Below are 288,358 nucleotides of genomic sequence, written 5' to 3' on the forward strand. Positions count from 1 at the left end.
TCCGAATGGACAGAAAGGGGGCAACACAGACCCCAGCTTCAAAACAAACCCTTATTGTGGGTTGTTGTGCTCAGTGGACTGATCAGCATTGGTGTGACATGACCAGATGTCGCATGACTGCCTATCATGACATCTTGCTGTTTCCCCTTTGCAACATTTGGCATGCTATCTGAGGTTTTCTTAGGTGGAGACATTATATGAGGCTAAGGTTTCCAGATGACTCCCTGTCATCAGAGTAACCATGGACTTTCCTTTTTTCCAATCATTTTTTCAGGTGTGTTAATTCATACTAACTCACAAAACGCCAGAAATCCATACATGGGATACCTGTACCTGATGATATGTAGCATTCTGGTAACCATGTTAGAGAGTACTTTTACCTGTTCCAAGATCTATTTCTGACATTCACTATTTAAGCAACCTCTGTCTGCATAGTCTCCAGCTCACACAAATGACATTGTGCAGAAGCCCGCTATAAGGGTAAGTCAGGAGATGGATGTTGGGCATTGCAATGTGCTGGTATTAGCTTCTTCACCAGCCGCAGTCACAGCGGTACCTGCGGAGTTGGCAACTCAGTGGGCAAATCCATCCAGTGCATCAATTTCAGGTTCATCCCATAGTGAAAGGTTTTGATACTAGGAGGCATAGTAGAAGTTTTTTGAGGGCCTCTGGTCAACAAATTGAAGTGGTACCCTTCAGAGGACAATCTCTTTCAAAAGTAAAAAAAATAGGCCCTGCTGAGGAGGAGATAATATGGTTTATCCAGCATTTAGGGCTATTTAGTGGTATTAACAATGTTATCTGCCTTGTCATTAATAAATAGGGAAGCTTTGCTTTAAAATCTAGAAATACATGCGAAGTGGCACTAGCATGGAACTCTCTAAGAATGGGAGACTTGTGACCCCGCCTGCCTCCCATTTGACAGGCCTCTACATCCATAAATGTATTGAATACCATTGATTTAGCTAACAAAAACATTCTTTAGCTGCAAATTGCATCAAGACCTATTCCTAAGGAACAGAAACACTACTAATAACCAAGATATAGAGTTGACCACTACTGTTAAAAGCTGTTATCTCTTCCAAGCAAAACAACAAATTTACTAAAAATGGTATTGGCTCTGGTCCCATAATTTGAAGGAAAGCTAAACATCTTCCCTCAGTGTTGGGTATTTAATTTTAATATCAGAGTCTATCTTACATAATATCTTCACTATACTGTAGGTATGTCCTTTCCTAGACTTTAAATTACATGTATTGTAAAGGAGTGGTGCAAGACACAACCCTCACACCCAGGCAAGCTTTTCCATATCTTTCTCAACAAGTCGACAGACACCTATTCCTAAAATGCTCTTCACTTGGTCCTAGTGAGCCAAGTATTCTCTTTAGCTCTGTAGCTATCACTGTTACAGCAGGTGAAGTGACTTCCAAGCCCATGAGTTTTAGTGGCCTATTACAGCCCAAATATGTTTGTCATGTACCACCCAAACAGGGGAAAGGAAGACTATTTTTCGAAATCCATTCTTCAGATATGGGATTAAATGAGCACTCAGGAGAGAACTAAGAAGCGTGATCTGAGGATAACCTCCACCCACCACCAGAAACAAATTTGGAAAAACAAAAGTCAAATTAGGAGGGCCGCAAGGAGAAAACTCCTGGTGTAGGCCAGTGTATTGCGTTTATTTACTATTGAGTAGCTGCAACCAAGTCAGGATCCCACCGCTAGATACCAATCTGTTGGAACCTGGGATGTCAGGTCACCTAGGCTAGCCTGGCCTAGGGTAAGACACAAATTCTAAAGGCACAAGTGTGAAGATTGCAAACCACCCAGCAGTAAATCCACGCAATAACACACACAAAAATGACACTACACCAAAGTATGGAAAAATATGAGCTGCTTTATAAAGATATATCTCTGCTCTCTAGCTCTTAGTATTCACAATTTAGACTTATACATTCGGACAGGAGAAATAAAATTACTCTTATGTCTTTGGAATAATTACAGCTCAGTACATACAGTTGTTATGAAATCAGTAATAACACTTTCAGATATGCTGACTTAAATCAGTAGTCAACATCAATAGTGCATTCAATTAGACTCCAGAATTAATTCAATTTGATTACTATGAAGTGCTCTAAACTTTTCTCCCACAGCACCTCTCACCCCCTCCTTCAGGTACACAGTCACTGAGGGATTTCAAATATACTGGAATCTACATAAACACCAGCAACCTCAATGAGGAACTTATGCCTTTACTTAACCAGCAGGCACCTTCAGCACTCCCTTTGCAGTTGGTTTCCTCAAGCTACTCCCCACCTTGTGTAACACAGTTGTGGAAAAACGACCAATGTCTAAGTTATTCCTTTGTAGGCTCTAGCGCCACTCTCCCCCTTCAAATCACCTCCTTACTTGTGGAAAAAAACTGGCGGTTGAAGACTTGCTGCGCCAGAGGGTGGGGGAATTCACTCGGCGGACAAAGGAGCCAGGCGCTGGCTAGGTTAACCAGCCTCCAGGGCCCCTCAGCTCTCCTCACCCCGCTCGAGCCTACTCCTCTGCGTGGCGCCCAAATGGAGAAGGCAATTACCGCAGTGCTCCCCAAGCCGCTATTGGGCTCCACAGTTCTCCCCTCCCGCTCACGCCAGCTTATCCATGTGGCGCTCGAGCAGGGGAGAGAAGTTACCACTCGCCACAGCCGCCGTAGGATTCCCGGCGTTCCTCTTCACCTCTCCCTCGCTCCGATCGAGGAAAACACTACTCCTCTCGACAGGCTCCGCCTCAGAGAGCCGAGCGCTCAACCGGGCATGCGCGAAGGGGAAGTGTCTCCCCGCTGAAGCCCGCGCTCTCCTGCCGGTGTTCTCTCCGCTACTCCGCCCACTCCAGAACTGACAAGGGCACATCCAGGACCGCTCCTCACCACATAAACAACCCTTCGCCGCGTCTCTCCCCACACTGACCCAGGGATGGACCAGGATGTCTTCGCTCCGCTTCTGCTCCCTCAGTGCTCGCCACTCTCCTCAACCAGCAATCGGCGATGGCAGGTAGGAGGAGGGACACTGTAGGGTTTTGTCACTAGGGGGGAACCCTGGCAGTCGGAGGCAGAGTTAAGTTGATGAACTGAGCAAGGGTTAGGCCACAAGGATTAACCCCTTTCGGTCTGGGCAATTCTCAATAATAGTCACCCTAAAGTCTCTTCACTGAGCAGAGGACTGCACCTCACAGCGCTGCAGTCTCCTTCTCCTGTTCACATCCCCCTTCTTCTAGTCTAGGGATTAGTCAGGCGCCTAGGGTCTCCAGTAACCATAAACAGCGGGGACAAGACAAGGATCCCAAAGGAGGGGTAGAGAAGTGGATCAATAAGTCCGTATCCCATTCCAGGAGGTCAACCCTTTGACTAGCCTTCCCCCACCTTCCGAGATAGCCTGTCCTCCAGCTAACTCTCTCTGGCAAGACAAAATGGCTGTCCAGCATTCCGCCTTTTATAGGCTGACCCTCAGAAGTCCAGAAGGGACCAGAAGGTTCTGGAACGCCCTATTCTACTCTATGGGACAGGTTCTGGGTTTGGCAGTTAGGGCAGTTGGTAGCCACCATTTTGTGACTCCAACTATATTCCTGTCAGAACAGGCCTCTAGGCCTGAGGTGAAAAACTATGAGGGGGGGAAAGAACACCTATCCCCTTGACCAACACCTAGAAAAAGCTAGTGGACACAAAAATTAATAAAGGTATGAGGGGCAAAAAGGGGATAAAATAAATAATAAATTGGAGGGACTACGCAAAAAGCCAGACAGGTCTAACACGCGTCCCCCCCAGCTGAAAGTGGGGAGAACTACCCAACCCCTTGAGAGTCCTCATCACTAAGGCGGAAATACCTGGAGAGACCGTCTGCATTGGCGTGGTCCACTCCAGGCCGATGTTCCACCCGGAAGTCCATTCCTTGTAGGGAGATGGACCACCTCAACAGCTTGGGATTCTCCCCCTTCATTTGCATCAGCCAACGAAGGGGTCGGTGGTCAGTCTGAACCAGGAAGTGCGAGCCAAACAGGTATGGCTGCAGCTTCTTCAGAGCCCACACCACCGCAAAAGCTTCCCTCTCAATTGCACTCCACTTCTGTTCCCGGGGAAGCAGTCTTCTGGATAAGAAGACCACAGGCTGATCCAGGCCCTCTTCATTCAGTTGCGATAACACTGCCCCAATGCCATGTTCTGATGCATCTGTCTGGACAACGAACTCCTTGGAGAAGTCTGGGGCCCTCAGGACCGGTGCTGCACACATTGCCTGCTTCAGTTTCTCGAAAGCTTGCTGACAAGCTCCCGTCCAAACTACCCGTCGAGGTTGTTTCTTTGAGGTGAGCTCTGTGAGGGGCGCTACAATAGTGCCATACCCCTTCACAAAGCGACAGTAGTAGCCTGTGAGGCCCAGGAAAGCTCGGACCTCAGTCTGTGTCTTGGGGGGTTCCCAGGCCATGATTGCCTCAATCTTTGCCTGCAGGGGATGCACTGATCCCCTACCCACCAAGTGTCCAAGGTACACAACCGACCCCTGCCCAATCTGGCATTTGCTGGCCTTGATTGTCAATCCTGCTTGTTTCAGGGCCTGGAGAACGGCTTGCAAATGTTGCAAATGGTCCTCCCAACTGCTACTGAAGACAGCAATGTCATCCAGGTAAGCAGCAGAGAAACTCTCCATTCCAGAGAGGACCTGGTTCACCAGTCGCTGAAATGTGGCAGGGGCATTTTTGAGCCCAAAGGGCATCACACAAAATTGGAAGTGTCCCTCAGGCGTGGAGAAGGCTGACCTTTCCTTTGCTCCATCTGTCAAGGAGATCTGCCAGTACCCTGAAGTGAGGTCAAAGGTACTTAGGTATTGGGCAGCTCCTAACCGGTCAATTAATTCATCCGCCCTAGGGATCGGATGAGCATCAGTCTTTGTAACTGAGTTCAGTCCCCGGTAATCCACACAGAAACTCAGTTCGGGTGTGGTGCCGGGTGGCGCGGCTTTTGGCACGAGCACCACCGGACTGGACCAAGGAATGTTGGAAGGTTCGATAACTCCCAGCTCTAGCATCTTGGCAACCTCTCCATGGATGCTAGCCTTCACCTTGTCGGACAGCCGGTAGGTCTTCGACTTCACTGGTGGGCTGTCCCCTGTGTCCACATCATGGGTACACAGGTGAGTCCTTCCAAGGACAAGGGAGAACAACGTAGAGTACTGCTCCAGTATCTGGCGGCAGTCCTCCCATTGCTCAGGAGTTAGAGTGGGAGAGAGAATCACTCCCTCCACTGACCCATCCTTCTCTTGAGACGAGAATAAGTCTGGGAGAGGTTCGCTTTCCGCTTTCTCTTCCCCATCAGTTACCATCATTAACATGACCTCGGGCCTCTCATGGTGGGGTTTGAGACGGTTGGCATGCAGCACCCGTAGGGGCTGTCAAGGGGTCTTAAGGTCCACCAGGTATGTGGCCTTACCCTTCTTCTCCAACACTTCAAATGGGCCTGTACAGCGATCCTGAAGGGCATTAAGCTCTCCAGGCTCCATCACCCACACTTTCTGGCCAGGCTCCAATTCCACCTGGTGAGCATTGTGGTCATACCACTCTTTCATGACTGCCTGGCTGGCCTCCAAGTTGTCAGAAGCTTGCTTCCGCAACTTTGCCATTTGGCTCCTGAAGGCCAGCACGTAGCTCACCACATCCTGGGGGGGTTTCCTGGGAGACTTCTCCCAACCATCCTTCACCAGGCTGAGAGGACCGCGTACAGGGTGCCCATACAGAAGTTCAAAGGGGCTGAAGCCCACTCCCTTCTGTGGCACTTCCCTGTAAGAAAAGAGTAAACAGGGGAGGAGGACGTCCCATTTCCTCCGCAGGCTTTCGGGCAGACTTCTGATCATGCCCTTCTAGGTCTTATTGAACCTCTCAACCAGTCCATTCGACTGGGGGTGATAAGGAGTGGTGAACCGGTAGGTCACTCCACACTCCTTCCACATCGCCCGCATGTAAGCTGACATGAAGTTGTTCCCCCTGTCAGACACAACTTCCTTGGGGAATCCCACTCGGGTAAAGATCCCCATTAGGGCTCTAGCCACCACAGGTGCAGTGACTGTCCTCAGAGTGTGGAAAAAGGTACGGCTATGACCTTTTCAGGATTTGCCCGGCGCTAACCGCCTTTGTACTATTCAAATTACCAAGCAATGAGGCAGGCGCCGGAGACCAGAAGGCAGGAAACAGAAGTTTTATTCCGACGGAGCAGAACACATCAGATCGGACAACAAGGTATCGTCTCGAGGTGCTCTAACAGCCTCTCTGAGGCCTGGCCTCTTATACACTGGTTTATGGCATGTGACCTTTCTTTATTACAATCATAACATTGTGAAGTAAGGGAAAAGACATCCCCATAATCCTCGTGTCAATCCCACCCCCATATACCTTCACAATAGAGGTCCTCAACCTGCTGATAAGAGGAGGGGGTCATCACGCAGCTGAGTGTTCTGCCAAGTCTTAGGATGTGTGCGCCTGATCATATCCCAGGGGGTGGGGAGGCCCTGATCAACAGTGTGTCCTTTGAAGAGGGGAGACTCCATACAATGAGGGGCAGTAAATGGTATCTCCCGGCTTAGGTGGTGGCCTCGGACCTGTGTGGACAGTCGGGCACTGGGTAAGGGGTCATCAAAGGAGTGGTATTCATGCCGCGTGGACAATTGAGCGCGGAGGGAAGGTTTATCAACAGAGGGGCATTCATGGGAGGAGAGGAGGTGCTGGTCAGACGCAGGCATGACTCCCAAGGACAGGGTCATGCAGAAGGGTTGGGCTCATGAGAGGGAGGGAGGGGGAGCCAGGATGCGCGGAGGATGCTTGCTGGGTCAGAGGGGCGCGCTGGCGATAGATCGCGGACAGGGGGACCATGATACCTAAAATGGCCGTTGTGCGCGCTGTACGTGGGTGACAAGCTGGCGCAGATGATGTTCAGCTCGAAAACTAAAATTCCACAGTCCTCCCTTTTAACATGTCTCGCCAACTTGTCAGTTCGGATTTATCCCCATAAGGCCACGTATTTCTACTTCATAAAGGGGACTCATGTGCTCATTTCGGAAGTCCAAAGTCTTTGGGCACATGTAGTTAGAAACTAAACTGCACAAAGATGGCAGACATTGGATACCTAAACAACACCCACATAGTATCACAACAGGTCTCAGTATGAAGGAAAACAACCTCCAACCCCAGTCCTTCAAAATGTCCCAAAACCAGCTCCCAAGCGACCATCCTTCTTGTTCTTGGTGAACCTCCGAGGAAAGTCTGTGGAGGTGCTCAATTGCTTTGTATACGGAAGGCGAGTTATCTGGCACGTAGGTGCAGCAGCTAGATCCGATGATGCGGCATGCTCCTCCTCGATCGGCTAGGACCACATCTAGAACAAGGCGGTTTTGAAGGGTCACAAGGCGGACCGCCTGAAGCTCCGCTGTGTTGTTAGCGAGGATGCCAGCCGTGATGTTGATCGTTGTTTCCACTGCCTGGGTCAGGTGTCGGATAGCGCGGCAGTTTGCCATTGGTCCCCACAGAGGAACAAGTCCCTTTGCTGCATCTAGGAACTGTGCTCCAGTGGAGTCGGCTTGTCCAATGTCATCTGCGCGCCTCTGCCGGTGATGGTTGGCAGGGGCTACATACGTGGGGGGAAGAACGAAGGCAATGTAACAGATACCCTTCCAACCTTTCGGGAGCCAGGTGTAAGCTTTGGTGCCACACACAAAGTACATATTTGGAGAAGCAACAAAGGAAGGGGGGTCAACTGAGTCCAATGTTCTGGTGATTCGGCAGGAACTGTGACCCACCAGCTGTGTTCCCTGGCCTTCGAGACACACAAGACCTGTGACATTGATAACAGACAGAGCCACAGTCAGAGTGGCGGTAGTTTGTTTTCGCAGATGAGAGAAGGTGGATCTAGCTGGATTGTGGAGTACCTGTACTTCGACTCGTTCTTTGGCTGGAATGTCTTTAAGGAAGGTGGCGCCTGTGAGCGCAGGACACAGGGCAGCAGTGGTCTTTCCGGTTTTGTTCAACCAGAACCCAGAGTAGAAGTGCGACACTGTCTGGCTGGAAGTGGCGTTGTCCTTGTGGCTCTCTTGCATGAGGATCAACCAGGCGAGGCAGGAGCCGTGCACTGAGAAAGGAGAAGGGATGAAGGGGATGGAGTGTCCAGTGGCATGCGGGAGCAACCCGCAGATCCAGCAGTTCGTAGCATTTGCAGCAAGGTTGTGTTGGTGCAACAGTTGCACAAAGGAATTGTTCCAAAATTCCCTGCGCCTTTCTCGGAGCTGAGGCGACAGGGAGATTAGGTGATGCTCTTTCAGGGGTGTTGGTTGTGCAGTAGGTAGCAATGCCTCATGAGCCGGTATGCTTTCCTCCAGAATCCAGAAGGAGGTCATGAGGAGGAGGCAGAAGAGGAAGACAATAAAGAGGGCGATTGTCTTTGATTTGTGCAAATTGTCAGTCTTTGGGTTTTTATAGTGGGTATTTCCTGTTGCTTCCATCATCTTCTTATCTGGCGCTTCCATCATCTTCTTATCTGGCGCTTCCATCATCTTCAAGGGGGCTCGGTAGCGGGCAGAACCACGGACTTCGTTTAGCTTCTCTCCCGGTAACCCTTGGTTGTGTTTAGGTCACCGTTCTGAGATTCACCTTAGTCCGTGGCCTACTTAGCCGAAGCTCCCTCCTTTCGACGCAGGAAATACCCTTCTCTGGTTGGCACAGTGGGGTCAGAGAATTTTGCAAGTTCAAGTGCCCCAGTATCGGGATAACAGTTCAATGTCGGTCGGTCTTTGATCAGGAGCTCTTCTTGGGTGTTGACGTTTTCGGTCGTGGTCAGGTTTGCAGAGACCTTCCGGCAGTGATGTGCGTGCAGCCAGTGCCTCTTCCCCTCCACTCGAAGCGCCGTCCGTGTGGTAATCAGCACTTGCCAGGGGCCCGTCTACCGGGGTTCCAGACTCTTGGTCCGTTGGAAGTTTCGTATTAGAACGAAATCTCCCGGTTGGATGTCGTGGTCGGGGCCCCTGGAAGCATCGGGGATGGCCTGCTGCACCTGTTGATGAATGACAGACAACGTCTTAGTTAATTTGCACAAATAATCAGACAGTAGGACGTCTGGGACGTCATGAATGGAGGTTGGTTTGGGAGCAGTCCAGAGGTTCAACGGTCGCCCGAATACAACCTCGTAGGGGGTCAAATGGTGTTTGGTGGGAGTAGAGTGCATCGATAGCAAGGCCAAAGGAAGAGCGTCTGGCCATTTAAGTCCGGTGGTTGCCACTATTTTTGACAATTTCAACTTCAGTGTGGCATTATGGCGTTCCACCAGGCCGGCGGATTGGGGGTGGAAGACTGCGTGAAATCTCTGTTTCACCCCCAATCCCTTTAGGATTAGTTGGATAACCTCAGCTATGTAGTGGGGGCCATTGTCGCTCCATAAAATTCGACAAAGGCCATAGCGAGGGAAGAATTCTTTCAGTAGTACTTTGGCAGTAGTCATGGCAGTGTTGTCACGGGTTGGATAGGCCTCTACCCATTTGCTGAAGGCACATACGATGACTAGTACATACTTCAAGCTTCGGCATCTCTCTAGTTGGATGTAGTCCATCTGAAGGACCTCAAAGGGGTGATTGGGGGTCCCAAACCCTCCCCGGGGTACCACAGTTCCTTTCCCGGGGTTGTGTTGCAGACAGATAAGGCACTGCTGGACTAGGCGTCTGGCTAAGTCGGGGATTTTGTCGTTGTGCCAGACTTTGGAAATGAGTTCGATCATGGGTGCAGATCCTATGTGTGCGGGGGAATGAGCCATTGTCAGTATGGGGATCAGGTATGAGTCGGGTAGCAACCATTTGTTTGCATCTTTTGTTCGCCAGCAGCCCTCATCATCCTTCAAACCCACCCCGGCCCACTTAGTCAGCTCGTGAGGGGTGCTGGCCGACTGGATGTCTCTGATCATTTCCCTTGCGTCAGTCCATTTCTCTGCTTGTGACCTGGTCACATACATGCGTGTCACCGTCCTATTCTCAGCTGTTGTTCGTGCAGTGATGTCGGCTAGTGCATTCCCTTGTCCGACTAAGTCTGTCACCTTCTTGTGTGCCTGGAATTTGATCACCGCTAGTCGTTTGGGGAGGAGAACCGCTTCAATCAAAGCAGAGACCAGATCTCCGTGAAGGATGGGGGTGCCGTGGGACGTCAGGAATCCCCTCTCCCTCCACAGGAGCCCAAAATGGTGAACCACCCCGAAGGCATACTGGCTGTCTGTATATACGTTCGCGGTGGTCCCTGTGGCTATGGTGCATGCTCGTGTGAGGGCTATCAGTTCTGCTGCCTGGGCAGATCGTTGTGTTATGCAGGCTGTCTCAACTATTGTTCGGGCTGTCGTTACTGCATAGGCAGCTGAAGTGGTGCCATCTGGGAGCTTGATGCATGAGCCGTCTACCCATAGCTCTCCATCCGGGTCTGTAAAGGCAGTGTCTCGGAGGTCGACTCTACTCCTAGTCTGTTCGTCCGTGAGGGTCACGCAGTCGTGTATGGGAGGCACGTCGGGGTCATTTTCAGGCAGGGGCAACAGGGTGGCAGGATTCAAAGTCGTGCATCTCTTTAGTGTGATGTGGGGTGCAAGTAGCGTCAGTTCGTACCCTGTCAGTCGTGCGCTAGTCAAATGTTGAGTCTTCGTTTGGTTCAGAAGGGTGTCGACAGCATGGGGTACTAACACGGTGAGGGAGTTTGAAAGTACGATTCCCTCGCTCTGACGGATAGAGACAGCAGCGGCAGCTACTGCTCGAAGGCAGGCAGGCAAAGCTCTGGCTACAGGATCAAGAGTGGCGGAGAAGTAGGCACAAGGGCGCTGCTTTGGACCTATAGACTGCGTCAGGACAGACAATGCACACCCCTCCCTTTCGTGGGTGAAGAGGGAGAAGGGTTTGGAGTAATCCGGGGTTCCCAGGACAGGCGCTGAACAGAGGGCATCTCGCAATTCCTTAAAGGATGCTTGACACTCAGGGGTCCAAGGGAACGGGAAGGGGGCATCTTTGGTTAATAGGGCAAGTAGGGGTTTCACAATGAGGCTGAAATTAGGTAGCCACTGTCTGCAAAAAGAGGTTAGGCCAACCAAAGAGCGGACTTGCTTTTGTGTTTTTGGGACGGGGGTATCTAGGATGGTTTGGATTCGGTCAGGTGTAAGTTTCCTCCCTGCTTTGGACAGGAGATGGCCTAGGTATGTCACTTGTGGCTGGCAGAACTGCAATTTCTTTTTGGAAACTTTATGGCCATTTTCTGCCAGAAAGTGTAGGAGTTGGACAGTGGCTGTGATTGCAAGTGGGGTGGTGTCGGCCGCCAAAAGGATATCATCGACATATTGGATCAACACCACTCCATCTGGTAGCTGGAAGGCATCCAGCTGTCTTTTGAGGGCCTGGCTGTAAATGCTCGGGCTTTCAGTGTACCCCTGGGGAGCTCTACAAAATCGGTACGAGCGGGATTTTAAAGTGAAGCCGAAGAGATAACGGCTGTCTGGATGGATGGGGATAGAGAAAAATGCATTCTTGAGGTCGACAACAGTGAAGGTGGTGGCAGTGGACGGGATGAGGGTCAGAATGGTGGTGATATCTGAGACTACAGGGTATTGGGGTACAACTACTTTGTTAATTTCTCGCAGGTCGATGATGAAGCGGTACGCTTTCTCATCTCCTTCGCCTTGCTTCTTAACAATAGGTAGGATTGGGCTGTTGCAGACGTTGCTAACCACTTCTTCAACCACTCCCGCATCCACCAGAGATTGAATGATTGCTACCAGTGCCTTCTCGCCCTCGGGAGATATCCGATATTGTGGGAGTTTCGGGAGCATAGCGTCCTGTCTTACAGTTATATGAATGGGGTCAATCATCATTCATCCCACATCAGAGTCATTTTTGGCCCATAGGTACGGAGGCAGGGTATCAAGCAAGGACAGGTCAGCATCAGTTATGGGGCACATGTGTCGTGCAGGGCAAGATTTGGGTATGTCTGGGTTGTCGTACAGGATGACTCGGATCCCATCTGGGGAAAACCTAATGGTAGCTCGAAAATGTTTCAGTAAGTCGATGCCCATGATGGCGTCAGGGGAGTTGGAGGAGAGCAGAAATGTTGTGTCAGTGATATTGTTTTCTAGGTCAAAGGTGATAGGTACGGACAGGGGGTTAGTGGAGGGCGTCCCATCGAAACCTATCGATGTAATGTGTGAGCCAGACAAGGGTGCCCTTGGAATCAGTCGTTTCGATAACACACTACGTGTCGCCCCAGTGTCTACCAAAAATGGAGACTCTGTACCCAGGACCTTAGCGGTGACATAAGGACCTTGCTGGTCAACACGGAGCTCGACTGGATCCCTCCCTTGCCCCTGGCAGTCCTATGCAAAATCGGGGGCATTCTCACCATCGGATAGTTGATATTGGTTCTGTCGGGGGCGGTCAAATGTGTTCAATCTCCCTGATCTGTCATTGTTGGTGTCGTTTGTGTGCCCTCGTCCTTGTCCTCTAGTTCTCGGACCACCTGCCACATCCCTGGGGTCCCTACTTCTATTCATCTCTAGCAGAACCGGACACTGGGATTTCCAATGGCCGAATCCTTTGCAGAAGGCGCATTGGTCATTGCTAATGTCTCTCCGTCCAGTGTGGGGTGTCGGGGTGTGATCTTTAGGAGGTAGGTTTCTGGGGGTGGTCGATTGGTAGTTCCCTCTTTGGGGGTCCCGTCCTACCGCTATACCTTGTATCTGGGCTATCATCACCCTTTCTTTCAAATCTTTCTTCTTTTTCTCGGACGCCCTATCATTCTCATTCTTTTGGTGCTCATAATACTGAGCCATCTGAAGGATAGCTGCAGGTTTGGAGGCCCCCCAACTACTCTCACTCATCTGCAGTTTTTGGGAGACCTCTTGTGATAGGCCCTTTACATAATTTTGTACAAACAGGTGTTGTCCGGTCGTGGTGGTCATGTCTTGGCCACTGTAGTCGGAGAACACTGTCTCGAATCGGGAGAAGTATTCTGACACATCTTCCTGGGGTTTCTGTCGACAGGCCGTGACTATCGACCAATCTACCTTTTTCTCTGGGATCAGTGTCTTTAACTTCTGAACTAATTTGTCTGGGAGTTCTAATATGTCCTTTACTGGTTTCCTTCCAGGCTCTCGCTGTCTATCTAGTTTACTGAGTTGGTCCCAGGTGTGTCCAAACAGATCCGTGTGGTCAGCCTTCCGGATTTGCTTCCACACATCAGCTGGCAGGCACAACCAGAAAAACAAGTCAATGTCCGCTAAAGTCATTATCGTCAAACCCAAGGCCGTGCCTAATTCGGTATAGAATGCTGTCGGGTTCTTTCTTAAATCGGGCAGAGTTTGTTTAAAGGTTAGGATATCTTGTCGGTCCCATGGTTGGTAAACCCAATTGTACACAACCCTCCCTTTTGCATCTGTGTGATTAATATCATCGCTTGTTCCCTGGCCACGTGGCGGGATCCAGTAAGGGGCCGCCTCTCTGATGGGCATCATAGTGTTGGCTACTTCTACTGAGGTTGTTTCAGGGACTGTAACCTTGGCTTCTGGTTTTTGTTCCGTGAGGTGGCGGAAGACCTCAAGCGTCTGCATGAAGAACTCCGTCGCCTCATGTTCAGTCCCATCTCCAACATCGATCTTCCTATACAGCGTTGTTAGTTTAGCGGGGCCCTTACTTTGATACCTATCCTCATATGAGTTCAGGGTGTGGTAGCTGAATCGCAAAATGAAATGCCGTCTGTGGCTGTCGGCATGCGAGTTATACATGCTCATTGTGTATTCTTCGCTTTCCCTTCGTTCTACTAGTGTCTTTGCTATTTTGTCGATCCCATCCCGTTCATCTTTGCTCAACCTATTTGGTCTGGCTGGTGGCTGCTTGCTAGCCTCGGGGCCATCTGGCGATGTTGTTAATGTGGCTGGTGCGGAGGCCGTGAGGGCTGGTGCACTAGCGCTAAGGTTGCTCTCGCTCGCACTCAGGGCTTGCAGGTGCTGTTGGCAGGGGGCATATGGAGGGGGCATGTAGATGATTGGGGGACCTAGTAGTAACTCATCGTTCGCCCGCTGTTTGGAGGGCAATTCAGGATAGAGCGCAGAGGGGGTCCTAACGGGACATTGACCTGTCGACCCTGATTCTTGGTTTTGTGCAGCTTCTTTTCTTTCTTTTCTTTCTTCTTCTAGTTGCTTAGCGGCTAGGTGGGCTGCCTTTCGTAATTCTTTCCCTATTTTTGCTTCTTCTCTTTTCTTTCGTTGTTCCGTTTCTTTGCGCCACATGCCTATACTATCGAGCATAGTGGGCGTGGTCTTATTTTTCTGGAGCGCTATTTCCAATGTTTTTATTTTATTTTCATCAAAGGAACCTATCAGTGGCCACTGACTTTCAGGGTTCTTCTTTGTATATTTATGCCATAGCTTAGTATAAGCTATAGCGACTAGTCCATGCTTAGTGAACATGTCCTTATTAGGGGTGCCCTCCAGCGGAGCTGGATGGTTCATCTCTAATAAGCGGTCCGGGCTGTACAGGCTACCAATCAGTGGGGAGAAGATAGGCATGACGGGTTACAACGGGGACAAAGGTCTGCACTACCTATCTTATCACGGCGGGCAAAGACTAGACAGAATATTTCTATTCTCCGTTGTTTGCCGGCGGTGAATACCTCAAAAGAACCAATACCGAACAATCAGTGTTCGGTCAATCAAACAATCAGTGGGGAGAATAAGTGGGTACGACGTGTTAAAGGTTCGCGTTACCCACTCTTTCTCTACCTGCAAAGAGAGACCTTGTTCTTCCCTGTTTGCAGACAAAGAATCTCCAGACAACAATCCACGAACGACAGTTCGGGAAAACAGTGGGGGAGGAAGATAGGCACGACGGATTACAATGGGGACAAAAGTCTGCGTTACCTATCCTTCACTGTTTGCAAAGAGAGAGCCTGTTGTTTCTCCGTTTGCAGACGGTGAATCTCCAGAGGGATCAACAAAGCGTAATACTAGTATTAACTAAATCAAACAATCATTTCTTAATTTGTCGTGTCTACACGACCTTAACCGGACCGCATGGACGGTTTCCTGTCTTCCGAATCCAGCGCCCGATTGTCCTCTCTTCTTCGTGATGTTCGTGGCACTCCTGATGGTTCCCAGTCAGGACCGTAGATCACTCGAGAGAGGTCTGTTCGGAACCAGTGAAGGTCGGATGATCGGCTGTCAGACGAGGGTCTATCGGACACGAGCTCTCCCGATCGTTGCAGTTGTTCACTCTGTCGTCGGGACCTCTCCCACTGGATCCACGTGTCACTGATGGGCCCCACGCTTTGGGACGCCAATTGTGGAAAAAGGTACGGCTATGACCTTTTTCAGGATTTGCCCGGCGCTAACCGCCTTTGTACCATTCAAATTACCAAGCAATGAGGCAGGCGCCGGAGACCAGAAGGCAGGAAACAGAAGTTTTATTCCGACGGAGCAGAACACATCAGATCGGACAACAAGGTATCGTCTCGAGGTGCTCTAACAGCCTCTCTGAGGCCTGGCCTCTTATACACTGGTTTATGGCATGTGACCTTTCTTTATTACAATCATAACATTGTGAAGTAAGGGAAAAGACATCCCCATAATCCTCGTGTCAATCCCACCCCCATATACCTTCACAATAGAGGTCCTCAACCTGCTGATAAGAGGAGGGGGTCATCACGCAGCTGAGTGTTCTGCCAAGTCTTAGGATGTGTGTGCCTGATCATATCCCAGGGGGTGGGGAGGCCCTGATCAACAGTGTGTCCTTTGAAGAGGGGAGACTCCATACAATGAGGGGCAGTAAATGGTATCTCCCGGCTTAGGTGGTGGCCTCGGACCTGTGTGGACAGTCGGGCACGGGGTAAGGGGTCATCAAAGGAGTGGTATTCATGCCGCGTGGACAATTGAGCGCGGAGGGAAGGTTTATCAACAGAGGGGCATTCATGGGAGGAGAGGAGGTGCTGGTCAGGCGCAGGCGTGACTCCCAAGGACAGGGTCATGCAGAAGGGTTAGGCTCATGAGAGGGAGGGAGGGGGAGCCAGGATGCGCGGAGGATGCTTGCTGGGTCAGAGGGGCGCGCTGGCGATAGATCGCGGACAGGGGGACCATGATACCTAAAATGGCCGTTGTGCACGCTGTACGTGGGTGACAAGCTGGCGCAGATGATGTTCAGCTCGAAAACTAAAATTCCACAAGAGGAATTGCCTCTGGGTACCGTGTGGCATGATCCACCAGAACCAGGATGAACCTGTGACCAGCTGTTGTTGGTGGATCTAAAGGCCCTACAATGTCGATGCCCACCCTCTCAAAGGGGGTGCTAACGACTGGAAGTGGTTCCAGGGGAGCCTTCAGCTTCACCCGTTTTCCCACTGGCCTGGCAGGATACACATGTCCGACAGTAAGTGTTGGACGCCACTTTCATCTGAGGCCAGTAAAAGTGGAGGACAAGCCGAGCAAAGGTCTTGTCCTGACCTAAGTGTCCTGCCAAGGGTATAGTATGAGCCAATTCCAGCAGAAAGGCTTGGTATTGTTGCGGGACTACCAAGGCCCTTGATGAACCAGGTAAGGGTACCTTGGGTTCACTGTAGAGGAGTCCATCCTCCCAGTAAATATGGTAGTGTCCCGTAACATCACCTGCTGCCTGGGCTTCAGCCTGTCGCCTCAGTCCCTCAAGGGTAGGGCACTCCCTCTGCCCCTTACAGAATTCCTCTCTGGTAGGACCTCCCTCCACATGCCACTCAGCAGGATGGGTAAATCCTCCAGAGAGTCTACTTCCCCCTCCACGGACTCCTGGTCCACCACCGCAGGTGGCCGATCTGTCACATGGGGTGTGGAAGCCGAAGCAGGCTCTTCCTGTCTAACGGTCTGTCCCTTTTTGGCAGCGGGTTGGGCCATTGTTCCAGGCTCCAACCCAGGCGAACTCCCTCTCCGGGCAGTCGCAGACCGTGTGCTCGCACAGGCCCAGTCAGGTGTACCCAGCATCGCAGAGTGCATCCGGTATTCCACCTCTCTCCAAGTGTTGTGCTCCATGTCATTCCCCAGCAGACAATCAACTGGCACGGCAGGGCTTACGGCAACTCGAAGTGAACCTGCAACCCCCTCCCACTCAAAGGGAACCTTAGCCACTGGATAGTGGCCCATTCTGCCGTCAGCCATCGCGGCGGGGTGGAGTACATTGGGAACCACCTGCTCTGGAGACACCAGTTGACTTCTCACCATAGTCATACTGGCTCCTGTATCTCTCAGAGCCTCCCCTCTCTGGCCATTCATGGTGACCCATTGCCCATACTTTGTAGTATTTGGGGGCACCTGGATCTTTGGAACCATCTCCCGCTCTCCCAGGGACACTAAGGTGATACCCGCCCACTCACCCCCCTTATCTAAGGGCAACTCCTCCCCGAGCGCTACACTAGCTACTCCCGGTGGTTTTCCTCCGGTGGGAGGGGGTGGTCTCTTTGGGCATCTGACATCTCCCTTATAATGTCCAACACCACCACACTCAAAACAGTGGAGAACCCTTGGCTGCTGGCTTTGGCCAGGATTAGGGTTTCTGGGCGGGTTTGCCTTAGGGGTGAAACCTGTTCCCTTCCCTTGGAAATTGTTTTGGGGACCTTTAGAGAACTCCCTCTTTTTATCTCCCCCCTCCTTCTTCTGGGGGGCGCCCTGCCCGGCCTTTTGGGAATCCCCTCCAGTCCCCTTTGAGGACACCCGGGTACTTGCCCAGATGTCCGCCTCCTCTGCAAGCTTCCAGGGATTGGTCAGCTTGCTGTCCACCAGGTGTTGGCGCAGCTCGGGAAAACATTTCTCGAGGAGGTGCTCTTTCAAAAATAGATCATACAGCCCCTCATAATCCTTCACCTCACTGCCCTTGACCCAACCCTCCAAGGCTTTCTTGGCGTAATCTAAGAAATCCACCCAATTCTGGGTACTCAGTTTGTGACTTCCCCTAAATCTTTGTCTGTACTTTTCAGGGGTAAGTCCAAACTTTTTCACCAGTGCCACTTTCATTGTAGGGTAATGGGTTTGCTCATCCTGCTCCAGAGCCAACAAGGTATCCCTGCCAGCAGGTGGCATATATTTATACAGCCCACCCCCCCAGTGAGTTTCTGAGATCCCGTGAGCCCTTAAAGAGACTTCATATGCAGCTAACCATTTAGCAATGTCATCGTCTGTGGTGTAACTAGCAATAACATCCTTGGGTAGATAGGGTCTGGGTTCCCTGGTATTTACTTTGTTTTCGATGCCACCATTGTTTGGATTAGGAGACCTTAGGGTTAAGGCTTGAAGGTCTAGCTCCTTTATGGTTCGTTCGTGGGCCAACCTCCTATCCTCCCTCTCCATTTCCATTCTAGCTAAATCCAATTTCAGTCTCCTCTCCTCCCTCCTGTCTTCCAACTCGGCGTCAGTTAAGCTCCTCACCGAGACGCTGCTGCCCTCCCTTGAAAGTGTCCTGGGACCTGTCAGCAGATTCCCCCTTTCAGCTTGGTACAGCATTGCAGTCTCAAGGACAGTGTCCCTATCACTCTCTTCTGTGTCCTGTTCCTCCTCTATATGAGCTTCCACCCATGCCCTTATGCTGGTCAGTAACTCGCCTTTCTTGGCACCTTTTTCGAAGAATACCCCCTTTCGTTGACACCACTCTTTAAGTTGGGTCACAGTGTAGGACTCTAGCTCTTCAAGGTTTAACTCCATTCTTCAGATATGGGATTAAATGAGCACTCAGGAGAGAACTAAGAAGCGTGATCTGAGGATAACCTCCACCCACCACCAGAAACAAATTTGGAAAAACAAAAGTCAAATTAGGAGGGCCGCAAGGAGAAAACTCCTGGTGTAGGCCAGTGTATTGCGTTTATTTGCTATTGAGTAGCTGCAACCAAGTCAGGATCCCACCGCTAGATACCAATCTGTTGGAACCTGGGATGTCAGGTCACCTAGGGTAGCCTGGCCTAGGGTAAGACACAAATTCTAAAGGCACAAGTGTGAAGGTTGCAAACCACCCAGCAGTAAATCCACGCAATAACACACAAAAAAATGACACTACACCAAAGTATGGAAAAATATGAGCTGCTTTATAAAAATATATCTCTGCTCTCTAGCTCTTAGTATTCACAATTTAGACTTATACATTCGGACAGGAGAAATAAAATTACTCTTATGTCTTTGGAATAATTACAGCTCAGTACATACAGTTGTTATGAAATCAGTAATAACACTTTCAGATATGCTGACTTAAATCAGTAGTCAACATCAATAGTGCATTCAATTAGACTCCAGAATTAATTCAATTTGATTACTATGAAGTGCTCTAAACTTTTCTCCCACAGCACCTCTCACCCCCTCCTTCAGGTACACAGTCACTGAGGGATTTCAAATATACTGGAATCTACATAAACACCAGCAACCTCAATGAGGAACTTATGCCTTTACTTAACCAGCAGGCACCTTCAGCACTCCCTTTGCAGTTGGTTTCCTCAAGCTACTCCCCACCTTGTGTAACACAGTTGTGGAAAAACGACGAATGTCTAAGTTATTCCTTTGTAGGCTCTAGCGCCACTCTCCCCCTTCAAATCACCTCCTTACTTGTGGAAAAAAACTGGCGGTTGAAGACTTGCTGCGCCAGAGGGCGGGGGAATTCACTCGGCGGACAAAGGAGCCAGGCGCTGGCTAGGTTAACCAGCCTCCAGGGCCCCTCAGCTCTCCTCACCCCGCTCGAGCCTACTCCTCTGCGTGGCGCCCAAACGGAGAAGGCAATTACCGCAGTGCTCCCCAAGCCGCTATTGGGCTCCACAGTTCTCCCCTCCCGCTCACGCCAGCTTATCCATGTGGCGCTCGAGCAGGGGAGAGAAGTTACCACTCGCCACAGCCGCCGTAGGATTCCCGGCGTTCCTCTTCACCTCTCCCTCGCTCCGATCGAGGAAAACACTACTCCTCTCGACAGGCTCCGCCTCAGAGAGCCGAGCGCTCAACCGGGCATGCGCGAAGGGGAAGTGTCTCCCCGCTGAAGCCCGCGCTCTCCTGCCGGTGTTCTCTCCGCTACTCCGCCCACTCCAGAACTGACAAGGGCAAATCCAGGACCGCTCCTCACCACATAAACAACCCTTCGCCGCGTCTCTCCCCACACTGACCCGGGGATGGACCAGGATGTCTTCGCTCCGCTTCTGCTCCCTCAGTGCTCGCCACTCTCCTCAACCAGCAATCGGCGATGGCGATAGGAGGAGGGACACTGTAGGGTTTTGTCACTAGGGGGGAACCCTGGCAGTCGGAGGCAGAGTTAAGTTGATGAACTGAGCAAGGGTTAGGCCACAAGGATTAACCCCTTTCTGTCTGGGCAATTCTCAATAATAGTCACCCTAAAGTCTCTTCACTGAGCAGAGGACTGCACCTCACAGCGCTGCAGTCTCCTTCTCCTGTTCACATCCCCCTTCTTCTAGTCTAGGGATTAGTCAGGCGCCCAGGGTCTCCAGTAACCATAAACAGCGGGGACAAGACAAGGATCCCAAAGGAGGGGTAGAGAAGTGGATCAATAAGGCCGTATCCCAGTCCAAGAGGTCAACCCTTTGACTAGCCTTCCCCCACCTTCCGAGATAGCCTGTCCTCCAGCTAACTCTCTCTGGCAAGACAAAATGGCTGTCCAGCATTCCGCCTTTTATAGGCTGACCCTCAGAAGTCCAGAAGGGACCAGAAGGTTCTGGAACGCCCTATTCTACTCTATGGGACAGGTTCTGGGTTTGGCAGTTAGGGCAGTTGGTAGCCACCATTTTGTGACTCCAACTATATTCCTGTCAGAACAGGCCTCTAGGCCTGAGGTGAAAAACTATGAGGGGGGAAAGAACATCTATCCCCTTGACCAACACCTAGAAAAAGCTAGTGGACACAAAAATTAATAAAGGTATGAGGGGCAAAATGGGGATAAAATAAATAATAAATTGGAGGGACTACGCAAAAAGCCAGACAGGTCTAACACCCCCCTAATGAAAAAAAACTCAGTGCACAGACCCGGAAGTGCGGTTGAGGCCAGGACATGTCTGTCAAAGTAGAGTGAACCAACATGAATGGCAAAACTTAATTTTATTTGCAAAGGGCAATGTGAGTATCAGCGTGCTGTAGTATAAACAGTAGAACTTCCAACTTACAGTAGAAATGAGTAAAGTCCCAAGGGAACCATTGAAGAGCAAAATATTTTATGATAATGAAGAAGCAGCTTCAACGTGAGGAGGGAGATATGAGAATTATGAAGAGCCATGGATTGTGGAGGGGAGTGATGTAGTTATGGGTAAAGCAGTGGAGTAACGTAAAATGATGCCCCCCACCCGCAGAATGTGTCACTCATGTTTCACAGACATTCATTGTACTTGGGTGGAGTGTTGGCCCCTGAAAGGCTGGGAGTCAGGGGGAGGCTGTACTGCAGAGGCCTCACTGGCCGGTGTTATGCCCCTGAACAGTCTGTAATTCTGGGCAAATGACTGAGGGCCTCATTATGAGGTTTTGCCATAGGGCAGCGCCCCAGGCCTTCCTGCACCGGCGCACAATGGGCTGCCGTGTGCCAACGCAGGCATCTTTGCACCATGGTGCGAGGGTGCCTGCGTTGTGGGGATGATTATTTTTGTGCCGGAAGGGAAACCTTCCAGCACAAAACCAATCATAATAGTTTGTGTCCTCTTTCTATGTGTGCTGCAGAATTCAGCACTCATAGATAAAAGAAAAACGTGGAGAAATAAATATATTTCTCCTCTTTGTGTTTCCCGTACACCTCCTCTGCGTAGGCATACGTTTTTGGTGCTGCCTCAAAGTTACGATTTCTCGTAAATCTGGGGCAGTGTCAAAAAGCTAGGGATGTTGCTGGGAACTACCCCAACAACACCCATTGCACTCCCCTTTAACACAGAAAACTGCATTAAAGGGAGCCATATTTGCAAGGCAGCATTAAGCCAAAAAAGGGGCTTAGTGCTGCCTCGTAAATATGGAGTTCCTGCTCCACAGAACGTCACCAATATTGATGTTCCAATGGTGCAAGGGTCTTGTGGCCTGGGGTCGGCAAACACGTGACACCACACTGATTGAGGTCAAAGTATGTAAGGATTTATTTTCCAAAGTATAAATGGAATTTGGAATGAAAGAAAATGTCCGGAGTGTCTGTGGTTCCCACAAAGTCGTCTGCAGGGGAATCCGTCTCCCTCCTTGGCGTCTTGTAGGGTACAGGCTGACTAGGGCTCCGGATGCAGTGGAACCAAAAGGCAGAGAGAAGCCCTCCGTTATTTCTCGGGCCTTAAATAATCATATAAGGGTGGGAAGTGATTGGAGGTTGCACCGCTACGATGGGGAAGTGAAGGGTCGGGCCGTCACCCGAGACTTAGGAGGATGGGTGGATCAATTACGCGCCACGTAGTCCCCATCCCACCCTTTTCCCGCTCAGGTTCCCCGCTTACTTCCACCTCCCGGTAGAGCAATTTCTGGTCTCCCCGAACGCAGGAGCCGAGCACGTACCTGCTCTAGCCACGTTCCTCCGGGACCGTGTTGGGGCGGAACATAGGGGTGTTGGTCTCCTGACAGGTCCTCCATACTCTAAGGTGACTCGACTGGCAGCGTTTTCTCCTCCGGTAAGGGTTCGTCCAGCTTGGCTCTGTCTCTTCGTCTTCCGCCTTCCGGGTCATTGACTCCTCTTCATTGGGCAGTGGCTCCTTTTCTTGTGCTGACGTCCCGGGATCCCACCTCCAAGGGGCGTGGCCAGCGTCACTGCACAGAGGATCATTAAAGGGCCAGTGTAACATGTCGCTGGTCGGGTCATTCCCGGGCAGGCATACCTCTGAATCTGGAAGCTGAGAAAGAGAAGAGGGATCCATAGCGTCAACCCAGTCAATACCGTCAGGAGAATCCTGACACATCCCTCCCCTAGAATCATCCTGATCGGGGATGCGGGAAGAGAAAGTCCGCGTTGGCGTTCAGGGTTCCTTTCCGATGATGTGTGTCAAAGCTGAAGGGTTGGAGGGAGAGGAACCAACGCAATACTCGGGGGTTACTCCCCTTGTTCCTGCTCATCCATATCAATGGAGCATGATCCGTATACAGGGTGAAGTGGCGGCCCTCTAAATAGTATCTCAGTATGTCAACGGCCCACTTAGTAGCCAGACACTTTTTTTCTACTACAGGGTAGTGTTGCTCCCGGGGAAAGAGTTTGCGACTGAAGAACAAAATGGGCTTCTCTGTTCCGTCCTTGGTGACCTGGGAAGGAACGGCACCCAGACCGGCTTCTGAAGTGTCAGTCTGGAGGAAAAAGGGCAGACTAAAATCAGGATAAACCAGGATGGGACTGCTTGTGATAAGGGTCTTGAGACAGTGGAAGCCTTCCCTGACAGACGAAGAGGGATGTGTTATGGCATGAACTGGGGTCTCATTCTTCAACAGGTTGGATAGAGGGGTGGCTAGCTCGGAGAAATTAGGTATGAATCTCCTGTAGTATCCCAATAACCCCAGGAAAGCCCTCACCTCTTTTTTTGTTTTGAGCAAAGGTGTGCGGGTTATGTCTTTGATTTTTTCTTCCTGGGGTTCTATACTGCCATTACCTAAGAGATAACCTAAATACTTGACCTTCTGAAACCCCATACAAGATTTTTTTGCGTTTACATGGAGCCCTGCCTTCCTCAGTTCTTAAAAACACTAGATGACAATGTTCCATATGTTTTTCCCACGAGGGGCTGAAGATGACAATGTCATCCAGGTATGCGGATGTGAAGGCCTGAAGGGATGTAATACCTGCTTCATCAGTCTTTGGAAGGTGGCGGGAGCTCCATGTAAGCCAAAGGGGAGGACAGTAAATTTGAAAAGACCATCAGGAGTGGAGAAGGCGGTCTTTTCTTGGTCAGAGTGCCAAAGGGGCACTTGCCAGTAGCCCTTGGTCAGGTCCTCGGCCTCAGCCACTTGTCTGCTGCCAGTATTAATTTAAAATAGAGGGTCTTAGGATTGTCGCCCGGGGCGCCTTTCTCCTTTCTAAATTGGAGCCGATAGGCTTCCGCGTCCATCCCAAGATGATCCAGAATCACTTTTTTTATTTCCTTGTAAGGAGTGATTCCGCTGGAATTGGCGACCTGATAGGCCGCCTGTGCTTCCCCTGTGAGCAAGGGGGCCAAGAAAATGGGCCTTTTAACTAGAAGCCAACCAGCAGCTCTAGCTGTCCTCTCAAAATTTAGAAAAAAGGCATCCGGATCCTCCCCGGGTGTATATTTTTGTAGAGATATGTTGGGAGCTGCTAAAGCGCCCTGAGAACCTCTCTGTCCAGTAACTTCTGCGGCAGGGTCGTCTGGAGCTCGTCGCATGGTCTCTATTTGGGTTTTCATGAGCTCCTTGAGGGTGTCTCTGTCGGCCTGGGCAGAGGTCATTTGCTGTTCTACGGCCCACTCAAGTTTTTTTTGTCCCTCGACTATATGCTGAATAATCACCTCCATTTTTTAGGCAAACAATTGGGCTTAAGCTGCCCGCATTCTCCACCACATGTGGCCTGGGGTCGGCAAAAACGTGACAGCACACTGATTGAGGTCAAAGTATGTAAGGATTTATTTTCCAAAGTATAAAGGGAATTTGGAATGAAAGAAAATGTCCGGAGTGTCTATGTTTCCCACGACGTTGTCTGCAGGGGGATCAGTCTCCCTCTGTGGCATCTTGTAGGGTACAGGCTGACCAGGGCTCCGGATGCAGGGGAAACAAAAGGTAGAGAGAAGCCCTCTGTTATTACTCGGGCATTAAATAATCATATAAGGGTGGGAAGTGATGGGAGGTTGCACCGCTAGGACGGGGAAGTGAAGGGTCGGGCCATCACCCAAGACATAGGGGGAAGGGTGGATCAATTTCGAGCTGCGTAGTCCCCAGCCCAACCTTTTCCCGCTCAGGTTCCCCGCTTACTCCCACCTCCCAGTAGAGCAGGTTCTGGTCTTCCCGAACGCAGGAACCGAGCACGTACCTGCTCTAGCCACTTTCCTCCGGGACCGTGGCGGGGCGGAACATGGGGGCGTTGTTCTCCTGACAGGTCCTCCCTACTCCACGGTGACTCAACTGGCAGTGTTTTCTCCTCTGGTAAGAGTTCGTCCGGCTTGGGGCTTGGCCCTGTCTCTTCGTCTTCCGCCTTCCGGGTCATTTACTCCTCTTCATTGGGCAGGGGCTGCTTTTCTTGTGCTGACGTCCCGGTTTCCCACCTCCAAAGGGCGTGGTCAGCATCGCTGCACAGAGGATTATTAAAGGGCCAGTTTAACATGTCACTGGTCGGGTAATTTCCGGGCAGGCATACCTCTGAATCTGGGAGCTGAGAAAAGAAGAGGGATCCATAGCGTCAACCCGGTCAAGACCGTCAGGAGAATCCTAACAGGTCTTTATAAATAAGCCCTTTAATCTGCAGGTGCCTATATACAGAATATGCAAAAGAAACGATTGTGGACGGAATGCTGGACAATGCAAACATTCACCCCCAGTCACAAGGATCTGGGTTAAATCCATCATTTTTATGCTTACCACACCACCCAAGTTTGGCCCCAGCCATATGCAAATCAGTCTTGATCCTGTTCTTTATGGGAACAGTCCAGCCCAAACTGCCAAGCCAAGTCCTCCATGGACCAGAAACAAGCATCCTGGGACAGGTTTCAGGGTATCAGTCTTGACCCTGTTCTTTATGGGAACAGTCCAGCCCAAACTGCCAAGCCAGGTCCTCACTGGACCGAAACAAGCATCCTGGGACCCGTTTCAGGGTATCACCCTTCTTCAGCCAGGCTACCTTGAATCCAGTGGTGTAGTGAGCATGGGACTCCCTAGTTGGACAATTAAAATCACCCAGTTTATACAGAAAAATTGGCTACCCCAGCACACGCTAATGTCAACATGTATTGCATAAATAACAGAAATCAACAATTTTTGTCTTTCTTTGTATATGTTAGGTTTATTCTCATATGTCCTTGTTTAGTTCTTTTTTTGGCCTCTTTTTAGCCAGCACGTGTTTCATCGCCCATGGCAGGTGGCCGCAACTTCCTCAGGGCTGTTTCGTCGGTATGGTTAGTGTTATCTTTTAACTGGTTGTAATTCTGTCCTGGTGTCCCCAAATAGTTTCTTGTCTTCATTAGTTTTTCTCTCCCAATTGTGTCAGTATTATCCCTTATTGTTTGTGTCCTCCGTTTTACCACCTTTCGAGTGTTTGCTCATGCAGCCTTCTGTCGTCCCAGCAAGTACCTTGTAGAACTTACTTTTCAAACTCAGCGCTGATTCATTCTATGTTAGCTGCTTGTCTGTCTGCTTTTTCTTCCGCTCTGGCAGCCATGAGTACCTGCTCCAAGCTGTGTGTCTCTTTAAACATTCGTCGTCTGAAGGAATTGGAGAGACAACCATCTATTACCCTGAGATGCATGGCCTCTTCATCATTGAACTCCTTGAACTTGTAATGCTTGATGTGACAATCAAGTCTTTCTACAAACTCATCCATTGATTCACCAGCTTTCTGACTGAAAATTTAACTTTTATAGTCGACATTCGGCATTGGATTGAACTTGGTGTGTAATGCCTCTTTGATTGGACGGTACATCACTTCATCACCTTGTGGTATTTTCTTCATCAATTCGTTTACTTCTTCACCTGCTGAATTCCTTAGTTATTTAATATTCTTTTTGGCATTTGCTTCTTCCAGAGCATCACTGAAATCATCAAAGGTTTTGATCTGGACAGTCCATCTGTCACCAATATTTTGCTTTTTCTTGCTATCGAAGGGAAGCTATGGTTTTAGGAATGCGGCAGCATCGTAACCGGTGGAACCACCTGCTACCGGGAGTGCAGTTTGCTCCGACAGCATATGCTGCCCACTTGGACCAACACCTTTGTCAATAACTATTTTCTTGCTGATATTTGGATCGTTTTGCCCGCTCTCTAGTTTTGAGGCACTGTCTTCTTCTTTGGTGGTGAGTAGCGGCTTTGTTTCTTGCCCGGGTTCTTCACCCTTCTCCTGTCTTTGCATTGTTATCGTCAGCGTTTGATACTATATCACATAACATCTTGATCGGACGCTTAGCAGAGATTGGGCTGAAAGAATATGGCACTGGCATGGCTGAGGAGCTTTCTTTCTGAACGCACACAATGTGTAAACATGGGGGAGTATCCATCAGCAGAGGTTAAGATCACCAAGGGGGTACCACAGGGCTCATGTCTGAGCCCTACCCTTTTTACCATCTATGTGGCCCCCTTGGCTAGGATCATGAGAGCTTTTGGTTTCAGTCCAGTGTCATATGCTGACGACACTCAGCTTCTTTTTCCGTTCAAATCTCTTACTTCGGAGGTTAAACAATCTTTCTCCGAAGGTATGAAGGCGGTCTCCCAGTGGATGTCCTCTAATTTTCTTCAATGCGATGTTGGTAAGACAGAGGTCATGATTTTTGGTGAGGCAAAGATGTTATGGGCACCAGATTGGTGGCCGTCAGATCTAGGTCCGGCTCCCGAACTAAAACAAGTGGTGAAGAATCTTTTGGTTCGCCTAGATCAGGAATTATCTTTAAAACAGCATGGAAATGTTATAGTAGGATCCTGTTTCCATGTGATAGGGCTACTCCGTAAGGTATTCCCACTACTCCCTGACTCCACCAGAAAAACATTGGTGCAGGACTTGTTGCTTAGTCGGCTTGACTATTGCAATGGACTATTGGCTTCAGCCAATAAAGAAGTATTGGACAAACTTCAAGTGGTGCAGAACACCGCTGCTAGATTGGTCCTCAATGCACCGCCCAGATCTCCCTCCAAACCCCTTTTGGGAAAACTCCATTGGCTGTCTGTCCGCCAAAGAGTGAAGTTTAAGATCTGTTGTGTGGTCCATAAGGGTCTACATGGACTCGGCCCTCTTATCTGGCAGATAAATTGGCCCTGCATGTTCCTGCCCGTACCCTTAGGTCAAGTAACCAGCTGCTCCTCCGTGTGCCCACGATCAGAAAGGTAAGGCAGGGAGGAGAAGCCCTGTCAGTGGTTGGCCCTGCACCATGGAATAAGCTCCCTCTTCTGCTGAGGCAGTGTTTAGATCATTTGACCTTTAGAAAAAGGTTGAAAACCTTCTTACTCCAGGTTTAGCCCTGTTCTGAATTCTACTGATTAGGATCTCTTTATTGGATTGGCAGCTTTCCCCTATTGCTACTGGTGTTTTTCTGGGCGCAGAGATACTCCTCCGGGAGTGGATTCAAGCGCGTTATAAACCCGCAAATAAATAAATAAATAAATTGTACCTGGTTCCTATTGTCTGCAGAGGTTCTTTATGTCAGAAATGTCTCTGCTTTTAGCACTATCTTGCATTCAGGTATTATTGCCTTAAGCGCTTCTCTGCCTTCAGCATTGTACTGTATGAATGTCGGCTCCATGTTAGGCTGTGGGGCAGTATCGCTTGTCTCAACTTTACTGGCAAATTTGTAGCGACTACAAAGAAGGCCTTCATTTTCTTCACAGGCCTTGCCCTGGCTGGATTGGCCTTTGACTCCACATACCCCAACTGCTGATTTCTCACTTTGACTGAGTCACAGTTGGCATGCACAAGCAGTTTGCTGGACCAAGGCAAACTCTTTGGGAGAGTACTCTTGGTTCTTCGGGTAGCGAGATTTACCTAATCCCCTATCTTTTTTGCCAGTTGTAGCATCCTTCCCAGCTTGGCATTACATGTATTTATTTCTTAGTGTGTAACTGTTAATTGAACATTCTACATCATGAATTCTATCCCCCACACCCAAGCACTTACATCACTGTTCTATGGAGTCCATCAGAAACCAAAAGAGTCCTGTCATTTCTAACTCACAGAACACTACATCATGCATAACCCATGGATTTGTATTTGGTTGCCTAAGAACTATAACTAATTGGAAATTTAGTCATCCCGCCCCTTAAAAATACAAATTAATAAAATATATAAATATATTTACTAGTAACACTGCAGTACAAAATCTCCAAATGTCAAAAATGGCACATGAATCTGGGGCCTTTTTATATTTTTACATTACAATTAATTCTGACCTAGAGCACCTGATCTTAGATGTGGTAGTAAATAGTACAAAACACTCTCTTTGGTCTCCTGAATTGTAGGACAGGAAATCCTGACAAATCAATCTCTTTCCAAGGCCCCCACCTTCCATGAGATGAAATTACATGAAGTACTGTTCACAACTCCCAGGTGCAATTTTCAAAGCCATTCTTCTAGTCGAATTTGTCAATTTCTCTACCTCACTCCCCTTCAAGGCCATTACTCCTCTCCTGGGTCAGATAAAGTGATAGGTCCCTGGAGAGATGCAATGCGGCTCAAAGGAATTAATTCATTTTTTCAGCAAGAGGTCTGGTTCAAGAGCATGCTTCAGCTTTTCATGCCCTCCTAGGAAACTTTTGACACCATCAATCTTTCCCAAGGTTCGAAATCTCTTGTCGCATTTCAAAATATCCACTGAGATGTTCGGTCAGAACTGCTTTATGGGCACGAATGTCTGCCTTTTATTAATGGCAGAGTGCAACTTGATGAATGGATGTATGAACATAGGTACTATTTAATGTTGCCAACTCAGCCTTGAGCTTTGGTAATGTGCAGTCTTAGCTAATATGGAAGAAACAAAGTAGAATATGTAATTCTTAATTAACATTTCATATAAACAGCTAAAACATTGTAAGTTTGCAGTAGAGAAAGTGGCCATGTTTTTGTAGATCTTATGCTACAGTATTCTAGCAGATCACCAGAAAAAGATGTATTGCTTTTCTTATTGTGGAATTTCATAAACATTTGGGCCCAACCACACATCCTTGCATCTCTATCAAACGAGAGTCTTAACTTGCAGGCGAGTGGATGTAGGGACTTAGCGGGACTCAGATACCTCTATGCTGTTGCTGAGATTGTCCGTGTTGTAAACACTGCCACAAAGACCACTGAACTACATTTACAATGGTGGGATTGCATCCTGTTGGTGAATCAACTAAAATGAATCTACTTATTACCGCAGCCAGATGAAGCATTGACTCAAAAATCTAGGAGACAGCTGAACACAGACAGAAAGGGGTACAGTCAAGAACCTAAAGGATATAAAGCACATCATTCCTAGCATTAACTGTATCCATAAGGGCACTTTGATTTTAACTCAGCTCTGTACCATTGATCCTAATCATGGAAGGTCATTCCTTTTGGTTTGGCCTCATTTTGTGCAATCTGCTTACTTTTGTGACTTGTTAGCCTCACCCCAGCACTCTCCTTTGATTGATCAAATCCTGAAGACTTATTTTGACTTCATGCACCTATCAATATAGTGCTTTGAAATAGCTTGCTCATCGTGGACTCATTTTACTTACTATGCCTGCCTGCTTTGATGCTCTCTACCACTAACTTTACCATTTTGGTGCTTACCAAGGAATTAGCATCCCCGTATTGTCCAGATACTCGTAGGAAATGTAAGAAGCCTGAGACTAGAGGTTGGAAGGATGAGGTGGTCGTGACCAAGCTTAAACGGTGAGAATTTGGTGTTTATGTGATCAAAGTAGGTTAGGCAAGCAGGTTGGGGGCAAGTTTATCATTGTTAGCACAAACCAGCGCGGCAAGACATTTTGCTGTGCTCCTTTGTGCTGGGGGAAGAGCATCACAGAGCCAAATCTATTAAGATGTAGCGTTGCTCCTCTTTTCCTCAGATTTTGCACGAAGCAGCTACCTAACGCCACAGAGACACCTTTGCACCATAGCGCGTAATGCCTTTGATGGAATTTTTGCTAGAAATGTATTCTTCCATTATAAAATTCCATGTGTAGACTAACTTTAAAACTTTGCACACATTGGAGGTGTGCTGTAAGGTGCAGCACACATGCAATTTGTGAAAGGTTTGGGGGAATTAAAACTTTCCTCCTTGTTAATGGCTATCTCAATGTGGCAGTATGGTTATTCCTCAAAAAGCATGCATGGTAGCGTGGATATGCCCATGTACCATTCCTGGGAAGTGCCTTTGATGTAAAGTATTCAAAGCAGTGCACATCACTATTTGTGTAACTTCTAGAGCTAGTGCATACAAAGTTTTATGCCAAAAAGTAAATACTTGGAAAATAATTTATACCAGTTTGTGTCACTAAGGGCCAGATGTAGGTGGGCAAATACCGGTCGGTAACGGTGAAATTCGTTAAATTTTTACCGTTACCGACCGGTATTTAGCCATGTGGGATGTAGGGAAGGAATCGGTAATAAGGAATCGGTAAATACGGATTCCTTAATACCGATTCCTTTTTGGCCTTGCATTTAAGGAATCGGTAATACCTATTCCTTGAATGCAATGTAGGTAGCACTTAAAATAGTGCACCTCAGCCTTAACGAATCGCTATTTACCACCAACTTCAAGTTGGTGGTAAGTCGCGATTTCCTTTCAAAAAGCACTTTTTTGGCACCCTTGAAATACCTCCCAATTCGGTTATACTGAATCAGTAAGACCGAATGTATTCACATTCATTCCTATGGGCCTCCAAGCCCATAGGAACGAATGGGTAGGTATTCGTTATTACCGAATCTCAATTTCCGATTCGGTAATAACGAATATTAAGAATTTGCTATTTTTACCGAATTCTTACCTACATCTGAAATACCGATTTCTAAATACCGAATCGGTAAAATTTGGTATTTAGGAATCGGTATTTCCCTATTACCTCTATCGGGCCCTGTCATGCTATATGGGTGCAAAGTTGTGATAAATCTGACCCTAGATCTATGCTTGATGCATTAGGTACATACGAAACCTGCATCAGTTCAGCAAATATGGTTTAGTTAACACTAAAAGATCTGCAGTGTTTCACAGTTGAAGTACAGAAATTGTATATAAGTGGGTTATTTTTAATACGTTTTTTTTAAAACAAAAGCACACCTAACTATAACGTTAATATAACCATTATATTTTTCAGTGAATTTCAAATAAAAAAACTGAAAAAAAGGCACTTTCCAGCACTATGCACTTTAATAGTTGGTATTGTTATTTATTCCTGGATTGTCAGTAGTGATATGTAAGCATTTAGGACTCGAAGAGTGTACTCTGGCAGAACAGAGTGTGTGTACAAAAACATGCATATTTATGCAACTATTTGTGAATGAATTGACATGGGGATCCTGTATTGTGATAGGAACAATCCAGTACAACTGTAACGTTTCAGACGAGCGGTTTTAATTACTCTGTTTCACTTTAAACACTTGAAATGCACTGTTACTTTAACATTTCTCTGAAACACATTTATGTGTATAAAAAAGTCAAAATGGCAACTTCCAATAAATAAACTATGCACTTACCTCCATCAAGGATTCAGATCGTTTTTCCCTGTGGAATTGTAACAAAAACACACTTGCCTTGCCTTTACCAAGTGCAAGAAGTTAGGATGTGTTGTATACAGAAGTGGAGCTTCAACCTAGGGTACCTGCTATGTTTCTTTATGTAAGTGCTTCCCTTTGAGGGTTAATTTCTGTAAAATGAGCATCAGGGCCAGAATGGAATCTTGACTGTGTATTTATCCAAGAAGAGTCCACAGTTTTGCATTAACCCTTTCGATGCTGATGACGAGCTCAGCTCGTCATGATGCACGGGTGAGCTGTGCTGATGACGAGCTGAGCTCGTCATGAACAATGGGAATAAATGAGTTCCAGCACAGGGGGGGAAAACACCTAGCAGCCAAGGTGTTAAATGTCTACCCAACTGCTGTAATTTCTACTGGGTAATTAGGGCTGCCTCGAGTGAATGTCTAGTGTATATTCTACACTACACCTGAATAAAGGACCATGAGGTAATGTCTTCAGCGACCTAGTGTACATGTAATTTTGTCAATGTGATTGTTCCTCAGTGTCTTCATACAGAAATAAGTGACAAAATGAATCCTCGTATAAAAAAGACGACATAAATTTAGACAGAGTTGAATCTCCATCAAACAATGGTACTTCCTCTTAATTATATGAAGTAGGTACTTCTTTGTTTGCTGGAGATGTTCTCATATTCCTCTGCATGAAGTTCGCGCCATCAAAATTGGCAGGAAATGCGCTTGGCTTTCTTTGGTAAGTTGAGCTGTCCATCAGCAAGTAAAATGGCAAGAACACAGTTTTTTTTATTTTAAAGCGACGGAGGTCAGCAACCCCTCTCACGAAGTCCATTATGGACTCGGGGACTCTATTGCCTGGGGCGGACATTTACATAAAAGGGGATGGGGCTGCAAGCCGCGTTGAGGGAAGGCAGGCGATAAGCCATTGCAGTAACCGTCATTTCTGAGCAGAAAGGAAGGATCCCCCAATATACGCATAGGCTCATGAGGTCTTATAGTTGAGAACTTTAAGTTCTATCGCCAATTGGGCGCAACTGCATTCACTAACATAAAAACATAGTTAGGAATATTACACATTGTGGTAATTATTTTTAAATACACTTTTACATTCTACATGTGAGTAAGGGGAGGGTAAGTGCATAACCCTTGTCCTGAAGAAGGGGGCTTTGACCTCCGAAACATGTTGACACTCTAAACAGTGGTTTTGATACCCTAACACGTATCTATCTAACCACGCCCTGCACTTCTTTTAACAATACCAGCCGGGGATTAAATTTTAAAAAAAAAATTCCTCCCACGTGCCAGGTATTTTTTAACTATTCACTCTTTTTTTCACCTCACCTCACTCACACTTTGGTAAAACACACACCCCCACACATAGTTCACTTCTAAGTGCTCCTGCGTATCCGCGAGTCGCAGCACGCCGCATCCCGTAGAGGGGTGCGAAGGCCCCGATGATGAAGCATGACACCAAGGGGCCTGTTGGTGTGTGAGGGGCATTTAAACAACACTGTGTGTTCCCCATCACCTTAGGGATCACTATCACTTTGAGTGGATTCTACTTTGTTTATTCATATAACTAGGGAGACTGAATCCACTGACTCTCTCTCTCCCCCCTCCTGTTAAAATCCCACCTCTGTGAGCCTCATTAGGCCTGGGAAACCACATCCCCATGGCCGTTTTTATTTTAAAAGGGAGAAGGAGCACGTGGGCTCCCTCCCCAACTCTCATTGGGCCCTGGGGACCACATCCCCTAAGGGTATTTTTTTTTAAAGCGGAGAGCTGCAGAACGACCTAATCCCCAAGCCCAATATGGCCCTAGAATCCCACCCCCCAAGGGCATAACTTATTTCAAGTAGGGGGGTGCAGAACCCCCCTCCCCAAAACCTTTTCGACCCGAGGACCTCATTTCCAGGGCCCTCACCAATTAACAATGGGTGCCCCGGTGACCATCCACCGTATCCACCAAGCACACATTGAGGGCCACCGGGGAGCTCCAGGGTTCCTGCAGCACCTTCCTGCACCCCCCACATTGGTGTGGGAGCCACCATTGCTCCCGCCTGCAGGGGGCAGCTATTTATGTTGCTCCCTCTGAGCAATATCTTGATCTGTTTTCCTGCATGCATCATTGTGGGCAGGTAAACAGATCACAAGTCTGCTCCCAGCTGAGCAGACTATGTGTTTGCTCCCATTTCACTGAAGATTCAAAAATGCTCCCACCAGGTGGGAGGAACTGCTGTATTCTGGGGCGGGATCTGGGGGACACAGCAATCAGCCAGCCTAGGGGATGGGGTCCCCAAGGCCATTAAAGGATCAGGGAAGGGAACTGCATGCTATGATGTCATAGGACATGTCATGAGTGATGTAATATCATAAGCAGTGCATGGCGGGGGCGCAAGTTATAGTTCACTCTGCTAACTATAACTGGTGAACTTCTTTGTTTTTTTAGTTCAAAACATTAATGTTCACCTAACTTAAACGTTGCTTTAACCTTTTATTTTTTCAGTAAATATATTTATGCATAATGGATTCAACTGAAAAATGTTGTAGAGAGGCTTAACATGAATGAACTGAGCCTATACTTTACATCTCACAATAACGAAGATGAGGTGCAATTTTTGACCTATCGGTATATGTTGAGAATGGTAATTTACACACAAAGACGTAGCAAAAAAATACAGCTGGGAATACTGTATTGAATGCCCGTAGCTTCGATCCCAACAAATTGTAAAATAGCATCTAATGTACGGAGAATCTACATGCAGAGAAACTGTAGCAATGAAGATCAGCTCCAAATAGCACAAGAGCTGCTCAGAGATAGATTTGTGTTACGTGGTTACAACCAACAAGTCTTAGATGGTGCAGAGATGAAAGCAAACAACACATCTAGAGAACAGTTATTGTTCTCAGATAAGAAGAAAAACAGCTTAGATATGCAACAGGAACAGAGATTACGCTTTTCACAAGCTATAACACGCAACATCGAAAGATAAGAGAACTTTTCCAAAAACATTGGCATTTACGTCAGAGTGATCCAGTGATTGGTTCGTAAATACGGAATAGACCGCTCATTGCATTCCATAAGGCAAGATCAATGAGAGAGGATCTTGTAATAAGCAGTCCAGAAATGCAACAACAAGGGACATTGTTGAGTGGGAGTGGAGGATTCAGAAAATGCCATAAGTGCTAAGCTTGCGATTATGGAGTAAATACTACAGACGTACCATTACCTTTTTTGGACAAGATGTGGAAAATCAAGAAATCACCCAATTGTAGGAGTGATTTTGCCATCTATGTCTTGAGGTGCACCTGTTTGAAGCTCTATATAAAAAGTATCATTTTGAGAGCACATCAGTATTTCTTGCAACATCTTAGAGCTATCAAAAATAAAGATAAAACATATCCAGTGGCTAGGCATTTTTCGAAGGAAAATAGAAAATCTTAGATACTTTGTATTGGATCAGAATGAGGGGTGGAGACAGGAATACATGTTTGAGACACATTCTCAAATTCTATTCTAAAACACTGAATGGATTAAATGTAGAATAAGATCTTCATGTAAATGTACATGTATTTATATAGCGCAAATCACTGACCGAGGTCGGTATCTAAGCGCTTGCTTAGGGAACCCGTCCTGGTATTCCCCTGTGAGATAACCCCGGCAGGGTATCCACAAGGTGAAAGCCAGGCATCCCGCCGCGAGGGGCCGTTGTGGAGATTAAGCAAGCTATTGCGCAGAGTGTGAACCCGTGAGTCGAGAAGGCACCGGAGCGAGAATTATCGAGTCCGTGGAATTTTTTAGCCCAAGACCTGCCGAGGCGGGGAATTGAACCCTGGTCCAGGGCCGATCTCAGCTTCCGGGTCTGCCGCCTCTAACCCCTGAGCCACACTTCTCCACTCATGTCCACTTATAAAATGTGATAACCAGTTTCCAGTTAATAGAAACAATTCAGACAGCCATTTTACGTACAATAGATTTTTGGAAAGTATTGGGTTTTTTGTAAGCACTTGTAGGCACTTTATGTTGAAGAGATATTGTCTGACTAATATATAAAGGGGTGCACCAAAAGGTTTGTGCAATTGGATACATATATGTATTGATGTTTAAATTGTTTTTGCTTGATTTGCACAATTTGATGAACAGCCCACAATTCTGAAATAGACATATGATGGGAGTAATATATTCCCACTGTTGCTGTCTTTGAACAAATGGGAAAATCTATGTAAATCATTGATGGAATATCTAATTTTCTATAATAATTATTTATAATTTTTATAATCTGCTATAAACGTTTTATAATTTTCAATGAAGTTGTTTTAACCCTTACAAATTTAATATTTTGGCAAAGTTTTCATGCCATAGTTTGCACATCTTGGTCTATGAAGAAACAGCACTTTCCAGCACTATGCACTTTAATAGTTGGTATTGTTATTTATTCCTGGATTGCCAATAGTGATATGTAAATTAAGTTAACATTTAGGACTCGAAGAGTCTACTCTGGCAGAACAGAGCGTGTGTACAAAAACATGCATATCTATCCAACTATTTGTGAATGAATTGACATGGGGTGCATGTATTGCGATGGGAACAATCCAGTACAACTGTAAAGTTTCAGACGAGTGGTTTTAATTGCACTGTTTCACTTTAAAAATTTGTAATGCACTGTCACTTAAAAATGTCTCTGAAACTCATTTATGTGTATGAAAAAGTCAAAATGGCAACTTACAATGGTTTTGAGAAAGACCGCGGAGGTGGTCGAAACGCGTCACCTGTAGCCACAATAAACTTGTTTTAAAAGTGAGCCCAAACATGCTGGAGCCTGTTTTGATATGTGTTGGACAGGCCACATGAAGGGCCGCTCTCCCCCGGCCCAACCAGGCCTGAGTCCAGTCACGCAAGTACCACACACCGCCATTGCACGTCCTCCGTCCCCTCAGGGACCCCTGCCCTCGAGCACGTTGACCTCGTGGGTCCGATCCACTGCCGGCCCACGCGCCCAGCCTGGGGCGCCATCTTGGACACTCCGCCACGAGGCCGCCTGGCCCCCGATCGACCTCAACCCTGGGCCTGGCCCGGCCTCAGACATTCCGGCACCACCCTCCACCCAGGAGGTGAGCGGGCTACTTGGCAAGTCAATGGGAGAAAGAGGTGCCGATGGCTCTCCCCCGCCAAGTGCCGCTCGCCCATCGCCTCCCCGGGCGCTGGCTCCACCCCCCTGCTGGGTGTCTGGACTCCCTCATCCCGGACCTCCCGACCTCCAAGTGCGAGGGTCCGGACATCAAAGCACGCCAGCCCTATAACTGGGGCCGCTCCAGAGCAGGAAGGCAGTTGTATCTTGGAGTCGAGAGACGTAAAGAGGAACTCATCCTTGACGGACTACTGGCGCTGCCGTAGCTCTGTCTTGTGCACCATCGTCCTGCCTGTTGGCGCTGCCACAGCCTTCGCAACCTTCAAATCCTTCATCGTCGTCGGGACCTGCTGGCGTGGCCGCGGACCGTTGTAACCATCATCTTCACCGGGACCTGCAGGCTCCGCCGCGGACCGTCGTCTTTCATTCGTCCATCTCGGGACCTGCCTGGCTCCGCCGCGGCCCGATCATCTAGAACGCCGAGCTCGAGGATTGAGAGCTAATTTCCACTCATTGGTAACAAAGACTGTCCCGCTACCCCTTTCCTAAGCCAGAGACTAGAACCGAGGGGACCCCTGAGTCCAGACCTCCTTGTATCATATCATCGTAACCTAAGAATTGCATATAAAGTCTCGTTAACCTTCAATCTTGTGTGGTGTCCGTCTGTGGGGGGGGAAGTTACTTGTCTGTACAGTCGTTGGAGACGGCTCTCCCCGGAGACCTCTCCCCGTAGTCTCGGCCGACCCTCCCGGTCCGTCTAACATTGGTGGCCAGCGGCGCGATTCGAATCACCGCATAACGTACAGAGAGTAGCTCACCCCACGACGAAATCACAATGACAACTAAAGAAAGCGGATCAACCGAGAAATTCCAAATGGAGAAACTAGAGGAGTACAGCCATCGTGAACTAAACCAATTCTGCATCGAACTGGGTATCGCTACCACCGGACTAAGCACCAAAGACGATTTCAAGCATGCCCTAGAATCTTGGGCAGAGACCGGGGCTGCCGGAACCCCCGATCAAAGCACCGCAGAAAAAACCACCACGGCCCCTGAAGGGCAAAGAACGTGTCTCTCGCAAGACGAGATCCAGGAAAGAGAAAGAACCCGACTACACGAGCTGGAAATGGCCCGACTCAAGATGGACATTGAACTCAAGCTGGCCGAACAAAAAATCAACTTAGAGCACCTGCGTCTCCGAGAAGAAAGAGAGGAGAAACAGAGACAAAGGGAGCTCGAGGAAAAGAAACTGGCGTACGAACACGAACGAAACCTAGCTGAGATCAACCTGCGCAAGCAGAATAAAGAAGCAGGGGTGCCCGAGCGACCCCACACCTCAGGGACCACAGAGAAAAAGGTACACATCCCCAAGGATGTTGTCCGAGAATATTTCCGAGAGGACGACATCCAGCAATGGTTTAAGGCCTATGAAATCGCTATGACTGCACACCGGATCGATAGAAGCGATTGGGGAGCCGGTCTATGGGGGAGATTCCTCAATGAGGGCCGCGATACCCTGCTACAACTCCCGGACCACCAGATGACCTCATATGACCATATGAAAGCGGCCCTCCTCACCCGCTATGGCCTCACACCCGAGATGTACCGTCAGAGGTTCCGAGACTGCACCCGCATCCCGGGTACAACTTGGGTGGACTACGTAACCTACTTTAGCCGAGCCTTCGAGGGCTGGATCAGAGGAAGCAACGTCACAACCTACGAACAACCGTTCAATCTGATGGTATGGGAGCATCTGTCGAACAATTGCTTCATTGAACTCCGCCAGCACCTCCTCGACAGCAAGTTAACAGATCCCCGGCAGCTCGCAGCGGAAGCTGACCGGTGGGAGATCACCAGAGTGGGCCGGAATGGGTTCTACGAACAGAACCGGAACAACAATGGTCAGCACCGACCCAGAGGAGGAGGAGGGGGCCAAGGACGAGGAAGAGACAACGCTCCGGCCGCCCCCGCAACCAGCACCACCCCCCCGGCCAACCGGGGCAGCACCCCGGCGCGACCGGGGTACAGAACCAATGTCACGTGTCACCGATGCCAACGAGTCGGCCACTACGCAAACGACCCAAACTGCCCGCAGTACCAGAGCCCAAGGCCCCGCCAAGTGGCCGCCGCGGCCCTAGGAGAAGAACAGATCTCCGAGGAGCAGGAAGAATACGAACAAGAGCATCAGGAGTGGGAGCCAGCCGCCATGGCTCTAGCATGCTTAGGGGGAAAAGACATGGTCCCGCGGGTCCCCCTACCCGCTAACACCCAGAAGTACAGCCAATGGGTGAGCATCAATGGACGCCGGGCCGAAGCCCTTCGTGACACCGGGGCCAGTGTAACAGCCGTCCGCTGTCACCTGGTGGCCCCAGAACAGTATCTACCGAACATTCTTTGCCCTGTACGATCAGCCGATAACTCGGAAAGTTTGTGTCGGATGGCCTGCGTCCCTTTCGAATGGGGAGGGGTCTCCGGCATGTTGAAAGTAACGGTCCGAGACGACGCCCCCGTAGACTGCCTCCTTGGAAATGACCTTGAAAGCTCTCCGTGGGCAGCCGTGGAGCGAAGAGAACACCTGGGGATGTTAGGCGTCCCAGACTGGGCGTGCGTCACCCCCCGGTCCATGGCCGCCCGTGCCAACCACTGCCCAGAAGAACCCGAATGGCCGGCGCCACCGCCTCCGGTCGCCCCAGCCGAAACCACCGACCATGACATCCCCCCCGAACCAGCTCAACCCTCCGACCTCGCTAACCTCGACCAGTGGCCTCAAGAGGGAGGGCCCACGCAAGAACAATTTCGCCAAGAACAGAAGACCTGTCCCTCCCTCGAGGGACTCCGCCAGCAAGCGCTCGCCCAAAGCGCAGGGGATACCTCCGGAACTCATTGGGTCTACTGGGACAATGATCTGCTGTACAGCGAGCAAAGAATCGCCGAGCTGGGGGCCAACAGAGTATTAGTGGTGCCCCTCCGTTTTAGAGACTTTCTGCTAAACCTGGCCCACGATGTCCCCCTGGCAGGGCACCTGGGACAGGATAAAACCTACAGTCGCCTAGTGACCCACTTCTTCTGGCCCAAAATGAGGAACGATGTGCACCAGCATTGCCGATCTTGCCCCACGTGCCAAGCCAGTGGAAAGAGCGGCCGCAAACTAAAGGCCCCCCTGCAACCTTTCCCTGTGGTCACTACCCCATTTGAGAGGGTCGGAATAGACATTGTGGGGCCCCTGGACCCGCGCACAAAACAAGGCCATCGATTCATCTTGGTGCTGGTGGACCACGCCACCCGCTACCCTGAGGCTGTCCCGCTGCGGACTGTGACAGCCCCGGTAGTCGGCCGGGCTCTGATGGGGATCTTCTCCCGTGTGGGCTTCCCCCGAGAAGTCGTCAGCGACAGAGGCACGAACTTTATCTCTAAATACATGAAATCCCTCTGGCAACAGTGCGGGGTCACCTACCGATTCACGACCCCCTATCACCCCCAAGGGAACGGACTTGTTGAGCGGTTCAACCGCACGCTAAAGGGGATGATCGGGGGGTTGGAAGAGCCCCTCCGTCGCCAGTGGGATGTGCTGCTGCCGTGCCTCCTCTTCGCCTACCGAGAGGTCCCTCAGAAATCCCTAGGCTTCAGCCCATTTGAACTGCTATATGGACACCCAGTGCGGGGGCCGCTCAGCCTAGTCAAAGAGGGCTGGGAGATGCCTCCGTTAAAGAACCCTCCAGATGTCTTCCGGTACCTCCTCACCCTCCGCAACCAGACCCGGCGGTTCAGAGAACTAGCGAAAGCCAACCTAGAGGCCAGTCAAGAGGACATGAAAAAATGGTATGACCAGAATGCCTCATCCATTGAATTCGAACCTGGCCAACAGGTATGGGTGATGTCCCCCACTGAGCCATGCGCCCTACAAGACAAATGGACGGGGCCCTTCAAAGTAATCGAGCGCAAGGGTCCTGCCACCTATCTCATCGACATGGAATCCTCCCGGAACCCTCTCCGGGTCCTCCACGCTAACAGACTAAAGCCCCACTTTGTGCGAACAGAGCTCAGCCTCCTGATGGCCACAGACAATGGGGTTGAAGAAGACTCCGAGCCTCTCCCTGACCTCCTAGGGACTCAGGAGCAAGATGGCTCCGTGGATGGGGTCCGGCTCTCGGAGACCCTCACCAGAGAACAACGCCAAGAGTGTCAAGCCCTCCTGTCACAGTTCGCCAGCCTGTTCTCCCTCACCCCAGGTGTCACTTCCTGGTGTGTGCACGATGTGGACACCGGGGACAGCCCCCCTATCCGCCACCGGGCCTACCGCGTGCCAGATCGGGTACGGGCCTGCATCCAGGAAGAGGTAGCCAAGATGCTCACGCTCGGGGTCATCGAGCCCTCAGACAGTCCCTGGGCCAGCCCTGTCGTACTGGTCCCCAAAGCAGCTGCCCCCGGCACCACACCAGAACTCCGGTTCTGCGTCGACTACCGGGGCTTGAATGCGGTCACCCGAACAGACGCACATCCCATCCCCCGGGCAGATGAACTAGTCGACCGAATGGGAGCTGCCCGCTACCTCAGCATCTTCGACCTGACAGCAGGCTATTGGCAGATCGGCCTCACACCCCGAGCCCAAGAACGTTCTGCCTTCTCCACTCCCGATGGCCATTACCATTTCACGGTCATGCCCTTCGGCATGAAGAATGCCCCAGCAACATTCCAACGGCTCGTCAATCAGGTCCTGGCGGGGCTCGAAGGATTCAGCGCCGCCTACCTAGACGACATCGCCGTATACAGCCACCAGTGGACCGAGCACCTCCACCACCTCCGAGCAGTGCTGCAAGCCCTTCAGCGAGCTGGCCTCACGATCAAGGCCAGCAAGTGTCAAATTGGGCAAGGGTCTGTAACCTACCTCGGACACCAGGTGGGAAGCGGCCTAGTGGCCCCTCTACAGCTGAAAATTGCCGCCATCCAGGACTGGCAGCCCCCCATCACCCAAACTGAGGTACGAGCCTTCCTGGGCCTCACGGGCTATTACCGAAGGTTCGTGAAAGACTATGGTACCATAGTGGGGCCCCTCACAGAACTCACGTCAAAGAATCAGCCCAAGAAAGTCAACTGGACCCCAGAGTGCCAAACTGCATTTGAACAATTGAAGGCCGCCATGTGTTCCGCTCCTGTGCTCCAGGCCCCAGACTACAGCCGGGAGTTCGTCGTCCAGACGGACGCCTCCGACCAGGGCATTGGGGCAGTCCTGTCTCAAGTGAACACCAAAGGCCTTGATCAACCGGTGGCCTTCATCAGCCGGAGACTCCTACCACGGGAGCAACGCTGGAGCACCATAGAGAGGGAAGCCTTCGCTGTGGTATGGGCCCTCAAGAAGCTCCGGCCCTACCTTTTTGGCACCCACTTTCGGGTGCAGACCGACCACCGACCCCTGCAGTGGCTGATGCATATGCGGGGGGAAAACCCAAAGTTGCTACGCTGGTCCATCTCCTTACAAGGTATGGACTTCACAGTCGAACACCGGCCTGGGCCAGATCACGCCAACGCGGATGGCCTGTCCCGGTTTTTCCGCCTCGACGAGGAGAGTCCCCAAGAGGATGGGTAACTCTCCCCGCCTTCAGCTGGGGGGGACGCATGTTGGACAGGCCACATGAAGGGCCGCTCTCCCCCGGCCCAACCAGGCCTGAGTCCAGTCACGCAAGTACCACACACCGCCATTGCACGTCCTCCGTCCCCTCAGGGACCCCTGCCCTCGAGCACGTTGACCTCGTGGGTCCGATCCACTGCCGGCCCACGCGCCCAGCCTGGGGCGCCATCTTGGACACTCCGCCACGAGGCCGCCTGGCCCCCGATCGACCTCAACCCTGGGCCTGGCCCGGCCTCAGACATTCCGGCACCACCCTCCACCCAGGAGGTGAGCGGGCTACTTGGCAAGTCAATGGGAGAAAGAGGTGCCGATGGCTCTCCCCCGCCAAGTGCCGCTCGCCCATCGCCTCCCCGGGCGCTGGCTCCACCCCCCTGCTGGGTGTCTGGACTCCCTCATCCCGGACCTCCCGACCTCCAAGTGCGAGGGTCCGGACATCAAAGCACGCCAGCCCTATAACTGGGGCCGCTCCAGAGCAGGAAGGCAGTTGTATCTTGGAGTCGAGAGACGTAAAGAGGAACTCATCCTTGACGGACTACTGGCGCTGCCGTAGCTCTGTCTTGTGCACCATCGTCCTGCCTGTTGGCGCTGCCACAGCCTTCGCAACCTTCAAATCCTTCATCGTCGTCGGGACCTGCTGGCGTGGCCGCGGACCGTTGTAACCATCATCTTCACCGGGACCTGCAGGCTCCGCCGCGGACCGTCGTCTTTCATTCGTCCATCTCGGGACCTGCCTGGCTCCGCCGCGGCCCGATCATCTAGAACGCCGAGCTCGAGGATTGAGAGCTAATTTCCACTCATTGGTAACAAAGACTGTCCCGCTACCCCTTTCCTAAGCCAGAGACTAGAACCGAGGGGACCCCTGAGTCCAGACCTCCTTGTATCATATCATCGTAACCTAAGAATTGCATATAAAGTCTCGTTAACCTTCAATCTTGTGTGGTGTCCGTCTGTGGGGGGGGAAGTTACTTGTCTGTACAGTCGTTGGAGACGGCTCTCCCCGGAGACCTCTCCCCGTAGTCTCGGCCGACCCTCCCGGTCCGTCTAACAATATGGAAGTATATATATATATACATATATATATATATATATATAAACAAGCAGACCCCTCCGGTAGGAAAAGGAAAGAGGCCACACAGGGAAACCTTCGGGAGCCGTTTTAATAGACACAGCATAGCATGATGCATTTCGGTATTGTAACCTTCCTCAGATGCTGCTGCTTCCATGATGAGGCTCCACCCACGCCTTTAAAGTGTCCTGACTTGCCCTCATTGGAAGGTAAGTTACACCCCTAGTCACCTGATGTTGATGAGAGAAATGTAGTTCATAATGGAACTTCATGTCCCAGCCAGCATTGCGCCCAAGTGGATGCTGCGTGGAGAGGGGGTCAAAGTTCAGGGTGAAGGCGCGCAAATATGAGTGGAGCATCGCGGAAAAATGACAGTCTGTGGCTCCCTTGGTTTCCCAACAGCTCCAACCTCGTGTGATGACGTCTGCTCGGCCATATATATCCATCTATACTAATATAATAAAGAGAGAGCCCAAACCTTTGAGGCGGGTAATCTCAGGAACCACAGCACCAAACGCAGCACCCAATACAGTGTTGGAAAGGGCAGTTGCAGCAGAAGGACATAGGCTATGAAGATGCCCACCATATACATTTAAAAGGTAAAAGAACCGTGCCAGCAAAGTAGTCCCTTGTGGGCGTGTCTGCGTTGCGCTGTGGGCGTGTGCTGGGGGCGTGACAAACGCTGGGGGCGTGTGGTACGTTCTGCCCTTCATGCTATGTCTCATATCGTGTCCTAATCCCACCCTCCTCCCTTTAAATACCCCTGCACCCCATAATCATAACCCACCCTTACTCCTTAATACTCCAACACCCTTAAACACTAATCCATCTTAACCCTATAAATATACCCTGTACCCCAAAACCCAAACCTATCCCTAAACCCTAAAAATACCCCTGTACCCCAAAACCCAAACCTAGCCCTGAACCCTATAAATACCCCTGTACCTCAAAACCCAAAGCTACCCCTGAACCCTACAATATCCCTGTACCCCAAAACCCAAACCTAGCCCTGAACCCTAAAAATACCCCTGTACCCCAAAACCCAAACCTACCCCTGACCCCTAAAATACCCCTGTACCCCAAAACCCAAACCTAGCCCTGAACCCTTAAAATACCCCTGTACCCCAAAACCCAAACCTACCCCTGAACCCTAAAAATACCCCTGTACCCCAAAACCCAAACCTAGCCCTGAACCCTAAAAATAACCCTGTACCCCAAAACCCAAACCTACCCCTGAACCCTAAAAATACCCCTATACCCCAAAACCCAAACCTAGCCCTGAACCCTAAAACTATCCCTGTACCCCATAACCCAAAACTATATCTGAACCCTTAAAAAAGCCAAACACCCCAAAACACATACCTCAGTACCCCAAAATATATACCCCTAAACCCATACTTACCTTATCCAAACATTAAAAAAAAACATGCATTTACCATTCATGCATTTACAACGAATTTGGTTGTAAATGTATGCGTGGTAAAAGCATATAAAATGTAATGCCATGCGTTATAATGGCATTGCGGAGTCATGGTACTTTCATAATGAAAGTATGCGAAGTGATGGTATGCGGAAAGAAAGTTGCGGAATAATGGGTGTTTACCCTCCCCCGGTAAGTACATTGGTGGCACGGGGGCCCACATCTCCAGCAACATACTCATATTTTTTCACCACCCATTTGAAAAATGCACAGGTCTCTCTCATTGATGGCCAGCACCGACATACACTTTTAAACACACCCCCTGCCACAAGTTCTAGAATTGCATACTTTAGAGCTGGGGAGCTACGTTCGAATCTCGGCATCAGCTCAACATCCTGTGATTCCAGGCAAATCGCTTTGTCTCCCTGTGCCTACCACAAATGAATGTGTATTTCTGTAATGTAAATTGTGCTCATACCATGTTGTCGAGTTCGCGTTATATAATATTGCAAGGAAAAATAAAGTAGGGAAACTCGAGTTCAGACACTACTGAACGCACACTCTTAAGTGCATCAGCAGTGCACTGTGAATCGGCGCGTTTCACAGGCCTGTCACACATAAGAAATGCTATCAAAACGAAATCCTACAAAACAATATACTACTGGCCGGCAGCAATTCATACCAGGACAACGTCAGGACGGGCTGCTAGTACTAATATAATAAAGAGAGAGCCCAAACCTTTGAGGCGGGTAATCTCAGGAACCACAGCATCAATCACAACACCCAACACAGCTTTGGAAAGGGCAGTTGCAGCAGAAGGACATAGGCTATGCAGACGCCGACCATATACATTTAAAAGGTAAAAGAACCGTGCCAGCAAAGTAGTCCCTTGTGGGCGTGTCTGCGTTGTGCTGTGGGCGTGTGCTGGGGGCGTGACAACTGCTGGGGGCGTGTGGTACGTTCCGCCCTTCATGCCATGTCTCATATCGTGTGCTAATCCCACCTTGCTCCCTTTAAATACCCCTGCACCCCATAATCATAACCCACCCTTACTCCTTAAAATACCCCAACACCCTTAAACACTAACCCATCTTAACCCTATAAATATACCCTGTACCCCAAAACCCAAATCTATCCCTAAACCCTAAAAATACCCCTGTACCCAAAACCCAAACCTAGCCCTGAATCCTATAAATACCCCTGTACCTCAAAACCCAAACCTACCCCTGAACCCTAAAAATACCCCTATACCCCAAAACCCAAACCTAGCCCTGAACCCTAAAAATACCCTTTTACCCCAAAACCCATACCTATCCCTAAACCCTAAAACTACCCCTGTACCCCATAACCCAAAACTATATCTGAACCCTTAAAATACCCAAACACCGTAAAACATATACCTCAGTACCCCAAAACATATACCCCTGTACCCATGCTTACCTTATCCAAACATTAAATAAAACATGCTTTTACCATTCATGCATTTACATCGAATTTCGTTGTAAATGTATGCGTGGTAAAAGCATATAAAATGTAATGCCATGCGTTATAATGGCATTGCGGAGTCATGGTACTTTCGTAATGAAAGTATGCGGAGTGATGGTATGGGGAAAGAAAGTTGCGGAGTAATGGGTGTTTACCCTCCCCCGGTAAGTACATTGGTGGCACGGCGGCCCACATCTCCAGCAACATACTCATATTTTTTCACCACCCATTTGAAAAATGCACAGGTCTCTCTCATTGATGGCCAGCACCAACATACACTTTTAAACACACCTCCCGCCACAAGTTCTAGAATTGCGAACTTTAGAGCTGGGGATCTACGTTCGAATCTCGGCATCAGCTCAACATTCTGTGATTCCAGGCAAATCGCTTTGTCTCCCCGTGCCTACCACAAATGAATGTGTATTTCTGTAATATAAATTGTGCTCATACCATGTTGTCGAGTTCGCGTTATATAATATTGCAAGGAAAAATAAAGTAGGGAAACTCGAGTTCACACACTACTGAACGCGCACTCTTAAGTGCATCAGCAGTGCACTGTGAATCAGAGCGTTTCACAGGCCTTTTTTTTTTTTTTTAAAACCTCATATTGCGGTAAGAATGTGAATAATAAGGTGTTCGGGGGAAATTGACTGTCTGTTCGAGTTGTATACCTTCACTGCCCCGGAATTCTGTTGAGTATCCTAGGGGGGAGTTTCCCAGATGTTTTTCAAGACCTGTCAAAATTCTCCTCTTTACCTTTATCCAACACAATAATTCCAGCGTTCTGTGGTGAGCTAGCCCTAGAGCTACTCGGCAGAAATCCAGATCTGCCAGGAAATTATTGTCTCTGCTTTAATCATTGGTAAACAAAAAAAAAGAAAAAAGAGAAAGAAAGAAAGAAAAAAAAAGAAAAAGAAAAGGTCTATATAATCATTCAGGAGTAAAATAATTTACCCATATCTCCCAGTACTGCATTCTTTTAGTACTATTCCCTTTCCTATCCAGCCTACACACCCTAATTACAGAATTTAAACAGTCCTCATAAGACGGGAGTGTCGGTTTTATCCAGTTTATACAAATCTCTCTACGTGCAAGTAATATCAGTGCAAACATTAATTTTTCCTGAGGTTTACTTAATCTAATGGTATTTGAGGCAATCCCAAAAATGATTAAAGAGGTACTTACAGTTATTGGGGTTCTCATTAGACCCGAGAGTGTCTTACCAATCTCCTGCCAAAAATGCGCAAGTGCCGGGCAATGGTGAAACATATGGGTGCCATCTGCTTTTTCTTCACCACATTTACTGCAAGATTTTATTGATGCGCCTTTGAAGCTTGATAATCTCTTTCGAGTCCAGTACGCTCTATGTATTGCGAACAAATGATTTCTTTTTAGAGCAGCTGGATTTACACACTCCCAGCATAGTTCCGAAGATTTTTTCCACATCATATTTAGATCAATTTCTTCGTTAGTAAACTCTCTTCTCCATATTTTTTCAGATATTGGTTGGTCTCCTTCTCCAGCTTCAATTAACGCCCAATACCATTTTGATATTTCTTTTGTTATTATGGATTCCTTTGTCATTTCCTTTTCGAAGTTTCCTGGGTCTGTTGTCTCTTTCGGAATGGTATTTGCCCAGCTCTTCAGTTGGTAATGCCCCGGTTACTTACCGGTAATCTTCATTACTCCGAGTATAGTCTTCCTCGCCACATGAGTTACAAAGTGAGCTTTAGCTACACAACAGAACCCTCCAAAGCAAAAAGAAACCACCGCCCACCCCCTCCCAACATGGCCGACCAGTCCCACCTGACCTCTATAAGAGGCGGACCAGCCCAACCAACAGCCTGATCTACCAAGCAAACAATGAAGCCGATAGCCAGACAGGGAGGGGGGGAGGGAACTCATGTGGCGAGGAAGACAATACTCGGAGTAATGAAGATTACCGGTAAGTAACCGGGGCATTACCTCCTCGTAAGTCTTCCCCGCCCCCTGAGTTACAAAGTGAGCAAATACCCAAGCCAACAAGGCTTCATTGACCACCAGAAGAACCACACCACACGGTGATGCAGAGAAACCAACACAAGGTTGATGTAGAAGAAATGAAAAGAAAACAGGGATCATAGGAAACCTGAAATCAAGACCTCCAGGAAAAGAAGGCCAACCAGGAGTCGCAGTTCCAGTACTCAGAACGGCCCCAGCGAAGTCCCCCCGGGACTGCTAGAGACCCACGAACAAGGCGGGGGACGACCACGCCGAAGCCCGATAAAACTCCACAGAGGAGACTTCCATGAAGGGGGCCCAGGGAACAGAGCCACACCCCGCGGACCGACCCTGGACCCCCGCCGGGCCCACCGAACCCAGTGAAGCCCAGGAAAGGGGGACAGCCCGTGTAAGCCAGCGACCCAAGCTGGGAAGAGAGTGTCCGAGGCCCGAACGAACCGGACCCCAAAGACACCAACAGGCCGACCCACCGGGAAAGGGAAGACGGGCGGCTTAAGAGAACCCAAAAACCGCTCACCGGACAACCAGCACGGACAAGAGAGGAACCTTGTCGGCAGGGAAAAGGCGGTGAAGACACTTCCCGATCCCGGGACACCAGGGAAGGAATCCCGGGAAGGAAAAAGGGGGACATGCCGGGGGAACAAACGGTCCGGCAACACCCGCAAGAAGGGAGGGGAGCGGAGGCACGACCCCCACATGCCCCTCCGCCCAGCAGCCACTGCCACCGGGCATAAAACCACCCAAAAGGTGAGGAACCGCAAAGCCACCGAGGCCAGGGGCACAAAGGGCGGACCCTGAAGAGCTCGTAGAACGAGAGAGAGAACTCATATGGAACGCCTCACGAATTTGCGTGTCACCCCTGCGCAGGGACCCTGCAAATCTCCTCCGTAACGTTCCAATATCAGTATACGTGCTGCCGAAGTGAGCACCCAAGGGGGAGACCGGCAGAGCGTCCGTGGGCGATGGAGAAACAACCCCGGATCCAAGCGAGCCACCAGGGAGACTAGCCCGTCGAACACCGGACTGTGGAAGGCCCGCAAGGCCGCCCACCGGGCCCACCGGGATCCACAGACCGGAAACCAAGACCCGCAAGGGGACCACGGAGGCGGGGACAGCACCAAGCCGACCGCGCCAACGCGAGAAGGACGCCCAGTGCCGGGCACAGGATCCGGCCTGCAGAAGGAGGCGGGCCAGCCGACAAGAGCCGGCCCAACACCGGCGCCGAGAGCGGGGGACCCAACCACGGTACGGGAAGCTCCGGGATCGGCCAGGAGGCTCGACCCGCCAGCTCGCCAAAGGAAAGGGTACCCGGGGCGGGGGACCCAGCCGGGAACTAAAAACCGGAACGCACCACGACTTGCGTGGTAACCACGCGCGGGTGCCAGGCAAAAGATCCACCTCGGGATACATCAACAGCATAGGCAGGAATCGAACCCTGGCCCGTGAGGGCTGTCTGCACCCAAGGTACAAGACTCACCTGTGAGCTATAGCTCCATAGTTATTCATCACAGCCATGTTCCAAAACAAGGCCACCCGCTGCCGAGGCGAGCACCCAGGAGCACCCCGGCCCTGCCCAAGCGAATCCAGCCGAGAGCCCGCGATAACAGAGGGCACGGGGGAAACGCGCACATCAGACCGAATGGCCTCGCAAAAGACCGGGCACCACAAGGACCCGGGCGGAAAAACCAGACTCCGGGCAGGAGGGCCGAGACCCCCTCCGTGAACAGTGTCACCGGAGGCAGACCGAGACGAGGCCCCAGGCGCTGTAACACCACCGGGGTCCGGGTGAGACCAGGCAACGAAGGAAGATCCGACTCAGTCGAACCGCCTCCACCTAGTCGGACCCCGTGGAAAAGACAGCCAGAAGGGCCAGGACCGGCTACTCCGCCCAAGAAAACAATCCCCGAGCAAGGAAACCAAAGGGAGCGAACCCAGCACCCCCACCGAAGGCTGACACTGCTCCACACCACCAGGTCGACCGTCCTGACCAAGACCAGGGGGCATCGAAGCACAGGTGCAAACGAAGGCAGGTCACCCCTTAGCCAGGAGGACCGCCAGCAACTTCCGTGTTGCGCGACTGTCGGAGAACCCATTGACCCCCAAACGACCCGGCGCCAAAGGGCACCCCCCCCTGAACGAACCAGAGGGGAGGACGGGGCCCAGGTACACGACCCCCGAAGGAGGACAAGCCCGAGACGGGCACCGAAGGGACCACCGCCCCTAGAGCAGGGAGCCGACGGAGGGGAGACACCGCAGAACAAGACGAGGCCAAAATCTAACACACGTCCAGACGGGGAACACCCAGATCCCCCCCCGGCGAAGATGAACCACCAGGCGGGCCAGGTGCACAGTCCCCCTAGCCTGCAGCCCCTGGGAACCCCAGGCAGTCTCCCCTCCCGGAACTAACCGGGCCCGACCCTGCAGAAATACTGAAATCAGACGAGATCAGGCGCAGGCAGGGTGGAATTGCCCTAGTCCCCACGGGCCAGAAGGCAAACCCATCGGAAGTATCCGCAACCGAGGGTGGGATCCACTCACAGGCCGTAGCCTACAGCACCTGGTAATCCCAGCTTAACTTCTGAGATCGGACGAGAGCAGGTGCTTTTAGGGTGGTATGGCCATAGGCTCCCGGAAAGCCCTTCAGGGTAGACCCTGGAAGGAGCAGGTACCCCAACCTGTTCGATAAGGAGGGACTCCGCGGAGAATCCGCAAGACCAGCAAGGCCAGCCAGCCCGAAGAGCCCAAGAACCGTGCCAGCCACGGCCCAAGATGGGACGAAATGGAGGCGACAGCCCCCCCCCCCCCCAGGGAACCCCCTGGAGCGGGACGGCCGAAGCCAGGAACTCGGGATGACAAACACGGGAGCGGCCGCACCAGTACCAGACCGGGAAACGCCGAAACAGGGGCCCGGAAGCCAACAAGAACGCACCTTGTGGAGACCGACATCCTGTATCCGGGAGGAATGGCCGAAGGGCCCCACCCCTGCCAGGGCGGGACGCCCCTCAAGGAGGACAGGCCGACAAGGACGCTGGAATGGACCCTGCACTTGCGCGACCTCCCAGTGCCAAACAACTCCCCAGCGGGAATTTAGACCAGAATAGCGCACCACACCCCCGCAAGGGTCTCAAGGCGTATGTGCGAATGCCTCCGCGGAACCCCTCCCGGCATTCCCCCCGAGGCGACCACTCCTGGACACCCCTAAGGAGGAGGCCAAGCATCCTATGGAGAGAAAGCAGGCCAACTAACGTCATCAGGTCCTTTTGAGCCCAAGACCTGCCGTGGCGGGGAATCGAACCCTGGTCCCGGGCTAGACCTCTGCATCAGAGACTGCTGCTCAAACCATTGGGCCACAATTCTCCACCTGGGCCATACACCCCCCCGGGGCCACCGAGAGGGCGACGAGGCGAGGAGGGGGCAGGGCAACCCGCCGCGCAAGGACCCCCCGATGGGACAGCGCGGTAACACCTGGAGAGCGCAGACGGTGACAGAAGAGGAGGCTGAACCCCCGCCACCTGAGGAGAGGCATCGCAGCACAGAAGAGCACCCCGCACACTAGTCCGGCGCTCAAGAAACTCGCCCACCCGACGGGTCAGGGCGAGTCCACACTGCATAGATCCAATACCCGCTGAGGCGGGGAAGTGCACCCTTGGACTCGGGTTAGATCGCCGCCTTTAACAAACCTCAGACCTACAGACAGTATGTTTGCTGTCAGTGTCTGCACGTGGCGAGTATAAGAAATGCATTTCCCCTCACATGTCATCATTAAGTAGGTAAAAATAAACATACATGACCTCAGCGAAGTGTGTAAAACGGACAAGCCCCATTGAAAATTTCCCACCTTGGGATATTTCTACAGCACTGGCAGGATTCGAACCCTGGCCTGTGAGGGCTGTCCCCACCAAAGGCACAAGCCTTACCTACGAGCCACGGCACCTTGGTCCACTCAAGCCGGATCCATACCGAGGATCGAACACAGGACCCACAGACCCCGAGCCTGACGCGTTGGCCGCTGCCCAAGATGGCAGTACAATTTGCTGCCTCCGCAGGGGAACCCCGGCGTGCACGGCTGACCAAAGCAACCTTTGGAAAACCCAACCCCGCCCACAAGAGGCGGGAGCCCGCCGGAGCCAACCCCAGCGCGGCAAGCAGCCGCGGGCCGTTGGGGAGGAGAGAGAAAAAAAACTCACGGACGCCGGCGCCGCGTTTACTGAGACCCAGGCCGGTCTGAAGGGAGCACCTCGAGGACCCGTGTACAATTGAGGGAGGACCGCGCCTGCCCCCGCCGAGTAAGTGCCGACCATAAACACACGGCCAGGCATCGCGCCAGCGCTACCAATAATGTACACGCAGTGGTCACCACAGATCTGCTGTGCCCTTTTTCCGCATGAGACAGATCAACACCTAAACATGCAGCGAAAAAGACGTTACCTGCATCAACGTGCAGAAGCGCTTGCAGCCCTGAAACCAAGTAACATGCTGTTCCAGGCAATGGCACAATGCGAAGCACGAGCACCCGTTCACAACTGAGGTGCATAAAATCATGGCAGGCAGAATCACCACCTGAAAGCTGTTACACTGCATGTGAAATGTGAGGCCACGCAGTGCTAAAACACACAGCCCAGGCATTCCCAGGAAAACACGACACCCACCGGGCAGCCCAGCCACCCGACGGGCGTAACATGCAAACTTCACAGATTCATTGCAAGCACCCCTAGGTGCATAAATGCCAAACGGAGCGCTGGACCCCAAAAGCCCACACAGTGGCCCGGGCCCTTCGGTAACGACCTGGGGATACACGGGGATGTCCAAACACCCCATATCCCCTGCCGCCCCCCCCCCCCTGTAAACCACTGGCACGCTATAGCAGCACCTAACCGGCCCCACAGGACCGGGGGAAGGAAGAGGGGGGGGGATTTCTAGGCATAAGGCACCAGAGACCGCTCGAGCAGGTCCACCACCTTAAAACCCCAGGGCCAGCTCACGCCGGCCCATCTTACCTGCTCTGGAGAGAATCGCGCAGAACAAAAAAAACAGGCTGTTGGTTGGGCCGGTCCGCCTCTTATAGAGGTCAGGTGGGACTGGTCGGCCATGTTGGGAGGGGGTGGGAGGTGGTTTCTTTTTGCTTTGGAGGGTTCTGTTGTGGAGCTAAAGCTCACTTTGTAACTCAGGGGGCGAGGAAGACTTACGAGGAGGTAATATTTAAACTTCGACACTTTCCCTTCCGATATTGTGTGCAGGTGTTCCCATGATATTAGTTCATTTTCACATAAAAGTTGTCCCCATTTTTCGAAGCCTAGTTGTCTAATTATACTGGATAATGCATCTTTAAGGCAATCTGGAGTTCCAGGAGAGTTCCAAATTGGGGCCATATTGCTATAGTAAGGGATCCTCAGAATACTTCTAATTTGTGTCCATAATTTGACCGCATTAGTTTTACTTTCTTAAAAAATTTGGGATGGCCAAATTTGAAAAGGAAATAGTCTTCTCCATTTGTGATATGTTGAAAGAAGTTCGAGAAATTATCGTGCTTCATTAGCAACTTTCTAAAGTTTTTAAACTGAAAAGCCCTACAATATTCAATAATGTCCAGGCTTGCGATGCCCCCTTGATTCTTCCTTCTCCTGAGTTTGTTCTACGCAATTCTTGTGCTCTTCTTTGACCAAATAAAACTGGATATTTCTCCCTGTATTTTTTGGGGGATAATTTGGGGATGATGGTCATTTTGACTGCGTTTGATTTTCCCAAAAAGTTTAATGGTAGACCAGACCATGCTTTAAGAAGTCTTCTCATTTCTTTTACAACTAGATATAAGTTTAGTTGGGGGATTTTATTCAGATCTTCGGTTAGCGTGATCCCTAAATATCTTATTTTTTCCTTTGAGAAAGCAGGTTTTGTCGTACAGTTCCAACTCATTGCTTCTGTCTTGTTAATGTTTATCAAATAGCCTGAGACCCTGCCAAAGTCATTCATTATTTCTTTAATTGCTGATTCTGAATTATTGTGATTATCTGTAAAAACCATAAGGTCATCTGCGTATAATGCTACTTTCTTTTCCCAGTTTTTGTATTTGAAAAGGTGTTATATGGGTATGATTTCTAATTGAACAAGCTAAAGGTTCAATATATAAATTAAAAAGTAATGGCGACAAGGGGCAGCCTTGCCTCGTACCCCTCTTGATAGTGATATTACTTGTCAAACTTCCGTTCACTAATATTTTTGCTCTGGGATTTGTGTAAACACACTACTGAACGCGCACTCTTAAGTGCATCAGCAGTGCACTGTGAATCGGAGCGTTTCACAGGCCTGTCACACATAAGAAATGCTATCAAAACGAAATCCTACAAAACAATATACTACTGGCCGGCAGCAATTCATACCCGGACAACGTCAGGACGGGCTGCTAGTACTAATATAATAAAGAGAGAGCCCAAACCTTTGAGGCGGGTAATCTCAGGAACCACAGCATCAATCACAACACCCAATACAGCTTTGGAAAGGGCAGTTGCAGCAGAAGGACATAGGCTATGCAGACGCCGACCATATACATTTAAAAGGTAAAAGAACCGTGCCAGCAAAGTAGTCCCTTGTGGGTGTGTCTGCGTTGTGCTGTGGGCGTGTGCTGGGGGCGTGACAAACGCTGGGGGCGTGTGGTACGTTTCGCCCTTCATGCCATGTCTCATATTGTGTGCTAATCCCACCCTGCTCCCTTTAAATACCCCTGCACCCCATAATCAAAACCCACCTTTACTCCTTAAAATACCCCAACACCCTTAAACACTAACCCATCTTAACCCTATAAATATACCCTGTACCCCAAAACCCAAATCTATCCCTAAACCCTAAAAATTCCCCTGTACCCAAAACCCAAACCTAGCCCTGAACCCTATAAATACCCCTGTACCTCAAAACCCAAACCTACCCCTGAACCCTAAAAATACCCCTGTACCCCAAAACCCAATCCTAGCCCTAACCTTTGAGGCGGGTAATCTCAGGAACCAAGCATCAATCACAACACCCAATACAGCGTTGGAAAGGGCAGTTGCAGCAGAAGGACATAGGCTATGCAGACGCCCACCATATACATTTAAAAGGAAAAAGAACCGTGCCAGCAAAGTAGTCCCTTGTGGGCGTGTCTGCGTTGTGCTGTGGGAGTGTGCTGGGGGCGTGACAAACGCTGGGGGCGTGTGGTACGTTCCGCCCTTCATGCCATGTCTCATATCATGTGCTAATCCCACCCTGCTCCCTTTAGGTTTAAAGTATTTTATTAAGGCATATAAAAAAAAAAAAAAACAAAAAAAAAAAAACACGGGGAGGGGAACAGGAAGTCAGGTAAACATACAGTACAAGAAGCAAAACATTGCAGCGAGTCAGAAGAAAAAGAGGGAGGCAGGATGCCCCAGAGGGTAACAAGGCAAAGACATAAGGCGATAAGGCATTGTGAACGACCCCCCTGTAGGCCACCACTCCCTAGGCAAGGCCAAGCCAGAATAGGACTCCGCGACACAGTAAAAGAGAAGCATACCGTTCCACCAGCCCCTTGACCCCAGAAAAGAAGGAGAAAGAAAAGCAAAGAAAGAGAGGAAAGAAAACAACACCCCAACATCCCCGTCCGAAAGTCAGCATTAGAAGCATATAACTCCACTGCCCACCCCGACCCTCGGCCCCCAATCCGCACATTCACTCCGCCGCTGGCGCCGGCGGCGTCAGCCTAAGGAGGCGCAAGTACCGTGGACACGTAAGCTCGCGAAATTCCGTGGACAGCAGTGCCAAAAAGGGATGCCAGAGCTCCTCAAACTGGTCAACATTCCCAGCCACCGTTAGCGACATCTTCTCCATACCCAGTACCTGCCAGAGCCTATGCAACCAACCAGTGATAGAGGGGGCAGTGGGGGTGCGCCAAAGTACAAGTATGTTCTGAACGGCGGAGCCTAGCGCAATCGCAATCTGCCTGCCCCTGCGGGATTTCAACGGGTACATCAGGTCATTGGGGAGGCCAAGCAAGACATACGCGGGGAAGCGCGGAAGCTCGATCTCAAAATGCCTATCCACCTCATCTAAGACTTCCTTCCAGTAGGCCGACAGCACCGGTCACTCCCAGAGAATGTGCGTGAGGGTGCCTTCCTGTCCGCAGCCGCGCCAGCAACCCTTATCGCCTATTTTGCGCATCTCGTAGAGCCGCTCCGGGGTGTAGTACCAGTAGGTGGATACTTTAGTGAAGGTTTCCGTCAGCCCAGTGTGGTACGCAGAGTGCCTCGCCCGATATGCAATCTTGTCCCACTCCTTGTGGCTCAGGGTCCTGCCCAGTTCCCTGTGCCAGCGCTCCCTCCCTGGGTTATGGTAATGAAACGGCGGGGGTTGGAGAAACTTATACAAATCAGTGATGAGTTTGGCGTCCGAGGCCCGGGTTACCAACCATCGCTCATAGGGCGTAATCGAACGGGCGGCGACGTCACGCACTGGGGGTTGAAGAGCCCAGTGGCGGACTTGCATGTAACGCAGTCTGTCCCCTTCCCTCAGGCCAAACTCCTGTCGGAGCTGCTGGAAGGGGAGCACGCCCTCCGGCCCGTAGATCTGGAAAAGCGCTCTGCATCCCGCACTCACCCAGTGGGAAAAGGCCCCCGGCTCCAGACCCGGAGTGAAGTCCGGGTTGCCAGCAATGGGAGTGAACGGCGATGGAAAAGTGGTGAGCTCCCGAAGCTCACACACCGCGTCCCACACTCTTAGCGGGACCCGGGTGATAAAGGAGGCGTAGAGATTAGGCGGGCGATGAATGCGCCGCAGGAACGGGACCTCCTGGAGGGTACGGCCTGCAACTGCCTGGTCTTGAAAGAGCCAGTGTTTGTCCGATTCCCACCGGCTCCACTCCACTAGGTACCGGAGCTGCGCCGCCTGAAAGTACTTCCGGAGGTCCGGGACTCCGAGACCTCCCGCCTCCGGGGCAAGCATGGAGAGGACCCGCTTCATCCGAGGCTTATGGCCCTGCCACACAAAGCGGGAGATGTCTGCCTGCGCCTGCCGTATCCAACCCACGGGGGGCTGAAGAGGTAGAGCGCGAAAAAGATACAGGATCTGTGGCAGTATCGTCATCTTCACCGCTGCGATACGGCCCAGCCACGAGAGCAGGCCCTTGTTCCATCGGCCGAGTTCCTCTTTGATCTTTTTGCCCAGAGAGGAATAGTTAGCTGCGACCATGGCAGGCAGGGAGGGAGCAAGCAAAATGCCCAGGTAAGGCACCGTGGAGGAGGACCACTGCAAAGGGAAGAGACTTTGAAGGTCCCGCTTGGCGTCGGCAGAGAGTGACACATCCAGTGCAGCCGACTTAGCCATGTTCATTTTAAAGCCCGCGACGCGGGCAAAAGCGTTCAGTTCCTGGACGCAGGCAGGGAGTGACCGCCTGGGGTCATCTAGGGTCAGCAAGACATCGTCCGCGTATAAGCTGACAGTATGTGTGTATTGCCCCATCTTCACCCCAATAGCGTCCGGGTTGTCGCGGATCCTCTGCGCAAACGGCTCCATATAAAGGGCAAAGAGGAGCGGCGAGAGGGGGCAACCCTGTCTCGTGCCGCGCTCAATGGCGAAGCTGCTGGAGCTGTGTCCATTGACACGTACTGACGCCGACGGTCTCCTATAGCAGTTAAAGACCATAGTGCGGAACTTCTCGCCGATCCCCAGTTTCCCAAGAACCAGCTCGAGGTAGGGCCAATGAACCCTATCAAAGGCCTTCTCCGCGTCGACCGATAGCAGCATCCGCTCCCCCGGGACGCGTGAGGCCTTTTCCAGCACGTGCGTCACCCTCTTCGTGTTGTCGACCGTCTGCCTACCGGGTACAAAACCGGCCTGATCCGCCTCCACCAAACCTGGTAGATGTAGACCCAGTCTGGCCGCCAAGATTCCGGTGTAAAGCTTGAGGTCCACATTTAGGAGCGAAATGGGCCGGTACGAGCCGCACAAGGTCCGGTCCTTCCCCGGCTTGGGGATAACCGACACAGTCGCCGAGAGGAGGTCCGGTGGGATGGCACCCGGTTCGGAGAAGGAATTGAACAAGCGAGCCAGGAGAGGAGCGACAGTGGGACAGAAGGTCTTGTAGAACAAGGCCGTGTAGCCATCCGGGCCCGGGGCTTTACCATGCTTCAGCCGTGCGATCGCGGAGATGACCTCCTCCACGTGAATGTCCCTCTCAAGGTGGTCCGCCTGGGAGGGGTCCAAGGCCGGGAGGGTCACGGATTCCAAATAGGCCTCAGCCTCTCCCGGTGGGGAAGGTTCTGAAGCGTACAGTGCCTCGTAAAAGGAACGAAAGGTATCTGCCACCTCCGCGTCACCGGAAACCGGGATCCCATCCACTCCCACCAGCTCCTTCACCACATTGCGTTGCTGCGCAGCCCTGAGCCTATGGGCCAGGAGCTTACCGCACCTGTCTCCGCCGGTGTAAAAGGCATGTTTCAGGCGCAGCGCTGCGTACTCCGCCCGGTCTAGATCCAACGCAGAGAGGAGTTTCCGTGCCGCCTTCAGTTGCTTCCAAACACGAGGAGCCCCCGTTCGGCGGTGGACCTGCTCAAGCTCCCTAACCTGCGCCGTCAGTTCCTCCCTCTTGCGCTGGCGTTCCTTGTTTTCCGCCGAGGAAATGGAGATAAACTCTCCCCTGACGACTGTTTTCAAAGCCGCCCACTGCGTAGCCAGGGACGTGTCAGAGTTGTTATTGTGGGTCAGGTAGTCCTGGATGACTTCCTCCACTCGCTTCACTACCGATTTCTTATGGAGAAGCGTGTCCCGAAGCCGCCACATCCCTCTGGAGGGGGGGGCCGCCGGCCAAGCAAAGACCCCGGAAACCGGCGCATGATCGGACAGGGACAAGACCCCGATGTCCGCCGCCGTGGCGGCCGAGCGAAGCGGGCCGCTCACCAAAAGATAATCCAACCGTGCGGTGTGCGTGGGAAAAATATGAGTAGTCCCTAACGGTGGGATGCATGGTGCGCCAGAGGTCATGCAGGTCCATCTCCGCAATCTGGTCCTGTACCGCCTTAGAAAGCTCCCCTGTCTGCGGAAAGCGCTGGGCAGACCTATCTAGAGTGGAGTCGAAGACCATATTCAGGTCTCCCCCCAAGATAATATGGCGATCGGGCGAGGCAGTAACGTCCACCAACACTGATTCCAGGAAACGATCCTGGTGGTCGTTGGGGCTGTAAACCGAACCAACCGTAAAGGCAACACCTCCGAAGCGCATGCGATACACCAAAAGCCTCCCCTTCTGCTCAGCATGTTTATACAACACCTCCCCCCTAAAGGAGCTGGCTAGAAGAATGGCCACCCCAGCGGTCTTAGTCGCAGCAGAGGAAAAGAGTTGCGTGGGGAACTTGGCAGAGCGCAACCTATGGCAATCTCTGGGAAGTAAATGGGTCTCCTGCAGGAGGCAGATATCCGCCTGCGACCCCTCCAACAGGGAGAGGATCGCCCTACGCTTCACGGGGTTATTCAGACCCTTAACATTAAGGGTCACTACTTTCAGGGGTGGCATCGCCTCCAGGGAAACAACGCGCTATGCAGGCGGGGGATCAGCGGAGGGGGCGCGCGGGGCAGGGGCGCAGGGAAGGCCAGAAGCGGCATCGTACACGTTCGGACAGTTTCGGACGGGACCCCCCCACAACAAACCAACAGTGAAACCCCCCCAAAACCCACTCGTGGCAACCAGCCAAAACAAAAAGCAGAAAACAACACCCCATAGTCTCAGTCTAGCCCAAATGGGCGAGTCTGCAGAAAACAGTCAAGTGGACGTCCAGCCACACACCACCCCCCTCGCCCCCCCAGCCCCCAGCCCAGCATCGTTAAAGCTAAGAGCCTCTCCCCCCGGAGAAAAGTTAGGCCGTTAAGGCCACACCAGTAGATTCAGGCAAGTTCCTGGCCGCAGTCCTCAGGGCCTCCGCCATTTCAGCTCTGATGGTGGGCGAGTCTGGACGACTCGCTGGCGCTGACGATGGGCGCCTTCTCGACCTCCGTCGGCCCCGCCGCTCGGGACGCCGCCATGCGGGTGTAGCCCCTTCCTCCTCCGTAGCAGTAAGGCCCAGCACTCCGCAGACATCTTGTAAGGAGCGCAGCTGATGCAGCACCCCATTCCATCGAAAGATAAGACGGAAGGGGTGACCCCAGGAATAGGCTGTCTCGTGCTCTCGCAGAAAGTCTGTAGCGATGCGGAAAGACCTGCGCTTCTGCAGCGTGATGGCGGACAGGTCCTGATAGAGCGCCACAGGTCTTTCTCGGAAGGTCAGTGGTTGCTTCCTGCGGGCCTCCGTCATGATGCGCTCCTTTAGGGGGAAATCCGGCAAGAATGCCAGGATATCAGGCGGGGGTGCCGATGACTGGCGTTGGCGGCCCACCCTGTGTGCTCTGTCAATGCGGATTGGGAAATCCGCTCCTTCCTCCAAGATGTCGCGGAACAGGTCCTGCAGATAAGCCACTAGGTCCGCACCTTCATCCGCGGATGGAACACCCCGCACCCGGATGTTGTTCCGCCTGGACCTGTTCTCGAGGTCCTCCGAGTGGGCCTGGAGCTCGACACATTGCTCCCGGAGGCGGAGGACGTCCTGCTGGAGATGGGTTATCTCCTCATCGCGACGTTGAGCCGCCGTCTCCACAACATCGACCCGCTCGCCCAGGCCCTCGACCTCCCTGCGCACCTCCCGGACCTCTCCAGCCACTTCGGTCTTAAGAGTTTGAAATTCCTCCTTGAGGGAGCTGAATAAGTCCTCCATGAAGGACCGCGTGACCGGCGGCTCGCCCACAGTTGCGTCCGTTGATGCCCGGGAGGCCCCCGGGGACGGCTGGGTCCTGTCGCGTAGTTGCTGGGTCCTGCCGAGCATTTCCGGCAAAGTGCGATCTCCTCGTGCCGCGCCACGTCTTCCAGTCATCTTGGGGCCCGGCAAAGCCCAGGGTCAGTTGCTGTAGGCGAGCGCCGCCGCTCGCGGGCACCAGATGTGAGGCCCTCGCCGAGGACAAGGGTAGTGCGTCACAGGCGACAAAATGGCGGTCCGAGCCTGGGCAAGACGGCCCCCGGGCCAGTAGGGCAGGCAGCAACGTCCGAAGTGTAGGCCTCCCGCCTTGTGCTCCCAGGGAGGGCAGCAGATGAGTTGGTGCCAGGACGAGCCGAGGCTCCCGTGTGAGAAGGGCACGGGTCGGGGTCACTGGGCTCAGCCACACAAAGACAAGATGGCGGGAGGGTGGGACCCAAGAAGGCAGCCCGGGCCAGCAAGTCCGTGGGCGACTCTCAAATGGTAACGAGTCCGGAAAGTACAAAACCGATGCCTCCCTCCACCACCAGTTGATTTGCCCGGCTCGGGCACTGCTCGAACTCTGCCATCCAGCGCCTCCAGGCGCGGAGTCCGCAAGTCGTCACCCTTCGAGACCCCGGGAGGGGGGAGACCGCCAGTGCAGGGCTAAGGTCCGTCACCCAGCAATGGTGCCCGCCACCAGGGCACCGGCCAGGAAGCCACCTCACTCCGCGGAGTCCGTCTAGTCCGCTCCCTCGGGATCTCCGGCTTTCGGCTTTTCAGCACTCGGGCCAGCCGAGGCGCGCGGACAGCGCCGCACTACGCTCCGCCTCCAGGCTCTTCTCCTCGGGGCGACCCGGGCTCTACTCTTCGGAGCGATCTCCGAATAAACTTTTCGGGAACTTCCCCCGGGGCCACAGAAGTCAAAGTGGCACCAAAATGTGCCCCTCGAGCTCCGGCACAGTCCTCTCACCCGCGGTGCAGCCGCGGTGGGAGAGAAGCGCAGAAATCAGGGCTCAGGCTGAGCTGGGCCGGAGGAGCTACGGGAGGAAGCGTCCGCTCACCCCGCCATCTTGGCCACGCCCCACCCTGCTCCCTTTAAATACCCCTGCACCCCATAATCATAACCCACCCTTACTCCTTAAAATACCCCAACACCCTTAAACACTAACCCATCTGAACCCTATAAATATACCCTGTACCCCAAAACCCAAACCGACCCCTGAACCCTAAAATACCCCTGTACCCCAAAACCTAGCCATGAACCCTTAAAATACCCCTGTACCCCAAAACCCAAACCTACCCCTGTACCCTAAAAATACCCCTGTACCCCAAACCTAGCCCTGAACCCTAAAAATAACCCTGTGCCCTAAAACCCAAACCCACCCCTAAACCCTAAAAAAACCCTGTACCCCAAAACCCAAACCTAGCCCTGAACCCTACAAATACCCCTGTACCCCAAAACCCAAAGCTACGCCTGAACCCTTAAAATACCCCTGTACCCCAAAACCCGAACCTACCGCTGAACCCTAAAAATACCCATATACCTCAAACCCCAAACCTAGCCCTGAACCCTTAAAATTCCCCTTTACCCCAAAACCCAAACCTACCCTTGAACCCTAAAAATACCACTGTACCCCAAAACCCAAACCTACCCCTGAACCCTAAAATACCCCTGTACCCCAAAACCCAAACCTAGCCCTGAACCCTTAAAATACCCCTGTACCCCAAAACCCAAACCTACCCCTGTACCCTAAAACTACCCCTGTACCCCAAAACCCAAACCTAGCTCTGAACCCTAACAATAACCCTGTACCCCAAAACCCAAACCTACCCCATAACCCTAAAATACCCCTGTACCCCAAAACCCAAACCTAGCCCTGAACCCTAAAAATACCCCTGTATCCCAAAACCCAAACTTAGCCCTGAAACCTTAAAATACCCCTGTACCCCAAACACCAAACCTACCCCTGAACCCTAAAAATACCCCTATACCCCAAAACCTAAACCTAGTCCTGAACCCTAAAAATACCCTTTTACCCCAAAACCCATACCTATCCCTAAACCCTAAAACTACCCCTGTACCCCATAACCCAAAACTATATCTGAACCCTTAAAATACCCAAACACCGCAAAACATATACCTCAGTACCCCAAAACATATACCCCTGTACCCATGCTTACCTTATCCAAACATTAAATAAAACATGCTTTTACCATTCATGCATTTACATCGAATTTCGTTGTAAATGTATGCGTGGTAAAAGCATATAAAATGTAATGCCATGTGTTATAATGGCATTGCGGAGTCATGGTACTTTCGTAATGAAAGTATGCAGAGTGATGGTATGCGGAAAGAAAGTTGCGGAATAATGGGTGTTTACCACTTCCCCTGGTAAGTACATTGGTGGCACGGCGGCCCACATCTCCAGCAACATACTCATATTTTTTCACCACCCATTTGATAAATGCACAGGTCTCTCTCATTGATGTAAACAACTTATAGGAGGTGGTCAGTCAGTATTTAAGGAACAGAGAAGTGCTGAATGCTACTAAGATGCAGGGACCCAATTCAAATAGTTTGCCCACCACCTGGCTAGAATACAGAGTCCATCGGCCCACCCTTATTGGTGGAGATTCGTCATCTTGAGCTCAAGGAGAACTAGATCTAGGACCACAGTACTGAGCCACCTTGCTCTACTGGGTACCTGTTCTCATGCTCCTGAAAGGCTCTTGCTAAGGTGGATGTATCAAACCATGTGAACTCAGGTAAAGTGCAGTGCTCAAGTGTGTGAAAAAAGGTAAAAATGGCTATTTGGACAAAAAATATGTTTATTGAAGATTGTCCAAATGTCATGTTTAAAATAACCTGATAGTGTAAGAAATATTCACTATCTCCTGGCTATGGCTAATGCGGTCGACATGTTTCAGCCATACTGGTCACCTGACCCGACTTTCTTCAGGACCTAAATATTAAATGATATAAGCTACTGCAGGAAAAACACACAACTAGTGCTTAAAAAACTATGTGAACTACAAAGAAAAAAGAACAAAAAAGATTTATAGGTGAAACTGTGGCATTTGCCACCCTACCAGACACGCATTGTACGTGCTTGCAGGTAAGAGCTACCTCTTCTTTCCTGAAAGTGAAAAATTAGAGTCAAACTATCAAAGGGATTAATACACAATGCAACATCAGCACTAATCGTTCAGTAGTGAAGTTCATGCACTGCTCATTTTTTAACCCAAATAGTCGTTTCATAAGAATGCAAATGTCATTGTTTATTAGAAGAGAAAATCCTTCACTTACCCAGCTTTATGTGGGAGAAAAACCTCACCTCACCCGGCTGACTGCTCGGAGAAGGAAGCCCCGCTCTGTTTTTGTGTAAAGTAAAACAAAGAGGTTGCATGTCGATACCACTCTGTAAATGTACTCTACATCAACATAAAACACTATAACCTTAAATCAAAAACCCAGGGACACTCAGCTCCTGACAGCATGAAATGTAAGCGGTCTGGCAAGCTTTGTCACATTCTCAGTTTAAGGAACCTCTAGAGTGGTGTAGTTCTATTAAATCTAGAAGGAACCTTGGTTTATGTCTGCCCTAGTGGTTTGCTCAAAGTGTGTAAAAAATAAGCAAAAGATGTCTAGGGAAAGTCTAAGTCATTAGGACTATAAGGTTGATGCCCCTTCTTTCTACACAGTCATTTGACCAGCCACATGCTAAGAAAAACGAGGGGAAGGAACATTATTAAACATTCAAAAATTAAGACCACAGCCCTTCTCCTCCTTACCTGTCCGTCGGTGCTCCAAACCAGACTGCGAGCAATCTGGGAGGTGACGACAGGGCAAGGGAGGGCAGTTTATATACTCGTGTTAATTGCTTCGACTCAGCTAATTGTTTACAGCTGAACATCGACGCGACCCGGTTTCCTGTTAAGCCATATACACATGCTCACTCCCGGAATGATATATTACGCGCATGCGCCTTGTCACTGATCCTTTCCAGGCGCTTAGCGCGAGACATGCTCGTGTAGGTGAAGCTATACGCTGCATATGCGCAGAGCGATCGCACGGACTTGATCTCAGAAGGAGCGGTATCCACCTCCGTCTGAGAGGCAGAGACAGCACAAGTCGCGGTTCGACGAGTGCACTAAATGAAGTTGCAGTTTATTATTTTAGTTAGGTAGAATGCCTCTCGCCACTGTATATAATCTGCATATATCGTATGGCGGAATGATGGCTATCTTGTGCCTATAGGGTGAGGACCCTATATCATCAGTCAAAATCACTATGGTCCATTCACTGATAACAAGTGTTGTAGAGATGATGCTGGTGTTCTGTTACTCGGGAATGTGTTACACTGTAATAGAGGGGGGATGTAGTGTATCTCTGGAGTTTATACTGTGCCCCAAACTTGGAATATGTGTAACTAGTTGGTTGCATCTCCTAAATACAAAAATAAAAGATATGAGCCCCAATTGGTGGTATATACTCAAAATGCATGCATATTATTGCCTACAAAGAGTTGTATATTAATTAATAAAGGATGCTACCACAGGTTAGTTGCAACTACGGAGTTTGTTCATAACGAGAGATACATCCACGCAGAGAGGTTAAGTTTAAACAGTGCCTCTATAGTATGTTTTACAGTGAAATAATATGGAAAAGGTGTTTATTCAGATCGAGACCCATGGTATATGGTCGTTGAGTCCTTCAATATCCGTTTTCAATCTGAAAATCCACCTCTGTTCCTTTGTAAACAGAAACCGTGAGATATCCGAAATATGTTGAGGGATAAACGGTCGTTCCAAAATGCACCATCTCAAATCGTCCGCCTAGTGTTGTTTGGACGATTTGCAGTTAGTGTGATTCTGGATTGCGTGATCTACATGATTACATGCCCCTGCTCCTTGAAATACATTGGCCATACTACACGGAAAGTGAAGTTACGCATCAGTGAGCACAAGAGCGCTATACGGTGTAGAAAACAATCCACCCGACTCACTGATCATTTTCTTTCTAGAGACTTGTTGTTACCCAAACACTGACTTGAAGAGTAAATCAACATTTTGTCCAGTTTGCCTCCTCAAAAACAGAATTGACACCTACAATGAATCAGTAATAGCAGACTTAGAAAAATTGGGAAACACAAGGAACATCCTGAAAGAAAATCTAACCGAAGGAGAAAGAAAAGCTTTGAAAAAACAAATGCAATGCGACACAATGGAAATAAATCCTGCCGATAAGGGATGTTATTATGGAGAAATTACAATATATAAAGGAAGCGAAGGGACAGCTAAATAATGAAAGCAAATATGAAAAAACTCACTAAAAATCCAATAAATGACTTAACCATCAGTCTACATGAAAATTCAAAACTTTGCTAGACAAAGGAATCATCAATGATGAGGAAGCAGGCTTCCTAAAGAATGAAAATCTAGTAATTCCTACGATATATTTCCTCCCATAAGTGCACAAAACACTGATCAACCCACCGTGCAGGCCCATCATATCAATCTGCGGATCACTATACAAAAATCTATCAGTATATAAAAACAGCATAATAGCACTAATAGTCACAAACCTGAATTCATATATCAAAGACTCAGGTGATTTTCTTAAACATCTAGCCAATATCACTTAGCATAATGGATTACTATTACCAACAATTAACATAGTTTCATTATATACGTCAATATATCAAAATGTATGACTAAAGGCTATGTGATACTTTACAATTCAAAGAAATGTACAATATCTTGAACAATCAGATACAATTCTAGAAATGTCTGAACTATGCTTACGGAATAAAAAATGTCTCTTCGATAAGCAAGTGTACCTACAAACTTGGCACAGCCATGGGAGTTTCCTTCTCCCTAAGCTACGTAAACCTCACTATGGGATCGTGGGAGAGGACCAAAGCTTGGGGAGAACATGATGAATATTTCAGTAAGAAAATACACCTATGGCTGCTATGTATCAACAACACATTACATTAGTGAAAATGAGGTACAATTCTTGGATCTCTTTGTTTACATTAAGGAAGAAAATATAAAAACAACACTCTACCACTCTACACGGAACAAGTTTTCACCCTCAATCACTAAAAAAGAGCATTCTATATGGAGAATTTCTACCAATGCCTAGAAACTGCACAGATGTGTTCATAGAAAAATCCAAAGAAACATCCAAAAAGTTTGAACAAAGAGGCTACAAGAAAAGAAACATCAAAGAAGGGAAGAGAAGAACAGACAATCTAACACAGCTAGAGACAATAATCAACAAAAAAGACCAGAAAAAACAAGAAGAGAGAAACAACAAAATCAGACTCATAATGACGTATAATAAAGAACATGATCCAATAAGAAAAATTATGTACCAATATTAGAAAGGTCCAGATATTGGAGCACATCTAAGCAGAAATGTGGACATCTCATTCAGGCATGCCCCATCCCTCAAGGACAAAGTAACTCCAAGTCACTTTGTAAGATCGAAGAAAGACACATGGCTTTCAGACCGCTAAAGAGGCTTCACGAAATGTGATAAGTGCAAAGCCTGAAAACTTGGGAGTAAAACTAAACATCTGACAGATTTTAAAAACAAGGAATTTACCATCACACATAGGATAACATGTGAAAAGAACTATGTGGTCTATATTATTATAAGTGATTGCAGGAAACGATAGATCAGAAGTACCACCTGCCCACTAAGAAAAGGGATACATGAATGCATCAGAGCAGTCTCGAACAATGAGACCAACTATGCAGTGACCAAGAGGGGGAGATAGGACACTAAAACTTAGATGATTTTTCGTTTTAGAACTAGACAGCCTCTGGGCTTAAATGCCAATAAAGATCTTTTTGAACACTTATGACCATCATAAAGAAATTTGGACAATCCAAACATTGACAAAGACATCCTCATATAAAACATGAATAGCAAACCAGACCATTAGAAAAGCCACTGAGGTTTATAAATAGAAACCGATGGACAATCTATACTAAGGCTATAGGAAATGTAGCCACATAGGCGAAACTGAGGGGTTTGGGCAACAAAAGCTAGGTGCAGGAAGGAGGGAAAACATGGCGGCCGGCTAGGTGCGGGCTGTGGGTGACAGTGAAAGCAGCAGTGCGGATACGTCGTTGATGTGCCTTACAGGGATCTGGTGACTAGCGGCACTAGTTGCAGGCACTTTGGGAGAGTGTTTGGGACAGATTTCAACCGTTGTCAAGGCATTTTGACGGTTGACTGCGGTGTGGGCTGTGTAGGCGGGTCTGGCCGTATGAAGCTCTCAGAGACTGAAGGAGGCGGAGGCGGACTCAGCAGTGCAAGCTGAGCTATGCTGGGAGAGGGCTGCGGTCGAGGTTAGCAGGGGTCGTCAGGCTTCATCCAGGATTCTGTTTCGTGTTGGAGGTCGTGGGAGGGGCAGGCAGGCACTCGGCTTGACTAAGGTAACTACGGAGAAAGCTGCGGAGAAGCAGTGTCAGGTTTTAGACGCTGCTGTCGCTCTGGTGGACTTCGTTGACACAGAGGAAACTCCGCCTTGTTCAGGGATTGAAGCTCAGTTTGTAACGAGTTTGACTGGGGTTTCCTGATATGCTTTGAGAAGTGCTGGGAGAGGGAGGGGACCTTAGAAGTTCCCATTTAATTATGTAGGCTCACCCAAGTCCAGCAAAAAATGGGTGATAGAAATCAAGTCTAAGACTACAGTAAAGAACAGTAAGCAGACTAAAAGTTGTAAAAAGCTGGTGAGGGGGGCTCATTAGAGTGTAGGATTAAGACAACACCCTCAACCAGCCCATTCTTTAAAGTTGTACCAAAGACCTTGTTATTAAAGGGCAAATCTCTGACAAATTCAACAGTTTTAGCAGTACCCCCCAGAACTAAACAGGATCGTCTGAGTACGGACTGTAGTTTGGCAAGTGATAGGAACATTGGGGAGGAGGTTTCTGACACAGGGTTGTTTGATTGGTCTAAACATTTGAGCCCCAATTGTTTCCAAGTCCTCTCTTTAGATATGGGGGATGTAGATCATGCCTGCAACCTCAGACTTGAATGTTAGCTCAGAACAGCAGGCCCTGCCTTCCAATGTAGAACCCCCAAGTATTTCTGGCGCGACTATAGGGCTATCCGGCAATCCGAGCACTCCCAGTATATCAGGTGCTGAGGCATAGAAGTCTGTTCAGATGGTTCAACAGAGGGAGGAAGGGTCGGACACAGGTCTGGAATCAGAGAACGGTGATCTCTCAGTTATTGCTTTGCTTAAAAAATTAAATACGGATATGCATAAGGGATTTGAGGTCTCCAAGCTGAATCAGGAAAGTATTAGAGCTGCATGTAGCTTGCTAGAGAAAAAAATGGATGATTTGAGCTGCTGTACAATTGCTTTGGAGGTGGAATTTAAGGACTTCAGAGAGGAAGTAATGGTGAACCACAAGGAGCTAGAGGCAATTAAGGTTAAGAACAGGGAACACGAAGAAAGGGTAGAAAGGTTGGAAAATATGCAAAGGAGAAACAACTTGAAGATTTTAAAACTTACGGAAGGTAAAGAAGGCACGGATATTAGGAAATATGTTGTGCAGTTACTGAAGAGTGAATTGCAGCTGGAGGATGCAGAGGAGGAGATCTCTAGGGATATTCAAAGAGTGCACCGCGGTCCCTTTAGGTTGAACTCGAACCGTGCTAAGCCCAGGAGAATTTTGATTAATTTTCTGACATTTGCCTTGAAAGAAAAGACTACTGAAGGGCGTCTTGGCGCTGACCTAGTCTGGGAGACTCGATTACCGAGTGAGACACGCTTAGAATGACTAATTCGTTTTTAAATAGCCAGGTCTTCAGCTGTGTTCTGAAAGACATCAAGGAGTTGCTGTTTTTAATCTGTAGGGGAAGGGAATTCCATACCTTGGCTGTACCAACGACGAAGCTCCTCCCCCACCAACACAACTGCCTGTACCTTGGCACTACCAATAGATGAGACTTTGCTGATCTTAAATTTCTGGCGGGTACATATTTTCTGAGTTTATTTCTGAGAAAGAGAGGTCCTTTTCCCTGCAGTGCCTTGAAAGCCAGACATTGTGACTTAAATATGATTCTCTTACCCACCGGCAACCAGTGGAGGTCCTTTAAACGGTTGGATATTGGTTCATATTTAGGAATATCCAATATCAACCTGGCAGCTGCATTTTGCATCCGCTGGAGTCTGAGCAGAAGCTGCGTCTGAAGACCTGTATAAAGCGCATTTCCATAGTCTAAACTTGATATGGCTAATGCTGTTACCACCGTCTTTAATGCATCCATCGGTATAAATGGGCGGATCTTCCTGATGATTTTAAGAACCCCCCAAAAAGTGGAAGTGAGTTTAGTGATTTGACATTCAAAGGTCAGTCTTTGGTCGAATATGACCCCCAAATTTCGCACCTTTGACACTGGCACTGGGCAATCACCCAGGTCCTCCGACCACCCCTTTGGGGACCAGAAGGAGGTATGGTTGCCCAGTAACAACACCTCAGTCTTCTCACTGTTCAATTTGAGACAGTTCCTCTGCATCCAGATGTTAATCTGCAGCATACAGTTGTTAAAGCGTTCTGCTGTCTCCTCTACATTGTCCGATACCGAGATCACAACTTGAGTGTCATCGGCATACGATATGACCGAAAAGCCACATTGTCTAATAGTTTCTGCCAGTGGGGCCACGTAATGGCCCCAGGGTGGAGGTAAAATCAGACCTGTCATCAGTAACTGCCAACAGACAATGGGAGCTCAGTAAGAGGATCGAGCCATTGAGAAAACTGGGAGCTTTGGTTCAGCTGAAGTTTCCGGCTTTTTTAAAGGTCATGTGGAATAATAAAATGCATTCTTTTCGTTCTGTTGACGAGGTTGATAGCTTTTTGGAACAGTGTCAAACTGGGGGTTTGTAAGGCAGGCAGTGCTATGGTTATGTACTGTATTTAGCGGCCTGCTTATGTTGTTATAAAAAATCAGCCTCCTGGCAGGTATATCATTAATTTTGTTAAGTTGGAAAGTTGTTCACTCGCACCGTCCGTTGTAGGGCACCCATAGGGCTATATGGCTATTAAGGATGGGTTTTCCAGGGTAAGGGGGGGGGGTTCTAGGATGTTTGTGAGGTGGTGGGGGAGGGGGGAGGGAGTAAGGGTAAGGGGAGAAATGGAGAAAGATTCCTCAGAAGCTTTTTTGCTGGTAAAAGAAGTAAGGATGGACGAAATTGCTGGCTTAGGCTGGGATGAGTGGGGGTAATTTAAAGGAGCTTAGAATCCTATCTTGGAATATAAACGGTCTACCTGTAAAAAGAAAAAGGGAGTTGATTTTGAAATATCTGAGGGATTCTTTGGCTCATATTATAATATTACAGGAGACTCATTTATCGGGGGATGAAAGCAAGGATTTTTTCTTATCACAGCGGTGCGTGGCTCATGCAGTTTATACTCCTCAGACAGCCGTTACCAAAGGGGTTGCAGTTCTAATCAGGCAGGGTGGAACTTTTTCAGTTGAGGATAAAGCAGCTGATGTACGAGGGAGATGGCCGATTGTGAAGTTAAAGATTTGTGGGCAATTGTTTATTATGGTCAGACTCTATGGACCGAATCAGGATGATATAGGTCCTTTAGATGATTTGGCTAGGGAACTACTGAATTTTACAGGAAAAATCATTATGGCAGGTGATTTTAATACTGTGCTGGATCATAAGCTAGATCGCTCTGAAAAGAGTAGAGCGTTTGTGAATCCCAAAATGTCAAACAGAGTTAAGTTGATGATGTCTCAGCTAGGGTTGTGCGATAGTTGGAGATTCAGGTTTGGACAGCAATTAGGGTTCACATTCTATAATACAAAATACAATCAAAGATCTCAAATTGATTATTTCTTGGTAGACTTTAGGCCGGTGGATTCAGTGGCCCACGTGGATCATGTTGGAGTACATCTCTCGGATAATTCGGCCACTACACTTTGGATGGAATTAGGGGACTGTAATTCGGGTTCAATATGGAGGCTAGATCATACGGTCCTCTCTGATCAGGAAGTACTAGAGCTCTTGAATGAGGAGGCAAAATTATTTTTTGAAAAGAATCTGGGATCAGCTAGGATTAAGATTGTCTGGGAAACCTATAAGGCATTCTTACGAGGGAGACTGGCAGCTTTGGGAGCGAAGAAAAGGAGACTATATTATGGAAAGTTTATAGACTTGGAGAAAAAGATCCGTCAGCGGGAGGCAGACCCGGCGAACCCCGGTAGGAATGTTTCAAATGAAAGGGTTCTTCAAGAGTTAACAGAGTTAAAATCTGATTTGGTGGGAATCCTGAGAGAGAGGGTTGAGGAGAAGTGGGACTCCAGTCAATTGGCGCACTTCAAATATGGAGAGAGCTGTAATAAACTGTTAGACTAAGAAGGACCAAGTTCGGAATTTAATTAAAGAAGTGAAAGATATGGAGACAAGGCTGATGATTACAGATAACAAAGGAAATAGAGGCTGCTTTTCATGAATATTTTGTGATGGTTTAGAACGAGGACACTAGGGTCAAAGAACAGGTGGTGCAGGGTTGGGTGGAACTTCTGGAGCCCTTATCGGATGAGTTTAAGGTTGTTTTCAATCAGGAGATATCTCAGCTGGAGGTTGAAGGGGTTATTAAAGGGGGAAATAGAGGTAAAGTACCAGGGCCAGATGGTCTTCCTGCCGAAGTTTATAAATCTATGGTAGGCATATTAACACCAATTATGTGTCAGTTGTTTAACCAGATTTGTATGGGTAATGCGTCTCTGCCTCCTTCTCGTAATGAGGCAAATATTATACTAATATCGAAGCCAGGGAAGTCACCAAAGTATATGGATTCATGCAGGCCCATATCGTTACTTAACTGTGACTACAAATTTTTTGCTAAAATTATGGCTGATAGATTGAGTGGTGTCATCCCACAGTTAGTCCATGAAGATCAAAAAGGCTTTATAAAGGGCAGATATTTGAAAGAGCTAACTTTCACACTTATTGGTACTATAGATAAGGCTTCGGCCCATGATCTTCCCTTGGCAGTCATCGCTTTAGATGCCGCCAAGGCGTTCGATCGATCGTGTGAATTGGGCCTACCTGCATGCCTTAGTAAAACATCTCAATTTGGGTCAGAACTTTAGTAAATCCCTTTCAGCTATATATCAGCCCACCACGTCAAGAGTGTTAGTCAATGGGACACTTACTCAGCCAGTCCCAATCATGCGAGGGACCAGACAAGGGTGTCCCCTGTCACCACTTTTGTTTGATTTATACATAGAGCCCCTAGCATGCAAGATAAGATCTGCCGAGAATATTGTCTCTTTTGAATTTGATGGCTGGTCTAAAAAGATTGGATTATACGCTGGCGATATAATTATTTACACCCTTAATCTACATGAGTCAATGGAATGTCTTTTAGATTTAACTAAGGAGTTCGGGCCGTTTCAGGCTATGCTATAAATAAGGAAAAAACAGAAGTCATGGTCTGGAACACAAATTCTGAGGGAATTGTTTGTAAGAGCGAGATGGGATATCTTGGGGTCAGGATAACTCAGGACATTGGGGAACTCACCAAAGTTAATTTTACCAAGCTAAAAAAGGAGATAAGTGCTAGTTTGCGAGGTTGGGCACATCTACCACTCACTTTGTTTGGCCGGACGAACTTGGTGAAAATTATGATTTTGCCAAAGTAAACATTTTTGTTTGAAACAGTTCCTTTGACATTTAAGAAGGAATGGTTTGCAAGTCTACAGAGTGAGATCAGATACTTCCTATGGGCATCAAAAGGTCCGCGTCTGTCTTGGAAGAAGCTTAGGAGAAGACTTGTTAAAGGAGGTTTAGCGGTCACGGAGTTGCAATTTTATTCATGGGCCTTTTTGTTGAAAAATTGTAGAATGTTGCTGGATACCCCGACAAACTCCGTGATTGGGAGAATGTTTTGTGCAATGCTTAGAAAGCAAAACTTTAATGAACATGGTTTTCTATATACATTTGCTGATCCGAAATTCTTTAAAAAGGTCAGGTTAAAGGTTTTAAGAGACTTAGCAGAGACATGGGTTAAAATCAGGAGGACACTAAAAATTCCATATTACAGCCAGATGGCTTTGATTTGGGATGCGCCATGGTCTCCCCTTTGGTCGAAAGATGTGCTGGCTCGGCCGTTAAAGGGGTTGGGTCCCCAGAGATGGAAGGAGATATTTCCGGATGGGAAGTTGGTCTCCTGGGGATTTCGTGAACAACAATGGGGCCGAAGCTTTTCCAGATTTAAATATTTGCAGATCCAGAGTTGGTCAATGGAAGTGGGAGATCAAATTGGAATTTACAATGAGCTGGAGGAGAAGCTTTTTTCAAACTGTGTATTTAAAAAAGAAGTCTCATTGTGGTATAGGCTGATTCTGGAGATGGAGGATGGCCGCTTCAAGCTGCCCGAGGTCCTGTAGGGGGATTGCTTGCCGTAGATCGCACAGAAGACCAATGGCAAGTAACAATGTCTATGCTCTATAAAATAGTACAACATGCTAATTTAAGGCGGAATAATTTTTTTTACGATTCATAGGGCTTACTGGTCCCCTCGAAGACTTTCCAAATTTGGCTCTGATGGAGTAGTGGCATGCCCCAAGTGCAAGAGCCCTAATGAAGATGACCTGCACACGTTCCTGCTATGTCCGAAGATCAAAGAGTTCTGGGAAGCCGTGAGTAGATGTCTGTCAAGGCCCCCAGGCCTGTAGATCATGGTAAGCCCGGAGCTAGCCATATCTGGAAGACTTGACCTGCAAGGTAAGGGCACAGATGATAATGCTAAGCTAATTTTTTATGCCATACTTCTGGCACGGGAGAAATTTGTAAATTGTGGGTTTCACTGGTCCCCCCAACAGAACAGGACTGGCTACGAGCTATGAGATTCATTGCAAAGTTGGATATTTCGGTCAGACAAAAAAGAGATGTAAATTTTGGACTCCTTTTCTATTGTGTTTTGGGGGAGGGTCAGGGTGTTTTGCGTTCGATAAAATACAAATCCAATGATTAAGCCTTCGCCTACCTTGACTGGTTGAAGTCTTCTTAGGCATTGCGAAGACTTGTGGTAGGGGTTGACATGCTCTGGAGGTAGACTCTCTGTCCCATCCATACGGAGAGCTATGCCACAGCTCTTAATAGCGTTGCCTAAGCCTTTCCTCTAATGCCAGTAAATGAGGTGAAAAGCCTAGGGTGGTTTAGTTGAGTAATGGACAGGGGAAAGGACAACGAGGATAAAAATTTTTTATTTTTTTTAAAAAGAAACTTAGCGGCCTGTTGTCTCTCCTTAATGTTGGTGTTTCCTCTTGACTCTTAACTACTCAATACACCTACCATTGAACTTTTCAAGGTATAATTTTAAGGGCATTAGTCACTAAGACTATCGAGGGCATATGTAAACATGTAACTATAGAAAAATGTTACTAAGAGCAATAACTTGTCTAAAAAAGCCATTGGTTGAATTAACTGAATATGAAACTAAAAGAGGACCTAATAACCAATGGAACGAGAAAAGACTTTGAACACTTTTGTAAATATGTTGTTGAAAAACTACCAATACCACAATGCCTCATTTTGGGCTGTGGAGATATGTATAAAATGTCATGGAAGAAAGACTTCCAGAACCGTGAACAAGCCTTCTGTTTGCTGCCTTCTCTATTCGTGCTGACACGGAAATCCACAGCCCACAAGCCACCAGGCCCCCAGGAGGGGGAGGAGCTGCAAATCAAGCTCTAAAAGTGCAGCTGACATCCCACAGTGCAGGACGCTTTGTTTCTGTTTGCTGCCTGCTCTGTTCGTGCTGCCAGCTGACTCCACTGCCCACAAGCCACCAGGCCCCCAGGAGGGGGAGGACCTGCAAATCACGCGCTAAAAGCACCGCTGACATCCCGTTGCACGGGCTGCGCCCGGGTTAACCTTGACCAAGGGCGGGCCAGTCCACACCTGTTTTAGCCCTGAAGAGGCTGGGCTGGGCCACCTCTCTTGGTTGTGTGCTTGGCAGCCTGGTTGTCTGAGTAGGACTGGTACCCGAGGATATTCAAAGATTGTGAAGGGGTCCCATGGTTCATCCATACCACTATCGGATGTGAACTTCGTTAGGTCGGAAATCCTCTTATGCACTGCACTTCCGTAGTAGCATTGTTGTGACTGTTGTGACTGAACATTTAGCTGTTGATCTTAACCCTACCCATTATCTCCTCTTGTACTGTGAGTGGTGTCCTTTAAGTTTTCTTACGTTGGGCAGATGGGGAGACGCAGAGGTGCGGCGCTGACTCCTGTGAGACCCACAGGCTCTTCACATTCCATGATGGATGCCTTTTTAATGCAGGCAGCGGGGATCATTGACAAAGAAATTGAATTAGTGTCCCGTCGGCTTTCCCGCTCGTCTATACCTCACCTTGCCCCTAACCCTTCAGGTGCAGGGGGGGATAGTACGATGCATTGTGCCCAAGTAATTTATTCAGCAACTGGATTCCTTCATGTTAATATTGCTCTCCGGTACCGTTAGGCGCGATCGAGGGAGACCAGCGAGATGGAACGCATGGGCCAGCGGTAGTCCCCACCACGTTACAGGATGAGGGCACTTTGATTAATCCTGTGATGTCCAAAGTTGGTGTAAGAACGGGGTTAAAAGGAAAGGTACAGCTTCTGGTGCAATGGCAAAACATCCAAGGGAAGAAACGGAAACAGTGTCAGCAATCAAACACCACTAACCAAGGTGGACCTGGAATCCCTAATGGATGCCTGGATGGGCTCCCTTTTGACTAAAATCTAGAATTAATCAGACCCCATCTGGATTCGCTTAGCGGCAATTGAGCAGGAGTTAAAGGAAACCAGCCAACGTATGCCAGCAGGGGTTTCGAATTCTCATGGTGTAGTTGCCACCCTACCTGGAGAGCGGGAGCCAGCTGGCCCAAGCGGACTTCAGTCTGTGGTGGTACCAGTTAACAACAGCAACATCTCTTCCACACAGCCCATTGAGATCCCAAAGGATGCAGTAGGGGTGATAATGTCACAGCACCTTACATCTCAACCCGGCTGTGTTAACTCTCCAACAGGAACAGCTGTAAGGGGGTCTGCATCAGACTTTAAGGGGGTGAACACACAGCAGTTGCTCCCAACGGTACATCTCCCCCCGGAATGTCTTCCCTATGTGGTGGTACTTCATAACGTTCCAGTACTCCCCCGTGGTGCTGGTGAGGATTTCAACCAGCTTAAGAATAAGGTTATGCATTTGCTGGATCAGAACACATCTCTTGGCCTAAGGGTGGAGAAACATATCATTATGGTGCGTAGAGTCTCATGGGTGGGCGGATCATCAAAAACCTGGGCTGGGGACTGTGTAATTGTTAATTTCAATAGACCCCACCTAGCAGAGAGAATCTTACATTCGGTGGCCCCGATTAACTGGGGGGGAAGAGCATGAACTATAATGCCCGTCCACCTAGAATACTTCTATAGACTTATCATTGACATTGCAAACGGGTGAGCATTCAAAACTTCCCTATCAATTCAGGTCATTCAGAACAAGCTCAACAGGTTCAACAGCCAGTACCTTAAGACATTCTGACCTTTAAACCCTTTTCTCCCTTGGCAACATTGGACGCTTGCGATTGACGCACAGACGATAAGCCAGCCGAGCTAGTACCCCCTCACAAAGATACCATGGGGATTCCCCCAGTAAGGGCTGTTGGGGCAGATCAAGCCAAAATCTGCAATTTTTGTTCCATGAACATAACTGGGCTCCCAAATAAGATAACTAACCCCGGATGGTTCACTTTTATTAAAGGTTTCAGTATTATTTGTTTACAGGAGACGTGAGCTACAACAAACACTTTTTTCCTTGAGGGTTTTAAGACTTTTTTCGTACCTGCTACTGCTTCACAGATGGGTAGATCCAAGGGGGGATTGTTAATATACGTTTCCTTTGACATCCCATGCCGATTGAAGGAAATACATACTGATAATGTTTGTTTGCAGGCCATCTCATTATCTCAAGGGTCAATAAATATGGTGTTGTTAAATTTCTATAACGCTAATGTTGGACACCAACCCCTCTGTACCATCACTAGATTGGGTATTTTCCTAAAAAATCTGGACAAAAAGGGTTCCCTGATAGGACATCTTGTGATTGCAGGAGATTTTAACATTCACCTCTGTGGGGACACTGCGGTAGGCACCAAATTCAGGATGGGATGCCCCCAGCTGGCAGGGTTGCATGTTGAACACACTGCCCAGGGAGACAGTCTTAACATTCTTGCAGACTAATTTGATTCAGCTATGTTGAGGACAAGGGTGACCCACAGTAGGAAGCACTTTCTTCTGACTTTTACTGGAATGGGGTGTTCAACGCTAATAGACTATATATTTGTTTCAAACCCACTTTTTTGAACTCCTTGTGGATTTTTCGGTGGAGGATAGCATCTATAGTGACCATAACCCCCTGTGCATCTCGACTTCCTTGCCCAAGGTAGGGAAATCCCCCAGTGTTGTTCCTACTGGAATACTAAGGGCAGTAGATCAGGGCAGAAGGTTGAGGTGGGTGCATATATCTCCGGACTCCTTTTATGAGGCCCTTATGGCAAATTGCAAGAGCAAAATCTACATCTGTACAACTGAACATGGTGAGGCAGATGCAGGTTTGGAGGCATTCGCGACCATCTCACGTACAATTGGACTCTTGCTTGAGGCTCCTCCCATGTTCTGGAAAGGATGGGTTAGGAGCTGGTTTGATCATTGCTGTTCAAGGGTGGCAAGGAATTTGTAGGTGGCACTGAGTATCCTTCCAAGGAACCCTGCCGCGATAAGGGCGAGCCGAGGGATATATAAAACTGAATTAACAAGGTGGAAGAATGAGCTCAAAGAGGAGGCTTGGAGCAAACTTAGAGAGGCCTGTCGCCATAAAAATAGTTCTCAGTTTTGGAGCTTTGTAAAGTGCCCCTTTCTGTCAGGTGAAAACTCTAAGCCCCTAGACGTACATACCACTGAAGAGGACTGGGTCAAGCAGACACTTGTCAACCAAGTGTTGGAGGGAAGTCGTCCCTCCTTACTACAGCTGAGGAAGTCAGTAGAGGAATAGCGGGGCTGTCTCAGAGCAAAGCTCCTAGCCCAGATGGTATCCCTCTTCTTATCTAGACCCCAACTATGGGTGCCAATCCTCACGACAGTCATAAATGCTGCTATTAGTAAGGAACTGCCTAGCACCTCGTCCCTCCTTTCGAACATAGTGCCTGTTTATAAGAAGGGAAACAGAGATAGAACTTTATGTTATAGACCCATATCTCTTTTGGATTCATCTGTCAAAGTGCTGGGACAGATCCTGCTAGAAAGATTGTCCACATGGGCTGATGCAAATAACATCTTGACAGATATCCAATATGGTTTTCGCCCAGGGAGATCCCCAGGGAGATCTACAATCGACCAATGCCTGAACCTGTACATGATTATTAACAAATCCAAAGTTGCTGGTTCAGGCCGAATTTACCTCGCTTTTTTGGACTTGTCAGTCACTTTTGATTTGTCAACCGAAATAAGTTATGGGAGTGCTTACTGTGCATGGGTGTGGACAATGAGATTATCCTCTTCCTCCGTGAACTACATAGGGACACTAAAGCTGTTGTACAGTTCACGAAAGAGGGTAACGTTACTCGACAATTCCCTATCCAGAGAGGGGTGCACCAGGGCTGTATCCTGGCGCCTTTTCTATGTGATCTTTATACTAATGATTTGGAGAAGGCCCTGACTGTTACCCAGGTAGATGCCCCACATGTGGGACGGCGCGGTCTGACGGTATTATTATATGCAGACAACGCTGTCCTTATGTCTAGGACAGCGAGCTGACTACAAACACTCCTTAATTTATTTGTGAAATCCATGGAGGACAGGGACCTGTTAGTCAACAAAACCAAATCTTACTTGATGGAAGTGGGACCCAGTACAGGGAAGCCCTTTAACTCTGAGGTGGGGTAACATCGGGTCCCAAAACAGGGGCTTTTTCTTATGTGGGGGTCTTGCTGGATGCAAAACTCAATTGGAGCCCCCTAAGAGGAAATAAGAAAGGAGATTTCTTAAGAGAAAATGCAGCCATTTTCTATTTTGCCTCCCGGTTGGGTAAAAACTAATAGATGCTAACTTAGAGATATACAGAGCCAAATGTTTAGCGCAGGTTTCATACGGTAGTGAAATCTGGGGTTGCTCCAATGCCGAGGAGTTACTAAGTATTGAAAATAGATTTTTAAGACGACTCTTATGTGTGCCCAAGGAACCCCTACATTTTTAGCACATGAAGAATTGGGGATGCCCTACTTGTCATAACTATTGTCATCTCCCTCTCTACTCTATTGGCTTAAAATGTGGGGGGACAAGGGGACCTCGCTACATAAAGATATCATAAGGGATTGCATGGCTCTTGATTACGCACAGCGTCCGTATCCTCTGGTTAAAGTATATCGGGGATGGGTTCAAGACTCTTGGAAGGGCGATACTCTATAGTGATCTGGAAACCATCATTGGGAATGATAGGGTCTAGGCTAAGGAGCAATTTTTTAGCTTGCAGGCAGTAAAAAGGAAGGAGTCAGAACTAATGAAGCCCAGCGTACAGAATGAAGCCCTGCGTATGGAGATATATTATTTTAAATACAGAACAATCAACTGAACCATACCTCCTTAGGCTTTCCAAAAACGTATGATCGATTTTTATTGACAAGGTTCCGATTTGATCTATTTTATCTTCTCCTCCCCCACCCTCAAGAATGTAACAAAGGCCAGACTTTGCTTTTATGAGGCTGCGACAATGGGTGTCCGCAGGACATGCTCCATTTTTTAATGTTTTGTAGTTTGTATGAGGTGCAGAGGAAGACTTTTATAATCCCTCTTTTAAAATCCTTCAATTTTAACCAGGTACTTCCCTCTGTTACATTTTTGTCATTTCTTTCAGGATCCACTTTATGGTGTGTCCTCAGTTTCTTAAAGGCAGCAGTCAGGCTCAGATTGAGCTGTGACTAGAACTGTATAAATATGTGCTGCTAGGTCCTCTTTCACTCTGTTTATTTTTAACATTTGTAAGATATTGTATCCCCTATGTCGACTCTTTACATTATTTAATCGGGGGAACCCCATCCCTTTTTATACATGTTTGTATTGTTTACTGTGTAACTTTTATGGTTTTTGTTTGAAAAGCTGAATAAAGTATATGATGATGATGATGATAAAACCCAACGGTGATGACGGCCAGTAGAAGAGGGCTATAGGTTGGTGAAAGGAGAAGGAAGGTCTAAGAGTATGTAGTATCTTGGTTATTGTGCTTTTCATGTCATCCACTGCTCCACCAGTGGAACCCTCTAGAGATGATGTAACATAGAATGTTGGTGTATTAAATCCATAACATTGTAGTAATCAAGTCCACGCAGGTAGATGTGGTTCAAGAAGATTTATTGAAGTTGGTTACAAGATCAGTAATACAGCCCACCAGGAGCAGCCAGCAAGGCAGTGGATGACATGAAAACCTGTATGCAAAGAGGAAGAAACAGCAAGGCTGTAAGTGAAGTAGTTGTGCATTGAGAATACTACAAAACAGGGAGAACAAGGATAATCTCAAGTGAAAGAAAGAGAGTACTTGGCTTTGAGAAAGCAATAGGAGGTTTTGCACAGAGACTAGAGTGTGAGGTTGATGTGGAAATAACATCAGGAGATAGTGAAGAAAAGAGAGAGATAGAGATTCAGGACATTCAATGAGAGGAAACGTACAAAGCGCATTTGATGGTGCTTGGATGCTATTGCTAGTCATTTGAGGAATTCGCAAGAGGCAAGGGGTAATTTAATTTGTTTTATTTGTTTGACTTGGGCCATGATTGGGCATAGGCCCTGACAGAATCAAGAAAAATGCCTGTTTTGCCACAGTGTGGTAATGAAAGACTGTCATAATTGCATTTAGTGACCCATCACTGACATAATGCTCCCCGTCTTCCAGCAGGCACATCAATAACTAGGAATTCTAAATTTTAAATTGGATGTGCCCATGTCAGCTTATACCACAGCCTGCCTGCCAGTGAGTGGGAATGGCAACATCCACCAGTCTCAAACACCAAAAACCTCCAGTTCTGCTTCAAAAAGTTCCATCAGATCTTTGTCTAACAAGGACAAGAAGGGGCTGGCTGCAATGGCATGGTGATAACACCTATCCTGGAGAACTGGGCAAGCATAAATCATCCTTTGTTGGCATACCACTGGTACAGAAAGTACTTGCTGTACCTAACATATCACGAAGCCAGGGTCAGAGAGCAGAAAAGAGACAGAGGAATGTAGATAACTCAACCAAGGCCATGGCGGTAGCAAGGTGTCGGGGGGCAAACAGGAGCCTAGCCAGACTATTATTTTTGTGTGCCCACACCCCTACAAATGTTCAGTCTTCAACAGTCAAATTAATGAGTCACAGTGACCGCAATCGCTTTTGCATTGTTGCATGTAATGCCTGGGTCAAGAGCTCTTGCAGGAGGGGCTGATGGGGCATGTGTTTCCCTGATCTCTTCCACCTCAGAAATAGAACAAATGTAAAAGCGGGCACCATGCTCAAACATGAAGCACGGTGCCTGTGCACTTAAAAGTTATGTGCAAAACGGCCCGTGAAGCGGCCACAATGGATTTAAAAAAAAAACATGAAAGCTAGCGCCGTACTCAAACATACAGTGCAGCGCCCTTGTGGTAAATATGAAAGCGGGCGCCAAAAAGGAACCTTGAAAGTGCAGTGTGCCATGCTAGAAGTGCTTGGTGGCACATGAAAAAAATAATGAAAAACAGAGGGCATGGGGAATGTGTGGAGGTAGAAGAAATAGTACCTCATAAAAGCAGACGGCCTTTAATCAATGTTATGTTAATTGATTTTATTCAGCGCAACAGCTACCCGCAGGTTTCCCGGCGCTATAAAACGCTAAAAACAGAGATAAGCATATAACTGGTGCAGACAATCTATTGGTTAAAAAGCCAGGTCTTTAAGTCCCTGTGGAACTTCTGGTACTGAGGTTCGATACGCAACGAAAAAGGCATAGAGTTCCAAAGTACTGGGGCCAAATAGGAAATGGATTGCCCCCCATCCTAGTTCTTTTGATCCTCGGAACTTGAAAGTTGTGCTGGTTTGCAGATCGAAGGGATCATGAGGGACGATATTGATGCACTAGCGTCTGAAGGTAGTGTGGTGCTATTCCTGCATTAATCCTATGCATATAGCAGAGGGTTTTGAACTTAATGCGATTCTCTATCTTCAACCAGTGGAGATTGCGTAATGCAGCTGAGGCTGAGGTTCTTGCTGGGAGATTGCAGAGCATTCTGGCGGCAGCATTTTGGACTATTTGTAGCCTGTGTAACACCTCCTTTCCCAGTCCTAGATACAGAACGTTACCGTAGTCAAGCCTAGATGTAATAAGTGCTTGGACTACCGTTCTTTGAGTGGGCAAAGGAAGCATCCAGAGTATTTTTTTCAGCCATTTCAATATGACAAAACAGACAGAGGCTACTTTTCCCGCTTGCTTACTCATGGTTAGTTGGTCATCAACCATAAAATCAAGGTTCCGGGCAAATTGTACCGAAGTTGGGGGAAGCACCATTTGGGGGGGGCCAATGTTGAGGGCCCCAAAGGGTTTTATCTTTGCCAAAGAGCAGAAGCTCCGTTTTATCCCCATTAAGCTTCAATTTGTTGTTATGCATCCAGTTTGCAATGCTTGTCAATCCTGATCTTAGCGAAGAGGTGTTATTATTTGAATTGGTTGAGAGAGAGTAGATAAGCTGGGTGTCATCGGCGTAAGAATACACCGTGAGCCCTGCTTGCTCTGCAATGGCCGCCAACGGGCTAACATAAATATTAAAAAGCAGGGGGCTCAATATTGAGCCCTGAGGAACTCCGTATTGTAACCCAAGAACTTCAGATTTAGAGGAGGCAGAGAAAACCTGGAAAGTCCGATTTGTCAGAAAACTAGCTAGCCACTTTAGGGCCAAGCCTGTGATTCCGCAGGATTGGAGGGTTTCCAAGAGGATAGGGTGCGAGACAGTATCGAATGCGGCACTTAAATCAAGAAGAATAAGTGCCACAGTTTCACCTCTATCCACTTGACAATGGATATTATCCGTAACGCCCAGTAGTGTGGACTCAGTGGAAAAGCCTGCGCGAAATCCAGACTGAGAGTCATGTAGAAGATTATATGTCTCAATGAATTGAACCAGCTGGGCGTTAATATGTTTCTCCAGAATTTTTGAGAAGATAGGTAAAAGGGAAATAGGGCGGAAATTAGATAGTATTTCCGGATCCAAGTTCGTTTTCTTTAACAGGGGCATAACCATAGCATGTTTCCAGGCTGGTGGCACTTCAGCTTCCCTTAGGGAGGAGTTTAATAGTTGCATAATTAAATTAGTTGTTGAGGAGCTTAGGGTTTGTAAGACTGAAGGGGGAAACAAATCGTTAGGAGAACCAGATTTAACGCTATTCAGGGTTTTACAAAAAGAGGTAGTGTCAAATTGGACCCAGTGATCTAGGACAACTGTGTTGTAGTTGGAGGCATCCATCTTATTTAGGATAGGTTGTTTAGAGGGAGAGGGTACTCCTGAAACCTGTTTTTCAAAGTCGGTGTAAATAGTATTGATCTTTGAGATGAAGCAAACAGCTAGGGGTTAGATGTAGGTAAATTAGATTTACCGATTCATAAATACCGAATTTTACCGATTCGGTATTCATGAATCTGTAAATCTAATGTAGGTAATCATTCGGTATCAAATACCGAATTGGTAGGATTCGGTATTTACCAATTCGGTAATTACCGAATCAATATTTGCCATTGATTCCTATGGGCCTTGAAGCCTATAGGAATCAATGGCAAATACCGATTCGGTAATTACCGAATCGGTAAAAATACCGAATTGCCAAGGGTGACAGGGTGTCCCTTTGACAAGCTGTAGCACCCCTGTTTCTGGCTTGTGTGCCATGTGACACACATACATGCCCTTAGGGCATGTATGTGTGCCACATGGCACAGGTGTACATGCATAGATGTGCATGTACACAGGAATTCATTATTTACCACCCAATAGTATTGGGTGGTAAATAACAAATTCTTAAGGGCCTGTGGCACTGTTTACTGTGCCACCTACATCTGGATTTACAGAATCAGTAAATTTACCGATTCAGTATTTTACCGATTCGGTAAATTTACTGAATCGGTAAATTTACTGATTCTGTAAATCTCAAGCCCCCTACATGTCAAACACCAAATACCGGTCGGTAACGGCCGAAATCGGCTGTTACCAACCGGTATTTGGTCCCCTACATCTGGCCCTAGATCTTTACAGTGTTTAACATCCAGGCATGGGGGCTTAGGCTGACATGTGGCTCCAGAAAGTTCCTTAACTACTTTGAAAAGTGTTCTTGGGCAATTGTGAGCTTCTTGGATGGTACACCTAGCATGTTCTGCCCGGGCATTTCGGCAAAGTAGAGGATAATTATTCAAAGCTAATTTATACCATGTTTTTATTTTAGGATCGAACAACTTCTGCCATTGCCTCTCTAAATTTTTACACTTCATTTTTTCTTTTTTAAGGGCCTCAGAGAACCAAGGGGCAGGGGCATAGTGATGAGTGCTGGCCTTTCTATTGGACAAAGGAAGACATGTGTCGATAGATGAGTTTAGCCAAGAGTTCATGATCGCTTATTCATTCAAGGTGGTAATTGAATCGACTGGTCTTGTGTTTTCAAGAAGTGAATTGAGTTTTGCTATAGCCAGATTTTTCCAATTTCTACCCTTAACCTGTCCTGATTGTAAATGTATCCATTCTGCTGCTGTTGAATTTGAAATTCGACCAAAAAGTGGTCGGGCCAGAGGACAGGGATTGCCGGTTTGCACAGGACTGTGTCAAGATTAGAGAAAATTGGATCAAGCAGGTTTCCTGACTTATGGGTAGGCCCTGAGTTGTGGAGAGTGACATTTAGAGATGTTAAGTCCGCTATGAAGTTAGTAATATTTGATTGTGTCAAGTCATTCAGATGAAGGTTTAGGTCACCCACTAATATAAAATGTGGGGCTTGAAGCATAAGCAGGGCAATGGAATCCGGAAAAGATGCAGCCCAAGCATTAGCTGGTCCTGGAGGACGATATAGCAGTACACCTGAAAGTGTGAAATTTGGTGAAAGACAAAGTTTAAATAGACCGGCTTCACATTCAGAAAGATCGAGATTGCTCCACTTACATTTATATTTATTCTTGTAGATGATTGCAATGCCGCCTCCCTCTTTACCCACCCGATTTTTTCCCCCAAAAAGTATAGTTTGGGGGGAGAGCACTGGCAATGTCCGGGCCTGAACTGTCATTTAGCCACGTTTCGGTCAGAAAGATTGGCGTCGGGTGAAAAATCTGACAGCAGGTCATAAATCAATCAATGGATTCGGTCGGTCAGAAAGATGGCATCGGGTGAAAAATCTGACAGCAGGTCATAAATCAATCAATGGAAATCCATCTGTAGTTGAGCAGTGCTCCTGTGCAAAAAAACTGAAGTGATGTATCGGTTTGGGAACCAATTAGGAGGCTTTGAAGAAGAACAACACTGGACTCACCCTATGGTATGCAACAAATGGGATTACAGTCCGTATAGTGAATACATGTCTTGCAGACAGCGCATGTGCGCTGACGCTCAACCTAAAAAGACAGAAACTCTCCTGGGTCATTAAAACCATGACCCAAAGTGAACATACCATATTTTTTTCAAATCACTCATAGTTCTATGTTCTTTAGCTGGACTGCAAGGCTCTCTTGTGGTTGTTTTTATGATTCCAGTTTGTGGGCTGAAAAACATTAAAAGAAAGACTCAGAGACGCTGGTTTTATTTTTTTTTAAATGTTTATAACATTATAGTTAAGGGAAAATTTCAGTAACAAAGTAACATTATAAACTAAATAAAACACTGACATTTACTGGTTTAAAGTATCTTTGGTAGCTATAACTTGTGTGCTAAGGTAACCATAGCTCATACCTGACTATAACGTTATATTATAAGGGGGGAGGAGTTGGCCTTAGGGTTAGAGATGTTCACCTCGAAGATGGGGAACCGGGTTTGAGCTTGGCAACAATGCTCAACATCCTGTGATTCTGGGCAAATCACTTAATCTCCCCGTGCCTCACAATTATTTTTTTTAAAAATATGAATGTGTCCTCATGTAACGAAAGGGGTGCTCATGTGCTCATGGTGCTTGCCATAAATAATAATGGAGAACAAGTGGCAGCATGCTTTCAGGAAGGCATGTCAGCAATTAAAGACTGGATGAACACCAACTGCCTTAGGTTGAACTCCGAGAAGACGGAGGTAGTTATCTTCGGGAAGATCTCCCACCTATGGTCAGAAAAATGGTGGCCCTCATCCTTGGGAGCCGTACCAGTACCAGTAGCCAGGGTCAGAAATCTGGGAATAGTCTTTGACGAGAAGCTTAACTTCATGGCACATGCCAACCAAACTGCGGCAAATGCCCATCACAAACTCAGGCTTATTCGGAAAATCATTCCACTTCTTTCTGAAAGCGCTGGCAAAACTGTGGTGAGCACCCTCGTGCTCTCCTCTTTAGACTATTGCAACGGCCTATTTGCCAACGCACAAAACCGGGTACTCTCCAAGCTGCAATTGATTCAAAATGCGGCAGCAAGAGTACTCTCCAGGACCCCTAAATTTAAATCTATCAGTAATACCATCAGAAACTACCACTGGTTAACAATCAGAAACCGAATAAAATTTAAATCCCTCTGTCTGACATTTAAGGCCATCCACAACCAAGGCCCAATGTTCCTGCGAGAACAGCTTACTACCTACTGTCCATCCAGACAATTGAGATCTATGTCACAGCATCTACTGGCAGTACCCCGTACCAGGACAGCCACTTGGGGAGACAAGCGCTTCACAGTGACAGCAGCCAGACTCTGGAACTCGCTTCCGTTAACAATTAGATTGTGTCAGTCCCTTCTCCAGTTCCGGAAACTGCTGAAGACGTGGTTGTTTAACCAGTAACAAGTCCTTTTTGCCACTGTGCGGCCACCTCCAGAGATCCTAACAGTAATCTTAGCGCCAAGACGCCCTCGGGCATACGTATGCGCTTTATAAATCTCAATAATAAATAAATAAAATGTAACGTGCTCGGATACACGATGTCTCGGGTCTAGTTCGCACTGTATAAAACGCTAAAAAATAATAAAAATATATTATATACATATGATTTAAAAATATATTAACATGTGCATGGTAAGGTCCTGTGCTGTAAGTTACCTAAAACGGCCTACATGATACTTAACTGCGAGGTAAAGGCTGTGTGGTAAAGATGCTGCAAGGTAAAAGATGCATACCTCCAGTACAACCCCCACGCTACATATTCATCTGCTTCTACAGTGGCTGGGGAGATTCGAAAAGGACTGAAGAGAAGGCAACTATCAACCACCGCTCCTCAATCATCCTCAGGGGGGTATCTGAAGATACCTGGGATATCCAAAGTAGACATCAAATGAGCGTTCGGAGCCCTATTTGCCACTCTTCTGAAATCAACTCGATTCCTGTCATTGCTTTTATGTCAAAGTAGTGAATAACCAGGTTTTTTAAATCTATTTTTTTAGCTCTATCTATACAAACATAGCAAGAAATTCTGAGAAATATTTTTATAAATATTTTTTTCTGGCTTTCATAAATCATAAATTATCAAATGCCTCTAATAGAAAGAAAACCAAGGGAGGAGAAAATCCATGAAACCACCAGAAAAACCAAGTGCCATGACGTCATTGGTCGCTTGCAATAAGTTATTGCAAGTCATTAGTGCCATGCTGTGCTGACGTGAGAAAGCGCTTGTAATACCAAAATAATTAAAATCATTTATAGGGAGATGAGCAACTCCCACGTATTATAAATCAATAATCACCTGCTATATAAAAAGAGAACCAGTAAATCAAAGATCCATTAACCTGAACGCCCTTGGTGGAATTATCTGTAGTTACGACAGAGTTTGCTGAAAGGGGTTCACTTACAGCCCCGCAAAGAACAATTTGTGCTGGACAGAATGCCTCCCTCTATGGAATCACCGGCCCCCTCGTGCCCCTCCGAGATTGATCCGAGCTCCTGCCCGAGACAAATTATGAAATAATAAAAAGGCATCAGGAAATTTCACAGGCAATAGTGCCGCGCGCCTTGACCTTTATGAGCCGCCCACGCGCCTCTCGGGCTCCCCAGAGGACACATTCACGTCTTATATATTCTGTACTCTCAAAACTTAATGTGGTAAGAAAAAAGATTTAAGTTAAGCCTGTTATTTGCTTTATAGAGCAAAAACCGAGAAATGCTATGTTAATTTTCTCCTTAAACACCTGGAACACTTCCCCACTTATCACCGTCCTTTCCCGCTTTGAGAACCTTGGCAGAGATATTATGGGAAAGCGTTTTATGTATTTATTTCCCTTTTTTAGCTCTCACATGTTTCGGAGGGAAATTGGTGCTTTTAGAAGGAAGAAGATAACCACATAGATTACCTCTAAGTATAAGTGAGGAGTTTGCAGCATAGAACAATAGATGCCGCTGGCTACTAAGGAGAAAAACATGAGAACAAAAACTTCTGAAATGTAAATTTTCTGAATTTTTTTCTGAACAGTATACATTCGTGGGCCGCGCCATTATTTTATCTTCATTCGTAAATGGACATTTTTCAATAAAATGCATGTGCAGTCTAACCTACTTAGACATTATCATGACAAAGGGTTCACAATGCTTTAGCTCTTAATATTTTTTTTCATTTGGTTGCAGCTCTCTGTTGATAATAACCCTTTTTGAGTGTATGCTATGTATGCATGTATGTAGAATTTCCAAAGGGCAAACCTTGCTAAAAGGCTGCACATGGTCAATTATGGACTTCTTAAGTCTTCAGTAGCAGTTAACCTCTTCCGTGCTGATGACGGTACCGCTCCGTCATCAGCCGCGGTAGCGCTGTGCCGATGACGCAGCGGTTCCGTCATGGCCCGCCCGACGCACCTGCATGGCGCTGATTTCGCACCTGCGCGGTGCGTTCTATTGAACGGGCGGGGCCATGACGGAACCGCTCCGTCATGAGCACAGCTCAACTGAGGCTGGTGACGGAGCGGTTCCGTCACCAGCATGGGCGTGCCGCGCCCCCCCCGCCCCCTTAGCGCTGCGGCAGAATAGCCGTCGCAGCGAAGGTGTTAAGCAACCCAAGCACGACGGTGATAACATACTGTGTGGTGATCAGTAGTAGTGAACAGGACTGTTTTACCCTGTCTCACTGAGGTGACTCCTACAGGCTCACTCACTTTTCTAAAAGTTCTGCTACTGTGTGCTTAACTCACCCCTTCTTTAGTATGATGAGGAGTGCTATGCAACGCAGAAGCAGTGACTTTGCACAGGATGTATGTGTGCCTAGGAAGGGTACAAAACAGGGATAGAGCAGTCATGTGCTGTTCATGCATGTTTAGTGCATGTACTGAGCAAATGTATGTCTGTGAAGAATATATTACCTTGAGGAATGTAGTGCTGTGCAATGTGTGCGTAATGAAAGCATGTGTTTAGTGTATGTGTGCTTGTATGAAGTACAATCGATGAAGGATAAGGTGTTGTGCACTGCCATCATGGGGAGTGTGTGTGCTGGTTGTGTGTGTGTTTGTGAATCGCACACCATGGTTAAATATAAAAAAGCTTCAATGCTGGACAATGAGCAAAGACTGAGGAGGATATTCACAAGGAAGTGGCGGGGAGAGGCGTTAGCCTTCTTGACTTAACACCTCTCTCCGCCACTTCGGTAAAGCAGGGTTTTCCTGGTCTTAAGTTTGGCGTTAGCTCCTATTTACGCTGCCCTTGTGAATAGGGGGCAACGTAAATATCAATGGGTGTTGCGGTGGAATGCCCTCCACAGCACCCACTGCACGCCCCTTTCATGCTAAACACAGCGTGAAAGGGGGCCTATTCACAAGGCAGCATTAAGCCACGTTAAGTGGCTTAACACTGCCCTGTGAATAAGGCGAGGCCCCTATCGCCACCACAACGTCACTGCAATTGATGTGGTGGCGATATGGGCTTGCGAATATGCCCCTGAGTGTGTGTGCTGAATGCATGTGTTTACGTAATGGTACAATGCAAGGAGGTAACAGTGCAGGACAGTAAGTGTGCTGTGAATGTACACTAAGTGTGCTTACAATGGTATATTACATGGGGGGCCCTCGGTTACATTTTGGGAAGCCCAGGCCTGCATAGTGGAGACATGAGAAGAAGAGGGATCCCCTCAGACAGATTTGTATATTGCTACTTTCCTGTGAGCTGGGTGGGACACACACTGGAGGAAAAAAGGATGGGATTCCCTTCACACTTCAGAAGTCTGCTCTTTGATTCATTGATAGATCACCAGGAAGGGGCCTGGGCACATCTCTGGAAAGGAGATGGGCCTGATAAGGGAAGCATAGAAAGTCGGGTTGGGGGTCTGGGAATAACCTTTTTATTCACATATCACTGTGGCCGACATCCAGGTGTAAGAGGTGTCCAATTCAAAATAAGCAGAACCCTAACATGAAACTTCAAAGACTCAGACTGTAAATTAGATTTTGGTGTCTGGAAATGGACTATATGAAAAGGAGGTTGAGACCAAAAATATTGCCATCTGCCAAGCTGCCAGACAGGCTGTATGAGAAGGGAAAGCTTTGCAAGACTTCTGTCTGTGACCAGGACTCGGGGCAAAGGCCTGCTAGTCTCACTGCTGGGTGAGGAGACATCACCCAGGAAAACCAAGACCACCTGTCCTGGAACTTGAGGCAACAGCGCCTATCTGCTTGCAAACTGTTGCCCAGTGAGGAAGAGGAGAGCGTTGGAGGGAGTGCGGTCTAATGGGAAGCCCTACCATGAGGACTCCCTGAGCGAGGTATGAGGATTCCGCTGTCCACATTTCTGGTCATTGCCTGTGTGCAGTGTTGGCTCGGCAACCACCATCTGCAAGAAGAGAGCTGCCCTGAACTGAGCCTTGTGTTGAGCACCATGCACGTCTTACTAAGCCTGTACCGCTGCACTGCAGTGACCCTTTATGCCAGCGGGGGTCACTGGTAAAGTTGATACTTGAGAAGTGCTGAGACTCGCACTTTTCTGGGCAAGGATGCTTATTCTAGAGGAGACTGTGCCCATATTATTCCATACTGTGACAATCCTGTATGCCAGGAGGGGCTGCAAGTGGCAACATTTCCAAAGGATTTGTGCAGTCAACCGAAGAAGAGACTGAGACTATGTTCAGGAGGTTGGCCCCACACTGTGAGGGAACTGCCTCAACTCACTTTTGACAAAGAGAAGAAACAGGGGAACCCTACTCACTAAGGAACCAGGGTAATAGTAATGACATTCCCATTGTACCAGTCAAAGCTGACTGCAGCGGCTTTGCAGAACACATACGCGGAGCGATGTCCCGCGTTTCCCCATCATTGATCCTGAAACCCCCAGTGTATTGCCACTGATCACCAACAAAGGGATTTCCCACTGCTATGGCCGTAGCGTAATATTCATAGAGCCTCCTTGGCCGACCTACATTATCGGATTTGCAGCCTTCCCTCACATTGAGTACCTGGACTGGTCCTCATGAGAGTAACCTCTTTTCCTTTATTCTTCACGTTTGGCACATCATTTTCACGAGGCTGCGCAGTTACATTTTCAGATGTCTCTTCATCAATAGTCCAGAAGAGACCCCACATTGATTAGAGGGTCAAAACGCCATCACCAAACAGAAGAAGCAAACCATTTCCAAGCGTGCATCACTGTATATAGCTGCTGTTCTCATAGAATCATTTTGACAGTGGTCGACTTCTACAAATTGTGGAAACCTTGTATATAACACTTACATTGTAACTTAAGTTTAGGTTCCCGTTCTCACTTGGGACACAATGCACAAATGTTTCTTTGATTTACAACAATGTGTATATCTATTTTTGTTTGAAAATCTATGAAATATGATACACTGAATCTATTGTGTTAGTGGTCCCTTCGCCCCCTGCCATTGCTTAACCCTCTATATTGCTATTGTGCTTTTGTATCATAATAATACAGTATATTATTCCACAGGAACCACTGTTTTTTCCTATATATCACCTTGACTCTGTGGATGATGTCACCAAGGGCTATTTCCCCCTCCTTGGTAAAGCCAGCTTACCACCTCTTCATGAGCTGGGAGCAGCTCTGACAAGTAACAGGACTCCGACAGCACCTCTCAAAAGAGAGAGCCTGGAAGCCAGTTGTTTGCCCGAGGGCTGCGGACAGCTTGACTTTTCCAAGCAGAGCAGGTGCTCGTGCTGAGGGCAACCAGTACGCTGCTGAACGCTTCGATGCTGCAAAAGGGTAAGACATGATCTGGTCCAATTGGGTGCCTGGGGACTTGCTGCTAACAGTGCTGCATCACCATAGACACTTGTGAATAAAAACCTGAAGAGTCAATGGGGAACTCTTGAGTATAGCCTAGTAGTGAGCATTTCCTGGAAGCAGACACAAGTGAATGGGGATTAACCCCAAACACATTACACACATTATGGTGGGATAGGGATTTGCCCTCAAGGGGGTTTGGTTGTTGCTCCGAAATTAATATTCCTTTGCATGCGTACAGTTAGAAATGAAATGCTACTTTTTTCATAAAAGCAAGTACTTGATTGGACATTGATTTATTGTTCATACAGTTTGCACTTTGAGTTATGAGTTGTTTTCAGTGACCTGTATCTACATCTCCCTCAGAGGGAGCCTTGGCTGATCAACAGCATCTCCCACCGAGGGCCAAGTGCAGAAGGAGTACTTGGCCCAGTTGCTCAGGACACAGTAAGTCTGGCCCACCGCAGTTGCCCCCAGTAACCACTGCATGTCCTGTGGCTTTCTGAAATTTTCGCACAACTCGGAAATCTAATCTCTGTACAGGAGAATTCAAACCCCCACTCTTAATCAGGGTATTTGTGACAGGATTTACTGTGTTCCAAATTTTAGAGGCTGTGGAGGGAAAGTAGGTATTTTTGGGTTTTGGGTTCTGGAAAATGCAATGAACACAACTAAACTTGTGCATTTTGTGACTGGATGTCAATTTTAGTATTGGTAGTTTGTACATCTTAGGAACAGTTTCAGTGCACTCACTACAGATGTGTGCTTTCCCCACCCTTGATATGCACACAAACATCTCCTTTTTATCGGTGGTATCAAGGGTTGCAAAGAGTAGGGAACGCCATCACGTTCAATAGGAATACATGGGTAGAGGGTTACCTCTCCAATTAGAAAATGTGCACTGCAGCAACATTACCACATACGGTAATGTACACGGTACAAGCTGCATGTGTAATGAATGCATATGCTAGTATACCTGGAGATCTGTGACTGTAAATAAGTGATTTCCATACAGATTTCCAGGATTTATCTTACGATTCTCTAAAAACCCAAAATTGATTCTAAATGAAAAAATGTCCCTTGAGAAATCCAACTTTTCCTCCTTGAAGTTTATGAATCAGGCCCTTTGTAGGAAATAACGTACCTCTCCCATGCCTTTATTAACCTGCCATACATCAGCCGTCTTTAGTACTCTATGTTACTTTAATTATTTTCCCTGCAAGCATTAGTGTTATTCTAGGCAATAACATTGTTGTAGTCCGAAATCCTCCATATTAAATCCTTTGCCCAAAACGAATTGAAGGAACAAAGCAAGGAGGAAATGTATTATGGCAACTGATTGAGGTGACTTCAACTAATTGAATGCAGACATACTTTAAGCTTTCATGCAAATAAATGACAGGTATTACTGATACTCAACAATATTGTTAATCTACATAAGAAACATGAAAGGCTGAAACAACACTTCAAGATTTAAATCTGACATTTGAAAGGAAATGTCAGTGAAAGATCTTAGCTCTTAAACTTTGAATCATAAGTCCAAGCAAAAATAACAGAGTTAGGTATGAGGGTCTTTGCATGTTATTAGGGAAGGTTCTTCAAAGCCAGTGGTATGATTCCAAATGAGTTGAGAATTGTATAGAGTGGAAGACATGACCACTTTATGACAGAAGATCCCCCCAAGATCCAGAGAGCGCTGGTAATTTCCTGCTGACATAGGATTTCTGGCTAGAAAAGTACTTGTAATTCGATATGTTAATGTGAGGGAGTTATTTAAAGGAAACTTCGATGCAAACGTGAGACAGTTCCCCGATTGCTTCAGATTCATTTGTCTTCTGCATAAACATTAAGGCATTGAATTTAGCATCCTATTATAACAGCAGGAAAGGTCAAAATCTCAGAGGGGCTTGACACCCATTGTGAGAAATTGTGTTGTTGGTTGGGGGAGTGAAACCATTCTCAAACAAGAGCCACAATCCTTGTCTGCGAGAAAAAAAGTCACTAAATTAACCTGTGCTTAACCCTCTGGTAGCTTGGCACCAAAGCAGTCAGGCTTAACTTAGAGGCAATGTGTGAAGTATATATGCAGCACACAAAGAACAACACAGTAAAAAAATAACACAAGCAAAAGCCCACACCACTTTAGAAACATAGAGTAAAACTTTACAAATAGTTTAATGCTAAAATGACACAAATCCAATCAGTAGAACTTGGATAATGCAAGTTTACTGATTTGGATAAAAGTAGCGCCAAAAGGAGCGAAGTGCCAACTGATAGTATTCGTTTGTGCTAGACCCAGACAAAGTCACAAGTTGAGGCCAACCACAATGGAGTGGAGGCTGGGCACAGGACCAAGTTTGGCCTACTGAGGATTGTACATTATGTCCTCGGTGCGCGGTCTGTGCAGCGTTTCTTTACAAGGCTTCACATTGCCTGACTTCGGTTCCGATGAATCTGTGTGGTGAAGCTTTATATGGCTTTGTCTCTTCGTCGGGTACAATGAGATGTGCAGGAAGGTTTTGCGTTGCTTGGTATTACTCCGATGAATTTGACAGATGTGCCGCTAGGCTTTTTTGGGCTTTGTGTCATTCAGCATCAATTTCAAAGAGGCAGACATCGCTCAGCGTCAGTTCTGATAAAGCTTGCAGCTGTGTGGCTAGACTCTGCAGGGATTTGCATTTCTTCCCCCAGATTTGGAGAACCTTTATTTAGGCCAGCAGGAGCTCTCACCAATGACAACAAGGGCCCAAGATCTGGAAGCAACCACTTGGGTTTCAGGAATCACTCAAGCAAAGGCCAGCAGGGCTCAGGCAGGCCAATTTGCAAGTCCAGGCAGGTCAGCTGGGCAGTTGCACAGATGCCTCTGGAGTTTGTTGTGTCCCTATAGCTCAGAACAGGAGGTCAGTCAGCTGGCCTTTGGAGTCACTTAGCCTAGGATGAAGGGAGCAGGTCCCGTCTCCCTCTCAGCAAGCAGGGAAGGCCCCCAACAGCAGGGCAGCAGGGTGTGCTTCTTCTGTAATATCCACCAGTCCAGGAGGGTACTGAAGAGTGGGTTGATGTGTTTTATCTGGGAACCCAATCAATATTGTGACCTTATGCCCCTATACGGCTATAATCAATAAATATCCCTATAATGGCATAATAATCAGAACCATATTTCAGTAACTCGCCTCTGCAGTCCATGACACAGCAGAAGCTACTTCCTTAAGATTCCTAGAGAGCACACCGAGTTCTTTCGACACACCAAACCCCCAGCAACCTGGGAAAGCCCTGCTTGCTTTGTTTTGACTTGTAATAGAACTCCTGCAAGCATTGTAAGAACGACCAGTTCTTAGTGACATCTTTATTGACGTCTTATGTCCAAAACTTACGCCAAACTCGGCACCTTTCAGGTATAAATATACCAACGTTGCCTTAAGCAAACACACGGTGGTGAATATTGGAGCCGAACAGCTGTCCTCTTGCAGAGAGCCCAGCAGACGCGAGAAGCCCACGGACGCTGCCCCTCCTCTTTGACGCGCTGAGAAAGACGCTGTCTTTTCTCCTGCCGAGAAAATCCAGCTCCGGCGTTTCCAGCCTACCCTTGCGGGTGACTGGGATATCGGGTCCTGAGAGGGAGATACCAGACCTCCTACATTCTATTCCAAAGGTACGGTGCTGACTAAACCCTTAGAGAGAATTCTTGGATCAAACTCTTGGCAAAACCAACTTAACTTAAACTGCTACTTACTTACTCCCTCCCACGTATTAGGCTAAGGTCAGGTACACCGGGGTAGGCGTAGTTAGAAGCACCAGTTGAGGTCGTTAGCCAATGTATATATGAATGTATATATTGTATATATTATATTAATTTTAACTATCTTATGGCTAAGAAACCATATCAATGCTTTTACAGTATTATTTCATAATACTCCTTTTACTGTATGTAATTTACTTTATATTAAGTATTGCAATTGTGGCAATCCATTTCTCTTGCATGAGAAGGGAGACTGTTCAATAAACCATACCCTTTATTGAAAACGCCCGTCTCTCTCTTCTCTGCACTCTGGTGAAACTAAGAACGCACGTCTGACTGAGTGAAATAGCTGTCTATTGTTTCACACGACTCTAGAGATTGACTCTTATTCTGGGGAGCTAAGTTGTCATGTTTATGCGGTTGTCGGAAGCTGAATCCCTTCTTGTCTGAGCCAGGGAAGCTGATCACTTCCTATTCAGTCAAGAAAGTTTCCAGTGACCTCTGAGCTAGCTGGCGCAAACCTAAATTAAGTCTAACATAGTCACTAGAGACCTAGAAGACCTCAGTCCTACGTCTACACTGCTGTTTATGTTATTCCAATGCGCAGGGCCTATAAGGAAAATAGGAACTACACTACATGGCGCCCAACGTTTGGTAAGGCGATAAAACTAACGCAAGACGTTAGAGTAACTCAGTCGTGCTTTTTCACACAGACCCTTTCTCCCGTAAATACTTCAGTAGATGTCTGGAGTGGGTGAAAGGTTAAAATCCACCGGAACTTAGTAGATAGAGATTCCTATGTAGAGTTTTCTGGTTTAGTCAACGTTGAAGGATACAGTGTTCCCAAATATTGTGCACCTAATCTTTTGTTTCCTTGAAACCTGATCTGCAACAGAAAAACCTTTCTGACAGTAAAATGCCAGACAGTGATGAGGAAAGGGATGCTGCTATATTAGCAAATCAACTCCTAGAGGATGACACAAGTCTCCTACAGAATGACCAGAATGCTATCCTCATTCTGGTCAACATAAGAAAAACTATAACTTTAAAACTTATAGAAAACGGACTGACATCACAAGGTGGTACAGTCATTTTCGTGATAGAGGCACACGAGTATCGGCAGACAGAGGTATTCTATTCATGGATAAACTTTCCAGCGGCAAACGCTACAACACACGAGTTCCACAATTACAAAATAGAGGAACCACCGGATGAATACGCTCCTTTCGAGGAGACTGAAATTCCATTAAAATACCAAGAGCACCTGCTCTGGTTTAAAGGCGCCCTAAAACATAATGATCACATCACCAGGCTCGGTCCACTAGGTAGACCAGGAGCAACGTGGCAGGTTCTAGCCAGCTACACACCACATCCAGACATTGATAAAATGTCAAAAGAACAACTTTTAGCACAGCTAAAATTACTAATTAAAATTCACAGACAGTTAGTCCAATATGTAATGCGGACTGCAACAGTCCAAACAGCTGTTAATATTCCACAGCTGACCCCTCATCAGGGGAACACAAATAAGATTACACCACAGAACATACAATCATGTCTTGGTAAAACACCCGCAAAACGGGAACAAATTCCATTCTGGCTAGCACATAAAATAACTCAAATAGAGGCAGTATTCCCAAATACTACCCCTATTGAGAAACACAGAATTCTGACCATCTGCCTTCCAATGGGGGTCGCACCACATGTGGAGGACTGTGACACTTGGGGCACAGTCTTTGCTTCCATTTACAGAAAAACACATGGGGGGTCATTAGGATGGAGGATTTTCCGCATCCTCCGGGCCTGCGGAAGCCACCGCCGGCCCGGAGGATGCGGAAAATCCTCTGCCGACCCACCAGGACCCACCGCCACATTAGGATGGCTGGTGGGTCATGGTTTAGGTCCGCAGCTTTTCCGCCGCGGCTGGCTTACAACCACGGCGGAAAAGCACTAAAATGGTGAAGGTGTCTCTTAGACACCGTCAGCCAGATTAGGATGTGCTTGGGAACATGCTTTTCCGCGGCTGCTTTTCCGCCATGGAAAAGCATGTGTAACTGCACAGCAGGGGCCCGTTGCGAGCCCCCTAGGTGTAGTGGGGGGTGCACATGGGGGGTACCTATGGTACCCCCCTGCATTTGCGTGCACAATGCAGCAGGCACCGCGCGGTGCCTGCTGCTTTGTGCACGCAAATGCTGTGCATGCATTTTTAACATTGCTGCGGGTGCAGCTTGAAGCTCCACCTGCAGCAATGTTAAAAATAGAGGATGTGACCCCCACCCTGGCGGTCACATCCTAATCTGCACAGAGGGAACGCCGCAGCCCATGCGGACGTTCCCTCATGCTCTGGGGTCGCGGACGGACTTTCCGTCCGCGATCCTAATGACCCCCCAAGTGTTCCGTCTCTGGCGGTAATACCGGATGTGCTAAAACAAATTCAGAATGAATACGGTCCAGAACCTGCTTTAACACTTGGTATGAAATTACTGAAAGATTTCAAGCAGGTCTCGGCTATATTATTAGCCAACATAAAAGGAGAAGCAGCATCTGTGGCGATCCTGCAGAAATTGAAAGAAACAGATATAACAGATCAACCAATTGAACTTGCCAGAATCATAGAAAAATGCTATGAAGAATTAGGTAGAGATAGTCTGGGTGGGAAACCAGTAAAACCCCAACTACTTGAAAATCCTGAAAAAATTATTCATTAAAAATAATCTAAACACTCCTAAAAAGAGCTGGGATGGAAATAAACAATCCACTCCCAAAGAAAAAGTTTTCCAGTCCAGAGGAAGGTCTCCTCGGCGGAGAGAAAGAACTCCGAATCGAGAACACCAGTCTCCCCAAAGGGAGCCCTCTGAGAAAAGATATAACCTTAGAAATAGGGATAACTTGAAAAAGCCTGATAGATATCAAAGTATTGATACACGTCCCTCTCAATCTTTTTTGCAGAAATCGGAAAGAAGAGGACGGTCAGAACCAAGGGAAGAGCACACCAAGTCCAAAAACAAGGAACCTGCTCAAAGTAAAAAATTACAATTTGCAAGAAAGAAGGTAGCCAGTATTAGAGTAATCGAGCATGCCAAGAATACTGAGGACACAGCTGAAAAACGGAGAGTGGGCACAGACAATGCTAGACAGCGCAGCAGAAATCAGCATAGCTCGCAAGATCCTGATGAATCATCTGGAGACAGTGAACACGAATGAATACATTCAAGTAGAAACTGCAGATACCAGAGTTAGCGAACCTCATGAAATATACGAAATAACATTGCGTATAGAGGGAGATAAGACTAGGAAAATAAGGGGTCTGTTTTGGGATAACCTCTCAAAGGGCTATGACATCATGTTAGCCGAGAAAGATAGGCCCCCAGAGTTTGTCAGGGAGTGCCCCCTTGGCGAAGAAATGATTATGCCTGCCTTCTCAAATCATATTCCTATTCACACTAAATATATATATGCAAGGAAATGGGCAGTAGCTCAAGCACCTGCATTATATAAATATCATGTAGGATGGGATGAGGTCTCTCCTCCTCACAAAATCCAGTTAAAATGTCAACCAACTGCACAAAGGCAGTACCCAATTAAGCAAGAAGCTAAAAAACAAGTCATGGAGATTTTAGATCAACTTGAATACCAAGGGGTGATTGAAACATGCACCTCTAAAATGAACAATCCTTTGTTTCCTGTCTCCAAACCGGACAATTCGTATCGTCTAGTCTTGGACTACAGACACCTTAACTCATGTTGCAAAACATTTGCGGTACAAAATTCGCACAGAGCGGCACTAATGAATAACATAGTTCGCAAAAAATACAAAACAACATTAGACATATCTAATGGGTTCTTTTGTCAAAATATTGTACCGGAAAGCAGGTACTTGACGCTTTCTCAATAATGGGGTCACAGAAAAATTTCTGTAGGCTCCCACAGGGATTCAAGAACAGCCCAGGACTATTCTTAGCCAGAGTAACAGAGTTACTACAAATGTATGATGATGAGGCATTATGACATCTATCTCACAGACGACGACTTGGATACTCGCTTGAAAAGAGTAAACACCATAATACTTGGGTTCGCAGCAGAGGGTTACAAATTCAACTTTAAAAAGTCACAAATTGCCCATCTAACTGTACTATTTTTAGGATACGAATTATCAAGTGAAGGCAAAAGCCTAGCAGACAACTTCTTAGAGAAGTGCGCTGTACTCCAAGCACCAAAATTGCTGAAGAACTTACAATCGATTCTAGGCTTCCTGAATTTCGGAAGAACTTACATTCTAAACTATGCAGAGAGGGTTAAACCTCTCTACGAATTAATAAAACCTGATTTTAAACCAATCAACTGGACTCAAAAACACACAGAAATTTTGAGATCACTGCCAACAGACATGTTAGCTAAAACAAAATTAGAAACACGTGATAATACACGCAACCTTGTAATCCAGGTCATCCCAGGAAGATGCGGATTCACGTACCTGACCTCTAATGAGGGAGAAACGGTACCAATAGCTTACAAATCACATTTGTACACACAAGCAGAAAAAACATTCAGTCTTACTGAAAACACTGTAAAGGCAGTTCAAACTGCTGTAGCAAGAGAACGAGCCCTAGCCCAAGGCAAAAGAATGACTGTTTTCACAGCAGAATCAGCCTTCGAGGCGCTATTCAGCCCAGTAAATCTAAAAACAGTGGCACTAGATCCGAAATGGATACAGTGGGAAAATTCTCTTGCTGCAGAAGACGTGACATACTATTTTGTCCCGAACATGAAAAAACTGAATCATTTAAAATATGAAAAAGAATATCCTCTGCAAATCGAAATTCTGCCTCTCCTACAGTACTCTTGTATATTCTATACAGACAGATTTGTACAGCATTACAATGTAGACGATAAATCCTACAATGCAGCCTGCGCGATTGTTAAAGGTTGCTGGCTCTGCAGTAAATTCAGACTGAAGGTAACAAAAACTGAATCACTGAGAAAATGTTCGGCTCAGCGAGCTGAAATCAGATCTTTAAAGATGGCGCTTGAAAATGCAGAACGTGAATTCCCGACACTAATCATGTGCGATTCGCATTTTTGCGTCAATTCTTACAATAATGATTTGCAGAACTGGGTTCAAAATGATTACAAAGATGACACAGGTGCCACAATCAAACATAAAATGCTTTGGAAACAAGTAGTTCTTTTACAGAAGGAACTACAAAAGACTCACGTGATACACACTCTGAGTCATCAACGTGATGGCGTTCACGTTGCAGGGAATTCATTGGCTGATACAGCCACAGCGGAAGCAACTAAACTGGCTTCCGTAGCCACAAAAAAGCATTCAGAAAAATACATAGACGGGGAAACCATGATGGCGGTAAAAACGTCTTCAAAGGGCAACTGTGCAGCACTACCTGTGAACTATCCACTCAATTATACATACATAATTGATGCAAACTCCGTTCCTTTTGCTCGAATCCCTGGAGTGGGGGATAGGGTAATTCCAAACACGAATCGGAGAATCTTTTTAATAGCAGACGCACACATGGGATTGGGTCCGAGGCACAAACAAATGAAGGAATCTTTGACAGAATTACAATCAGAATACTGGTGGCCGGGGATGAGCCTGCAACATTATAAATTTGCAAAGAGCTGTCCAAACTGCAACAGAGACCGCAGTAACAAGCCAACCGGAGTAATGCCATGGCCATTTCTGTAGGTAGCATAGGGGTATCTACACATGAAATCCAGCGTCCTATTAAAAAATTTTAAGACTATATTCTCTTAAAAATGTGGCCCCAGCGCTCGGCTGACGGCAGAACTGTTATAAAAGATTTGCGAGTCTTTATCGGCACATATGCAATTGCCATGCTTCATTCTGACCAGGGTCCTGCTTTTAGCTCTCGAGCTTATAAGGAGACCATGACCAGCATGGGCATTGGGTTGCGGTTCTCTTGTCCCTTCCATCCTGAGGGAAATGGGGTTGTGGAAAGAAAAAACCGAGAAATAAAGCAATCTATAACGGCAAAGGTATTAGGTTCGGGTGATGGGTGGGTTCAGCATTTAACAAGTGTCCAACGTAGCCTTAATAACTTGCCAAGAAGTTCTCTAAAAGGTTTCAGCCCTACAAACTATTGTTCGGAACTAGAATGTATGTTCAGGACTTAGAAAGTCATGCTTCAGTGGTAGAAGATAAGAAAAAATGCTTTGACATCAAAGATCATTTGGCTGTTTTACAGGACTTGAATGAAACAAGAAAAGCCCTGAGCAACATAAAGTTAAAGCAACAGCCAACAACCACTGAAGACACACCACCTGTCCCAGCAAGACCTGTCTGGATTCCAAAGATTGGGGATCTGGTCAGAGAGAAAATAGTGGTGAAGAAGGAATTTGGGCCTTCTTACAGAAAAGCAGTACCTGTCTTAGCAATCAACGGAACAAGATCAGTTGTACTACCGCCCCTTGCTGGTAAAAAGGAGAACCGAGTTGTATCAATCGACCTGGTAAAACCACAATCATGTGGCAAATAATAAGTAGTAGGCCCAGTGGACTCCCAAGAAATAACAGAATACCCAAATTTGCTAGTATCCAAGAGGTTCAAACTGAAAGACTAATCACATTTGAAAAACCTGCAGTGAATAAAAAAGGACTATGCGGAAATGCCATGGAACTTGTACCTCTTGAAACCCAAATTGAAACAGTTCATCGTGAAACACCAGTCTACAATGATGTAGCATCAGAATGTGCTAATGAAAGGCAAATTAAAAAAACAATTCCAACAATTGACAGAACTTCATCAATTTCGATAACTTTTCTGTAGATCAAAGTGAGCCTGAAGTAACGCCAGCAACAAAGACTTTTAAAGACAAAGCAACAGAACTCTTGCTCCAACTCAAGGAAGCATATCTAAATGCACCGTTGATTGAACATTGGATTGTATCAGGGGTACTTATACTCCTTACTATGCCTAATTTTAGTTTTAATTTTAGGAAAATGTATTACAGTACAATGGACACAGCAAGTCAGAACATCAACTTAGTTCTGAAGCCACACAAGTCATCTCACATCGAGAAAAGAGAACTATCGTCAGTGAATGTCACAGCCATTACAATACCCGGCGGGGTAGTTTGGGACAAAACAGATTATGAAATATATGGACCGGTCGAACTCTTGAAATATCCACATCAGTTTAAGGTTTCATTAAGTGACTTTGTAAAACCAAGTACATTCTCTGATGATTGGGACTTTGAAAGCATAAATAATATGATGTCGGATTTTGTTTTGTCAGCAAAATTTACAGAACATGATTATTTGCAAGGTTCATCTAATTATGAACAGATGTATTGTTTTACCCATTATGCAGACCACTATTTGCATAAATCAGATCAACCTAGAAATGTTTTTAAATATAACCAATGGGAACATTGTGCTACTCCACCTAAAAGCAGTTCAAAATCATTCTATGAGAAATTCCAATACTTCTCAGGGTTTAACACAAGTGATGCAGAACCATTTTATTATAAACTGTTAGATAAAACAGGGACAAAAACCATGCTAAATTGATATATTCAGAAGCATTTTATGAAAAAAGGATTACATTTGGTTTTGATTTCTGGAAAAACAACATTGAAACAAAAACCATCTGGGGTACAAAAGATTGGCAGGTACAAGGCCTAGAAGCATTATTTCGAGCCTGCATGATCTCAGAACAAATAGTGTTCTTGAATGACACAATTCGACAAACGACCTGTCTTGGCCTAGCCAAGATTAAAGACCTTAACAAACCGTCTATTCCAAAGCCAATACCCGATAATGCATCCACAGATATTGAGGTAGACATATCCCATGTTTTACATGAAAACAGAACACATCGTGATTGGAAAAAGGGGTTAATCTGGCCTACAGACACATATAACTGTCAAGACAGATTCCTGAACAAAATACAGGGGTTAAAAATGACCAGACCAGACCCTAGATACTCCCAGAGACAACATCCAGGGATAGTAACAACATGCAGTGTAGGGAAACTATGCCTTGAATGGCTACAAACATCCACACTGGCAGAAATTAAGCAACACTTATCTTTACTTAAAGATGGTGCTGACTTGTGCAATTTCATATTGGGACCACGCAAACAGCATCCAAAAACGTTTCATAGCGGCCAGCATATACGCTGCTTACAACGAGGCATGGAAAGTGACTCAAATTGAGACAGCAGAGAAAATACGAGAAATTGATCGTATTAATTTGGAAAAATCACTTTCTGTTGTGGACAATGGGTTAATGACCTCCAGAATATATTCACTGGACAGTATTGTATCATCTGCTATAGATATAATAGACCAGGACTTGCTAATGTTACAACATGGCCAGTACCAATTACGTTCTATTGTACAGCTGGGCTGGACGTTGCAAAACCTGCATTCAGGCTATGTCAACACAACGTCATTGTTCTCTATCTTTAACCTTACTGATAAACAAATCAGTTTGGCACAGAAAGGAGCAGACTATACAATCCTGAGCATTGAAAAACTTGAGAGATTACCATTGACAATGTCAGAAAGACCTGTCATTGAATGGATAATACACAGAATAATCACAATTCCGATAACAACTTTCCAATTTAAAAATTGCCTAGGGTATATACCAGCAGGCCAGTATGAAAGGTTGGGTAAAGGATACATTAAGTCATCATGGAAATTACCTTATACACACACATGTTATAGTGACAATAACAAAAATGTATTTCTTAGTGGTAATGACTGTAAACAATCACTAAGCGGTATACTTTTGTGCCAAGGTATTAACTTGCATGGGGCCTGTGAGGGGACTTCAAATAACCTTTCATGCCACCAGCACGGCACACCTGCAACACAGATAGAGCTATTCTTTAGACAGCTTTCTAACGGGAGTTACGTTCTAATAACGGACCACAGCTGTTGTGGCTTGGTGCCAGGGAAAGCATATCTCTTAAGCGTCAGTTCCATGGTCACTTGCTGTATGCAAGCATTGTATCCAAATGGCCCTGGAGACTCAGAGACTCCGACTTGGCCTCCGTTGAATATCTCTTCTACACAAATTGATACTTTAAGCAGAATGAAGTCTGTGCTTCTACAGACAACAGTGCCCATCACGTCATCAAAAGAGACGTATGATCTCCATGTTGCAAGGACAACTGCAGAGATACATACACTTTTATCAACAAATTGCCCCATGCATTTCGTAGAAATGTTAAGCCAAATCCTAAATTTGTCGAATGCCAGTGGTATCTCAAATGTTTTTAAGACAATTTTTTCGGGACTGTTAACACCCTTGAAAGAAGTCCTGGGCATCTTTCCCAATTTTATCCATTCGGTCTTTGGCGGCCTACCACTACGTTTGAGACTCGTAGCAGGGATTTTATTTTTGACCCTTCTGCTCCGATATGGCAAGCCAAAACGCAGACATGACTCCGGCAAGGATGGAAGAAACGATCCTAGCAATACGCTACCGGGACCGCATAACCAAGGTCCTTGGACTAGCCCGGCTAAGAGATCTGAATATGACCTGGTTTCTTTCATTCAGACCTATATGGCAGACCTGCATCTTACCTGTGCTTCGATGTATGCTATGCGGAGAGGAATGCGTTTTAGACACCTGTCTCAATGGTTAGAGCGGCAGACCCTGATGCAGAGGTCTAGCCCGGGACCAGGGTTCAATTCCCCGCCTCGGCGGGTCTTGGGCTCAAAAATTCCACGGACCAGATCATTCTCGCATCGGTGCCTATTCCAATCATGGAGTCCCACCCTGCAACTCTGGGCAATAGCTTGCTTAATCTCCACAACGGCCCCCACAACGCTAAGGATGCCTGGCCTCCACCTTGGGGGTGCCCAGGAGTGGACGCCTCACAAGGAAAGCCAGGATGGGTTCCACTGCGGTATTCGTACAAGCGCCTTGAGACCCATGCGGGTGAGTAGTGCGCTATACAAGTATCAATTTACATTACATTTACATTACATTACATTTACAATCAGCAGTACCAATGGATATCGATACTTTGCTAAGTCCTGTAAGGGCTCATGCATCGTGTTGTCCTCAGCGGTTACCAATTCTGATGACGGCATTCGTTGAGACTCCTGCGGTACGATTAGATGGTGGCAGTGAAGCAAGAAATGAAAGCAACATCACCCAGGTATGACCCTCTGTGAGCATTGCTGATCCTGAAATCGATGATAGCAATCATTCTCACGACTGCCACGTTACAGCATTATCAAACTTGGTGGAACTGTCACCTGAATATGTATACCAATTTTTTGCGAGTCTGTCTGAAATGATGTTCTCCCCTGAACAGAAACAATAACTTTTTGGAAAACAATCCGGCACACAGCGTTCCCATGAACTCTAAATTTTGCCTTCGGCTTTGATAAACAAGAGCTACTGAAAACCGTTTGGAACTATTTTTTCCCCCGCTCATCATGATTTTTTTTTTTCCAAAATTCCAAAATATTTACCTTTTTTCTGGCACACGTACTTTGCTTAAAGTAGAACTATTCATAAAGAACAGAGCTTCTATTTTTAGTAGACCTAGAGACAAAATATTACCTCAGCCTCTATCACATTTTACAGCAACTGTGTTTATATGTGATGAAATAGTCTCGCCCTTCTTTTCTGTATTGAGAGACATTTCATGTGTAATTTTTTTCGCAAATCGTTCAACTGAATATATATGCAAAATTTTTTGAATGATTACACTGCTTAAAGATGTACAGTACCTATTATCATTTTCATGTATTTCGTATACACCATTTCAAATGCAAAATGTATTTTGGGGTGGGTTGGAATAGACATGCATCTTTATTGCTTAAGTTTTTAGTAATTGATGGATATAAAACCGTGGAGTGGGTGATGTGTTTTATCTAGGAACCCAATCAATATTGTGACCTTATGCCCCTATAGGGCTATAATCAATAAATATCCCTATAATGGCATAATAATCAGAGCCATATTTCAGTAACTCGCCTCTGCAGTCCATGACACAGCAGAAGCTACTTCCTTAAGATTCCTAGAGAGCACATCGAGTTCTTTCGACACACCAAACCCCCAGCAACCTGGGAAAGCCCCGCTTGCTTTGTTTTGATTTGTAATAGAACTCCTGCGAGCACTGTAAGAACGACCAGTTCTTAGTGACATCTTTATTGACGTCTTATGTCCAAAACTTATGTCAAACTCGGCACCTTTCAGGAATAAATATACCAACGCTGGCTTGAGCAAACACACGGTGGTGAATATTGGAGCCGAACAGCTGTCCCCTTGCAAAGAGCCCAGCAGACGCGAGAAGCCCACGGACGCTGCCCCTCCTCTTTGACGCGCTGAGAAAGACTCTGTCTTTTCTCCTGCCGAGAAAATCCAGCTCCGGCGTTTGCAGCCTACCCTTGCGGGTGACTGGGATATCGGGTCCTGAGAGGGAGATACCAGACCTCCTACATTCTATTCCAAAGGTACGGTGCTGACTAAACCCTTAGAGAGAATTCTTGGATCAAACTCTTGGCAAAACCAACTTAAACTGCTACTTACCTACTCCCTCCCACGTATTAGGCTTAGGTCAGGTACACCGGGGTAGGCGTAGTTAGAAGCACCAGTTGAGGTCGTTAGCCAATGTATATATGAATGTATATATTGTATATATTTTATTCATTTTAACTATCTTATGGCTAAGAAACCATATCAATGCTTTTACAGCATTATTTCATAATACTCCTTTTACTGTACGTAATTTACTTTATATTAAATATTGCAATTGTGGCAATCCATTTCTCTTGAATGAGAAGGAAGACTGTTCAATAAAACATACCCTTTATTGAAAACGCCCGTCTCTCTCTTCTCTGCACTCTGGTGAAACTAAGAACGCACGTCTGACTGAGTGAAATAGCTGTCTATTGTTTCACACGATTCTAGAGATTGACTCTTATTCTGGGAAGCAAAGTTGTCATGTTTATGCGGTTGTCGGAAGCTGAATCCCTTCTTGTCTGAGCCAGGGAAGCTGATCACTTCCTATTCAGTCAAGAAAGTTTCCAGTGACCTCTGAGCTAGCTGGCCCAAACCTAAATTAAGTCTAACATAGTCAGTAGAGACCTAGAAGACCTCAGTCCTACGTCTACACTGCTGTTTATGTTATTCCAATGCGCAGGGCCTATAGGGAAAATAGGGACTACACTACAGGGTCTGAGGTTCCTATTTTTAAAACAGGTGTCCCTTTGAAGTGGAAGTAACTTCTGGAGTTTTCTCCCTTTAGAGGTGACTGCAATTTTCTGCATCTCTGTCCTGGTCCTAGTCTGTTTGTGGGCATAATGGGCTGGTGTGAAGTCATTTCACATCATGCCACTTCTTTCCGCACAGGCTCGAGCACTAATAGTCAGGTGTACTATCCTTAGTCGCCTTGACTATTGCAATGCACTTCTGCTCGAGTCCCCAGCTGTTCTGCTGGACAGACTCCAAAGAGTCCAGACGGCCGCCGCCAAACTAGCCCTCGGCTGGACCAGGAGATCCTCGGCCACAGCAGCTTTAGCCGAATTACATTGGCTCCCTTTGAAGCAACGCGTAGCTTTTAAAGCACTCTGCCTTGTTTTCAAAGCATTGCACGGAGCTGGACCCAGATCCCTGCAAAAAATGTTCACCTGGTAGACCCCTACCAGAACTCTCCGATCCGCCTCAGCCTGCCTTGTCATGGTACCAAGAATTAAACAACATTAGGACGGGGGGTAGATCCTTCAGAGTGGCAGCCGCTAAACTTTGGAACAGTTTGCCTGTCGACATCCGCCAAATATCGCAACTCCTTCCATTCAGAAAGCGGATTAAAACCTGGCTCTTTCCTTAATTCCCTCTCCGACAACCCGCTCTCAGTCTCCCGATATTTACCATCTTAGGAGTAATCTCTCAGCGCCAGGATACCTGCTAGGTGACAGCTGCGCTATACAAATGTTTTAAATAAATAAATAAATAATAAAATAAATAAATAATAATTTGTGTGTAAGCTGGGCCAGTGCCTTTGAAGTGCAAGTGTTGTAGGTGACTGCTCCACCCCCCAATAAAGCACAAGGTGGCTAACCAGGCACCCCTAGTCCTTCTATTGTGTGGCTGTCTGGGAGGAATACGCCAAGGCCAACTGCCAATGACACCTAGTCATGTGACCCAGGAACAGGCTGCCCGGCACCAAATGGTTAGGGCCAGAAAATGCCACTACCTGGAAATCGTGGGTAGGGTTACTGATCTCTTTACTAATGAATATTCCTACGCTGTTTTTTTCCGCTGAGGTATACACTTACCACTATACCTCAGTTTACATCCCTTTCTTACTGACTAGGACCAATGGTACCCTTTTGTTACTGTGAATACTGTCTGAAGCCATACAGAGCGTATTCTTCAACAGGGTAAGCCTTCCTATAAACACTTCTTTCACTTGCGCCAATATATACACCAGCCTTGGTGCTTTTATTCACTCGTGCTTCTGTACTTGACAGGAACCGAATATCATGGATATTACCAAGAAGTACTAGGTAGAGTGATTCCTCCCCTCGGGCACCTTAATTGTGCTGCTGGGTAAGCAATTTCGCCCCCTTCACCCTAGCCCACATACTGAATTTCCTTCTCACTTATATTAAAACTATGTCTCACTTCCAGTCCCCAGAATCCCAGTTCAGAAGAGACCCCGTATCATGATAGGGTCGATACGTTGTCGACAACTGTAAAGGAAGAGCTCGAACAAACTAGGAGTTGCTTATTATGAATTGATTGTATTAGATCTCTAAGAGACTCCCCTTTTAATTACCAATAACCATCACCTACTTTCTTTATTAGCACTACGTATATTGCACTGCTTTGGAGTGGGTCCAGCTAAAAATAGTTGTTCTCTGAATTTCTACACAATATTTTTGCTACAACAGTGATAGACCTAATTCAATTATGGTTTGAGTGTTAATTTTTGTTTGAATCATGCAAGATATACTATTCCTTGCAAGAAATCTTTAGATAGAGCTCTTGAGGCGGAAGCCGAGAGCGAGGAACCACCTTTTTAAAAGTTGATTTTAAAAACTGTATTGCGTGTTTGTACCTGTGTTTTTAACAAAACTTGCACTTTGCTCTCCTGGTTGCTCTGACTTGCTGCTCAGCCGAGTGAGGCGCTGAAGCAGGCAGCAAGCAACCGCCGCGACCTCCCGGGCTCCGCCCATCGAGCTAGGCCACGCCCCCCTTTAGTATATCTAGGCGCGCCCTGGTGTCAGCGCTGCTTAGATAGAGCTCTTGAGGCGGAAGCCGAGAGCGAGGAACCACCTTTTTAAAAGTTGATTTTAAAAACTGTATTGCGTGTTTGTACCTGTGTTTTTAACAAAACTTGCACTTTGCTCTCCTGGTTGCTCTGACTTGCTGCTCAGCCGAGTGAGGCGCTGAAGCAGGCAGCAGGCAACCGCCGCGACCTCCCGGGCTCCGCCCATCGAGCTAGGCCACGCCCCCCTTTAGTATATTTAGGCGCGCCCTGGTGTCAGCGCTGCTTAGATAGAGCTCTTGAGGCGGAAGCCGAGAGCGAGGAACCACCTTTTTAAAAGTTGATTTTAAAAACTGTATTGCGTGTTTGTACCTGTGTTTTTAACAAAACTTGCACTTTGCTCTCCTGGTTGCTCTGACTTGCTGCTCAGCTGAGTGAGGCGCTGAAGCAGGCAGCAGGCAACCGCCGCGACCTCCCGGGCTCCGCCCATCGAGCTAGGCCACGCCCTCCTTTCCGATATTTAGGAATGTGCTGTTTCCGGAGGCGCAGCAGACGGGCGCAGCGGGCGCGCCGGCGGTGCGCCGAAGGCGCGCCAAAGGCAGGCCCGTCTGCGCCCGTCCGCGACCAGACGGGACCAAGGGCCATAAACCCTGGCTCCCCGACTCCCCAGGGCAGGACATATAGCTCGGCAGCCTTACACAGCATAGGAAGAACTATTGCTGTCCAGTGCACGCATATATACGTCCCTACACAACTTCCCCTCAGCTGCCCAGACTGTAAACATTCCTTTCGGAATAATTCGTCGGCTGCAGCCCAGAAATACCGTATGTATGCACTAAACTGCCGATCAATGCCTAAGCACTGCACACAAATAGCCATGCTGCTTGAGGAGCTCAAGCCAGACGTGTTCTTTTTAACAGAAACATGGCTTACGGCTCAATCGGAGCCCGATATTGTCAAAGCCTTATCAGCTGGCTATCACATTCTCAGACTCGACAGACCGGAAGGGAGAGGGGGTGGTCTGGCCATCATTACAAAGGACCAGTACCACTGTCGTATTATAGTAGATACTATCCCTGGCTGCGAGAGTCTGGAATTCTGTATAGAGTTCAACGCAAATAACTCCTTCTCAGGTACTTTGATTTATCGTCCCCCTGAGTCTGCAAAACTATTCCTTAGAGCACTCCCAGAGATCGTAGCAAAAAGAACTCTATCGATGACCAATTACACGGTGTTGGGAGATCTCAACCTGCACTTTAACTCCCCGTCTGACCACACTGCCAAGGAGTTAATAGATGACCTTGGAGCCCTTCAACTGATCCAGTTGGTTACAGCCCCGACCCACGAAAAAGGGAACCTCCTAGATCCTATTTTTAGTAATAGTGTGGATCTAACAACGGACCAACCCATCCCCCTTCCATGGTCAGACCATTTTCTGGTCCCGTTTACCTGGTCCACCCACAAACGCCCCCAACCACCCCCCCAAATCACAATGAGGAGAAACTGGTCAAAACTCCCCGTGGAATCCTGGAGACGGGAGCTAGACTCCACCCGTCCGCCACCCTGCCTAGACCCCAATGTGGCATATGGAAACTACGTAAGCTGGATCACAAACTCCTTAGACTCACTTCTGCCTCTTCGCAGATCGTCCTCCAAGCGAGTGCAGAAATCAGCTCCCTGGTTTTCCGACTCGCTAAGAGAGTTAAAACGCCTTTGCAGGCAACGAGAGAGAGCCTGGCGTTTAGATTTCCTTCCGGAAAAAAAGGCATCTTATAGAGAGGCGATCAGAGGTTATAAAGAAGGGGTCAGGGCAGCCCAGGCACGCTACTATTCCGACAAAATCTTAAAAGCCGAATCAAAGCCCAAGGAAATTTTTAACATAATAAAGCAATGTTCCAGTGTCGTCACTGCTCCCCCTCTGACCAAGACCAAAGAGCAATGTAATGAACTGGCGGAATTCTTCCACAACAAGGTGTTAAACATATACTCCACCTTTCCAGCCACGGCCCCAAATCATGAGGTGCCTGACTTACTCTACCCGGAAAACCTCCCCATCCCAGGCCAGTCTACCTCTGAGCCGAATCTTGATCATTTCCCCCTCCTGGACCTTGACACTTTACACAAAGTGGCACGCCAGGTTAAGTCGGGCTCTCCTCGCGACCCAGCCCCTCCAGAAATCCTGATACAGGCAGGTGAAGCTATCCTCCCTGTAGTCCTGGAATTGCTAAACTCGTCCTTAACCACATGTACAGTCCCCACTGCTTGGAAGCAAGCCTCTGTACGGGCGCTCTTAAAAAAACCTAACCTGGATCCTGATGACCACTCCAACTACCGCCCCATCTCACTTCTCCCGTGGGCTGGCAAGGTGCTGGAAAAACACATAAATGCCCTCTTGGTCCAGTTCTTGGAGAATTACTCCCTACTGCACACCTCCCAAACAGGCTTCAGACCAAAACATGGGACTGAAACCGCATTGCTAGCAGTCACCGAGAAATCCCGAAGGATACTGGATCAAGAAGGATCAGTGGCAGTGATCCTCCTTGATCTAAGTGCTGCCTTCGATACGGTCAGCCATGCCACTCTGCTGAACCGTCTCCAGGACATCGGAATCTCGGGAGATGCACTAAGGTGGTTCAGCTCCTTCCTGGCTGATAGATCTTTCCAGATCTTTGATGGCAACACAACATCTACCATCAGGCCTCTCAGCTGTGGAGTACCGCAAGCTCGTCACTGAGCCCTGTACTATTCAACGTATACATGAAACCACTGGCTGGGGTAGTCGAACCGTACGGCATTAAAATCGTGTCGTACGCCGACGATACCCAGCTAGTGGTTTCACTGACCCAAGAGAACAGCAGGCAATCATCGGCCGGCCTGTTGAATTGCTTGGAGAATGTGAGGGAATGGATGACCAACTCCTCCCTCAAACTGAACGGAGGAAAAACAGAGCTCATGCTCCTAGGTCCAGCTTCACCAGTACCCTTTGCCTCCTTGTGGCCCAGTGGTCTAGGTGTACCCCCCACCCCCAAGGACAGTGTTAAGAGCCTGGGAGTATGGTTAGACAACAAGCTCTCTTTCTCCTCTCAGGCCACCAAGCTGTCTACCACCTGCTTTGGCCTATTAAGAACGCTGAGGAAGGTCCTCCCACTTTTGCCTCTGGACGCCAAGAAGGTGGCGGTACAAGGCCTCATCCAATCCCGTTTGGACTCAAACAATGCGCTATACCTGGGGGCACCTGAGATGACCCTCCGGAAGCTGCAGGTGGTACAAAACTGCGCAGCACGTACCATACTCCAGATTCCACGATCCCAGGACTGAAAAACCTACACTGGTTGTCGGTGAAACAGAGAGTGGCATTCAAGGCTCTGTGCATCATGCATCGGGCCTTTTGGAAGACCGGATCAGCAATCAATAACAGCCTTGTCACCCCTTACCACCCGGAAAGGAACCTCCGGTCTATGGGCGCTTGTCTGGCAGTGGTACCCAGAGTGAAGAGAGCCAGGTCTGGGGGTAGACTATTCTCGTTGAACGCTGCCAAGCTTTGGAATGCCCTCCCCCTTGCTCTTCGATCCACACCCGACCTCCTCTCATTCCGTAAGAAATTGAAAACATCACTATTCGTTAAGCCCCTCTAGTCCTCCCTTCTGCTCCGTCACATCTCTGTCTAAACTCAGCGCTTGGACGCCCCTGGGCAGCAACCGCGCTTAACAAATCGATAAATAAATAAATAAATAAAAATCTTACTAATGGTTCCAAATGAGTTACTTGTGAACATTGTTTCTGCAATACCCAGTTCGCAAGGACATATGGGTCGCTCTTGTCTTTTGTGATTAGAACTTACAGGGCCAGATGTATCACGGTATTTTGAGGTCGCAAACGCTGCGAATCGCAAAATAGCCTTCTCCCATGTATGACAGTGTTTCGCAGTGCAAAATAGGTATTTGCTAAAATAGTGACTAACTATTCTGCGAGGTCCTCATTCTGTGAATAATCTTTTGCGAAATCGCAAATACTGTCACACAATTTTCAATTTTCACAAAAACCAATGTCACAAAAAAGCAATGTATCAAAAAATCACGAATTGCGAATCTTCAAAAATCGCTATTTTGCACCTCGTTTTTACCACCAACTCAAACCAGGTGGTAACCAGGTGCAACATATTGAAACAGGCCCACAATGCAACTGGGACTTCCACAATGGCAGCGCTGTATGTGATAGCCAGGAGGATGTGGATTCAAGGTGCAGCACAGAGAAGGGGGAGAAAGGAATGGGTCTTCAGAGAGCGCATCACTCTGTACCAGCAGACAGAGGAAGAGATACATGAGAAGTATAGGCCCATCTGTGCCCGTCCGTGCCTCGGACGGGCCCAGGGCCAACATTCCTACTAACACTCCCAGGCGCCCCTTTAACAATTCCATGCGGTATTCACGCGGATACCTCATGACGCTGAAACCCAGTCCCTGCCCATGCAATACCACATGGGAAGTGGCAATCAGTGCATCTCGAGTCTGCCAGGTGTGTAACTTTCGCTTTCAGCCTATGCTCAATTATTTGCCCCTTCGTCCCTCTGACTCTTCACTGGTTCAAGCGGGTTTGATCAATGCTAGGTCATTGGTCAAACATGCAGCAGATATTTATGAGCTGCTGAGTGAAAGTCAGCTAGATTTACTTTTTATAACGGAAGCCTGGCTTAATGAAACCTGTGCCCCCTCTGTTGAATTGGCCATTCCACGCGGTTTCAAGATTTTTAGATCTGATCGCCCTCTAGGTAGAGGTGGTGGGATTGCGGTTGTCTTTAGAGAACAGTGGACCTTTTCTTACGACTCCCAACAACAACTGCCTGAAGCCAAGATGCTCCACTTCTCCCTAAAATTCAACGCTCATTCCTCCATTGGTGGCACGCTGGTCTATCGCCCTCCTGGCCACGTTGGTAATTTTGTACAGGTCCTAGAAGAGTTAATAGTCCCTCGGATCTTACGCCATTCCCGGTATCTCCTCCTGGGGGACTTCAATATTCATGTTGACAGTTCGGACCTGCCAGAGGCGGCTCGCCTTGCAGAAGCTCTTTCTATGGCCCAGCTAAGACAATGGGTAGATGCTCCAACCCATCTAGGAGGGCATATCTTGGATCTGGTGTGCTCAAATTTCGATATTACTATGGCCCAACCTGAGCCAGTAATCTGGTCGGACCATAAGCTTGTCAGATTCTCTTGGCCTCTTTTGACTTCTGCTGCGGTTCAACCCCAAACCGCCCACACACAGAAGATTAATCTGAATATCCTCTCTGAGGGACTTGATGCGTCTCGCCCTTTGCTTCCCCCTGATATTGAGGCTGCTGCCAGCGCATTTAATTCATGGATGGAATGCGCGACTGCTGCATCAACCAACAGCAGTCGGGTTTGCAGGCTCCGTTCTACCCCCTCCAAACCTTGGTTTTCCCATGCCCTCCGCGACCTCAAATCAGGTTGCAAAAAGCTTGAGAGGGTGTGGAGACAAACCTATCTCCCCGAGGCAAAAAAAGATCTGCGGGCTGCGCAAAAAAAGTATTATGCAGCCATCAGATCTGCCAAGCTTAGCTACTTTGCAGGACGTATTAATAAAGCAAACAACAACAGTAAGGAAATCTTTACGATTGTAAAAAGTTTTACATCTCCCTGTGCGTCTCAACCTATGTTACCTGCATCAAAGGAATGGTGTGAAGAACTATCTGAGTTCTTTATTGAAAAAATCGTCAAAATCCAGGAGGACCTGCAAAGTGTTTGTAATGACTCCACATTACCTCTAACTACTCTGCTCCCCTCAATGCCCCCACGCACTGAGCAGCTGGCTGAATTCACCCCCCAACTAAATTCTGACATCAGCTCTACTATTGCTGCTTTAAAATCAGGATCTCCTTCTGACCCTTGCCCGGCTAGAGTATTTGCGGGTTTAGCGGAAACAGTAGGAAATGAGGTTACCCAGCTTATTAACCTCTCACTCCTTACGGCTACCGTCCCCGCTTGTTGGAAGCAAGCAAAATTGCTCCCATTGCTTAAAAAAAATGGACTAGACCCGGCCACGCCGTCCAATTTTCGGCCTATATCTTTGCTCCCAGCTCTTGCAAAAATCTGTGAAAAGACTGTCTTCAAGCAGCTGGATAAATTTGTCGAATCAACAGAGGCCCTACATCCAGCTCAGTCTGGTTTCAGGGCCGCTTACAGCACCGAGACGGCCTTAGTTGAAATCTCGGAGGCTATTCGGGAGTGTCTTGACGAAGGTGGCAGAGTGGCTCTGATCTTATTAGACCTCTCTGTTGCCTTCGATACGGTGCCTCACTCCCTCCTACTCGCCAGACTAGCCGATATTGGTGTTACCGGCCCTGCACTTGATTGGCTAACTTCATTTTTAAATAACCGCACACAACAAATTTGGCTGCCTCCACCCCTAAATTACTTTCTACAGGTGTTCCCCAGGGGTCCATCTTAAGTCCTCTACTTTTTAATATTTATCTTACCCCTCTCATTTACCTTGCTGAACAGCTGGGGGCTAAAATTATGGCATACGCCGACGACACACAGCTTTTGTTTACCTGGTCCAGAGATAATTTAGATATGTCGGTGGCCCAACATTGTTTGTCCTCTGTCTTTCAATGGTTAGCACATGCCCAGCTAAAATGCAACGAAAGTAAATCTGAGATCCTGTTGTACGGCTCTTTCCCTGAGGACTTTAATGAGCGTCTCTGGCCTGCCGACCTACCCCCACCAAAAGCCACATCAGGCCCAGTAAAAAACTTAGGAGTTTGGTTCGGTAAGAACCTTAAGTTTGAGGACCACATAAAGAAACTCACCGGGGTTTGTTTTGCTACCCTAAAAACTCTACGTAGGTTCTTCCCTCTCCTGCCGAAAGAAGCTAAAGAGACCGTTATTCGTGCCTTGATTCTCTCTAGGTTGGATTACTCGAATGGACTGTTCGGTGGATTACCGGCATACTTGATTCACCGCCTTCAGGTCATTCAGAACGCCGCTGCCAGACTCTTGTTCAATGTTCCTAGGCGTTCCAGTGCTCACCCCCTGCTATGTGCTCTCCACTGGCTTCCAGTTGCCCTCAGGATTCAGTTCAAAATTCTAGTGCTGGCCTACCGAGCTATTCATCAAACTGGCCCTATCTACTTGAGGAAAAGGTTCTGTTTGTATGTCCCTAATCGCCCTTTGCGATCGGCCAATCTGTGCCAAATGCCCGTCCCCAAATTTAAATACTGTAGACTCGGCGGCCAATCAATTTCGGTAAGAGCAGCAAAATCCTGGAACACTCTTCCCCTTCACCTAAAAACTGCATCGACTCTCAATGCTTTTAAGAAAGGACTAAAAACTCACCTTTTTAATACAATAGTTTAAATTTGCCCTTTTCTTTTATGCTCTGTTATTAGATATTAGTCCTCTCCCAAACTGTTCTGCCTTCTACGCGCCAGGATACTATTTTTTTAGTAATAGAGCGCGATATAAAAGCCTTTAATAATAATAATAATAATAATAATAGGCTAGACTCAGCTACTATATTGGACTTAATGGCTGAGTTAAATCCAATGGTTGAACACCCAACCCGCAGGACCCAAACAATTCCACCACATGTACAGGTCCTGTGTTCACTGCACTTACTGGCATCAGAGAGCTTTCAGGGGGTGATAGCGACTGCAGGAGGGGTCTCCCAGAGTTGCCTGTTGAGCTTCTTCCATGCATTCCTGGATGCAATGGTACAGATGAGACATCATCACATCATATTCCCCGCCACACAAAATGCATTGCAGCAAACCAAACTGGACTTCAACTAGATTGCCCAATTTCCCCATGTCATTGGTTACATAGATTGAAACCATGTAGCCCTCTCATCCCCCTCAGCCAATGAGTACGTATTCAGAAACCGGAAGTCATTCTATTTAATCCACATTCCACATGCAGGTCATCTGCAATGCAAAACATATCATAACTGATATAGTGGCAAAATACCCTGGCAGTACACACGATTCCTTCATTTTTCGACACAGTGGGATATACACAAGTCTCACTGGGGGCGAATTCGGCGAGGGATACCTGCTAGGTAAATGCATGTCAAGCACTCTTATACACAGTTAAGAGCTGAAGTGAGAGGACAGTGTTTAACCGTATGTCTTTCATCCTGTAGGTGACAGTGCATATGCAGTGTGCGTATTCATCCTCACACCGTACCTCAATCCGGGTAATCCAAGAGCGAAGATACAATTGTGCACACAAGTCAACGCGCCTTGTAATCTAGCGGACATTTGTATACTGAAGAGCAGGTTCTGCTGCCTGCACAAAAGTGGAGGAGCACTACAATATAGCCCAGAGACCTGCTGCAAGATCGTGGTGACTTGTGCCATGCTGCACAACATTAATTTGCAACCAGAAAAGGCATACCGTTGCAACTCACAGATACAGAATCAGATGAGGATGAGGTACTAGTTCCACGTTGCAGACCAACAGTTGGAGTAGGGGCAGCTGATGGTCAACGGAGACGTGGTGAAATACCACACAACTATTTCTAGGTGAGTAATGATGACACAAAGCAGATAATGATTTGAGAATGACTGTGTTTTAATTAGGGCTCCCTGTTTTCCATTTTTACTGATTTCTACAGATAAATACAGACACAAAACTATTTATTTTCCTGTCTGTATTTATTTTTAAATACAGAAAAATACGGAAAATGGGTCTTATTTGGATGATTTTTCCTACAGTCAATCATGAGTGTCAGGTCAGTAGGAGTACAGATTGAAAGTTAGGGGAGATGAAAAAAAAAATAGATTTCCTAATTAAGGGGAACATTAGGATGGCGCCACCCCCGAGGTAGAGGGACCACCCACATGGGCAGAGGCGGTCCCTCCATGCAAATTAGGATGTGACCGCCACCCTAACCTTGCGGAGGGTGCTGCTTGAAGCAGCACCCGTCGCAAGGTTAAAAATGCATGTATTGCATTTACATGCACAAAGCGGCAGGCACCGCGCGGTGCCTGCCGCTTTGTTCATTTAAATGCAGGGGGGTACCATAGGTACCCCCCCATGTGCACCCCCCACCCCCTGAAACCCTGGGGGCCCTCATCGGGCCCCCAAACTGAAAAGACCACATTCTTTTCCACGGCAGAAAAGCCGCAGAGGAAAAGCATGTTTCCTGCCCCATCCTATTATGGCTGGTGGTGTCTGATAGACACCGCCACCATATTAGAGCTTTTCCGCCACGGTCAGAAGGCGACCGCGGCGGAAAAGCGGCGGACGGTTTTCCCGTCCGCCGATGACCCCCCAGGAATCCTAATCTGGTGGGGGGTCTTTGGAGGCACTGCTGTGGTGATTCCACATCCTACGGGCCGGCGGTGGCTTCCACCGTCCCGGAGGATGCGGAATCGCCGCAATCCTAAGCAGCCCCTATGTGCAAATCTACAGTTATTGATGCTATTCTACAATGCAAGATAACGCTATTGCACTGTATACTGCTAAAATCTTTTGGACATTCAAATGCGAGTATACATTTATCAGTCAAATAAATGTGGAAAAATACCCATTGCAGCTTCATTTATATAGAAAACATAAAATAAAAATGGATAAATACAGAAAAAATTTGCAAAAAATAAATATGGATAAATACAGACGGAAATGCAGAAAAATTAAATACCATAAAACCGGGAGCCCTAGTTTTAATGTACCTTAGCTTCAGGTAAATTGAATTCACACAGCCTACAAAAACACTTTAAGTGTGGCATTTTCTGTTGCAAATATCATGTACACAGGGCATGAATAATGGATTTACAAATGTCCATATGCCATGGGTTACTTCACCCATTAGCATTCAGCTATGGCAACTCAGTTTATTTCTTCCGTGCACGTCCTGCGGTTGGACGCTCAGGGTGCTGACTGCTCTCCCTTGAGGCATCTGATGGTGTTCTCTTCCCACGCCGTCTGGGTTCTGTAATTGGTGGGGTGATGCTGCTTTGGCTGGAGAGCTCCTCACTGTCCCGCACCCCCAGGAGACCTGTACCACCTATGTTAGCTTTCTGCAGCTGGTCAACAGCGTTGGTGACCTGCACCAAACTTTTGGCAACATCCTGGCTGCAGTGTGCCATTTCTATCTGAATAGTCAGTGTGCGTCATGACAGTACCAATATAGCATTTGAGAAACGGTTGACCACCGTGCTATAAAGATCAAGATGGGTGAACAGTCATTGTTTTCCCCTGCATCTGGATGCATGGTCCCTTTGCATTGTGGCACAGAGTTCTTTGATTGCCCCAGTCATTTCCATAAAGCTGTCTGCACAGGCCTTATTTCCCTCTTCAACTTTGTGATTGAGCTCCCTGATGCCCAGCTTCATGTCTGTAAGATTCTGATTAACAGACACCAGCTGCCTGTGTATTGATCTCATGCTTTTGGCTTGCAGGCGCTGAACCTTCACTATTGTGGCTTCCAGGCCGGAAGGTACGGAAGGATCATCTCCTGCTTCTATGCTGGTTTGTGCTCTTGGCCTGCATCTCCTGCTGTTGTAAATCAACGGCGATTGGGTTAAGCATTAGCAGAAGACATGCCTCGTTTAACCATTATCGTGACTAATGTGCCGACTCCATTTTGAATTTGCAGCGGCCATTTTGTATGTCATACATTGCCATGTGCTCGTCATGTGCTTTGTCCTATCTTCCTATCAACTCCGCCTGAAGTCTGCACGGCAACAGGCTATTTTTAGTAATCCCCGCTTCCAGCATGTCCAGACATGCGCAGTAGGGTCAATGACCATTACTAATTGGTTCCAGATAGGAATGTGTTTACCAGTTACCGAAGATTGTTTACTCCGCCCATCTATCGATTGTGCCTTCCAAAATGTCCTTGTATGGTCATGAAACTGCTCTTGTCTTTTGTACTGCCTTCTTTTGAGCCCCCTCATTGTATATAAAAGGGGACATGTGCTTAGGTTCGGTGTGCTACTCGATACAATACTGAAGGGTATTGTGTGGATTGTAGTACCACCTTTAAAGGTTTAATAAACTTTGCTTTTGTATTTTCCAGTTTCATTGCCAACTACTTCCTATGGTCTGAAGACTCCGTGCAGAGAAGGGCGACCCCTTGCACTAAGTAGGCCTAGCTGAGGTTTGCTTAGAATACTGCAACTGCCATTCCTGCGGTGCATAGGGGGCTGATCATGTTCCTGACGTGCATGCTTTTCTTGCTCTGGATGTGCCTCATCCTCTATGCCTTTGGGTTCTCCCCCCAACATTGAGAATGGAGGCACTCTGTGACAGTGTTTTCTTAGGACAGGTGGTGGCAGTGTTGTTTGTTCTGTGTCCTCTCCCCCGCCTGGTCCTGTGTCTGTGCTGCCTCCTCAGCTTTGGTTTTGTCACCCTGTATTTCCGGTTCAACTTTAAATACAAAAGCATTAATTATTGTGTGTCCTGCTTTCCATTGTTCACTGAAGACATTTTTAGCATTTTGCTTATTTGAGTGCTGTATTACATTTTTGGCTTTACTATTTTGTGTCAACTGCTGATACATTGCTGTGTGTCATTGCTCAATTGTGTTATGTGTGTGGCTACATCTCCCATGATGCATTGCTGGGTGGGCTGGAAAATGTGGAATGGAGTTGCATTGTTACTTCGTAATTGGGGCATTCCTGAGTGTGTTATTACGTTGGTAATGTGTCAGGACTGATTTAGCAGGCATCTTACCTTGTCTGGTGTTGGACGCGTCGGAGCTGTCAATATCTGCTACCCCGCTGATGCTTTCAGGCTGTAGGGTGGACTCCACCAACTCCTCAAGAGTTGTGGATTCAGGCTCTGTGGATGTACCGGTAATCAATTGGGGGGGGAGTGAGAGATAAGATCCTTTCAGACTCCGTTAAATTACGTTTCATCAAATGGGGAAAGGATCACTTGTCCTGCGAAAAACTCAGGTCTGCAGGTTGGTAACTGGGTGTCTCCCAATAAAATGACCCTCATACACGTGTGTTTCTCTCTTGTTTGCTTTCGTTAGCGGTATATGAGGTGTCCCCGCTTGTATCACACGTGCGTGCGTAATCACTGGGTCAAGTCATTTGTGTGCACCCTCCACCAGGAGGTTTTACCTTAAGTTTTAAGGCAGTAGTGATCGTGGAAATAGAGTGATCGGGATAGTGATAAGTGACTTAAAAGTATAGTCCAGATTTCCAGTACTCGGAAGTTTATTAAATTTGGAATCGGGCTATTGTTAAAAATGGAGAGTTCGTGCTGCTGTGGAATTTGTTATGAATTATAGCGCACTTCAAGGTCTGCTAAAATGGTCGACATGTTTCAGCTATGGGTGACAATTTGTCAGACAGCTTTCTTCAGGACCAGGGGGTGAATGTGATAAGAATAAGTGAAAGAATAGGTAAAGTTTTAACCTGATTCTTCAAGTGATGAGGGGTCTCATTGTACCTGTAAATAAAGAACACACACAAAATACATACAAAAAGGGAGATAGGGGGAGAGGGGAGAAAAGAACTTTGTAAAGTACAAATATGTACACATTCAAAATCTCTTGATTTCAAAAAAGAAACTGTAAAATGGCAATACTTAGCGCAGGATCACTCTCATTTCAGGCGTCGACTCATCCATTCTCATGCCTTATCAGCGTGAGGTGATTATGCTATACTGTTCATTAGTGCTCTTAACTGTGACCGGTAATTGGTGTTTATCACATTTCTTTCGTATGGTGGAAATCACATGCTTGTTTCTGGGCACTTCGTGCTCTTAATGTGGTATAATAGAGGGTTTAAGTGCTCGTTGTGGCATTCTCGTTATTCCCATTGTGAGTACATGATTCTCATTTGTCACGTATGTGGTGGATTATCATTGCAGAAAAACTTTCTTTTGCTACTCTCTAAGTTCTTGCGGGGAGGGTGGTCTGGAATCCGTGGCCATTAACCGATTGGGCGTGGGTCCCTATCTAGTTCAAGAGATTATGCCTACCTCTTTTTTAGTAGCTAGTTGCTTCATCAGGGGAGGGAGGTTCTATGAGGAAGACGGTAGCGCTACAGGGAGTAAAACATACGTTAGTACGGACAGGTTTTACTTGCGCTTTGTGTCTCTCAGTTGAGCGGAGTCTCTGTCTGCTACCTTTCGCCTTCGCGTCCTCGTCTACAGCATGTGCTGTCTCTGCCTCCGTCCACCTGGAAATGGTAGTTGGTGGAGGGGCGGGTGTTTTTAAGCAGGTTAGGATGGAAATAGAAGAAATCTTTGCAATGTCAAGGGTTACGAGAAATGCTAAAGTTATTTAGAAAGAGATGTTTATGACATGACATATATTTTTAAGCATTGAGGGGTTAGATAAACCTTCAATAGCCTTTTGTAGTTTATTTTTCAAATCTGTCAGTGGATAAATTAGAAAGTGATCTGTTTTACCAAGGAAACGGTTATTGGACCGGGAAGTGAGGGAAATGTACCCCCACCAGTTTTCTTCACCTCCACTAGCCTGGTGGCAACCTTGTCCTTAGACCTTGAGCACATGTCATACCAGAGCTTGCATAGTTCACCAATGGAGCACTGTGTGACACCTATGGCATTCACATTAGTCTGTATGTCCAGCCATATTTTGCGCTTTTGAGACTCAGGGACATGCAAGGATTTCTTGCCAAAAAGCACTCCATGGCTCTTAACCATCTCCTCAAAGAGTACCTCCTGCTCCTTCTCAATGAATTTGTGTTTTCTTTTCAGGCCAGCTGCCTCCTTATCCTTCTCCTGTGGATCCATTGTGTATTGGTGGTGCTGCAGTTCAGAGTGGTGTTCTTCTCCTCACAGCCTCTGACACAGCCTCAAGCAATCAGGATCAGCATGGGCAGCCACACATCCTGGGTGTGATGTCATCAAGCTGCACCTGAATTGCAGAGTCGCTAAAGTTGAGATTTCTAAACAGCAAATTAGCTATTAAGAAATCGCTATTTGATTTTGCGATTTTTAAGGAATCGCTATTTTTTTTGATAAATTAATTACATCGCGTTTTGCAATTCTCAACTAGCGATTCACTAAAAATCGCTATTTGAGAATCGCAAATCACTTTTTTGATACATATGCCCCACAGTTTGTAGTGGGTCAACGTGCTGGTTAAACCTACTTGCGTTGGCTGACTCTGAAGTGCTGAATAAAAATGGTCTCCAGTATTTATTCTCTTTCCCATCAGGTGAGTGGGAGCTGGTGTGTCTATTATGGGAATACATCCAGGACAAACCGCTAATGTGGTATGACGTACTCCAGACGTGTAGATCAATTTATGTGAGAGGGGAAATGTGGCGGCCATCTTACAACTTGTAATCAGGAGAGGGATAGTCAAGTTAAACCAGTATTGTCAGTCTCATTATTCACAATAGTTATGGTTAGAAGGACCACAACAACGTACAACCTGTGTGTATTCATACCTTTATTAGCCCTTGATAATTTGAACTGTAGCAATTTTACTGGTACTATCTTTCCAATATTCGATCAATTAAGGACTTCCTAGTAAATAGCCTGATAGAATTACCTATGTGGTGATGGCACTGTAGCTGCTGCAGCACTATTGCATTCCTGGTATTTGGTGGGTAAACTAAGTGATAATATCCCCTTCCATGTAATTGGTATCAACATATAAGAGGCCTGGTTCCGCATCTCCGCTAAAGATTTGCATCAAATTCTTTTTTCTGGAAGGTGACAGCAGACAGCAAGCATGCCCAACTAGAAGAGAAGTACAGAACCCAGTATTTTCAATTGCATTTGTGTGCTTGTAATGTAATATCATAGTGTGTAGCAGTTGTGTAGTGTTTCAAAGGACATGTAATACTCTGAATGTTCAAAGACCATGCCACAGCGCTCTCTATATATATGGTACATGTTGACCTTTGCATAGTAGCTGTTTGGTTGAGTGTGAAGCGTTAATTTGTATATATCAACTCCAAGTAACAGTACATGGTAGTAGATTGTAGATGATTTTGGTGATGTAGTTGTATGTGGTAGCGGTTATGGGTTTGTTATTTAGATGTAGTACCAGTAATGTTTACATGTAACCACTATTCCAAATGGCTGATTTAAATGTACTCCTGAATGTTACTCAATGGAGATTCGCAGTTTACCTCTTGGACACCATACTCAAGGGACAGTGATGTTTGTACTGTTCCCCATCATGCTTTTCACAATTCATTCATTCAAATAAGTAATTCACTTGAACTAGTGCACCATTACAATATGTTTACCACAAGATGAGCATCACTCATATGTACTTACTTAGAAGCACTCCAAAATGGTGATCCTGTTAGGGTTGTCTTTCAGTAAGTGAAGAAACTTTTCAACTGATTTGTATAATTTTTGGGTAAATTCCCAATTTCTATTTGCAGGACTTTCTGTATGATATAGTGGCTTCAAACTTATTGTGTACTCAATTTTTTTAATTCAAAAAGTGACTCTGTCTTTCCAAGAAGGGATTCAGATTTGATATACCTGAGAACAAGTCAATGTTAGATCTGCCAGCCGTAGGCTGGTCTTCCCCCTATTTTATGCCTTCACCGTCCAATTTTTCAGATTTTTTTGTTTGATTGATTGATTGATTATTTTTCTAAGCCAATTACTTTCCAATGCTAAAGTGCTTGTGCTTACTCCCTAAAACATGGTAAAATTGGCTTATACCTCATCGGCATATCTAATTTACTTATAAGTCCCTAGTGAAGGGATGTATGACGTTACATCGCAAACTTTTACAACGCACACCGTTACAACGCAATTTTTAAAATGCAGATTCCTTTACAACGCATGACATTACATAGCAGATGCTATTACAACGCATGCCATTACAACGTAAGTATAGGTAAGTATATTATTTTATAAAAAAATGTAATTAATTAAAATTTTAATAATTACATTATTTAAAAATAATTCATTTGTATATATATATATATATATATATATATATATATATATATATATATCTATATATCTATATATCTATATATATATATATATTAATAAATAGTTAAGGTATTTAAAAATAAAAATCTAACTCCAGGGGAGTGTAATAGTAGGGTAAGTGCTGGATAGTGTAGGGTAAAAAATTACTTTGTTTATTTTTAAAAGAACTATTATTAATAAAGAACTATTATAATAAAATTATTAAAATTAATTTACATTTTTTATTTAAAAACTGAACCCTAAAAATACCCCAGTTCTCTAAAACCCTAAAAATACCCCTGTACCCCAAAACCCAAACCCAGCCCTGAACCCTAAAAATACCCCTGTACCCCAAAACCCAAACCCAGCCCTGAACCCTAAAAATACCCCTGTACCCCAAAACCCAAACCCAACCCCGAGCCCTAAAAATACCCCTGTACCCCAAAACCCAAACCCAGCCCTGAACACAAAAAATACCCCTGTACCCCAAAACCCAAACTCAGCCCTGAACCCTAAAAATACCCCTGTACCCCAAAACCCAAACCTAGCAATGAACCCTAAAAATACCCCTGTACCCCAAAACACAAACTATATATATAAAATTACTTTAATTATTTATTTAATTTATTTTTAATATTTTTGTAATAAAAAAAGGTTAAATAAAATTATATACTTACCTATACTTACGTTGTAATGGCATGCGTTGTAATAGCATCTGATATGTAATGTCATGCGTTGTAAAGGCATTCGTTGTAAAGGATCCTGCGTTGTAATGGTGTGCGTTGAAACAGTATGCGTTGTAAAAGTTGCGTTGTAACGGTTGCATACCTTTTGATTTTTATCCTTTTCTCCAAAATTGCAATTGGTACTCTTCTTTTAAACATGGCAGTAATGGAGTCTTTTCACATCTGGAGACTTTGTTGGCTAGTTCATGAAAGGATTTTCTATGCTCTATTCGATCTTCATTTTGTGTTGTACTTTTTACATTTTGTTGTCACACAAGTGTGCAAAATACTTTCTAGTATTTGCTTTGCTGTTGGTTTGTCTTAAGTTTTGCTATGGGTTTGAGTGTGCTTTGCGTGTGCCGATTCTGTTGTCTGTGCTCGCTTTATGCTGTCAAGAGTTTGAGGTGTTTTCTTCATGATTACTTGTATCATTACTTCTTTTAACAGTGAGATGATTGTTTATATGGTGCTGTATTACCACACTTTCATTTGATTGTGTTAGTGTCTCCCACTTTTACGGGCCATGGGTTGGTGCTGTATTACTACCCATTGCAGTGCAGATTTCGTAGAGTGAGTGTTTTTTGTTTCTTCTGATTGCTGTTGTTGCAGGATGTTGAGTTGTGCATTTACTCATGTTCTGTGTGGAGTGTTTTTTCCACACATACCACCCAAACTTTGGGTTTGGTTGGAGGGCTGACGTGAAGCCTGATTTTGAAGAGTGTGTGTTTTTCATATTGCTTGTTTTTCCGTAATGCGTTATTGGACAAAGTGTTGTACGCTTGCAAATGTTCCGTGTGGAGTGTTTTTCACACGTACTACCTTAACTTAGGGTTTTGGTGAAGGGCTAAGTTCAAGCTGTATTTTTCATGATTGAGTGTTTTCCCTAGGGATTGCTATTTTTCTTATATTTTGATTGGGTGTTGAGTGTGCCATTTTCTTTTTCAGTGTAAAATCCTTTTTTACACGTACCATCCTAACTTCGGGATTTGGGTGTAGGGCAATTATTTTATGCCATAGGTTGTGTGTGGAGTTGTGTTCCACACGTACCACCCTTACTATGGGTAAGGGTGGAGGGCAATTTATATGTTGTTAGTTCCCTGTGGAATGATCTTCCAAGGCTTTGAAGTTCTTCTTAGAATGGTTTGCTACCACTCCTTTTAGTCTGTACTCTTTCTACCTCTTTCTTGTTGGCCTAGCCAGCCAGCTTTTTTTGGTATTGGGGTTTAGTTTGTGTTTTGTGGGGTGGTAGTGTGTGTGTTGTCTTGGCTTTGTTTGGGTTAAATGGAGCATGTGATTGGTTATTTTGCATGATGGAAAGGGAGAAGTGGTGAGTGTAGTACTGCTTATGTAATACAGAATTGCTGAATTGCGTGGTGTGTTTACTTCTTTGAAATATGTATTCATTGTTATCTTGTATACATGTATATCACCATCAGTACATGCATAACATTGCAGTTGCTCTGACGCCCCTGTGTTGCATGTAATTATTTTATTGTCATCTTTTGGAGTTGATTCCCATTTGTATAAAGAAAGGGAACTGTGTTATACCTGATGCTCAGCCAGTGTGATTGGGTTGATGGAATGTTGGTGTGAGAGATGGCAGTGGAATGTTGGATGAGTGTGGATGTCAGTTGGAGGATGGGCTGAGCAGCAGGAACGCTGCTCCTGGTGGGGCTCTACGCTGTAACATCAATCTTTAATAAACTTACATGGAAACTACTTGGACCAGATCTACTTTCATTCACTACATGCACATTACATATTCGAGCATTCTACCATTTTTAGTCAACTACGAACCTAGTCAGGAGCAGATAGGTTGGTTCTCTGTGTTTTTCTTGCAAGGTCCGAAAAACTTGGATGTGTTCAGTATTCTTTCCTGAATGTCTAGGTTTAAAATAAAATTTGAGTGGACGGGGTCACCTATTTCTCTGTTGTTTAAGGATTATTCGCAAATGCTTATTTTTCCAAGTTTTTCTGCTTTGGAAATGACCAGTTTAATCTGAACGATCGATTCGGAAGACCAAACTAATAGCAACCTATTTACAATGTACTGTTAGAACATAGGTGTATCCAGGTCTGGTTTTTAAGATGGTCACCATGTAAATGATTTCCATTAACACTCACTGTATACAATAAAATGTTGCTGATATTGTGAAAATCTGGCATTGATCCGGCCTATACTGGATGACCAAGCATAAATAACCACCTCAACAAAAAAACAATTCCATTATTGAGTCAATTTTGCCTTTGCTGAATGTTAAATACTCTATATTGGCACATGTTTAGTGTACCTGCCTTTGAGGAGTCTGTTTTTTGCAATACTATTGTTGCTGTATTTCTGCCTGTCCGGAGCCCACTCCTCGCTGCACCCGCTGCGCGGGTGCCGCATCGTCCGTGTGGGCCTGAGGAGGTGACTCTGTTCATTGAGGGGGAGCTTGTCAAGGCGGAGTGAACTGTGGAAGGACTCAGTGTCCCAGGAGCCCCCGCACGCATACACACCTGGGCTGGCTTAATCGCCCAGCCCCGCCCTCCCGCACCCGCAACCTTGAAAAGACCTGTTGAACATTTGACTAGTGGGAACCTGCCTTTGAGGAGTCTGTTTTTTGCAATCCCATCGTTGCTGTATTTCTGCCTGTCCGGAGACCACTCCTCGCCGCACCCGCTGCGCGGGTGCCGCATCGTCCGTGTGGGCCTGAGGAGGTGACTCTGTTCATTGAGGGGGAGCTTGTCAAGGCGGAGTGAACTGTGCAAGGACTCAGTGTCCCAGGTGCCCCCACATGCATACACACCTGGGCTGACTCCATTGCCCGGCCCCGCCCTCCCGCACCCGCGTGATTACTTAATAGATCTGACCGCGCTGCGCGGGAGCGCGCAGGAGTGCCCGGGGCGAAGCCCTGGCAAAGGGCGGGCCCTCTGCGGCCCTCAGAGGCCTGAGGAGTCTGGGCTGGGCCACCAACCCTGGCCAAATACTCAGGTCATTGTTTCCCCTTTATGTGTGTTAAGTCTGTTGTGTGTTCTGCCACTGTTAAAGATCTTGTTTAGGGTAACGGCGACGCATTGTCTTATATTTAATCTTGGATAAGCATCTTGTCTCTGCATATTGCATAGAGTATGTCGAAACTGAAGGTTGACAAAATTTCATCTGGGGGGGCCACTATGGACAACTACTTGGTAAAAATAGTTAACAAAATAAATAACGAGCGGAGAGTCTCTCTTGGAAGAGATAGTCCTGTGGTAATAGATTTTCCTATCTCTCCTTCTCTCTCTCCTACCTCTATCGACTCACCGCTGGTAACTTCTGTGGTGACACCATCTGCTACTTGTAAATCTATAGCTATTTCAGAAGGGGCCCAAGATGGCAGTGCACCTGTGGCGGTTGATAAGACCCTTGGCCCAGCAACTGTATCTGCAGGGAGTTCCGCTTCTGCTCGAGCTCGTGCCCCCATAACCCTGGCTGTGTTACAGGTGCAACCAGCAGCAGTAGTAAAACTAAGAGTACGAGGGCTGTCCATTAAAAGGAAAAGAGCTGTTAGTGGTGTGGGTGTGGGAGTATAAAATCCACCAAGAAGCCCATAAAATCGAGGGAAAGTCATAGAGTGGGGGGAGGGGTGAAGGATGTGGCAGTCGGTGTAGATAATATCCAAACACGTCATATGCCTGCCACTCTGGCTACTGTAAGTCCTAGTGACGTTATCTCCCTTGGCCCCTCTACTCTTGAGCCTAACTTGATTTATTTAGAGAAACTCATGAAATCTCTGTTATCACCCATTATTGAGAGCTTGGAATGCTTAAAGGGAAGGGTTGATAGGCTCAAACAAACCTCCCTGGATAATTTCCACTCCTTAAAAACCTTAATAAAATCCCAGGCAAAAAACAGGGAGTTGGTAAATTTATCTGATAACAACTCGAGGAGAGCACTTGAGCCAGCAACCCAAGATTGGGGGAGTGCAAGCGAGGGGCCCTCTGCAGGGAAAGCCTTAACTAAGGCTTCCAATGATCTAGCCAAAAGTAGATGCCCCAAAAATTTAGCATCCCCCGTAGGAGGGAGCAACTCCCAGGCCCAGGGCACAGACATTACACCCATATCGAATTTGGGTTCCAACTTTAATGGCATTAGTAGTAGGTCCTTGGCCCCTAATTGTCCTCCACCAGTTGCCCCTGAAGATCCCATAGCTGAGGCAACCACGGATATAGTTCATCTTAGTTTTCCCCCAGCACATCTTCCCTATGTAGTGGTCCTAACGGGGGTCCCTAAACTTAAGGAGGGTAAATATGAATCCTACCAGGAACTGAAAAATAAAACCATGTTCTGGCTAAATACAAATAGGCCTATTTTAAAACACCATGATGGGAACATTTTAAATGTAAGAAGAGAAAGTTGGGTGGGCGACCATAGGAAGGATATAAGTGGCGATTGTATTTTGGTTAATTTTGGGGACCCTAGGGCAGTTAGCCACATATGCAACCAGCGACCCAAACATGGAAGCACGGGGATTGGCACTTTTGACCTAAGCTATTTCCATCAGCAAACTTTGCCCCCCTGCTTTGTGGGTTATGATCTTAGGGGAACTGAGCTTGGAGCGCTTTACCGTCCAGCTATTTTTCCTAATAGCCCTTGCTTTCCTCCATCTAGAGGCAGGGGTGTTCTAGGATGGCCTAATGGCTATTGATATAATGAGGTTTTGGGGCTAGCCCTGGGAATGCATGCTTCAGTAACATCAAATTGCGACAGAAGATCACTTATCCCTGTCTTAGGAGAACGGTTTTCGCACCTACCAAGTACTGACACAGTGAACGTGCCACCTGTTCTTCCTCTTATACCCCCCAGCTCTGCTATTGGATGTGATCTCCCCGAGTTGGCTTCCCCGGTTCCTCCATCCGATAGGCCGAATCTTAAAATCATTAGCTGGAATCTGGCCGGGATTGGTAGGAAGCTCGATCTCCCAGATTGGAACTCAATTATTGGGTCATATAACATATGTATTTTCCAAGAAACATGGAGTCTTGTTCCCTGCCATAAAGTAGGTTACTCGACTTATCATGTTCCAGCAGTTGCTTCTTGTTCAGGGCGGGGCCGCCCAGCAGGAGGACTACTCATCTGGGTGGATATTGCCCTAGGGCTCCGTGTTGCCCAAATTGAAACTAACTCCCCTGACTTACAAAAAGTGACTCTGTATGGACCCAGGAGAGGGGAATCATTAACTATTTTTAATATCTATGCCAGGGGGTCGAAGGGCAGTTCACCATCGCCCACTGTCACCAAGCTCGAGGAGGAGCTCGGGAATCAGACGCAAGGCTCACTAGTCATGGTGGCAGGCGATCTGAACTGTACTTTTGAGCCTCTTGCGTCCGAAGATTTTCTAAATATTATGGAGGAGCATGGTAGGAGGGGTATTCCGCAGCTGTAAATTCCCTCTGTTAAAAGGTGGTCATCCAGAGTAGTCCAACTCAATGCTCTGGCACTGGAATTTGATTTAAGAGCAGTAAATGGAAGGACAGTTTCGGACATGGTGGGGGCGGATACTTACAACAGAGTTGGTCATTCGTCACGCATAGATTATATTCTCCTAGACTTCCAGTTATGGAAATGTGTGGAGCATATGGTGGTTGTATCCACGGACCTTAGTGACCATAACCCGCTTTCCCTGACCCTGCATCCCTTATGGATGAGCTCCCTATCGACTATGGCCCCCCTCGAATGTCACTCCTCGGCAGAGGTGTGCCCTTCAAATTGTGGCAGACGCCTCAATTGGCCCAGAGATCTGCTTGATGAGGGAAAGGTCGAGCTTATTGACTCCATTTTGGCTTCCTACCAAAGTAAAGTAGAACTTGGTGGCTCAAACCCGGCTATTATTTCATCTACATTTTGTGGTACAATTAAAGCCTTAGGAGATTTATTTTTGACTAAAGGCAATATTTCCAAGGGGCGCCATAAACGCAGAGACAAACCAGGATGGTGTTCTAAGAACTGCAGAGTAAATACATTGTTACTCATCCAGGCAATTAAGGGTAAGCAGCCGTCTCTGATCAAAGTAGCAAGATATCATTATAATCTGGCCATTAAGAAAGCAAAGAGGGACTGGGACGATAAGTTTTGGCATGACCTCAAGAAGGCCAGTGCGGGGAAGGATGCACGAGGTTTCTGGGATCTAGTAAGATCAAGGAATAGACCGGATAGCTTCCTGATCACCTGCAACATCACTGGTGACAGTTGGTTTGCCCATTTTTCTTCCCTGTATACAGTTGACTCCCTCGGCGAACAAGTTCAGTCTTCGGATAGCCTTGAGCTGTCCAAGGAGGAGGCCATCAGATTCACGGCAAAAGAGGTTGAAGCGATTATTCGCTCCTTGGTCCCGCGTAAAGCAGCAGGCCCCGATGGGGTTCCAGGAGACCTGTTGCGCTTAAATTATTCAGAGTGGGGGAGGATTTTGGCAGGTCTCCTTAATGCCATCATGAAGGGTGCGCCAATCCCGGAGTCTTGGAGAGGGGTGGAGGTGGTCCCTATTTTTAAGAAGGGCTCTAGGGACGACCCCGCCAACTACCGCCCTATTAGCTTAATAGATTCCACGCAAAAGGTTATAGGGAAGGCAGTATTAGGCAGAATCCTCCAGTGGGTCGAAGACACTAAAATTCTGTCCGACTTACAGGCAGGTTTCCGCTCTGGAACGGGAACAATTGAGCAAGCCTTCCGACTACATGTGCTGTACTGGAAGACAGTTGTTCTGGGCGGAGGCAGTCTTTACTTGGCCTTTATAGACCTGAAAACTGCCTTCGATCTAGTGCCGAGGCAGCGTTTATGGGGGGTTCTGCAGGACCTGGGTATGCCTACATACATTCTGAGTATCCTAATCAAGCTTCACGAGGGAAACTTCGCCCAGGTGAGGTGGGGTAGTCAGGGCCAAAAAACATCTAGAATAGCTGTGAGTAGGGGCGTCCGCCAGGGTTGTGTGCTAGCTCCCACTCTATTTTCACTTTATGTTAATGGAGTGGTGGAGCATCTGCTAAGAACACCTGCAGATGCTCCCTCCCTGGCGGGTAAACGTATCCCGACCCTGCTATTTGCGGACGACACCCTCCTCATCTCGAAGTCCCCAGTGGGCTTGCAGAAGCTACTCAATAGTTTCTATGTGTTCTGCACACTCAGGGGTCTGGTAATTAATAGCGGCAAAACTAAATATTTAGTATTAAATCCGGCAAAAAAATGGGAATTCCGCCAAACTTGAACGGGGTGCAGCTGGATAGGGTGGCAGAATTTGATTATTTCGGCATTAGACTCTCCGATCAAATGCATTGGGGCCCTCACATTAACAAAATGGTCCTCTCTCTTAAAAGGGTAACAGGCACACTTATTAAAGAACAGTGTAGTTCTACAACTAAACCTATTTCCCCCATTGTAGAGATCTACAACGCAAGAGCAGTTAGTGGGTCCCTGTATGGGGCAGAATTATGGGGTGCCTGTAACATTGACCAGCTTACCCAGTCAGAGAACAAATGTTTTAGGTTGTTGCTGTCCCTTCCCCAAAGTACTCCTATGATTCCGGTACTGTACGATCTGGGGAATCGCCCGATAAAGGACCAGGCCCAGTTCCGCCCATTGCTTTTGTGGTCACGCTTATGGCGAGTTCCGGAACTTGCTCATTATGCGGAAGGGCTGGCAGAAATTCTGTCTATGTCTGGTTGGACAAAAATAAGTTGGCTGCGAAATGTAAAATCCTTACTTGTTGAGCTCGGGTTGGGGGAGGCATGGTCAACTAGATCTGCTGTGCCAAAATCCCAATTGAAGCAGATTTACTGGAGCTGGGTGTATAATAAAAATTATTCAAACCCTAAAAATGGTAGGATCGTTTCTAACTATCTTCTTTTAAAGGATGTACCCTCGTTAGAGCCCTATTTTGATTTTATTACTAAACCGCGTGATCGCATGCTGTATTTTAAATTTAGGATTGGCACCCTTCCTCTTGGCGAGTTTACAGCACGCTGGAGTGTGTCCCCAAGCACCCTTAGCTCATGCCCATTCTGTCCGCTGATCTTGGAAACAGTGCCCCATATCTTATTCGAGTGCACTGCCTATAAACTCCCGAGATCTAGGTGGCTAAAACCAGTGTGCAGGAATATGGGTACTAGGTCTCATTCAATGGCCTTGCGAATCTTCATGTCAGATACTCGGCTAGTATATGTTTGTGCTATCTCTAAGTTCCTTAGCTGGGCATGGATTATTAGAGCAAGAATGCTTAAAGATAAATGATTATAATGTTTAATCAGTTCTTAACTTTAATGTGCTATCAAACTTTTTATTATTGGATGATATACTGTGTAAGATCATTCCTTTCTTGTTTTATCTTGTGGAATTTGTAATGTGAGATTGTTTTTATTGTGATGCTTTTTAAGATACAATTTTATCGAAATAAAGCCTTCTACAAACAAACATGTTTAGGGAGAGTCACGAGTTCAGTCCAGAACCTATTCACTAAGGTGAGCATTAGTTGCTTCTAGAGCTGCAGCCCGGCCCATGTCTTATGCTATTGTTTCAAAAATGCAGTGCTATGATTGACCCGTGTCACCACACTGCAGACACTTGGGGCAGACTTATTACACCTACATGCAAAGCAGTGTAGCAGGGCAGCTTGCTGTGCTGCTTTGCATGAAAGGAAGAGAGCAGAAATGCAGCACATCTACTAAGATATGATGCCCTTCTGCTGTTTCATAGCACTGGCGCACTTCAGGCAGCCTAGCGCCAATGCGGCACCCTTGCACCACAGTGCAAGTGTGCCAGTGTTACAGGGAGAATACTTTTGGAGCAGGAAGGTTACCTTCTGTACAAAAACAATCCCTCAAGGTATTTTGCTCTATTTGTGGTGCAATTTCAGCACACATAGAAAGAGGAAATAACGAGGAGAAACAAATATTTTCTACTCATTAAGCCATCCTCTGAGAGGCCGAGGATTTTCACACAGTATCAGGCTAACAATCCTTTGTAAAGCTAGAATTCCATGTTCCAACCATGGAATACCTCCCAGAATGAAATGTAACTCAATGCAGTGAAAACTGCAGCATTGCGTTGCATTGTTTATACAAAGCCACGCAAGTTGGCACAAATTGCCCCTTGCGTGGCTTTGTAAATAGCCACTAGCATTTTGCGTCATGGATGCGCCACAAAAGTGCTGCAACCATGAAGCAGAATGTTATTAAGTCCGGCCCATGGTTCTTCAATTTGGAGCAATCTTAGTGGCAATGTGGGAAAGTGGTGCCAGAAGCTCCCTGAAGGTTAGTAATTTTCTCTTCCCTTCCCCTCAGTGTACTGTTGTGTTACTGCATCATGGTTGAAAAGTGTATTGGTGGAGAGGTGATCTCGATGGGAGGTCGTTGGGTGACACAAAAGAGGTTTGTCGATGTGCTCTAATAACATGGTGGGGCAGCGTTGCCACATTTAAGCATGGAGTGTTATAATAAGCAAGAGAACAGACACAGTCGAGTAAGTGCAAACAATTCGATTTAAAGGTTAAACCATTACAGTTAACTTCTTTACCCCAGGAGAATCATGAAATACGTCCACACAGAAACTTCTATTTACCAAAAGCCAACATGGGATCAGAGAAGCTTGTTCAATGCACGTTTCGAGGCCAGACACATACACTAATAACTATTATCAGACCATTTAATGTCATGTAATATTTAAACCAGCTGCCTTCAGAAAGCCAGACAAAGCCCCAGCTGCAGAAATGTTAAGAAAAAGCCTGCTTTAATAAAGAGCTGAAGGGAGTCAGATTGCTCAACTATGGTTCTCACTCAAAGACATACCTCTGTTGTCACCTGTGAAAAAGAGCATTAAACTGATGTATAACCTCTGGTTACAGAAGGAGACTCGCTCCATGCAGCAGAGGCGGCCTTAGGCATGTGCAAGCTGTGCACCTGCACAGGGCCACCAAACCCCAGGGGCCTCCACGCCAATATATATCCTTAATATAATAATCCTCTGAGGATGGATACATATTTGTGTGGCGGCCCCTGGCAGGGATTTGGCGGCCTCCGGCTTCTGTTCCACTTCCAAACACCTTGACCCCCCCCCTCTTCACTGGCCTGTGCGCTCCGCCCCGCCCGGACCCCCTCTTCCGGGGCCCCCTACCTACGCTCCCTGCCCAGGGCCGCCATGAGCCTAGAGCCGCCCCTGCTTGCAGCATCTGCCATCACTTACAAACAATCCCCTGGTCCTTCAAGCCCACTCATGAGGAAGAAAGTGTCATCACTACGGCAGAAGTAAACGCAAAATGGAAGTAAACGAGGTAAGCAAGCCCTGCAGGTATGTCTCCTAACAAGGGACAATCTCTAGCGTGGACAAAGAGCAACAAAACTGCCAGACCGATGAGGGTTAACGCTCTCACTGCCTACCTACAGCACACAGGCTTTAAATGTTATGTGTATTTGTGTCACTGCAATCAGAATTGTTATAACCTTGCATTTTTCGATGGAAGGTTGGACTACAGATGCTTTAAAAGAGAAACTGAAACTCGATGCTTTACCACAGGTAAAAGCAAAAAAACGGTCCAGCAATTCACTGAAAATACATACAGGAATCCCAGATGTTTTCCAAAATTGTCTTAGTGTGAGAACACGTAAATTTTAGCCTCCTAAACTAATCAGACTTCACCGCGGTTAGGGCAGCACAGCTGGAGAAGAGGATTGCGTATTTAACTGAGTGACCTCCGAAACCTAGGTGCTCTGTGGTACTGTAGGATGTTTTTAGACTTTGGGCCCTTTAGGCTCTTGGGGCCTCATTAGGATTGCGGTTCGGACTCACGTCCGACCGCCAACCCTTCAGAAATAGGACCGACTGAATTTCTGTCGGCGGTCCCAGCATTGGAATCATAATGCGACTGCAGCACATGCCGCAGTACAAAAAATACACATTCTGCATATCCCTACCTTATGTGCCTGCCGCATAGTGCAGGGATATGTAGTGAGGCACATACCAGAGGCTCAGGGTGGAAGAGGGGGCCACTACGGGTCCCCAAGTCACTTTCTGACTGCCTTTTCATGGAAGGTTAAGGGCTAGTGGAAACTGACATTGTAATGCCTACGGTAGTGCTTGACCAGGCACAAGCAACATTGTAGGCATTACAGACCATCTGTCGGTCCGACAGGCTCCTTGAGCCCGTCGGATTAATGTCAGGCGGTCTTTACATGCCCTGACCATCCGCCCGCCATCCTAATGTGGTGGGCGGTCTTACGTGGCCCCATGGCGGGGGGGACCGCCACTGATGGGCTGGAGGTAGCAATCCCACCTTCATTGTAATCAGCTCCCTGGTGTTTGTATTTTGTATTTGAATTTTTAACACAAAGGAACCTGAAGAGTAATAGTGCACCTTACAAAACAAATAATTACAGCAACACTAAACTGCTAATCAGTGTATAATAAATTGATTCCCTGGCACTTTAATCAGATGACTAGATTATACTATAGCTAGCAGGGCAATTTTAAAGAGTAAAGCCATTAATGTTTAATATGTATTGTATACGGCTGCCGCAGTTGTTCTCATGGATGACTTATAGCGTGCAATACACAGTAAATGTCTGGTAAACACAAATGCATTTATTTTAACTACTACCGTTTTTCTAAAATCTGTAGTGCTTAATTTGCTAAACAAATCCAGATCCAGGACAAAAAGAGTTTCTTAGGTGGGCACTTGCGCCACCGATGCTGTCCACTGCAACCACTGGTTCTGCCCTTATTCTGTCTCTTTCTCTAACGTAGGGCCTGGCTTCGAGTTAGGTACTTCATGACAAAGGGTGGAATATGCTAAACTCTAAATAAGGCTTATTGATATTTGGCAGTCTTACTGAAATGTGCAGCACCCCACTGATCCGTATCTAGGTGGGGGCAACCCCCAAAAAATTGGCAATACATACATTACATGTTGTCATATGTTTCAAATAGGCGACAGTGTTCATATTTCTACAGAGAAGGATTGAGCCAATATTGTTCCATGTCTAATGTGAGTTGTGTAGAGTTAGTAAATAATGACAGGCAGCCGGTATGTCAGGTGAAATCTGTATTTATTTGCATACAGAATGAACTGCACCGAGGAGCGCCGGCCGGCGCTCTTCTCCGTGTATTTACCAGCGCGCTAATGGATGCGCGCGCATCCGGCGCCAACATGGCCGTCGCACGTCACGCTGGCGTGACGTGCGTAGGCTAGAACGCTACATATCTCCCCCTTTTACCAATGTCTGAATAGTCACTTACATGTCGTTCTCCATCTCAAAATCTCGAAATCTGGAAGGTCTTACCACCTGCCTTCCGCTCCTGGTTATTCTGCCAGAGTTCTCTTGCGTACCTTGTGACTGCGTCTCACTTCCTGTCATGTGTTCACTTACTGCTCCATCACCGTTAGTCTCTTCTCCCAACTTATCCATCTCTGCTCCTCGCCTCTCAGTTCCTTCTTCACTTACTCTTTCTCTCTCCGCACTTGCTCCATTGCCTTGTCCACTTTCGCTTTGTCCACTGTCTACATTCGATTCATCCAAGTCTTCACTCTCGGTTCCACGTTGTTCCCATCTCAATACCTTGTTACATCGGGCCATGCGGTCCTGTGACCACACATTCCCATCGCTCAGCAAAGCCGCTCGATCGTACACTTCCTTGACTTGCATCGGCTTGCTATATTTACTGTCTCCTTTCTTTTGTAGAGTGGCTAGCTTTACTCTCACCCACTCTCCCTTCTCTAGGCCAGTCTCTTTCGCATTTCTCCGTTTGTTGTAGTGGTTTGTGTAGATTTCTTGCGCTCTCTCCAGATTGGCTCTTACTACTGCAGGGGACCACTCGCTGGTTACCACCTTTTCCTTCCAGATCCTGTTGTCATGCGTGAAGGGTTCACGTCCTCTCAATATTTGAAACGGCCTGTGGGAGTTATTCTGTAGGCCCACACCATGTTCTCCAATGCTTTCTCCCAGTCTTTGTTGCTGGATATGGCCGCTTGTATGGCTCCCATGACTACTCTGTTAAAGCGTTCTACTAGGCCGTTGCCAGCCGGGTGATAAATTGCAGTGTGTCTGATGGTGATGCCATTTCTCGCCATGAATTGATTCCATCTCTCTGATGTGAACTGCGGGCCATTATCACTTAAGATGATCTTGGGGATTCCTTCCCTTGTGAATGTTTCAGACAGGAACTTCAGGATGTTCTCGGTGTCCATGGACTCACCCACCTTCAGCTCGGTCCACTTGGAGTATCGATCCATGAGTACGCACACATATTTCTGCATGCCCTGATCGTCTAGTACGGGTCCTAAAATGTCTACGGACAGTTCTTCCCACGGGTTGGAGGGAGAATCGAACTTCCCAAGAGCTGGGCGAAGTGGTTTCAATGTCTTGTCAGCTCCTTGACATTGTGGTCACTCCCGGACATGCCTCTCTGCTCTTATGTCCATGCCTGGCCACCAGTAGTTTTGTTTGGATCGGGCCTTTAGTTTTCCTATGCCCAAATGGCCTTCATGTAGCAAGTCCAGTAACTTGTTGACGAGGTTCCTTGGGGGAATCACCTTGTCTCCTCTGTAGATGAATATTCCCTTGTCTCCTACCGACAGTTCCTCCTTTACTTCATAATATGGTCTGATACTCGTCTTCATGTTTCTCTTGTCTGGCCATCCTTGTATGACGTGCATCTTCACTTCCTTTAGATCGGTATCTTCTTCGTATGCTTCTGTCCATTCTTGTTGACTGATCAGCTTCTCCTGGTCTTCTATAAGAGCTACCATCTCCCCTTTGTCCACAGGGTCTTCTTCTCCGGGTTCCATGGCCGCTGCTCTACTCAGGTAGTCCGCCACTCGGTTCCGGTTCCCCGGGATGTACTCCACATCGTACCTGAATTCAAGCAATTTTAAGGACATTTTGGATATCCTAGGGGTAGCGCTGGCATGCCCGCACGACGTCAATACCTTTACCAACGGCTTGTGGTCGGTCTTGAGCAGGAATCGGGTACCCCACAAGAATTGCCGGAACCTCGTCATGGCCCATACCACAGCTAGCATCTCTTTCTCGATGACGCTGTACTTGCTTTCGGTATCCGTCAGTGCCCTAGATGCGAAGCTGATTGTCTCCATGTCCCCTCTTCCTCGGTCTTGCATGAGCACAGCGCCCAGCCCTTTGTCACTTGCATCGGTGGTGAGCACCGTGTTGCCCTGTGGATCGTACCCCTTGAGGGGTATGGCACCTGTGACGTCCTTTTTGATGGTTTCGAACTCTGCTTGGGCTTCCGGTGTCCACTGGAACGCCGTGCTCTCCCTGGTCAGCAATCTCATGTTGTAGGTCTTGGAGGCGAAGTGTACCACGAATTTACTATAGTACTCCGCCATTCCCAAGAACGACCTGACTTCTTCCTTGTTCTTGGGGGGTGGTGCTTCTGCAATGGCTTTTACGTTTTCCATCTTTGGTGTGACCCCTTGTTGTCCAATTTCATGGCCTAGGTATGTCACCGACTGTAGGCCCAAACGGCATTTCGACCATTCTGCTGTGAGGCCTTTGATTTCCAGTGTCTGTAGCACCTTCTCCAGTTTCCGGTCATGATCCTTCCTATCACACCCCATCACTAGGATGTCATCCTGGAAGTATTGGACTCCCTCGCAACCCTTGAACAGTTGGTGCATCATCTTTTGGAAGACTGCCGCCGCCGAGGCCAGCCCAAACGGCATGCGACAGAACCGGTAGCACCCGAACGGGGTGATGAAGGATGTGAGGCTTTTGCTGTCCGGGTGCAGTGCTACTTGGTGGTAGGCCGAGGTCAAGTCGATCGTGGAGTACCACCTCACTCCTCTGGTCTTGGCTAACATCTCCTCGATTCTGGGAAGGGGAAATTTCTCCACTACTATGTTTTTGTTCAGTTCTCTCAGGTCCACACAGAGCCTGACCTTCCCGTTGGGCTTCATTACGACTACTAAGGGCGCCAGCCATTCAGCGCAGGTGATCGGTTCTATTATGCCTTTCCTCTCCAATTCTTGAAGTTCCGTCTGGACTGCTTCCCTCACAGCTATTGGCACGTTTCTTACCTTATGCGCAACTGGGACAGCTCCTTCCTTGAGCACAATCTTATGTTGAAACTTCTCCATTCTCCCCACGGTGCCTCCAAACACCTTCGGATAGTGCTCTTTCCATCTGCTCATGTCCGGCCATTCCTCCTGTTCTGTGAGTAGGATTTGTTCCTTCCCTCCGGGATCTAGTTTTATACCCAGGTCGCCTTGGTCCAACCATCCTAGTATGGACGGTCCTTTTTCCGCGACGTATAGTTTGCACCATGCGGATCGGTCTCTGAACTCAAACAACAGGCGTCGGAATCCCAACATGGGGATGCGATCTCCATTGTAGGTGACAGGTCGAATGTCTAATTTCTCCAATTCTGGGCCCAGCTGGGGTTGGAACTCTGCTTCCCATACTGCCCTTTGAATGATGGTAAATGGAGAGCCGGTGTCTGCCACCACTGTGATGGTGATGCCGCCCATGGACATGTCTAGAACAGGTTTGGTCGACCTTTTCCCATCCACGCTCAGTACCTGGTCGTATATGCATAATACGGTGATCACTTCTTCTTCCGTGGCTTCCTCTTGGTCTTCCTCCCCTTGCTCTACGTATTTTACCATTCCCTTTTGTTGTTTCTTCCGACACACCTTCTCATAGTGGCCTATGATGCCGCAGTGTAGGCATTTGGCCTGGAACGCCGGACACCTCCTATCATGTGCTTCATGGGACCAACTTCCGCATCTGTAACACGTTTTCCTGCTTTCGTTGGTTGCCGGTTTCCCTTGCCATCTGTTGGTTCCCTTGGCTCCTGGTGGCTTGCTTTTCTGGTCTTTATGGTGCTCCTCTTCTTGTATCCTGTTCACCATGGTCGGGTTGGCCGCTTCCTTCTTAGTCGCATTCGCGCACCTCCGTGCGAGTTCCGCTCTTTTTACAATGACTAACACATCTTTGAGCGTGGTGTCGCCGCTCGCCCACAGCTTGTCTTGTATATTTGTACTCGTGGTGTGCATGACAATCTGGTCCTTGATGAACTCGTCTTCCCACAGTGCGTATTTGCACGTGGCCGCCAGTTTCCTCAGGGCCGCCACGTATTATTCGATAGTTTCTCCCGCCTTTTGTTTCCTTTGCTGGAAATTGTATCTGTCCACCGAGACGCAGATGGTGGGTCGATATCGTTCATCTAGGTCTTCCACCGCATGTGCATATACATCATCATCGGTGTCTTCTCTCTTTTTCGGTACTAGACTTTTGTAGATTCTGAGTCCTTCTGGACCCAGATTCAGCAACAGAATACGTTTCTTCCTTTGAGGGGTGAACTTTTCTTCATTTTCATCTTCCAGGACCCCTATGAAGTTATCTATGTATTCTTTCCAGTCCTCCCACTTCATCAGTGGTTCTCCAGGTTTCGGCAGGAATTGCACTGGTGCTATTGCATACCCTGCCGGTGTGCTCATCTTTACTTCCCTGGTGGCTATTACGTCGGTGCTTTTGCCTGTGGGGCTGCCTGGGGTGTTATCCTTGAACTCTGTGTTGGTATCTTCTTGGGGACTCTTGATGTTGGTCCCCTCCTCCTCCTCTTTGGTAGCCAGCGCTGGTCCTCCCTGGCTTCAGTTCTCCGGAACGCCACACGCGCGTCCTGTTGCTTGCAGGGTGGTCGCGCCGCTACTCTGGCCTATTCGCCGCCTCTGTGCTGCGCCGTGGCACTGCCACGCTCCTCGGTTTCCCCCGTACCTCTGGTGTGTCCTGCCTTGTCTCGATGTTTCCTTTTCGTCGATTGGCAGTGCCCGGTGGGTCCTGCTCGTGTGTGGGTGGGCCCAGTGGCTGTGTCCAGGTCCACCTGTGCCTCGTGGCTGCCACGTGGGGTCGACAATCCTATTTTTGCTCTTTGTGGTTGTCAGGTGGTGCCTCCCGACCTCGTCGCCACTGTAGAGTTAGTAAATAATGACAGGCAGCCGGTATGTCAGGTGAAATCTGTATTTATTTGCATACAGAATGAACTGCACCGAGGAGCGCCGGCCGGCGCTCTTCTCCGTGTATTTACCAGCGCGCTAATGGATGCGCGCGCATACAGCGCCAACATGGCCGTCGCACGTCACGCTGGCGTGACGTGCGTAGGCTAGAATGCTACAAGTTGCTTGCCATGTATTGTTTTTGTTTGATTTTCATTCTGGTATTTGTTGTCCAGCATTTATTTATACTTGCCTGATGAGGGACAACTTGAAAGATCCCAGTGGTTTTCGTTGTAGTTCTACATCTAAATCTGTGAACTTCACCTGACGCTTTCAATGTAGGTTAAACGTTTTCATTTTCCCATTTCAATCTATGCTTTAGCCAGCAAATATGCTTCGAGGTGGTTAGTCCGCTTCAGTCCAGCCAATTTAAGTTTTTTGTTTTTAAATCACAGCCTATGACCACATTAAGATCCAAAGCCGATCACATAAAGTGGGCACTAGGATTGCTAAGTTAAGACACAGTCTCCGCTGCAGTTTTGGACTGCTGTTTTAGGCAGATGAATATCTGGAGAGACTATTTTACCACCTTATACAGTGATAAATGGTTCCTTGTGGCAGAAACTTTCAAGGCATCCACTACTTCTGGCAGAATTTTTTTTGCATTATTTGTTGACAAATCTAAAGCAAGCAACAGAACATAATGCAATAACATTAATAAAGCAACATAACATTATAAAACTGTGCATCACAACAAAACACTCTAAATAGAACAACGCAACACAACAACCAAAGTACAACATAAAATCACATTGCAAGAATGCAGTACAATACCACAGCAGCACAAAAAAAATAGAACACATCCCCACTAAAACAAAATGCACACAAAGATTCTCGTCCCACAATCAAGTCACCCAAGATATAGCCCACTTTGCAGAAGAACATATTGTCCTACATTTAAAGGGCTGAGCCTAATCTGGCCGATCCTAGTAAAACCCTGCTTGAAACTATGGAGAGATTTTTTAGGACTCACAACCATAATCTATGTGCCATGCTTCTTCTTCGTAGAGTCCCACACCCAGTGTGAGTGTGCGCCTGGGTGGGCCCAACGTTAAGATTGTGAGCTATTGATATTATTAGTTTGAGGGACCCCATATGAAGCCCCTTTTTAAAATTACCTAACAGGCAATCCTATTGAATATGTTTAGTTGTGGCATTTCTTGGTAAGGTTGAGAACATAAGTGGCGATGCAAGGAGATGATTGTTACTCTGGTGTTTATGAGTCTACACGTTACGGCCCCTATCCATGCTGTCTTCTTCAGGACCAACTGTCCCTCACATATCCTTTATTATGTCTCCCCCATTGTATGACATTTTATCCACAATACCATCTCCAGGGTCCTGGTTCAGAAAGTTGTAAAAGGTGTTTAGAGCAAGCACTGCTTTAACTTACCATCAAGGACACAACATATTTTGTGATTCTGCACATTATCTTAAATTTCCACAAAGACAAACTCCAAATAAAGGTTGGTCTCTGTCCCGGGAGGTACTTTCGGAAGCCATAAGAGGAATTTCCCTTTGCATTTCTTCAAATGGCAGCTGATCTTTTATCCCCAAATTCCAATGCATGCATACCAAAGGCATTTACCTTTGACATATGCGTTACCACAGAATATTAATGTCACCCTCTGACACCTAGTTGTTGAGAAAATCTGAATATGATTCCGCTTGATTGCATTAATTGCTTAGAAGTCTATTAAATATGGAAGTTAAGAAGAGCCTTGTGGTTGTCCAATGGACAAAAGTACATGTGCTGTTAAGTCAGGTTTACTATACATTTTCTGTGTTCGTGTACAGGGACAGATAATTTAGGCAGTTCCAAAAAATGTGTGTGGGTATACGTGAATGGGGTGGTTTGCATGTTGGAGTGGCAAATTGCTCTCACTGATGTGGGAGAGACATCAGAATAGCCACCTCCACAAGAATGCACAGGCAAGTTAATTTATAGGCAAGCACAGTTTGTACCGTGACACACACTTTATGTAATTGAACAGTATTCTATATTTTAAATGCTCACGTTTGTCTCATTTTCTTTGTAATGGTTCAAGTACCATTTAGCAGTCTTTGATAACTTCAGATAATCTCAATCATAAAATCGCTGTGGTGGAAACATTTCCAAATTCATTGTTATTTTTCCATATTTTATAAATGCAATAAATTAATCATTAACAAAGGAACCTCTGCAGTTTTAATTCTGACTTAAAACATTTAAAACTATTTCAGGACTAATGGGCAATCATCCGGAGTAATACTTATTTTTATCAGGTGCATAAATATAACATACATTTCACTAACATTCAAAAACCCAAATTCCTCTTGAAAGCGGGGTCCAAAGTAATAGTGAAAGCCTCTTCCTTTCTAGTGTCATTTCTATGGGAAACAACAGTTACAACGCAACTGTTACAACGGACTACTGTTACAACGCAACTATTACAACGCAGGATCATTTACAACGCATGCCTTTACAACGCATGACATTACATAGCAGATGCTATTACAACGCATGCCATTACAACGTAAGTATAGGTAAGTTTATCTTTTTTAAAAACATTTATTTAATTTGGGATTTGGGGTACAGGGGTATTTTAAGGGTTCAGGGCTAGGTTTGGGTTATGGGGTACAGGGGTATTTTTAGGGTTCATGGCTTGGTTTGGGTTATGGGGTACAGGGGTATTTTTAGGGTTCAGGGCTGGGTTTGGGTTTTGGGGTACAGGGGCATTTTTAGGGTTCAGAGCTAGGTTTGGGTTATGGGGTACAGGGGTATTTTTAGGGTTCAGGGCTAGGTTTGGGTTTTGGGGTACATGGGTATTTTTAGGTTTCAAGGCTGGGTTTGGGTTTTGGGGTACAGGAGTATTTTTAGGGTTCAGGGCTTGGTTTGGGTTATGGGGTATAGGGGTATTTTTAGGGTTCAGGGCTTGGTTTGGGTTTTGGGGTACAGGGGTATTTTTAGGGTTCAGGGCTAGGTTTGGGTTTTGGGGTGCAGGGGTATTTTTAGGGTTCAGGGCTGGGTTTGGGTTATGGTGTATAGGGGTATTTTTAGTGTTCAGGGCTTGGTTTGGGTTTTGGGGTACAGGGGTATTTTTAGGGTTCAGGGCTAGGTTTGGGTTTTGGGGTGCAGGGGTATTTTTAGGGTTGAGGGCTGGGTTTGGGTTATGGGGTATAGGGGTATTTTTAGGGTTCAGGGCTGGGTTTGGGGTTTGGGGTACAGGGTTATTTTTAGGGTTCAGGGCTGGGTTTGGGTTATGGGGTATAGTATAGGGGTATTTTTGGGGTTCAGGGCTGGGTTTGGGTTATGGGGTACAGGGGTATTTTTAGGGTTCAGGGCTGGGTTTGGGTTATGGGGTATAGGGGTATTTTTAGGGTTCAGGGCTTGGTTTGGGTTTTGGGGTACAGGGGTATTTTTAGGGTTCAGGGCTGGGTTTGGGTTATGGGGTACAGGGGTATTTTTAGGGTTCAGGGATGGGTTTGGGTTTTACACTAACTGGATTTAAAATATTATTTTTAAACATCTACACTTTTTAATAAATATATTTACATATATATTAATAAAAAATGTATTTGGGCTTGGTTTGGGTTATGGGATATAGGGGTATTTTTAGGGTTCAGGGCTTGGTTTGGGTTTTGGGGTACAGGGGTATTTTTAGGGTTCAGGGCTAGGTTTGGGTTTTGGGGTGCAGGGGTATTTTTAGGGTTCAGGGCTGGGTTTGGGTTATGGTGTATAGGGGTATTTTTAGTGTTCAGGGCTTGGTTTGGGTTTTGGGGTACAGGGGTATTTTTAGGGTTCAGGGCTGGGTTTGGGTTGTGGGGTATAGGGGTATTTTTAGGGTTCAGGGCTGGGTTTGGGGTTTGGGGTACAGGGTTATTTTTAGGGTTCAGGACTGGGTTTGGGTTATGGGGTATAGGGGTATTTTTGGGGTTCAGGGCTGGGTTTGAGTTATGGGATACAGGGGTATTTTTTGGGTTCAGGGCTGGGTTTGGGTTATGGGGTATAGGGGTATTTTTAGGGTTCAGGGCTTGGTTTGGGTTTTGGGGTACAGGGGTATTTTTAGGGTTCAGGGCTGGGTTTGGGTTATGGGGTACAGGGGTATTTTTAGGGTTCAGGGATGGGTTTGGGTTTTACACTAACTGGATTTAAAATATTATTTTTAAACATCTACACTTTTTAATAAATATATTTACATATATATTAATAAAAAATGTATTTAATAATTAAAATTAAGTAAATATTTTTTTATTATATTTTTTATAAAAATATTATACTCACCTAGACTTACGTTGTAATGGCATGTGTTGTAATAGCATCTGCTATGTAATGTCATGCGTTGTTAAGGCTTCCGTTGTAAAGGATCCTGCGTTGTAAAAATTGCGTTGTAGTGGTGTGCGTTGTAAAAGTTTGTGATGTAACGTCATACATCCCATTTCTATCACTTCTCCCATCACCTCACTAGCTGATATTAACTCACATATTGGCTGTTTAGTTCTTCTCCTCCATCTATACCCACCTGTCTTAGATGGATGGCTTCAAAAGTCTTAAACGGAAGGTTCATCCTCCTTGAATAGTTTCCTTTGCTATCTTGAACGTGCTGATTCTTCGTCCCACTTCTCATTTTATAATCACATAACATTCATTTTTCAATCTCAATCTTCTAGAATGGACCTCTTCTAGCTCAAAGAATCGTTTCTGCTGTCATGTTGAAATATCAGTACCCAACACATAGGAACTTGCAATCCCAGTATAAAAAGCTCTCTCTAATTTGTTTATTACAGTCGAGTTGGGTCACCTATAGCCAATGATGCGGGTCAACTGTAATACCTGATTACAGTTGAGTTGCAACGTCAGTATGCCTGCTGTCGGAGCCAACAAATAAGGGGAACTGCAGTTCACAAAGCATTATTGCAGCTGCAGTTTAAGCAGTTTTTGTTCTTGTGATCTGTTCTTCTACGAGAACAGTGATCAGCAAAAAGAAGAGTTTTATGTGGTATGTTTTTTGGCATACTTTAGTTCATTAAAGAAAAGAAAGACTCACTGCCTGCTACTTCTTATTCTGAGTTCTAGCCTTTTTAAATCTGATTTACATTAAATGATTTTAGTATGCTTTTGCAACAAATTTCTAACTGCTTTTTACAGAGTTTAATTTTACTCCACACATTCTGCTTTTGTTCTTCATATCTGCAAACATGCTATCTATTTCATATGAGGAAGCAAGACACTAAAGATGCAAATCAAACTCTGCAGATCTGGAGGTCGGAGATTTGCATATTAAGGGCCGGATGTAGGTCGGTCGGTAACGGCCGAAAATCGGTATTTTCGGCCGTTACCGACCGAGAATCACAAAATGGTATGTAGGGCCACATATTTTACAGATTCTGTAAATTTACCGATCAGTAAATTTACCGAATCTGTAAAATACCGAATCGGTATTTTTTACCGATTCGGTAACAATGAGATGTAGGTGGGACTCTTCTGAGTCCCACAAGCCTTACAGAATCGGTATTTTACCATGAAATCCAACTTCATGGTAAAATACCGATTCCGGTGTGCATGCACATGTGTGCATGCACACCTGTGCCATATGACAGGCAGACCTGCCCTTTGACACCCCCTGCACCTGAAGGGTGCAGGGGGTGTCAAAGTGACACCCCCTGCACCCTTGTCAAAATCGGTATTTACCGATTCGGTAAATACCGACCGGTAATGCTCCATTCATTCCTATGGGCTGCAAAGCCCATAGGAATGAATGGGGCATTACCGGTCGGTTTTTACCGAATCGGTAAATACAGATATTTACAGCTTCGGTAAAAGGAACATCTGGATGTTCCTACATATCCACCCCTTAGATTTACCAATTTTTAATTACCGAATCGGTAGAATTCGGTAATTAAAAATCGGTAAATCTATTTTACCTACATCTGGGCCTTAGCTCCTAAACTTTGGAACTCTTTTCCTCCCTCGGTCAAAACCTCCAACTCTCTCATCCATTTTCGTAAATCCTTAAAAACCTGGCTCTTCCCACAACCCAGCTAAACTCCTCTGTTCCCTCAGCATCAAATCAGCGCCAGGAAACCCATGGTGACAGTGCGCTCTACAAGCACTCCTTAACATAACATAACAAGTGGATTGTATGATGGTATTGCATTTTAAGTAACAAGATACCCACTGCCATACATTATAGGGATAGTGCAAGTCATCTCGGAGTTCCACATTCTTACACAGGAACTCAGCCTTAGGCCTCGTTCATCTATATTATCACTGAATTCCTCAGTGACTTGCATTATCCTTATAATATGAGGCACAAGGTTGTTTTCCCCACATATAGTACATGGAAGGCTGCATTTCCAGTATGGAAATACTGCTGTTAATATTCCTATTGCTGTGGAGTTGTGATGTCCTTAGCCGCTTGTGTAACAAAATGAATTAGCTGCTCAGCTGTTCAAACATGTGTATGTTTTCAATGTGAAAATATGTATATTTTTTACATGTGAAAATGGAACTCACAAAAAGCATTTTGAGGATTACATCTGAGAAGATAGGACTTGCACAGCTTTCCAAACTTAACATGGAAGTTTTTTGTGAAAGAATTCGAAATCTTCTGTCATGCAATGCTGGAAATCTGCAGGTGGAGATTTCCAGATGTATTTGTCCCAGAGGGAAAGGCCAGAAATAAAAGAATGAAGCATTAGAAAGTTTCACAGGCCCGAAGCTTGAAGTCATATTGCATATACAGTGCAGACTATAGAAGACTTTGAGTTCTCATGATTTTAGAAGATTTAGGGGCTTTTTACGATGTTGGTCGGAGTTGCCTCCGACTGACTATGCTTCCGACTGCCTGATTAGGGTGTGACTGAACACTATTTGGTCGGATTCCCATTGTTCTTAATGGGAACTTGTGTTACAGCCATAAACCAGCTGTAATTCAGGCTCCTATAGAGAAAAGAGGGTGTGTGTAAAACCCTGAACCCTGTGGCAGGCACCCTATGGTGCCTGCCACACAGTGCAGGGTTTTACAGGGGGGTGCCCTAGGTATACCCCTCGACCACTGACCGTAGACCCCGGAGGCAAGGGGGCCCTGCTAGGGGCCCACAAACTTGCTTTCTGACAGCCTTTCCATGTCAGAAAGACTGGCACAGAAAGGCCGTGAGAAACCGACATCGTAATCCCGACTGCAGAAACGCCATCCATAGGGGATTACAGTGCTGTGATATAACTGTACTGCTCATGGCGTTTTGAGAATGATCATACTTCCCCGGCTTATCCATATTCAGACATAATCAGATTCCAGGCTGTTCAGCAGGAGGATCAAAGGACTCCCCGCACAATAGAGCCATTTGACAGGGCGTGGGCCAGTTCCTGGGAAGGAATGGGTAAGCAGGACATCTTTTGTGCCTGGTCTAGGCAGGCACACATCCACAGAAACAGAGGAGGAAGGCCTAACCTCAGGAGCCAAACACAGTAGGAGCTCCCCCTTGAAGTTTAAGTGGGAAGGGATCCCAAGCAGCTTTTTCAGTTGAGGGTGGGACTGAAGCTCTCAGGGAGGATTTTTCCATTGACAACTTGAAGCTGCCATGTTGAAATGTCCTACAATGCTGTGTAGGAGGATTGGGGCAGGGGTGGAGTAGAGTGATCATTTGGCATCCTATGTGTGGGCAGAGGTGCCTACCTTCCAGAACTTTCCTCCCAAACGTAAAAATACATCCTACACAAGGGTGAGGGTCTTGAGAAGACAGTTGACCTGGGGTGCAACAGCAACAAAAGAGTGTCTCCAACTAGAAGACGAAGCTCCTTGACCCCACTGAGAAGATGGACTGAAGGACTATGACTGCAGCTGGGACCCAGGACTAGAATGTGTCTCTCCAGGACCAGTGGCACTGCCCCCCTTATGCCCTTTGAGGAACAGTAGGGGGAAGGGACCTGCTGTGTGAGCTGGAGGATTTCTCTATGACTTCTGTGGACTGGCCCCTGACATACAAGTGCTCTGCAAGTAGTCTCACAGCTGTAAGACCACCCGAGGAGTGTGGCAGGGACTGTGTACTGCTGATTATATGTGTAATAGAGCTGTGGGAGAGGCCCGCAGCAGGATAGAGCATCAGGAGCAGGCGAAGGGACCCTTAAAAATCAAGCTCCACAAAACAGTAATGGTTAGAGGCCAGGCCCCCTGAAGAAACTACTCTTGGTGGCTTGAGTGCACCACCAAGAATAAAATGAGCACAGGATCAGCGAAAGTGGCCCTATAGGGCCAGTAGAAACAGTCCCCAAAGGATTGGTCCAGGCGGAGAACGGAAAAAGTATCACTCTTCTGCTGAGTCTTCAAATTCTCCCAGGGAGGGCTAATACCCTGAAGGTTGGTCTAACATTATTTTTTATTATAAATGAAGAGAGGGCATAAGTGAGGCCGCCTCGAGAAAGACATGCTTGTCCCCTAGTACCTCATCCCCCAAGGCCCCAAGAAGTCTGAAGGACTAAGCTATTCTAAGGCCCAGCGGTGCCAGGGGACAACACCTGAAACCTTCGTGGGTTACCTGTTCTGGCGCACAAATGACAGAGACACGGGACACTTCCTTCGGCATCAATGATCGAGGTTTATTTACTGCAGGGAAAACAGAAGTCACAAGAAGTACAACACGTGTATGTTCTAGGAGACTGCTTCAACTTCCACTAAGTGGGTCGCTCCTTTTATACATCTTTCCAACATTGCACAACATATGAACAAAAGGTTACAACCCAGTTCCCACAGTAATTGACAAAAGGGTCGCTTTCATGTTTCAGAAGCCCGGAACATAATTACAGTAACATCACCGTTCCCAACTGTAAAAGCACATCATCTCATCATTGAGTACATTCAATTTAGGCTGTAAACGAGCAAAGAGAAGGAACAGGAACAGGTGCAAGGAAGACAGTCAACAGATCAAAAAGGAGTATGGGGGCAATATCGGAAACATGATTGCAGGATCAAAGGATCCATGCCTAATGCATGCGCAACTGGAACAATAGACCAGCCGGCAAGATGCGCTTCGAATGGAGCCATCTGCCTTTGCCGTATCATCCCCTTCGTCATAAAGACACCCTCAAAGGAACACGTGTCTTCCGTAAGAGCTTGGGAACCCCAGGGTCATGAAGCGGACAGTGTCCGTTCGCTGGCTACTTGAGGGCAAGAAACAAAATGGATGCCTTATCTAAAATGGAACCCATGGGTTCAGACGAAGAAATCCACGAATAAGACGAACGGTACATAGTAGTGTAGCGGAAATGCGTACACCCACTAAACTCGTCATTTGCGGTTCATAGATACCAAACTCGTCCCTATTCAAACAAGTCTAAAATGTCGTTCCGATTACCACGGAACCTCAGACGCTCCTTTTGCCCTCATGTAGGCAAGCACTAGTCGATATCAGGATCGATTTCAATATTCATCAGATCGTTCAGATGTTGCTGTAACATTATTCTATCCATCTATGCTTCCTTGGTAACAGATGGCCGTCTTATACACGCTGTAGCACAGAGGCCACATAAGGCAGGACCACACTGTACACAAAGACAACATGTGAATAGGAATGCTGCAACAACCCCGGCGATCATCAGAATCTTCCAACCCCACGTCGACATTAGGCCCCAAAACCATCCTAGTAACGTCCAATCGCCTACATCCACGTGTATGGATTCGGAGATCTTGTGCAACTTCGAGATGGCTTGATATACAGTTGGAGCGTTATCAGGAATGAAAATACAGCAGCTCAAATGGATCACCTTGCACACACCACCTCTATCTGCGAGTACAACGTCTAAAACCATACAGTTCTGCAACGTCATAAGTCTATCCGCCTGAAGCTCTGCTGTTAGATTACCAAGGGCACTTGCAGTTATATTAGCGGTCGATTCTACCACCCGAGTCAACTGTCTCAGGTTCCTACTATTAATCATAGGTCCCCAAAACAGCAGAAAACACTTAAAGAAGTCTCCTGCTTCTTGACCGGCAGTGTCCTCTTTGCTAATAACGCCTCTCACAACTCTAGTCTTGTGATAGTCTGAGGCAACTGTGAAGGTTGGTGGCAAAAGATTCGCAATATAACAGGTGCCCGAAAAGTCACGGGGCAACCATGTATATGCGCGATCATAACATACGAAGTATGTACCCTTGGCAGCCAAGAAAACGGGGGAAGAGAGCGTTGGCAAACATACGTCTCAGTACATGCACTCTCCCCAAGCTGAGCTCGCGGATTTCGACCACGTCCTTGCACGCAGAAATTACCGAGTTGGGGTACAATCCAGATCGGAGACGAGCTTTTAAGCTGTCTGTCACCCACTGACATGCTATACTCAGCCTCACTCAGATCCTTGTATGCTTGCACCTCTTCCTCTGGGATAAGCGATGCATCATAAATATCTCTATCTAAATCTGCAATCGCTCTCGCTAAAGGCTTGTGGTGCGGGCCGGGACCAAGGTCTGCAGTGCGTGGCTCTCGATGGGGGTAGGAATCTAGTGCGCTACGAAACATAGTTTGGAATGCTCGATCTGACCCCTGGGAGCTATAAGGAAGGACCAAGTACGGAATACCCCTATCCATGGTATGTGGCATTAACCCACACACCCAACAATTAGTAGTATTCATCACCAACTGATGCTGATGTAGGAGCTGGACAAAAGAGTTGTTCATGAATTCCGCACGTCTAACCTGTTCATGTTGAGGTAGGAGATGAAAGGAATGTGGAGAAACAGTGGGAGTAGATTTCAGTACAGAAGAAAAAGTTGGTGAAACAGAAGGCAATAATGACTGTATTCCAAAATACACTCCACCTACTAGCAACATAGAAACAGTCAGGAATAGTAAAAATAGCTGAAACAGAAAGCATTTGGTCCGAATAAGCTTATAAAGCTTAGATCTTGACGCTGACATCCTCTCTACTTCCGACATCTTAGAGAACTCCATCCTCTAAAAACCGTCCGTGACGTTCTTGACGCACTTCGTTCTGAGTAGCGATTATCAATTCCCAGGAGTTCCTAGGTATCGACAAAAGTAACCGACCTAGTGTCAGAAACCTGCTAAACAGAAGGAAGTACCCGCACGGCCCTACGGTCAACCTGGATGAATGTTTTTCTTTAATCTAACATTTAATTTTTAATACAAATCTCCTAGCTGTGGAAAAAGAAACACACATAAAACCGAACTTCAAGAATTAATAGAGGATGCAATTGTTCATAATGTCTGTGGTAGCAGGAAAAGGGGGGGTAATGCAAAATTCAAAAACAAAAAGGTTTTATTAGTCTTTGTCACGAGAACGAAGAAAATATCTGCTTCTTCCAGGACGAGTTTGTTCTTCAAACAATTGTTCAGGTTGTAAAACAATATTCGATCGTTCTGATGACAATTCAGGCCTTGAATTCTCCAATGCTGATGGTTCAACAAATGTATCTGACTGCAATGTAGTGTCTCCTACAGGTTGAGCATCACTAAACGGCGCAAATCTTGTTGGGGTCTCTGTTTCCATTGCAGCAATTCCCGTCCTCACCCAAGAATCTGATTGTAAAGGAATCGTCAACCTTTTTGACCTTCCAACCGAACTGCAGTCCTTGTGGCCAGGAGGTCCTGGAACGGTCCCACGAATCTCGGCTCCAAATTGCGTTTTCTGCCAAAATTTCGGGTGACCACCCAGTCACCTGGTTGAAGCCGATGTCCAGGACCCTCTGTTTGTGCCGGTAGAGCTTCAAAGACCTGTTGATGAATTAACCTCAATTTAGCAGACAGATCATGAAGATAGTCAATTAACATTGGATATTCAAGACTTTCATACGCCTTAGGCCTCGGGACTCCCCAAATGTTCGCAGGACGGCCATGTCAGACCAGTGGTCGCTTGAATCTTAGCGAGTTTCAGTTTCAGGGTGCCATTGTACCCTTCCACTAAACCTGCTGACTGGGGATGGTTGGCACTATGGAATTTTTGTCGAATTCCAAGGCCCTTACACACACTCTTCATCACGCTCCCCACAAACTCACTTCCGTTATCTGACCATACAATCCGTGGCATTCCATACCGAGGAAAGTATTCCTTCAGTAGGACTTTCGGTGTGGACAGGGCAGTATTATCTTTCAAAGGATAGGCCTCAATCCATCTGGAGAACGCGCAAACCACAACTAAAACATACTTCAGATTATTGCATCTCTCCATATGGATAAAGTCCAGTTGGATAACTTCAAAGGGACATGTAGGAGGAGCAAAATGTCCAGGTGGAGTGGGGGTGCCCTTGCCGGGATTATACATCAAACATACCATACAATTCTTAACCACTCTCTCAGCACACTTAGCAATACCATCATTCTTCCATACAGGAGACAACATCTTACATATACCTTTTGCGCTAATATGTGACAAACCGTGAGCCATAGTCACAACGGCTAGTACATATGCATCCGGTAACATCCACTTCTGACATTCCGTCAAATCAACCCAACATCCATTTCCATCTAACTTCCCTGTGCTCTCTTTCCACTTAGTCTTCTCGGCGTCGGTAGCCTCATTCTGAATCACCTTCACGCTCTCAACAGTATCCTCACACATACTAGTCTCCGCAGGCCACCTTACTGAACTCGTAACATACATTTGGGTTGCAAGGTTTTTAGCTGTCTCTTTAGCAATCTCGTCCGCAAACGCATTACCACGACCAACATCATCCGTAATCTTTCGATGCGCACTACATTTAATGATTGCCACCTGCTTAGGCAACGTAAGTGCATCCAAAAGGTCGTTCAAGAGCTGTCCGTGTTGGATCTTTGTACCATGCGATGTCATGAATCCTCTTTCTCTCCACAATCGACCAAAGCTATGTGCAACGCCAAAAGCATACTGACTATCCGTAAACACATTCACTCGCTTTCCCTTAGACAAAACACACACTCTCGTCAACGCAATCAACTCCGCTGCTTGTGCAGAACTCTGACTCAATCTCGCAGTTTCCACAACCGTACTCAACGTCACCACAGCATACGCGGTCGTCACATCACCATTCGGCAACTTAAAGCACGAACCATCAACATACAAAGTACCATCGGGATCCGTCAATGGAGTGTTTTTCAAGTCAGCACGACCTTTCGTTTCTTCTTCGGTTCTCAAATAACAATCATGTGGTGATACATCATCTGATTCCATACTAGTCGGCAACAATGTTGCAGGGTTTAGCACATTACATTGCTTGATCTGTATATGACTTGCCAAAAGCGTCAACTCATAACCAGACAATCTCGCACTCGTCAGATGTTGAGTTTTTGTCCGATTCAAAAGAGTGTCAACTGCATGCGGAACCATTACCGTAAGCATATTATCCATGACCAGACCTGCAGATTGTCGGATGGACACCGCAGCTGCCGCTGTCGCTCTTAGACAACTTGGCAATGCTCTAGCTACTGGGTCCAAGGTCGAGGAAAAATATGCACATGGACGCTGTTTACCTCCAAATTGTTGCGTCAAGACACTCAACGCACAACCTTCTCTCTCGTGAACGTATAGTGTAAACTGCTTACTGTAATCAGGAGTACCTAACACAGGAGCCGAACATAACGCATCACGTAATTCAGAAAAACTTTTCTGACACTCTTCAGTCCATGGCAAAGGAATCGGGACATCCTTGCACGTGAGAGCTACCAATGGCTTCGCTAGTAATGAAAAATTTGGAATCCATTGCCTGCAGTATGACGTAATACCTAGAAAGGCACATACATCTCTCTGAGTTGTTGGCACAGTCATTCGGACAATCGCTGCAATTCTTTCCGGGGTCAACCTTCTTCCCTCCTTTGACAATAAGTGATCTAGGTAGGTTACTTCTTGACAACAATATTGTAGCTTAGAAGGTGACACCTTGTGATGTAAATCACATAGATGCTGTAACAACGATACTGTAGCAGTTTTGCAAATGTCTTTGGTGTCAGCAGCCACTAACAGATCATCGACGTATTGGATCAAGGCCGCACCATTCGGTAATACAAACGCATCAAGTTGACTCTTAAGAGCTTGACTGTAGATCGATGGACTCTCACAGTAGCCCTGAGGAGCGCGTTTAAATCTAAAGCTGCGACCACCTAATGAGAAACCGAATAGATCCCTGCTTTCCTCAGCAATCGGAATGCTAAAGAAGGCATTCTTCAAATCGATTACCGAGAACCAACAAGCAGAGGCTGGAATCAGAGTCAGTAGAGCCGTAATGTCAGGCACCACAGGAAATTGTGGAATTACAATGTTATTCACTTCTCTCAAATCGATGACAAAATGGTACACAGGAGGCTTAGAGGGATCAGTTCGTTTTAAAATGGGTAACACAGGACTGTTACACACATTTCCTCTAGTTTCTTCAATTACATCCTTTTCAATCAAATCGTAAATGATCGCTAACAGCGCACGTTCACCATCAAGAGAGATACGATACTGGGGAATACGTGGTAATCGCACATTCGATTTTAATTGGACGACATAGGGCGATATGTCCAACAGGCCCACATCATTGGGACCTGTCGCCCACAAAGACTCAGGAAGAGAACTCAATTCCGGTGGGAGCTTATCTGTTGACAAGTACATGGGAGAGATCACTCTCTGACCCAATGTAAGCTCCACTCCCGCAGGAGAACAATACAAAGTCGCATATAACCGCTTCAACAAATCCAGACCCAAAAGATTCTCACCACAACCAGCAGTCAAAATCAAAGGGGCGTCTAGCTCACGCGGCCCAATTGTAAGGGGCAAAGGGCTAGAAACCGGATTACTAACGGGGGCGCCAGAGAATCCAACGGAAACATTCGTTAAGCCAGACAAAGGTGCGCCAGGGAGTTTCGAATGCATGATGGAGCTTTTTGTCGCACCAGTGTCCAATAGAAACGCCCGATGTGGCAACTGCGACGTAAGGCCCACTCTGATCAACCGGAACTGACACTACTCCCTCTCTTTGTCTATGGCTGTCCTAGTAACTGTCGTCTGCACCAATCTCATGCTCAACGTAATAGTCATCCATGTGATACTGTGCAGATCTATCAGACCTCGGATTTCGCTGATCAAAACAATTGTTCGAGTCCGATGAGGACGTAGAACGCTCATTTTGATTTTGGAAAGTACCACGACCTCTACCTCGTGGTGCCTGTTGAGGACCACCACGACCGCCTCGAACCGAAACGCCATTATTTCGGTCACGTAGAGCAGGACAATTAAATTTCAAATGGCCATCAAGCCTACAATACGCACATTGATTATAACCAAGCATAGATCTTGATGTAGAGTGTCAGTACGCGACTGCATCCTAGAAGACTGTGATTGCAATCGATTTTGCTGTTGCGAATCATTTTGATTTGAGCGCGGAGGATACGCTTGCTGTAACAAAACCTTAGTTTTAAGTTCCTTCGTTTTCTTATCTACACGATCACTTTCTTCTTTCTCTCTATTTTCATAATATTGAGCCGTAGCTAATATTTGAGCAGTGGTGGAAACAGCCCATGAACTTTCGGAATATTTCAACTTGTTGCTAAGTTCAGGCAACAAATTCGATACAAATTTATCAACAAACAGTCGCTGACCTTCCTCAGAACTCATATCTTGACCACTGTGATCGATAAACGCTTCTTCAAATCTAGTAAAGAAATCGGAGAGACTCTCGTCTTTCTTCTGCTTACACGCAGACAATTTATCCCAGTTAACTTTCATTGCTGGCATAAGCGTTTTCATAAGGGTAATGATTCTTTGAGGCAGAGCCGTAATCACTGCTCAGGCTTAGCCCCACCAACTTGTCGTCCATCGGCCGCCACAAGAGCAGCCCAATCACCGCCTAATTCGGCTGCGTGATTTTCCTGTCGAATTTTAGCCCAAATCGGTTGTGGTACGACATTACCAAACAACATGTCAATATCGGCAAGGTTCATAACGGTAGCATCCACAAGTTGGGAAAGCTCCTTATAATAACCTGCGGGATTCTTTCGGGGATCAGGCAAAGATTGCTTCACCTGCAAAACCTCTGATCGCTTCCATGGGAGGTGTATCCAAACTCTCTGGAAGTGTGGCAAAATAGCAGGGACTGCAGCAGCATCACCCGGCATCCACACTGGTGGAACTTCTCGCATGGGATACTGACCAGGCTGTGCCATCCACTCCTCAGTGTCATCTTTAAACAATGCTCGAGGTTGTACCATAGGTCGAAAAGCCAATAGACGCTCCAATACGCGTCGTACATTACCACCTATAATCATACCGCTCGAAAACTGATTCCGAAGTTCAGTCAGTTCTAACGGTACATTATCTAATTCATCCTCGTCGCACTCCTCCTTCAATGATTTGCACATTTCCTCAAACACAAACCTTTGTGTGGGCTCATTAAACTGAGAGAACGTCTCGTAAACTACATGCAGAGCATATTTAGCAGGATATCTAATCCATTTGCGTGCCATGGTTACTAACGTCTCACTCTCCCTACCACCAGGGATTTGACTTCGTCTCTGAGAGACATCAGAAACATCGGACCCAAGAATCGGTCCGAAAAGTGGAGAATAAAGGTTAGCAACAGCGTTAGGTATACGATTACGAACAGAAGGAGAAGAGGAAAGAAGTACTGGAGCAACAACATGGGGGCTAAACGTAGGAGCAGTAGGAGTAGTCAGAACAGCAGAAGTAGCGGGAACAATAGACTGAGCAGGTACAGGTAAGGGAGTAGGAACAATTTGAGGACCAAGGGGATTCGGAAGAACAGGACCTACGGCGGGCTGACCAGCAGCTGCCGGAACAACAGGTAGGGGAACAGGAAGAACCACAGGGACTGTAGTATCCTGTGCATATGGAGGTGGTGATTTCATTAAGTAAGACAACAAAGGATCCTCCGTCGAATCCTCTCCTTTCTTATCAGAACTGGACGGTAGAACCGGATAACATTTATCCACCGCCATATGATGCAATCTAGCAAAGACTTCTTTTTCTTTCTCTTCTTTGTCCCGCTGAAACTGCTCTGCATTTCTCATTACCGTAATGATACCTTCCCTCTTATTCTTCTTAATCTGTTTGATTTCTTTCTGCTTGGCCTCTTTCCGCCATAACTGAAAGGAATCAAACATGGCCGGCCTAGCTTTCTTTTTAAACAATTTAGCTTCAAGATTATCTAAAATTGCAAGTTCGAAACTTCCGTGAGGTGGCCAACTAAGGACACCATCATTTTTAGTGTAACGGATCCAAAAATCATTATATATAATAGGACCTACTCCGTGGCGACTATAGAGCTCATAAATTGGAGTTCCAACCGGAGGTATCGGACATGAGTCCTCTAGTCGGGAATCCGAACCGCGGCATGTAAAGAAACTAAACAAAGAACTACGGCCAGGCATCGTGCACACTAACCGTCTTACAAACTTCGAGGGTTTATCGAGCTACGATATCCTTGCAAAAAAAAAATGCAAGACCCTCGGTTTTTGGCAATTGCAATCGTCAAATAAAACCCAACAACTAAGAACCAACAACTAAGAACCACAAATGCAATGGAACCATGCAATTACAACCAAGTTTCAACAACAAAGCAAAAGTCCCGTAAAGGAACCAACAACTAAGGACTGGGAGCGACCCACAAATACTTAACTGAAAGAACAATGGCGTCACCAGGAAGGCCCGTCTATCGTCTCGCTGTACAAAGGTCTACGCCAGGCACCGAACCAGGTCGACAGTCAGGGCATCAGTCCGTCGCAGCCATCAGGAGGTGGGAATCTTCGCGGGAAAAGTCTTCGGGCCACTTATTTCGACAACAGGATCGATGAAGCGGGGTGCACCTTCCCTCGGAGATTTCACACGAAGTTCCTCACAATTGTCAGGCTTCGGACCGGTACCGCTGATGTGGCCCCACGTGTCGGGCACCAACTGAAGGACTGGGCTATTCTAAGGCCCAGCGGTGCCAGGGGACAACACCTGAAACCTTCGTGGGTTACCTGTTCTAGCGCACAAATGACAGAGACACGGGACACTTCCTTCGGCATCAATGATCAAGGTTTATTTACTGCAGGGAAAACAGAAGTCACAAGAAGTACAACACGTGTATGTTCTTGGAGACTGCTTCAACTTCCACTAAGTGGGTCGCTCCTTTTATATATCTTTCCAACATTGCACAACATATGAACAAAAGGTTACAACCCAGTTCCCACAGTAAATGACAAAAGGGTCGCTTTCATGTTTCAGAAGCCCGGAACATAATTACAGTAACATCACCGGTTCCCAACTGTAAAAGCACATCATCTCATCATTGAGTACATTCCATTTAGGCTGTAAACGAGCAAAGAGAAGGAACAGAAACAGGTGCAAGGAAGACAGTCAACAGATCAAAAAGGAGTATGGGGGCAATATCGGAAACATGATTGCAGGATCAAAGGATCCATGCCTAATGCATGCGCAACTGGAACAATAGACCAGCCGGCAAGATGCGCTTCGAACGGAGCCATCTGCCTTTGCCGTATCATCCCCTTCGTCATAAAGACACCCTCAAAGGAACACGTGTCTTCCGTAAGAGCTTGGGAACCCCAGGGTCATGAAGCGGACAGTGTCCGTTCGCTGGCTACTTGAGGGCAAGAAACAAAATGGATGCCTTATCTAAAATGGAACCCGTGGGTTCAGACGAAGAAACCCACGAATAAGACGAACGGTACATAGTAGTGTAGCGGAAATGCGTACACCCACTAAACTCGTCATTTGCGGTTCATAGATACCAAACTCGTCCCTATTCAAACAAGTCTAAAATGTCGTTCCGATTACCACGGAACCTCAGGTCAGGATTGTCTAGAGGGACTTCATCTCCCAAGGAACAAACAGCAATCCGAATACTTTCCCTACCCCCTCCCCCCTTTTCCCATGTGTGGAGAGGGGGTGGGCACACACAGCAGACTTTCCCACCTGTGCTCCACACAAGTGGAAGGAAGTGAAACATGCTTGCAACTGCGCTAGCACCAGAAGCACTGCTGGGCAGGCAGGTAGCTGGTTGGGCAGCACAGGAGTGGGCTGCCTGTACTGTCCCCAACAGATGCAGAGCTCCAAGTACCCCATTCAAGGGACCGGGGCACCCGGATCCATAAAGAAAATTTAGTGCATTGTGAAGCCGTATTTGTAAAGGAAACAAGAACTTTCCTGAAGCAAGAAAGTTGCAAAAACAATATTCACCCCCTCAGGGTACAGGAGCATCCCAGAATCCTGTGAGGTGCTCAAGCCTTTGCATAATCTGATACTGTGGTATCCCAGGAAGGGCAAGGACATCACTAACACGTAATCAAGTGTTTTGGGGACTTTTGGTAGTGCAGTAGCTCCAAAAAGAGCCCCACATAGCTTTCACTGATATCACCCAGTGGTTCCTCTGGGTTATATATATGGCCCAGGGGGAGTTGTTCAATGTTTGTAAGCACTCCTGGACCTGGTGCTCGTGCCAATAGGCTATGGAATGTGGGCACCTCTGTTGCTTGGTCTTGAAGCTGGAGAGGCAGCTTGTTAGAAGCAGAAGAAAAACTCATGTAAACTTTGAATTGCGTTGGTATTGCTTTTTACCAAGTACAATATTGACAATGCAATGGTTTATGGTTTAATAAAGGTCATGTTTTATTGATAAACAGAAAGGTAACAGTAAAACATTACATGTTTGAATTATGGTCATTGACATTTTTTGATGCTTTATTGACAACCCCAAGTTAACAATGGGTCATGGCAGGCCTTGCTGAATGTCATTGTAGAATGATACCACAAAGGTGTTCTAGTAGGTCATTTTACCACATTTCTGCTTTTTTAATGTGGTGACACTCTGACAAATCTAGTAGTCCTGCCTTTTTGCAAATGCCATCCCCTTATATTGTGTGTGCTTTAGGTGAGCAGTACTGTAGTTGTAGGATTCAAGTCTCTCTAGTGGGGTAATGTGTCAATAGGTATTTTCACCTGCCGATTGTAGATATTTGTAAATTAATCCATAGTATAATATAAAATCAATAGTGTGTTAAATGAAGTACATTTCCTTTTTATAAGGAAAAAACACTGACTGGACAATGATTTATTGAGAGTTGGGGGAACTAGCCCATGCCACTTCCACTGAGTAGGCTTTGGACAGCTCTGCTTTACTACATTGTGAGAATCAAGTGGTACAATGGGGCACTTGATTCCCAGTGAAGAAAAAGTTAAAGTCCTTATAAAGGGCTCATATACTTCGCAACTAATGACCCAATTTCTAACACTACTGAAAAGCGCATTCAATGACAACCTTTCCAATGGAAGCTCATGATTGTAGTGGTTGTGGTATAAGAGTAAGGAGTAGCATAGTTTGGACAATGCTGCTTTCTAAATACCACATTTTGTTAATGCCATTTACCTTTTTTACGTCTGTGCTGCTATGTAAAGCTCCGTGAACAGAAACACAAGTAAATCTAGAGAGATTTTTTTCCACTGGAGCTCTGCCAGTACAATACAGAGCAAACTAACATAATTCATTGTTGAGAAAAATAACCAACCTTTCCCATTTTTTTCAATTTCCTCTCCTGCTAAAAATAGAAGTTAGATTGTTTCAACGCAGGAAGGAGTCAGAATTATTATTTCATAAATTCAGATTTATGTTTCACTTCCAGAGAACTATATTTGCAAGCATTTGCGACTTTTGCGTACATTTATTTTAATCACGAACACTCCATCATTCTGTTTATTAGGAATGCTGGGAAAAAAATAAAATCCATATGAGCCCACAATTATATGCTCATTTGTCATTGTTCTTTGCAGTAGGCAATTTTATGCAGTTTCTCAGAACTGTGTAGAGAGCGTGTATTAAACTAGAATGTTATAATGTCATCAGTTAGAGTCTCTTGAAATGAAGTAGAACCCTTCCTTGAACACCGGACCAGCATGGGGAATAGAGATGATGATGCTTAAACAGTAATGTCCTAAAATAAATATGCAACATGTCGCATTGAATTAACTCCCTCAGCTATTGCTACCAGTGGTGGTGATGTGAATGCAATGTAGAAACAAGGTTAACCAACGGGGCTCAGAAAACAAAACCTTGGCCTTTGTGAGTAGGCTAGCACTATCTTGTATGTTCTTAGTTTTTTCCGAGCCTCATTGCAAGACAGTGAATTATAAAGTGGGGTGGATGGTATTCCACCAAAAGTAACAAAGAGCCGGTTTAGGATCTTGAAGGGACTTCCATTGTCACTACATGGCAGAGTATCCAAGTACTCAGTCAAACTGACGGAATCCCACCCGCCCTATTTAGTCGTATGCAGGCCCGCACCTATTGACACGGCGGACTCATCTGCTGGTGAGTAGTACTGCCGAACTGTCAGGGTGGTGTGTTTGCGTTGAGCCTATTTAGATTTCACTGTTGAGTTGGTGGTGTTCTAGCTGCAGTTTGCCGATGCAGTGAAACACTGGTCTATTATTGTGCCTGTTGGATGGATGCTGGCATCACGCACCTGGCTAATTGTTAATATCTGCATACCACACTATAAAAACACTCCTTTTCATTCCATGATCCTTTGCTGTTTTACTGTACCACAATTCAGGGCTCTTGTTTTGTTTTCACTTTTTCTTCTCCCTTTTTCCTTCTGTCGTTTATTTTCTTTTGGAATATGTAATTTATTACAAATCTGTTAACTGAGGTAATGGCAGAAAAGAAAAGTCCCCTTTTTACAGAGGGAGAATTGTCAGTTATGGTGGATGACGTTGTTGGAGTAGAGCCACAATTGTTTGAGCCCAAGTACAAAATACCACCATATCTCAGAAAAGGCAAACGTGGGCCAGGATATTTGAGTGAATCCTGTAGCTAACAACCTGCACACACAGGAAGCAATTTGGAAGAGGTGGAATGACCTGCAAGGGAGTGTGCATTCTCTGGCGTCCAAGTATCACCTGAAGGCCCAGAGGAATGGTGGTGGTTCTCCCAGACCCCCCTTACAACTTCTTCCCTGAGAGGAGGAGGTATTACGGATCCTACATCCTGAAGGCTTCACAGTTATCTCTGGTGGAGTGGAGACTGATAAGTTAGACTGCTGAATGGTAAGTAACCCTAAATGTCCTTATTAAAGGTTTCAACCTCCATTACATGTTCCATTATGTAATGGTCCTTTTAAGTGTTTTTACACCAAATGACATATTTCATATATCTGTCCCAATAAAAGTTGTGATTCATTCTCCATTAGTACCGCTGCCACACCTTAAAAGCTGTAAGTCATATTTGGCAATAATATTGTTCAGGACTTCACCTTACTCATTGTGGCAAAAGGGGTCACTCTCCATCCCATCTTGGTCAAAACAAAATGAATGAAAAAATGCACAGGCCTGTATATTAAAATGTCCCGTAACAAATAGGTAGGGTAGGGTCTAAGGGGGGATGGTGACAAATACATCATATCAGACACATAGTCTTTCTATTCTGCCTCTAGTTACAGCATAGACCACTGACAGTCTCTTTTGTTTGGTTCTACATATTAAATCTCCCACCTATAATAATATGAAATTAGTATTTAGAAACATTTTAAAAAGATTCCAAACAGTGATCAAGCACTGTTACCACCCTACTACGTGTATATTAAAAAATATTGTTATAAAGTTTATTAAACCCAAATCATTCTTGCCATTTTTCTTCAACCACAAGAGATGAAAAAGTGAATCCGCGTAGGATATTTGTTTAACAATTACTGGGATTTTGTTAGAAATAACTCAGGAGCCCCCTTTTTGCCCGCCCAGCTTTGGTTGGTATTGCTTCTGAAAAATATAGGGAGTACCCTTAAACATATACCCGTTTAGGACACCACGTTTCCTGCATACATAGAGTATCAAATTCAGATATAAAATTAATCAAATCGGTATTTCCAAGTTTGTTAGTTAGCCTATTCACATTCCATGTAACACACCTGAATTTTTACCCCCCATTCGTATCAGGTGGGTGCATAGTTGTATCCTCCACTACTCCCCTACTGCTAAACTGCGAATGGGACACATATCCCGGTTAGTCTTAGTATTGTCCCACTTATGTGTCTCCCTCCTATACTCAATATCTGATTCCAGGCCGCATTGACTGCCATTGATAAACATATTACACTTGGACACCTTCATACTACTAGATATCACATGATCATCTGTACTATGGACTTTATGACTAAGTTAGTCAATCATTATCTTCCATGGTACTCAATTCATGGTATCTATTTGACAGAAACTGGTCATGGGGGTGAGGATGGCATTGATAGTGTGACTTTGGTACCTGTGCATTTTTAGTGTTTACACAAGAAATAATAAAGTTACATAGGTGGTGATAAAAAAACAGCCATATTTCAGCCATCCTGTGGTAGTAATGCTGCCTTTCCGTGGATTTCTCCTACTATGCTCGGGTTTACAATACAATCCCCCTCAAAAACGAAACCTGTGTTTGTCGGCCAATCCAGCTCACTCTTCGTGTAAATAAGAGTTGATGTGTGTTGCCCGGTGAGAGTAAATGTTGGGAACCAAGCCAGTGAACCACTTTGTTCTTTAAGTCTTCTGCAGACTCTCTGGCACCACGTTTCAAGGAGGGAATATTTACCAGGAATACCACATATGGGCAACATGCTGGGGGGAGATTGATGGTTACTCACACTTGTGGATACTCATGACTAATAGATATGTATGTATCTGTTTGGGTAACATAGCTTGGGTTGCAATTGATGTCTGAATGGGGGTCGCACTAATGGACCCAGTCAGTTGGTAGGTCCTCAGGTTCGACAGAGGCTGACTAGTGGCCAGGTTTGTACCTGATAGGTCACCAGTCCCCCCCAGTCCCCACATGCATTAGGTTGTGTCTTCTTATCTTAACCTCTACTGACTGGGTGCTAGATACATAGGAGGTACCAGATTCCAATGCACCCTCCTATTTAGCCAATTTCTTTTAAAGAGGCAGTAAAAACTTGCTTACAATGCTTGTCAATTTGTCCTAAAATAATGTCCAGAAGGGGTTGTCCATGTCGATACAGTAGTTAAGGGACACCTGGGGATCAAGGGGCCCTGTGTAGGTTCACCTATAGAATTAGACATGGTCCCCCAGGTTTTATTGCCTGAGGGAGAGAATCAGGGATTGATATCTGAGGTAGCTAATAGTGTAATGACACAGGTGCTACCCCTCCCAAAGTATTCCATGATTGATTGCCGATATGTTTATTGCTCGCACTCTCCTGGCCTCAACACTAGATACCCCATTAACTTGCTCATCTGTATGTGTAACCAAGCCACCTCCCAGAATTGGCCCTAGTGCAGACAGTGACAGGCACTGCTCGGCCTGATCAATCTCCTTATTTTGGGCCCCCACCACTCATGCTAAAAAGGACTCATTAGCAGTACGCTTGGTTGCAAACCTGGGTTCAATGGAGGTTTTGGTACCGCCAATCTTACCCTTAACCATCATTACTTTAAGAATTGACTGCCGGGTACTCCACAGCCAGGGCCGGTGCTAGGCATGGGCAATGTGGGCAGCTGCCCAGGGCTTCGCACTCAGCTGAAACACAGGGGGCCCGCTTCAGTGTGAAAGGCAACACTTTCACAGATTGCCCACCTGCTCCTCCAGGACCCCCTCCCCACTCAATCACAATACATATGGGAGATGTCTCGAGTCGGCCTTGCTGGTCAGGGCATGGTGGCATTCCTGGGGGTGCAGGGGTGGGGGAAAGGGATAAACAGAGTGGGGAAGGCACAGCAGCCAGGCCAGCAATTATGTCTCACTGTGTCAGGGACGGGGCAGCACCTCTGTTAAGTACTGGCCATTCCCTTTCTGCATTTTGTTGCTAGGTGACAGAAGGCCCCTTTGTTTCCAGGACAACCCAGACACAGGTATGGAGAGGTGGGTGAGGGGAGGAAGGAGCAGCCATCTCAAATGGCTTTTGTTAACTTTTGCATTACCTATTTTTTATGGGCATGTGTATTTAAAAAGTATGTAGAACGGCCGGTGCTAGGGCAGTGTTTTATAAAATGCCTCATTACTGCTTTGAAGGCCCAGGGGAGGGGGCACCCTTTCCCTGGTCCTCTAAGCACTAGAAAAAGCGGCAATGTCCAGGTGTGGGGACCCCCATCCCTTGGCCGTGTAGCTTTTACTCCCTCTTTCCTTTCCTTGATTTGTTCCTCTGTGAAATTAATCCAAAAAAGAAAATACTTTTTCTCTAAAGGTCGTCTTTTTCTGACATTTTTCACATCCAAAGTGCAGCCTTGGAATGGAGAGAAATAAAAGGTAATGTAAATGTAAATATAACTAAAGCAAAACAGAGTGGGTCGAAAAGGGGCCAGATTGATTTTATTCACACCCAAAACACATTAGTGCCACTTTACAGAGTTTGCCAGTGAAGTGCTACTTTTGTTTTCTTGTCTTTCTCTGAACAGCATTCTTTTCCCCGGGTGGGGAAGTGCACCATTCCTGGATGTACTGCAATACCTGCTTGATGGGCGGATTGGAAAACAAAATGCATACCTCTGCTCTGTATTCATGAATGTGGTCTTTTTAAACGGTATTGCTTACATTTTGTAAGGCTATAAGCAATGGACATTGAAACTGATCCCTTCCAGCCCTGTAGTCATGGCCTTAACTTTTCATGCAAAAGCACTCATTGATTTCTGAATAATAAGTGCAAAAGCGTTAGGGTAACCATGTTGTTCCTGCTTACATTTCACATGCTTTACTTAATCTTACATTCCTTATGAGTGTTTGCTTTTTCAAGGATGTTCTCACTTATTTTTTTTAGGCAGCATATTGCTCTTGTCTAGTGCGTGATTTGAATTGAGTCGCCTCCAGGTGTTTATAGCGGGGCGCAATTGGGTTGTCGTTGATGGCAGTGCGAGTTTCTCTCAGTGGGGCAGTATGGCGTTCAGTGGGGGAGAGGATGTGGCACTATGGTCAAAGCCGCCGAATTTGGAACTGGGGAACCAGGTTCAGCCTTCATGACCAGTCCACTAGACCACTCTCCTAAGAGTGCACATTTACATGCTAGACCTTAGAGGGACCGAAAGACCTTAGAAGAATGGTGTCTGAGCACCAGCAGGTTGACCATAGCGGTGGCAAGTGTGGGTTATCCTTGAAGGCCTGTCCACTACGACCCATATTGAAGCTCACCTCGAGTCTTTTGGGCAGGCCTACGAAGCAGCACACCCTAGAGCAACAGTGACTCTGTCATTGAGGTCACAGGACCCTTGAGCAGGGAGGCTCTAGGGCGGTGCGACCGATGAGATTGCACTGAGCGCTGACTTTGGGTGGGGGCATCATGTTTGCGTGTATATTATGTTTCTAAAGGCACTTGCTGCCTCCTTCCTGGCCTCCAGCAATTTTTGGCAACAATAAAAATGTTGTGATAACTCCAGTGATTAATTTTCTTCTTAGAGAGATTGAGTTTTGTCAAATGGAAGTTTTGACTTGTGGAAAGGTAGCGCAGAGGGTTAATGTGCCTGCTGCAAAGAACATCTACCATGCAGATCACTAAGTCCACACAATGTAAATAGGCCAGTTGGTTACTGCTTTTGTCAGAGAGATCCTATTGTTACTTGCAGTTTATAAGTCAAAATCCTAACCTAGAAAAATTAGCTATTAACTGTCATCTAAGAGCTGCAGGCAAACTGCAAGGTTTACATTACAGCATTAGTTTTTTTTCCCAATCTTTGATTATCCTAATGATCCAAAAAGGGTTCATTTGGACAGAAATCAGTTCTGGTTATTAAAGAGAACCCCCAACCATGATATTATGTTCTAAATTCAAAGTTTGTGTTTTTTCAGATCAATCACTATTAAACTATACTGCCTACTAGTATGATTGTCATGTGGCTCCTAGTCCTTGGTCTTATGTAACATTACCTATTGTGATTTACACAAGTATGATGGATTGTCTCTGTGTAATGTGTGATATAAAGTTCTCTGACACCCTACACGGATATCTGTGGTGCTGTAAATCAGATTAAATGTATCTGAGCGAGAATGTGGTTCTGGAGACTTGAGGAGCATTGTAGTGAGGGAATCCATGACAGAGCGACTCATTAGGGGCACCAACATTGTCGCAAAGGGCTCCATCAGCGCTAAAGCCGGCCACTTCTATTTCCTACAGTTCTAACACCAAATCAAAAATGTTGATTTTAAAATCCCTTGAATCTGAAGCACACCTTCAAGTCAATGTCTGATTTAGCAGTGGTCTCGGTTGTTTTAAGTTTTTTTTTTATTTATGCACAATCTTTATTTTTTTGCAATGGTGTCTTGTTATTTTGTACTATATGTGTTGTGTTTTTGCACCAAACATAATTCTGGCGAGTAAAGAGCCCACACACAAAAAGGATTGTCCCATGTCTCTTAACATGTGCGTGTGGAATGCTGGTGAGAGGATTTACGTTCAAACTAATTGCGAAGTATTAATGTCATCCTAAGGTAGCATAATAATGGCACAGAAAGATAAAGGAGCATTTTGAAATTTGCAATTATATCCATGGTGTGAGAGGTTTTGCTTGTGTAATTTTATATTTTTTTTGAATGATCCCGCCCCTCATTACCTCAACAGGATCAACCCCTTTTTTGAGGCTCGACTGGCAATTGTATCATGCACTCATCTGGAAACAATTTGTTAATGAGGAGTAAATAATATACATCTTTGTGAGACCTGCACCTAGCAATTCCATCCAATGTGACAAATGTAATCCATTTAATACAGTTTTAAAATATATGGACTTATTTCATTTGTATATTTATCTTTTTTCCATGTTACTGATATCCACATTAGGACTCTTTAGTGATGCCAAATAAGATCAATAGTCCTGCAATGTCACTTTCTGTGATGTCACTTTTTGTGAAGTTGCCAAGGGCGGCTCCTCCAATAGGGTGGAGGACTGTAGCCCCACTGCTTTCTCGCAGTGCGAGAAGCAGAAACACAAAATCCTAAAACTACCATTTTATGTTTCTGCTTCTCGCACTACAAAAAAGCAGAAGTGTTTGGTTGGGGTTGGGCAGCTCTGCTTTAGGGCAGGGGAGGAGTGCATTGCCCATTGCTAAGGGCGCTGACTGTTTGGTCGGCCCTCAGGGGCCGATCAAATTAGTCATGCGCAATCTGGCCTTTCTCCATGTAGACTGCAATGCAGCCTACATGGAGAAAATGGCCTCCCCAAAGGCGCCTGGGAGGTCGGCGTCCCGACCAAGCACAACGCTACCATTGCAGCGTTGTGATTAGTTTAGGGGACGGGAGGGAGGCTGTCTGCTTCCTGTTCCTGCCAGAGGCAGGAAAGCAGGAGAGCAGGTCAGGAGCAGAGACCACGCGAGACCCAGGAAGGTAAGTTTATTTTCATTTAAAATTAACCCCCCAACCCTCCCGCGGGAACCCCCGTGGGACCACCACCTGTGAGTTATGCCGGTCATTACTGGATGTTACATGTAAATTAGAGGGGCCTCACATCTACCCTTTCGCCCGGGGCCCCAGAAGTTCTAGGACCTGCCTAGTCCACAGAGATTGGAATGTCACATACTTACCAATTGACTTGCACCTAGTTACACCTTGTTCTTCGTCTTTGTGTCACCTCTGTTGACGGTCATCCCTGGGATCCTCACAATCTGGATCTGTAATTGGTGCAGAAGGGCCAAGCAGGCAGGCCCAGCCTGGCCTTTTCCTGCTGCTGACGGGCCCGCTCTTGGGCCGGGCACTTCCCGCGAAGTGGGAGCACTCCATCAATTTAGTACGCACCTCCAGGCACAGGCTACTCATTGTTAGTGGCATCTGATAGTCCTTAGGGGTGTAGTCCTTGCCCCTGCTGAGATGAAACGGGCATCCTGTGAAGCGGGAGCCCTCCAGCAATTTAGTACGTGCCTCCAGGCTTGGTCTAAGCGCCGTTGGCATCTGACTTTGTTGGTACTAGAGGGTCATTCCACCCTGCTGAGCTGAAAAGGGCCATCAGATTTTTAACAGGCTATGTCTTGGAGTGGTTGATTTCACATTTCTCGTCTCTACTGTGTTCTTTGGAATGTTTGGTATATTTAATGTATACTTTCTAATTAAACTTTTGTTGTAATTTCAGTCCATCTTTTTACCTGCTTTTCTGATTTACTTCTGTGTGTCATTTAAACTGTTTCTGTTATTGATCATTTAATACCACTGAAATGTGCAATTATTATGTTAAATATCTTTTTCAAACTAGGTTGCTACTCTTTTTTAGCTTTGAACACATTTGATGTATAGAACAGACTTTTCAAATGGAGAATCATAATTTTAAGTTGTCTGAATGCAATATATGCAGACCCAAAATCTGTGTGCGTCTTCCACAGGATCAACCATGTAACCTTTGTAATTCGCGACAGCAGCATATAACTGCAAATGTCTCAACATTAAAATTTACAAATAAAGATGACATGGTAAAGGATCCTAAAACAGATCAAAATAAAACAAAAACATTACACATTAGACACATTACAAATGAGTACTTTTGAGAACACATTTTCTAAGAACAATCAAAGAAAAAAGTCCCAAATGAACTCAGTAATCAATGTGTCAACACTTTGATCAACAAACATCTTTGGCCTGAATATCAACTTGCCCTTTCAGAAAAATATTCAGCTCAGACTGTTCTCCTCATGAGATTAAAAGTTGGTTTCAACTTAATGTCATAATATGTAAATATATACTTACACTCAGGTGTAGAAGTTGTCTATGACATCTTGTGGTAAGTCATTTCCTTCCTCTTCACCACTATCATCCTAATTTGCCATTTAAACATCCTCAACTGCTGACTCTTCATGGTCTCCATCCTCTGCGATGTACGGGATGTTCTGTTGCAGGGATATGTTGTGTAACATGCATCAGGCCATGGGGATTTGGCACACCTTATTGGATGAGTAGAGGATGGCTTCACCAGTCTTTTCCACACAGTGAAATCTGGCCTTTAGCAGCAGATAAGATTGATCAACTGGACTCAGTGTTCTTCGACTGGCCTCAGTGAAGCAGACTTTCCCTGGCGTTGTTGCATTCCTCAGCAGAACCAACAACCATGGTTCGAAGGATAAGCTGTGTCTCCTAAATAGAAAACAAAAGAACCAAAATATGTATCACAATTTCAGATTATTCAACTTGAAATTCCCCAAACAATATTATGTTACATAGTACTTACAAACAAGCCAGGCCCTCTCAGGTCCACGTTGTGACATTTGTATGAGTATGCTGCTGTTCCGTAGTACAAAGGACTCATGGGTTGATCCGGGGAAACACACACAGGCACTTGTGATGTACAAATCAGGTAAGCAAACAACTTGCACATTGATTGAATGGAAGTTCTTCTGATTCCATTAGACTTAGTTCCTGGCGTTTGGTGGCACTATGTATGCCATCAATTCTTCCAACCACATGTAGTAGGCGACACAAACCATAAAAATCACTGTTCGCATTAACAAAATTCTCATGTCATAGAAACTAGTTGAAGCTGTTGATGTGTCTCACCATTGAAGAAAGAACTTCTTGAAGCACTATACTGAAAGTTGGTTTTGACATTCCACCAGACACTGCCACAGTGTATTGGAATGATCCTGTGACCACAAAATAAAGTACTGCCATGAGTTTGACAATTGGTGTAATAGTTGTGGGATTTCTATTGTGAGACAGAAGATCTGGCTCGAGCTGATGACATAAATCAAGTATAATGAGATTATTTAATTAAAACATTTTGACAATATCCCGCTCTCTCATGGAGGCCCGGTTTGGAAATGGTCCGAACACCTGAGGCTGTCATCGCCCCATGTTCCCTGTGTTCATATCTCTGCGTAAAAAAATGATAACATCTTAAAAACATTTACAAATATGCTTTTCGGTAAAATACCCAAATGTCATGTTTTGGAAAAATATATTTATGGATTTCTTAAAAAATGTATTTGTAATATAGTTTTAACACTATTATTTTTCCAAGTCTATAGATTTAAAAACATTTGTATCATTTACACATTATTTACACATTTTCTTTTTATATTTTCAAACACAATACTGTCAATAGAACATCATGCAGCTATCCCATTAAACCACAGTAACGCACTACATAACAATTTATATATTTTAAATGAATGAATATTTTTGTATATGTAAACAAAGTAGCCACCATATTGAGTGGTGATGACTCATTAAACATTCAAAGACACACTATTTGACCACCTAACGTGGAAGCCACCTGACCTCACCATCAGGACATTTCAAATTAGCCAACCAAGTTGGAAACTGACCCCGTAGCAGGTGTGCAACTCAACGACGGACCCAGCAATAGGCTACAGTGTGTGAAACTTTTCAGACGCTCACCCCAGTCGCAGATCTGGGTTGACTCCATCATCGTTCTTTAGCTCACTTTGCCACCCCAGTTCAGACCCTGCTTTATACAAATCAGTCTTGACCCTATGCCTCATGGGAACAGTCCAGCCCGAACTGCCAAGCCAGGTCTTCCCTCGATGAGAAACAAGCATCCTGGGACCTATTTCAGGGTAACACCCCTCATCAGTCAGGCTAGCTTGAATCCAGTGGAAAAGAGAGTAAGGGACCCACGTCCCTGCATGCCCTGACAACTTAGGGCGAACAAAGTAACCACAAGGAGATGATAGACGAAACACTGAAACCTTTCAGACACTCACCCTAAGTCACAGATATGGGTTGGATCCATCACCGTTCTTTAGCTCACTTTGCCACATCAGTTAAGACCCAGATAAATGCAAATCAATCTTGACCCTGTGCCTCATGGGAACAATTCAGCCCGAACTGCCAAGCCAGGTCTTCTCTGGATGGGAAACAAGCATTGTGGGACTGGTTTCAGGGTAACTCATCAGCCAGGCTAGCTTGAATCCAGTGGCAAAGTGAGCAAGAGACCCACGTCTGGGCATACCTTGCCAACTTAGACCAACAAAGTAAACAGAAGGAGATGATGGATGGAGCACTGAAACTTTTCAGACACTCACCCCAAATCACAGATCTGGGTTGAATCCATCAATATCACTTCACCACCCTAGTTCAGACCCAGCTATATGCAAATCAATCTTGACTCTGTGCCTCATGGGAACATTCTAGCCCAAACTGCCATGAACCATACATGAAAGCAGCATATCTAAAAAAGCTCACTTGCCTCCTAACACTGCAGCCAACAAGACCTCCTCAACTTTTTCTACTGTTTCCCGATCTCAGGGAGCCATAATGCCAGGAAGAGCAGGTGACAGGGCCCCAGCCTTTTCACCAGAGGAGATGAAGTTGCTGGAAACTGAGGTTCTGTGTCTGTCCAGTCCGCTATATGGCTCACCAGAGGAACAGACAGAATTAAAATGTATTTGTAATTCTATCTGTTTTTTGTTTTTTAATAAACAGGCTAGAATGTCTCTTTGAGTTCCAGAGTGAAGTGTAGTGATTGTAGGGAACTGTCATTTATTTCTTACATGACATAAAAAACAATGGTGTGAATTTTTAAGCACATTATGATTAGCGAAAACTACAACATTAGTATGTCTTGTGTGTGTGGAACCCTACATTTTACTTGGTGTGCATTTTGCGCTATTTCATGTAAAAAATAGAAAACATATCATTTCTTATTTACTCCTGTACATAGATATCATTTTTCATATGTCAAATGAAAATGATGCCTGCTATGTGTATTATCCCTCATATCATTTAGCCTAGATCAGGTATCTCCAACCAATTGTTTGGGAGCTACCAGTAGCTCCCAGACACCATCAGCGTATCTCACAGCCTTGAGGTATTTCTCAAATGAGCACAAGGTCATATTTCATCTCAAAGGTAAGGAAAGGCTGTGTTCATGCGACACCATGATCATCATGCTGCAGACAGCAGAAACTTCCAACAATAAGCAGATTTGTGGGCAAAGCTGGGACCGAAGCACTGAGGCATTTGACTTTTAGAAAAAAATCCTTCTCAACTCAAAATTGGATTGCGAACCAAATGATGCTTCTGAATGCTTTTAAATGGAAGACAATGGAGAGTAAATAATTACACAAACAGTTATATGTCACTGGCTCTCAGTCAGGCATAAAAATGTACCCCCTTCATTACGCACACATGTTCAAAGAATCCCCAAATATCACACTCTCACTGACACAAGTGGCAGCCCTTTCATAGTTACCATAGTATTTGGCCTTATGAATATTAGGATTCAAGTCAATATAGCTGGCCATGGGGGTGGCTGGTTCTAATGCATAAGTTGTTTAGCCTTCAGTTTTTCACAAAAATATTCACTGAAGAGAAGTAGAGCATGAATGATGTATACATTGTGTTAAATCAATACAGTCAAAAAAACAAATCACAAAACAATTATTGTTGCTTTCATTTCTTGAATCCATACAGGTCAACACCATCAGAAAAAGGAGATATGGAAGGCCATCGCAAAGAAGTTGCGGACCCTGGGTCCCTACAAGCGTTGCAGCATTCACTGTCGCACAAGGTGGGAGGACCTACGACGCTGCACCAAGAAGTCACCAGCTCGGCAATTCCTCTTAATATGGGAAGTGTGTGCGTCGCACACTGACCCCCCTATCCAGACCTTGATGGGCAGTTGAGAGATCAGCACCAGCATCAAGGGGGTACGTTCTAGTGAGAGTTTAATATGTTAAATAAAAGATTTTTGTGATAGCAACTAATTTCAACATTAAGGTTGACACATGTCCAGTGCAGAAGAAGATTTCTTCAAGGTGTAAGTTTTGCACAAGGTGTGTGATGATGTATTTTGTATATGAATTTGTGGAAAAGGATACCACCTGATTTCTGTTTGCTTACAAAGTTTTGGTTTCAGCAGACACATGCCTGTCTAAACAGTAGATGAACGTGTTTGTTTGATGTTACATGGGACAGTTGCACCAAAGAGGCCAGTAGTCCTTATTGTATCAGGTGTGATGCTCCTTCACTATTTTGAATGATGTAAGGTTAGCCTTATTACAGGTGACATAGCATTAAATGCACTTATGATACAGTGAACGTACCAAACATCACATTGGAAATGTTGGTTTTATACAAAAACAAGAGTGAGCAAGTGAGCCAAAATGTCTAGTAACATCAGATTAAATGGCTACATGTTAGTTTCAAAACATATCCCAAATGTGTTTAGATTTCAAAGACTATTTAATTCATATCAAAAGTGACAGATTTGCATGATGTCTTACTCCTGCACAAGTGTGCATGTAAGCCAGACTGTTTTGTGGAAAATATTTGTGAGAGGCTTATACTTTTTAGAACAACACAGACAGGAATGTGTACACATTGGTGGCAGTAAAAGATAGGCAAAACCATTTTCAGTGCCGTTTGTTAAGCCCAGATGATAAATCAATGATGGAGGAAAATGGGACAAAACAGATGGAATGTTCCATCACATATATGTATGAGTTTCCGATCTGGAAAACTCAAAATTAGGCTCAATTCACTTATGTCTCTTAGGTCTCTATCGGATATATTAAACTTAATTGTGAGTGCTAGCTAGCTCAGAGGTCACTAGAAACTATCTCGAATAAACTTTCTGACATCCGTATAAACATGACAACTTTGTTTCCCCAAGATAAAACTGATCTTCAGAGTCATGGAAACAATAGATAGATATTTACTCAGTCATTCGTAGATGCTTCGTTTCACCAGAGGTGCAGAGAAATAGCACGATGGGCGTTTTCAATAAAAGTATTTATTGAACAGTCTTCTTTCTCAAGCAGAGGAAATGAACAGCTACAATCGTAAGATTGCCTGTAAAGTATAACGCGTACAGCAGGAAGAGTAAAATAAAATAATACTGTAAAAGCATGGTATGGTTTCTAAGCCATAAAATACATACATAAATAAATAAAGACTAAAAGTACTCAACTGGTGTTTCTAAAATACGCCTACCCCAATGTACCTAACCTAAGTCTAGTACAAGGAAAGAAGTAAGTGTGGTGTAGCATCAGTTTAGTATTCTTTTTGCCAAGAATCTATCCAAGATTTCTCTTATGATCTAATCGGCTCCGTACCTTGGTTTAGAATGAAGGAGGTCTGGTATCTCTCTGTCTGATGACTCAATTTCCCAACACCCCGCAAGGGGAGCTTGGAAACACTGGAGCTCGATTTCTCAGCAAGAGAAAAGACAGCTTCTCTCTCAGGGCGTCTGCTGGAGGGTCGGCTTCCTTCGGCACTTGCTGTAGCGAGATGTGTCGGGCAAGTAGATAGTCGAACTGCTCCAAACCACTGTGTATTTGCTTAGGCAAGTGTGGGCATATTTATACCTTAAAGGTGCCGAGTTTGATATAAAGGTGGACATAATAACGTCATCAAAGAGTCTCAGTTATTTTAAAACTCCATGATTTCTTGGACAAATCAGTATTCAAGCAGGGGGAAATCCCTAACTGCTGAAGCCGAGTTTTCCATGAAATCGTTGTGAATTTTCGGAACTAGTGGAAGTAGCCATGCCGTATTTGGACTGCATGGGCTATGTCTAAATATGGTTATGATTTCTATGCCTATATAAGGACAAGGTTCTCTATATCTATATAAGGGCATGAATGGAAAGGGGCGACCACTCGGTCCCCCCGAACGTATGGTAGGGGGCCCGGATCCCCCCGGGAAAACCATTTTGGGCGGGGGGCGTGTCACGGCTGGTATGCCCGAAGCGGCGTAGCCGGGGCGCGCCTTTTCCCGCCCAAGAGGGGTTGTCCTAGACACCTACACCGTTGGCCACGCACAGTAGGCGTACCAGAGGAGGGTACACGCCCTCCCGAAGAGGAATAAAGAGAGCAGGAATCCGAAGAAGCATCCTCTTGTTCCTGTGCTTGGAAGCTGCACCCACTCGTTGCACGTGAGCCCTCGACGGAACAAGGAGCAATTTTGACCCACCCACCAGCCCCTTATGGCAACATTAGTACTGCAATAAAGTGATTTGCTTTGATAACATCTTGTTTCCCTTTGTTTAGCGGTTAATAACATGGCAATGTTAGTACTGCAATTAAGTGATTTGCTTGATAACATCTTCTTGCCTTGGTTTAGCGGATGATAACGGTCTAGTTTAATAATGTGATGAATGTCTAGTAGTATAGACATATATTGCAATGTACAGTATAATTTTCTTCCTTAGTAGGTAAACAATTGTCGTATTTATTTTTTGGTCGGGCGGTGAGGACATGATCGGTGAGCAGTAATTTCAAGGTCCCTAGAGGGGGGGCGCCACCCACTATGGATGGGAGCGCCCGGGGGGGAGGCGGCCATTGGCCCCTCCCACGGGGAGGCGGCACCCACTAAGTATGGGTCGCCTAAGGGAAGACGGCCATAGGCCCCTTCCAAGGGAGGAGGCGGCTAGATGCCCCTCCTACGAATTTCCCGGGGCCCGGATATCCGCGACGGCGGATGTGATAGACAGTGTGGGGTGGGAGGGGGGTCCACGCTGCCTTCTTACAGACACCCCACACGGGTCCTCGGACGACCTTTAAGATGGCGTCGAGTTAAAATGGGGGCCCCCGCAAGACAAGGGAAATTGGAGTTGGCACAGAGGGTACAGTCCTCTGCGCGGCCGCCCTCACACCTTGAGGGGGAGAGTTCTGGTAGTAGGGATCTGACACCGGTTGCGACCTTGCCGTTGGCCCGTAATGCTAGGATGTACAATTTTAATTTAGAAAGTATGCATTTGCAGGATGTTAGACTCGGCTAGGAAAACCTTTGTACTAGAGATTTGTTAAGGTTAGCCAAAGAACATGTCTTCATCAAAATGTAATAAACAAAAATTGTACATGATATGAAACTGTTATTTTAATGTTTTAATTTTGTTTAATATTTTAATAAATACGGCCGGGAGGGTAACTCCCTCCCGCCTTCAAAAGTTCAGAACTGCGTCCGTCTTCCCATCCTTGGGGATTGTGTTGGGAGGGGGTGACAGGCATCCCGGCCATATCGGGAAATTTACACTGGGGTCCTAAAATGCTATACAACACCCACTCCACTTTATTATGTTCGACATTACTAAATTTAAGCACTAAAACATATCTAATGCATGTGTTTACAATAAGCATGGGCGAATTTTGCGAATTCGCAATACGCAAAATTTGCGAATTCGCGCGAATTTGCGGATTTTTTATTTTTGCGTGTTAACGGGGAACTCTGCGTATTCGCTGGGCGCTTTGCGTGTTCGCTGGTTTTTTTTGCCTGGTTCATCACTGCCACCCTCTCGTTTTTTATGCCCTTCTGCCCTCTGTGCCACTTGCTTTTGTGCCTTTCTGCCCTCTGCCCCACTCTTGTTTGTGCCCTTTTGCCCTCTGCCCCACTGGTTTCTGTGCCCTTCTGCCCTCTGCCTAACTCATGCCCTCTGTCCCACTTTGTGCCCTTCTGCCTCAGCCATACGTCAGCTTCAACAGGAAGCACTAATAGATAAAGTAAAGCAGATGCTTGAGTTGAAGGTCAAATTAAGTTACACAGTCATTAATCACCCCAAGTTTAGGGTGATTAATGATTGTTTAACTGAATTTGAGATTCAACTCTAGCACCTGCTTTACTTTATCTATTAGTGCTTCCTGTTGAAGCTGACTTTTGTAACTATTTTAGAGGCTCTGGCAGCTTTCCGGCGCCATTCTAAAATAGTTACAAAAAGTCAGCTTGAACTTTTGACCCAATCCGTTCCGTTCGCGGATTTTGCAGGAAATTCGCGAATCTCGCGGATTGCAAATTTACCGAAAATCCACAAAATCCGCGAGCGGAACCGATTTTCCGCCCATGCTTAGTTTACAATCCCACCCAAAAATACATAAAATGTTTTTGAAAATGGTTGTTCACGAAAATTGAGCATTTGTACTGTACGCATTTAAAAGCAATGATTTCATTATAAGCATATAATATGTCATTGGCAATGCTAACTGAATTAATCACAAAAATTACATTTATGAAATGGCTCATAATTACGGAAAAAAGAAATTGAGACCATCCCATAGCAGGATATATATTAACTGTTTTAGGTTTGTGGATAAGGTCAATATTGTTTCTAGGAAGTATTTTAAAAATTCTTGTTCTCTAAGAATAGTTCTACTTTAAGCAGATTACTTTGTGCCAAAGTTCATTTTTGGAAAAAGTCAAATCAAATCGTAGAAAAATAGAGTTTCAAAGTTAGACTTATTTTTTTTGGGGGGAAAAACGAAGGTGGAATTCAAAGTTGATAGAACGCTCTGTGCTAATTTCAAAAGTTATTATTGATGTCAGGAGAAAACATTAAATCTTCTAAGCTGGCAAATAATTTGTCTTCCACAGTAGGTGAAAGGTGAACCACTTCATTAAGTAGATCAATTGTACACAGATGAGAAGCATCGCCGTCAGCGTCAGTTGCATTAGCAATGTTCACAGTAGATGGTACCTGTGTGCCTGTTGGTCCACGTATCTCACTGTCAGCTGGAATTGCTGGTGAGACCTCAGTGAATGACGTCATCAGGATTGGTAGCCGCTGGGGTCAACACAATGCGTGAGCCGTTACCGAACCAAGCAAAGCGTCAACATCCGTTGGCAGTGCTGATGGAAGAGTTAGACGCGCGTTCTTCTTCACAAAGCAGGCATCGTAGAACAGGTAAGATGAAATCTTGCCAGATTGGTCTGAATGAAAGGAACCACATGGTATTCAGATCTCTTAAACGAGCCAAGCCAAGAATCTGTGTTATGCGCTCACGATACTGCATTGCCAGAAGAGTGTTCTCCATGGTAATCTGGGTATCGCTGGTGACTGGACTTGCCATAATGGAGCAGAAGGAACATAAATAGTATCCCTGCTATGAGTCCCAAGATGAGAGGCAGGCCGCCGAACACAGAGTGCACAAAGTTAGGAAAAATGCCTAGGACTGCTTCAAAGGGTGCTAACAGTCCCGAAAAAATCATCTTAATACATGTACAATACCACTTGTATCATACATGTTTAAGATACGACCTAACATTTCTGCAAAATGTATGGGGCAGTTTGTTGATAATAGGGCATGAATCTCTGCAGAGGACCTTGCAACTTGCAGATCATACTTCTCTCTGGACAAGGTCAGTGGCACAGTTTTTTGTAAAAGAATGGCTTTCATTCTGCCTAAAGTATCAATTTGTGTAAAAGAGATGTTCAGTGAAGGCCATAGCGGCGACTCCCTGTCTGTCGTAGTTTTAGGAAACAATACTTGCAGGAAACAATACTTTCATACAGCAAGTGACCCTGGCTGACACACTAACGAGATAGGCTATTCCTGGCATCATTCCACAACAGATGTGATAATTCAACATTATGTAGCTCCCATTGGAAAGCTGCCTAAAAATTGGATCTATCACTGCTGCCGGGGAACCCTGCAGGTGGCACGATAAGTTGGTTGTAAATTAATACCCAGAAGTGTACCGCTCAGTGTTGTTTTACAATTTTTACCATGTCTAAATATGGTTATGATTTCTATGCCTATATAAGGACAAGGTTCTCTATACCTATATAATGGCATGAATCGGGAAAATTACACTAGGGTTCTAAAATGCTATACAACATTAGAAATTCATCAAGATGTAATATGCAGCATATTGTGAACTACATTTGAATCTTTGGAGTTAATATTATATATAAAAGAGTGAATGTAAGATTTACTGTGATGTTGTACCGATTTTTGGTTAAAGTGAAAGCCAGCATATTTTGTAAAACAATTTCACAATGGTAAAACAGACTTCATATAACTAGAGATATTTAGAGGACAAATGTGAAAGTGTCTTTTCTCTGTACTTAAGTGGATTAGAAATGTATCAAGGCCTATGTATTTCTTTATGTTGTAGAAGACATTTGTCAATCCCCCCAAAACAGCATAGGTATTTACATAGTGCATGATACATGGATATGCTACTTCAGTACAGAATAAATATAATATTTTGTACTTTTGAAATGTACTACTATTTGTAAGTATTACCATTGTGAAATGTCCCAACAAAGGAAACTGCCTTTCAGTTTTACCAAATATTGGTACAATATTCCAGTATTTGTTGGCAAACATTGATTCATATTTGACTCTCTGTGAATGAACATAAGAATGTTTGGCCTTCTAAACACACTGTACAAAGGTATTTTTTGTTTAAACCGTTCCTGAGGAGAATTACAAATTGATAAGAGACAAGTTCATACATGATATTTAGGCTATCATGGGTAATAACACATCTTTGACCAAAGGCTTTATGAACATGTTGTCCGCATGTATGAGGTTCTAATAAAGTAGAACAAAAATTTGAGAGCCTAGAAGCAGGTGAAATATGAAAAGTTGGAAAATATTTTGTGATCAAAGTTCGTGATCAGTTCAATTCACACCGAGACAATAAAACTATTGTAAATTTCTTTAAAGCATCCTCAGCAGCAGACCTTGGCCACATAGGTAGGACAGCAGCGGCCACTGTGGTTCCAGTGGTCCAGAGCCCACCAACACTGAGGGACCCAGTGGCATGAAGGGGGAGGGGAGTGCAACGGAGGCCACCAGCTCAACATCATCTTCAGAAGACTCCACAAGTGAGCAGTCCCTACCATAATTCGACCAACTGCATCCTAGTCTGCCACCCAGAGACCCATCTCCACCCTCCTTCTTGTTCCACCCAAGTTGGCCAAACCTGCCCCCTAAAAAGCCTGGCATCTCCATTGCTGAAGGTACCTCACCGCCTGCCCATGTCCCCCAAGCTGTGCTGAGTGAGGAGGCTATTGACCTCCTACGAAACATCTCTGTAGGCCAGACTGCACACCTGAATGCCATCCAGGGGTTTAGTTAACACATGCAACACATGCTAGCATACCTGGAAAGCATTCACAGAGGTATGTCTGGCCTGCAGAGACCATTTACTGGCCTAGCCTCCTCACTCTCTGCAGCCCCCCAATTAGCCCAGCATTGTGCTCCACCTCAAGCCTCTTTCCCATCCCATTTCCCTATTCTCAGCCCTGTCCAAGCATACTCATACCTTTGGATGCATCCACTCCAACACACACAAGCAGCACACCCACACATAGACACAGCAAAAACACAGGCACACATACAAACAACATAAGGACACCACCCCCCCACCACCCCCACCGCCACACCCACAGGCACCTTATACCAAAACACCTGTATACACCACCACCAGCGCATAATCCCCTTCCACCATAACCACATGCACCACTACCAGGACACCCACAGACTCCACACCCACTACCACACCGACATGCACCACCACCAGCACACCCACAAACACCACACCCATATGCACCTCCACATGCACCACAACCACACCAGTACCTCAACAGCACATGCATCCACACCCACATACACATTTGAAATCACACCCACAAAACACAAACACCCACACTCACCCGAACAACATACACCTAGGAAGAACCCCCCCAAATGTATACCACATACATCAGACTTACAGGCACCTGCAACCTCAACAGACACACGCACATCACCCACTGCCACTGCTTCTACCACCCAAACCAAAATCCATGCCAACCATCCTTCCTGTTTTCCCCATAAAGATGTACTTTTTGCCCGTGCCTTGACCCCTTACAAATCTCAACCCACCCTTCCCAAATGCAATGCCACCCCTTCCAAAACCCAACCCACCCCTCCCATACCCAAGACCACCCCTCCCGACCCACCCCTCCAAAATCTAAAATGACCCTCCCAAATCAGAAACCACCCCTCCCAAATCCAAGAGCACCCCACCCAAACTACCCACTCCCAAGTAAGATCATGTATCTGCTTGCTGTGTGCCCACTAGATTTTCCTTTGTGAGGAGGTTCCCCTTGGCAGTGATTTAGGAGGCACTCGACTTTTTTATTCTGTCATGGGCTGCAATTTGGCTTGTATTTATTTTGAGAGACGCATCTCATTGTTTGAATAAATCTCTGATTTTCTTTTCACCAAGTTTTTCTGGCATTCATTTTTCTTTACAATTGTTTGATTCCTAGAAATGTTTCTGACTAAAATATGAGGTACATATTTTTATTTACCCTTACGGCAAGAAATAAAACATGTTATTCAATGTCTACTTTGTTAAGTGCATACACTGGTTAAAATACTATGTGATGGCCATTTGAATTTCGGTGCAGGCAGACATCATGATAATGGACACTGGCACCAAGAAATAGATGTTGTAAATGTACTTTTTGAAACCTTCCAAACCGCAAATTTAGGTGCAGAGATTTACCACCACAGTCACGTTGGCAGGAAGGCCAATCATGATTGGCCCAGCGGACAAAGGAGCTGTACTCCCTCAGACAGCTGCTTTTACCTATGATACCATCAACACAGGTGAGAAATTCTGACGCAGGCAGCGGTGGTTCAACAGTCTTTTGTCCATGCAACCTCCAGCATCTAAATAGAGTGGGCGAACCACCTATTAGGCAAACTGGGATTCCGATTAAAAAATGACAGCGGAACCATTAACACCACAATCTAAATCAGGCCCAAAGTCACTAACCTGTTAGATCCAGGCAAACGTTTCATAAATTTAAACTTGAGCGTAATCCCCAGTAACTACAGAGCAGACAGGCCTAGCAAAGCAAAAATGTGGAATGTATCTAGAAATATCAAAGCAGTTAAAAAGTCAAGAACATACCACTATAAGAATCTCATTCCAAGTTATGCAAAAAGTCCAATGTAATAAACTGACACCAAAATGATGAAAACCCGATAACAGGAGTCAGAGATATGAATTTGAAAAGGATTTGGATGAAAAGCATCAAATAAAAGTAAAGCAACAACCCGTGATCAGTGACTGGGTCATAGGAGCGACTTCAGGCCGACTGCAGTGAAGCAGGAGTCAGGTATGTGAAGCAGGTTTGTCCCAGTGGAAGATTTTACCCTAGGGCTCTGGGGCTGATTTATATGTTGGCAGAAGCAGTACCTAAACGGAACGGCGAAGTAGTACCCTTTCTGCCGGCATAATGGTCCGCCTGCCTTACTTTATTGTGAGTGGACCTTTGGTGTAACAACGGCAGAAACTACTCTGTCTCTGCAGTGATCACACCCCTCTGATGGCCTAACTTAGCTGGGCGGACACAAAGGTCAGTTTTCCCTGCCCATCACCGCCAGGAAAACCCTAACAGTAAGAGGCTTTGGAAACTGAAAAATGCCCCTCCACTTCCCATGGCGAGAGAGGATTTGTGTTTTTTATTTTCTAAATCCTGCTTTGGGGTGTGGTTTCTGAAAATTTTTAACTTTTCCGTACAGTTCCATTATGTTTAATGGAACCGTACAGCAAAGTTGTAATACATTGGCAGGAACCACCTCCACGCTGGTTCCTGACAATGCTAGAAATGTCCTATGGCCTGACAGTCATTTCGATATTTTGTAGTCAGGCCATCCGCCAGGGCAGTGGAATAATTTGCTCCATGCCCTGGTGAAGGATGGCAGCACCACCAAATCCTACATTGGATCCTTAGACTCTGAAATAGAATTTCAACTCCTCCAGCAGGGCAAAGTGGCAGGCTTTACCCCATGATAAGTTCCACAAGGCAAGATTCCTTCTCACTAATGGTCAGCTGAAAGGTATTTGCTGCTCCAGAGAAGCTCCAAGTAGGAGAAAGCTGTTTCTTTAGTTGCACCTTGACCAGATCGGCTCAAGTGGTTGGTCGGGGTACTACAGTGAAGTCCCACAGCTTTTCAGGTATGTTATTGTAGGAGGAATCCAGTTAGACACAGAACCAAAAGTACAGCACTTAGGGGTCAGGACTCATGCCAGCTGAGGCCACCAGCAGGGACCTGCCTAAGTCCAGTTACAACTTTTGAGGTGGGTACTTCAGGAAAATAGCCTCTTGCAGTTTGCTTATCCCTATTGCGACACAGAAATGCAATCATTCTTCTGGTCTTTCACAGGTCCAGAAAGTGTTCTAAAGATGGTCACTTGGAGTACCATATTTATGGTTGGCCCTAGCTCGGGAGTGGTGGTGACTCCTGCCTCCTTCTAATTCTAAGCGGAAACCTTAGCAACTTTTTCCACTTTTCCTGCTTGCGCTACTAGAAATAATCCCATGGTGTATCAACCTCCTACAATCCAAGATGGGAAAACACTTTTACCTTTGTACAGAGCCTGTGTTGCTGCCTGGAGGAGAGCTCAGAGAAATAAATAACCCCCTCCTTCTTAGTTAATCAAAACTGGTTCTTAGGTAGCTTCCCTAACATTGGGTTTGGGGTTCAGGCTAGCTGTGAGAATAAAGGTTTGATTTCCACAGATCTCAAATTAAATTTACTTGTGAAAGGGCCGACCCTTTATATGTTAAGTAAGGTCCAGTATAACTGGTTTTCCTGCATCCACATAAAATGACAAGCTATATAAATAAAAAAAAAATGCACTTTCAACCCAACAAATTTTATTGACTGTCAGCTAATGCATTGTAAGTGAGAAAAAGAAAAATTCTAATTGTGTCTGATGAACAGTTGTGGTATTTGTATAGTTGTGGTATTTTACACTGTTAAGCTTTACACATTAGAGCATTTAACTTGTGTTGCTGCACGGTATGTACTACTTCATTCCCGCTTCACAGACTCAAAAACAGCCCAGAGTTGTCACACTGTCATTTCCCAAAAAGGATGAAATGTTTCTCTGATTGTTCTTTCTGCTTGAGAGCCGGTGCGATGGAAAACAATTTACAGTGTGGCGCTGCTTCAGAGCTTGTATATACCTCAAGAATAAATGAGTGTTCCTTAGCGGCGATGTACATACTGCACCTGGTGCTTCAGACCTACATGAGCAAACATGACCTTCACTTGGAATAGGTTAAATGCTGGTGTTTTGTAACTGCATAGCTGTATTTCTTATATCAACTAGGTTAGGCAATTGAGTCATGTCAATAACAACAGACTTGTAATTGCTAAAAGAGCTGCAAGTATCCTATGTACAAAACCTTCCTTAGAAGGTTGCACAGTCAGTCAACACCCACTCGGAGTGATAATTGCTCATGCATAAAAGTGTACAAATTTGATAACATGAGCAAAACAATTGCAAAACACTTGCTTCTGTCATTCCCCATTACTTTCTACTGAGGTTGTAGTTAGTTGTAAAATACCCCAGATACTCAGCTCTAATGTTTTTTTGCATCCAGGTTGGTTTGGCACCTAATATTACCATTTAGGTATAAGCAACACTGTTAATGTTTATTTACTTATTTTGAAGTTCAGAAAAGCGCTTCTATGTAACCTACCTGCCTCTTTGCAGTGCTTATCAACTGATTGTTCAGGTCAGGTTGCTAGCTCCCGGAGAAGCCGTCTGAACAAAAGTCTTGCAGGACTTCTAAAGGAGGTTCAGCACCAGAGCTGCCTAGAATGATCATTCGTACATCGTTTCATACACTTATACTGTCCTATAAAACTTGATGGTCTGAGTTCCATTCTTGTATTCCATCCGGATACATATAGCACTGGAATACCTAGTTCTAAATGTCATGGTGCCAAATAATCATAGGCAAAATATAGAGAACCAAAATAGGCAAAATAAAGAGAACCAAAATAGAGAACCCCCACCAAGCTGGTGACATCGCAACCGTCGTATTACGATTACACCACCGGGCTGGCAGTGTTGTGTTGGCGGGACATGGCGGCAGCATGCTTCGGCTCATAGAAAGCCTGAAGCATATGCTGTGGCCGAGCAGCACCGCTTGCACATCAGGTGCATTGTGTGCCATGCACCATGTCATGCATGGCACACAGTGCAATAGGAGGTGGGCACATCATGTGCCCTATGCACTTTTCGCAATGGGCATAATCACCTAGTGGCCTTGTTTGGGGCACCTTCCCTGCCTTACTGACAATTTTTCCATGCTGTGTCCCCGCCATGAAAATATCAGCAGAAAGGGCGTTCCTGATTGGGAATACTGTACCGCCATCAGCACCGCCTCCCTTCCCCGCTGCTTTCCCACCACCGCCGCGGGATCCAGGATACTGTAGGTGTTGGCAATGCCCCTTTTTGCAGGGTTATCCTCGAACTTTTTCCTTCTTCCTTCCGTATTTTACCTGACCTGTGGTTGTTGGCTGTAGGCACTTTACCACTGCTGATCAGTGCTAAAGTGAATATGCTCTTTGTGTAAATTGGTTTTGTGATTGGGTATCCATGATTGGTATATTTGTTTTACCAGTAGGTCCCTAGTAAAGTGCACTGAAGGTGCCATGGCTGGTAATTCAAATGCTACTAGTGGGCTTGCAGCATTGATTGTGCCACCCACATGAGTAGTGCTGAAAAGAGGTCTCAGACCTGCCAACGCAGTGCCTGGGCACAGTTTGTTAACTGCCCTGTTGACCTGACCATTGTACCCACTTGCCAGGCCTTACCCTACCCTTTTCTTACACCTAGGAAACCCTTATGGCAGGCCCAGGGTACCCCCCCCACCCTCCCCTCCCGTGCAGGGTGCAGTGTACGTGAAAGGTATGACATTTAATTGTGTGTGTAACATGTCCTGATGGTGAAATACTGCCAATTTCGTTTTTCACTATTGAAAGGCTATCTTGCCCATGGCATAGAATGGACAATGCTGTGTAACATGTTTAACTGCATACCTTCCCATAGGAGTGAGATAGAAAAATGGAGTCTGGTATCCTTGAACTTAAAATTTAATAACACATCTTTTAGGAAGGATGGTTTTGAAATTCTGTGTTTTGAAAATAGAACTTTTAGAAAGTGACTATTTTCTTGTTCAACCTTTCTGTGTGCCTCTGCCTGTTTGTGCATTGACTGTATGGTTTGAGAGTGACAGGGGCTGGGGTGGCTCCAGGAGTATGGGCGAGTCAGCACTAGGCTTAATAGACCTATCTGCATTTGGAGTGGTGGGAGGAGTAGTACCTGGGCTGGAATGGGACTGTGCCTGCCTTCCACAATGCTGGCTCCACCTCCTGTGGTGCGTCTGTTGACCCTGGCCCACACTGACAAAGGATGAAGTTGTGCACTGGCAGAGTGCCCCCAGAACTGGTTTAGACTGGGTCCAGGACCACTCACACATAGAGAACAAATACGTTTGGGGTATAAATATGAGAGCTGAAACCCCTGAACTTTAGACTACTTCGTGATCAAGAGGAATCCCTGCCAAAGAAGACCCAGTGGTGTGCAGTGTCCCTGAAGTCGATTGGGGATCATATTCCTAGTGGTGGGAGGCACACTCTAATGACTCTAGATGAGTAGTAGTGATTTGTTTGTTGTTTTATATAATTTAGGATTTCGTAGTAGGTGCTGCTTTGTTTGTTTGTTGGTTTGAAAGTAAAGTATATATGAAGGGGATATTGGTGCTTTGATATTCACCATGTGTGGTGTATATCTAAGTGAATGGTTTGGGACACATTTTAAAGGTATCCATCAGCCAGGTTTGGCATTGGGTAAGACTCATTACAGTAGCATACATTTGAAAAATATTTAGTACATTTTCAGTTTATAGTTTCTGTTGATGCGCTATCTTGGCTGTAGGTGTAGCCCATATGATATAATACTTGTTTTCCTTTCTATGAAGTTATACATTTGGTTGCTTCTGTCATTGTACATTATCATTTAACTTTCTGCATCTTTGGGAGGCGCTAGGGGGCGCACAGCGACATGGCTGCCTGAGCAGCAGCTTCGCCGGGCGATCGTCAACTTTGGTGAATCTCGCCGGTTTCGCCCCGGCCGCCGGCTCCCCGAGCACCTCAGCGGATGGGGGAAGTGCTGTAGCACTAAATGCGGTGAAGAAAGGCCCCCGGCGGACATGGATTGCTCCTCAATTTGCCGATGAAAAAAGCGGAATGTCCGAGTGCCTGACAAGATGGCCGCCGCTATGGGACATGGGCACAACGACGATGGAGCAGGCAGTCATCGATCGACCATCCGTGCTCACCGCAGCGTTTCGAAGGTAGGGTCTTGAGGTCTGGCCCTTCCGCTGCCGCTGCGCTATCCTTTATCGCGCTACAGAGCACCAGGGACCCCCGTAATAGCGACGAAGTGCCTGCCTGACAAGATGGCGGCCGCATCTCAAAAAACGCGGGCATAGCCGACCCCTCTCCGGATCCGGAGTTTGTGCCAAGACCCTGCTGGCGGTCCGGTGCAACAGAGAAGGTGACAGCAAGCTGCTAAGTACCCAGCGTGGAGGGCGGTACTGGGCGCAGGCACGGGAGGTGGCAAGTACAAGTACACGCACTTACAGGCTGAATGGTGATGGCTGATGACAACGCGCGTTGAGAGTGTCGGACGGTCTGCGCTTGTCTGTGCTGCCTGCTGCACTGCGGGGGCTCGCCCTTACTTCAGCAACCTGTGGCCATCGCTGCCCTGCCCCTTCAGCCATGAGAGCACGCCCTGATCGGTAGCACACGGACCCCGGCATTGCTAGTCCACTGAGGGATCGGTGAGGCCCGAGAAGTCATCTGCACAGCGAGCTACCACACCAGATTGCATATTCCGCGCGTTGAGGGGGTTTGCTGGACGGCGGAGCATTCAGCGAACAGCCAGCATTCGGCCAAATCACCTCGCACCCAGGAGAGTGTCACCTTCACCCTTTACGTAAAGTGGTGTGACGATCCGTTCGACGGCGAACATCCCACGGGTGGGAATCACCACGGCGTCAGCGACCAGGCTTACGAGGGCATCGGGACCCGCGTGCAGGAAGACAATCTCCCCGCCCGCCAAAATGGGCAAGCCGGACAGACACCAACAGAAGCTGTCCTTTGAGGCGAAAAAAACGCAGAAGACCACTGACGAGGTGGTGGGGGATGATGCAGGGCCTGCGCCCAATAACAACATAGAAAAGATCTTACTGGCGATACAGTCGAACCTACAGGACATTAATGGCAAGTTGGACAACTTAACTTGCAGAATGGACACCGTGGCGGCACGGCAAGAAAAGCATGGAGAGCGACTGGATGAGGCCGAAACACGCATCTCCGCGGTCGAGGATGAGGCGCGAGCCTCGACCCCAAAATGCGCAGATATGGAACGGCTCCTGGAGGTGATCAGGGCGAAGGAGGAGGATTTGGAGGCGCGCTCGAGGCGCAACAACGTACGGATCGCGGGCCTGCCGGAGTCCACCAACACGGGTCGCATGGAGACCTACGTGGAAACCCTATGCAAAGACCTGTTCGGGGCGGAGGCCCTGTCACCCCTCTTCATCGTGGAGCGTGCACATAGGTCACTGGCCCCGAAACCACCGCCCGGCGCCACGCCAAGACCGATTGTGGCGCGAATCCTCAACTACCGCGACAGGGACACGATCCTTCGGCTAGCAAGAGAGAAAGGGAAGATCCAGCATCAAGGGAACTCCTTGGAATTTTATCCTGACCACACAGTTGCGGTCCAGCAGGCCCGGAAAGAATACACTGCGGTGAAGGCCAAATTGCGTGATTTGAACATTGTGTATTCCATGATGTATCCGGCGCGCCTCAGGGTGGTATGGAAAGAGAAAGCGACTGTACTGCCGTCACCGAAGGCAGCACAAGAATTTGTCAAGAGGGTGCAACGTGAGATGAGAGACAATTCGCAAAATGAACAACGACGTGACTCGGACTAGAGGTATGGGGCTGTTTCTTGGTCTGCCACTGGTGAGTTTACCGTTCTGTTCAAAATCATGCGTTTTAGCATGGACACTGTTATCCCCGCTTGGCTGGCCTGCGTGATCCTGTTCTCCAGGGTGAACGATTGTGGTGTTGGTACACCGTGCACAACGTGTTTGGATGGAGAGGGCCCATTGGTGCTCAGAGACTGCTGTTCGGTGGTGCGGAATACTGCTAACTTTGAATTGTGAATGCCCCACGATCCATGCACTCTACATGGCACAGTATTGGCCAACACTGATAAGCGATACTGATACCTTATGGCGTTTACTCTATGCAGGCTAGGTCACGTGGGGCAGACAGCTGCCCCTTTGTGTGATGTACTCTGCTCACTATGCACTAACTATGGGACGCCTCACTCACAGACTGTCAGCGATCCCCGATGCAATCCATGTGGCGAGCAGTACAAGTGGGGGGCGAGAGGTTCTGCTCCTTGCTGTTTAAATGATGTAACTGCATTGGGGTCGCACTGTTCCAGGCATGTTGCTCAGCCGGTGGCTCTGTTGATGGTTCTTCGGGGGGTGGGGGGGTGGGGGGGACGGCGAGTATTCACCTGAACTGCGTTTCATACAGCTCCTTTAGCATCGCCCACACCTGTACACCGGGTGGAGAGTTGTGCCCCTGGCGGACCTCTATGAGGGTATAACCCAGTAAGAGTTTGGTTCTGGGCACTGTATTTATGGTTGTGAAAGTTACAGATTGGTGCACTGGATGGGAATGGCTTCGGCAGGTTGGGGTTGCTGGAGTGGGTGGGTTCAGGGGGGGCGGGTTGTTTGAATGTACTGTTAGACCGACAGTGTATGTAATGTCTTTTCGGGCTGGTTCCCCGTTAGTCCTGGCTACTGCTGTGCCAAATGGGACTCCTAAAGGAGAGGGACTGGCAATACCTATGCAATTGATTGGAAATGTGCGGTCATTCCTTATGTCACTGGATTTTGATGGGGACCAGGGAGGCGGGTAGACGCAGTTTAAACGTTCTCACATGGAACATTAGAGGGTTCTCACAGCCACGTAAAATACGGCAGATATTTGCCAGCCTGACAAGGTGGAATGTGGACATAGCATTCCTACAGGAATCTCACCTGGCCCCGCATTCACACGCACAAGTGGGGTCAAGGTGGGCGGAAGAGGTTTACAGGGCCTCGTACTCTTCTTACTCTAGAGGGGTGATCATTTTGGTGAAACGGGGGGTGGGATTCGAAACTCGCACTGTGACACAGGACCCATCAGGTAGATTTTTACTGGTATCAGGTACATTGAGAGGACAGAAAGTGACGTTGTTGAATGTATATGGTCCTAACACAGACGCCCGGGATTTCTTCCGGGAGGTGTGGGGACACTTGCAGAAACACAATAGCACGCACATATTATGTGGGGGTGATTGGAACGTGACCCTACGTGACGGTTTGGACCGTTCAGCTAACTCAGTAGAACAACACAAACAATCACGCATACTGGTGGGACACATGATGAAAGACTTGGGTTTGGAGGATCTTTGGAGGTTGAGGAACACTGACGCAACTGGGGCCACGCACATTACGGCTTCCCACAACAGTTGGTCCAGGCTGGATTACTGGCTGGGCTCCTCTGACCTGGCGCTATGGGTGCGACACCTGCAGGTGCTCCCTCGCACGCTATCAGACCACAATCCCGTCCCCCTGCAATTAGACATTCCACGATACACACCCCCCCCTTCCAATGGCGTTTTAACTCGCGTGCTCTAAGTGACGCAATTTACGCAGACACGATCAAGAAGGCGATTAAGGATTACTTTGACCTTAATGCCCCATCGACTGATGACCCCTGCGTCCTCTGGGAGGCATTCAAGGCCACGATTAGAGGGGTCTGTATTAGCACCACAGTGGGGGTTCTGAAGGATATTAGAGCTCAGATACGCAGATGCGAGCAGCAGATGAGAGACCTGGAATCCCTATATGAGACCACTCAAGATGTTCTATACCTTGCCAAACTACGTGAAGTGCACACAGAGCACGCAGACTTTCTCGACTCCGAAATGAAATATTTGAACCGTACACATGTGGCTAGAGCCTTTGGGGAAGGAGGTAGACCGGGGGCTTTTTTAGCTCGGAAGATATGTACGGGTCGCGGCCCTACTACGATACTTAGGGTGAAGAACGGGGAGGGAGAAACACAGACCCATGCTGCAGACATATTGAAATGCTTTGTTAATTCTTTTGGGTCCCTCTACAAGTCCCAGCCCACTGCTCCGGCTGATGACACCTATGAATACCTGCACGATGTAGCGATCGGATGGCTGTCAGATGCGCATAGGGAATACTTAGCAAGGCCTATCACGGCGGATGAGGTTACTGAGATCATAGGCTCACTTCCGAATGGCAAGGCCCCTCGCCCGGATGGGTTCACCTCGGAATTTTACAAACAATATGCAGACGTCCTAGCGCCACACTTAGTGGATATGTATGGCACCTCCTTTGAGAAAGAGGTGCTCCCCCCCACATTACGCGAAGCTATGATTATCGCTCTCCTGAAACCATCTAAAGATCCGGAGGAGTGTGACTCGTACCGACCGCTATCATTGATAAACGTGGATTCGAAAATTCTTGCGAAGCTTATAGCCAAGCGGCTGTCACCACTGATGACCAGTCTGGTCCTGCCGGACCAGTCCGGCTTTGTGCCCTCAAGGTCAACAGCACATAACACCAGGACTCTATTTGCACTCTCACACTACCTGCAACCTTCGGTCAAAGCAGTAGCGGTCATGTTAGACGCGGCGAAAGCATTTGACTCCATTGAATGGCGGTATATGATCACTGTCCTCAATAGAATGGGGTTCCCTAAGCGTTTTGTGCAATGGGTCTCCCTGCTTTACACGCAACCACGTGCCAGGGTCAGAATCAATGGGTACGTTTCGGATCAATTTGCAATTGAGCGAGGGACGAGGCAAGGCTGCCCGCTCTCGCCTCTATTATTCGCGTTAGCGTTAGAACCTCTGGCGTGTTTGATACGACAGAACTACAAGGATTCAGCACTGCACTTCATAGCCAGGCCGCTTCACATATCATTGTATGCGGACGACATGTTACTGTATGTCCGGGACCCGGAGACTCACTTGAACGCACTACTCCGGGAATACATCAGGTTTGGAGGGCACTCGGGTCTGGCCATAAATTGGTCCAAATCCTCTATAATACCCCTCACTGACACCACTTCTCCCTTTGTAGTGGACTTTCCGCTAGAGTGGCAGCAGGATCCTATCAGATATCTAGGGGTCATGTACCATAGAGATCCGGATGAGGTGCTTAGGGCGAACTACGGTGTGGTACTATCGAAGCTGGAGGAAAGTATAAAACGTTGGATACATCTGCCCCTTTCGCTGGCCGACAGGATAGCGATTGTTAAAATGAACATACTGCCCAAGCTACTATACCTGTTTAATAACATTCCAATCACACCGCCGCAGGCTATATTCCGTCACATAAACTCCCTGGTGCGGACCTTGATTTGGGCGGGTAAGCAGGCCCGCGTGGATCTGCGGACTCTTACACTTCCACTTGCACGGGGCGGCTTCGGGGTACCTGATTTCCTCCTGTGCTACCTATGCGCGCAGGCTCAATACGCGGCGTATTGGTATCACGCAGTCCCATACCTCACTCACACCGCTATAGAGGAGAGCGACGCACACCCTATTCCACTCACAGCAATAATCTCACACACCCGCCCCCCGCTACATGCTAGAGATATCAACACAGTGGACGCTACGGTCAAAGCCTGGCGTAGACTGGGGCACCTAGCACACAAGACCCCACTATATGCACCGGCCATGATGCTACACCACCATCAGGAGCTCTCGGTAACTGGGGAAAGCGTCGGAATGTCCCTACTGACCAGAGCCGGTATTGATAGGATGGGGGACGTGTTCCAGGGAGGCGAGTTCGTGGGCCTAGACAAACTGGGTTATGTTCACAACCAAACATCCATGTTTCGCTTCACATATTTCAGACTCACTAGAGCCCTGAGGGAGCACTACCCTACGTTCCCTTCGGAGCCGGAATGCCTTGCACCACTGCAACTGTTGATCACAACTAACGATTTGTCGCACCTGGTGTCTAGGCTTTATTCAGCTACACAATCGGAGCTAGACGGGCGGGAATTGAAGGCAAAGGGGCGGTGGGATGCACTACTCGACACACCATTGTCTGATGAAGAATGGGCCAGCGCCTGCGCCCTGACACAGATACTTACACCCAACGGTAATCTGAGGATAATTCACTTTAAATTCCTCCATCAAGTTTATTACACACCAGAGAAACTGCTAAAATTTGGGTTTCAGGAGGAGGACAGATGTAAAAGGTGTAACCAGGAGGGTGCGGGCTTTGCACATTTGGCGTGGGGCTGCGCCAAGGTAGAAAGTTACTGGGTGGAGGTCACTACCACCTTGTCTGTTATGCTGGAGGAGGAGGTACACTGTACACCCAAAGTCTGCTTACTGGGGATAGTGCCACAGTTCAGGGCTTTGAAGCGGAAGTTCTGTGCGGTGGCATTATTATTGGCTAAGAGACAAGTGGCGCAATGCTGGCACAGTCGTAAAGTGCCGAAGTTAAAAACATGGTTGCATGACATGTCCACCTGTCGTGACAAGCTACAAACTTATGAAGAGTTGTTACCAGCTAAGTCGAGACCAAAAAATATGTGGGTTTATTTGGAGGATTATCTTGCCTCCCTACAGGATGATGAGGAACTTCAACCCATGGACTGAATGGGTTGAACGACTGCATGAGTAATCACGGGACGGGTGCGGGATGACGGCGGGAAGAGGGGGAATCTATGAATGCCACCTCAACTGCCAGGTAGTACGCTAAGGTTACACTGTACGGTCTGAATTGGGGTATGTTGTTATACTGTTCTTGTTATTAAAAGAGAAAATGTGAGACTCAGTTTTATTACCAGCTATTAGCCATACGTACGATAAACTACAATATTCTGCGACATATGTAACCTTCACTCACGATGTTGGCTAATGGAATAAACGTAGCGAGCCGGCCCCAGGGTTGTAGGCTCATGCTGTGTTAACTGCTTTATTTTAAATAAAGGTCTTACGCAAAAAAAAAAAAAAAAAAAAAACTTTCTGCATCTTTATTATTAATGGTATAAAATGCTGCTACATGTTATATATTTACTTGTATGCTTTGTTGAGATGTTTGGCATGATTTTGCAGCTTTTCACTTGAGCTCATTTTAACATGGAGCAGGTTTTTGGTTGAAACATTAAAAAATGATATAGCAATTAAATATTGTATTTTGTTGCAAGTTTGTCGAGGTAAGGAGTGAGGCTTATTTTCGGTCATTGTTTAGCGAGTTTTTGGTTTATTATTTATGCATAATTACTTCATTATATATTCTTGGTGCTCTGTTATAGCTGATATTTTCTAGCAGTTTGTTGGTTTGGAAGTTGGTTTTGTTTTCTTTAAGGTAGTCTGTATATAAAGATAAAAGTTAAACAGTGTGTTACTAAATATTTTCTAAATTATATTTTTTGTTTAATTATAGTTAACTTTTTGTTTAGATATAAGTTGGTTGCAGTCCAACTGACATCGTAATATTTTTTTTAATCATTTGGTGTGAGAATCTGGCAGAGTTTCCTCCTCTTGCAGCATTGATCATTTTTGAAGTATTTATTTGTATTAATTAGTGTGCCTTTGATATTGTTGGTTTAATTGTTTGTGTGAGTTTATTGCTTAAAGTTGTTCTCAGTGTTACTTTATTGGTTGGTTCGGTATAGTTTGAATTTTTTTCAGCAATTAACTCCTTGTTGGGTAACCACCAATTTATGTTTTATTTTTTTGAATTAATTTCAATTGTCATATTTGTTAAAATATATATTAAATAATTTTTTTTATTAATGTAATTCTTTAATATATCTAATAATTAATAAGTTGTTGTTTATATATATATATATATATATATATATATATATATATATATATATATATATATATATATATATATATAATTGTATTAATATATTAATTTATAATAATTTCTATTAATGTTTGTGTTTATATGTTTATAGTTAAAGATAATTGTTTTGGTGTTTTTAATTGTATGTGTTTTAGGTGCATGGGTGCTGAGGTGTGTGTTTAACTTTTCGCTAATGTAATATATTTTTATTTCCTTATAGATGTTTATTATAAGTTTTGGGTTTATTTGAAGTAATATTTTAATTTTAAAACAATTTTTGGGTTTATTTTTTAAGGATTTATAAGTTATGTTGGCAATAATATTGTAATCGATATTGTGTGAATCTATATTTTTGACATGTCACATGTTTATTTATAGGCACCAATGCTTATTTTTCCAATATTTTTGTGAACGATATATGTAAAGACCAGTTTTTTTTGTCAACAATATTTGTGTGTATGTTATTATTGTTTTTTATAGTTAGGATTTTAAAGTCAATATTTTTGTTCTTGATATTTAATTCCTGATATTTGTGTATATCGCTACTTGTTAGATTGATATTAAGTCAGTGATTCGTAGTTAATTTTGATTATCCAACAAACATTTAAAGCATTAAGATACAAAGGTCTTAGAATACTCCAGCATTACACCAAAGTAAGAAAAGGGCATCCACAGAATGATATCAGTATTAAATTGTATTGCTTATCCTGATATTTCGGTCCATTTTTAAGGAGGGTTACAGAGAAGGCGTTTCCATAAAATAGCTTGCTAATTCAGTCATTGCTGAAACCATGGTGATGTAGAATCTAGCCATTCTGCAGCAATACATAAAGGTCCAATAGCAATAGCCAAAAAAACGAAGGAATAGACCCAATATCATCATCCCAACCAAATATAAGCATATTACATTAGTCAGTACATTAATAATTCCAAAAGTCCATAACCAATAGTTGTCTAGTGCTTTGCAGGAAGCAAACATATGAACAATTTTGGCCTCTACTTGATTACAGTGTTGACACCTGGGGGCCTATTAGGATGACGGGCGGACTTTGTCTGCCCATCATCCTAGCGGGGATTGGGACTGCCCCCGTAAGGGCGGGGGTCCCACGGGTGGTATTAGGATGTGCCCGCCACAGTGGCGGGCACATCCTGCATTTTTAGCATTGTGGCGGGCGGTGCTCTCAGCATCGCCCGCCACAATGCTAAAAATGCTTTTCAGCATTTGCATAAACAAAGCAGCAGGCACCACGCGGTGCCTGCCGCTTTGTTTATGCAAATGAAAGGTGTACCACAGGTACCCCCTCCATGTGCAACCCCCACCCCTCCTTCACTCTGGGGCCCGCAGGGGGCCCCCAGAGTGAAGACCACATGCCTTTCCGTGGCGGCATTGCCCCCACGAAAAGGCATCCGCAATTACCCACCCTAATATGGCTGGCGGTGTCTGATAGACACCGCCTCCATATTATTCCTTTCCCGCCCCGGCCGCAAGGCGACCAGGATGGAAAAGTGGCGGACAGTCTTGCCGTCCGCCGAGGTCCCCCCTGCCATACTAATATGGCGGGGGGGAAGCAAGTGTGGATGTCGGGCAGATTGCCCTCGCCAGGCTGGCGGTGGTTACCAGCAGCAGCAATCCATGCATAGAGAGCATTTCTATGGCCCAGATGAGTGTCTGGGTGATGGTGTGTATTGAGCTTTGGGATGGCCATTTGAATATCTTACAAAGCATGCGGAGGATGAAGAAGCAGGAAGAAGAGTCAGAGTTGACTTGAGTCGTCATGGTTAGCTTTTTGTCCAGAATGATGCCTAGGTTCCTAGTGTGGTCAGTGGGGGTAGGAGTAGGTCCCGAGTTCTGAAGGCCACAAGGATGCATCCCATGGGGAGGTTTTGTTTCTGAAAATCAGTACCTCTGTCTTGTCCATTTTGAGCTTCAAGCAGTTGTCCTTCATCCACCTGAAGCCATCTGTCATGCAGTTGTTGAAGTTGGTCTTGGTGATGGTGGTATCTTCGGAGAGGCAGGGGATGAGATGTGTGTCATTGACGTAGGATATGATGTTGAGTCAGTGGATTTTGGCGATGCAGAGCAGGGGCGTCATGTAAGTGTTGAAGAGGGTGGGATACTCCACAGAAGATTTCCTAGGTTTCGTAGGTAAAGAGAGGAAGGCAGGCATTTTATGTTCTTTCTGTGAGGAAAAATGCAAGCCATCTCAGAGAGGCTCCTTGTGCAGCCTTGTGATGAGTGTGTGGTGGTAGACCATATCAAAGGCTGATGAGAGGTCTAAGTGGATCAGAGTTGCAGTCTCTCCTCGGTTGAGTACAACTCAGATGTCATTGGTAGCTGCAATAAGGGCTGTCTCAGTGATGTGGTTGCTGTTGAATCTGGATTGGCAGAAGTCAAGTAGGAGGTTCTGTTCCAGATGTGATGAGAGTTGTTGGCTTTTTCTAGAAATTTGGCCAGGAACAAGAGAATTGAGATCAGTTGGTCATTATTGAGTTTGCTGGGGTCTTCCAATGGCTTTTTTAGTAGTGCAGTGACTTCTGCATGTTTCCAGTCCTTGGGGAAGATAGCCATGGCAATTGAGGTGTTGAACAAGGTGGTGAGTATGTGGCTGATTCTGGCTTTGCCTGGGTTGAATATGTTGTCGCAGGGATTCCGTTCTCATACAGAACTGTGCATAGAGACTTGGAACCTCAGTGAATTAGGGTGTACCAAAACTCACCTTAGTACCCAAAATCCCCTACCAGACTAGCTACAGTGTCTCATTGGTTATCACAAACTACCAATGCTTAGACAAAGTGACAAACCAGAACATGGACTTAGTACACCTAAGGTAACGTGGAACACATGAACACTCTTTCATTATACAATCATTTCAATCTAGAGCAAGGAGTAAATGAGGACGCGTGCACATTTGAAATGTTTATATACTAATGCAGTGTTCTCAAACGCAGTATCTTAGCTAATACAAGCAAACATATTATAAGAAACAAAGTAATCAGCATAGTCACTAGTCCATAGAGTACAAAAGGTGAAAGCATGGTAAAATGCTAAAACTAATAGGGTTCAGTAACACCTAATCCTCACCCTCCCTAGCTAGTATATTATATTATATTATATCTAAGAAGGTCTCTTTGGGATTTTAGCAGGGCGGCCCCATACCTCAAGATCCTAGTGGTAAGGGATCACATCATCTTCCACCAGCTCTCTGCATGCGAAGCACCATCAAGTGTGTGTGTATGCTCTGTGTAAAGCAATATAAAACCCACCTAAAGCCAGAATTTGGCCGCAGATGTATGTATGTTATGTCTAGGAACGTGCGAAGATCAGACCTCACAACAACCACTGTGTTGAGATATCCTTGAAGGTTTCAGCACTCACTGTACAGACACAGCTCACCAAGCAAGGCTGATATCAGAGTAACAACATAATATTCTCGCGTGAAGCAAAACACTCTACTAGGCTCAAAGCTAAGGCAACCAATATGTGTTGTGCGCAAAAGCAGCAAAAACGTAAAATGGTGTTTAAACTCCTAATGAGCTCATGCTAACTTAACACAGCATATAGGCAAAGCATATCTATATGACAATGTGGTGAGGGCATGGGTAGATTGTGGCCTCTGAAGCTCTGAGTGGACGGAGATCATGATGGAAGTGGTGTCCTATGGGGAGAGCTGGCTACAATCAGTTAGTCGGGTGCCTGTGATGGCAGCGGGGTAATTGTAGTGCTTGAATAAGTTGATGGCCTTGGGCTGGGGTTTGAAGTTTCTATAGATGTTGGCGATCTTGTCATGGAAGAAGTTTGCAAGGTTCTAGCAGAGGTACAGTAAATGCCAGCATTTGTAAAGTGCACAGCTACCTCCGACTGAGGTGTCCCGGTGCTGGGGGCCGTCGGGAAGATTAAGCAAGCTAATGCCCAGAGTCACATCGTGCTGGGCTAACCGCCGCCAGAGCCAGGGATCGAACAGTGAACCCTGTGGTCCGGAGTCAGGCACTCTGGCCGCTGCACCACACCTCTTCCACAGTGAGGGGGCAATGTTGTTTGTTGTGGCTGAGGGATTGGAGAATCTTTTAAGGTGTTGGACAGTTCTTTGCTGTAAATAGAGCTTGAGGTGATGCGTGAGGCTTTTTTCTTTAATTCTCCTAACTGTCTGTTATATGGGTTGAGGGTTGTCTTGAAGGTGTTCTTGTCAGTCGTGTCCTTGCTGGTTTGCCATCTCATTTCTAGTTGTTTTCAGTGTCCCAGCTAGCCTGCTTGGTGGACCTTCTGTGGGTGATGTTGTTGATGGGAGTGATGATGTCAGTGCAGTTGGTGATCCAAGTGTTGAAGTTTCTGACATTCTTGTCTAGGTTATTGGAGGAGGGGGTGGGTCATGTTGAGGACCTCGATCCATATGTGTCCAATGAACTTTTTGTCCAGCTGAAGTGGGAGGCGTTGGGCAGACTGGAGGCGGAGATCCGTGAGCCGGTGATGTTGAACTGGATGATGGAGTGGTCAGTCCAGTTTAGTTGTCTGTTGTGGTTGTACTGATGGAGGTGAAGATGAAAGTCTAGTGTGTGGCCTTCAGTATTCGTGGGGTAGTGGACGAGTTGGGTTAGTCCAATGTTGTTCATGCTATTGAGGAGGTTGGTAGTATTTATGTCATTGTGGTTTGTTGAGATGGGGTTTAAGGTTGTCAAGCAAAATGTAGTTGTTGGAGTCTATGGCTAGGGGGGCAATAAAGTCAGCTATGTAGATTGCTGGACGTGGTAGTAAAGGACTGTAGGTGAGGGTGCCCCTGATGGTGGTTTTGCTGTTGGTTTGGAGTCTGAAGCTGAGGTGTTTTGAGGCTGTGCAAAACATATGAATTCAGTCTGGTGAAGATGGTTCACTGACAAAATATCGACAACTAAAATATCCCCATACCAAAATATCAACATCCTATATTTTTAATGGTAAGTACACAAATATTGAGGGGAAAATACTATACTGGTCATAAATATTGTTGTACATATATATATATATATATATATATATATATATATATATATATATATATATATATATATATATATATATATATATACACATATATATATCACATTGATCACTGCTCCTTCCGGATTGCTGGAACCCATGGAAGGTGGCACACACACTAGCAGAGTGTTCTGGCTGATTCAATCCTTCTGTCAAAATAAAATTGGTGCGCTCTCAGGATAATGGACACACAACCAACTAATGAGGTGAAAAAACGTTTATTCCACAACGTGTTTTCACTGCATCCACAGCCTTGTTCATGTGAAAAAGAGTGCACAAAGTGTTTATAAAATTCAATTGACAGTGAACAAAGTAGAGAAAGGAAAACAGTGTAATCTGATAGTGGCGTCTATCTTGTGATGGATATCACATAATGTACTACATTCAAACTCGCTTGGTAGGCATTGCAGAGGGTCATAGTGTTATATGTAATAGTACTGAAATCATTATTGTTGTGAAATTGAAGTACAAACCATGTGGTTAAATTAAAAAACATTATATGTACATGTACTTCAAAACCAAATGCCTTAAGATCTCTGTGTCAGGAAAGGACGAACTGTAATCTGATATAGCGGCCATCTTGTGATGGATATCACTTGATGTACTACATGCAAAAATTGCTTCAAAGACTTTGCAGATAGTCATAATGTTATACATAATAGTAAGTCTATATTGCCACAACATTAATTTGCCCACCATGTGGTTATGAAAAACAGATAAAAAACATATAGTGAGCAACTGATACTAGTGTAATCCACGATTCATATCTTAAGTGAGTGCTCCCAAAATCTGAGGAAGTCTCAAGTGAGATCTAAAAAGTGGCCCGGGGTCAAACAAACAAAACTAAGTGGTTTGCTTGACGATCATAGACTGGTTTGTTGTAATATAAAAGTTTGTATAAAAGTGACCCAGGGTTAAACTATCAATGCCAAGTGGTCCAGTGACATCCACAGAATTCTGACGATGTCATTGACAACAGAAAGATACATATTGTCATGGTGCTCAAGGACATGCTCATAAAATCTTTCAATGAGTAGGACACTTGTCTAAATGAAACAAGAGACGCAAGAGTAGTGGATTCACTCAGTCAATCTTCAGTGATCATGTGCCAAAAAGTGATAGCTTCAATGCGATGCCAGATGGACTAAAAACATCATCTCCAGGTGTAATCCTTAGACTCTGCTTACTGTCCAGGATCAATCCAGTGCCAAATGGCCCCGCTAGTGAAGTGAAAAAGTGAATTCGAAGAAAAGGGTGGATGACCCGTAACAGTGAGTAGGTCCCTTCCTTCCCTCCTGCAAAAGAAAAAAAAGAAGGTTAAAACGACAAAATCTGACAGATGATACAGTTTCTGATGCATATACAAACAGAGGAAAAGCAACAGGAAAATCAGAATGTTAAAACTCAGAATATTAAAATGTCCTAGGTTGACCTTGGGAAGATGTTATATAGGATAACAACATAGAGACTACTTGTAGCTCAGACAAAATATCAGAAGATTGCCAAGGTATATGTAAAGCAGAGCTACAGCGGAAATACAGGAAAGTAAATGCCAAGCTATTCTTTCCTAAAATGCATGACCATGTCTGAAAATCAACAATATACCTTGACTCTCTTTGTCTAAGCCTCATTACCCTGTCTCCTCCTCTGTGATCCATCCGAGTCTGTTCAAGTATAAAGAAACTTAAAAGAGAGGAGTCTGAAAAGTGTTTCTCTAGGTAGTGACGTGCCACAGGGTATTTCGGATCATTATTGATGATGGCTCGTTTGTGCTCTATAATTCTCTTTTTAGCCATCAGAGTGGTGCTCCCCATATAGTATAGCTTGCCGAAGCACTCAATGGCATACACCACGAACGTAGTGTTGCACATGAGGAACTGAGTGATCTCCTTTTTGCAGATTCTGTGTGTGAACTCCTTCCAAAAGCTACTGGTCCTACAGGCTTTACAGTGCCGACAGGGATAAATCCTCTTGGGCCATGTTCGCCTTTGTCCTGTTGTATGGTGATGTCACTGTGCACCAGCATATCCCTAATGTTTTTGCCCCATCTGTACCTTATGTTGGGTCTGTCTGAGATGGGGTCACCTATTGCGTTGTCACATTTAAGGATATTCCAATTGCTGGCTAAGATGCATCTGATACTGTCTGAGTCCAAATTGTAAGTTAATATGACCCTAGTGTTGCTGTTGTTGGACTCATATGCAAGCTTTTCTATTGCAGAGAGTGTCTGAGCTCTACTCATACCCTCAGCTCTATTGATGGCATTCTTAAGTACCCAAGTTGGATAGCCTCTAGCCTTGAATCTCTCAATCATGTTGCTGCTCTCAAGGGCATTTGACTCCTCCCTGTTGCAGTTTCTCTTTGCCCTCAGAAGTTCACCATAGGGAATATTCGACTTCAGAGACTCTGGGTGACTGCTAAGGGCATGCAGAATACTGTTGCCTGCAGTGCTTTTGCAGAACAAGGTGGTATGTATTCTGTTGTCTCCGATCTCTAGACGCACATCCAAGTATTCTGCTCTGGTTTTGCTGATACTGCCAGTGATGTTACGATCATTCTGATTCAATTTCTCTATAAACGTGTTGGACTCCTGCTCAGAACCTCTCCAGATAAAAAAGAGGTCATTGATGTACCTGAGCCACATCTCTACCCTGCCTAGTTTGGGTATTGGGTCTAGACTGTCAAAGATCCCTTCCTCTCAGAAACCCATGAATAGGTTGGCAAAACTGGGAGCAAAACAGGATGCCATCGCTGTTCCGGTGATTTGTTTATAGAAGGGACAATCAAACATGAAGATGTTGTTGGTAAGACAGTACTCTGTCATCTCTATGATCATACAGTTGTGCTCCCAGTACTTGACATGCCTGTTCCTGAGGAAATGTGAGCATGCCTCTAACCCTTGTTGGTGGTCTATGATAGTGTACAAAGAGTGGACGGCAAGTGTGATGAGAAGAAAGTCACTCTCCGAGGTGATGTTCTCTATTTTGCCTAGGAAGTCTTTGGTATCCCTGATGTAACTCAGGAGTTTCATGACATAATCCCTGAGAAAGTGCTCCTCGTACTAGGATATATGTTCTGCTACACTTCCCCTGAATGGCACAATGGGACGGCCAGGGGGGCTGACCGGGTCCTTATGCACCTGGGCAAAAGGTAGAGAACTGGTAATTTGGGATGGTCTTTCTTGAGATATCAGAACTCCTCCCATTCTAAAATCCCCTTGTCTTTCCATGTGGTCAGTTTGTCCTATATGTTGGTAATACTGGTGTTGTACATGTTCTTTGAAATCGGTGTGTAAAAATTCATATCACTCAATTGCTGAAGGGCTTCTGTGAGGTATTGTTCCCTGTCAAGGATAACAACACTTCCCCCTTTGCCTGCAGGGCAAATGACAATGTCCTTGTCCTCTGCAAGTAATTTGAGTACTTTTTGCTGGTTGGATGTCAGGTTAGTGTTGCGTTTGTTCTTATTGAACGACTTATGTCTGAAGTTTACCAGTGCCTTGGTAACACTTTCGTGAGAGGTGTTGATGTTATCATGGGGTAGTGATGGTAGGAAAATAGAGCTGGGTCTAAAATCAGTAGACGCTGCTGCATCACAAGTGATGCCCAGGTCTTCTAGGACCTGATATTCACTAGTCTCAGAGACAATGGTATCCAAGTCCTGCTGTATTTCAAGCATGGTAGTAAGTGTATTGATGTCACTTATGCTAAAGTTGTTAGTTAGACTAGCCTCAGTGTCTCTTTCACTCCTGGGTCTCTGTCTCCTCAATCAATGCCACTTTTTGAGTTTCAGTTTTCCTACATATTTGAGAAGGTTAATCCTGGTACTGGCATAATTAAAGAAGATGAGGGGCAAAAGGAAAGGCCAAGACTAAGCGTGTATTTCCCAATGTCACAGAGATGTCTGTTAGAGAGGTTAATGATAGTTTTATTCAGGATCCATCAGTAGGCTTTATTGGAGCGCGTCTTGCTATTTCCCATGCGGCCCCTTCCTCTGCCTCTTTTGCCATTGTTGTCGGATTCGTCTCCGCCTGTTTCTCTGTCCCCTCGTCACCGACCTCGTTGGCCCCTTGTTTTTGGGGCTGGAGTGTCCTTCGTTATTAGTCGTCCCTTGCGCCATGTCCTGTACTCGTCTAAAAATGTAACTGGATGTAGATTCTCCAGAGGTATTACCCCAAGACACATCTAATTCTTTTTCACTTTCAGTAGATGCTTCCAATGAATTTTAGCAATTGTCGCTAGTGCAGTTTCAGTTGTAGCTTTATCTCTGTAAAGATTATCATATTTTCTACTGAAGGTCATAGTCCCTGCTCAGTTTCCTCTGTTTTCGGGCTTTAATGTCTTCCTCGTGTTTATTTAGACATTCTTTCATGGTTAACAGAGTTTTGTTGAAAGTGTCTGTGTCCATGATTTTATTGAGATCCACTTGCACCTCATTGATCTGTATAACCAGTGTTTCGCGGTCACTTCAAGCGTACTTTATGGTGATTTCCAACATCCACTCTATTTGAGTAGGAAAGCCCTCACACACCGACCTGGTCAGTGTCATGCTTCATCATCGGGCCCCACCGAAGAGACCGAGTGTCTCTTCGGTGTGCTGCGACGCCAGAAAGACTGCGGAGCTGGTCGTGTGGGGAGGACGTGTGGTGAAAATAATAAATTTAAAAGTGACTAACAGGGTATCAAAAAAACTTTAATGAGTGATCCCTAAAGCACGTGTAAGTGGTATGTGTGTCTGAATTTAAGAGCCAAGGTTATTAGGAGTTTGTTTAAATTCAGCTAAATACCACAACTTTAAAATTAATCAGTCAACATGTTTCTGCCTTTAATGTGGTATATATTCACCATGGCATTCTTCAGGACTAAAACCCCGGCGGTATGGACACTCTAATAGTCCACCCTAACCTGGGGACGTGAAAGTGAAAAAAGGAAAAGGTGAAAAAAGTGCTTAAAAACTTGGAGAGCAAATTGCTCAATCCAAAAAAACCCCAAATTTAGGGGTGTAACAGCACCTGCAAGAGAAGATATACAAACAAACAGATATAGACATACATACAATTAGTATATACCAGCGTAAACTTATCATAGTGCTCCTAAAATGGTGGCAAACCTATGTGTGCACACACTAGCTGATAGCTTATGCACCATCCAAGTAGCCCTTGGGAGTATCTATACTTGCTAGGAGGTGGAGTGCTAGAAGTGGTTAAAAACTACTATTTGTAGTGAGGGAAAATAAAAACGCGATGTGAATTCTCCATGAGGAGGGATCAATTGACCAAAGGGTCGGTGACCCCCATGAGGTGGTAAATATGGAGAACATCTCACTTTAAAATTTGGCGCTATTTGCACCATGGGTCACGGGAGGGGGGTTGGAGCGCGCTTGGCACATCCTAAGAAAAAGAAGGAGTTAAATGTCAGCATAACCCATACAGCACACAGGCACTTAGCTTATATCGATCGTAATGGTCGTTCCGTTGTGGATGCAGACTCACGCCCTCAGCGCTCAAAACCCGCTTGTCAACCTGCAAGAACCCTCTGAACCGGACCCCGACGATGAAGAGCGGAGCCGGAGAATGGGTATAAGAGCGCTTTGTTTTCGTTTGCGCGCTCGATTCCGGGTTGGGCGTGCCTTGCTCAAAGCGAGGCTTGGGGCGCACACGCCCACTTGGGCGGAGCGCGTTGAGGCTCAAACCGAGGTTTGGATTGGGAAGCCAATCATTGCGCTACGCTCGGAGGTGGTTTTTCGATGCTAATGGTTGTTATGGTAACCGAAGGGCAATTCATGTTTACGGCAATGGATTGAGAGATAGACTCTCTTGATTGGCGAGTTATATTCTATATTATTGGTAATTGGTACTGGAAAAAACTGCGAGTACATAAATGATGTCAGAGCAGCCTAATTATGGTGGTGTTACCACTGCTAAAATGCATAGAAAGGGACAGAGTGCACATATTGTCAGAAAGAACTTTCGCTGGTAAAAAGTAGTCTTTTTGCATGATGTTAAAGGGCACAGAGAATTTTATATAAGGCATGCTTGGATCAGATCAATTCTGTGTCAAGTTTAACCGCTACAAGAAGGTTGTGGAGTTCATGATAGGACTGAGTTCCAGGGGATATCGTCATTGAGGCCATTGGTATTTGTCCCCAGGCGGTACACCCAGCGCTGTTCTTTTTCGAACAGTCTTTTTTGTATATTCATAGTGCCATCAATTGCTTCAATGACAGTCCACCGCATGTCATTGGTGGTATGATTGTTGTCTAGGAAATGGCGGCTCAACTTTGTTGTTATTTTCTTGCACCTTAACCTTGTAGCGGTTAAACTTGACACAGAATTGATCTGATCCAAGCATGCCTTATATAAAATTCTCTGTGCCCTTTAACATCATGCAAAAAGACTACTTTTTACCAGCGAAAGTTCTTTCTGACAATATGTGCACTCTGTCCCTTTCTATGCATTTTAGCAGTGGTAACACCACCATAATTAGGCTGCTCTGACATCATTTATGTATTCGCAGTTTTTTCCAGTACCAATTACCAATAATATAGAATATAACTCGCCAATCAAGAGAGTCTATCTCTCAATCCATTGCCGTAAACATGAATTGCCCTTCGGTTACCATAACAACCATTAGCATCGAAAAACCACCTCCGAGCGTAGCGCAATGATTGGCTTCCCAATCCAAACCTCGGTTTGAGCCTCAACGCGCTCCCCCCAAGTGGGCGTGTGCGCCCCAAGCCTCGCTTTGAGCAAGGCACGCCCAACCCGGAATCGAGCGCGCAAACGAAAACAAAGCGCTCTTATACCCATTCTCCGGCTCCGCTCTTCATCGTCGGGGTCCGGTTCAGAGGGTTCTTGCAGGTTGACAAGCGGGTTTTGAGCGCTGAGGGCGTGAGTCTGCATCCACAACGGAACGACCATTACGATCGATATAAGCTAAGTGCCTGTGTGCTGTATGGGTTATGCTGACATTTAACTCCTTCTTTTTCTTAGGATGTGCCAAGCGCGCTCCAACCCCCCTCCCGTGACCCATGGTGCAAATAGCGCCAAATTTTAAAGTGAGATGTTCTCCATATTTACCACCTCATGGGGGTCACCGACCCTTTGGTCAATTGATCCCTCCTCATGGAGAATTCACATCGCGTTTTCATTTTCCCTCACTACAAATAGTAGTTTTTAACCACTTCTAGCACTCCACCTCCTAGCAAGTATAGATACTCCCAAGGGCTACTTGGATGGTGCATAAGCTATCAGCTAGTGTGTGCACACATAGGTTTGCCACCATTTTAGGAGCACTATGATAAGTTTACGCTGGTATATACTAATTGTATGTATGTCTATATCTGTTTGTTTGTATATCTTCTCTTGCAGGTGCTGTTACACCCCTAAATTTGGGTTTTTTTTGGATTGAGCAATTTGCTCTCCAAGTTTTTAAGCACTTTTTTCACCTTTTCCTTTTTTCACTTTCACGTCCCCAGGTTAGGGTGGACTATTAGAGTGTCCATACCGCCGGGGTTTTAGTCCTGAAGAATGCCATGGTGAATATATACCACATTAAAGGCAGAAACATGTTGACTGATTAATTTTAAAGTTGTGGTATTTAGCTGAATTTAAACAAACTCCTAATAACCTTGGCTCTTAAATTCAGACACACATACCACTTACACGTGCTTTAGGGATCACTCATTAAAGTTTTTTTGATACCCTGTTAGTCACTTTTAAATTTATTATTTTCACCACACGTCCTCCCCACACGACCAGCTCCGCAGTCTTTCTGGCGTCGCAGCACACCGAAGAGACACTCGGTCTCTTCGGTGGGGCCCGATGATGAAGCATGACACTGACCAGGTCGGTGTGTGAGGGCTTTCCTACTCAAATAGAGTGACTGTGATCCCACTGAATTAGAGTGACTGTGATCTAGACTACCCACCTATCTTTTTGCTCCTAACTTCTGGTAGCCTCGTGCCTAACCAGATTAGACCTCTCTTCTTTTGTTGTTTGACATTTAACCGGGGATTAAGAGAGTGTCCCTGACTCTCCCTACCTCTCTCCTTGTTGATATAGATTTCCAACATCCGCCTTGAGCTAAGTGAGGACTTCAACGACCATTCTTCTAACATTTTCGGGGTATATATATATATATATATATATATATATATATATATATATATATATATATATATATATATATATATATATATATATATATATATATATTTATATGTTTATATATATATGCATATATATGTATATATATATATATATATATATATATATATATATATATATATATATATATATATATATATATATATATATATATATATATATTCACTGAAAAAACCATAGGTTTCACACCAGTTATAGTTACCTGGAAATTTTACTGACATAAAACCATTGAAATTCCCACGTTATAGTTAGTTGGACTCACTATAACTTGTGCGTGTAATGCACTGCTGATGACATCACATATTACATCACTCATGACATGGTCAGTGACATCACTCATGACATCACTGATGACACCATCCAGTGAATGTGTGTCTTTCTGAAAAGTAAACATGTTTTATATATGTATATGTAATGGTCGATGGAAGAATAAATGTTTCAATAAGTGTCTTAATGGATTTTTTTTCAAAACCAATTGATTGGTTAACTGGCTTATTAAGTGTATCATAGTGAATACATGTATTAGCGAGTATTGTTTAAATATTTAAATGTTTGTATCAGTGTTTCACTTTGTGTATAAGTGGCTGCATGGGTTGGTGAGTAGCTACATGTGTGTGTATATGGGTTATTAGATGTTTTTTTTAGTATCAGTATAAGTGTCTGTATGATTTGGTGGGGGTGTTACCTAGCACATAGATGCATCAATGACTGACTCACTATTTGTATGTGTTTCGAAGACAGCATATGTGCCGGACTGTATGGGTGAATGAGTGTGTATATGTATGTGTTAGTAAGTGAATGACTGTCTTACTAGTGTCTTTATCACTAACTACATATGTTTTAATCTAGTATATGTGAGTATTGATGTATATAAGTGAGTATATGTGAGAGTGAGAGATTGAAAGAGTTCTTGTTTTAATAAGTAGAGTTCTTGTTTTAATAAGTATGTGTTTCTATAAGTGATTGTTTAAGAGAGTAAATATGTGTAAGTTTCCTTAGAAGTAAGGTGGTAGTGTGTGTATAGCTGTATATGCAAAAAAATGGATGTTCAATAGTTTAAATGCATGTGTGAGTATGTGTGTGAGCAACTTTTGGAATCTGTCGGTGTGTTAACGGATGTATATGTGTCTTACTACATATGATGAGTGAGTATATGTATGAATGACTATATAGAACTGTTGGTGAATGAGTGGATGTGTATATAAATGGTGGAATTACTGAATTGGTTGTTGTAACTGGTATAGGTATCTCCACTTTTTTTCGAAAATGTTAGTTTCTATTTTTGAATATGTGTTTCAAGGGTTACTTTACAGTGAAAGGAGGTCAGTCACTCTGTCACAAGGATGGTGTCATCAGTGATGTCATGAGTGATGTCACTGACCATGTCATGAGTGATGTAATATGTGACGTCATCAGCAGTGCATTGCAGGCGCGCAAGTTATAGTGAGTCCAACTAACTATAACGTGGGAATTTCAATGGTTTTATGTCAGTAAAATTTCCAGCTAACTATAACTGGTGTCAAACCTATCGTTGTTCAGTGAAAAAAAAAAAAAAAAAAAATATATATATATATATATATATATATATATATATATATTTTTTTTTTTTAAAGTTCCAAAGTAATAGTGCTCTCAGCTCGCAAAACAAACGCAACTCCACTGCTTCTCCAAGGGTGTTTATTCACCTTAGGTGAATAAACACCCTTGGAGAAGCAGTGGAGTTGCGTTTGTTAGGTGAATAAACACCCTTGGAGAAGCAGTGGAGTTGCGTTTGTTTTGCGAGCTGAGAGCACTATTACTTTGGAACTTTGAAATTGTGCTTACCGGCGTGCTCGGCCGGCATTGGTGCCTCCTCCCTCGGGGCCGCAGGCAGCACGCCAGAGCGGACTTTAAAAACATATATATATATATATATAGATATAGATATAGATATAGATAGATATTGGAAAGGGGCGACCATTCGGTCCCCCCGAACGTATGGCGGAGTACCACGATCCCCCCGGGAAGCCATCTTGGGCGGGAGGCGAGTCTCGGCTGGTATGCCCGAAGCGGCGTAGCCGGGGCGCGCTTTTTCCCGCCCTGGAGTGGGCTGGCCTAGACACTGACGCGGCCGGCCACGCCCTTTGGGGCAGGCAGGGGCGGGTTTACGCCCGCCCTGAAGATGGATAAAAGGAGCAACAAGCCAAGAAAGCATCCTCTTGTTCCTGTGCTCTGAAGCTGCACCTCCTCGCTGCACGTGAGCTCGAGACGGAACGAAGAGCCAATTTTGAACGTGGTAATCTTTCTTTTTGTCTTACTGTCTACTGATACTCTGTCTGAGAATGCCTAAGAAAGTTGGAAAGCGAGTTACTACCGACCAGATGCTCCGTATGCTCATGAAGGAGGTAACCGATCTAAAGAGGCAGATGGCGGCTAGAGACGGGGAAGGGGGACCGAAACGACCGTTGGCAGGAGCCGCTCCAGGAGGGAAGGGCAAGAGGCCCAGACGGGGGGCAGCGGGGGGAGTCACCCCGGTTCCCGATACCCCACTCGAAAGGCCAACCCCGGTGCCGACAGAGGGGAATCCGATTCCCGTGGTGGTCACCCCCGTGTCCGGGGAGGATATGCCGCCCGAGTTGGCAGCACAATTGGCAGCGTGGTTGGGGAAAGATGGCGAGGGCGCCACGGCTGATGACGCACAGGTGTTGATGAAACAACTGCGTGACAATAGGGAGGCGGTGAAGGCACCATCGCCAGTTATCATGCCGTCTCCGGCGAGTGGAAAATCGACAGGAGCAGGTCCAGCGGCAGACGCAGCTTCCGGTTCAGGTAAGCGGCCATTGCCGATTGCGAGGGATGAGTCTGCACCCTCACGAAGGGAAAAATTGGGTCAGCATGTTCCTTTGGCTATTAAGGAAAAGATGTGGGCAGATGAGTATGTAAACATGTTCTCGTTGCTGACTGATCATTATGAGATGGAGCATGTTAAGAGCCAAAAGGAGCTCATGCATCCGAGTGTTTGGCGCGCAAAGATGGCCGCCTTTAAGGTTGACGAAAACATTGGCAATTGGGGCAGGGCATGGGGGATTTTTACCGCCATCATGGGCGAACGTAGGCCCGAGTTGCTGTCAGAATTGCCTATTTATCAGTCACGGATCATGGAATATTCTGTATCGTATGGGGGCAATCAGTGGTTTTGTTACGATAATATTTTTAGAAAAGCGAAAGAACACGACAAGAACTTGACTTGGGATTGTTACGATTCTGTTTCATGGTCAAAAATGGAGAGTACTGGTATGTTGAAGTTACCATTGGTAGGGAGTAGCGGGGGTGAATCCTCCCGCCAATATGCTGGGACACCTTTTCGATCGAGTACAGGTAATGACTACCACTCGAAGCCAAACGGCAACGCAGGAAAAAGGGGGATTTGTTGGAACTTTAACAGGGGTAAATGTACGAGGCCCCAGGGGTCATGCAAGTTTAGACATGAATGCGGTGGGTGTGGGCAGCCATCCCATCCTGAGTCCATGTGCAGAGCCAAAACGGGTGATAACGGTGCTAGGGGAGGCGCCAAGCAGGTCTGAAATAGTCCGAGGGGCGCCTTTACCTACCCCGATTGATACCATGGCAATGATTCCTTGGCTCAGCGAGTACCCGGATCATGTTTCCGCTGGGGTGCTGCGGAACGGGTTTTCATATGGTTTCCGCATCCCAGTGGGGGATTTTCAGGGCGTAGCAAAATGTAAAAACCAACTGTCGGTCTTGCAACATACAACCGTGGTACAGGAGAAGATTGGGAAGGAGGTTACTCGAGGTCGAGTCGCCGGTCCATTTGATGAGCCACCATGTGCTAACTTTGTTTGTTCCCCGTTGGGGGTGGTCCCTAATAAGGACCCGGGTGAGTTTAGGTTAATACATAATTTATCAGCCCCACGTGGTCTTTCCGTGAATGATGCGATAGACCCGGAAGTGTGTTCGGTGCGGTACGCATCCTTCGATGAGGCCGTCGCCATGTTGAATCGCCTAGGGCCCGCGGCGCTGATGGCAAAATCAGATATTGAGTCAGCGTTCCGGTTGCTCCCGGTACACCCAGACGATCAGCGTCTCCTTGGTTTCATGTTTCAGGGTCATTATTACATGGATAGATGTATGCCGATGGGATGTTCTATATCTTGTGCCTATTTTGAAAAGTTCAGTTGTTTTCTGCAATGGGTCTTCACAAAGAGGACGGGTTTTCAGCATGTCATGCATTATCTCGATGACTTTTTGTTTCTGGGGGCGGCCGGGGATCCAGAATGTGGACAGGCTTTGAATGAATTTTGTGTCTTAATGAAGCATTTTGGTGTGCCACTGGCACCAGGTAAGACTGTGGGTCCCTCGACTTGCCTCGAGTTCCTGGGGATCGAGCTCGATTCAAAGGAAGGTTGTTTTCGATTACCAAATGAAAAGGTGTTAAGATTCAGGGCTTCCCTGGAAAAATGTATTAGTGAGTCTAAAGTCAGACTGCATCAATTACAACAATTGGTGGGCCAGCTGAATTTTGCCCTGAGAGTAATGCCGATGGCCCGCCCTTTTTCTCGCTCGATCGCTCAGGCCATGGTCGGTCTGAAGGAGGGTCATCATCGCACGAGACTATCGGCAGAGGTTCGCCAGGACATGCGCATTTGGTTGGCATTTCTGGCGGAGTTCAATGGTCGAATTGTCTGGAATAAACCGGCGGTGTCCTCCGAAGAGCTGGGGTTGTGGACAGATTCGGCTGGGAGCATTGGTTTTGGTGCCATATTCGGCACACAATGGTCGGCTCAAAAATGGCCGTTATGGTGGCATGAGTGTGGGCTGACAAGTAACATTGCCTTTCTCGAACTTTTTCCCATTCTGGTGGCCTTGAAAACTTGGCCTGGGGGATTCAGAGATCACTCTGTGGTGTTTTGGTCGGATAACATGACCGTGGTTGAGTGTATCAATAGCCAGGCAGCACGATGCAAATGGATTCTGAGATTACTCAAAGAAATTGTGTTATTGTGTATGCAATTAAACGTGCTATTTAGGGCAAGACATGTGCCGGGGGTGATGAATCAAGCGGCTGATGCGCTTTCTCGTTTTCGTATGCAGGCCTTCTGGGGTTTTCTGCCCACAGCGGACCCGGTGGCGGCACCCTTTCCCGAAGCTCTCTGGTCTCTCGGTGCCCCGAACTACAGAACCTCGTGGGAGAGAGTTTAGCACCCAGGACGAGGAAGGCATATGAAGGGGCGTTCCGATCCTATTGGGCCTTTTTAGGGACTGCTAGGGGAGAGCTTTGGGGTCAGGAAGAGCTAGTGGTAAAATTTCTGCTGTCCTTACATCAGGCAGGCAAATCAGTGGCTACGGCCCAGAGGCATCGGGATGCCATCTCCTTTATGGCAAGGGCTCATGGGATCCAAGACCCGACTGCGTCTTTCGTGGTGCAAAAAGCGCTACGTGGGTGGCAACGCCTTGAGGGTCGCAGAGTAGATGAAAGGCGCCCGATAGGTTTGGATAGGTTGGCTCTGTTGTTATCGGTACTTCCTGCAACGTGTTCATCCCAGTATGAATCAGTGTTATTCCGAGCCGCTTTTGTGCTAGCATTCCATGGGGCTATGCGAGTAAGCGAACTAGTGGCAAGGAACAAGCAGGATGCCATGGGGGGACTGTGCCGAGAGCACGTTCAGATCAGGGGGGAGACCATGACTGTCTCGTTGGTCAGGTCCAAGACCGATCAGGGTGCGATCGGGGACAGCATAATCATACAAAGAATTCCCGGGTCTTCCATGTGCCCTGTGGTGTGCGTGGAGGAATATTTAACGCATAGGGTGGCATCATGGGGGGGGACCTTGTTGAGACACGCTGACGCCACCCCACTGACGAGGTTTCAGTTTCAGCGGGTGCTTGCGATGTCAATTTCGGCCGCGGGCCTGAACCCCGGCGAGTTTGGGACCCATTCCTTTCGGATAGGGGCTGCTACAGAGGCTACAGCCAGGGGTCTGAATGTGGAACAAGTAAAACGTGTGGGGCGTTGGTCCTCAAACTGTTATAAGAGATATGTGCGGTTGCACATGTTGTGAAGCTGTAATGTTGTACTCACGCTTCTTGTTTTTTGTTTGGTTTTCAGTTGCGCAAGCCTACGAGGCGGGGCGGACTGTGCAGTCGACCCGACACCGGGGGGCCAGCGGTCAGACAGCACCGGCTGTGAAAAAGGAGGTGTGGGTCGTGGGCCACTCATACGTGAGGCGTGCCGCGGACGTATTCAAAGCAGGTGACATGATTCACGTGGCTGGGGAATACGGGTACAGTGTGTCCTTCTACGGAAAGGGCGGGCTCTGTATTGACCAGTTTCAATCATTTTTCGAGGGTTTGTTAGGGCGGACGAGGTCACCGCCGTCTGTAGTCATAGTACATCTAGGAGGCAACGATTTGGTGACCACTGGTAGACGACTTCTTCTTGAGGGGATGCTTTCCACTGTAAGTTGGTTAGCGAGAAGAGTTCCGGGGTGCACAATTGCATGGTCCCATATGATTCCACGGAAAGTGTGGCGGGGGGCTATTTCGGTTTCTGCTCTGAATCATTCAGTAAGAAAAATTAATAATAAAATGAGTAGATTGTTCCGTTCAAGTACACTGCATTCTATTCCGCATGGTTGTATTAAAGGGGATAGTATGTATTTGGGGGATGGTGTTCATTTGTCCCGGATGGGGAACGAGTTACTCATAGGAGACCTGATAGCTTGGCTAAAGACTTTGTGACATGACCTTTAGGCAGGAGTGTTGTGGGGGGTCCGGATAGCCGGTCAACTATCCGGCCTGTGGCGGTAAGGTCATGATCGGTGAGCAGTAATTGGAAGATCCCTAGGGGTGGGCGTCACCCATTACGGATGGGAGCGCTCGAGGGAGGTGGCCATTGGCCCCTCAACGGGGAGGCGGTCCCTTCTAAGGATGGGCCGCCGAAAGGAAAGGAAAGGCGGTCAAGGCCCCTTCCTGGGTAGGAGGGGTTACAGCCCCCTCCTGGGGAATTTCCCGGGGCCGGGACATCTGCGACGGCAGATGTGGTAAGTTGTGTGGGGTTTGGGAGGGGGTCTACGCTACCTTCTAGATACCTCACACGAGTCCTCGGACGACCTTTAAATGGCGTCGAGTTTATTGGGGCCCCCGTCAAGTCAAGGGAAATTGGTAAATGCACTTGAGGTACGCCTCTGTGCGGTCGACCCTCACAAGTGAGGGTGATATGTCTGGTTTAGGGATCTTGACACCGGTTACGACCTTGCCGTTGGCCCTTAAACGTTAGGATGTACAATTTCAAGTTAAACGTTTTCTAGGATGTTAGTTCGGCTAGGAGAACCTTTGTATTAGAGAATATGTTAAGGTTAGCCAAACATCGCAATGTGGAAATTAAATTGTACATTAATATGAAACTGTTATTTTAATGTTTTAATTTTGTTTCATATTTTAATAAATACGGCCGGGAGGGTCACTCCCTCCCGTCTTCCAAAAGTTCAGAACCGTTTCCGGTTTCCCATTCTTGGGGAGTGTGTTGAGAGGGGGTGGCGGGTATCTCAGCCATAATATTTATAGATGATATATATATATATATATGAAAATTATTGAATATATTAAAGAATTAAAATAATAATATTTTAGCTTTAATATACATTTTAACAAATATAACAAATAAACTTAATTTAAAAAAGTTAAACACACAGATATTAATTATTATATATTTACTTGAAAACAATTATTAAACTAATTTTTGTAATGCATTTTATAATTTTAAGATTGAAATTTAACAAATAAATAAATATGTCACATGTTATAGTTAGGAATTAGCATTTAAAAAAATCTTAGAAATTCACTGAAAAAACCATACGTTTCAGGGGTGTTATAGTTAGCTGGACATTTCACTGGTACAAAACCATTGAAATTCCTCTGATATAGTTAGTTGTACTAACTATATCTCGCTCGCCCGCAATCCACTGCTGATAATGTCACATATTAAATCATTCATGACATGGTCAGTGACATCACTGATGACATCTCAAATGACATCACTGATGACATCATCCAGTGAATGTGGTTTGGTTCGATATTTAAATATGTATTATATATATAGCAATCTGCATTAAAGAATGAGTGGATGTATAAGTGTCTAGATGGAGGATTTAGTAGCACTGTGATTGACTGTCTAAGTGACTAATTTAAAGTGTCTCACTAAATATATGGGATAGTGATTAAACTGTATGAATATCTGTTTCCCTGTGTCTCTTGTTGTTTAAACTGCTACATAAGTTGGTTCCTAGCTATTTGAAAGTCTATATTAGTATTAATTAGTTAAGTGAGTATTTTTATGGGATAGTGAATGTGTGTGTGGTTGGGTGGGAGGTGTTTGACTGTCTAAAGATGTGTAAATAGTTGATTTAGTAAGTATATGAGGTTAAGACTGCATGTGGAAACACTTTTTTGGGTGAGTGAATCTCTTTATAGGTGTGGTGATGAGTAAATATATTTCTCAATGATACATGTTCAACAAAGTAGAAATATAAAAGGCAGTGTATGTGACAGTTGTTGTTTATAAATAAGTATACATAAGACTCAGTGATTGTATGAGTGACTGAATCAATAACTGTATACTTGTAATAGTGATTTTATAACACACGAAGTATGAGTTATGATCTATATGAATAAATGAAGTGGTGTGTTTGTATAAGTGTGTAGCTTAGTAAATGTAATTATGATAAATTGTTTGCATAATTGAGTAGGATGACTGCATAAGTGAATAGGATGTGTGCTGGTGTGTAATGTCGATGTAGGTGTATAATTATATTTAATCATGTTCTATTGATCTTTGTAAGCATGTATGAGGGAATCTATAGGTAAGTGTTTAGATGTGTGTGTAGATGTAGGAATCACTGAGTGGGTTTTTAGAAACTTGTATTGGCGTGTCAATGGTTTCAAATATGGTACTCCATATTTTATAATGAGTTTTGAAAGGTTATACTAGGGTATGAGGAGGTGTATCAGATTGTCACGTGGATGATGTCATCAGTGATGTCATCAGTGATGTCATTTGAGATGTCATCAGTGATGTCACTGACCATGTCATGAATGATGTAATAAGTGACAAAATCAGCAGTGGATTGCGGGCGCCCGAGTTATAGTTAGTAGGACTAACTATAAAGGAGGAATTTCAATCGTTTTGTACGAGTGAAATGTCCAGCTAACTATAACACCCATGAAACCTATGTTTTTTTCAGTGAATTTATAAGGTTTTTTAAATGCTAATTCCTAACTATAACATGTCTGAAACCTATGGATTTTTCAGTGAATTTCAAAGGTTTTTTAAATGCTGATTCCTAACTATAACATGTCTGAAACCTATGGTTTTTTCAATGAATTTCAAAGGTTTTGTAAATTACAATTTTTAAATGTAGTAATTGTTATATTTATTTTTTTATACTTATTTACTACATTTTTTAAAACTATTTATTTTTAGTTATTTTATTTTTTTAATTACATTATAATTACATTATACATTACATTACAAAATATACTTTCTCAGAATGAATTACTTTAGGTTAAATACTTTGTAAATAGGCAATCGACTTTTAAGTACAGTAGGTACAGTTGTTGCAATGGGCAACACAATTTCAAACACAATGCAACATTGAGCTAAATATGAATTTCTAGTTAAATGCAATTAGTTACTTTATGGATTTCTTTTCTAACCACAGGACTGGATCCTAGATTCAGTCCTGGGAAATCTCCTGTAAACAGTTGAGTAAAAGCATTTTGGTTACAGTAGTGATTTTTTTTAAGGAATATTATTGTATTTTAAAAGTTGACACAAATACTTTTTCACGTAGAATCGCCAATGTTATCCTATGGGAAGAAATTCACTTAGCAGGTAAGTAGTGTTATCGTTGCTTTTTCTTACTCAGTGGTGGATCCTGGATCCAGCACTGGTGCATCTCATGTAAACAGTTGAAAGAATGCGTTTAAGTCATGCAGGTGATTTTAAAGGAATATTTATAGTTTGTGAAAATAGACAGAAACTTTTCTGGTGAAAACCAGAAAATGGATTCCTATGGAAGGAAATACAAGTTACTGGTAAGTACGGTTAGAATTACTTTTCAGGGTCAGTGCTGGGCTAAAAATGCAGCACTGGGGTCTCTCCTGATAACAGGTGAGTAAATCGGAATTCATTGTTCGGATGATTTTCTGTGAATATTTTAAAGTTCTAAAACTTCACACTTAGAAGATTTTCCAAGTGAAACCAGTCAATGTTAGCCTATGGAAGGACTTTTACCTATCCACCTTTCATAGTGCTACTCAATCACGCATTAGGAATGACATATTTTTTATACACATGTAACATGTATGTAATTCACTTTATGCATAATTGTTTCCACATTTGTGCAATGTGATTTATTATCCCCTTCACGGAGTCGCCTACGTTTGCCATCCGAACACCAAACTTGACACCTCGCTCAAAAAAAATGTCCTTGATGTCATGCCCATGTTCCTCACCACTTTGCCCCCTATGCACTCCCCTTCCGACCCTACCAATGGCTCGAGGAAAATGTGGCCCACCTTCAGAGCCAAACTGATCCAAATGAGGGCTCTTATGCAGTCACCCGGATGGTGGCGTGCACCCGGGCACGATCTTGCACACAATGGTATCTCTGACAGGAACCTCCAACCAACACGTGGCCAAGCAAACACTACAGGCCACCGCCCTTACCGTACCCCTGACGCCAGTCAACGGCAAAAGGAACTACCACCATGCTTCAGAAACTCAGTGACAGCCACTAACGAATTCCAAACCTAGGGGAGGTGCACCGCCAACACCCAGGGCCGGCAAAGCCCCTGGTCCTCAAGGCAGACCGGCAGCCCCTCTTAATGCCACTAAGCTGGTGGCCGCGTGTATCACAAAACGCAACTTTATGCCTGAAACCACTGGAAAAGGCAGGGCCAAAGACCTCTGCACCTGCTCACACAATAGGACGCCCACCCAGGGCCGGACCAAAGGCCCGAGATATCCCACAGTCCCTCAATTGTGGCCTTGTTGACAGCTTGTCGGAAAAAACGCCATATTGAAGTGTTGAGGCTGAATATAGGCCACACTTGGACCATTCCCAAAGAAACCTGCTGCCAGGGCGCAAGGCTGTGCCCTCTAAAAGCTAAGCGCTGCTATAACCAGGCTCCTCCGCCCTACCAGGCACAAACAATGATCTGGTGCCTCTAATTTCGTACACGGCCCGTGGACCGTTCGTCGGTCCCGCTGTTTGAATGCGCGGGTGAATCTGAGGATGTGGCAATACCAATGTTACTTAAATCCACCCTTAATTGTTTGCAATGCCACCCCTCGGAGGCACACACTCAGCGATTCACACTTGCGGCCCTCCAGGAGCCCCAGCCTGTGTGAGCCCCGCCCGTGACGCCATGGACCCTGAGTTCTTTGCCCATTTAATATCCCCCAACCAAGCGAAACCAACTGACTGTACCGTGGGCGCCTGCACTTGATGTGCTGTCCAGAGCTACACACTATCGGCCCATTGGGCAACGGCTGCCCTACATACTGTACCTTTGTTACCATTGCCTACGTCACCCGTGAGCTGATCCTGGACAGATCCGGGGTGACTGAAATTTGCAGAAATCTCTGGGGTGGGGGGAATGACAGTAGGTGAAACATTGCACAAACATTAGCATTAATATGGTCCACGACATTCACACCAGCGTCCCCCCGCTCTGGTATGCACATACTGCCCCAAGATGCCCCCTTGAAGCGGCCATGCCCATCCTGCTAGGCGAAGGCCCCCTGACCCGTGGCTACTTACACGTTTTTATGGGCTCCCTAGCTCACTGTGGAGCCCCAACCGCAAAACTAGTCCCGCAGGGGGAGTAGGGGGGGAAAGATGGTCAGGGTACCGCAGCGCTGAACCTCATCTGGGCGCTTGAGAGCGGAGATCTAACCATGCAAACCCCTGTGCCCCACATGCCCTGGGCCTGTTAACCCTCTCAAACAACATCTTGACAGCACACCATCCACTCCCTGTTGGGAACTGGGACCCAAGTCCAGCAGGGCACCAGGAGCCATACTCTGCCATCCCGGTGCGCCATATGCAATGTAACACATCTCAATTGATATGTGCCAGCCCGAGAGGGCACCGTGACCCACTCCTGACTCCTGCAGTGCAGGCACCCGCTATTGCCAACCATTCATGCTGAGCCTTGTGCCATAACTAGGGGCCCCCAACAACATCTCCGGTGACACTAGCGACCCGTGCACCCAGCAAAATGCGCTTTCTTCCCTAGGGAGGCAGTGGGGGCCCACCGTGTCACTTTCAGCTTGGGACTGCCTGGGCAGGCTTCCCCCCCCCCCGCCGCGGACAAAAAAATTGCCTAACACGGTAACCACCCATCTGCAAAATGCCCATTAACTCATGCCCGGAGGGGGAGCCAAGCGAAGCTTGCCGACCTTACCCCCACCGCACCACCACACGTCCCCGTGGCTAGCCGGCCATCCGGCATGCTCGTCCGGTGACTAATGGGGAATTGCACTGCACCCAGGCCTGAGGGCCCGCCATCTACCAAACACGTACCCCGGCAAAGCCCCTGGTCCTCAAGGCAGACCGGCAGCCCCTCTTAATGCCACTAAGCTGGAGGCCGCGTGTATCACAAAACGCAACTTTATGCCTGAAACCACTGGAAAAGGCAGGGCCAAAGACCTTTGCACCTGCTCACACAATAGGACGCCCCCCTTGTGCCTTGGTTCTACTGAGGCACAAGATGGCTGCCAACACTTCCTGTTTTGGAGTGTTGACAGCCAATTAGCATGCAGCTCAAGCACGGCAGGGTGCGCGGATCCTGCGCGGCAATAGATATATATATACTTTTAATTGTGATTTTCTCAGGAACTACTGAACGGATTTACACCATTTAAGCAAAAGGCACGAGTCTGAACCAAGGACTACCTCTTTGCCAAATTAGGCATAATTCCGTTCAGCAATTCAGGCTGTAGCCGCAATGAACGGTTCCAAATAGAATGTTGCAGGTTTCCTATGGAAAATAGGTCCTAACTATAACTACCTACTGGCGACCGCCAGTAGGTAATATGTATATATATATATTTGGTGCTTTCGTATATATGTTTATATATATATATACATATATATATATATATATATATATATATATATATATATATATATATATATATATATATATATATATATATATATATATATATATATATATATATATATATTCCAAGAACTCCTTTGCATCATCCATTACAGCCAGGATAAGAAACAAACCGGACCCATTCAGGTAGATTTGCAAGTTTTATTTGTGCGCTTTTCTCTCTGCCATGACGCGTTTCGGGCCCTTGAGCCCTTGATCACATGACATGGTTAGCCTAATACCACAATTTATGAGTGTAAAAACAGGTCAGCTGACCACCGGGCCTGTAGACATAAAAAACATACTGCTGCCTTGTATCAATACCGATGTCTTTTGTAAATAGCACATTAATAGTATACACATGTTATATTCATCAATTTTTTAATATTCATCCCCCAACCCTTTCTCACCCCCCTCAGCATTAAGAAACAAGTTTATACGTTTTCTTGCCGAATTTCTCATTTCCGATAAACAGTCAATGTGCCAATATTCGCAAACAAATAAATAAATAAATATATGCATACAAATATTGCTAAAACCAATTCATTGTACTTAAAATGTAAAACTCATGGTTTAATATAATATCTTCATTATTAGTGCAAATCTGCTCATAATGTGCAAAATTCGCAATTAAATAAGTGCTGACATTTTTAAAGAGAATGGGGGTTTTTAGTGGGTGGTATTTGTAATAGTGCCCAAGTGGGCTTTGAACTATGGTGCTGAGACAACTGCGACTACACTGTCCTTTGTGTTGTGGTCAGCCCTTGTTACACTGTTATAGGAATGAAACACCAAAGATGGGGGCAAAGAGATTCCCCCAAAAATGTGTGCCTCACATTCACCCTGTGAAAATAGATATATAAAAAAACAATATATAAATGTGTTTCATGTTTTTCCGAACGAAAATCTTATGTTACAATGACTCCCTTTCTCACATTAAAATCTCTTATTTCTTGAGCCTCATGCGTTTGCTCAGTTCAGCTAGATCTTTTACAGGCAAGTGTATAGGTCTTCGGTGGCGTTTAACCCATGCAGTGTCTTTGAATTGAGCTCTATGATGTACTTCGTCTCTAGAACTCTCAATCGGGCCTCCCTATTGCCACCTCTGCGTAACGGTGGGACCATGTCTATGGCGAAATAGCTTAGACATCCCAGATCTCCGTTGTGGCAAGAGTTTATGTGTCTCGCCACCGGGTAAGCATCATCACAATTGCTGACCGCCCGCATGTGCTGGAGTATGCATTTGTGGACCTGCAACTTGGTACTGCCCACATATTGCAGGCCACACGCACACTCCAGCACATATACGACAAATTCAGACTCACATGTGATTGTCTTAGTAATCGGTACTGGTATCTCACTGAATGGGGTCACGTATGATGTTTTGTTTTTCCCCATTTTGCACGCCTTGCAACTAGCACATTTTATGAATCCTTTGCTGGTCTGCAGCCACGTATTAACCACTACTTCTGGGCTGCTTTTCACCAGCATGTTACTCATTGATCTTGCACGGCTGTATGTTATTGTCGGTTTGTCTGCAAGTGATCTACCGATTACGGAGTCTCCCTTTACTATGGGCCAATTTCTGCGTATTATTTTTTGTAGCTGCTTATGTTGTCTGCTATAAGCTGTTTTTAGCCTGGACTGGCTCGTTTTGCTGCTTCCCATTTTTTGGCTTTTCCCTGGTTTGTCCTCTAAATCTTGATTGTTATTCTCCTTATTTGCCCGCATCATGGCTTTCTATCACCGATGCTGAGTAGCCTCTCTGCAAGAACCTCTCTTTGCTATCTGTTTGTGCTTGCGCACAGGATTCCTCTGTGCTGCAAATTCTCCTGATCCTCAGCATCTCCCCATAGGGGATGCTTTGGATCAGGTGCATTGGGTGGTGACTGGATGCATGCAGGACTGTGTTGCCTGCAGTCTCCTTGCGGTGTAACCTAGTTTGTAACTTGCCTCCCTCGATGTACACTTCGACATCTAGAACGTTGACTGTCTTGCTGCTGATTTGCCCAGTGAAACTTAAATTCAAATCATTTGTATTCACATCAGAAATACATTTCTCTGCCTCACTAACCGACCCCCTCCACACTATAAAAAGGTCGGCAATGAACCTATGCCATGATACTATGTTGTTTGTCATTACTTCCGCATAGGCGATGCCTAGGACCTGCTCCTCCCACAGCCCCATGTGCAAGCACGCGTAGCTGGGGGAGAAGCAGGCCCACATCGCAACTCCTCTCAACTGCTGAAAAACTTGATTTTGAAATAAAAAGAAATTGCTAGTGAGGCAAATCTCTATCATTTCACTGAGCATTATATTGTGTTCTAACATGCAAGTTGGTCTGTTACGCAAGAAATGTCTTACTGCCCGCAAACCATCCCCGTGGTTGATACTGGTGTAAAGGGCAGTCACATCCAATGTGATCATTAAATAATTCTCATGCCACACTATTGTTTTGATTTTCTCCAGAAAATCCCCAGTGTCTCTCAAATAAGAGGGCAATGTCCTTACATGTTCCTGGAGGAAATGATCTATGTACCTGGAAGTGTTTTCAAATGTCCCCTGTCTGGCCGAAATAATTGGCCTCCCTGGTGGTTTGATCAGATCTTTATGAACTTTAGGGATCATGTAAAATACTGGAATAACAGGATAATTTGTTTTCAAAAACGTGAGTTCATCTCCACTCAAAAGCCCTTTACTTTTCCAGGTATATAGTTTAGAGTGGAAATCATTCCACGCTGTCTTAGCGGTTTGCCAGTCACTCCTACAATAACACTGTCTATCATTGAGCTGTTTTAAAGCTTCTTCCAAGTAGAGGTGCCTCGGCCAAAGGACAATATTCCCCCCCTTGTCCGATTGTTTGATGATTACTTTATTGTCACTCTGTAATTTTTTCATCAGACTCCCATAAGCACCGTTGCATTTCCGGTTTTTATTGTCTTTGATCACTGATGCCTTCTGTAGATCTTTAATTTCTGCAGTTACCAGTTCATTAAAAACATCAATGTTGTCATGAATTAATACCGGGTTGAATGTTGACTTTGGTCTGAAGTGTGTTAGCCCTGGGGCATTAATTCGCAATGGGCTATCATCATCCAAGTTGTCTTCAGTGGCACCCTCCCTGCGTAATTCTTGTAGGTCACAATGTAGCTCATAGTCTCCAGCTAAAATTGATATTGCATCTGCTCCCCCTGCGCCACTGCTGGTAGGTGTTTTGCGCAGTTTGTTGTTATTGAGGAGATAAAGTTTTCTTAATTTTAACTTTCTGACATACTTAAATATGTCCATTCTAGTTTGTGCATAGTTAAAGGTACTAGGTGGGCAATATGTTAAACCCAACAAAAGTGTCTTAATTTCCCCCGGACTTAAATGCATGTCAGTTATGTTAATGACTGTCATTTTGTTCCTTACTTGTGTTGCTAACGACGATTCCATCTCCTCTGACTTCTCTTTTTCGGTGCTTGACTTGCCGTGTTGCTTTGCTGTCCCGCATTGCCTGCGCCACTTGCGCTTGAGGTTGAGCCTTTGGTTTGCTTTGAGCTTGTCGTATGGGATCTTAATGTTTGTTTGCGGTCGTACCTTAGGCAATCCACTTCCTGTGCCAACGACCGTTTTGTAAACCCCAACTCTTCGCCCATCACTTGCTGTTCATTCTCCGAATCGCTGGCAGGCACAGAGCTTAGAGATGACTGTGATGTTGAAGCCGTGGTTGTATTGCCCATATTTGAGGCCACCATTGATGTTTGGGGAGTGGATATTCCTCTGGGAGGATCATATTTTCGTGAGAAGGTGAATATTCGCCCATTCTGATAATCCAGCTTGTCCAACTGGAATTTAAATGTTTTTCTTTTTTTGATAATGTCCTCCTCCTTGGCGAGCCTTACCATCATTTCCTCTCTATATTTTTTCTCTTGGGATGGCTCGTTCAGGGCTTTAATTTGTTCCTCCAGATCTGTTATTTTCTTCTGGAGACTCACCCCATCACTCTCTGTATATTTTATTAATATCTGCAATATCCGACTGGAATGATCCAGGTTGCACTGTGCCCACTCTTGCTCGGGCCAGTAGGATCCGCAAGCCGCGTGGGATACGTCCGACCTCCAGATATCAGGAGAGGGATTTCTTCTCCCACCACTTGGCTTGCTCTGTCCTCATGGCTTTTTCTAATTGTTTGAAAATGTCCTTTATCTTGCTGCCTCCAGCTTCTATTTGCGTGGAGTACTTTAAAGACTCAGCATTCGCTACGGGGGAGTCATCGAACATATTGACTGCTGCTTCCTCTCGGGTCCTAACCACGTGCGTGGCGGTCATCGTTTTGCACTTTCAAATATTTGGCACTCAGTTACATGAGCGTCTTCCCCACAGTGGTACTGCTCGTTTCTCTGGCCTTACTCCTGCACCGGCACGACTTCCAACGCTATCACTCACCGGGACCAGCTGCCGCTCCTGGTACAAGCTCGATCACAGCCGCGAGAGCCCGTTACCTCAGGTAACTGATACCGGGTGGATGTTGCAGGCCGGGGGTTTGAGGCGGTTGCTCCTATCAGAGCTGTAGATGCTTCTGGGTCACCGGGAGCTAGCTTCCTTCCGCTTCACCCAGAACGCTAGGAGGGGTCCGTTATACACCAAAAAGCTTGACGGTGTAGAAGTATTCCAAGAACTCAGTTGCATCATCCATTGCAGCCAGGATAAGAATCGAACCTGACCCATTCAGGTAGATTTGCAAGTTTTATTTGTGCGCTTTTGTCTCAGCCATATATATATATATATATATATATATATATATATATATATATATATATATATATATATATATATATATATATATATATATATATATATATATATATATATATATATACATACATACATACATATATATATATATATATATATATATATATATATATATATATATATATATATATATATATATATATATATATATATATATATATATATGACAGAACCTACTGACCTCCTGAGGCGGAAGCCGGGAGAGTCGCCCTAGCGAATTTTTTAAATACTTGTGTAATTGATGTGATTTTAAAACTGATTTTACCATTTGTTGAGTGTACTGTTGTGAAATGATACAATCCTACCTCGATCCCCTGGGCTCTCCCGTGCAGCTGCAGGAACGCTGCCACGGGATACTTCCTGGTGTGGACGCCCTCCCCTGGGCCACGCAGGCCACGCCCACCACCGGTCAGGCCACGCCCCTTTTTTGCCTGAGGCGGAAGCCGGGAGAGTAGCCCTAGCGAATTTTTAAAATACTTGTGTACTTGATGTGATTTTAAAACTGATTTTACCATTTGTTGAGTGTACTGTTGTGAAATAATTCAATCCTACCTCGATCCCCTGGGCTCTCCCGTGCAGCTGCAGGAACGCTGCCACGGGATACTTCCAGGTGTGGACACCCTCCCCTGGGACACGCAGGCCACGCCCACCACTGGTCAGGCCACGCCCCTTCCTCCACCCCTACTTAACATGTGCTTCCACTGGAAGCGCAGCGGACGAGCGCAGCGGGAGCGCCGTTTGCGCGCCGAAGGCGCGCCTAAGGCAAGCCCGTCTGCGCCCTTCCGCGACCAGACCGCGGCCGGGGCCAGTTATGCTGCCGGTAATGGAACACAAGGTGGAAGGATAGTGTGGTCAGGTGAGGACTTAAGGGCTCTTGATCCCCCATCTGAAAGTTGCTCCCACACTATAGATCCTCTGACTTTCAACCCCCCTCAGATCTGTGGCAATTGTGAGATAGTTTTTGGCAGTGAAGACTCTGTGAGGTTCCCCAATCCCAAACCTCCAAATCAGATAGGCCTTAGAGCTGGCCTACTGAACTGCAGATCCCTAGCCAAACATGCAGACGAAGTTTGGTTATTACTAGAAGAGCAGGAGTGGGATGTCCTGTTTTTAACAGAAACTTGGATCAAGGAGGACAACTTGACCTCGATTGCACTAGCAGTCCCTCCGGGATTTAAAATATGTCTCGCCAATCGCCCTGGCACAAAAAGAGGCGGAGGTGTAGCTATTATCTTTAAAGAGCAGCTAATATTAACATCCTCGGCCCCCACTACTATTCAGGGAATCGAAGGCCTTCACTTCTCCTTTCAGGTTAGCCCTCAGCTATCGCTAGCAGGATTGGTGATATATCGCCCTCCGGGCGGCGCAGACCCCAACCTACTCACCCTACTAGACACGATTGTTCAGAGCTCTCTCCTCCACCTCCAATTCATTGTGGTAGGAGATTTTAACATCCACATGGATAAACCCGACTGTGCCGTGGCAGAGCTGCTCAGAGCAACGTTAAATACGGCCAGTCTTAGATTGATCAATGAGGGCCCTACACATACAGGGGGCCACACGATCGATCTCATCTTCTCTAATATCAAGAATGTGCTGCCTGAGGCACCACTCCCTCTGACATGGTCAGACCACTCATTGGTCCCATTTAAACTGAACATGGTTTATGACATTCCTGCTTCAAGTAAATGTTATTTCCTGAAGAGAAAATGGAAAAGGTTGACCCCCGATACTATGGGCCCTGTCTTGGCACAAACTACCCCATCTTTGACCGATAATGCCAATATAGATGCACAGCTGCTCAATGAGTGGGTCGGAAAGATGGTCTCTTCCATTGCTCCGGCCTCACGAGCATTATCTAAGAGAGACTCCCCCTCAGCTCCCTGGTTTTCGCAGGACCTGAGGAAAGAGAAAGCAGCCTGCTAAAAGCTGGAAAGACTATGAAGAGAAAACTACGGCCTGGAAGAAAGAACTATATATAAGGAAGCTTCCAAAAAACTACAGAAAGCAATTAGAAAAAGTAAAAAACAATTTTATGCGGACTCTATTCTACAGGCAGAACAGTCAAGCAAACAGATTTTCAAGGTGGTACAGTCGTTTTTGAAACCCAAGTGCATTGAGAGGGAGGTGTCGCCGACATCTACTCTATGCGAGCACATCTCCGAGTTCTTTGACCAAAAGATCAAAAAGGTGTATGAATCTTTTGGACCAGAAATAAAAACGTTGAAACAGGACCTCGCGATTAAAGACGAGCCAGGTGAGACCTTCACCCAGTTCATGAATATTTCCCTGAGTGAGGTAAGGCAAGAACTTATCTGATGCAAATCCGGATCCCCAGACGACCCGTGCCCAGCGAAATTATGGAGCTCTCTAGCTGAGTTTGTAGCCCCCACACTACAACACATTTGGAACTCCTCCATCGCTTCGGGTATATTCCCGGACCTCTGGAAACATGCTACTCTCCTCCCACTAAAGAAAAAACCTAATGGTGATCCAGAAGACCTTAGTAATCTCCGCCCAATATCACTGTTAGCCGCCCCGGGGAAAATGCTGGAGAAAGTCATACAGCGCCAACTGAGCAAATTTGTAGAAGTAAATAAGGTACTACATGAGACACAGTCAGGCTTCCGACCCGGCTTTAGTACGGAAACAGCGCTTATTGAGGTAGCCGAGTCAGTAAGGTGGTCGCTGGATGCAGGTAACTCAGCAATGCTGGTACTCCTGGATCTGTCGGCCGCCTTCGACATGGTGGACCATGCCAGACTACTTAGCCGCCTGGCCGAGATTGGTATCCAGGATAAGGCACTGGGATGGATACACTCCTATCTGTCTCAGAGAACTCAAAAGGTGGCACTAGGGACGGTCTCTTCAGCACCCAAGGTCCTCAGCTGCGGAGTTCCGCAAGGGTCGGCTCTCAGCCCCCTTTTGTTCAACATCTACCTCGCTCCTCTCTTTACGTTGATTGCCAACTGGGGTGTCAAGGCAATTTCCTATGCCGACGACACCCAGTTGGTATTTCCGTACTCAGAGATGACGCAGGAGTCCTTTTCGAACTTCAAAGGCTGTCTCCAAGACATAGCCCATTGGATGAACACAAATGAATTAAAATTAAACGCCAATAAGACCGAAGTAATCTTGTTTGGCAGAGGCCCCACCCCCGCCTCAGAACTTTGGTGGCCGACGGAGATGGGCCTAGCCCCCTCACCCAGCCGCACAGCAAAAAATATTGGAGTGAGGTGGGACGATAGCAGGTCCTTCACCTCCCACATCCAACAAGTCGCCGGCTGCTGTTTGAGCAAACTGAGAAATCTCCGTAAAATCCTGAGACTCCTCCCGGAGAGCTGCCGGAAAACGGTTATCCATGCCACTGTTACATCACGGCTGGATTACGCCAACGGACTCTACCTAGGCCTACCAAAATGCCTGACGCAAAAACTTCAGGTAGTTCAAAATGCGGCTGCGAGACTGCTACTGCGAATCCCTCTCAAGCAGTCAGTCTCTCCGCATCTTCGATCACTGCACTGGCTGCCAGTTGCCAGCAGAATAAAATTTAAAGCTCTTACGCTGGCATTCAGATCTCTGCATGGCTCCTGCCCAGAGTACTTGAAAAACCGCCTCCCGAGATATTCCCAAACCCGCGCTCTGCGGTCCAATTGCCACGTTCAACTGGCCGTCCCGCGTACGAAAAAGGCTCGACTAGGCGGTCGGACTTTTTCGGCAAACGTTACCTCTCTATGGAACACCTTACCACAAGAAATCCAGCAGGCCCCTTCTGAACCTTGCTTTAAGAAGCTGCTGAAAACGTGGCTCTTCACCCAACCCCGCTAGCTCTCCTTTTCTAGCCTCCAGGTCAACTGTGTTCTCCTAGCGCCGGCCCGGGACACCTCCTAGCGAGGTAGCTGTTCGCGCTTTATAAAATGCAGTATTATTTATTATATATATATATATATATATATATATATATATATATATATATATATATATATATATATATATATATATATATATATCCAGAAAGTCGCCATTCACAGCCGCTTCACGCAGAATAACGAAAGAGCAGAACCACCAAGTACGTGCCGTTTTCAGTGATTTATTTGTGCCAGATAGTTAGCCTGCAATCCACCATGACGCGTTTCGCCTCCACCAACGAGGCTTGATCACATGACGTGTCATAGACACAAACAAAGGCATTTATAGTGCAAATATTCAAATGGGTTCAGCTGGTGTAATTTCATACATAGACAGTGACAAAATACTTAATGTTTAAAAACGACAATGGGGGCATAGTGCCCGTAAGGTTCAACTGATAAATAATCATTAGTGGATTTCTGGATTAATCCTAATTTCATTTATAATACATATGAGTGATTTCATATATTTACAATTAGTTAAAAACCCAAAAATCCAATAATTTCATATATGTACATTTCATATACATGCAACTAATTACACTATGTACAGAGCAATTGCAACAACATAAAAAAATTATAATAACAGAACCTTAAATTAACATTCCTAGTCGTTTAAAAATAAAATTACAGTCATCACTGTCACAGACATTCAACCCAAGTGGGTGAAGATAAAATCATACCAAACAGATACTGAGATCCCAATTCACAATTCTTCACAAAATGCCCTCCTTGGGGTACTGCAGATGTTTAAAGTGTATTTACTAAAAAGTGCAAGTGCTACATAAAAATCTTTCTACAGAATTTTAGCAGGTTGCCGAGTCTGATCACGAATTACTCCCTTCGGAGGATCTCATTTTTACACATTATTCTTTTGACTTATACACTACAGGAGTAAGCTAAGGAAAATTAGAGGCAGGTGTACATATCCTCACTGGCGTTTAATCCTCCAGGATTTTTACTGTTAAGTTCTAAAATATATCTCGTCTCTAACAGGAGCAACTTGGCGTCCCTGTTGCCACCTCTCTTAAGAGGTAGAATGGAATCGACGAGAAAGTATTGAAGACTGCTGGGGTCACTATTGTGAATAGATTCGAAGTGCCTGGCCACTGGGTAAGTCTGATCTTTTCCTGATATTGCCCTGAGGTGTTGCAATATACGCTTGTGGGCGGGCAAACGTGTGCTGCCCACATATTGGAGCCCACAAGGACATTGCAACATAGACCACATATTCGGTCTTACATGTGAGTCTCTTGTTGATGGCAATTGGCTTCTCCAGGAAAGGACTAGAAATGTGGGTCTTGTTTATATATATATACGAAAGCACCAAACAATTGAGAAGCCTCACGTTACTTGCTGTCAATTCTCTTTATTGGCATCCTGCTGAAGACAAACACGGGCTGGGCACAAAGGTGAACTTCACAGGCTGAAACTAAGCTGCACTCGTATGGAATATTAAGTGGCCTGCCACAGTCACGGAAAGCCCCATCGCGATCCAAGCGAGTCTGTATCACCGCTGCAAGCAAGTGGTGCATACGAAGCTATGTGTTATTATTGGCAGCATTTACAATAGGCTGAACACTTACACTACGAGCTGCCTGTGAACCTACTAAAGGATTACTTTAATGGAGGAACATAATAACAGGCTCCCACGAAGGGCATAAACTTTTGAACTGCAACTACCAAGATGCACTGAAGCCACGCCCACTGCGGTAAAATTTAAAAACCACGCTTCGAGTGCAACGTAATTTCAGCCTGTGAAGTTCACCTTTGTGCCTAGCCAGTGAAAAAGAGAAAGGCTTCTCGAAACGCGTATGACACAACTATGCACATGAACCTTGTCATTGCGGGAGCCGCCGTGTTTGTCTTCAGCAGGATACCAATAAAGAGAATTTACAGCACGTAACGTGAGGCTTTCCAATTGTTTGGTGCTTTCGTATAGAATATTAAGTGGCCTGCCACGGTCACGGAAAGCCCGATCGCTATCCAAGCGAGTCTGTATCACCGATGCAAGCAAGTAGTGCATACGGAGCTACATGTTATTGTTGCCAGCATTTACAGAAGGCTGAACACTTACACTACGAGCTGCCCGTGAACCTACTAAAGGATTACATGAATGGAGGAACATAATAACAGGCTCCCACGAAGGGTATAAACTTTTGAACTGCAACTACCAAGATGCACTGAAGCCACGCCCACTGCGGTAAAATTTAAAAACCACGCTGCGAGTGCAACGTAATTTCAGCCTGTGAAGTTCACTTTTGTGCCCAGCCAGTGAAAAAGAGAAAGGCTTCTCGAAACGCGTATGGCGCAAATATGCACATGAACTTTGTCATTGCGGGAGCCACCATATTTGTCTTCAGCAGGATGTCAATAAAGAGAATTTACAGCACGTAACGTGAGGCTTTCCAATTGTTTGGTGCTTTCGTATGGAATATATATATATATATTCACTGAAAAAACCATAGGTTATAGACCATATATAGTTAGGAATTAGCATTTACAAAACCTTGAAAATTCACTGAAAAAAACAGAGGTTATAGACCATATATAGTTAGGAATTCGCATTTACAAAACCTTATTTTACTCACACAAAACCATTGAAATTCCATATATAGTTAGTTGCACTAACTATATATCGCGCACCCGCAATCCACTGCTGATGATGTCACATATTACATCATTCATGACATGGTCAGTGACATCACTGATGACATCACTGATGACATCTCAAATGACATCACTGATGACATCACTGATGACAACATCCAGTGACTGTATGTTTCTGTAAAGTTAAAATATGTCTTACATATTGAAGAATGAGTGGATGTATAAGTGTCTGGATGAAGGATTTAGTAGGTGCATGACTGACTGTATGAGTGAGTGATTAAATGTGCCTCACTGAGTGCATGGGTTAGTGACTAAACTGTCTTAATTTGTGCATCATTATGTCTGCTGTTCTGTAAACTGTTGCATGTGTTGATAAGTAGCTATATGAGTAACTATATGGGTTATTGATTGGTTGCCCAAGTATTTGTATGGGAGACTGAGTGTGTGTGTGGGTGGCTGGGAGGTGTATGACTCTGTGCATAGATGTGTGAGCAGTAGATTCACTAGATGTATGGTTTCAAAAGTGCATGTGGAAACAGTTGTATGGGCGGTTGACTCTGTGCATGAGTGTATTGGTGAGTGAATGGATATCTCAGTGCTACATGTCAAAGTAAGTACATATGTAAAACACAGTACATGTGAGAGTTGACATATATAAATAACTGTGCATAAGAGCCAGTGAATGTGTGAGTGGCTGTATGGATCATTGTGAACTTGTATCAGGGATTGTATAAGAGAGTAAATATGTGTTAGTATATGTTTGAATAAGTAAAGTTTGTATAACTGTATAGTTGAGGAAATGGAGGTGTGATTGATTCTTTGCATGACTGACTAGGTGTGTGAGTAACTCCATGGATGAGTGACAGTCTGTGAGTGTCTGTTTACACTGATTGTATCTAAGGTTATATTAGAGTCTGAAGAGGTTCATCGTATTATCACATGAATGATATCATCAGTGATGTGATCAGTAATGTCAAATGAGATGTCATCAGTGATGTCATCAGTGATGTCATTTGAGATGTCATCAGTGATGTCATTTGAGATGTCATCAGTGATGTCATCAGTGATGTCACTGACCATGTCATGAATGATGTAATATGTGACATCATCAGCAGTGGATTGCGGGTGCGCGATATATAGTTAGTGCAACTAACTATATATGGAATTTCAATGGTTTTGTGTGAGTAAAATAAGGTTTTGTAAATGCGAATTCCTAACTATATATGGTCTATAACCTCTGGTTTTTTCAGTGAATTTTCAAGGTTTTGTAAATTCTAATTCCTAACTATATATGGTCTATAACCTATGGTTTTTTCAGTGAATTTTCAAGGTTTTGTAAATGCTAATTCCTAACTATATATGGTCTATAGCCTATGGTTTTTTCAGTGAATATATATATATACATACATATATAAACATATATCATCTGTATATCTATATAAATACAAACATAAATGCATGCATACATATACTTATATGCATACAGATGCATGTTATTTACATGAAAGTTGAAAAAACACTAATAAAAGCAAAGCTAAAAAGCCACCTCATTACAAACAGAATGGCTTTAACTTAAACGAGGGCGAGATCTATTGCATTTTCAATGCTTGTTTACGTTGGTTCCATCAAGAAGGCATTCAGATGTGTCACACATTTGCCATAAATTCTGAAAGTTAGCACTCTAGTTGCACATTAGATCACTGTAGTAAAGCTACTGCTCACCAGGGACGTCTGCTGCTGGTATTCAAAGTGCATGTTTCAGTCTGCATGTCAGAATTTTTTTAATGAAATAGAAGAGGATTTGAGAAGTCACTCAAAATGATCCCTAATTTTTCTTTCTGAAGCACTAATCATACTTTCTATGGCAAAATTAACCCCCTCATGTTGTTCCTTTTTAAATTGAGTGTTTTCAGACTTACCACTTCATTCCAATCAAGATGGCTTCTGGTGTGCCATACTTTTGTCATAAGTAAGACTGTTAGCGCTCTAGTTGTTCTTTAGAACACTCTGGGACATTCTGTCATTGGGCTATACTTGGGGTACATCTGGGTGATATTTGGGCTACATTTAGGCTCTTTTGTCTCTGGTGGCCATCTTGGGAGACTGTATGTCAGAATTTTTTAATGAAATTGAAGAGGGTTTGAGAAGTCACTCAAAATGTGCCCTAATTTTTCTTTCTGCAGCACTAATCATCATTCATATGGCAAAATATACCCCCTCATTTTGTTCCTTTTTAAATTAAATGTTTTAAGAGTTACCACTTTATTCCAATCAAGATGGCTTCAGGTGTGCCATACCTTTGTAATAAGTAGGACTGTTAGCGCTCTAGTTGTTCTTTAGAACACTCTGGGACATTCTGTCATTGGGCAATACTTGGGCTACATCTGGGTGATATTTGGGCTACATTTGGGCTCTTTTGTCTCTGGTGGCCATTTGGGGAGACTGCATGTCAGAATTTTTTAATGAAATAGAAGAGGATTTGAAAAGTCACTCAAAATGTGCCCTAATTTTTCTTTCTGCAGCACTAATAATACCTTCTATTGCATAATATACCCCCTCATTTTGTTCCTTTTTAAATTAAATGTTTTAAGAGTTACCACTTTATTCCCATCACGATGGCTCCAGGTGTGCTATACCTTTGTAATAAGTAGGACTGTTAGCGCTCTAGTTGTTCTTTAGAACACTCTGGGACATTCTGTCATTGGGCTATACTTGGGCTACAACTGGGTGATATTTGGGCTACATTTGGGCTCTTTTGTCTCTGGTGGCCATTTTGGGAGACTGCATGTCAGAATGTTTTAATGAAATAGAAAAGGATTTGAGAAGTCACTCAAAATGTGCCCTAATTTTTCATTCTGCAGCACTAATCATACTTTCTATGGCAAAATATACCCCCTCATGTTGTTTCTTTTTAAATTAAATGTTTTAAGAGTTACCACTTTATTCCAATCAAGATGGCTTCAGGTGTGCCATACCTTTGTAATAAGTAGGACTGTTAGCGCTCTAGTTGTTCTTTAGAACACTCTATGAGGCTGCAGTAGAACACAAAGGAATCAACTGACAGTCTCTGTCCTTGTTGGATGTACATGTTTTACTGAGAATGTCAGACTTCATTTTCACATGACTGAGAAAGATAATGTGAATTTACAGAAAATATGCTTTCAGTTTAGCTTATAGATCCCCTTCCAAACCACTGTGGGAAAATCATGAGATATTAATTTTCTTTCAAACAATATTCATGATATCACAGCAAAAGGTTTTTTCACATGGTAAAATCACCTTAGAACCCACCACAATTCCTAAAACGAGTATGGTACCATCAACAAATGATTTATAATGTAACTAAAGTCCTAAAACCCTCTATTAACTACAATGCTTTTTAATGAGGTGCTATCATGTATATTGGTCCCAAGATGGCTGCCAACACTTCTTGGATGAAGTGCTGACAGCCAATCAGATCAGATGTGTGGTTAGGCTCCGCCCAGATATATATCTTTTTTTTAACCTAAATTACTCAAAATCCACTGGAGCACATATATTGAGACCTAGCAAAGGCACATCGGGCTAACAGTCCCTACAATTTTGCCAAGTTTCGTGCAAATCCATTCAGCCGTTCGAGCTAAAAGTGAGGCCAACCGCCCTATGGAAATTAACATGGGAAAAACACGTTTTGGGACCCCCTATTTTCTCGGCCCCCCCTTGATGAAACCCCCCCAAATTGTCAGGGGCTGCTCAGAAACAAAATGTTCAATTTTTCTGAAAATTTCAGCCAATTCCGTCCACAAACGCCAAAGTTATTAGACATAGAATTTTCAAAAATCCCATAGAGAAAAAATCCTAACTATATATACCTACTGGCGACCGCCAGTAGGTAATATATATATATATATAAATATTCTTTGAACGTTTTTTCAAAAAGGGTTGGTGAAACATTGTCCTCTTGTAAATCATGAAATTTAACAATGGTTTTAAATGAATTGTATATTTATATATTTATATGTATATATTTATGAAGTTTTTTTGTACATGTTATTTATTTGCGTATTTGCACATGTATATACTTCAGTTTATTTACCCACTATGGGTTATATTCAAGATGGAACTGGATTATACAAAAATAGCGATAGTCCCTTTGTTGTTTCCATGTACCCTTTTGAAAGAATGCTATGTTTTAAATGTGGTGGTTATAATCTAGTCCACCTTTTGTGTCTATGACCAAATGGATAAAATCCCATGTAACTTTGCGATCACATCATGTGATCAAGACAGTGGACACTGTCGAAACGCGTAATGGCGGGCATGCTGAGCGAGATTGAGCTGAAATAAAATCACACTTGTTTGGCACCATTCCTGGGTTCCTCTCTTCGTCTGTCCGTAGCTGTGCAGGATATTTGCAGTCTCTGTGGATTTTGGGACGAGTTCGCTTGAATACATTGCACCTGGGGGCTTCCGTTGGTGCGAGAGGAACCCCTCCCCCTTTGAAGTGGTTTGGCGGCGGGAAGCTGAGAGTTTCCTTGTGGGACTGTCTCTACGTACTTCGGCTTGGAGTTAGCCGCCTGTAACCCCTGGACGCTGAAGAATCCTGCCTTGGTTCTCGGAATCGCGGCGCTTGGTTTGGAGAAGACTAAGTGTACAGCGGTAATCCTGCAAGGTAGGCGAGGAAGATTGTCCGGTGGGGAGTGTGCCTGGAGTGGCGTTCACGAGCCAGCAAGTGTAATTTGCCTTTGTGAACGTCTTTTCCGTTTAAACGAGTGTGGCTCTAATTACAAAAAAGTTACAGCATAAGCATGTCCGCGGATGTATTGCGGAGCAGAGAAGAGGCCGCCGGCCTCGTGTTTGTACAGCCTCCGGCTGGGGGGACTGACTCTACGCGGTCAGCAACCGTTACAAATGCAAACCCGACAATTCGGGACCTTTACAGAAAGTTAGAAAAATTGAAAATCAAAGAACAGTCCAAATGGTGGGAGAACAAATCTTTAACTATGTACCTACAGGAAGGACGGGTTCCTAGAGGGTTACGAATCAGCTTAGCCCCTAGTTATGAGACACCCGACCCGGACATGCTCACTGAGTGGGCAGAGGCAAACCTAGAGTCATCGGCAAAACTAATGAGAATATTGGTAAAATATGCGGAATCGGACCGCTGCAAATTGCAGGCGCAAATAGAAGCATTAGAAGAGGAAATTGAAAGTATGGGAACGAGTGAAGCGACGGACAAAATGCGAGTGGAAATGCAAACAAGATTAAGCAAGGAAGAGGATATTATAAAAAAACGTAAAGCCTACAAATTCGAGCGGGATCGCTTGGACTATCTACATGGGCAAATCTTCACATACGCCAAGCGCTATGAAAACATCAAGGCGAGGGCTAGAAAAACTCGTGTAGCCACGCCTGATAATGTTCCGAATGTTCCATCCTCTTCAGATGCGAGTTCTGTGGGCAGTGAGTCAGAAAATGAAGGGGCAAGAAGTATGCCGTTGGGGTTTACAGCACTCTCCAAGGCCCAGGAAATGAGCTGCATGTGTCAAGATCGCCGGGACACATTGAGATCCAGAGGGCAGACTGGCGGTCCAAACGCCAAAGGGCCAACAGGAAACGAGGTGAAAGGAGATGGTGCAACAAAGCCAAAAACAAACAACAGCCAAAAGAAAAACCGCTGGAACAGCAAGAAAACGGCAAAAACACAGGCGGCAGCCCCCACACAATAATGAATTTGTCCACATTGAAACTGACGGAAAAGGAGGCCAATATTTTGAGTCTTGGTTTGTCATATTGTCCCCCGTGCAACTTTAATTATGCAGACACGAGGATGGATGCCTTCCGTTTTGTGAGAAAGTTAAAACTGAAAAAGTATTTTAAATTACAACCGGCGAGGAAAAAGAAACCTGGGGCAGTGGATATGGATGCAATCACCTTGCAAGCAGGGGACAGAGAGGACTTTGATGAAATATGGGGATTGCAGGAGGAAATGACCCCCTCGACAATGTTGCCTTTGGTGAGATCAAGAGTTGATCAAATAGTGGGGACTACTCCTTTCAAACCCAAATCAGTATTTCTCCCCATATTGCCTCATGACAATATAGATGTATACCAAGATTTGATAACCAAAGATTTAAAACAGCTCTACATCACCACCAACAAGAAACGCGGAGTGATCAATAAATTAAATCAGAGTTACAACACCTTGGTTAAAAAGCTTGAGTCTGACAACACCATCCTGGTCCGTCAAGCGGACAAGGGTGGAAATATTGTGCTGTGGCCTCGCCAGATGTATATAGATGAAGCGGATAGGCAATTACAAGACCATTCTTGTTACAGGAGGAGCAATTTGGGAGCAGTAAAGTTGGCATGGGAAGATCAGAATGCCAAACTAATTGCATGGAAATGTGGCAATTTAATAACCAAAGAGGAGCTAGGATTTTTGAAGAAAGAATTCCCTGTTATACCCTCTTTTTATTTACTTCCAAAGGTCCACAAGAACACACAAATCCCTCCTGGCAGACCTATAATTTCTGCAATTAACAGTTCCACGGAAAAGATGTCAACTTACATAGATTATTTTTTACAGGACAGTGTTAGGGGCTTGGACTCCTATGTACAGAATTCTTCAGATTTTGTTAGAAAATTGGACAATTTTGTTTGGAATGAAAATTGTATACTCATAAGTTTGGATGTTACATCCCTGTACACGTCTATACGTCATTTGGACGGCATCAGGGCTGTGAATTATTACCTGAATAGGAGACCTATGAATTTTGCTGCTCATAATTCCATGCTCACTGCGATGATTAAAATTTGTCTAGAGCAAAATTATTTTTTGTTCAATAGTCAGGTATATCAGCAGGTTAGAGGGGTAGCTATGGGGGCCTGTTTTTCTCCCAGCCTAGCGTGCTTGCACATGGGCTGGTGGGAGGAACAGGTCCTCATGGTACAGCATCAGGCCACCATGGAGAGGAATGTACCGGTCTATTTGAGATATATAGACAACCTCTTTCTCATTTGGCAGGGTACCTGGCTGGAGGCCCAGGAATTTGTAGAAAAATTAAACAGGAATGATCTGAACTTGGAATTTACATCCTCTATGAGTAAAACCCAACTATGCTTCCTTGACATAGAAGTTTATGTACATGAAGGTAAATTGGCAACACGACTTTATAGAAAGCCAACTGCTGGCAACTCTATTTTGCACGCAGGAAGTCAGCACCCGCATCACTTGATACAAAGCATCCCCTTTGGGGAGATGCTTCGCATCAAAAGAATCTGTAGTGATGAGAGGCAGTGCACAAGAGCTATGGATGAAAGCCGTTTGCGCTTCTTGGCACGTGGATATTCATCTAAAACGGTCACTAGGGCCATGGAACGAGCCAATAATCTGATCAGGGCAGAGATTCTAGTGCCCAAATCTAAGAACGATATGGAGTCAGATACAGTACCCAGTGATAGCTCGAGAGTCGTGGTTACTTATAACCAGCAACATAGGGAAATCAGGCGGATTTTCAGCCGCAACTGGAACCTAGTGACGGGGGATCCCGTCATTGGGGGTTCAGTGGGCAGAAGGCCAGAGTTTTCCTTTAGGAAATCTACCTCCATGTCAGACAGGCTAGTAAAAAATCATTTGGAACCCCCAACATCTAAGACCTTTATGAATTTGAGGAAAGGGTTTCTGAAATGTTCCAGCTGCAAAGCCTGTAAAAATGGATGCAACACAACACGTTATTTCATTCCTTTCAAGGAAGATCCAGTTCTGATAACTAAACAGTTATCTTGCAAAACGGAGTTTGCCGTTTATGTGCTGCAGTGCCCCTGTGATCTCAGGTATGTAGGGAGTACCCGGCTGCCGGTTCACAGGAGAATACTGCAGCACTTGAGGGCAATCTCCAATAAGGAACAAGCCTACCCTGTGGCACGCCATTTTCAGGCGGTACACGGGAGTGATCCCAAACATCTTGTCTATTTTGTTATAGATTGTGTGCCACCCCTGAAGAGAGGGGGTAATAGGGATGGGCTGCTCAGGGTACTTGAAACTAGGTACATCTTAGAACTTAACAGTCGTGCCCCTGGAGGTCTTAACGCCAGTGAGGACCTATACACTTGTTTGTAGTTCTTTTCAGAAAAGAAGGTGCACTTTTACCAGAGCTTGACCTAATCATACTGTTTGGTTGTTAGAATGGACTGTTCCAAATTTATCAATTGCAAAATTTGCAGTCAATAGTATTGTTTTGCATTTTATGGTTGCTGCCGTGTATTTACATCTGTCAGATTGATGAATATAAAATAGGGAGGGGCTCTTCCCTTTTTAAAGAAACTGAGATACTTGCACTCAATCACTTTTAATATATTCTTTATTTGCAATTTTTGCGATGATGGCTGCTCCTTGTTACAAGATGGGAATTGGATGTTTTCTAATATGTGTGTTTACATATGGTCTTTGTTTACATACAGCACATGACACTTTACTGGAAATTCCCACTTGGGATATATTCTTTGAACGTTTTTTCAAAAAGGGTTGGTGAAACATTGTCCTCTTGTAAATCATGAAATTTAACAATGGTTTTAAATGAATTGTATATTTATATATTTATATGTATATATTTATGAAGTTTTTTTGTACATGTCATTTATTTGCGTATTTGCACATGTATATACTTCAGTTTATTTACCCACTATGGGTTATATTCAAGATGGAACTGGATTATACAAAAATAGCGATAGTCCCTTTGTTGTTTCCATGTACCCTTTTGAAAGAATGCTATGTTTTAAATGTGGTGGTTATAATCTAGTCCACCTTTTGTGTCTATGACCAAATGGATAAAATCCCATGTAACTTTGCGATCACATCATGTGATCAAGACAGTGGACACTGTCGAAACGCGTAATGGCGGGCATGCTGAGCGAGATTGAGCTGAAATAAAATCACACTTGTTTGGCACCATTCCTGGGTTCCTCTCTTCGTCTGTCCGTAGCTGTGCAGGATATTTGCAGTCTCTGTGGATTTTGGGACGAGTTCGCTTGAATATATATATATATATATATATATATATATATATATATATATATATATATATATATATATATATATATATATATATATATATATATATATATATATATATATATATATATATATATATATATATATATATTCAAGCGAACTCGTCCCAAAATCCACAGAGACTGCAAATATCCTGCACAGCTACGGACAGACGAAGAGAGGAACCCAGGAATGGTGCCAAACAAGTGTGATTTTATTTCAGCTCAATATATATATATATATATATTCATTTATTTATTTTTCATATACAATAACGTAAGATCTATTTTAAAAAATGCTATTATAAATTAAAACATTACATTTTCAAAATCTTTAAACTTACATTTCCCACTCCAGTCAGTGCAACAGTAGGGACAGTGTTGGAAAGCGGAGGGTAAAAATTACTATTCCCACCCAATGAGTGCAACAGTAGGGGAAGTGCTGGATAATGGAGGGGTAAAAATTACTATTCCCACTCCAGTGAGTGCAACAGTAGGGAAAGTGTTGGATAGCGTTGGGATAAAATGTATTATTCCAACTACAGTCGGTGCAACAGTAGGGAAAGTGTTGCATAGCGATAGGGTAAAAATGACAATTCCCATTCAAGTGGGTGCAACAGTAGGGTATTTGGTGGATAGCGGAGGAGTAAAAATGATTCCCACTCCAGTGAGTGGAACTGTAGGGATAGTATTGGATTGCGGAGGTATAATATTTACTATTCCCACTCCAGCGAGTGCAACAGTAGGGAAAGTGTAGGATAGACAATGGATAACATGTACTATTCCCACTCCAGTCAGTGCATCAATAGGGAAAGTTTTGGATTGTGGAGGGGAAAAATTTACTATACTGACTCCAGTCAGTTCAAATTAAAAACAAACAAAATATCATAAACAAAATAAACATTTTTTTTTAAAAGTGAATTAAAAACATATAAATATGTAGAAAAGAAATGTTGAAAATAAAAAAGAATAAAACATATTATGTTAAGTACATATCACAAAATAACTACAAATATTATAATAATTGGAATTAAAAAATTCAAACAAATACATATTTTTATTTCGAAATTATTTATTGACTAAAACATTAATTATTACATACATTTATACTATTTACTTCCTACCATAAAACACCACATAACTCACAACCCACATCAAAAATACAAAATAAATCTATTTGCATAATTAACATTAATAATTTTCAAGTAAACAAATATTGTTAATTAAAAAACAAATGAAAACACAAAAAATGTAATTAACTTCCCAGCCTTTGCACCTATAGGGCCTATGGGGCTCGCATATTGCTTCGCATTTGCGACTCTTAATTTGCGAGGTGGTATTTGGCATGTACAACAGTGTGTTTAATAATGTTTGCGATTCCCAAGGGGGTTATAAATTGCGAGGCTCATGAATAATAATGATTAATGTTTAATTTCTTACGGCAGGCAGTTGTCCCTGGGACCATTGCCTGCCCTTAAAAAATAATATTACATGCATTTTCAAAGGGGAAGGGATCCCCTGGGGGCTCCTTCTCAACTGCGAATGCATTACCACATACTTGAAGTAGATGGTAATTTGAGAGCGTTTTGCCACTGCAATTGCAGTCGCAAAACATTGGTACTTAGCTTTGCGGTCCCTATTAGGAAGGGAACGCCCCTTCCTAATAGCGAGTCGCAAAACAGTATTTTACAAGTTGCAATTATTTGCCTTACGGCGACAGCGGTCGATCTCGAAGCTGGGGATCCGGAATCGAGTCTCAGCAATGACGCTCAACATACTGTGATTCTGGGCAAATCACTTAATCTCCCTGTGCCTAAGAAATATGAATGTGTTCTTCTGTACCAAAACTGGTGCTTATGTAAAGAGTTCTGATACCTGATGTCTCGGGTCTAGTTCGCGCTATAGAAAACAAAAAAATATATATATATATACTGTTTGTACATGGGCCCATGCTTTTTAGCATATGCAAATGGGTCTAAGACCTGTTTGCGCATGCTAAAAAGAGTTGTACATCTGGCCCATAATCCCCACAACACAACCCACACTTTAAATTAAACTGTGAAAAAATGTACACAATTCAAAGAAAATTTCAATTAAATACCTAATACTATTTATCAACTAATTAAACCCTTCACCCGTATAAACCCAACACCCATACACAAAAAAAGTCAATAATTACCCAAATTAATTATCAATTAATTAATTAATATTAATTATCAGCTAATTATTAATTAATTTGAAAAAATCTTCTCACCCTTTACGCCCATAAACCCCTCAACCTGAACCTACAATTTATCCCAAAAGATTAAAAACACAATTAACATTATAAAATCTCAATTAAATAAATATTAATGAATACAAAATATTCATTAATTTATTACAAATGCAAAATTGTATTAAACTAACATTAATAACTACTAAAATATTAGCACATTTAATTAAAACCATAAACAATACTTATACATCCCGATCAAAAGGGGTTTGTGAAAGAGCGACAGTTTGCAGACCTCATTAATGATCTGGTCGGAGCAATAGATATCGCCTCCACATATTTATTACCTCTTGCTGCCTTGACCCTAGACGCCATCCAAGGCTTTCGATAGGGTAAATTGGACCTACCTATCGGAAGTCATGGAGAAATTCATTGTGGGCGTAATATTTTGCTGGGCTATACAATCAATCTATAAATCTCCATCGGCTAAGCTCCTGGTGAATGGTTGTCTTACAAAGCCATTTGGCATAACTAGAGGAACCCGACAGGGCTGCCCTCTCTCCCCCCTGTTGTTCGATATGTATATTGAACCATTCGCACAGAAATTAAGGGACAGCCCTGATATCGAACCTTTTAGATATGGGGACTGGGAGAGAAGGGTAGCCCTATATGCATACAATATTTTGATACTGTCAGCAAATATAGGCAGAACTGTCCCAGCAGTTATTAAATTGGCTGAGGAGTCTGTTAGGGCCTCTGGCTATGAGATAAATTCTGGCAAGACAGAAGCTTTGACTTGGAATATCCCGAACACTGTACATCAGACCAGTCGCAGTATGCGTTATCTTAGGATCACAATTACCCAGGACATGAACAAATTGACAGACATCAATTTATCACGAACTCTCCGGGACTGTCAAAAACAATTGAAGTCATGGACACACCTTCTCTTATCCATTCTGGGGAATTAACCTAGTCAAAATGTCCATTCTGACCAAGGTCACTTTCCTCTTTAATACAATACCTCTCCATTTCCATAAAGATATTATAGGAAAATTCCAGCGAGAAATCAATTCTTTTATCTGGGCGTGTAGATCTACTAGAATCGCATTGAAGAAATTAAGACGTCGGAGAGAAAAAGGGGGGTTGACGTTACCTGATTTACAATTCTACACTTGGGCTTTTCAATTCACTCACTCTTGCAGTTACTGAAAATACCAAGTGACAAAGGGAGTGGAGCTATGTTTTTGGCCATGCGGAAAGGGGCGGGCTGCAAGTAGATGGGTTTATGTATAAATTTGGCGACCAAAAGTTTTTTTAAAAAGTCAAGCTTAAGGTCCTACAGGGGTTTGCCAGGATATGGGCATCATTGAGGAAGGCGACAGGTCTCAGTTATTTTTCCAAATTGGCACCACTCTGGGACTCTCCAGGTTCACCAGAATGTCTTCGTGACAGTCTAGCTATCCCACTAAGAGATGCTGGAATCAAAGTATGGGGAGACTTAGTCAGTAACGAAACACTCATCCTATGGGAAGATCTAGAAAGGATAGTGTGTAGCGACCTTGCAAGATTCAAACACATTCAGCTACATTGTTGGATACAATCTCAGTTTAAAAAAGGTGAAAATATAGGGGAAGGAAACAGTTTGGAGAAACAGCTTGTGGAAAGGCCAGTAGGCAAAAAGGAAGTTTCCCATTGGTATTGGGCCATAGAACAGGAGATCGATGGTGAATTTAAGTTGGCCGATGAGCTATGGGGTGGAACTTTTCCTAATGAACAGTGCGGTCATATATGGCAGGAATCTTTTAAAATCCTTTTCAACATCGTTGCATGGATGAGGAGGAGCCAACTATTTGTGGACCATCGTGCATACCTACCCCCCCTCTCAGATTGTCAAGACTCAGCAATGGTCCACAAGTTAGCTGTAAAAAATGCTGAATGGTCGAGGTCTCGGACCTTCACATGTTTAGAGACTGCCCCCACATCCGGACATTCTGGGAAGATGTACAAAGAACACTGGAGAGCATAATGGGAGTGAAAATCGCAATCTACCTAAAATGAGTAATTTTTGGCTTACACACCCAGATACTAGGTCCAGGCAGACTCTTTCTTTTTTATTCAATCTTGCTGGCAAGAGGACAAATATGCAAATATTGGGTTGATTCTCCCCCCCCCCCCCCACTCATTCGGGCTGGTTGACTTCCTTGTATGAAACATCAAAAACTGATATGGCCAGAGTATGCAGCAGGAAAAAGATGGTATACTGGGACTTATTGATGCAGTGGAGTTGAGTTTTTATTATTTTTATTTTTTTTGTTGGTCCTATAATTATGCCAACGGAACACTCCCTGGACCAAATCAGAAATGACCATGGCTTATGGGGCTTTGAGAAGGTCCATTGGATCTTTTTGATCAATCTGGAGTGATACCTAACCTCCCAAAATCCATCAATGGGTAGGCCTTTCTGTCTGACAACATATCCCTTCGGGCCTTGGGTGGATGGCATCGTGAGAATCCGAGGGTAGAGCCCACGTCATTCTAACCCATTGAGAAAGGGTAATGTACAGACAGTCAGGTCTCAACAGGTATTGGCGAATGAAGACAGAAAAATAATAATAAATACATCACATACATTTAAAATATATACTAAAATACATAACATTAATAAAAAAAATGATATTTTAAACAAATATATTTTTGTAAGTGATATTGATGGTTTCTATATATTTTTTAAATCGATATTTATTACCTTAAAGTCAATATTCTTCACCACGATATTCTTGCTGTCGATATTTCTGGGTCACGATATTTCAAACTCAATGTAAGTCGACATTTCCAACTCAATATTTTGACTGAATACCCTTTTTGGACTCTGTACACTTTAACACTCCTAACCAGTTCTAAAGTGCTTTTGCTCTCTCCTTTAAACATGGCGAAATTGACTTGCACCCAAATGGCACATTTCATTTACTTGTAATGTAGTACTACATGTACACAGGGCCCATTAATTAATTTAATCTAGTGGGCTTTCACCACTAATTGTTCCACTCACTTAAGTAGCCATTTAAACATGTCTCAGACCTGCCATTGCAGTCTATATGTGCTGTTTTAAACTGCCATTATCACCTGCCAAAATAAACCTTTTGCCAGGCCTTAACCTTACTTTTGCATTCATATTAGTCACCCATAGGGTAGGCCTTAACCAACCCAGAGGGCAAAGTGCATTGTATTTAAAATGTTGAACAAGTACTGTTAAGTATTACATGTGCTGGTAGTGAATAACTCTGAAGTTCATTTTTCACTATTGCAAGGCTACCTCTACCATAAGATAACATTGGGTTACCTTATTACATTTGATAAGTGATAGGTTTTGATAGAGAGTAGGTAAGAACATCGAGTTTGGTCTCTAAGGAATTGCAATTTAAAACCCTCTGTAATATTGAAGTTGGATTTTTAATCACAATTCTAAGAATGTCCACTCTTAGAAAGTTGGCATTTTCTTTTCCTAACCCTTTGGTGTCTTCAGACTGTTCCTGGTTCACATGACTAGGTGTAGTTGACAGTTGGCCTTTGTGTAATCCTCCCAGAGAGTTTCACAATAGAGGGTCCTGGTATTGGCAGAATGGATTATTCTGGCTTAATGAGGGGGCAGAGCTACCAACTATCACGCTTGCACTTCAAAAGCACTGGCGTAGCACACTCACAAGGGATTTTACACTAGCCTAATATGCCCCAAGACAGACTTCAGGCACACATTCAAAAAGCTTATTCTCTTCATATCATTTCTGGACCTATGGAAAACTGAAGGACTGTTCTGCTGTCCTGCTGCTCTTCTGCTAAAAGGACTGCTCTTCTGGCCTACTGCCTGAGAAAGAAGGACTGGGCCTGCATCTTAAACTCAGGACCACCAGAGTTACTCAAAGGGCTCCATACCACTTGAACTCTGAATCTGGACTCTGCCTACTGTGAGTCCTAACCCCTCAAGTGGTGCCTCCCCAGTCCTGAATGCTTGGAAGTGGGGATAAAGGTGCTCTACCATCCAGCTGAGTACTGACGTTCTATGATATAACCACATGCAGTCCTCTTAGGTTCCTATCAGAACCAATGAAGCACTGCACAACTCAACAGGGACCTCACCTCACAGGCCATGCATCTCCTTATCGGATCCGACGCAGCGTGGTACAACTTGACGAGGGACACCTACATTCAGCCCACGCTTGTTTGCAGTCAGCCTGAATGTGTGACTTTAACTAGATAACCACAGCTGGTTCTTTATGCTTCTACATAATATTTTTATCTAAATCTTTAAAATACATATCTTCAGTTCTACTAATTGGATTTTTTTCATTTTGCTGTTAAATAAGTTATTAAAATGTACTTTAGTTTTACCGAACAGTGTGGGACTTTTCTTAAGTAGTATTTTCACTTTGTTACTGTTTGTGTGCTGCATATATAGTATATGTTTTATCAGAGAGAACTAGCTCTGGAGTGGGTGCTCCTACTGTGTGTTTGTTTTGGAAAAGAAACACATTATGTTTATAGTAAGTTCCTCACTCACCAACCTAGTTGGTGACATCCTTCATCATCGGGCCCTACCCAAGTCACCAAATGCACCCTGGGTGTGCTATGACGCCTGGATACAGCGGAGCTGGTAATGTGCCATGAGAGTGCAGTGAAAGGAAGTGAGTTAATGTTCAAAAAGCTATCCTAAGAGTCCCAGGGAGGAAAAAGGTCTATTTTGAGTGGGCTCTTGGCAGTTAATAAAAACGAGAGTCGGATATTTATGGAGATCTTAAGGTAACTCCAATATCCTAGTCGGTCAACATGTTTCAGCCATGCTCTCTTAGTGGTACGGCTTTCTTCAGGACCTATGTGTAGTGCAAAGTGAGTGGTCTAAAAACCTGTTATTAAAAGACCATAAATGTGACACACGCGCTAAGGTGTGATATGTGGTAGAAGAGAATTTCCTCTAGTGGCGCTTTCCTGTGGGGAAGGAAAAGACAAACAAACATACAGAGAAACATTTAACATACTGATATAGTTCTTTCAGGAGCGAGTGTCCATGCTCTTATGCGGTCAAAGGCACAGTGAGAATGGGGTGTGGCGTAATTAGTTATAATAGATGCCTGGTAATTCATGCAGTACCGAGTGGTAATCAAGATGCGCATATTGTGGTGCATCGTGTAACTTAAAAACGAAAAGCGAAAAAAGCAAAGTATCTTACTCGGACAATATCAGGAAAGTGCCGCAGGAGTTCCATGTGGGGGCCTGACCTGTAGTCACACTCTTTGTGACAAAAATTAAAAGAGGAGACAAAAGCGTTTTAAAATGTACCAGCATGCTTTGCTATGAGAGAATGCCAGTAGCGGGGTGTAGAGGCAGTGTTAAAGCATACCCCTCTTAGGATGTTCCCACTTACTTCATCAAGGTCTAGGACCCTTCTCGGTACCTGCTTCAGCCACCATGGAGCTCCATGGCAGAATGTAGTGGAGCTGGGTGGTGGTTTAAATACTCTGCTGGTTCCAACAAGTGTCAGCGACTTCGGTTAATTGGGAAACGCTGTGACTGCTTCAATGGGTTTCAGGTGGTGGTTTAGGCTGTCTTCTGATGAGTCAATGGTGGATGTATTTTTCCTAAATGGCTTGGAATGGACTTAAGATCTTGTGTTCATCCATCAAATTCTGAAGAAGGTTCAATAGTACCCAGGAAAAAATGTTTTGGGTGACATCAATTAGACTTATTGATCTGTAGTTGGTGGGAAGAAGTGGTGAACCCTTCTTGTGGATTGGCAGGATTTCCGCTCCAGCCCAAGTTGCTGGTATCGCCATTCCCTGCAATAGAGTGTTAAATATGATACACAGGTAGGGGCCCCAGATGGTTGGTTCTGTAAGGAATCTTGTCAAGTCCGGGAGCTTTGAACAGGTTGTTTTGCTTATGGCACTGGCTGTTTCTGTAAGGGTTATCTCGGGGGCCACGTTATAATCATTCTGCAGTAAACTGTTATCTGGGGCTGTGGTGGTACCTTCGACCTCCAACCTGGTGTTAAGGGCCTCAAAGTTTTTATTCCATACATCAGCCACAATATTAGGTTCTAAGGCCTGCCTGCTTCCCTTCACTACTGCTGGTATTAACTATGTTCCAGATGGCCTTCATGTCATGAGTGGGTAGGGCCCTTTTTAGAGAGCCCTGCTTATCCATCTCCCACAATTTCTTTGCTTCTGTGGTGCTAACTCTGTATACCGCCCTCTTTTCTTTGATTAGGGGCCTGTCCTTGGCTCTGATTGCTTCTAGCAAAGCTAGCTTGGCCTTTCGATAGCTATCATTGAACCAGGAATGCTTGACCTTTTTGTGCACTTTTGTATAATTTAGTAGAAAGAATATATCAGCTGGAGTGGAGGCCAGTATTTCATGGGTCTCCACGACACGTGTGAAAGAAATGAATATTCCATCTCCAGATATGGACTGTTGCGATGCCAGTAGGATGGGGATGACAGATTTATATAAGGAAGCCAGCCTACCACAATAATTCTGTATAACTGACCATCGGACTCTCCTTCTATTGTTGGCAAGTATTGATCTATCATCTGGTGGTGTTTTTGAAACAGAGACTTCCTTAGAGATAGACAACTCCACCTCCACATTCAGGGCACTGTGGTCACTATTGTGTTGGAACATGATGACAAAGTCAATGAACCTGTGCCACATCTTTATGTCGACCAATATGTTGTCTAGAATGGAAGATTGCTCTATACTATTGAAAATGTGTTTCCCTGGCGAATCGGATTTTGTTCAGCCATTACATGCCCTATAGGAGTGTTTTATGGTGAAGCATTTGATCAGGAGCACCAGTCCAGGCCCTGTTTGGCGGGACGTTTGGCTCTGGAATTGCCCAGTGCTTGTCTTCTTTGCTGGGGGTCCCTCCAGTAAGATCGTTCAGGGGCTCGAATTGGCAGTTGAAATCACTACCAATAACCATCCAGGGATTATTAGGGATGGCGGATATAAAAGCAGCCAGTTAGTCAAAGGTCAGTGATTCTTGGCTATTGCTTACTGGCCTGGAGTATACGTTAACTAAGGCAATTCTGGCCTTAGAAGTAAATGTAAGAAGAATGCACTGGATGTCATATGAGGAGGACTCCAGCTGCTTAACTGTACAACCCAAATAAGCCATATGCAGAGACCACCCGATGGCCTGCCCTTGCCCATGGTGGTGGTGGCCATTCTGTATGACGCAAATCCCATCCATTGCGTGTCCCTACTGGCCCAAGTTTCTTTGAACATGCATATGTCATATTGGTCCACAAAACTATCTCAATCAGGATTGTCCAATTTGTTTCTAAGGTCCGCAACATTCCATGATAGGACCCTTAGCTTGGTTGTTTCTGAATGATTATCTGGGAAGGGTATCAAGATGTCTGCATTGGGTGACATGATTTTCCACAGATGGTCGCTTGCACTCTTCACCATGGATATTGTAAGAACACCACTACTATAAGCGGAAGTCGTTAGGAGAGTACTTTTAGAGAGAAAGAGAGAGAGATGTCCGCAAGGGTGGAGGCTCCAAAATCGAGCTCCAGGCACTGAACTACCCTCGATGCCTCCCTCCCAGCCCCTGGACCCTCACTGGATTGCCAGATTTGGGGTGTAGCCTGACTCATGAACAGAAGCCAGGGATTTACGCCACATCACCTATGGTGATAGGTGCTCCCCTGCCCTCTCTCGACCCCAGGACACCTTTTTACAGGAGCCGTTGGAGCACCAGTCCGTACACCCGACTTCAGCTGCCATGGGACGCCCTCCACACATCGCCTGCTGAGGAAGTCGGCTGCCAACTAGATCCAAGATCACCAAAACGACAAAGACGACTCATAGCTGAAAACTGTCCTTTTACGTCCCCTCCCCCTGCCACTCCGCGGGCTCACCTTGGTGACCACCTACTCTAACGGCACAGTCCTGATCTCCTGGAAAGTCAATCCCCCTTAAGGAACTCTCACCACACTCCTCCTCCTCTTACCCCACCCACTGTAGCGCATCCTCTGACCATCAGAAATCCACCCCTCCAATGACGCGCCCCCCCCCGCTTTACCTCTTCCCCCTGAGCAACCACCGGAGCGGAACCCCCAACATCCTGTGCTGGGCACCCACAACCCACTCTGCAATCCCCCCCCCCATCATCCTCCCCCTAACAAGAAAAATAGCCCATCTCTTCCTGATCCCTTGCATCTTTCGTCACTCCCCAGAACCCAAACTGTCACATCCACTAGCAAAATAAGTCTTCCAAACTCCGCCAGCGCTCTGACTGCCGAAGAAATCACCCCCAGCTGCAACCCATCCCCCGTCAAGAAGAGATGGATTGCCGCCTCACCCGCATTGAACGCCTACTCTTCTCCAAAATAAGTCTTCCAAACTCCGCCAGCGCTCTGACTGCCGAAGAAATCACCCCCAGCTGCATTGAACGCCTACTCTTCTCCAAAATAAGTCTTCCAAACTCCGCCAGCGCTCTGACTGCCGAAGAAATCACCCCCAGCTGCAACCCATCCCCCGTCAAGAAGAGATGGATTGCCGCCTCGCCCGCATTGAACGCCTACTCTTCTCCTTATTACAGGGCATGAGTCTCATCCTAACCAAACTCTCGTCACTCCCCCTCAATACCACCTCCAGCCCCACTTCCCCTCCACACTCTCCTTTGGCCTCCGAACCCCCTGTCCCCTAAGCACTCAGTCCACCCTCCCCATCCCCAGGCCCCGAGACCAAGGAGGGCTATGGAAGCCATGTCCCTGGAAGAAGTGATTGAGCTGGCCTCCACCTACTTCTCCCCTGCAACCCATGACCTGCACTCCGCAATCCAGGTAATCACTGGGACCAGAACTGAGCTCTCTGTCCAGAAACCCCCAAGACGCCCTTCCTCCCTCATCAGCATCCCCACGGAAACAATGAAAAAGACCCACCGCACGAACTGCATGCTCATAAATTGCAGGTCTGCCACGAAACACGTCACAGAGCTAGCAGAATCCATTCTCAGCCATGACATTGACATTGCCTTCATCACTGAGACCTGGCTCAAGGACTCCTCCCCCCGATCCTGGATATGCTTGTTCCCCCGGGTTTCTCTATCATCAAGAAAGATAGAATAGGCCAAAAAGGCGGAGGTGTCGCAATCATCCACAACAATAACCTATTGGTGTCCGAATCCGATAACATCATATACAACTCATTTCAATGCCTAACCGCCAACATCAAAACCATCAACAATAATCTAGTTCAATGCCACCTCCTATACCATCCCCCAGGCAACTCCGTCATGTTCACAGAACACCTATCAAACCTAATCGCACATTGCTCTCTCCGAGATACCAACAACGTCATTCTAGGTGACCTTAACCTCCACTGGAATGATAAGAACAGTGCTCTTGTACAAACCCTAAATGACCTACTCCTTACTAACAACCTCACACAGCACTGTGCTCAAGAAACCCACAAAAAAGGAGCTATCCTGGATGCCATAATCGCCAATCATGACGCAATCACCATAGATCAAATCCTGCCGGTCGACTGGTCAGACCATCACCTTATCCTATTCCACCTCCCTCATCAGACCCTGCCTCTGCCCTCCATCTCAGTCCGTTCATGGTCGAGAAACTTATCGCAGATCAACACAGATGAGTTAGAAGAGAAAATATCCTCCCTCCTGCCGATCTCCCGGGAAGGCCTCTTTACTGAAGAACTCACAGCCCACTACAACGTCACCATTGTCCTCCACTCTTGACGTACTAGCCCCCTTGAAACTGTCAAAACCCAGGAACATTCCCTCCAGATCCTGCTTCAACAAGGACATTAATGAGGAAAAAAGCGAACTCAGAGCTTCTGAACGTCTCTGGAGAAAGAACCCCTCCTCCAGCTGTTTCGAGGAACTCAGAGCAGCAAGAAGAAAGTACAAACAACATATCAATAACGAAAAGTCCAACTTTTTCTGCACCGCGCTGGACAAGGCCAAAAACAGACCAAGAGAACTCTTTGACATCATTAAAAAACAAACGTCCAAGCCAACGACATCCCTCGTCCATCCTCAAAAGCCTTATGCGTCAACTTCGCAAACCTATTCAACGAAAAAATCACCTTGATCGAACTTTCTCTGAACATTAACCTCCATCCCCCTGACAAAGACTGCTCTCCAACAAGCTAAATCATAACGAAAAGGCATCCGGCAACAACCTGGTCCTCCTTCGAGTCCATCTCAGAATCGCAGATCCTTAAATTTATCTCCTCCTCAAAGTCATCGTCTCACAACCTCGACCCCATTCCCTCTCAAATGGTCAGAGCTGAAACTCACCCTGGCTCCTCTTTGGTGCAAAGTTATAAACAGTTCCCTAAAAACTGGCACCATTCCCGATTGCCTTAAAGTTGGCCAAGTCACTCCTCTTCTGAAAAAAACAGGCTTAGAAGCAACCGACCTGAATAATTTCAGACCTATCTCCAATCTCCCTTTCCTTGCCAAAATCCTAGAAAAATGGGTCCTCCGTCAACTGAACAAACATATTGACAACATAAATTTGCTTGCCCACCACCAATCAGGCTTCAGAAAAGGCTACAGCACTGAAACTGCAATCCTCAACATCATGGACGACATCTTCAACTCTCTCAACACAGGCCACTGCTGACTCCCCATCCTCCTAGACTTGTCAGCTGTGTTTGACACTGTAGACAACATTCAGACCCCCCAGGATATTGCGGTATATATTTTCAAATTTAGCGGCACAAAAATGGAGATTTAGCGGCACAAAAATGGAAATTTAGCGGCATTGTTGGGGCTCTTTATTTTACTCGTAATCATTCATTTTCAGTCTTAAATCAATGTAAACTGAATTAGCAGAGTATTCCAGGCATGTTTAAAGTGTCTGCGGCTCCACGGAGGCACAGCTCCAATCTGCACCTTGTGAGAGGGGGCACTACTTCTCTATGGGGTGCTCTAGCAACCATGAATGCACCCCTGCCTGGGCACCTCTGCCACCTGGACCCGTCCAGAATGTGCCACGGGGTGTTACCACGGTAACGAATAAGTGTTCCTGTTGCCATTCCTGAACTCTACTTTTAACTTTCACTGAAGGGTGAAAGGCTGCCACACCCAGAGCTTTGCTGCTGGTGCATCACCCCTCTGCTAGCCGTGCGATGCAATACATCAATGATCTAGGAAGAAGGTAGCCTAAAATAAAGAAATAAGAACCCACATTACCGCCTGGTATGATTTTCACCCCTAATTAATGACAAAGTGAAGCTGCTGCGCCTCACAGATGCACCCAGTTATTTTCCAAAAGTTGAAATAGACCCTCCCCTTGCGATCTCCTGTTTTAGCTTTTTTTCTGCGGTTTTTATATAGTGCGAACTCGGCCCGAAGGTATTGGAGGGGTTTACATGAACACCGGTTATGCAACACTAAAACACATTCATTTTTAGTAGGCCCGGGATATTAAGTGATTTGCCCAGAATCATAGTATAGTGGACGGCAGGCTCGAACCTGGTCCACAGCTCCAAGGTCAGCTTCTTTGGCCCTTAGCATAGTATACTGCCTTCCTCTAGCAGGACGGAGGGAGGGGTTTCATTAATTATGTTGAAAATTGCTGGGAGTGATGCAATTACCAGTAACGAATTGAAGCATTAGTAGATGCAGCCGAATACTGAATGGATACAGGTGAGATGTAAGGGGAAGCAGCAGGAATGTACCTTTGCATACAATGCACCGCCACTGAATGTCAGAGTACCAGTGTCCGATTTGTTGTTATTGACTGGTTTGCGCCTAGTAAACTGACCAGCATGTACTTCTAAAAGCTAAGAATGAAAAAAAGGTGAACAGGGGAGTGCACAGCATGCAACTTTTGAAAACGAGAGTATGCACAAAATCAGAAAAAAACGAATCTGGAGGCAAATTCGAGCACAACATTTTTTCTGTAGATATAGTACTGAATATTACTTAATATATCGAAAAAATAGTGTATAGGCCCAAAGGTTTTCTTGGGAGCTGGCTACCGCTGCTGACAAACCAAAGCAGCCAAATATCAGAGCTGCCACATGTTGATGTCACTCAACACTTCCTGTGTATCTGCTGTTGCCGGTTCTTACTTTAGCCATCTTTTTTTTCGCCCTTTGTCACTGTTCTCATAGCTTGAAGTCTGGTAGTGTTGATCGGCCCTATAGCTCTCACACTTTCGAAAGGCCACTCTAAAGCACCATAGGAAAATTAGGTGCATAAAAAGAAAGGCGCTGCAGATAAAGCGTGATGAGACAGGAAAGAGCGGGGGCGGGGGGGGGGGGGGGGCACTTTTTGGTTGAAGAAAAGGGAGAGCCCCCTTCAAATGCAGAAATGGCAAATATGGCCCCAGAGTATCCGCTTCTCCTGTCTTCCACGCACTTCCAAGCTCGCAACCCCCTCCTTAAAAAGGTCACCACTAAAGTTGCCAAATGGAGTTGTATGCCCTCCTTATTAAAGCAGGGCCTCAAGGCGCGCTGAAAGCTTTATTTCGCTAGACAGACCTGTACTGGCTGTTGAGATTGAAGCGGAAGATGTCCTGGGAAGGAGAGATCCGGTGCACCTGCCATCGTGTCTCTCTGAAAGGTGCACCCGGACCGAGTTCCCGAGGAACAGAACGATGAGGCCACACGTAAAGATTATGCAGTTAATGCTGCGCACGTCTCCTCTCACAGCTTGGCAAGGAGGAATCAGATATTGGACGGTGCCACATAGTGACGTTTGCGCGCATAGCCAATAAAAGAGCATTGTTTGTTTTGGTGTTTCCCGGTAGACACTTTTTGCAAATATCGCGGCCAATATTGCAAATATCGCGGCCATCACGCTAGTTAGCCGATTTCGCGATTTTTTCGTGAATCGCGAAATCGCGAAATGCTGGAGGGTCTGCACATTCTTCTAATCAAAGCTCTCAAAGAGCGGGTGGCTGCAGACGAAGTAGTCCTCCAGTGGTTCTCCTCCTTCTTCCAAACCCGCTCCCAAAGAGTAAAAATCAAATCCTTTGCCTCCCAACTCATCCCCGTAAACAGAGGCGTCCCCCAAGGCTCCATTCTCTCCCTCCAACTGTTCAACATATATATGGAACCCCATCACCTCCATTCTGAAAAAATCGAACATCCCCTTTCATCTATATGCAGATGATACACAAATCTACTTGGAAACCTCCTCCTTTCACGACATTCTAAAACTCAACAATACCCTCAAAGAAGTCCAAGAATGGCTATCAACGAACCACCTCAAACTCAATCAGGGAAAAACCGAGATCCTCCTCATCTCCAACAAGGAAGAAAACCCACAAATCGTTGAATGGTTGAAAGCTATTGATGCCCTCAACGGATATCTCCCCCTGCCAACCTCGGTCAAATCACTGGGAATCACCCTTGACCATAAACTATCCATGTCCAATCACAACAAGAACTCCGCCAAGAGAGCCTTCCTCAATCTGAAGCTCCTCAGCAAAATCAAACCCCACATTCCTCCTATCGACCTCAAACAAGCCACCCAATCTCTGGTGCTGTCCAGACTGGACTATTTTTATTTTACTTTAATTTCTTCTATAGCGCAGGAATCAATCCCGTAAGGGTATCTCCGCGCTTTGCCAGCTGTAGAGTCATCAGATAGTGCATCATAGGAGGTTAAATAGTCAGAAATGCTTCTTGGTAGAGAAGGGTCTTTAATGTCTTTCTGAAGGACAAGTGGTTGGTGGTCGTTCTTACATCGGTGGGAAGTTTGTTCCATAGGGCAGGTCCAACTGAGGAGAAAGCCTGGTCTCCTTGGCTAGATTTCTTTGTGGCAGGGGGTTTTAGGAGGGCTTGGTTGCTTGAGCGAAGAGACCTGCTGGGCTGATACAGCTCTAAGGATTGAGACAGATATTTAGGACTTGCTCCATAAAGGCATTTGTGAACCGTGCAGCAGATCTTGAAGTTGATGGGAACGCAGTTCTCTCCGGTACAGCTCACTCTCACCTAGCCCCGCTCAAATCTACTCTCAATGCAGCAGCCAGAATGGTGACCAGAACCAAGAAATTTGACCACCTTTCTCCCACACTCAGAGATCTAAAATGGCTCCCAGGCTAAATGCAGGCCAGCTTCAGGATTGCCTGCCTCACACACAAAGCCCTGCACACAGGGAAACCGGAATACTTAGCCTCCAAACTCAAGAAAGCCGGGCAAGCAAGAAACCTCAGGAGTTCCAACTCCTTCCTACTCATTCCCCTAAAAACACGCAAACAAAAGACTGCTGCCCGCTCTTTGCAGGAAACACGCCGAAAATCTGGAACGTCATCACAGTCAACAACAGAACCACCCCCTCCTTTCCAAAATTCAAAAGCCTCCTAAAAACCCTCTACCTCAACCGCGCCTACGTGAACGCAATTACGTGACGCTCTCACCTCCACCAGGCGGTCACCTGACAGTGCGCCCCCAACGGGCAGCTCTCAGACATCGCACAACCTCAACCTACCTCATACCCTTTCTCTGAACTCTCAGCCCCTGGGTCGGCACCGCGATGAGAACATTTCCAGCATTAGTCTTGCCTTCCCTAGGATTTTGAGACTACGTCTTCTTGACCCCTCTTCCTCAATGCCACTCCTCGGCCTCCTCAACGTCTCTACCTCAACGGCACACCTCTGACACTCAGCAGAACTGTAAACCTGCCCTTTTAACTTTTTCTGTATTTTCACCATGCCTTTGTCCTGTATTTTGTCTCCCTTTCATCATGTTGTAAAGCGCTCCGATACCCTCGGGTCTGGCTAGCGCTATAGAAAACCCTCTAAATAAAAATAAATAAAAAATAAAACATTAGTCTGCACGAAGGTTTGTGGGGATCTTAAGGGTGGCCTTCTTAGAGTATTGTTAAACAACTGCCCCACGTCATTATGCCCTACACATCTTACACGCTTATTCCAAACTAGTTGTGGTGTTTCTGGGTGCTCCCACACTCCACCAGCCCCCAACCCAGAAGTGGTGCTTGGGTAGTACAGCTCCCTAATTGGGCTATCCCTCTTCTGGGATCCCCCATGACAATTGGTTATCTGTTCTGGGTGATGTGGTTGTATAAGTCAATCGACCTCTTCTAGAACTCCAAATCTGTTGGCTGTAGATATGTTATATAGCATGGGTCTGGGAGGTTGATACCACTGCCTCAGATGCGGGTGTTTTTGGTTCCACATTCCCTGCCCCTGACTCATTTGCCCTCTGGCTGCTGGTGCTTGAAGTGAAGTGTAGAAATAGCCTAGTGGTAGGGACTTGATTCCCACGTCCTGTCCATGATGGTTGGAGAATAAAAGGCTATGGACAGTCATTGGGTTTTTAAAATAGATCACTATGCAATCCCCTTGCACATCTTTCGATCTATTGCCCACCCAACTGACCCTATTAGTCATGAGAATCTCGCCTGCATTTTCGTAGGCGAATTGCCTCTGTCTGGCCAACCAAAACATGCATTTATTCTTTAGTTCAAGGTGAGTTTCCCTCTGCCCTGGTTTGATCGAGGGTATGCCTACTTGAACAATTATGTGTGGTTACGAAGCAGGGGGCAGGTTAATGCAGAGCAAAACACTCTTCTCACCTCTGTCCTCTATACCAGGTTCGTACCCAGCCCTATCCCTTTTGGATCCAAACCCCTGCAAGTACATACAGTCTTTCTTGGTTGTAATTTTGGGGTGTACTGAATCTCCACTCTTGGCCTCATAGCTGGCCCTGTTGGTTTCGGTGGGGCAGATAGGGTTTTAGACATGTGCAGGTTCTGACCTTGTTCCAGGTGTTGAAGTAGCAATGTCTATCTGGCGACTAACGTCAGTCCCCCAGGGATCGAGACTGACCTCCCAGCCCTGGTTTCAAACAATTCTGCCAACTTGTCTACCCATACTACCAGGGAGCTGAGCTCGTCTTTTATAATGGATCTAGTATGGAATTGCATATCTACCTCTTGCACCTCTTCGGCCACCTTAGTCCCAAGGGAAACTATGCTTTCTTCTATCCTTGTCAATTTATGCATTAACGTCTGGAGTAGGAGGGTAACCATATTTTCGAATCTGAGCCATCCGGCCTCGTAATTTAATAGCAGGGCAAAGTTGATAAAAGATGACTGATTAGTGCAGGGCACTCCCTCTGTTGGTATTGAGAGTCTCTTGGATCTTAAGTTTTTTGTAAAAATGGGCTTTGCATTTTTCACACACCTTTTCCTCTTGGCCACTGGTTGGATGTTTACTAATAATTTAGCGGAGGGATCAACATCAGGGTCCATACCCAAGTAGGTGTCACATTGGTGGGCCTGGGTCTCAATCAGAACTGGGACAGTAGGGTCAGAGCAGGCCTCAGATACAAGGACTGTCGAGCCAGCGCTTCGTCTGCCCACTTCCAGGGAAAGCCGCCATTCGGTAAGCTCTATTTCTTGAGAAAGGACATTTGCAGCCCTTGCTAAGAATGCCTCCAGGGTGTTCACTGTCACCCCCCTGGACTTCACTTGTAGACTTATGCTTACCCATTACTAAGTGGGCTCTTTCTAGCGATGTAGGATTGATGGTCTCCCTCTTTGTTCACCCGTTAGACCATGGCCCAGCCCAGCCTTCTCCAGGCTCTGACGGTGTTCTTGTGCGCTCCTACGCCGGAAATGCCAGTGATGCTGCCCTCCTGTGGCCAAATGCTATCTGGGAGTCGTAGTCTCCCCCACTGTGAAGTGCTGTAATGGAGTCCCCAACCCAATTTCTCATAGCCCTTTTATGTTAATAGGTAGAATTCCCATATTTCGCATACTGCCCATAACTGATCCAAAAAAAAAATCTCTCCAACTTCTATTCTGAAAATAATTTCTACCATCCTCCTCAAAAAAATGTCTTCCTCTGGTGAAACAACCCCCGAAGATCCAAGCCATCCCATCAGTGCCTCGCCTAAGCCAAACGCAGTGCCATCCCATCAACTCGCCCACTCACTCCCCTAACGCCCTCCCTGTGTGGCTACCCGGACCCATGCCTTTCCCCTTAGGCTTCCGAAAGGATGCCCCCGCTCTACTGCGGGGGCAAATCCCAGCCATATTCCGATATTTCCAATATTGGGCATGGCCAGGAATGATGGCGTCATCCCAGATCAACTAAAAAGTGCAAATATAAGATAATCCCTTTTCAATTAACTCACAATCATGATTATGAATGATAAACAGTTTTCAGCCCCATTTCTGTTTTTCTACTGCTGCTTTTCACAACAATCGATAGCGGCCACCCGAGTTATAAACTATCCATCAATTCCTTTGCCTTATTTCCAGAAGGAAAGCAATAGTCCTTGATTACTCCCAGACATACAGGGTTCATAAGACAAGCATGACAGCCTTGCTCTTGAAGGGGCTCAATGAACTGCATTTACCGGAGCATCTCGGCAGGATTTCTCAAACACTCTTTGCCTTAATATAAAATTGACCCAAACAATGGAAAACGCTCTGGGCCGCATGTGAGGCTCATTACTGAGACGTCTCCATGTGTGTGGGATGCTGGTTGCAACCGGTAAATGTGTGAGGCGTGGTTTGTGGATCCGATTAGACCATTCTGGTAAAAGTGCCCAGGACACGCAGTTTGATGGGGGCCAAAGACCGGTTTAAAAAGCAAACAATCCTTAGATCAGTAGGGATGTGTTAGCTACATTAGTTCATGAGTTAGCCTCAAATTCTTGGGGCCTCATTTATGAAAGCCTTGCGCCACCAGTGCGTCACTTTTTCCCATGTTAAAAGTGACGCACCGGCGGCGCAAGGCCTTCATAAATAAGGCCCTTAGAATTTACCCATTTCAAATACATAAACTGCAATACACCGAGACATGTGTGTTTGAAAAGTATACCACACAAATAGTGCAAAGATTTTGGTAGCAAAGAGCATACTACTGTGCATTTTTTAGTGTCCACACATATCCGTTTGTGTAGATTTGTGAAGGTATTTTATGCCTATTTGGTGGTATAGCTGGAAAATGTGAAGGGAAAAGTGGAAAAAAGCACTCAATTTAATTTAAAGAATCAATTTTAATACTTTTTTTTTTCAAAATGCATGCTTTAAATTGGTGAATGAATGCGTTTTATTGAATACATCTGAATTCCCACAAAGGTAATACAAAAAGTTTTTTTGCGAATAAATCTTGCTCACTACAAGGTCTGTCTCCTTCTTTTGAGAGTGTCTGTTTTAAGCACTCAAGATTTTACTGTGGTGGTCTAAGGTCAACCAATGAAAGATGAGACCTGAAGATTAATAGACACACATCTACCTGCAGCCAGCACTTCTGGGATTTCCGTTCATCCGTGATTGATGGCACTGGTGTGCCTGTGATACTTTCGGAATCTACAAGAGTGCTCCCAGCTGCTCTGGAGCAGGAATCAACCTGCGAAAGTGTCAGAGTGACGCTGGGAGGGAGCAGCAGCATCTCCCATCAGTTCAGAAGTATTTTTTCATGTTTTCTTTTCGACCGTTGTCAGACTTCGGACCGAATTATACTCCACTGCATTGATTGCCGAAGGCACTGAGAGTGAATTCTCACTAGCCAAAGGCAACAAAACCTGCTCAGCCCCTCCAGCGTCGCGTGGGAGAGGAGAGCCATGTTTGATGTTCTTCCCGTCATGCACAGAGCCGTCTTTCTGGTAGTTGGTGTTTTTGGCTGTTGCAGAGTTTGCGAAACATAATTAAAGTCATAGGACGAATAGCTTTGTGTCAATTAGCTAATTTAATTCTATTTGTTTGTAGACGTTTTACCCATTATGACTGTTTGAAGTCGAGCTAAATCAAAAGAACGAGTTGTTTTTGACAATACGGAGAGCTTTTACAATACACAACAAGCACTAGCAAATTTCACAAATCTAATTCTAGATGTAGATGTTTGTTGTGGGAATTTGTGTGATGTATTTGAAAAAGCAAAGATAATACCCATTAGGACCTCAGTATTAATATTTGTTTAGTTTTCTATAGCGCAAACTAGACCCAAAGGTATCAGAGCGCTTTACACGAGCACCTGTTGCGTTACAGACACATTCATTTTTATATCACTAGATGACATGTAATTCTGAAGGGAATAGAGTTACCAATCCCATTGAGATTATCGAATGAGAAGTAAATCTGTGAATCCGGGTTCGAGCAGATAATATTTACGGCTGCAACTCTGTGAAAAACATATGGGGACTCAAAAGGGGGAATCAGGTGCAGGATTCCCGATTCTCCTGATAATCTTTCATTTCTGACGGTAGGATCAAATTCAGAATCCCGAGGTTTTGCCTCTCTGTATTTCTAGTGGCAGAAAGGGAGTAGTTTGAAAAATAAATGACCCTAATTTGTGGAATATGAGAGACGGGGAGACCGAAGCAAGGTAAAACATGTCTTTTAGGGTCCACAGGGATTCTCCGTGAGGAATTCTGAAACGAATGAGTTGCATTTTACAGGACATTACCAAAACAATTTCACAAAAAAGTGACAGGTTTACAGGCAATTTTGGATATTCAGGAAGAAATCTAAGGCTGTGTATTAGGAGTAACCTTCTTGCTTCTATCACTTACCGTTAATCGAATTACCCTGAGACCTTCTCTCACTTTGTTTCCTTATGCAGTGAGGCCGCCCGCGCGTCCTCCGACAACCCCTTTTCCCAATCAAAGCTCCTCCCCACTCATTACCTCCTGTATCATCAACAAGCTCCACTGAAACCAGCTGGCCTGACCAACAGGGCAGGAAGGAGTGTGTTTAGGCAGCCAAACAAGAGAATGACTCAGAGTTATGCAATTACCTGTAAGTAATGGAAGCTTCACCTACTCCTCCCTCTCGCTTGGCTTCCTTATGCAGTGAGATGTCACCAACCTACCAAAAAACCATGACAACTGAATCAATGCAGAAAACAAACAGACTCTATTATAGAGTGGAAAGTCACTGTACATCACCGAAGACAAGCTCTTCGAGCCAAAGAGACATCATACTGCAGTGACTGTTGTGTTTAATAAATGTAGATGGATATATGGAGAATAGTCTCCTGCTGGGCATGAAAGGCAGGATTCAATTTGGGAATAAACCGAGGATCCGGTCTGAAAACCAATTGATCATCAAATAACTGCTAAAAGGCAGCTCTACATGAAAGTCACCCAGTTCACCCAATCTCCTACCTGAAGTAATGGCCACCATGAAAAACACCTTCAGAGTAAGAGAACTGAGATCAATGGAAAGAAGAAGTTTAAAAGGTGGGTAATGTTAAGCCTGAAGCACCAAAGGCAAATCCCAGGATGAACGCACAAGCAAACATCTATGATGAATATTCGAAAACTCCTTAAACTATTACCGGAGCAGAACCTGAGAATCCATGAGATCACCCCAAGGAGCCTGTAAAGCCCTTATTGCTTCCCACAGTGGAAGGAGAAATCCCCAAAGAGAATCCATCCTGTTGAAACTGAAGGATCTGAGAAAGAGAGGCAGATATAGGCCCAATCTGCTGCTTCCAGCACCATTGTTTAAAGACAACCCAGTGTCAAGCATAGGAGACCCTAGTGGAAGGTCTCCTGGCAGGTGGCATAGAATAGGAAATGGCAGCAGAACAACCCCGAGCCATCAATCCTGAGCACTCAGTCTCCAAACCATCCATTTTAGATGATTCGACGACTCCTCTGAAGAATCAAGAAGGCCAGAGGAGATGGACTAGTAGGCAGCAACCACTACATGTCCCTTTTCATCCTCACCAGAAAAGGAAACCAAGAACAGCTTAACCATGCCTGAGCCACCAGAACTACCTGTACCCCCCCCCCCCTCCTCACTCTGTGCAGAAATCTCTGGATCAAAGCGAAAAGCAGCAAACAGAAGACCCCAAGGCCACACACAGGACATCACATCTATCCACCAGGCTAATGGCACCCTCCTCCTGGAGTAAAAATCGATTAAGTAGAGTTCTGCAAGCATCTGCAAACAGATCCACCACTGGACACCCCCACCTCTGACAAATCCAGCGGATCGAACGAGGACAAAGACAAAAGTCATGAGAGAAGGGAATCATCAGGGAATCACCCTGTTCAACACATCCACCTGGGAGTTCAGAAGAACCTGAATAACATCGCAGTTAGAGGCAGGCGACATGTCTGGCCCCAAGAGAACATGCAGTCTGAAATGAGGGACCGAACCAGGTCTTTTTCGTCTTTGTCGCCCATGTCGGTTGATGTAGAATTTTGCTGTTGTATTGTCTGGCCCAATTAGAATAGCCTTGTTCAGAATTCAAGGGGAGAAGGCCAGGAGGGCCAAATATTTGCTTTGAGTTCCCTCTAGTTCACCGACCTGATACTTTCAGAGTATGTCCAGAGACCCGGCAATTGATGAGAAGTCATCCAAGCCCCCAATCCCTACATGCTCACATCCTTGGTAATTATCAGTGGAGGAGGGGGACATAAAGTCACCCCCTGCAGGGGATTCAACTCATCCAACCGCCAAGCCAGTTCAAGACTTATGAACACTGACACAGGAAGATGGAGAGACTTAATCCGGTGAGGCGGGATAGCAGGATTAAGGCAGATAGCAAACAAGGAGGCTCACAATGAATTGAGCCCAAGGAACTAAAACGATAGTAGCCACTAGATCCCCTTGAACTCTCATCCAGTCCAATGTCCTTGGAAAGGGAGACTGACCCTGCTCCTACTGGGGGATCAGGACGATGGCCTTCTTTTGCAGTAATGCCAAAATCCTGTTCCACAACGCCATCTTTTGAACCAGATTTGTGGGGGCAGGAGTTCAGATGCAGAGCTGAACTCTATAAAAGTATCTGTTCTGAATGATGCTTACTGAAGAAAAACATCCTTCAGCCTTCCTCCCACCAGGTAGGATCGAAAAAGTCAGGACAGGCTGAGTAGAGGTACCAGCATTGGTGGACCCATCCTGAGTATTGTATTTTAATTGTATTGTATTTTAAATTTGTTGTGCGCGCAGCTACCCACATAGGGTCTCCTGGCGCAAGACTGAGGGCAGAGGTCATGAGGTTAGAGGGATTTTCACTTAGGGAAAAGCAAAGTTTTTAGTTTTTTTCGGAATTTAATCAGGGAAGGTTCAGATTTAAGTGGAGCCGGAAGAGCATTCCATAGCTTAGGGGCAAGGCAGGCGAAAGATCGTCCGCCAATTCTTGCCAATTTGAAGTGGGGGGTAAGAAAGTTCCCTTGAGAAGAGGATCTGAGTCTTCCCTGGTTTACGGGGATGATATTTGCAATGTTTCAAAGTTCATGATTTAAATTTCCCTTACAATAATCCTTAAAATTAATAGACAAGGGCTTAAAGCTTCTCTCAGAAGAGGACTTATATGATGCGCTGACAGTATGTCCTATAAGTATGAGAGAGCGCAAATTTGAATAAAAATTATGTATGGACCATATTTACAAGCATATCGCATAAACGTAGGAGTTGTAACATGAAGTTGACACTTATAGCATAAAGCCAACTGTTATAATCAAAAGTAATATAGGAAATGTAACTGTATTTACTCTTGAAATGTATTAGATTTAGAAGGCCCGTATACGTAGTGGGCTAATGTAGAGAAGTGTAGAAATGCTTACGAAATGTAGAACGTGCAAAGTAGAATTCATGTACGTGTGTAACTTTAAAATGGAGAAACCGCGTGAAATGTGACATGGAGAAATGTGCAGAGAACCTACACGGCGATGTAACAAATGAGAATATAAAGTTATACGCTATATAATTTATATTCTATGTACAATGTATTCACATATGCGTAAAGAATTTGCTAAATGCGATTGTATATAAATGTGTGTTAAAGGTTATATTGTGTAGAAGGCTTCTTGTAAGAATGTTAGAAGGGTTTAGGTCATTTGTGATTTTAACCTGACTGACCAAGGGTTCGCAGAAGGGTAGTCCGCTGTTTGTAATTTAGTGGGCTCACAGGAGTCTTGAATAGCCTTGATGTGAACGTGCGAGCCAAGGAGTCTAGTTCTTGCTAGATTTAAGGTGACAACGCTGGACGGAGTTTATGGCCTAAACGTGATAAGAAGCGCTTGGAATTTGAGAGTTGTTTTGAGAAGTCCATTCACAGGACCAAGAAAGGTTATATACATAACTATAAAGATTAAAGTTCTGCTGAGGTTATTGACTTGTGCTCCGAAAATGTCAATTGTAATATTGAATGAAGTCACCAACAAGAAGACGAAGATGACATCTGAGGAGAAAGGTCAACTTAACGGACGGCGAAAGAGACGAAGCAAGGAAAAAGCTAGAAGATGACATCATGGGGGAAAGTCCGTGGTGGGCGTCAAAGGGGCGTTCCACCCACACTGTGATTGTGTATTTTAGGGACAGCACCCCGGGGAGAAGATAGCGAAGGCGAAAGCGAACAGCTCCGAGCAGAGGCCATCATAGAGAGCTCAGAGTAGATGTCTTGAGCAGATGTGCTGAGAGAGATCAGAGCGCAAGAGAGCAGTAGGCCGAGGACCCTTAGTGAGCGGATGGGTAGGCAGCGAGGGTACTGCTTCTTAAACTTAAATTACCTTTAGAGGCTAAGAAAGTTTGAACTTCTTTGGGAGTCAAACTGCTGACACCTTTTTAGGTTAGGAACTTGCGAAGTAGGGATGTCACGTAGTATAGGGTAGGGACAGATTTAACTTGATTATTTTCTCTTTCTGTAGATGACGCAAAGGAACCACTTCACATCGATGCTTTAATTTGCTGATTCTCGAATTGATTTTGTATTCTTTTGTATACTTTTTGAGATTTATCCTGAGAGGATTGTATTCGCATTTAATTTGACTTTTAATATAAAACTTCCAAAAACTTTACCAGTTGTAAGTGGTTCTTCAGAGTGGCGTCAGTTAATGGGGTTGATCTAACCCGTGCGGGGTTTGTCTTTTACTCAATGACAGATAATAAGCGATCCAAAATTGACGAATGAGATAAGTTATTAAATTGATCATAAATTGATATTAAAATCTCATTCCCCGCAGTTGGTAGCAGAGAAAGATGGTTTTCTTCTTGAGGAAGACAACCTAGGTCAGGTCTAGATTACCCCAAGGTCCCTAGTCATCGACGACCAGAAGAAGAATCCCTGCCGAAGACGGTGCTGACGGTGTATCGAGAGAAAAGCAGCAGAGTCGGTCGAGAGTGAGTATAAGGGTCATGCGTTGTAAGATTGCGGTATTTTATGTTGTACTTGTGTTGTAATGTCAAGCGGAGTTGAATGCCTGTAGTGTGATTGAGGGAAGGTTGTGAGCGCGCGCAACCGGATGAAATCTTAAGCTCCAGGGAAGGACTTAAGTGGTTCGGGTGTATCGAACACCCAGAGTAATTTGTCTACCATTGAAAGGGGGTCATGAGGTACCATTGATCGCCCGACAGACCGATGATAGGGGGAGCGTAAGAGTGAGTGTATGAGTAACGGACGCTGGTCGTACGTTGCTGTGTGTAAGTAACCTATCAGTTGAGGCGATCGTCTGACCGTAAGAGGGAAGACGTTTCGTCAGTTGAGGTGACAATTACAGTTAGACTGTGGCCGTACAGTCAGAGAAAAGTGATCGCTTGGACGGAAGTAGTCATTTTTCAGCGTATGAATGAAAACGCATGCGAGATCGTGAGACGAGTTGAGAAAGAAGGAGAACTGCTGCAGAGGGAACGAGTGACGTCAGCGTAGAGCCGCGCTGAGATTGGTCGGTTGGCATAGAACCGCACTGGGATAGGCCGATTAGCGAGAGCCGCGTAGGGATTGGTGGTTGTCATCGGGACGTAAACAAGTAAGAGAAAGAGGAAAATAGTAGAGTATCGAAAATGAAGTGTTTTAAGAGTTTAAGAGCAATCTTTAGGAGGAATAGAAGAAACTTATATGCCGGAGAAGAAGCTCCACCAGAAGGCACACCAGCTTATCATATGGCAGTAAATGTAGGCTTACACTCGATACTATGGATCTCCGAGTGGAATAAGCTAACTGAAGGGAATAAGGAACTGACGTTTCCGAGATTCGGAACGTTTAAGCTAGACGTGTTGAACGAACTGAAAGCGGTAATGCTTGCAACAAGACCTCTACCGAGGCCAACACAATTCGAAGCCCTTAGTGCATGGTTTAGAGCAGCACACGAAAAGAGCGTAAAGAGGCGCCAAGAAAGAGTGAGATGATCAGTAAAGGCAGTGCAGGATGCTAAATGGGATGAGGAAGCTAAGAAGTGGAGGGTACAAAAGATAGAAGCAGACAAACTGTACCCGATGCTAGAAGTTACGGGAGAAAAGAAACCTCTAGAGGAAGATGAGGAAAGCGAGACAGAAGAGGATCTGATAGAAAGGCTACTAACAGATAGACCACCTCCGTATAGCGGAGGGGCCGCAAGTCCCATATTACAACAAGAGGACGGAGCTAGATGGGGGGAATATAAATCGATCCCAGTAACAGAGTGGGATACCAAGAAAGATGTGGAAATACCTCAATCTAGTTCCGAACAGAGAGTAGTGGGAAGAGTAGTGGTCCAGAAGGTGCCAGAAACGCAACATGCAAGGTCGTACCAAATGCCAGACGCTTTACAGGTACCTGTTACCATAGGCCCTATTGTGTCAATCTACAACCCAGAAGGGGTCCAGCAGGAGGAACAGGCACGATGGGACAGGGAAAGGGCAGAGATGGAGAATAGGAATACCATGATAAATCCTCAGAGGCAGATACTAGCACCGATGAGTCGGAGTACCCCATTAGATGTCGCAACAGGTCCCTGGGTAGAACAGGGGGGGTCAAAGAGGGCCAATGGACTTAAGGGGACCAAAACCGACATCTCATAAGGAATTAAGGGAATACCTGAAAGAATGGGATACTGCCGAAGAGAGTCGGAATAAAAGTTTAGAAACAGGAGCAGAGTGGAGAGACCAGGATAACAGGATCCTCTCTCATTGTGGAGCTGGCGAAAGCAGCCCGGAGTGGGAGAGAGGGAGTCAGGAAAGCAGAGGAAATAATTGTCCTACTATCAGCGGCAATAGGCAAATGTGCGATGACAGGAGTGCAGGGTGTGGCGAAGTGCCTCGCGTCACCTTTAGTGAGGGGGAACGAAGAACGCAGGAGTACCGTAATACTTTCAGATGCACTCACAATACCCCGGGTGAAACGACGCAACATTGGAATCACGGGAACATGGAGAGTCGGGAAACGTCTCGCCATGCATCCGGTGACCGCGACCGAAGTCATGAGAATATAGGGAGTCGGGAAACGTCTCGCCATACTTCTGGTGATCAGGGTCGAGATCACGGGAGCATGGAGGGCCAAGAAGGACCTTATCGTTTATTGAGCGACACCAGACAGCAAGCGAGTTACAGTGGTTTTGAACAGAACGGTGGATCCTATCTCATATCTGGAGAAACCGAGCCGAAAAGACGGAATGTAGGGATGGGGGATGGAGCATTGTTCCACCACACCCCACGGGAAGATGGAAAGGCTTGGGATCTAGAGAGGTGGGAACAAAGAGATGGAAGGAAAACTCCTCATAACTCACCTGTGTTTAGGCGTAGGGCGCATAGTGGAGGTGAGAGGGGTATGAGCGAACCACCTAGGACTGACATACTGAGAGCGGAAATAAAAGCAAGACGGATTGATGTAATGAGTTTGAAATCAGACTTGGACGAAATAATTGACGGCACAGTGGCAATAGAGAGGCTAGAGCTGTACGCACCAGATGAAATATTGTTCTTATCCAAGGATGTTACTCGGAAAGCAAGGGCAGCTCATGAAAAACTATCCGAATTAGCAGAAAAGTATATGATAGACATGTCACGAACTAAAGCTTTACAGCCCAATCATAGGCTAAATTGCACAGATCGAGATTTAGATGAACGTAGAACGATTGGACTAAGAGTACACATAAGGGAACTGGTCATGTGTATTAGAATATGGAAAGATCTGGATAGATGGGAGGAAAAATGGTCTAAGAGGGGATCTGTCAGAAGAAGTACAATTGTGAAGTCCCAAGATACAGACCTAATGAGAATGGAAGCTTTCCCTTTGCGAGAAATCGCGAACGGAAATTACGTTCACGTACCTTGGAGTAGGGGGGATTTGGCGGCATTCACTAATTCTTTCCCGAAGCTTAGAGAAAACCCCGTTGAGTGGTACAAGCAGGTAGAGAGGTTCGTGAAGATCTCTAAGGTGCTGTGGATCGATTTGAACACATTGTTCGATATCGTAGTACCCGGAGATTTGTGGACGGCATGCAAACTTAGTATCGAATGGCCCACTTGTGAACCCGATAGGGATGCCAGGACAAATGGTCCATCAGATAGAGTCATGGAAAAATATGAAAGAGTAATAACATGGCTAAAAGAGAAAGTGCCAGTGCAGGACATAGACTGGGTTAAGATAGATCGAACAACTCAGGAGCCTAAAGAGACAGTTCATGAGTTCTATGAGAGGTTACTGAAAGCATTTAAACAATACAGTGGGTTAGACGTAATGGATCCTAAGGACATAGGACAGTTTGTGTCGAAGTTCGTTCTAGGATTAAGACCAGACATAAGCCTGATGATACAACAGCATTTGATCTGTTGGCAGAACAAACCTTTAGATGAGATTCTGAGATATGCAAGGTACTGTAGCGACGAAATAGATTCGAAGGCAAAGAAACTCAAGGAAAAGCTAATGCTGGTACAAATGCAAGCAGCTGGAAAGGGTGGACAGCGGCAACAGGGAACAGGAACGCAAGCGAAGAAACAGAATAATCAGAGCAGAGATGAGGAGGAAAGACCGAGACCGAGAATGGATATTGTGACACTGAAAAAGACAACGAGGTGCCATCAGTGTAATGAGGTGGGACATTGGTGACGCGAGTGTCCTTACAATGTCGAGACAGGGGAATTAGAACAAGAGGAGGAAGAGGTACAGAATAACGTGGTTAAGGGAGCCGCAGTCCCGAAGGGAAAGTTTATCAAAGGGGGGACTCAGACTCCTCGAGCCCCGTTTCCTCAACCACCTCGCATTACAAATGGAGGGAAAACGTATAGACAAATGCCATTGTTTGTAGGAGGAGAAGAATGCTACTACGTTGATCCTCTTACAGGGCAAAGAGTGAATAGGGAGGAAGACTGTACTCTAGGTGCAGCCCTGGAAGTAGATCAGAGGGGACCATACGTAGAGGCTGAAGTAGCTGGATGTCCTACAACCTTTTTGGTGGATACGGGGGCCACTCGATCTACGCTGAGATCAGCGGTAGTCCCAGGTCTGCCAATATCGGGACAGACGATTCAGGTGGTAGGAGTCGCAAACAAGAGAATGACGAATCCTTTGACAGAACCAGTATCAGTAAAAATAGGGAATTACAGTGACGAACATCAGTTTGTGATCTGTGATTCTAGCCCTGTGTGTCTGCTAGGAAGAGATCTGTTGTGTAAACTAAATTGCACAATACATTGCACACCTGAAGGAGTAGAAGTGCAGACCAATGATGAGGATGCCGATTTTAAGGTTGTCAACTCGCAGGAGTGCGTGGAACTATATCCTACCCTAACAGTGGAGGAGCTTCCACAGGATTTGAGGGAGAAAGTGTCAGCTGAGGTGTGGGATTTTACTGGAGAAGAAATAGGATTGATCAAAGGAGTAGAACCAGTAAAGATCCTGGTAAGACTCAATGCCGAATATCCAAGAACTCCACAATACAAGTTGACACCAGAGACGATTGCAGGAATAAAGCCTGTGATCGAATCCATGATTAAACAGGGAATACTGAAGGAGATCGTGGGTAGTCCATGTAACTCCCCGATTATGGGTTTGCAGAAGCCTAGTGGGAAATACAGAATAGTGCAGGATCTTCGAAAGATTAATAATATTGTTGTCTCATGTTGTCCAGTGGTACCGAATCCATCAGTGATATTATTTCAGATACCGTTCCAAGCTGAATGGTTTACTGTGATAGATTTGTGCCAGGCTTTCATTCGATTCCCTTAGATGAAGAGAGTCAGTATCTTTTCGCTTTTAAGCTGGAAGATCGCGTTTTAACATGGTGTCGTATCCCTCAGGGGTATACAGAAAGCCCATCGATCTTTAACCAGCTATTGAAGAAGAATCTTGAAAGTCTAGTACTGCCTAAGAACTCGGTTCTAGTCCAGTACATAGACGACCTCCTAGTTGCGTCAGAAACTGAGGAAGCTTGCAGAGTAGACACCATAACCTTGCTAAATCACTTGGCCGAGAACGGACACAAGGTGTCTCCAAGTAAATTGCAATATTGTAAGACTGAGGTGCAATACTTGGGCCATAGGATTGAAAAGGGAAAACGGAAGGTGTCTCCAGACAGAATAGAGGCGATCATGAGAATGAACGCGCCTACAACACAAAGAGAAGTCAGGATGTTTCTAGGTATGGTCGGTTATTGTCGGCAGTGGATAGCTAACTTTTCACTAAAGGCAAAACCGTTATTACAACTGACGCACAAAGGAGTAAGTGATCCGGTACCATGGGACAAAGATTGTTTGATGGCGTTTTTGCAGCTGAGGGAGGACTTATGTCGCGCCCCGGCTTTAGGGATGCCTGATTACACAAAACCATTTTTGCTTTACTGCTGCGAAAGAGAGGGATGCGCGTTAGCAGTTTTAGCTCAGATACATGGAGATGCGCGTAGGCCAGTTGCGTATTTTTCGGCTACATTAGATCCAGTAGCCGCAGCGTTGCCCGGATGTCTCAAATCCGTAGCTGCAACGGGTGTCAGCATTGAACGTTCTGAAAGCGTGGTAATGGGACATCAGTTAGTGGTGTATGTACCGCATTCTGTAGAATTGTTAATGACCAGGACTAAGACTCAGCATCTGACAAATAGCAGGCTCACACGCTACGAGCAAGTCATACTGGCTGCCGAGAATGTGACCCTAAAAAGATGCTCCGTCTTGAATCCTGCAACTTTGATGCCACTTCCAAATGAGATAGATGATGAAATTTGTACAGACCATGATTGCCTTGATGTGACTGAACTATGCACCAAACCGAGACCCGATATCGTAGATGAGCCATTGACTGACCCCGATGAAATTTTCTTTGTTGATGGTTCATGTGTAAGAGACGATATCGGTCAGCTGAGAGCAGCTTATGCAGTTTGCACAATTACGAGAGTAATAGAAGCCGCTTGCCTGGAAGGAGTACACTCCGCTCAGGTAGCTGAAATTGTTGCTTTGACGCGTGCTTGTTTAGCAGGCGACAAACTTCGAGTCACCATATACACCGATAGCCAGTACGGTTTCGGGGTAGTTCATGATTATGGGCAGTTATGGTCTCAAAGAGGTTACATGACCTCCTCAGGTTCTCCCATTAGGAATGGAGAATTCGTGAGACTCTTGTTAGAGGCATTGCAAGGCCCATCAGCCATTGTAGTTGTCAAATGTGCCGCGCATACAAAAATGTAGATTTTGTGTCACAAGGTAACCGCTATGCGGATGAGGTAGCGCGTTACTGCGCAGAACAGGGATATTCTCACACTGATGTAAAAGTGGGGGGAATCCAAGAAAGAACTGAATTGACAATGTTGTTAGATACTGTAGATACGTGGGATGAGCTAAGGAGTGTTCAGGAAAATGCACCAGATGATGAGAAAAAGAGTTGGGAAACAGCTGGTTGTATTAGAAGTGAGATGAATTTCTGGATATCTGCAGATGGGAGAGCAGTTTTACCAAATGAACTTGTTAGTCCAATGGCAAGGAAATTGCATGGATCAGCACACATAGGTAGAGATGCTATGGTGAGAGTATTCAGACAAACGTGGTTCAACCCAAAGTTCAGAGTAGCGGCAGAAGCAGTGTGTCAGCGATGTGCGATCTGTCAGCAGCTAAACGTGGGAAAGAGAACACCAGTCACACTGAGTCACATTGGGAGGTCTGGGGGGCCTTTCAATAGAATGCAACTTGACTTCATAGAAATGCCTAAATGCAATAGACTCAGATACGTTTTAGTGATTGTTTGCATATTTTCTAGATGGGTTGAAGCTTACCCTACACGTAGGTGCGATACACTCACAGTAGCGAAATTGTTACTTAGAGAGTTGATACCGAGGTTTGGGGTGCCATCCTCTTTGGAATCGGACAGAGGAACTCATTTTAACAGCGAAATAGTGAAGATGCTATGTTCAGCTTTGAGTATCGATCAGAAGTTACACTGCGGCTATCGACCAGAAGCTTCAGGGATTGTAGAGCAAATCAACAGTACAATCAAGTCCAGACTTGCCAAAGTTTGTTCAGCAACATCCCTGAGTTGGCCAGATGCACTTCCAGTGGTTCTTATGAGCATACGTAGCACACCAGATAGGAAAACAGGTCTCTCTCCTCATGAAGTGCTAATGGGGAGAGCCATGAGATTGCCATCGGTTCCGACTGCAGCCCTAGTGAACATCACAGACGATTTGATCTTGGACTACTGTAAGGGACTATCTGATGCCGTTAATTCTGTGTCCCTCCAGGTCCAGGCTGCAGAGGTTCCATCAGCACAAGATTTGTGCCATGACCTGAGTCCGGGGGATTGGGTTTTGGTAAAAAAACACGTCAGGAAGAACTGTTTAGACGTGCGCTGGAGAGGACCGTTTCAGGTCATACTTGTGACGGATACTGCAGTAAAGTGTGGAGGCCTGCCAAACTGGATACACGCCTCACACACCCGAAGAGTGCCAACACCTCTAGAAGAAACAGCTCCTCTCTCGGATGAGAATCCAGCGGAAAGCCATAGAGGGGGAAAATCAAGCTGTGGAGGTAATCGAAGAGGCTGAGACTGAGACGGAACAGGTCGACGAAGGTCAGGACACCAGTGGGAGCGAAGTCGCCTCAGGAGAAGAGAGTAATTGGGAGATCGAATCAGATATTGAACAAGCAGAGAGTGACCAAGAGACAAGTCCAAGAACAAGGAGCGGGAGGACAAGGAGAGACGAAGCTAGTTGGCCGGAGAGAAGGAGAAGGCCAAGCTTAAAAGCAGATCAAGAAAGAGCTCTTGTCCCGATTGCTGAGGAATCGGATCAGGAAGAGGAAACTACAGACTCAGGAACTGAAAGTCCAAGAAGATCGAGGAGGGTACGTGTGCCCTGCCGAAGGTACGCCACCCCAGAGTGGGCTTATCTAGCAGATGTCTTGGGGACAGAAATCTGGGAGAGTGAAGAAAGTGAAAGTAATCGATCACAATCCATTTGTGGCAGTGGAGATATGGATGTTGACGCCTGGACTCGAGACTGAGGGGTTACTGACTTTCACACTTCCCATACCCCCATATTTGAGTCAAATTCAAGATCTAGTGCTAAATCGATTACAGTTTCCGACTTTTGGTCATCAAATTCCAGAGGAAGAAGAAAAAGTCATTCGTTTTGAATTATTGGAAATTGTTGTGAAAGCTGCAGGTACGAGAATAATCGTTGATGCATAAAGACTTTTGTATATAAGCTATAAAGAAGAAGATAACCTAGCGCCGAGTGGAAAGAAGAATAAAATTAGGGATTACATTTAGAGGACAGAGAAGGGTTAGGGTTGTCTGTACTAAAAAGAAAAAGACATTGTTGCGAAAAAGAGACTTTGTTGATAAAGTGCACTTTACAGACTGAGAAAGCAAATAAAGCAAACAAAGACTGGAAAAGAAAAACTTTTCGCAAAAGAAGGAGCTACGCTGTTTTGATAACATGGAGAACGGCAACCCAAACCGAAAAGCTAAATGCATAATAGGTACACTAATAACAGTAGTAATTTTTCTCATAATTACAGTAGTGACAATATCATACATAATAGGACATGAAAGCGATAAAGAAACAGCAGATGTAAAGCCTGTAACGACTTTGAGACCTGCTCTTGTGGGGAAGAAGGAGGAGAGCAATGTAATACGTGAAAAGGCGTTACTGGCAGATGAAGCTCGTAGATTACACGTAGACGAGTCACAGGGAAACTTTAGGTCAAACGCATATGCTAAACTATTGTACGAGTATATCGATGCCATGGAGGCCAAAGATTGCTACGTTTGTATGCAATTGCCGGCTTCTGTAGATGAAGGCATTAGATATCATCATCTCCCATTGACTTATGGGATAACATGTAGTTTACTGCTTAGTATATTTTATGGTAGAGAAGGATTTGAGTACTACTTTTCAAATTATGATTCGGTATTGCCTGAAGTTCCGAATTATAAACAAATGAATAAGTGGGACTATTATAAAAAGGAGGATAGACTAGCTAAGTTCTTTCTTCCGTGGGATACATTGGATACATCATACGCACGCAGAAATAACCTAACTTGCAAAGTGTCAGAGGTAGAGAAAAAGTTTATAGGACAAGTAGACGACAGATACAGAAGGCAGAAGATTCTGAAAATGTCAGGACAATGGAAAACTGATTGGACAGAAGAAGAGAAGGCACATAAAAGGAAAGGTAGCAATGGTCCAATAGCTTCGGATAGAACGCAGAAAGGAAAGTTATGTATAACTCGAAGCAAGACGTACTATGAGAGTGTATTTGTAGGTGAAGTAAATTGCGAGCACGCTTTTCGTTTAGAGTACTATACGAAAGATTTCATGAAAGGGATGCAAGCTATTCCAAATGTGTATTTTGTATGTGGAAGAAATGCCTATGTAAAACTGCCTGACAATTGGTATGGTTCGTGTTACTTGGCAATTGTCTTCCCCAAAATATATCATGCAAAGGACATAGCGATTATAGAAGGAAAGGCTTCGACAAGAGCGAAAAGGGAAGTAGGAGATGCAGAAGTAGTTGGAGATGTATTTGGAGCGATGTTTCCTATGTTAGGTTTAATACTTAACGATGTTAAGATCAGGAGACTAGCTACAGTTGTAGATAGATTGTCTGCAAGCACTGCAAGGTCATTAATGTTAGTGGAGGGAGAGATGCAGTCGATTAGAGCAATGGTTCTTCAGAACCGACTTGCTTTAGATGTACTGCTAGCAAAAGAAGGCGGAGTTTGCAAGGCTTTGAAGGTTCAGGAATGTTGTACTTATATTCCTGATAATTCAAAACCACTTGAGAAAGTCATAAGCAACATTACACAGATTCATCAAGAGATCCAAGATTTATCAAAAATAAATGTTTGGGAAAAAGTAGGTCATGGAGTAGGAAAGGTTGGAAGTTGGGTTGCCAACCTTGGTAAAGGCATTGTGTGGTATATATTAAAACCTGTATTGATAGTATTAATTTGCATAATCACATTGTTAGGTTTAGTTAAATTGTATAAATGGTATAGGTCGAACCGGTTACAAAGATCCATGAGAGAGCAAGAAAGGAGATTAGCTGCTTTACAAGATCAACAGTACAAAAGTTTAAGAGCTCTCGAAACGATAAAACGAGGGAACCTTGTAACTAGTTCTGTGTAGAGATGTTATTCAAATTGCATTTAGTGATGACTCCTAGAAGTCATCAAAGGGGGGACTGAGAGAGCGCAAATTTGAATAAAAATTATGTATGGACCATATTTACAAGCATATCGCATAAACGTAGGAGTTGTAACATGAAGTTGACACTTATAGCATAAAGCCAACTGTTATAATCAAAAGTAATATAGGAAATGTAACTGTATTTACTCTTGAAATGTATTAGATTTAGAAGGCCCGTATACGTAGTGGGCTAATGTAGAGAAGTGTAGAAATGCTTACGAAATGTAGAACGTGCAAAGTAGAATTCATGTACGTGTGTAACTTTAAAATGGAGAAACCGCGTGAAATGTGACATGGAGAAATGTGCAGAGAACACACACGGCGATGTAACAAATGAGAATATAAAGTTATACGCTATATAATTTATATTCTATGTACAATGTATTCACATATGCGTAAAGAATTTGCTAAATGCGATTGTATATAAATGTGTGTTAAAGGTTATATTGTGTAGAAGGCTTCTTGTAAGAATGTTAGAAGGGTTTAGGTCATTTGTGATTTTAACCTGACTGACCAAGGGTTCGCAGAAGGGTAGTCCGCTGTTTGTAATTTAGTGGGCTCACAGGAGTCGTGAATAGCCTTGATGTGAACGTGCGAGCCAAGGAGTCTAGTTCTTGCTAGATTTAAGGTGACAACGCTGGACGGAGTTTATGGCCTAAACGTGATAAGAAGCGCTTGGAATTTGAGAGTTGTTTTGAGAAGTCCATTCACAGGACCAAGAAAGGTTATATACATAACTATAAAGATTAAAGTTCTGCTGAGGTTATTGACTTGTGCTCCGAAAATGTCAATTGTAATATTGAATGAAGTCACCAACAAGAAGACGAAGATGACATCTGAGGAGAAAGGTCAACTTAACGGACGGCGAAAGAGACGAAGCAAGGAAAAAGCTAGAAGATGACATCATGGGGGAAAGTCCGTGGTGGGCGTCGAAGGGGCGTTCCACCCACACTGTGATTGTGTATTTTAGGGACAGCACCCCGGGGAGAAGATAGCGAAGGCGAAAGCGAACAGCTCCGAGCAGAGGCCATCATAGAGAGCTCAGAGTAGATGACTTGAGCAGATGTGCTGAGAGAGATCAGAGCGCAAGAGAGCAGTAGGCCGAGGACCCTTAGTGAGCGGATGGGTAGGCAGCGAGGGTACTGCTTCTTAAACTTAAATTACCTTTAGAGGCTAAGAAAGTTTGAACTTCTTTGGGAGTCAAACTGCTGACACCTTTTTAGGTTAGGAACTTGCGAAGTAGGGATGTCACGTAGTATAGGGTAGGGACAGATTTAACTTGATTATTTTCTCTTTCTGTAGATGACGCAAAGGAACCACTTCACATCGATGCTTTAATTTGCTGATTCTCGAATTGATTTTGTATTCTTTTGTATACTTTTTGAGATTTATCCTGAGAGGATTGTATTCACATTTAATTTGACTTTTATATAAAACTTTCAAAAACTTTACCAGTTGTAAGTGGTTCTTCAGAGTGGCGTCAGTTAATGGGGTTGATCTAACCCGTGCGGGGATTGTCTTTTACTCAATGACAGATAATAAGCGATCCAAAATTGACGAATGAGATAAGTTATTAAATTGATCATAAATTGATATTAAAATCTCATTCCCCGCAAGTACAATATTCATGCATTAATGACAAGGAATGTTTTTGACCTTGAAGGATTTTCTCATCATGTCTTACAGAAGGTCGCTGAAGAGCTTCTAGCCCTCAAATGGAAGCTTCATCAGAAACCTCTTCTCTGAAAGGTCAGCCTTCCAATCAGCAGATACTTCCGTTAAGAATGTTGACTGCTGCTCTATGTGTACTTAAATGTCGGATTCATCCACGCCTTCTGACATCATTTTTGCTAGAGAATCAAAATCCTTCACCAATTACTGAGAGGTGAAAGCAGCACAGTAGGCTGCCCGTAGTGCCAAGTTAGCACCCCCAAAGCAGTTTTTAAAGGTAGCATCCACCTTCTTATCAGTAGGGTCTGAGGGTGCACAGCCATCAGGGTCAACTTGCCCAGCATGGGAGCTAAAATAGAAACTTCTTTGATGACCTAGGGCAGTGCAGCTTCTGCCTCCTCCAACTGATAGAATGTCTGCAGAAACGAAAGAATCTGAAACTGATCTGGTTCCTTCCAACCTCCAAAATGTACCTCCAGAAAGAAAGAGCCATTGGGGCAGCCTTGGCAAACTGACGAAAGAGACCATCTGCACCTTTTTTTAGCATGGGGAGGACCAAACCCCAAATTGTCTCGGATGTGCAATAGGATATCCCCTAATTCTTCTCTGGAAATAAACTTCCCACCAGTGGAACTGGGCGATTCTGGTAAAGAATCACTGTCCACATCCAAAGAAATATCCACAGACCTCTTTTTCTTGGGATGAAAAGGTTTTGCAGCGTAAGCCTTCGCCACCGCCAATCATGGCACGCACTTGTTTTGCCATCATTATGTCCTCGGATTCTGGACAGTGATGCTTCCCAGACACCTCTTTGTCCTCAGTCTTCGACGAGGGACATAGAGAATGCTTTCTCTTCTCAGACCTTTTCCCCTCCATAGTGACACAACCAACTGTAAATTAGACCTGCCACTAAACCTAGCCCAATAGGAAAAACACAAACAGCCCCCCCCCCCCGTAAGCCAACAGAAGGGAACAGGAAGCCAATTCCCCAAGGGCCACAGCATTGCTGTAGTCACATAATGGTGTCCCCTTACCTGACACTCTGCTCGGGTATCCTGGGAGAGCAGTCACATTTTGCACGTTATCCATGCACTGCTCCTTCTGCTCTAGTATCATTAAGAAGTTACAAGCCTTGCACCTGTGCAATGAATCAGGATGAAATAAGAGAATACAGAAAGTGGATTGCACAAATAAGCCTTTTATTTATGTTTTCTTTCTTTTTAATTTGTGTGTTGCTATGAATAATGTGTGTAAATGGATCACTAACTCCATTGATAGATACGCGTATGGTCTCATAAAAAAAGTCCCAGGGTACCATTGTTTTTGCAAAATAGCTCTCACCTGCAGCAGAGAGGGTGAGAATGTTTTTGTTATATTAATGGTGATTTGTAGCAAAATTTTTACTATTAGTATAGTAAACACATTGGAAGATAAGGAGGACCGGGTCGAAAACACAAAACCCGTAATCACAAGCCAACCATAGTTAAAATAAGTGGCTAGTTTGGGCTTAGATTACTTTGGTCATACTTGGCAACATCCTGTGACCAAAAAGTAGTATTTTTTCAGGTTTCAAAATGATTAATTAATTTAACAATATCGCCGGAAATGACATCACATGACATCACTGAAATCTCATAGGGCATGTGACTCAAGAGCGTGTTCACACAACTGCACCTCAAGGGTTGATTGTGTATCATGTGATTTCACACAATATGGGGCCATATTGTCATATTTGGTTAGACCACCGTGCCTGATTTCCTATTAACCTTATAGTTATCTCTCCAGTACAATACATAACTACCATCCCTCAATATTGCATTTGAAGAAATGTAAGGTGTGCTGTTACTACGTAAACATGATGGTCCCCATTCACAAAGGTAAAATGATACAAAAGTCCAACTTTATGACTTTAAGTATTCACAAAGGGCATTTCCTACTCGTAAATGCTCTTTGTGAATACCAGGACCCAGATTCACAAAAGTAACATGAGCCGCAAGTCTAACTTTACAACTTTTGGAATTCACAAAGGGCATTAACTACTCGTAAATGCCCTTTGTGAATACCAAAAGTTGAACTTTACGACTTTCTGTATTCACAAAGGGCATTTACGAGAAGTAAATGTCGTTTGCAAATACCGAAAGTTGTAAAGTTAGACTTTCGTCTCATATTACCTTTGTGAATCGGGACCCTCATTTTTTTTTTACCAATGCTATGCAGCATGATAGGAATGTCTTTCCT

General features: G+C 45.6%; 1 non-coding gene across 1 annotated transcript; it reads right to left on the bottom strand.

The window, feature by feature from the left end:
• Positions 1-49,881: 49,881 nt before the first annotated feature.
• LOC147689656 (U6 spliceosomal RNA) lies at positions 49,882-49,988 on the bottom strand. Its single transcript, XR_015300288.1, has one exon. It is a non-coding gene; the product is annotated as a U6 spliceosomal RNA (small nuclear RNA).
• Between the last annotated feature and the right edge of the window lie 238,370 nt (positions 49,989-288,358).

This window comes from Lissotriton vulgaris, chromosome 9 (assembly GCF_964263255.1).
Source record: "Lissotriton vulgaris chromosome 9, aLisVul1.2, whole genome shotgun sequence".
NCBI lineage: Eukaryota > Metazoa > Chordata > Amphibia > Caudata > Salamandridae > Lissotriton > Lissotriton vulgaris.